The sequence below is a fragment of the Gallinula chloropus genome, assembly GCF_964237585.1.
Source record: "Gallinula chloropus genome assembly, chromosome: 3".
Classification (NCBI taxonomy): domain Eukaryota; kingdom Metazoa; phylum Chordata; class Aves; order Gruiformes; family Rallidae; genus Gallinula; species Gallinula chloropus.
In genome coordinates this window covers 63,448,617-63,704,092 of record NC_140087.1, presented here as the reverse complement: position 1 = coordinate 63,704,092, position 255,476 = coordinate 63,448,617, and the positions used below count along the sequence as shown (strand labels likewise).

At 36.8% G+C, this 255,476-nt stretch overlaps 2 protein-coding genes across 2 annotated transcripts; one reads left to right on the top strand and one right to left on the bottom strand.

The window, feature by feature from the left end:
- Positions 1 to 22,552: 22,552 nt before the first annotated feature.
- Positions 22,553 to 112,252, bottom strand: SPATA17 (spermatogenesis associated 17; the record flags this gene model as incomplete). Its single annotated transcript, XM_084261686.1, has 10 exons — positions 22,553 to 22,633; positions 43,119 to 43,254; positions 51,720 to 51,871; positions 57,153 to 57,356; positions 74,997 to 75,120; positions 94,109 to 94,212; positions 98,336 to 98,386; positions 103,788 to 103,869; positions 107,356 to 107,445; positions 112,140 to 112,252. The coding sequence occupies 10 exons, from the start codon at positions 112,250 to 112,252 to the stop codon at positions 22,553 to 22,555; spliced, it is 1,137 nt and encodes a 378-aa protein (XP_084117812.1).
- A 411-nt stretch (positions 112,253 to 112,663) lies between these two features.
- Positions 112,664 to 226,780, top strand: GPATCH2 (G-patch domain containing 2; the record flags this gene model as incomplete). The annotated part of the gene is made up of 11 exons (XM_084261096.1): positions 112,664 to 112,719; positions 112,819 to 113,001; positions 119,900 to 120,613; positions 125,815 to 125,876; positions 132,060 to 132,242; positions 133,332 to 133,411; positions 190,561 to 190,625; positions 193,247 to 193,286; positions 196,483 to 196,553; positions 214,218 to 214,300; positions 226,375 to 226,780. The coding sequence occupies 11 exons, from the start codon at positions 112,664 to 112,666 to the stop codon at positions 226,542 to 226,544; spliced, it is 1,707 nt and encodes a 568-aa protein (XP_084117222.1). The 3' UTR covers positions 226,545 to 226,780.
- Positions 226,781 to 255,476: the final 28,696 nt, after the last annotated feature.

Genomic DNA, 255,476 nt, shown 5'->3' with positions numbered 1-255,476 from the left:
CAGTTCCCATAGCTCTGCATATAGTTTTATGTGCATGTGCCTTGGGAACTTATCTATAGTATTAGTCTCTGCTGATGGGACCAACAACACTTAAGCCAAAGAAAACTTTCCCATTTGCCAAAGCAATAAATTGCTTCTGCATGTGATCACAAGTGAAGCCACTAGGGAGATAGAGAGTCATCCACTAAGGGATCATCCCTCCTCCTCCCCTTCTTCAGCTCTTACCTCTATGCCAATCTCAAAATAGTTTTAGTTCTCTCAATCAGTTACCCAACATCTGTAACCTCAGCATAGAGCTGGGTTCTTTCTCAGCAGGTACGCTGTGTACCTGAGTCCATGTCATCTATTGTTAATAAGTTACACTGCTATTTATGGTTAGCAACACTATTAGCTGAAGTGTCCACAAGAATCCTGTTTATTAGCATACAGTTTTCAGTGGTGGGACCAGAATGAGCAAATTAGAATGTTGCTATCAAAAAGGAAAACCTTTGGTTATAAAATAATCCTTATATAGGTACACATTGAAAAGACCTTTTCCAAAAGTTTGGTGATAAAGTAACCCTTCTACACTGAAAAGGCATTTTCCCCAACAAAATATGGCATTAAGCAGTTACCTCAGCCTGGCTGCACATAAAGAATGTGAGGCCTTTCAGAGCAAAGGAAAAATTGATCTGATGTCATGAAATTTGGTTCACCAGACAGTGACTCAGTTTTAGCCTGGAAAATCACTGATGTGGAACTGAAAGCAGTTATTTGTGGAATTCCTACCCCCACAGGCTGGTCAGAGGCCACATTTGCATAATTCACATGTTGTTTTGAGGTCTTTTAGTTTTTGGGGGTTTTTTTTATTTAATAGAGGCACAAACCCAATTTTACTCTTGATTATTTTCTTTCATCAGCTAATTCTGTTCTTCCCACTTACACTTTGGTCCTTCCACTGCAGCCACAAGCTGGTTGAGTGAAGAGATGAAACCAGGCTACTGTAGCTTGAAACCTTTTTCTCATCACCCATACTGACATTGCTCTTGTCACTATGGTGTATTCTATTGTATGTAGGTTAATTTTAACTATTCCAGAGACTTTTAGCAATTGCAATGTATCATTTGGGAGGCTTGTTGGCCATCTAATAATTTTTTCCAATAAGAACTTTTTCCTTATGTGCTTAGCCTAAATTTTGCATGTCTTATTTTCTTTCCATTAGCCCCTGCTGCACTTTGCTGTAACTTTCTATATTTTTTTAATCCTTCTGGCTCATCCACCCTACAGATAACTGCAAATCATTAGCTCATCCTCTCCTATTTGTTGTTTAGCAAAGTTTCACTATGTATCTTCAGACCTTTCAACCTTTGTTTCAATGAAGTGCTATTATCCTTTGAAGTATTGAATCTGGAAATATGATAGTTTTTTTCATAATGAGTTTCTTCATGCATAATAGTTTGCATGAAAATTCAATAATGATACTTTATCTTCCTTTTAGAAGAACAGTTACGATCAAATTAAGAATATATTTTAGAAAACTATAACAAGCAGTTTTGTAATTTGGAACAGAGGGAACCTTTCCAGAAACAAAATTAAACAAGTCTGGGGTTTCTATTGTACATTGTTCTCCTGGAAATCGAATGCTCTTGACTACTTGTCTAATTTGTCATATTTCTCTGGGTCTTGCCAGACAAACAAGGTTAGCATACGAGACAAAGTATCCTCGGTTAAACACTTACATTATAGTCCTGAGAGTTTATCTCCATGCACAGAAAGTCTCTGTCTGTTTTATACAGCAGCTTCACCTACAAACAGACCTTTTACTGCTCTAAAGGGGAACATACTACTGGAATAAAAACATTTCAGAAAAGACAGTGCCTTCCTCCTCCTATTGGGCATTGGCCTGTGTTCACTTTTTTCTTATGGAAATGCAAATTTTGGGAGCAGCTACAGCACACCTAGAGATGTCCTTGGTGTCAAGGTGAGGCGGAGGTTGTCAGCACTACTGTGCTTGATGGAGCCAAACAGAGAGTAGGAAGAAAGCATAAGGAAAGACCCTGAGCTGAAGCTGAAGTTCAGGTGAAGTTCCTTCTGAAAGACCAGCCACCAGCTACAACAATGCAGGGCCTGAACCAAAGCTACTGGAAATCCACCTGTTTTCATTTTTGGTGCTGTTATCGGCTGTGGCAGCACTACAACTGCATGCTCAGGAACTCCAGTTGTGAACCAAGGCACAGATGGAAAAAGAGACTAACTGTACCTAAATTGCCTTCTCTGTACTTAATTTATGCTGATGCTAAAGTCTGTTCTCTCAGGACCTTCCAAATATAGACACAAAATCCTGTTTCTATTGGAAAGCTGAGAATCTCTCCCCTCCAGAAGGTTACCGCTCCAGTTTATAACCTTGATATATTGTCTGATCCTAACCTTGTTATTTAATTAAGTCTGGGCTCCAGAGCAGTGTAATTCTAAGGTGCTAATACCATGTTCAGTGAAGACGAGGACATTGCCTTGCTTTTTTCAGGGGAAAGCAGCAGTGTAAGGAGGAGTGCTTAAATACAATGCTAATTATCAGACGCAGGAATTACGTTTAGTGTTATAAAGCCTTTTATTCTTCTTTGCTTCCCATAAAAAAGATCAAGCTAATTTAGGTACATACACAATTATTTTTACCAATGATTAATGGATTAATCTAACCATAAGGAATTAGTGTATTAGTCTCAATATAGCATCAAATGTCAGATTATTTTTCCGTCTCAGGAATTTGAGAGTTCATAGAATTATTCTGGATAGATTTGGGGAGTGGGGAGGTGTGTGGGGGGGGGTCCTCTTCTTTATTTTTGTTTGATTTCTCTTTGCTCATTTGCTTGGGGTTCTTTGGGGGGGGGGGGGCACAGTACAAACAGTGTACTATTCCTGGACTACGATGGGAGCCAGACCTCATGCCCCAGTTTCATCATACAGATCTTTTCAGGGGCAGTAAGATCTCTGTTAAGAGCTGTGATGAGGCCTTTCCATATATTGTATCCCTCTTTTTTGCCATTTATGGCCCTTTAAAATGACATGAAATGAGTTAGCTGAAGGTTGCTGACATATCCAACGTTTACTATGGTTAGATAAACCTGCTTTATGTATAGTGGCAGGTTGTTTTGTGTTTTTTTTTAAGGGAGCCATTTGATGTTGATCAGATCTTTTAAATGATAGAAGCGGTCCCAGTGGAGACGGATTAGTAAGCAGAGGGTAGATGAGGCAGTCAAAAGCACAAACTGCAATTTACCACATGGTCTGTGTAATTTATCACACAAACGTCTCTGACACATACGTGGTACGTGTGTATCCTACAAGTTTGATTGTGTTGTGCTTATCTACTAGCTTAAGATGTTACCCAGCTTTCTCCTAGTACCAAAAAAAGGCTGTTGCACAGGGACTTTGCTACAAAGTATGGTGTAATATCAAAATATTCAAAGCCGAAATTCTTTGTGCTGAGGATCACCACAAAATTTTTATTAAGGCAGATGCTGAAAATAAAGCTTACCCTCAGGTTCGATATGAATGCCCAGGAAAGAAAAACATAACCTTAAGAACCTGACAAAGGTTAATTTAATCAGAAAATACTCTGTGCATGTCTATACAACCTAAATGCAGTACTGCGTAGACGTATCTGTGCTAGCTAATACATAGAGATGTATTTTTTGTGGTCTGCAGATAACTGCATGGATATTAATGAGATTCAGTCATTTGTGCTAGAGGCAACATTTCTCCTAGATCGTTTTATTTGTTCCATATTTTTATCTAGTGCTGCATCAGAAGGGTTTGGTTTTCTGGAGTTTCTTTAAAAATTACATCGTGAGAACAGTGCAGGCATCATGCTGTGTGCACCTGATAATGTTCTGCACGATCAGTAATTCCTGCCATGCTTTGTGCTATTATGAAAACACTGAAACAGAATCAATGTTTTTATAGGAAGAGCCTATTGATTGAAAAATTACACTATATATATACTATCTTTTTTTTCCAGATAGGACTATAGATCCTATATAGGTACATCAACAAATAAGAATGTTACCAGTAAAGAGCAAATAGTCTCCATTTCTTGATTACATTTTAAATTAAAAATAGAAAATTCTGCACATGTTGCTAAGCCAGCAATATTAAGACAAAGAAAAACAGGACAACAAAATGCAAGTTTAAGGATAGATTTTTAGCTATGATGTAAGTTAAAAAATGGTTCATAATATATTTCTATTTTTTAATAGTGGCTAATAATTTATCATAAAAGATTTGTATGTGCAGCAAGAAGGAAATCCAAGTTCCAGGGTGAAGAATAAATAACAATTTCATAGTCTAAGGTTTAACCAAAGGGATATCCAAATCAGATCAAAATGAAATAGCTTGAAAAACGCATGAATTATCACATATCTTTAAATACTTAAGAAGAAATGTATCCAGAGGATCATTCTGAAAATCTCAATGGAGATAGATCAAAAGATTTGTCACTCCTAACTCTGCATACATGAAAACCACTTATTTATCAGACCAGCTAAATAACTGGCAAAAAAATGAATGAAACACTCCACTTAGTTCTATTTTAAGGTAAGGGCTTTTTGCATACTCCCTCATTTCATGTTGCAAACATGGGACAGCTGGATTTTAAGACACATTTCAGAATTCAGATGAGTGTTCATTTGTTCAGGTGCAGGAAGGTTTAAGCAGCATTGATGGTTGCTGATGAACTGTTACTTAAGAAACCTACTAGAGTTGCCAGAGGAAGCTTGTGACATGCTGTAAGTTTAATTATGTTCAATTCATTAACACAATTAGAGCTGTGAACAAATTTATCGACACAGCCAGAATCACTTAGAAACAGCTAGTAAGTCATAGATTATGGGAACTTGTTCTCCATCCCTACATGTCAAGCATGATTCCCTGGCAAAATACATCAGTTGGTCATTTGGGAACACGTCTTTGATGCCAGAGGTTTGTTCTTTTCCCTGGATTAGATTAGTTGTATTTCAGCAGAAAGGTCTAATCACACCCTATAATGAAAAACAGCCTGAGAACAAAGGCCTTAACGTGCATAAATATCAAACAGTTGACAATGATTCCTTTTCTGGATTTACTTACTGATTTATTTGCTGATAAAGGAAAGATGCATCTCAGGTCTAGAACTTGATCAAAATTAGAGTTTTCTCATAACTGGGGAGGGGGTGGGGGGAATCTCTGAGACCTCTAGTTTTGTTCTGAACATGTGTTTGTGGGTATAGTAAGTAAGTGAATGAAGGGAAGGATAGGGGATTCAAGGAGGAATGTACAGTAGAAGTCTAAGGGGGTAAAAGCTTCCCAAATTTTCTGGTTTGTGTTTTCACCACAGCACTTTCTTTTTTGTGATCCACCCCTCAAACCTCTGGCTTACAACAAATTTCTGCAAGGTCAGAGTAGTCTTTGTGAAAGCTTTTTAATGTCATTATTCAACTACTTCCCAACAACTTGACTACTCTTGGGCAGGATTGCTAACAAATCCCCATCGCTATATTCACAGGCCCACTGTGATAAATGAACCAAGCAGATGGAAGTATTATATGAAGTATTTGGGGTTGTCTTCCCCAGTCTGTAGCCTGATTTATCTGCTTTTTTCTCCACCTCATGAGTTAGGAGATTTGAGGAAGTGAGCTAAGAGCATCTTTACTTTCTTGACTGTGTGAGGAGCTTGTGTGAAGGGTCCTGTCTAATCACAGGTGTTTGAGAAATAAGATCAGTCCAAGACTGTGAGGTGCCAGGCTGCTTCTAAGGACTGTTAACAGTTGCGGTTTGTAACCGATGGTTAATAAAGGCTGTGTGTTTTTTCCTTTTATTTTCTTTAATACAGTTTTCAAGCACAACTCTCCTCCCCTTGAGCTTCCAGGCACAGAGAAGTCTCAGATAAAATAGCAAGTTCCACAGAAGTTTGCTTTTCATATCAGCCAGCTAGGAACAGCCTAAAATTCATGGTCATTAGGAAATCTACGTAGAGAGATGTGCAGTGAAGCTCTGAAACAGCTTGATTTCTTTTTCCAAGAAGGATTTTGTAGCTCTGGGGGAAATGTAACAAATCATAACAAATTGTGGGAAGAAGGTACACTGCCTGTCACTAATTCATGACAGCCAGGCAATAAATAGGATCATCATCACTGTTCCTTTGCATGAACAATTTGGATGGTCTTGATTTTACCTAACAGAGGGCAGGAGTCTAGAGTACTGGTTCATTGAAAATAAATTTGGCTGAAAAAGTCCCTTTCCAGTATATCCTGACATGGAGGATGTCTACAAAACCACATCTGGTTCTCTGTTTCTGTTGCATTCTGTGTAGGATGTATAATTTCTACATGTGACTTCTCACCACAGCTGAGTAATAGTCTGTAGCACTAATAAATATTAACTTTACTTTCCAGCGTCACATTTATTATTATTATTGTTGTTATTATTATTGTTGTTATTATTGTTGTTATTAAAATAATTATCATTATTATTGTTATTATTGTTATTATTATATTGCAGAATGAGAAAAAGATGGGTCAGCGCTCATCTTGGGTCAGGACTGATGATAACCAAACACCTGCCTTTAACTGGGCTGAGATGAATTTAGGAACTTGCAGACACCTGTAATGTGGGTGAGAGAAATCTTGAGACCTTTCCCCTGCTTTCTGCAGAATGACTTAAAAATACTAAAATAAAATACATAACCTAACATATGCATTGCAGAAGTAAAACTCATATATACCTTTTGCAGCATTTACAATATATTAATGGCAGAGGTGTATCTAATAATGTAACAGAGCTGATGGATCTAGCTTAACTACACTGCTGAAAGCCATATATACTGTACATATGCTATTTCATAAGCAGTCTGTAGAGCATCTGAGGGTCTTTAAATGCCATCATAAACTTTAATAATGAAATATGTAAAGGATAAATTGTCATGAAAATTGCAGAGGAAAATGATGACTTATGTATTTAAATGAAATAGCTTACCTGTATGTTATGGTGTCACACTCACTTAGTGATTTATTGAAAAGATGTGTTGAAGGGTTAGATACCCTGATGGGTTAATGCACTAGCTCTTCACATCAGAAGACTGAAGTAAAATTTGATTTTGGCTGTGAGTTGGGTTTTGTTAGGTTCCACTTCTCAATGAATCTTTCAAGCAGCGAAACTATGCCAGAGTTTGGTATCATTCATCAGAATTAACCTTTCCTGCACAGGAGGGATCCAGGAAAAGTCTATCTGAGGGCAGGAAAGATCCTGCAATGAAAAAGCTAAACTGCAAATCTTCCATCTGACCAATTACACCTTTAATGTTATTAAGCAAATAAAAGCAATTCACTGAGTTGCTGCTATGAACATTGTTCAGGAGCCAGTAATGGACTGGCGATAACAGACGGTCATTTTTATCATTAACTGAAAGACCAGGGAATGCGATTATCTGTAATTACATGCACATCTCACTGTGCAGCACCATGAAGAGATCCCAAGCCAACCCTGCTTTCAGACATGTGTACGCTTGTACGGATTCATGTGTCTGTTCTGGGGAAGTAGAGCTCTGCTCTGTCCCCACCATCTCTGTTTGGCTCTGTGCCATGTCAGACACACTTTCCCAACTCATATCACTGCAGGAATTTCTTCTTTGGCGCTGGCGGGCATCAGTGTAAACATGTGGTGACTCCAGAAGATAATTTAACTGGTTTCTTTATAAACTGTAAAGATAAAAAAGCTTTAGATTTATAAACAAACAAGTTTTCAATCTATAACTGTGCTTTCTACTGTCTTAACACTAACCTTTTTCTTCACATTAGGTTTTGGAACAAGCTTTCTGTGCAGAATAGCAGAAAGTCACTGTGGATCTACCATTGCCATAGCTGTGGTACAAAGCTTCCCTTTAATGATCAGCAATACAGTTCTGCCCCTGGCTCTCCAAAGTTGAGCTAACCAGCTTCTTGCCTACAGCACAGGAACTGTATCTGCTTGGAGTTTGAATCAGCAGAGTGGCTGAGACCAACTCACATGCACAGAAGCTGATTGATGAAGCATGATGCATCCCTTAATTAAGCAGAAGCTACTAATAAAAATGAACTTACTCGATGATTTGTGTGATTCTTGCAAGGCAGCCATATGTGCTGCACACGGGTAGTGGGAAAGGGTGGTATGCAGCTGATGCTGGGAAACTACAAAAGAGGAAACTTGTTAAGGGAGGCAGTTTGGGTGCTGTCACTATTTCAGGGCAGTCCATAATTAATGCCCTCCTCTCTTATCCTTGATACTGCGACAAGTCGTCCTTTCCTCCCCTCTCTGCACACTTTCAGCATTAGTCCTTGCCACCACTGCTGCTCCCACAAATACATCTATTTTTACTTCTTTAGCTGTGACTGCAGCATTTGGGGGGATAAAATTCCTTGAATCTGCACATCTGTTCCCTTTTCTGTGAGCTATAAACATGTGTTTGTCTCAGCAAACCTTCACAGCAGTCGGGGTCCAGATGCCTCTTCCTGTACTTGTCTACAGCACTTCGTTGCAGCACTTTCCTAGGAGCAGACTTGGTGGGTGGGAGGAGGTGGTAGTTCCTGGAAGCCATTCTCTGTGCCATTGGCCAGCTGCAGTTGCCTTGTCTAAGCATGCAGTTCACCTCTTGAAGACTCAAACTGGTTTTAGCAAGATGGTACAACCTTGCAGGGTTTCATTGCCAACTAGTCAACTCAGAGGCCAGGATGTTGCAAAAATGTGACAACTTTCTTGGTTACTGTCCATGGCTTGCAAGAAATCCTGCTGCAAGTCTGAGATGCAAGCTTGGAATTTAAAGGGAGAAGTGATGTGTGACTCTTGTATCCTCAAGTACCCCACTCCATATGTCTGAAAATTAAAACATTATGTCCAGATATATGTTCCTTTAACCAGCTGAAAAATACAGACTCTTTCACCTCATTGCTTGGGAGACGTGATAATGCTTTCATGCAAATAAATATTCTTTTTCTGCAACTGTCCACACTGAAAACCAGCAAAGAAATTCCTTCTTCAATATGTTCAGACAATTTTTATTAAAGCCAAGCTGGAAATGAGTGGCTAGGTAAGAGTTCTGTAGGGAAGGAGCATGAATTTAGAATGAATCAACAAAGTCAAACCTTAGAAAAGAAGCAATCCTTCTACCAAGGTACATCACAGGAATGCGTCTATAGGACATCTGACACAGTCCTTTTGTGCACAGCTAAGAGTGCAGCTGCAATGTCCAGTTTCTGATGCTACCTTTGAGAAAGATGTAGTCCCAATAAAGGGAAAACAAATGATCAGAAGTCTAAACGCAAGAAAATAAAAGAACTGGGGTTGCTTACTCTAAACAAAATAAAAAACAACCCCCCCAAACCCCAAACCAGCTGAGAAACATAGGAGCTATCTTTCCATTTGTAAAAGACACCTGGTAAAAAAAAAAAAAAAGGATAAACTTTTCTCCATGCCCTTGATCAATAGAACAAAAAATAGCAAGTTTAAATTGGAGCAGTGGTGATTCATACTTAAACATTAGTAAAAACTTTCAAACAACAAGGGTAGTTAAACACCAGAATAGATTGCCTAGGGATGTTTTGGAATCTCTGTGATTGGAGCTTTATAAGAACAGGTTAGACAAACATCTGTCAGGAATGATTTAGGTACAGTTGATCTTGCCTTGGGGTAGGGGGATGAACTAGACGACCTCCAAAGGTTCCTTTCAGCCCTCTTTCCTATGATTCTATAAAAAATACATGAAATGATCGTATGTAGAATTGATTTTGGCACCTTTTAGTAAATCTCATTGTTTCTGCTTTTCTGTTGTTCGTTTTGCAGCTCAGCCATGCTGAAGACTCCAGGTTTCAACAAGAATCTTAAAAAGCTGTTTGATGCCAAATAGTGCTCTGGTTCTTTTACACTGTTACATTTAATTAGGGTTTCTAATTAATCTTCTCTGTGTATTACACTATACCCAGCCATCAATGTTAATAAAATCTTTGCTTAGTTTAAAGAGTCTCTGAAAGTTTTCACTTGGAAAGTGAGGCCATCTGGCCTCTCTACCTCACTAGGATTAGATTCTGGGTAAAGAGTACTCCATCTGCTTCTGAGATTCACGTTCATATTACACAGTGTTGGGGCAAGGCTATGGAGGGATTTCATTGCCAAAATAGCTGAAATACAGTCAGATCTAGAGAATCTCTTTGATACTCTGGAGACAAAAATTAAACACATTTCCTTTCCAAAACGTGCTCAACATCTTGTCGGAGGAGGGGGGTTTATTGTTTCCTATTGTGTGAGGTGAAGTCATCCACTGAGAATATACCCCAAACCTGAGCACGTTTAGCATCCAGTATTGAAATGGCAATCCCCATTCTACACTGGGGTTCCCATGAGAGACTCTTCAGTGTACCCTGGGTATTGCTGAGGAGTCCCCACCAAAGGTGTAGTGGTGGGAGTTATGGATATGTGCTGCTAGCAGAGAGTACTGCAGTGCAGAACAAGCCCATGGATTTAAATGCAGTTTGTGAGCTAAGATGAGCTTGGTCCCACCTGCTTGTTCATTCATTCATATCACCTTAGCACCCCACATATGGTGTCTGGCACGTGCTTGAGTTTATTAAATAGGCAAATCAAATTCTTTGATTTACTAAACAAAGTACAGTATGTTTTCCAAATGGGAATTCTGGCAGTTGTAATGCACCCCTCACTGTGGTTATACGCTCTACTTTTAAAAATGTCATCCATCCAGAGGACCAGATTTCCAGCCTTCTCCCTTTACTCTGTACACAGTGGTTCATTTGGTGCAACCTTGTGGTTGAAGCCCCTGCGATGTGGGTTCTGTTCCAGCCATATCACAAGCCTTCTCTTAGTCTCTGCTCTCATCTTATTAGTTAAAAAAGACTAAAAGTGTAATGGGGAGGAGTCAGTCATACCCAATGATGTAACTGATGACAGATGCTTATTTTATCATTTTAGGCTAATTCCCTTCGTGTTCTGAATTAGGATATTTAAAAAGATCCTGGAAACTGGTGTCCATATGAAATTTTTAGGTCAGTCATAGATTTCTGTCCAATACTGGATAGAGATTCAAGGTGAACAGAGTGTTTCCCATAGTGTTTTGATCAGAACATTTTTAAGGATTCCTTAGATTTAAATCTATTTCTGATTGACCTTAAACCACGAACTGTACACTGACATTTAACAGGGATATCACTTTTCCAGGCCTCTTTTGTTCAAACTCGTTTGCCATAATCAACAGACTCTAAGCACTGAAAAATGCCACATCCTGTTGAGTTCTCATGCTTCTTGACTAATACCCATGGAGACAAAATATGTGCAAAAAAGCTTTGAACATTAAAACCACTTCATTAAAAATTACCATATGGAATTTCTTCCTCTTTTCTAATGTGTCAGGGTTTTGCTCTTGTGTTGTATAAAAAACCAATCAGACAAACAAACAAATAAAGCAGAAGGAGAGTTTTGAAAGAGATGAGTATGACAATTTGACTCCTGGATGTAAAGAACCATTAGCTGCGACTTAGCTTCCTTAGCACAGCCATTTAGAACCTTGAGTAGATAACAGTGACTTTCATTGATACTGGCAGATTTATGGGGCCATCATTAAAAAAGAGAGAAGTGGCCTTGATCAATGTTTTCAATGGATGAGGTACATACTTGCTTTCCATCAATATCAGACATGCATCACTACTCTTCCTGCCTGCATTTTTTTCGAGAAAAATTGTAACCAAGGGAAGACTAACCTTTTTCTTGAGGCTCACTGCTACAGTTTTTGATAGAACAGACAGAGATGCACACATAATTTTTGTTCTGCTCCAAACCTTCTTCTTTTCAAATAGGTTCCATTTCACGTGCATAAGTAAAGACCTGGATTATTTGGGGTCCAATTGGGCTGTTTCTGTATTTTGGAAAAAAATCATTTTCTTTGACACATGAAAAAAACAGATTTTATCTGTCTTAGAATCCATCACTGAGTAACAAATACAAGGAGGCTTCACTATCAGAAGAGTCATCACTAAGATCACAAGGAGGAGTATTTTCAGCTGTTAATTCCAGTTGATGGCAGGGAAATACTGTTCACTTTCTCTAACATTATTGCTTGGGTGTACTTTTAGAAGTAAACTCTGTCAAAAAAAAAACAACCCACCAGAAAAGAATATCCCATTTTGCAAGCGCTTTTAGCAACCCATCAAAGGCTTTATGATGGAGAACTATAAAATATAAACCTTCTACCTCTGACATTCCAGGAGTGGTTCAAAGCAAGTGGTAGCAAACAGTTTCTGCATAGCCCCAGTAAACCAAGGCAGCCAGTTGGGTTAGACCCACAGCAGGGACCCCGACCAGTGGTAAACCCCATCACAACACTCACTTACTTTTCTCCTCAGCTGCCAATTTTTTTTCACCCTCCAGCTTGGTGCCTCATCACAGTTTCACTGTGAAATAGAACACACCTTCTGTGTTAAGCTGCTTGGGAGTCACTAGGTAGTGAATGGGCCCCATAGTCCTATTTTGTCAGTGCACTGGTGTCCTCTCAATGTAATTTCAGACAATAACTTTTCACATTGCTTTTCAGTTACTTGTAAGTGTTCTTACACCCCAGGCATATTCAGATTTGGTGTAGGACAAATATTCTAAAATCACTGTTCTTGTCTACTTAGGAGCCCTTCAGACATGACCATGAGAGAATTTCTGATCTTCAAATCTGTCCTGTAAAGCCACTTTTCTATTTAGAAAAGTCTGAGTACTTTTAAAGTGCTTTTGCCCTCCTTAGTTTCCAAAATATTTTTGTGGGGCTCATTTTATAATCATCTCTAACATTTTCTTCTAATGGAAGAATTTTGGTCATATACAACAATGTATTGTGGTAATACCAGGGTTTTGGGGACTTGATGCTTGGTAACAATTCATACATAGCATTTGTCAGAGAAGACAGCTTAGTTGTTTCTAAGATTATTCACTTGTAAATTCTGCATACAAAGTGCCAAGGCCTATCCCCTAGTCCTTGACTCTAACTTCTAGATAGCAATGAAATACTGAATACTTGAATTGATTTGCTAATTCTATGCAACAATCTGTGTAACAGATGTATCAGCTAAATGTGTTCTTGCTGCGAAAAGCCAGTTTATCGGCATATTCTGGGAAAATAGCACGGCCAGATTCTTTTTATCAGTGTAAGACCTGGGGCAGCCTACTAGTTTTGTAGCTCAGCAGAAGGTTAATAGTGACTTGTTCAAGGTGAATCCTCTCTCACCTATCACTTTAGCCTCTGTGACCTGAGAATTTTGTTATCAAGAAAATGTTACATTTATTGTAAATTGTGAGTAATCTGGAATTTATGACTGATTTGGATTTGAATTAAAATTATTTAGGAAAATCTCTCTTCATGTACACAGAAAAAGGAAGAAATCTGACTCTTTCAAATTTCAGCTGTTTATATGAGCTTTTCATATTTATAATAGAATCTGAGATTCCTTGGAAAGAATTCTCAATAATTGTTACCAGATCTTCTTCCCAAATGGACACAAAACCACAGGTGTGTGTTTGGTTGGGGTTTTTTAAATATTAGTACTGGGTAGCCGCTAGATTTTGAGAAAGTAAATGTTATACGAATAACAAAATTATGGCTCCTACTAAATGTTTGCAAAATTAAACCATGAGTTTCAATTTTTTTTAAATTTCCTAAATTGTCAGGACAATTTTTTTACCCATGCCGAGGCAATCAGCTTTGTAGAACACCCAATCCGTACTTTCTTTGCTAATTCTTTATCTGTTCTTTAAAAAAGCTATGATGAAGGAACACATTTTTCCAGCTTGAATGTCTTCAGCTAGAGTGGCTTTGAAAATCTTTGGCATCTGAACACCTTTACATGTTTGCCTACATCAGTCAAATGTATGAAGAGTGTAAGCAAAGGCCAGTGAGAGGTGGGAGTGTCTGATTGAAATGTGCAGATATTTGGAGCAATCTTTATAGAGGAAGAGCCAGACAGGTGGAAGAATATGATAGGAAACAGAAACAGATATCTGGAATAGCCAGATCTCACACACTTCACTGCTGGGGATCCCAGAAGATATAATTGTGGGAGAGATCTGCAACAACTGTAATACCCTGTTGACTCAAATCAATTGCTGGTGCACAAACCCTGACACATGCCTGCCCTTACTCACAGCTTCTAAAAACCTCCCCCCAAAATGCTAAGTTTGAATGCTGTTTGTCTCTTTATCTTCTTCAGGACAAAAGAAAAAACCTGCCAGAAACTTTTCCAGACAGTGGATATCCTCTCCCAGTCCAGATGTGATGTACCAGATTGCTACTGAGCAGCAAGTCACCAATCACACTATCACTAACAAAGCTATGACTTTCTAAGTGAACGCATGTAGAACTATTGCATCACTGTGAAGTTCCCAGTTCCAGACCTTTTTTTTTTTTTTATGGGTTAAATACTGATGCAGCAAAACCACTTTTAGCTATGATTATACTGAGTCATGAAGCTTCACTGTAAAAATATGGTCTTAAAAAGGAAACCAGCGCTTGGAAATCTTTCAAGCATCTTATTACGCTTGTTATGACATAGGTGATTCCGTCTCAATGCATAGTAGCTGTGAAGAATTAGAAAGGCAAATGGATATATTTTACAAGAAATTAAATGCACCATCGCTGTTTTCACATTACTAGAATATGCTGGTGGTTAAATGGAAATAAAATCTTTGCAGCAAGAGAAGCACATATATTTTTTTAACAAGAAATTAATCTTGTTATTGCAAATGGTCAGATATCACCATTTGATTATGCATTTTTAAAGTATAAAGTCATCAAAAACCTTTCCTGATTCTTGGTGTTCAGCAACAGCTGTGAGATACATGACCACGAATTGAAATGAATGAGAGCTAAATCATGTGTTAATCATTTCCAGAACTAGGTCAAACATAAGCTCTCTTGATGCTTACAGACACAGCTGTCTGTCACGGTCATCCTCTTCAACTGTCATTAGACTGCAAGTGATGAACTAACAAGTTGCAGGAGCTGTGGTACCAAGCATCTATGTGAAAAGTGGTCTCAGTCACAGTTCCTGCCTTCTCAGCGGCAACAGTGAATTTCCAGTTTATTCCTTGCCACAGAGACACAGTGTTGGGTCACTGCGCTGTAGATGAAGGGTGACTGGTTATTACTGGTTTGCATAAAGCAGGGAGTGACTTGCCCACTTGCCCAGAATACTTCTTTCTCTTACTTTTCCTTTTTTGAAGCCTCAATAAAATTCTCCCACTACTTTCTATATGCACCACTGGCTAGATTCCATAGGGAAGTTTGGATCTAGGGCTTCTCCATTGACCACTTTCTTTGCCTGTTTGCCCTGGTTCTCGAACTTGGTGTATGGTCTTTTTCCTTTTTAATGAGTTTCTTTTTCCTTTAAGTATGTGCAGCAGCAGCACAGAAGGGTCTGTGTTCTAAAGAGGGCACCTGAACCATAAAAAAGTCTGTGCTTATAACAGACCCCTGACGAAAATGTGATAGGCAGAGAGCTGGGCGAGTTTTCAGATATGTGGAGTCCAGTGCTCGCCTGTTTCTGTTTAACACTGAAACAATGATGCACTTCAGTGGAGTTGTAGTTGATGGCATTGATTGTAAATGACTATGGAAACAGAGCCTACCAATATGGAGAGCTTAAGTAATCTGGACTAAGGAGGATTTAGGGATGAAATTTAAGTTTTAGAAGTTATTGCTGTAATTAAATACGTTGATATATTCTGAATGGGATTAAGATACAAGCTGTTTAGCCAGACCAATGGTTGTAAAATGTTCACGTTTATGGTACTGTCAGATGTGTGTTCAGAGGAATGGAAAGGAATCAGAACTTTCTGTTTCAAAGAAATGTTTAGATGTTGTTTAAAAGCCACACTGACTGCTTCAGAATATCTGCTGTCTAGAGAAAAAGGTTGATGGCAAAGTTGCTCTTGCCACATCTGCACATGGCAACATTTTGGAAATGCAGGCAAAGAAATCTTACAGGTGCAAATTTCTTAAAGATTTCAGCTTTTTACTCCCAACTGATCTTGAATTTCTGTCAAGGTTTCATTTTTTGTTTTTTTTTTAATGCCATTACTAGCATAAACTGGAGGTATGCTTTTTTTTTCAGGAAAAATGGAACAAGTTGGAGAGAAAAAGCAAAGATCAAGCACAGAAACAAAATTAAGAAGGTGAATGAATCCTAGCAGGTGCACAGGAATCTCACCTATCTAGCGGGTAAAATGAAGGAAAATGAAGCCAGGGAAAATGAAGCCAGCAAATATCTGATGATATAACGAGAAATCCATGTCAGGGGCTGTTTGGTCAGTGTCTGGAACAACTGACTATGCACTCTTTTTCAAAGCTACAAGACGAATGTGAGATCATTACTGCTGCAGAAACATCAAGTACGGGCAGTCTGGTTTATACTTCATATACACTATGCATATTTTCTCTTTAGCAGTGATTCACTGACCCAGATTTTGGTCAAAATACCAGTGTGAAAACCCAAGAATAATATTCCTACTCAAGACATAGGAATTAAATTAAGGAAACATCTGTTTTGCTTATGTATGGGTGATTGCAAATTTACCATCCTACTCCTTCCTTTATTCCTACACCTATCACTGAGTAGCTCAAACTTTTTTGTAAAGCTAAAGAAGAGTGAGCAAACTGGAAGAATAACAGTTGCTAATAGAAAAGACATACGCTGGAATGAAATGAAGTGTCTGGACAAGGAATGACCACAGTGTTGTGCTGCAAACTTAAAAGGTGAAAAGGAAACTAAACCTGGCCTCACCTTCTTCTCACAACAGTATACAAGAAGCATGTCTTTCTAATTTACAAACACTGGTCCTCTTTAAAACCAGTGTGGGGTGAGCATGCACAGACTGCATGTGCAAAGTGACCCTTACTTGCACCATGAGCTGAGACATGGGAAGTAAAAGGTTGGGTTTTTGACATCATTAAATATCTCAACCCAAACAAAAACAACCTTAACATGCATTAGGCAGCATGAAGTAATGAAGGTTAAGAAAGAAGGTTCAACTTGGGGTAATTCTAATCTAGTTTATATGTGTAGTTAGCTGTTACAATACTCTAAACTTGCATTTGCAGATGTGATCATGTCACACATACAATAGTGTCAGTGAATTAATATTTTTTTTAACTAAATGTAATATATGTGGAGTGTCAGTGTTTTTTCTTGAAGTGCCTGAGTGATTTACCTCAACAGCTTTTTGCACTTAGGAATTTCTTAACCAAAAGATTCTCAGAGGAAGCAGTTTAATGCAAACTCTCAATATGTCACATTTTGGCAGTGATTGCTTAATGCAGCAGCGCACTAATGAATTGCTCCACTGCATCCTCTGATCATGAATATGAATCGGAGCACTATAAACTGAACTCAATGTACTGACAAGTGACTGTATCTGATTGTGCCAGCAGCCAGATGATTTTCTCGTTAATGAGCTGAACTATTAAAAGATGGCAGAATGCGAAGCCAAGACAGCTTTGCATTGTCTGAGCCTCTTTACTGATATTTTCCCTGGCCTACCAGAAACCTTTGAAGATTCATGAAAGAAAATTTAAACGATGTTTTACGAATGGAGTTATGAAAATTGAAAGCTTCAAGGCTTCAAGGCTCAAATTCTGGGTTTGACCACATGGATGGGACTTGGAGCACTTCTGCTTTGATATGGGGTAATCGAAATTTTAAAATTAAGAAATTAGGTGCCTTATCTGCTTTTCAGTCTCTGCTATTCTGAGTACAGGAGCCATGGCTACCAGTAAAAGACAGAGCTCCTCATCTGTCTAACAGACTCTAGTATGAAGAACTTGTAAATTAATTTAATTGAGGACCATGGATTTATGAAACGCAGGTTGCAAACACATCCTCTAGAGTAATAGTCATCTGTTAGAAAACTTTTTTTTTTTTTTAATTTTGATGCTTGCATCAAGCATTGATATGTCCAACTCCATTACTGTTTACAAGCATCACCATTTTGCTTTGCAGTTTATGGATGGCCATGTCAGCTGAAGACAACTTTGGCACAAGTCCAGAATGAGGTATCTAGATATGTTGCAGAGCCCCTAATGGTTCTGGACCTCTGCTCCTAGAGAAGTGTGAAATGTGAAATATTTAAAAAGAAAAAGAAAGAAAAAAAAAAAAAAAAAGAAAGAAAATAGTTTTAGCTGGAAAGCTACAGCATCACATTTGGACCAGAAAAGTGTAGAGTGAATCTACGGCCAACACTGTAATAGCAATTCTGCCTCTAGAGGGCATTGCAAGCTAAATGTTTTCTCTGACAAGCTTTGAGAACATTTTGGATCAACCTAGAAAAGACATTCTTAAATTACCAAAATTAAGAGATTTTTTCTGTGTTTACAACATCAGCTATTTAGGAGCCAAAACAAAACTATTGGGCAGCAATACTAAAAGATCCTCAATCCACTGAGTAACAGAGATAGTTTTGGTAAGAAAAGAAGTCACCAGATATTTTCTATTATCCCTGAAACCTCTCATAATGTGACGCATTGTGAACAACCCTTAGCACATAGCTCTTCCATTTTAATGGCTTTTCCCGCATCCTTTTTATGAATGCTGTGATCCCCACCGGTGGTTAAACCCAAAGACCATTTGTCATTAGCACAGAGGTTTGAATCCTTAGAGCCTGACATGTAGGCCTGTGTATTAGAATCAGAAATAAATGACATTATCATTTGACTTTCTTGAGATCTATGATCTGTACAAATAGCTAAGGTATCAGTGGATATCAAAGTATTAAGTTCCAGGCCTTTTACACATTAGGCAAAGGTATCTAAGTGACATACCAGAGAGACTCCATTGGTGACGTGATAGGAGAAGTTCTTCTCAGTAAGTGCTGCTTCCTGAAATGCATTTGATAAACATCTTCAGCCACTCATTATTAAAATACCCAACAGTATTTTTTTTTCCTCTGTATGCTTAGACTAAATCAGTCTAAATCACAAAAATCATTTGTGTTTCCATGGCTGAAATGCAAGGATCACACATGTCCCACTACATGCTGACAGCCATGTTCTGTTGCTGTGGAAAAGAGCAACCAGGTCGCTTTGGTATAGCTTGGCTAGATATGTTTTACTGGTCATATCTGTTCAACTACAATTGGCTGAAATATATTTAATGAGGCAATTAGAGTAATTACGTTTCATACAGCTTCTGACATTTATCTATTTCACTGGCATCACATTGATTCTTTTGGATTTTTAGATACTGATGTAGGTATGTTACCACATGTAGGTACATTTCTAAGAGGCTACAAATCTGCCAGACCCATCAAGGTCCACGAGTCCATTTCAAATATTCAGTGTGTTCCTTTCCTGGTTCTTCTATCTATAACCATTCCGTATTAAATTTTGTAGTGTGAGAATAGATTGTAGCATCCCCTGAAAGACAGAACAATCTTCTCTAAAGTACACACCATTCAGTAGTGGAATGTTGTAAAACAATGATTTTATTAATGAGGAAAACCTAGAGTAGATGAAATATTAAAAATAGATTATTGAAATATATTATGAAGAGTCATATGACAATTAAAAGTACAAGGAAAACTACATCAATAAGAAAGATAAACATGAGTAAAGTAAAATCACTTAAACAATCACTTAGTGTTTATATTGATGGACAGTTACACGACATCATCAAAATTCTTACTCACTATATTACTGAGGTGAATTAAAATATCAAAAATTTAGCTTCAGCTGGCTTTAGATAAAAATTGTAAGTAAGTTTGCTAGATGTTAACATTTTGTTCTAAACAAGGGAGCAAAACTAAACTTTCTCTGCCTGCCAGGCACATTCACTTGCTTACAACAGAGGGTTACCAATTGGAAGTGGCAATCTGTCCCAGACTCACAGAAATTAAGTCAACTCCAGGGCTAAAATTTATCTTTTATCTCTTTTCCTATGCACTACATAGTCGCTAGCATTCCCTTCCAAATTATTTTTTTTAAATCATTCATGATGTCCATTTCCTTTACCTAATAAAAACCTACTGGTGTTCCCTGAGTTCTGTTTTGTATTCTGAGCTGCTTTTGTAATCAAGGGAGTCCAACATACTAAAGGTATCCCAAGACTGAGTTACTAAATTATTACTTGCTGTTCCTTTTAATAGTTTTCTCTATCAGCCTCATCCATATGCAGAAAAAAAAGGTACAGGCAGTTTCTCTAGTCCACTCTAGCAAATCCAGGACTGTGCAGCATCTGTATGGGAATTAAAACTAAAAAAATGAAAGCAGAGAGACATCTACAGTTTCACAGATTGATTTGCTTTCATATTTAAAAATGCCTTCATGCTAATCCTCTGTTAACTCCCTGCATTTGTTAATATCAGTTTGAGAAAGCAATAAAGACAACATAAAGTCTCTATATAACAAAAGAATTCTAAAGGTCCCACTAGAGTAATTATCACATGTACAGAATGAGTGCTGACCATAGTTACTGAGAAAGGAAAGGATTCTGGGATTACAGTAAGGTCACACAAAATAGTTTGGAAGTTAAATGCCCATGAATGACATAAATTCTATGTGAACTCCAGTTAAAGGAAAGTATTGAATTCTCTATGAAATATAATTGGCAAAAGAAACCCCATACCCAATCTTGGCAGGTAATACGGTGCTACTACATTAATTTGTGGATGTTTATTTAGCTAATAAAATGAACAGACATTTTTTTTTTGTCTAAGAAGGTTTTGGGAAGTAGCTAGCCACTAGCAGGCAAAAAAAAAAAGTGTTGGCTTTTTTTCTTAAGTGGAGGAAAAGTGTGTATGTGTCAAACAATTAAAACGAGAAGTCTTGGTTTTAACCTCCAGCTGTGCTGCAGACCTTTAGCTATGAGCACTGCCGCCAGCACAGTGCTGGTCTGCGTGGTGGGCTTTGTTTTGTCCCGGGGTCAGAGATACTGAAAGGAAGAAAGAGAAAGAAAAGATTAATCTGATAAAGGTATTGCCATTTCTAATCGGACTGATGGGAAACTGTGGTATGGAGTTAAAGAGGCAACACGGGGTGAATTACTGTGATGAACTACCTTAAAGCTCAAGCAATCAAATTGATAGCTCTCACATATAAAAATCACTGTGGCATCTTTATTCATCAAAATTTTTGCACAAGTGTCTCATGTTCAACCCCTTCCACCAACTAACACAGCACTCATCAGATTAACTCACACTGGGGAGACTCGGCCACTGAGGTGGCTTCTTCTCCCTTCCCAGAGTAAATTTCTCATTGGCATAGAGAAGAATAAACTTTTCAAAGATTGAACATCACAAACTCCAAAAAGAAACAACACTACAGTTCATAACCTACTGTGATAGCATTGAAAATGCTTTTGTTCCTGTGTATGATAGTGGCAAAAATTTTCCTCACGGGCTGACAGCTGAAAACCTGCTGAGGTGCAGCTTCTGCCTCCTAGCTCAAGAACTACTCATAGAAGCAGACATCTGATGGAGGTTTTCTCCACATTTGTAGAGGACAGAAGAATCGCATACCAAAATTCAGTAACTGATCTGAATATTATAAACAGATACATTTGATTCAAATATAGTCAAATGATATGAAAAGCAAACGTATCCCAGAAAACTTAGCATAAAACTCCTGCAAAACCTCACTCACGTAATTTTAAGAATGAATTTATGATTTGCTCTTAGGAAATGCCGAAGTCTTCCACAATGCTGAATTCTTTGATTCTTTTAAAGTTAATGGACTCTGAAGATGCTCATTGTTTTGCAGGACTGCATGCAAGTGAACACAGTAAACAAATATCAGTTTTGTGTGATCAGATGCATTCTTCTTTGACAAGCGTCACACAATTTACATTCCCACAAGTCAGGCAGTTTAACACAGCACTAGGAGTAAATACACTGCTAGCTGTCAATAAAGAAAATTATGTATATATAGAAAAACTGATCATATCATAATGTTTATATATTTTTAAAACTTTATTTTTTACCCACAGAAGAGCAAAACGGATTTAAAATAGTATCTTCCATATCAATCCCGATCCTTTCTTTCTGAAGGGATGGATCCAAAAAAGATGTATACTAACACTGACAATTATAAACAACAATGATGAACCAGATGCATTTTAGTTGTGAGAAAAAAACAAGAGATGGAACTTGTAAAGCTTTTTCTTTTTTTTTTTAGTGTTAACCTCACTTAGAAATCTGAATAAAGACAACGTGATTTCAAGTCTTTTAGTTCAGTACTCAGAGTGTGTATCTTAAAGGCTTTACATTAAATACAATACATCACTTTCAGAAATATTTTCCCACGATAATGTGGTGGATTTTTTTCTACAAGGCCATAGTTTTATTTGGGTTTTGTTGTTGGAAGCTGTATTGCTTAAAGATCAAGCAAAATCAATTAACACTACTTCAGACATATTATAACATCACTTTACAGAAAGAGTGCTTTATGGGACATTTAATCAACACACTGATGTGCACTTGCTGAAATACATTTATTGATTACTTATCAGATGCTTATATTGCATAGGTTACAGGACCGTTACACTATTTGTCCAGCTCTGGAATAAGTTTTTCCAAACTTTTCAAACAGAACAATTGATGGTAACACTGTTCGAAATTCCTAAAGAAATAAGAGAGACAAAAGACATGTTAAGGTTGGCTGTCATGATTTTACCTATTTCTTTTAAGGTATTTTAGAGCTCTAGATAATATCTTCTAGCTAAATATCATTGATATCAGTTAGAATGTAAATTATGTAAAATATTATATATAAAACATACATTGTTATATGTACATTACTTTGAAGAAAAGCACAAGAATTTAATTGTTTAATTGTAAGTAAATACGTATTTCAATTTCTAAGCAACTATAGGCACTGCAAAAATTTCCAGCTCCAAAACCAGGATTTTATATTTTTTTGCAAATCATGGTATACAAAATTATCATCTCCTTCCTAGCAAACAGGTCAGTTAAAGTCAACAAGATATCTTTGCAATATTTTAACTTTTGTACCTTGTTTAATATTAAAACATGGATATTAAACCAACTCCATGAAAAATAGTAAATAAAAATATTAATATATATATAAAATAAATATTAGTGGCAACAACAAATTAATTAGGAGTTCTGCTACAAAAAAAATAGAAGCAGGGTGATTCCTGAAACTTGCTTTTCCAGGAAAAGTTCATGGTTATTGCAATCATTTTTTAAAAACAGAAATGCTTAAAAGTCTAAATTGTATAAAAGAAATGCAAGTGAACCTGTGCCTTAAGAGTACAACTTTAATGCTGCCAACTAACAAGAAAGTAAAATAAGCTAAGTATTCTGAACTGTACTTTGTTTTAGCTACATACTAATATACACTCAAGGGAAACGATTAGCAAGTCCGTGGTGTTTAGGATCAAGGTTTTAAAGCATTCTAATAAAATTATTTTCTTTGGCCCTGGAATAGTATCAGCAATACAAAACATTTGTTTTGCATTTAAATTGTTTTCCCTTTCTGAAACTAACATGCCACAAATGAATTATCAGCTTTCCAGAATCTGGTTATCAGTTTTAAGAAAGAAGGTGGTCTGGACATATTCTACTGGTTTTTATTGTCAAGATGATGCCCTGTGAAAGAGCATGGAAATGCAATGTCTTCATAAAATGTCTGAGGCCATGAGATAATTTTTTACCGTTTCAACTCATTTCACAATTTGAAAGTTTGGTTTTCTCTCAAAAATAGAATGAAAACTTTTTTTTTTTAAGTGGCATGAAGCAGAACTATCACTCCCTGGATAATTAAGATTTAGCTACTTCACAGACCACAGTTCAGCTGAATCTCCATAAAAAGACAGAGCAACTTGGACTTCTGGTAAGCTTCAAGCAAACATGGATGTGGCCCACCCAGGTTGGGTCTGCACTATGTATTGCCAAACTGTGAATATATAATTTCTTACATCTCACACTTGAAGTTATTTGGTATGATTCCTCCAACATTCCGGTGCATAAATCTTCAAATATAAAGGCACATACATATACATTTGAAATTAAATATGGTGTGTGTACTGTCCCATTCTTCACTATTCACAAGATTTAATTTTTAATGTTTCTATATGCCTCGTACCGCCCAATTTCCTACCCAACAGAAATATTTTCTTATTATACTTTAAGCATGGCAAAGTGTTTTAATTTTTGTTCTACATCTGGCATCACAAGCACCTTCTTACTGCAGGAAAAGTTGCCCATACAATTGTTATAATAAATATTGTAACTCCAGGATAACTGCAAATAGCTTCCTTCTAAAGTGAATCTAGTTATATATAATCTAGCAAATTCACCAGGCCAATGCTGTTCATGGCGATGGAAAAAATCCCCAGCTCTAGTTGCCAAGAAAGCAAACAGATAATACAGCTATAATTTTGGAATAAGCAGTAATTCAGAGCAGAATACAGTATCCTTTATTTTGAAAATAGGGAATATATTTTTTATCTATATGCAGGACAGCTCGGATATAGTTTAACAAAAAATGCAGTGAGCTTGGGGTGAGACGGGGGAACCAGTAAAAGGTGTACATCCCCCTGCATCAGGATAAAATCAGGGATGGTAAGTCTGAGCATTGAAGAAGTCTTCATTTGCTGGAGCAGACGGCTTTTGCTATTAGGATGCCTGGCCAAACAAAAACAATTGGCTGCCAAAATTAGCTCCTTGGGACAATTTAGGAGCCTTTGAAGTGAACAGTTTTTTGAGCTGGAACTAAGCCCAGGTCCAGCTTCAAACTAATATCAAAATGACAAAGAGGAAATTTTCTGTGCCACACGCCCCCTCGGTGTAAGATTACTTTGGGTTGGCAGCTGTACTGTTTATCTTGTTATTTAAAGCTATTTCACTAGATACTCACAACTGAGCATTTAAACAACTGGCTCTGATTATGATGACAGCAGTTATGTTTGACCACATTTAGGAAACATCACACAGTCTGATGGATAAATAGAAGTTTTGCTGGCTTTGCAGTCAGACTAATTAAACAAGGTTAGAATGCATACTAGATAAATGTCACAAAATAGGCGTATAAAATATAAACATATTTTTTAGGAAAAGAACCCCAGCCGTTTCTGGATCTGAAGGCGCAGTTTTTAATCAGCTTTCAACAGTGTGAGAAAAGGAAGGCCTGAAAATGACACTTGGTCTTGCAAGATCTACCTCAGAGCCCCGAAGAGAGCCTACCCCACTGCATCATCACTGCAGCACAAAGGCAAAGGAATCGGAAGCCAGGATCTCGTGTCCATCTAATTTGATGGTGAAATAGAGGTTCAAATCCTGCAGCAAAGCACTGAACTGCACTGCTGGTTGATGGTGGTAGACAGATATAAGAAGTCCGTCCAAGATCATCTATGTTTAAGCTGACGGCTGCATCACATACAAGTTAGAAAGTTACATAGATAGTGCTTTAGAAGCTACAAGAACAAAAGTCATGAGCAGAGAAAAACAGACTGCTTCAAAATTATTTATCATCAGTCCCTCGTTGTTGGTAGGCCAGAATGCATTAACTTACAAAGAGGAATTCCCACATATTGGTGAGACTGACCCTGCGGTTTTGCAGTCTCAGGACCATATGAGCATTTCATGGATTTTTTTTTCCACAATGCATTCTTAAATCATGCCATATAATTGTCAGCACCAGTGACCTGTAATTCTCAGGACCAAGACCTATTTTTAAATTCCAAAACAAAGTTAATGTAACACTTCCTTTTTAAACTTGTCAAGCTTTGACTCCTTTCACTCTAGTAAATTGTAAGTGACTCGAGTTCAACTGGCAGAGTTTAACAAAACCTATGAACCCTTTCAATATATTTGACTACTTGGCTGTCATGTGTGCTCATCAGTTCTAAACAGCGGAGTAGAAAAAGGTGACATAAAGCCACCAAACATTTGTCTCAATCAGCACACTCTGATGTCATAGATTGGACTTGCCAAATGCTCACATAGATTCTCTTTGGAATGTTATTATTAAAGAAAAGTCTAAAGAGATTTTACATCTGAGTATGCAGACATACCTAAATACACACCATGTACAAATAACATTGGCAAAACAACCAGAGCTTGTATACCTACCGATCAGCTTGAAGACATTTGGAAATGCATTCCTTCGCATTCCTTTTTAGTGCTAAACTTGCCCTAACAGTGGTTCTTTCCAAACAATTTTGAGACTACTGTACAATTTCCATAATATAAAAATGCATTTTGGAGTGAGACAGGAATAACCACTAATTATCTTCTTGGAAAGTTAATGAAGTTAAAAGTCAGCTGCTTCAGACCAAAGCAAGAGCAGGCAAATAGCAGTAGCACATCTACTTACAAATTTTAAGGTCAGAACATACCATTACGGCCATTTATTCTCAGCTCCTGCATACACACTTCAGGAAATTTCCTACAGCGAATCTATCAAGTCATCGATAATTATTAATAAACATGTGAAAAACTTGGAACAATAAGCTTCCAACAAATTTATGATACCTGATTTACAGCTTTGCATAGTCCTTCACCATCGTGACAAAGTTTCATCTTGTTGCTTAAACAGAGATGTAATTGCATAAATGGACATAAAAGTTGCATTAGGTTGTATGAATGCAGGACATTGTGGACATGTTTCAAAGACTAACTGTACAGCCTCTCTAATGAAAAGTATTTGAGTGATTCAGAGTACTGAATCCTCTTCTGAGCTGACCGAACAGTACTGAGGACAATGTGTAATTGCACCATGTCAACCATGAGACCATGTGCTATGCAAAAGGCAAACCAATCCACAAAAGGTCTGGATCTCAGAAAACCTCTTTTGTAGCGTTGGAATTATATCTGTGAAGAGTCAAGGCAGAAGGAATAACCAAAAAGTGGTGCTAGAAGCCAAATTCTATCTTCATGCCATTGAACAGTGAAAATGGGGAACAAATCTCACTTTTCTTTTGCTTGAAATCAACATCCACAGGTGCACATCAAGAGCATAGGGAATGCAGTGGGAAATCCTGCATAAATGCCCATGCAGTAGTTACATCCTTGGTGTAGGGTAAGTCACCCTATCAATCTTGTTTACCCCACAAGGCTGGGACAGAGCTCATGTGCACACCTCATTTGAAAACCAGGCAGTACTGCCAAGTGCCACTGTACAGCCCTAGCCCACAACCCCCTCTGTTTAATACCGAGTGGTCATATTTAAGTATTCCCTATGATCTGAATGCTTGTAGTACTAAAATTCAAGTTTTAAATTGAGCTGTCACAGTAAGCCTCCTGACCTATTAATAGCCACAGAGGTCTCTAACAAGGAAGCAAACCAGAAATGGCAAGCTCTTACACAAGTAAAATGTTGATCCAGCTAACTTTTATCCTTAGCAAATTTATCAATACTGGTTAACAATACTTCCAACTAGTACAGGGCCTTCTGACATGACAAAATGAGTGTAACAACCCATTCTGTCAATACAACACAAATGTCATTTCAAGTGCTCAAAACCCACTAAGCTACCCTAAAAAAGATTGATTTATCTGCTCCAGTGTTTCTTTGGGGCAAACTTTTCTCACAACTGAAACCAATTAGTGGGCCTGGCACTTGTAGTGCAGAATGTAGGTCAGCATCAAGTAATAAAAAAGTATTGACTTTTCTCTGTCTGTAAGCAGCATGAAAGGGGTGCCATGGCCTTGTCGTATATGAAAAGAGCTCCATTAATTTCACTTATTTCAACCAGGGCTGTCAAATACTAATGCTTCTATTGCACTTTTCACACAAAGAACATTGACACCAATCCTGGCCCCAGTGAAACAAGTTTACAGTATTTCAGTCAGTGAAAGGGGTACTATAATTTTAAATTCCCTGTTGTACATTTAGTCTCTTTAAGCAGCACTGCTCATAAGACCTATCAAGAGATATGAGCTGGGACATTAATAACGGCTACACACTTCTTCCCATGGGCAACAGAACCTATTTCTTGGGCATAGCTTCAACAGCTAATTAGCCATAAAGTTCAGGAGACAGTTGTTTGGCGTAACTCTGTTTTTGTGGCTGGTGGGCACAGACTGCCGATTTTGCTTTCTGCTGTGGAGAAATATCCAAAACATGAGGAATGGGTCTTCTGTTACTTAAGGCTATAAAATTGAAAAGCTAATGTGTTAACCAATTGGGTCAACTAGCCCCTTGAAATAAGAGATAATAACAAAAGCCTGGATCATGCCCTAGGGACCAGATCTCACTGCGTCAGCGCAGAGGTATTGACTTCCAGGGAAAAGCATGTCTAATCAGAGTTCCCTGTGCTACAGTGGACAAGTGACCACTCCTGTGCTGAAGGGGTGGAATTACACCTTTCCCTATTCAGCTTGCCAGAATAGTGCAGAGGAAGAGACTATTTCTTCCTTTGACTGTCTACTGCTGCTACCAATTCTAAACCCTCCCAGTTTTGTTCTTTTGGATACATGCATTGAAAAAACTGTGCTTCCACAAGGACTTTATGAGTTTCTCCATACTGTGGATCAACACAGTGGTGGTCTAACTGACCTAAATTATTATGATTCTGTTTCCCTCTGTTCTCTGCACTCTCCCTTCTAAAATGCCTGACTTTTTTTTTTTAAGTGAAGTTCATGGTTTTTCTTGACAAGCTTGAGGGCTCTGAGTCTGATGTCTAACTCATTCCCTAATTACCTCCTGCAAATGCAAACATCATCAACAACAATAAAACCCTTTGATTTAAAAAGACTGGGTGACTATGGTAGAAGGCAATTTTCTACTTGCTTTAATGACTTCACAAGTGCAAATCTTACCCTTTGAATTAACTTGCTATTAGATCTTAAAATAAAATGATATTGTATAGCCATCATAAAAGGCAACTTTATAACCTTCTATATTATGCTTACATCAGGCAAGTTTTTTCTACTTGTTAGTTTTAGATTCTGTTGACATTATGATAATGTGTTGTAAAAAAAAAAAGTCAGTAAATTATGTTCACAGTAGGAAATCTAACAACACTGTTTTAATATCCTGTCTTCCAAACAGAAAGAGAAAACTTTAATTGCTGTTTAATTTATGCAACAAACATTTCATTATTATTAAACTTAAATTTTCATGGAGATTTATAACTATCACTGGCTCTCACACATTTCATCCTCTGGAATTTTAAATGAGAAAACCCAACTCAAACAGTGCTTGCCAGAAGTTATGAAAGATTTCTAATTATGGTTCATGAATTTGAAAAACCACTGATCTGATAATCACATAGGTTGAGATACTTCCTGCATGATGTGCCCGGTACAAACAGCACCACAGTGCATGCTCCTCTGTGACAGCCTAACACAGAAATTATAACTCTATTCCTCCTTTTCTCTATTATTCTGAGAAGGAAGTGTTCTGCTGCTAACCTGTGCTCACTGAAGTTTGCTGTCTTAGCTCAGCAACAAAGATGAGCTAATTCGTGCTTTAGAGATAACAGGAGGTAACTGGCTAACACAAGCCAAGCTTGAAAACCTCTTGTCCTCATCTGCACAAGGTGGGAGAGGATGTGTTCTAGGCTTGAAAAAAGCCTGTTTCTGCTCCAGCATGGTTAGAAGCAGTTTGAAAAGAGGAACAAAAGCATTTCCCACTGTACCCTTCCATAACTGTACAAATTAAGCTGTGACATGACAGAAAGTAACAATGCTTTTGAGAATGCAATAGTTTGAGCCATTGTACAAGGGAAGCACAAACATTTCTAAACAAGATATTTTGCCATGGTTGTGTTCATTAAGGATTACAAATGTGTCAACCCTCACAGTGCTTTCTCACAAGCAAAGGCAAATTATCTCTTAGCTTTGATGGAAGTTTTGTGTAAGGAAGGACAAAGGAAAAAAGGGGAAAGATTTGGTCCGGCAAATTAAATTTTCTCGTAAGTATTGCCTCTCTAAAATTAACTTGAGATCTGAAACTAGCCTGTCCTTTTTGTCATATGTAATATAACGAGCAATGAAGATTTGTGGCCCAAACTTGCATTTGTTACATTTACTTAGTACCCCGCAGTTGTGGTTGCCCAAGGGGAAGAAGGGGTGGAATTCCCAGCTGTACCCTCCATTTATTGATGATCTGCAAGCCAGACACTGTTTAGTCCTTCATCCCAAACATGTACTAGCTTTGCAATGCTTTAAAAAGAAATATATTCTCCTTTATAAAAAACTATTCAGATAACGATTTTATTTAGGTGAATAGAGCTAATCCTCTGAAGAAGAATACATTACCTTTATGTAGACACTTTTTTAAGATAATTTTAGGCACATTCGGAGCCAGTATCAATATTAAAAGTATAATTTGCCACACCGAAAGTTTACAGTGCATGCTGCACCATATGTTATGTCAATGTTATGAAACAGCAGCACCCAAATTCTGTTCTGTATTTGTATTTGAACCAAAACTGCCAAATATATTTTTTTTTCAACTAATGTAGCCTGTTTTTACAAGTAAATTAAATAAAGAAAGCATTGTGAATTTCCCTGCACACTATATCATACTTGGATACCCTTGAACTTTACTGAATCTGGGCTGAAAAACAAATGTGCAGCTGAAATAGGTAGGTAGGCATTCGAAATCCCGAAAGGTGTTTATTTGTCATTGTCATAAAAAAAGTCTACTTTTTGCAGGATATTTCCACAAAATATTTTTGAAGAGGGGAGTAGACGTTCATCTTAATTCATTTAAGTTGTATAAATAACATTGTCAACTGTGAAAACACACTGATGAGTAATACATAACCCCTTTGTGAAATTATTAAATATGAGGTGGAACTATGTTTAACACTACAGTCCTGTGTACAGAAAAATGTAGTTTTAAAAGCATCTGATGAAAAAGTAAAAGATGCATTTTTATCATAGTGCTTGTATTTTTAAACCAACTCCTCCTGTCCATCACACACTCTCTGCTAGCAGCAGGACTTGTATTAGAAAATATTAAGTCAAGGCACTTAGGGACAAGTACCTTGACTTACGCCATTTTTAAACTGCCCCTTTCATTGTCTAGTCTGTTCAACCACAACATTCTCTTTCCAGCTGAAAATAAGCCAGTGCCAAGCACTGACTGCCAAGACAAACTCAGAACCAATTTTAACCTGCTGGATTAAAGCCAGAAAAATGTTTAATCTGCCAAGATCAAGTTGCAACTCTCTCTAACTTGCCAAAATCATGCCACTAGGTGTTAAGGAGGAAAAATTCTGAGTTGAAACCCTGAAGTGAAAATACATTTTATCTCATCAGGTTAAGTTGTATCTGTTTGGAAAAAAGTTGTATTCATTTAGAATAAATAAATAAATAAATAAATAAAAACCCACACACATTGATTACACTTTATTTGGCATCCGCAGCAAAAACAATACTCCAGTTAGATTCATCCAGTTTGACATTGTTCTGGATGATGCTTTCAAACCTCATCGCTTTCTGTGATGAAATGACTTCATCTGCAGTTTGAAGGAGACCAAGGGATGCTGTCTAGCTGAGCTTTACTAAGGCTTTCAACACAATCTCCCAGAGAATCCTTTTAACCAAGTTGCTAAATTATAGCCTGGATATGCAGACTAATAGATGTAAATAACTGTCTGGAGTATCAGGTTCAAAGGGTAGCAATGAATGGTTTGTACTCTAACTGAAACCTGGGTGCAAATGTATTTCCTCAGGTGCTATATTGGGATGTATCTTATTTAATATCTTCATTGGTGACCTGGAGATGGAGATGCAATGCGCTCTCATCAAGTTCACGGACAGCACCAAACTAATGGGTGCCACTCATATGCTTGAGGGTGATGTAGACAGACTAGAGGAATGGCCTGAGAGAACCTCACAAAATGCAGTACAGACAAATGCACCTGGCACCGACTGACCCCAGGAACAAAGCCTGGAGGCTGACAGCCTGAGTAGCAGCTCTACAAAAGAGGACCAGGGGGTCCTGGTGGGCAGCTAGCTAAACATGAGCCATCAATGCGCCCTAGCCGTGATGAAAGCAAAAACCATCTTTCATGTTATGTAAATATAAGCTACTTTCATTGACATGAACAAGCAGGAAAAGGCCTGTCTCATTTTGCAGCCAGCTTACTTTACAGACTAGAAAAACTACTCATGTCCTACCCAGTGTTCACAAATGCTCTCATTAATCAATGAAACTGGAACAATTGCTCTCAGCCTAACACCTATAGCTATTTTTTTCTGTCTGTGTTTATTCATATATGATAATGTATTGTCTTTGTGTGTCATGTTTTTCTTCATTTTTCAATGGCACATTTTCTTCTGTGTAAATCCACCAGTTCTTTGATACAGTTCATGATCAGCATCAGCAACACTGATTACTCACTCAGCTGCCATAGATTTATTTTGGCATTGACATGAAGGTATTTCTGTCAAACCGCTGCTGGTTAAGAAACTTCAAGGAGAGGAAAAGTTGATGTTTATAGCCAAACAGTATTTCAGATTCAATAGTGTTCAGAAAAATGAAATGGATTACACATATTAGCACAAAGTTAAAGAAAACCCAGGCTGTTCAACATGTTAAAAACTAAAATCAGCTGCCTTGGTTCTGATATGAATACACATTATATATACTAAATGTAACAGTTTGTGCAAACATATTCTGTAGTAGTGCATAAGCAGAAGTTTATTTCATTTTTTTCAGCTGGATAAGTTCCAAACTAAATTCTACGCTCTGTTGTCCATGATGAGGAAGGAATTTAGCCTTAGACTTTCTTTAACATCTCTGCCTTTAATGTCTATGCAGAACTTTCAATGTATAGCTGAGTACTATTGCACCTTTTAAATGAACAGGAACTAGGAACTTTTATAATGTTTTATATGCTAATTTATTCATTGACAGTGTAGTAGCAATATAAGTTATACTGTAAAGTTTCCAATACTTTTCTGAGGACTTTGGATTTGACCTGAAGTGTGGAAATTCTTTAAATAGCAACACATTTTGGTCTTTCTCCTTCCAATGGCTTGGGCATCTGCAAAAACTACAAATCATGCCAAAGTCTTTGAGTGATATATGGAGGACCACAACCCACTAGGAAATAAGCTAAGACCAACTCATTCATTTAGGTCCTTCAGTGGGATTTGAACCATCCAGCCCACAAACCATGTCTCATGAGATTGCAGTATACGTTCAGCCCACAGTAATAATGATTCATATACATATATGTGTATATGCTTTATTGCTACCTTTAGCCGGATTAAAAGCAATATATCAAATTTTATATTTCTGCTTCTTTTATTAGCTTTCTAGCACTTGATCAGCTGATAGAGGCAATAATGAAATGGTTTTTTATAAACTGGAGTTTGTAAGTCCTGTCCTGAGAATGTAATATTTCAAAAAATAGCCTATGCTTTGGGGAAAAAAACAATTACAGAAACAGCATTAAAAATGCCAAGCACTGGGCAGAAGCAATTCTGGATCAGTTTAAAAAAGTGATTGATGAAAGTCTAATCTGAGCTGAAGGAACAGTTTCACGACAAGCTGTGACCATTCCACACACTTCATTAGCTGCTATAATTAGCTTGGTGTTTCAATTTGTTAGAACTTGTGGGGACAATTTTACTCAGAATGCAAACATCAAAAAACTGGGTGCCTCAGACTTCAGAAGAGGCTGATGAGAAGCTTTTCTAGTCTCTGTTAACCAAAAGATTAATTACAGCTGATGGGAGGCTGTACTCTGATTGTCACTCTGTCTATGTGCATTACTTTTAGCATTAGAAGAAAGACATGGTTGACACTGCACTGCTCAATCAAGCATCTTCGTATTAGTGTACAAAGTCTCTCAATGCACAATGTTCTCATTGTTTCCCTTTCTTTATATTTTTCCCTTAAATTTTTCCCTCTCATACCCATCAAGTTATACTTTAAAAGAGCAGGGTATTCAATTGCTAATGATAAGCGCTTACCACCTTTGCTGTCGTTCCTTCATGCAACTATAGGTGAGAGACTCTAACACGTCTCAAAGTGACTAGCTGGGAATGCTATTAGTTCCTATTATCACAGTCAAAATGTGAATTCCTACTCAAATAGTCTCATATGGAAAACTAATACAATACAGTTGTGAAACGTATACTGTGTGCATCACAGTCTTAGCCCCTTTAGGTGCTTATTACCATTGTACATTAACTCATCAAAGCTTCTAAGATTTTTTAAATGGAAGTGAAGTCTGGATTTAAAGTACAAACATTATTCCTCAATAATTCCGTGACTTTCATTCTAGAATATTCACACTTGTTAACACACTTATGCATAAATAACTCCTTATGCGGATATGCCTTTCTTTCTCAACATACTTTTTGCTGAAATTGACAAAAAAATTAAGATAAGAAAGATTATAGTTCTTAGCTCTGTCAAGTTTCAGTGTCTCTGGTAGACAGGGTCGAGTGTCTCTGGGTAAAAATCAGAGGTGCATGTAATCAGGGAGATATAGTGATGGGAGTCTGCTATAGACCACCTGACCAGGAGGAGGAAGCTGATGAGTTGTTTTTTAAACAACTGGGAGAAGTCTTGCGATCACTAGCCCTCATCCTTATTGGGGACTTCAACTTACCAGATGTCTCCTGGAGGTACAATACAGCAGTGAGGAAGCAGTCTGTCAAGATTCCTGGAGTGTTTGGAAGACAACTTCCTGACCCAGCTGGTGAATGAACCACCAGGGAAGGTGCCCTGCTGGACTTGTTGCTTGTTAAGAGAGAAGGCCTAGAGGGGGATGTGAAGGTTGGAGGATGCCTGGGGCATAGTGATCATGAGCTAATGGAATTCTTAGTACTGGGAGGACGGGAGACAGCAGAACAAGCACCTTAGACTTCCATAGGGCTGACTTTGGACTGTTCAGAAATCTGCTTGATAAAATTCCATTGGAGGCAGCCCTTGAGGGCAAAGGAACCAAAGAGGGTTGGTTGTTCCTCAAGAAGGAAATCTTGGCGGCACAAGAACAGGCTGTCCCAGTCTGTCGGAAGAGGAGTTGTCGAAGACGGAAGCCAGCTTGGCTGAGTAGAGAGATCCAGGAAGATATTCAGGAAAAGAGCTTTGGAAGAAGGGGCAGATGTCTTGGGACGACTATAGGAATGCAATGAGATCATGTAGGGAGAAAGTCAGAAGGGCTAAAGCTGAACTGGAACTCAGACTGGATGGTTCTGTAAAAGACGGTAAAAAGTCCTTCCATAGGTATATTAACAGTAAAAGGAGGGTCAAGGAGAATCTTCAGCCCTTATCGGATGCAGAGGGAACATTAGTGACAAGGGATGAGGACAAGGCTGAGGTCCTTAATTTCTTCTTTACCTCAGTCTTTAATAGTAAAGATGGATATTCCCTGAGTACTCATCCTCAGGAACTGGCTGACAGGGAGGGGAGGAATAACAAAGTTCCCATGGTTCAGGAGGAAATGATTAGCGACCTACTTGGCCAGTTAGATACCCACAAGTCAATGGGGCCAGATGGGATTCACCCAAGGGTGCTCTGAGAGCTGTCAGATGTGCTTGCCAAACCCCTTTCTATCATCTATCAGCAATCGTGGCAGACTGGGGAAGTTCCACTTGACTGGAGGCTGGCAGATGTTACCCCCATATATAAGAAGGGCCAGAAGGAGGATCCAGGGAACTACAGGCCTGTCAGTCTGACCTCAGTCCTGGGGAAGATCACAGAGAGGGTCACCTTGGGAGCTATCATGCAGCACATACGTGATGGCCAGGGGATCAGGCCTAGTCAACATGGGTTTACAAAAGGTAGATCCTGTCAAACTAACCTGATCACCTTCTATGACAAGGTGACCCACTTAATGGACAAGGGGAAGGCAGTGGATGTGGTCTACCTGGACTTCAGTAAAGCCTTTGACATGGTTTCTCACAGCATTCTGACTGAGAAACTGGCTGCCACTAGCCTAGACAGATGGACCCTCTGCTGGGTTAAAAACTGGCTGGATGGACGGGCCCAAAAGATGGTGGTGAATGGAACCAAATCCAGCTGGAGGCCGGTCACAAGTGGCATCCCCCAGGGCTCAGTCCTGGGTCCAGTTTTGTTCAACATCTTTATCAATGACCTCGATGAAGGGATCGAATGCTCCCTCGGTAAGTTTGCAGATGACACTAAACTAGGAGGAAGTGTTGATCTGCCTGAGGGTAGGGAGGCTCTTCAAAGGGATCTGAACAGACTGGACTGATGGGCTGAGACCCATGAAGTTTAACATGGCCAAGTGTAGAGTGCTGCACATGGGACAGAAAAGCCCCATGCAGCGCTCGATGAGGTATTTAGGGATACGATTTAGCTTAGGACGGGATTGTTTGGACTTGATGATTTCGAAGGTCTTTTCCAACCTAGTGATTCTGTGTGATTCTGTGTGTGAAGGTGGAACATCCTGAGTTTATAGAGGGAATGTTGAAACCAGTAGTTCATTGCATTAAATGGACAAACACTAAAGTGTATTCCAATGTAAATATCATATTTCTATTTAAAATTGAGGCAATGAGTTCATTCAGGACATTCAGAAGAAGTAACTACTTATGTCAAACCATTAAGACAACAACCAGTTTATATTACTTACAGTATTATCTTTCACCCCAATGTAAGTGTACAAAACTAGCTTTTACTGTGATTCTTCCTATTCAGGGAATGTTGATTATTCCAAAATCCATTTACTGCTCTTAAGTCCTACTGCTCTGAAAATAATCTACCCTTGCTCTCTGTAGAGACCATTGAAACAACAGAAACTTGCAGACTTTCTCTCAGCTTGGACATATACCTGATTTTAGACTTCAATTCATAAACTTATCAGCAACATGCATCTAAAGAGATTAAAAAATCCACCCAATGTCTATTTTTTTCTGTGAAAATGGGTAACACATTTTTAGATTATGAAAAGTTATCTGTTACTTTCATTTCAACTCTATTCAACCAGAACAAACAAGGTCTATCTGGTTATTACCAAATAATAAGTAGTTTGCTATTGCAGATATGTTTCACAAAGGATATTAAGTGACTTCAAAATATAGCCTTTTAAATTCAATCCTGTGGCAAATTGAATTTGTTTTGCAGTATTGTTTTGGCAGATACATAAACAAATCTACTTATTTCCAAGAATGCTGAACTGCTCATTTAAAACTGTCATTAAAAGGCAAGGCCCAGCACTTCCCAGTTTAGTGTGAGGATTTTCAATTCTAACAAACAAAATAGTATCCAAATACCGAACAGCTAAAACCAGTATAAATAAAAGAATTTAGGTGTAACTTCAAACTCTACTATTTCCTTTTTTTTTTTTTTTTGGCATTAAAAGCTCTGCCACAAATTACTCTAATGAAATCTAAGCATGTACTGAAGGAATTGGTCAAGATACTCTCTTTCTAAAAGGGTTCTGATTACACAAGAGGCTTTAAAATGTTTAAGCAATGTGTACAATGGGAATTATTTAGAAAGTTAAAATGTACGTATATCTTCCTGAAAGAAATATTGGTTAAATTTAGCTCTTACTAAAAAGCATGATTCTCTTTCATGTCGCTAACATACAAGTTACATTATTAAATGAGGAAGGTAGGCAAAGCAAGACATTTATCATCCAACAGATAAATGACACAGGATTGCTAGTTAGACAGTATAATAAGTACCATCTAATTTTCTCTTTCGAATCAGTTTATTCTTCAAAGCCTTGGATCATCATCAAGGGACTGCATTTTCCCATTGAGAAATTACAGAACTGAAAATCAGGTTTTATAAAATATTCAACTAGTTGCTGACAAACCCTTACAAATAACCACTAGAATGGTTTTGATCAGAAAAGTAGTGACAGTATCTTTTCTTATGCAAATAACTGGATGGTTTGATTCTTCTCAGTCACTACTTTATAGTGTTCCTTCAAAATCAGATCCTGTAACTCACCAGTAACCTTCACCAGAAAGTTTTTTCCAGCCTTACTTTTCTACTTTCCAGTTATCCACATACTGGTGTCTGCATTTAGTTAAACAGTAGCCAGAGATACATTTTGTAAGTTTTAATCTGCTTCAGAATGTTTACCTTCCTTCTACACCTAAGAATGTAATTTGAAAAATCACTGATAGTTAATAATTATTGGCATTACATATATCAAGAGTAGTGTTTTTCAAAGGCAGCCCAGCAGTGGTGACCTTAAGGATTTTCTCAGAGACAATCTACAGCTCAAGAACTTTTCCAGTGGGAGCTCTGAAAGTGATCTACATAATAAAATGTGTTTCTTTAAATGTGACACAGTCATTGAGTAAGGAATCTGGAAAGATCATTATGTCAACAGTCAAAAGCTGAAATTATCATTTGCTTTCCTGGAAGACTCAAGGGGTACCTATCATAGTAAGAGATATTTCATTCTAGTTCTGTGAATGAGAGGTAACGCCTGGTGTTCCCACTGTTGGATATAACCTACTCATGTCTTAATACTTTTCCTTCTTAGTAGTACATTATGACATTTACTAAAAAAGCAAAAGTAGAAGTTGCAAAAATGACTTTAAGCCATTTTTGTTGGCCAGTTTTCAGACCACTCGCTTATTAAAGCTGATCTATGATACTAATTTCGACAGCTGCTCTTTTTTTGTACTACCTCACCAGTACCTGAGCTCCAGGGAGCTCACAGCTCTGAAGGGAAATATGCTGTGGGAATCACCCTATGTGGAGGCAGGAAGTTGGTTTTTGACTTGAAGATACAGCAGCATTCTGATTCACAGTGGTGATTACCATGTGCCTGGAAATTAGCACCCTACTGATAATGTGATTCCACTTGGGACATAATGAAAGCAACAATGAAAACCACAGAGGTTATGAACTTTCAGAGGTAGCAGACTATATAAAATAGGAAGAATTCCTTGGACACACAGGGTGGGTCTCTTTTTCATCATAGAAAGTCCAAACTAAGTGAAGCCATGTGAGAGCAATTATGTGTTTGACACAAGAGATTTGATCCTTACAATTTTCTTTATGGTAGAAAGGAAGCCAAAGAACAAGAATTTTTTCCTTAGTCACTTACCCCACGTGTTTAACTGTTACATATATCATGGCTTAATTAAATACTTTTGTTACTTCATATAATCTCAGTTGAAAGTAGTCACTGTCCCACAGAACTGACTGAAACTGTTGATTGTGCCTTTATCTACACTGGCTGAATTTGGGCCTGTAACTCTGCTTCTGATAACAAAGATGGAAGTGATATAATTTTGATAAGGAACAACTATTGCTTGCTCTCATGGCAACACTGTATAGTGTGAAAATGACATTGGTGTTGACTACAGCCCAATTTCTACTGCTCCACCACAAATAGAATTGTGTTCATGGTGAACTACAAGGGCTATTTTCCCTAGTCTAGGCAAGGCCATGACAATCAGAAATATTTGAACTTGATATTTGATTAATGCTGGCAGTATTCTGTAAGTGATTTCCAGTCAACGACATCTAATTATTTAATTATTTCCCATTATTAATGGAATGAAACAATTCAAAAACAAACAGCTAAAATGACTGTTTCCCAGGAAGCTTATGATCATCAACTCGCACACGTAGAAATTGTATTAAGCTGGCCTGTTGAACTCGAAAGGCATATTTTATCCCAATCAATGCATAAAAGTAAAATTATCCATAACTAAGGCATGTTTCTCTGCTGTACAGTTCAGCTGTAATGATCCCCACACACTGCACTTGCACATCAATTATGATAATCATAATCACGGTCGTTAAGCTGAATGTTCATTATTATCAGGATGCTGGTGACAGCAGATTCAATCATCGGGTGCAATGGGCAGGCAGTCACAGTCCCACCCAAGTTTCTGCAGACAGCGTTGTGCCACATTAAATCTATGATGTGTTCCGCATCCCACTCCATTCCAAAAGCTGTAGACGGTAAAGGTCAACTTTATGTTCTGTGCAATATGCTTAGGTTCTCTAAATTAATTCTTTGCAGTACTGGGTATTTTTATGCTTTGTAGATAATAAAATTCTGTTTAGGGCCAAAATGCCTGTGCAAATAATGAAACAGTGATGCAGTCGTACTGTAATTCACCTATAATAAGGCATCAGAGGAAAGAATCTATCAGGAAGGAACATCTTAAAATGTCAGTCCCTGAATTCTGGAAATAAGAAAACATTAAATGCTATCATTAAAGTCAGTTTTCTAAAATGCATATGCAAACTAATTCCAATACCGATTAAAGGCTGTAAGCTATCATTTCTGCCTCAGTAAACCCGAACATATGTGAGTGTTTTGACAACTGAAAGATTGTAGTTAGTGTACTTGATCCTTTGACTGTCCAGCTACACCAGAACCTATCATTGTAGATTAAATTCATAGAGACTGGTAAATTTTGTATGTTAATACTTCTCACATAAATTCCATCAAAGGCATGCCAAAGTATTTAGATAAATGATATTAAAATATGCAAGTATTTTTATTTTTATAGTGGTTTACAACTGGGTAAACTAACTAGATTCAGTTTTATTAGAGGTATAGTATTTCCATTTCTTGTTTATTTCTAATGAAGAGTTAGATTACAACAGTTTTTCTCTTAACTCAGAAGATTCTTTGAAATGTAAAAGGAATGAGATAAATTTTTCCAGATCATAAGTAGATGAAAAGAAGAACTATTAACTTTTCCTCACATAGATATGATAATTATTATGTTTAGAAAATATCTATGCTAATAACCATTCAATTTACAGAAGAAATATAACAAGGCAATATTTTTCATTGTCGTTCATTTTGTTTCTAAAGTAATTATATCATTTACATACTAATTTTTTTGTGACTTGAATTAAAATGCATACTTACAAACACATGAAAACCATAGGAAAATATAACTAGGACATGCTCATGAACACACACGGGGAGACTTTTTAATATATATTTTTTTAAAAAAAGGAGCTAATACCAGGTAATGCCAAATAATCTCTCAACAGCTCAGAGGCATCATTGATAGTCACTGAACTGACTGCTTAGAAGAACTTATGCAGTGGTTTGTCTTACCAGCAACAACAAGAGAAACTTCTCTAGTATAATAATGTCAGAAGCTGAAGGTACATCATGGCAAGGTTAGCAGCTATTCAGTTGGTAATATAAGTGGCATCCACAAAATTATCACCTCATGGAAACTCATAGGAGGGTTGTGTTTGACAGTATTAAGCAAAAAAATCGATGGCTTGATACGCACCCTTTAGCCTGGCGATTCATTAGAACAGTATAATTTTGTTCATAGCACGGATACAAACAAAGTTTAAGTACAGTTTAACAATAAGAAAGCGACAGAGAGCTCTTTTTCAAATTTAACAGTTGCGAAAATACAACCTCACACCTGCTTATAGAACCTTTTCCCTTAAAAAATGGTGAGGAGGTGGAGGGTTTTGGTTTGGGTTCTTTTCTGATAATAATGACACATTAAAAGAGCAGGTAGGTCATAAATAGCTCTTTTCTCCTCTTATCTCTCTGTTTGGGTAAGCGGCTCCTAATTGAAGTTTCATATTGATTTAGAATTGGGGTTGGAAGGCTGTATGTCATGTTGGGTTAATGTATAAAGCTATTCACCTCTAGAGATTTAGGTTGAAATCTATCCAAGATCACAAGTAAAGTGAGTTTAGTTGTATTAGCTAAGCCCATAATTTATGTAAGATGTGTTATTTGATATATGATATAACTATCTTTACATTGCTTGATATCATCATCTGAGCCTGAGCAAGAACTCCTAAGGACTGGAAGAGTCTTTACTGGACAAGATGAGTACTACCAATAAGACCTTTAGATCTTTTTTATATGTTGTACTTATGCTGCGGGATTTTAGCCTGTCATATCCTTCATCACCCTTGCTTTCAAAAGACAAATTCAGATCTTTCTGTTTGAATGTTGATCTTTGTGCCTTTATTTGCGAAAAAGACTTAATTAATGTATGTTAAAACACTAAAATTCTACACTGAGTTCATTTTTCAAGGTTAAAGTTTTGAGAAACAATTCTTTAAAAAAAAAAAACCTGTCTAAGATTCCTTGGAACATGTTATGTATTTATGAAAGTTAAACTACTTTCAGGGAAATAAACAATCATATCTTCCAAAGTCCCAGAATTGTTTAGGTTGGAAGAGACCTCTTGAGATCATCTAGTCCAACTCCCCTTCTCAGGTAGAGCAAGTTACCCATGACTGTGTCCGTGTCCAGTTTGGTTTTGAGTACCTCCAAGGATAGAGACTCCACAAGCTCTTTGGGCAACCTGTGCCAGTGTCCAGTCACCCTCACAGTAAAAAAAGTGTTTTCTTGTGTTCAGAAGGAATTTCATGCATTTCAGTTTGTGCCCACTGCCCCTTGTTCTGTCACTGGACACTACTAAGACTAAGAGGAGTCTGTCTCCCTCTTCTTCATTCCCTCCTATCAGGCATTTATTCACATGGGTAAGATCTCCCTCAAGCATTCTGTTCTCCAGGCTGAAGAGTTCCAGCACTCTCAGGCTCTCTTCATACAAAAGATGCTCCAATGCCTTAACTACCTTTGTGGCTCTGTGCTGCACTCTCTACCAAGTCCATTATCCTTGTACTGGAAAATTTTAATGTGATTATGATACCTTATACAAATAGAAGTAATGCAAACTTTACAAACTCAGGTAAGAACATATTCTGAGGAAAATGACCTCCTGTAGTACTACAAAACCAGAAATATATGAGATGCTCCTGAAAAAGCAGGCAGTTTAATGAGACAATCTTAAAATAAAAATGGTCTTCAACAGTATGTGAGAAGTACAATATTTTGTGGAAGGTTTTTTAATCAGGTTTTGCCATAATGTTCTGAAGGTTTATCTGACTGCAAAATATGCAATTTCTCTTACATCAGAAAAGGTAACACAGTTAGAATAAAACTTTACAAAACTTATAAAACCAAACCTGTTACTTATTTGGGGTTTTAAATCCTCATGTTGTAGGTGGGAGAGGTGTTTAATTTCCTCAAATCTAACTTACCAGAGAGTCGAGAATGCCTGACATATCATCACATCAGTGCTAAGTATGCCATTTTATAGCATAATGGAAAGTTTCCTATTGGATTCCATGATATCTGGATCAGGCCCAAATTCACTTAGTTCTAATACAATACTGATCTAAAAAAAATTCTTTAATTCTTGCAGTGGCTTACCTTGTCTGCTACCCACTTCTTAGGCTGTACTTCTCGGAAGTGTTTAATTCCATAAGTTTCTTGGCCATATTTGCCTGACCTATGAACTGATGGGTCATACTTCTCATTTTTATGATATGAAGAAAATGGCAGAAATCTGAAATTCAAATATATTTAAAAATCAGTTATGGTCTACTTTAAATTATACAGGATTGATGTAAATCATAGGTACCAACACTGCAGGAGGTGACATGCATACATGCTCCTGCTATCTTCCACTACCTTCTTACTGTTTCCCCTCAGTATTTTGTGAGGATTACTGCAATTTCTCCTATAGCTGCTTTTAAATTAAATTTGGAGATAAGAGATTTAGAGTTTCCACAGGATAAAATGAAGACTCTTCGTACGAAGATATAACTTGGTTCACTTGCATTATTAGATTATTGCTTTGTCTGTAAGTGCACTGCCAACTGTTGTGATGTGAAGAGTGAATGATCAGGGTTCAATTTGCTGGGATCTGCCTGTTGACACCTCAAGTCTTAGCAGGTGGTGTGTCTGTGGCAGCTATCAGTGGCAGGCATACACCACGCACAAGTAACAGAGCTCCTTTCTGGAGAACTTGCATCCACCTTTACAAGTCATGTAGGCCCCAGCACATAACCTCATTCTGATCATTCCATCAGGACAGAAATATGTCAAGCATGCCAGCAGTCTAAGCATAAACCAAGGCCAATTCTCTCCCTGTATCTTAAACAGGGTATGCAGCCTTTGATATCTGTTAACCAAAGATAAATAAAACATATGCTCAGTTAGCAAAATAGAAACTTATAGCAACAGTACTGGTGATTTTCATGTACTGTCAGATCTCAAGGAAAAGAAATTAATTCTTCTGAATTCATGAATTGTCTAGTTTACAGTCAGGTTACAATGATGCCATGATTAGCAATCTGTTGTAGTCTTTCACCTTCAGTCACACTGATGATGGACTTTCTGCTTGTGCAATGGCACCGAATAGTGAAGCTCCAGCTATACACTTTTGTCATGGAAGATTCAGATGGATCTCCCTAACTCTCGTGGATAATTACAGGTTTTCTAGGTAGGTACCACAGCAAACTGTATGGAGGAAGGTGAAAGACATCTTCTATATAAAGGTTCTACAAGAGACCCTACAAAGACACCTTAGTTCCATCTATTTCAGTTTGCAAGAGAGGTATAAGAGCAAACATTTACACTTTAACATAAAGTCTTGTGAATTAAGCTTGTAATTGCCAGTAGTCTGAAAAAGCAACATGGATTCTATATTCCACAAGTGCAAAAAATTATTCCACAGTAAAATTAGAAATACATGCTTCGGAAGTTTAAAATATCACTTAACTGCCATGACAACAGATGTAGTTAATTAAAACCTTTTCCTAGTTGAAAGCTTTTCAGAATCCAGAGTCCCTGTAAGAGTTAGACAGTCAAACAAGTTTTTAATAAAGATGGGGATTAAAATGCCTTTCTTTGTCTCTCAGCTGATACACACTCAGAAAATTATTTATTTGGACTTACTGATCCATCAGCAACACTTTGAATGTCTTTGTAAAATTACATGTCTGTCTTCCGACTTAAAAAGAGACTATTTTAGAATCTTGCCAGCTATAACAATTTATTCTATTGAGTACAAAACCGAATGTCATGTAAAGTTAGCAAAAGAAAAACACTGAGTTAGCAGACTTTTAAATAATACAAAGCTTTAGTAGCATGTGTATACTCATGGGAAAGAACTCTCTCATATAAGACAGATTACGGTACTTGTAATGCTAATTTGCACACGGGATGGACATCACACACACACAAAAATTAATGTGGCCCCAGTGTCCCAGAGAATACATCGAAGGTGCTGTGAGCCGGCTGCTCCACTTGCAGTTTTTATCACTTCTGAATTGCATTTTAATAGTACATTTTTCTTTTGTTCAGACATGAAAGAAAATTGGCTTTCTCAGGGGACTGGATAGCTGAGAAGACAAGGCTAGCAGTTTAGGGATTTGCCCATATATGCACAGAATTTAGTTGAGCTATAGCATTCATAATTCACTATGAATACTCTGTCTGTAAAATTTATACAGAAAATGCCAAAAAAATATCTTGAGGAAAGTAGAAGATAAAGTAAATTATTATAGTTTCCCCTATGAAATTTCCAATGTTGGAGTTTTGATTTTACTGTGGATCAGTTAATCTTTGTCTTTTTGGCAAACATACAGAGTAATCTGTGTTGTGCCACAATTCCAAACATATATCATAACACTAAGACACAGCTAACAGCATGTTCTACACGTAGTTTAGCATAAATATAATCTGATGCATCCTGCTGCATATCTCCTCTAAGTTCATTAACTAGAGTATGGGCCATACAGTCTGGAATGTACGTCTAAATACTAAAATTTAAATGAAAGAATATTAAAAATGTAATAGGGTATGATGGTATAAAAAAGTTTAAAGTATAAGCTTTCTCTTTTTTTCTTCTGTCTATAGTTCTGCTGCCAGAGCTGGGTGGGAAGATCCTTATAGCAATAATGATCTAACTACAAGAAAGGATCATATGCTTGCAAATTAAATGTCCATTTAAAGTAAGTGAGAATTTTCATTAGTCTATGTGAAGAAGAAATTAAAAAGAACATTAAAATAATTTTTTGTGTTAAGTGGAGTAACTAAATTAATGGGAGTCATACAAAAGTCATTATACCCCCACAACCAATAATAATAGTAAAAAGCAATAGCACTGCAAAACACTTCAGTAATGGTATTGTGTTCTGTAGCTCTATATATACACCTGACACAGCTTTTCCCCAAATTAATGACAGTGTTTGCTCTGAATGTGACAGAAGAGTGATGGAAGGAGGAGAAAATTAAATCCAGACCATGGTGTGATGCCATTATCAATGCAGAAGTTTAGACCTCAATAAATGGGTGAAAGAGCTCACTCACAGGATCCTTACATCTTGCTTTCAGCTTTTTCTTGTGATTTAAGAGTAAATTCGGTAAGTCATTGATTTAATGGGAGGTGAACTTTCCCTAAAGAAATAAATTTTAAAATTAAATATTATTTCATTTCACTCACAACAAAAACCTGAATGAGAGATATGCCATAGTGTACATTCAAGCGAGGTGAAAGAGTTGGAACCAGAAATGGGAAACTGTCTCAGGTCCTCCAAATAGCAGTATTACACACACACAACCTGAGAGGGGACCAGAACCAGAGCTGGCAGTGTCACTGGTAAAGAAAGCCAGCTGCACTGTCTCCAGGACCACACTATGTTGAACCTAATTAGCATAAAAAGACCTAGTAGCCTCAACTTAGTAGCCAGTGCTGAACCTGACAGCTGCTAATGGCTTGTATTTAAATTTCAAAAGATAATCAGGATATTTGTTGTCAACAAAAATAAAAATTGTGTCCTCTCTCTCTTCACTCATCCTATACAAAACCTCCCTGCTACTATTAATTTAATCCTTCCAATCCTTCTTTCCCCTGAAGTGATCTTTCTTCCTGTATTCCTCATCTACCATTTCTTCCTTCCATTCTGCCTCTTTCACTGTAATATTTCTCACTGTTGCAACAGGAGATGGAAGAGGTCTGTTAGATGCTGAAGACTTTCCAATTGGATTGACTGAAACCAGAGAAGCAGCATTAGGTATCGGGCTCTAGTGCTTCTGGCAGTGTGGGAGGAGAGAGCAGTGGCACAAACAGAAAGGAAGATTTCACAGGTCCGTCATTTACTGCTGGGCAGCAGCATCCCACAAACATAGTTCAGAGGCATTCACTTTTTCTTGAATTTAAATGGCAGCAAAAAAACCAGAGTGTTTTTTGGAGTTTGGGTTGTTTTTTTTTTTTTTTGTTACCTAAGAGGCAAAATCCTAGCAGTCCAGCAGAGCAAGCATGTAATCCTGGTACCAGAACTGCTTCAAACTTTACTCAAGCTTCTGAGAAAAACTGGCAGTAGATCTACTGCCAGATTGCTATACATGCTGCACTGCCAGGGTACAATAGGAAACATTAAAACCAGACAACTATAAATATTATTCTGCTTACATAATATTTGTATGTACTGTAAGCTTTTGTAATTTAGTAGTAGAAATGCTTCCAAAATCTTAACTATAGATGTGTGATATTATTGTTAAATTTTATCTAAAGTGGTTCTATGCAATAACAATTCAATTGTCTTGATCTAATGCAAATAAAACAAGAAAACAGTGTACAACTAGCTCCAAACAAACTATGCTTCTCTACTGGGAAGCTATTAACCTTTTATCTTTTTTTTCTTTAAATAAAACATGAAATTAATTATATTTAAGCTTTCAAATTTTGGTTATACCGGAAGTAAATTTCTTTATCAATCCAACAGTGCCTATTTTTTTTCACTTGGAGAACAAAAGAAGCAGCACAATGCAAAACAACTGCAGCAGGGCAGACATTATTTAACTCATAATAAGCGCTTATTAAAATCAAAGTGTTATTTTAAAAAAAAATTAAAAGGCAGAATATTTTCCTTTACAAATCTAGAGCAGTATTTTTGGCATAACAAACTTAATTTGTGTGCATTATTACAAATATTGTCTACAACAATATACTAAATTCTTACTTTTTCAGGTAATTAGCAATCCCTTCTACCCTAACATCAGTGTATCTAAGAATCTGCTGGCTGTTTTTTGGGGTTTTTTTTTTAACCCCTGTCTGTGTTAATGTAAAGAGACAAAGAAAAGCGTAACCTAGCTCTTGTAGGAAGTAAAAATCTCCTCTGCAGCAAATTCCGGAACTTCTTAATTATACACAGACTTATTATCTGCATCCCCAGTGTTATAAAGTACCAGAACTTCATTAGAAAAATTAAGATGGAAAAATGAAGGCGCTACTTTGTAAATTTCCAGTGGAAATTAGCTGGAAGAAGCAGAGGAATACTGGATCAAAAGAGGGTAATCATGCTTAACTGTGCCCTAGAGCACTCGCATGTATAATACGATTTGCACAGTAACTACCTCTCCTATTACTGCTTGTTTGGAGTATTCTGTGTTAATGGGGTTAGCTAATTTAGTATTTTAACTTAAAAAGACTCTGCTGATTAATAAATGTTGCACACTGTGCTAGTAATTAAAATAAATGGAAGAGTTACAAATAGAAGTTGAATTGTTAAGAAAACATTATCTGAAAATATATGATAATCCCTGTTTATCATAATACAATAACAGTCCAGAAAATATGCAAATTGCTGAAGTTGCAAAGCATATGAAAAACTAAGTATAATTTGAAAAAACTTTTCAGATGTGTTATATTTATATGCCATAAAGTGTTGCAGTCATATTCACTGCTGCTAAGTCAGAAATACAGTAAAAGGTCATATACATGCAGAAATTAAAAGATTTTTTTAAATCTTAAATCTTACCAAAGTGACTCGCTTTTTGAATTTTATTGCAATAAAAACTAGGCAGCTCATAACACTGATGCTCTCCAAGTAGAGAGCTTATTTAGGTCATTAACTTCTCTGTAAGTGTACCTTTCGTGCATGGCACTGCGTAGCGCAGAAGCACCTAAGCTAGTTCTAAAGGAAAGTATTACCTTGCTGAGAACATACCCACAAGGACCTAGGTCCTGCAATGTTCACACAGCAGCTGAGAGGCAGGGTGTGCACAAAAGAGAACTTCACTTGACTATCTCGGCTTGGCTGTCTCCAGTACTGATGCCTCACCTGATGTCAAACCGGAAGACTACAATAAACCAGGAAGCCTCTGTCTTACGCTATTGCTGCTTTATCCCTATACTATTACCACATTGCAACTCATTCTGATGTACACTAACTTTGGAAAGATGCTTAATAGTATACTTTGAAGCATCAGGCACATTACATGAGATGGATTTCAATGCAGCTGATGAAAATAATTTACTTTTTTTGTTCCGTGGAAAATTAGGCCAGTGTGCAACTGAGTAAAGAACTTTTCATGCTTAGTGATCTAAATCTGCTGGATCTAGCAGTTGGTGTCTCAAACTAGGCACCAGTTTTTTAAGTGGCCATCCCAAAGGAGTCCAATTGTCATTCCAATCGAAGCAGAGGGGGAAATCACTTCATTTGTATGAAAAATAACATAATAAGGCAGCAACAGCTTCAATTACATGAGAAAAAGGAATCACTCTTATTAGGCTAGATTACCCAGTTGCTCCTTCATTACAAAAATTCTAGCAGTTGCTTTAAATAAGCAATCTCTCTTGATTTCATTTGTACTGCTCTGCCTGCCTCAACCTCTCCCAAGGCTTTTTCAATTATTTCTGCATTTTATCAGAAGAAAAAAACTTTCTCAAAGCTTGAAACCCTTAGCAAAAATGTATTACCACTTTAAAGAACCCTGATAGTCAGAGATGAGTGGGAATTCTGAATGTTGTCAGAAATTGCAGGTATACACAGACAACCACACAATGCTCGCTCTGGAAACACACAGATCAAGGATTCAGTTTGCCACTTTATGTAAACACAAGCTCTCTCAACAGTTGCCACACACTTCCACTGTTCAATCTCTCCTTATTTACTAAAATAGGAGAAAAATCAGCATAGGAAGCACTACCAGGAAAAAATACAGTCCCAAAGTACACAATTATGTAGAAAGAGACAGAAATTTGTCAATTGATAATAGACACTGCTGAGAAAAAAATACTACTGAGGAATCTGAGTAACCCTTTGCTGACTCCTCCCTGGAGACTGTCATCCCACGTAGCAGCTGCAGCACTGCCGGTGAGCCCTAGTCCTGATGATGACCTGCAACTCTGTCATCACCTTTTCAAGGTTACAGATGTGACCCTGCCATGGTTGGTTGAATGTGAAGCACAAACGGAATGATCACAGCCTGGAAACGTATAATATACTGTGCATTTAGCATGCATGAACTCGAGAATCACTGGTGTTAGGACACTGCATCTGTGCATCAAGGGTGGCACTAAATACTTCCTTACCCTTAAGGTAAAGACCCCTGATTAATTAATATCTGATAGAGATGGAGACTCCCAAATTTAAACAGTACTAGTCCAAAGCTTTACCATTCATTCACTCAATAAAAAGAGTCAGTGAAATATCTATTACTGCAAGATCGGAACTTCTGAAACTGTTGACACAGTGATGGCAGGGGTTAAACCTCATCAAATAAAGACTGGGCAATATAATCATGCCTACAAATGAAGGATATCATCTATCTTCACTTGGAATGCATCAATTTAAAGTTATTCAGTTAAAAGAACACTTTCAATGAGAGGTAGGACATTGATAATTACTTTAGTGATTTGTTGTGGGGATTTTAAATTTCTCTGGCAGAAGCTAGAAATAAAAGCTTAAAAGAAAAAGGCCCAGATTTAAGCTGAGATGTGAAAATTAAGTTGCTTTCCCCTCACCCCAGTAAATGAAAGAATACAGAGAGGAACAGAAAACTGATGTACTTTTTTACTTGCAGCTTAACATAACTGACATATTTCATTATGAAAGTAACAAAAAGTACTATTTTTCATATTTGGCACCTAACCTAAAAATGACATTGCTTAAAAGTGGAAAAAGTAGCTGAAAAAGAGTTTGGGTTTTTTTCTTTCAAAATTGTTTTGGAGTAATTTCCATTTAAAGTCACTGTTAATATTCAATCAGGGAAGAAGTGAGGAAAGCAATCCAACAACAAAAAATGTAAAAACCAAACCATGCAAATACAATTGATTCTGGCATTCATAAGTCTCAGTCCTGAAGCTGACACATGGCCACATGGAGCATATAGAAACATATCAAAGATAGCAATGCATCGTGTCCCAGTGAATCACTGGAACACAGGCTGCTCATGAGGAAAAATGACTCCTTTCTGCCCTGAATTCTGGTATTAAAGTGTGAAAGGATTGCCAGGACTATTGAATTCAAGGGAAAAGTCGACAAAAACATGTTTTGGGGTTTTTTTTCCTAGCTAGCTACAAAGGCAGAGCAGGTGACGTAACAGGCTTTGATTATGATTGGACAAGAGTTCCATCATGATGAAAAGAATTAGAAATACTTTGACAACAGCCTTAAACCTTTTGGGATAGATTACATCTGTATATGGGATTGTATGGAAAAGAAATGTCCTGTCTGGCACTATTACAGGAAACCAAACTGCATCCAAGATGATTACAGTTTTTGCATCATGTTCTGACACGTGCAATCTAAGCTCTCTTCCCTTCCAAATGAGCTTTGGTATTCTACTAGGAAAGAAAGCAAGTCTCATCGGCATGCAACACCATGAAAACAAAGACTGAAACAGTACTTTTTCCTTGTCAAGGTGCATGTGGCACAAGAGAATTTGCATTTGTTTTCTTATTTCCCATTAAACCCATCTGTTGCATCAGATATCGTTATTATTATTACAAGTTCTTCTTTAGATTTGTAGATATGGATGGCACATGTCACACAATTACAAGATAGGGTCTCTGCCCTGAACAGTTTATAATCTGAAGACACAGAATTTAGAAGTATGTACACAGAATGTTTGCTAGTAAGCTGTCAGTTTTGACATTTCATTTTGTCAGGCATGAATGGTTTCTGAAAGCAACGGAATAAAGAAAACATTCTCAAAACAATATAAGAAAAAACAACTTACTCATTGTCATGTATACAGTTTCTCCATTCCTCCCTTTTCATTTCCGCTCTGGCCTTCTCTAGTGGTGAATTGATTGATGCTGCCACTCGCAATGTTGGTTCCAAAGGCTTGTAGCGCTGCCGCAATACTTCAGCAGTATCGCGGAAAGGCCCCTGAAAGGTATAGGATAATGTAAGGGTTTTATCGTGGGGTTACAGTTCTTTTCTTTCCTCCTTTTATTCATGGCACATCGCTGATGAAAGAGGACACCAAATGTCTGGGTAGTGTAGCAAGACTTTTCTTCCAAAATAATTAAAGCAGTTCATTTTGATAGGGAGTTACAGATAACACCAAGGTTGATAACATGCTCTAAAACTCCAAAGAGAGAATGAGAAATGTGCACTCCAGATTTATTTAACTACTAATAAATATTTATTATTTTAAAACAATACATTGTCAGAAAACATTAGGAAAACTTATTTTTGCCTTAGAAACAAATCTTGGCGAAACAAAATCTCATACATCAACTGCATAGAGAGCCTGCTTAAACAGAAAACCTAAGTCTATTTGTTTTTATAGTATAAATAATGCTTTACCTTAAAGAACATGGTCTTTTCAAGTCAACTATAAAGTTACCTGGAAGGGAACTTAATGCAAGACTTACAATACAATTCTTGTAATACATTTCAAAGTAAATACTTCAATAATACAGGTATCTTTGAAAATTCTAATTCCTTATTAATTTCATTTTTCCTAAAAAAAAAAAATCATAATTCTTTCACAACTCGCTCTGTAAGTGCACATATATATCTTTTATTCCCAGGGTATACTGTGTAATAACTGAGCATATCAATATCTACCATTTAATAAATATAAACAGATAATAGCAGCAGGAAGTCCTTTCCTGCATTGTCAAAATGACATATCCTATGTCTTACTTTTAGTACTAACCAGTAAGAACTTACCTGGAGTATGATTAGTGCCGTATTATGCTCAGGACAGTTTAGTAGCAATTCTGGATTTAGAAGTGTTGCTAATTAATTTTTATTTTATTTTCATCATTGTTGATCCTGCAATGAACTACTGAAACCTTCTGAAACTATGAACAGACAAAGAATCCTAATCACAGCCTTTATTCTTAAAGATATCCTTCTTTAAATAGGTTATCACTAACAAGTCACAGCTGGAGTTACTGCAAGCACTGAGTGAAGACTGTGGGGCTAATAAAAAGAAATGATTCACGCCTCATTTATGTTCACTTATGTTTTACATTAATAGAAACCAATAATAGGAACCAGTTACCATAAAAGTCATGGACCGTAAATAACACAAATGGCAAATAAGTATCATCTAGTACTTTTCACAGCTGGACAGGAGGATTGCTATATTTGAAAGTAGTTAATGGATTTTTATTGGAACTTTACTTTTTAAAGGCACAGCACCATGGTTTGGAGAGCTTTTACAGGTCCTAGTAAGCATGTGAGCATAGCATTTACACTTCTTGCATATATTTTCTTGCTTCACATTTTGAAGTCTATTAAAAAAAACACGTTCATATAATATGACCATAATAAGTCTTTAAAAACAGAATTAAAAGTCTTATTCCTTCTGAGACGATAATCAATAATGGAACAGGACATTAAAGCTAGTAAACAATGTTATATTATTCTATAATCTGATGATCAAGTTATAAAAAAAGGTTTTGGATTTATAATAAACAATGAATACTCTGTATTGTAAGATGTTTACATGAAGTGGATATGTGGAGCAAAGAAAGAAATGTACTATTGTCAAATAATATAAAGATAAATATGTTTGCTTTTAGAAAACAGTCCTTCAGAATACTTTATTTCTTCTTCATTGTAAAATATTGACTCATGTTCCACCAGGGAAAGGGCCAAATCAACTATCCAAGTAAAGATTTGTTTCTATCTTTAATTTCTAAGACCTGCTAATGCTTTCTTGATCCATAGTTCAAATGAAATGAACAGAGCCCAACTACTAATGCAAGGAGGAAGGAAAGAGTGCAACTATGCAAAAGTCTCTCAAATAAGGCTGTGTCACCTCTAATGAAAATGGAGTTTATATGTTAGAATGTTAAGATAATTCTAAATATTCCCTGCAGATTTTTCCATTCCTCTGAATCATGTATTTGAAGAAACTTACTTAGCAATAGGCAGCTAAGGAATATATCTATTATGACATGACCTCTAAAATACATTTACTTATGTCATTGCATAGAATCACAGAATGTTTTGGCTTGGAAGGGATCTTAAAGGTCATCTAGTTCTAACACCCCTGCACTGGGCAGGGCCACGAATGTCCATTTTACAAGATTAACTTTAATCTGTTGTAGAATTGTGCTTACAAATCTTTTCAAATTGGCAATGCCACCAAGCATTTTAAGGCATCTTAATTCAAAATGGGAATCTTCCTGGGAGGTCAGGCTCAGAAAGGAAGGGAAGGAATCAACCAACAGTTTTCTCCCTGAAAGCAACTCACACAACTTTATGTTCTATGGTTGGAATTTGTACCAAGTAGCATAAATCTTCTTGCCACCAATTAGTCTGCCAAATAAAGGTTAGCAGATGGGCATCCTTACCACTTTATCATAAAAATTATGATCAACATCAAATCATATGTTCTTCCCTGCACCCCAACTGCAGAAGACCTAACAGCATGCAAAGAAATCCCCTAAAAATGGCAATGTGCTTTCTATTATTAATGCCTTTAAATGAAAAGATGACTCATTTTAGCATTATCTGTGTTTCCATCAAACCATAGTTCTAGTTAACTCAGTAATAAAAATGATAGATCTAACTGAAGTTTAAGCATCATTAAAACTTTTCCTTTAAATACAATATGTGCACACATTGAGCTTACCTATAAAATGCTAAATACCCATTTCCCTAAGAGAGAGCTGACAGAGAGCTAATTTCTGTTCTTTTAAACATCTATAATTGACATTCTCATATAAAATATCCGACCCTATGGGCAATAGAAATTTTAGATACCCAAAAGAACAATGAAGTAACTAGTGACTCAAGTAGGCCTGACAGATATTAGAAAAAGAGGCTTGGTGCCACAATGTTACCACAGAGAAGTAGGACACAAGCATATCTAGTAATTAAATTCCTTATTGTCACACCAGACAACTTGCAGGATGATGCGTTCTGATGGGTTTTCATTTCCAGCTGTTTCATCAGCTCATACCAGCATCCTTTTCTTAGACACACAACCCTAAATTGTCAAAGTGTTGTGCAGGGATTTAGCCGTGTGACTCCCATTAACATCAATAAGAGTCGCGCGGCTAAATCCATGTGCTGTGCTTTGAAAATTTACCCCACAGTGTACATCCCAGGGTGCTGAAAGGATTAAAGTATTATATAGCAAATTCCCTCTTTGAGGTGCAGAAAATAAACAGAACTCTTCTGGTTTGCTCTAAAAGGCTATCTGTGCATGACTGCTGTGTGTACGTCTGAACTTAGAAAGGTCTATAAAATATTCAAAATCCAAACGGAAGCTTGTAAGATACTTTGTGTACAGCAAAGAGGTCTTGCAAGAGCAACTTAAAACCAGAAAATCTCTTAGTTCCCTCCTTATGGGATGGATCCTATACCACATCCACTAGGTAAAACTTTTCCCTCTATCCGGAGAGACAATGTATTCCATCGACCTCACCTGAAGGACCATCAGAGCCCTTTTGGTCCAAGAAGGTAAAGCATAATGTCATATTTACCTCAATTCCAAACTTCCTGATCACCCAAACTGCTGGCTCACACTTTGTTTCAACTCTAATGTGGGTCAGTGAGTTCAACAAGGAAGCTCAAGCAGTCAAGGTAGGGAGAACATAAGGAGGGAAGGACAAAGTTTGAGAATTGCCCTGAAGTTGATCCTTACTGTATAAGCAGTGCGGATCTCTGTGTAACTCACCTCAACTTCTCCAGAAGTACTCTGGCAGGCCTGCATCTTCTTCTCATGCTCTAACCCAATAGCCTTTGCTTTTATGTTCCACCACCATTACAGACTTGTCTTGATAAGGACAAGTCAATCATGACATAAAGAAGAGAAAAGCCTCTTTTGTGTGGGTTAGCCAGTACACTCAAAGCTGACCCCACTGAAGAAAAATGTGGATGCAATGAATAAACCACAGGTAAATTGTGGCAGATGGCATGCGTAAACATAAATTGAACCCAGCAGTAGTTCAGACTTAAGACTGTGTTCAGATTGCCTCTACCAAGGTCTGTAATAATACAGTGCAAATAACCATATTGCTTTAGAAGAGCAAAATACAAATAAAGATATACTATATATTGGTTATTGCTCATTATAGTTGTTTAATTTCTGAAGCTGAATGATAGGTTCGCTGGAAGTTACTCTGAAGAATTCATGTAGAAGCATTGTCTTTCTAAGCATACAGAAAAAAAATAATTATAGAACAGAGTAAAAAAAAAAAAAAAACAGGTTCTGAAGACATAACAGTCATTCAAAGTCAAACCAGCGCTGAAACTGAATGTGTAAAGTAAGCACAGGGTTCAGTAGATGTGGCACACTGAAAATTTCTTCAGAATGGAGGGAAAACCAGAATATTTCTATCCCAAAAAGTATCAGCTATTTACTGGTAAAAGCTACATGTCATTGTACTGTCATCAAGTGAAGAACATAAAGGCCTCAAAAGTCTATGTGCTGCATATAATCAACATAATCCAAGCTGGTTTTGATAATACGGTGACAAAATATATTTTGCCATCTTGTGGGACACTCACTCTGATGCATTATCTCAGAGATGTCCATTAACTTATAGAAGAGGAAAGCAAGCTATCTGTGACATATGTTGACATCTACTGAAAATAAAATTGAGACCACAACAGTTAAGAAAGGGACCTGGGCAACATAGCTGTGATGCAGAACAAAATGTAAAAACTTTTGTAATTAAAGCTGCACACAACTAATGGACACACAGGTACAGGAACTATTCTATACTAGGAGCATGTCTCTTGGCCTTCATATGGAAAACAATTGCAAAAAGAGAAAAAAAATTGTCAAAAACTGGTTAATTTCTCCCATAAGATTTCATTTCTCCTAGTTTTTATTAAATTAAAATTGGAAATTAAGAATTCTACCTCTAATGAATCATAACAGTGATATTCAATTTCCTTGGGTCTTCTCTTTGAAATATGGGAAGTGACATTTTTTCCCCAAAGAATAAAAGTATAGTCTAAAGAATGATATTTCCCAGTTTTTAAATACCACCTAGGTTTCTTTTTCTTTACAACAAAACTGTTTCAAAGTCTTTATATCCTGAATGCAATCACCAGATCTATATATAAAATCAAGTCCACAAAAGGGATTTTTTTGGAGTCAATGATCCTTTTGTGGACTTGATGGCTTCTATGACAACCTATGATGAAAGATATGAACAAAAGCTGCCTCAGAGACACTGAAAAATGTTACCTGAGGTTTTTGTCTGACAATAGGTGGCAGAGGCTGTGATGAGGAGAAAGTCGGAGGCCTTTTACAAGTTGGCCAGTCATAGAGCTCATAGGTGAAGGGGCTTTTCACCGGCTGCCGTCTGTGGCTCAATGGCTTTGACTTCCTTAGCAGCAGTTCCACTGGATCTGGGGATTTTCTGAATGGTGAATTGTATATGCCTGCAATCTGAGCAGAAAACTTGTTATCTTTGACTTCAACTAACTTAAAACTCATTTATTCTATAAATCAAAACCATTAGAAAACATATATAATAAACAGTTTCTAATGACTACTGACACGGTATAGATCTGTCGTTTAAATGCATCTCTGGGAATTGCCTTATAGTTTCAAAAGGATAATGTAATGTGTAATGTCTAGGTTTCAGTACTTCAAATGGAGGTAAGCTTATTATGGAAAGGAGAGCTTCCTGTATCTCAAACTTGTGTTTTCTTTCAGCCACATTCAATCTTCCACCTTTCACTTTCCACTGGAGTAGTCAAGGAAATATGCCAGATTTCCCTTAAAAATAACTAAAAGTGTACAAATTTGCATTTAGTTTTAAATGCAAACTATCATGATTGTCTTGAAATTTAAACTTTAAACACAAAATAGGAATGTAAATACAATACCTACTATTTCCAAACATGCTCATAGAGTAAAATAAATGTTTATGCAAAGGAACATACCTCTTATTCCTTTAAATTCTGTGCTATCTGACTCAAAATATGGACTAAGAGAGTGGAAACAGTAGCATTTTTTAAAGTAAACCTGAGGGATTGAGGAAATACAAGGAAATTTATGGAATCCCAAAAAACAGTAATTGCAACTAAAATTTTCATATTAAATTCCTTTAATTATTCGAACGTGTTGATTTTTAGTAGTATAAAAATTGTGAAAAACAAAAAATTAGAATAAAAATGTCTGAATTCTGAATTAAATTGAAAGATTCATTCTTCATGATATTCCATATTTCATTTTTTTGGATGCATCATTAATTGCATCTCCAGTGTGATAAAGTATATTTATTTTTTAATTTATTAATATAAAACATGTGTTTCAAATTCTGAACTAGTAATCTACATCTTTAACAACTGTGACTATCTGGCAAGTGAAAATTATTTGACAGTGTTCCCAAATCATTCCTATAAATATAGGTATTTTATCAATTGTATAGAAACAATTCTCAAGTAGACATATGTGAGTTTACTGAATTACTTATGAACTGCTAAACACTGAGAATTTCTATAACATATTGCACAAATCCACTAAGTCTCCTATAAAACAGATAATAGATGCTTAATATACCCCTGGCAAAAATTAATTTGAAGATACTAAGTTGCTTTAAGAATAATTACATCTTCTACATCAATATACTCTGGATATTCTTAGAGTCATTTTTAGAATTTTTAGAGTAAATTTGCTCAGTTAAAATAAATTATCCTTTGCTTTTATCATAATTTTAATTGCTAAGAAGTATTGAGTAAAATAGTAGGGAACGAAATGTTTCATGATGCAGGGAAAGGTAGGGAAAAGAGTAAATGTTTAAAATCATGCGTTTCTTCTTTGGAACACTACTGAGTACCCATGAGAACGAGGTAGAGCATCAGCCTCCTCATAAAGTATTAATCTCTTGGGGCTGAGAGGATTGAACACTCCCCAATTAGCTCTAATGCATTTTTCATTAATGTGTCCTAGTGGAAAGTTCCAATTTCTTGTGTCAAAACATTTAAGTAAGGCCCATATAAAGCTTATTGTTTAATGAACAAAAATATGGCAGATTATTCAAAATATTGTTGGGTTATTCACAATTTAATGGGCTATATTCTTCAACTCTGCAAGTGATCTGGGCCTAATGACAATTTATTTTGTTCCTCTATGTTCCCCTCTTAGTACAAACCCTATAAACTATTCCACTACATTGTCAGTCTAAAAGTGTAATGGGAAAGAGGACATGAATGAAAAATTGCAGGTCCATCTGTATGATCCATAATATCCAGCTGCTTCTTAAAAGTTTGGTTCTACAAGTCTAATCTTACTCATATAAATATCTCCTAAAAGTTACAGATTCTCCTGGTGTTGTTATTATTTCTGTAGTATTTGATACATTGACCTATTACAATTTTTTTATCAGCCCAGTACTTTTTTGCATTCGAGCACTTCATAAACACAAGTTCCAAGTGGAATCTCAGGTTTTATTCTACTGTTCCACAATTATCGAATGCACTTACGCCATATACTTGTTACACAACTTCTCTCAAACTTAAAATGCCACAGTCAAGGTCTTCTATATAAATTAGATTCCATGCTGGAGATACACAAACCAACTCCATGCCATGGTCATTATTGTTCTTTACCCATTAGTCCTACCACGGCGATCTGATCTGCCTACATTCTGACAAATGAAATTTTGCCTTCACTCTGTTGATGACAGTAAAATAGAAAAGTGATTGCTTGCAACTACCTGAACAGGTTGTTACTTAGTCTTTCCACCCATTCCTGTGCCATGTATGTTCTGTTGTACCCTGCCTAATGTTCCGACATAGAGTCTGCATAGGTCTGCAGGGGTCCTCAGTGAGTGGGAGAGTTGCTGCTCTCTCACGGTACATCTGTGAACCACATATTTTATACGAAACTACAACACCACTGAAAATGTAAACGTTTTCCAGGAGAAAAACGTATCTATGTGCACCACTGAGAATCAGGATTATCTAGAATAAAGCACTATGACATAATAACAACTCTCTGAAGGTGGCAAGCATGGATTTGTTTATTGTTGCAAATCCTGATCTGCATTTCCACCCCTTAAGCTTCTTCTTTAAAAAAATAAAATAATAGTTTAAAAAATCTGAAGAGCAAACCAGGTAGGAAATTTTAACAAACAAAAGTATTTCAATCTTCATAGCACAGGTCTGGGCCGTTTTGGTTTTGTTGTGAAAAAGTGGAAAAATATTTTTTTCCTCTGAAGGTGGATTACAGGTGAGAATAACTTCAAAGTGATGTGCTGTCTGGACTTTAAGAAGCGTTGTTCCTTCTGTTAGTCATACTTAGAGCAAGTATAAATGGCTCTGTGATTAAAATGGCTTTCTTAAGCTGCATTTTGCAATCCATATTGAGATACTGTGCATATTCTACTTGTAATTTCTTTTCTCAAATGTTTGGCAGTAGAAAAAAGTTCATAAAAAAATACAGTTCATAAAGGCTTCAAACTGTGAAATGTTGCTGAATACCTCAAGGTGCACAAATAGTATTGACATTAAGCACTTTTAATTGCACCAAAATTAACCATAATTGTTGTGGGAATCCACTGATTCAGCATCATTTGAATTACCATTGCTGAAAACATCCTTTAAGTCATCCTTTGTTGTTCTTTTTGTACATACTATCAGGTTAAACAGACAGACAGTGTATCAAGGATGAAAATGGATTTCGAGTTTTAATAAGGCCTGTTGGACACTTGAGAAGTTACTGCTTCTTCTACAGTTGAAACTCTTTATAAGATCTGGGTCAAAATTTTTAAGTAACAATTTTTCAAGCAGTCCTTGTTAATTACTTTACATTTTAATTACATATGTTCAAGTATTCAAACAGACAGATAGCAGAGCAATCAGCAGAATTAGTATCTAGATAGATAAAAATAATACTAATTTACTTTAAATTCCCTAAAGTTTCTGATGACGTTTTATGCCAAGATTTAAAATCAGCAAAGTTTTCTAGGAGACAGCTTTCCAGTTCAGACCAATCTCTAGCAAAATTGCTTCCATGTAGTTTTAAATATCTCTGCAAATTGGCACCTTTATTTTTTGTAATTTCTTGTACATGTGCTGTGCACTGATGGATGCCCTATTCATTCTGTCCTCTGCAGGGAGCTGGCAGTCTGCAGAAGTCTAAGAATCTGGAGGATCAAAGCCTTTGGTATTTAATAAATTTGCATATCTTCTTGAGACCAGTACAATGTGTTAAAAGCGTTTCTTCATCTTTTCCCTACTTTATTACAATATTCTCTCAACCACAAAACCATTGTAGTTAATATTGCTTTTTCAGTGATAGAAGAGTATCTGTCTTGAGATATTACCTCATACTTTGATTCTATTATTTTGCCTGCTTTTAGTCCATAACAAAATATGTTAGTCTCCAAAATATTATGAGAGGTTACAAAAGAATACCTCTTGTCTGCAGGGAAAGTAACAGTTTTCTGTACCTGTGTTCTTCAGAACTAAGCAGGGCCTCTGTCAAAGCCAGTTTTCTGGGACTGCATTTCTAGGAACATTTTTCTGAAGTGGCAAACACTATGGGGAAATCTGTGCTAACTGTTAAAAATCCCAACAACTGAGTTATTTGCAGTACTGTTATGCTAACTTCCACCTCAATAAGACCAAAGAAATCTCAGGAGGGGACTTTGCTAATAGCTTCTTACTGACCTCCTTGCACCAGGCCCTTCTGGCGAATGGTGGCCCAGTGGTGAATATGGTAAATGAGGTGTGAAAGCACAGATTTTTTATTTTTAAGACTCTGATTGTGACTAATCAGGGAAAATAGTAAAAAAAAATTTAAAAAAAAAGAAAAAAGAAGCGAGAAATGAGTTATACAATAGATATATTTTTCCCCTAGAATTCTCTGCCTCAGACCTTCCATCATGGAAACCCAAGCATGACCTGGAATATTAATTGCATCAGGTCAAGCATACTGGCAAATGTACCATTTGTTACCCAGTCATCCTTAGCATTACATTAATATTTTGAATCATTTTGCATTTCTAACACTCTATCATTTAGTTTCCTCCCAATCATTTTCTTATCTTTATAATTAATGGTGGCATATAAAGAAAAAAAAAAGAAACAATATTAATTTAATGAACATTAGCAAAGAAGAGATTAGTTGTTGGTTTTTTTAGTCTATGCTGTAGGATATCCATTTTTCGCTTTTCCTGTTTATCATTTCTATATGGAGAGAAAGATTTAACCATTTTTTCCCCAAATATGGCAAATAAATTAATAAGGAGATTGGTTTGAAAGCTAAACTGTGAAGAGATCAGGAAAAAAAAAAAAAGAAAAACAAAGAAAAAGGAAAGAGGAAGGAAATAGAAGAAAGAGAAAGGGAAAAAGAAAGAAAAGAGAAGGAAAGGGAAGGGAGAAAGGAAGGGGGAAAGGAAGGGGAGGGGAGGCAAGGCGAGGCAAGGCAAGGCAAGGCAGAAAAAAAGGAGGAGGAGAGGAGAGGAGAGGAGAGGAGAGGAGAGGAGAGGAGAGGAGAGGAGAGGAGAGGAGAGGAGAGGAGAGGAGAGGAGAGGAGAGGAGAGGAGAGGAGAGGAGAGGAGAGGAGAGGAGAGGAGAGGAGAGGAGAGGAGAGGAGAGGAGAGGAGAGGAGAGGAGAGGAGAGGAGAGGAGAGGAGAGGAGAGGAGAGGAGAGGAGAGGAGAGGAGAGGAGAGGAGAGGAGAGGAGAGGAGAGGAGAGGAGAGGAGAGGAGAGGAGAGGAGAGGAGAGGAGAGGAGAGGAGAGGAGAGGAGAGGAGAGGAGAGGAGAGGAGAGGAGAGGAGGAGGGAAGGGGAGGAGGGAAGGGGAGGAGGGAAGGGGAGGAGGGGAGGGGAGGGGAGGGGAGGGGAGGGGAGGGGAGGGGAGGGGAAGGAAGGAAGGAAGGAAGGAAGGAAGGAAGGAAGGAAGGAAGGAAGGAAGGAAGGAAGGAAGGAAGGAAGGAAGGAAGGAAGGAAGGAAGGAAGGAAGGAAGGAAGGAAGGAAGGAAGGAAGGAAGGAAGGAAGGAAGGAAGGAAGGAAGGAAGGAAGGAAGGAAGGAAGGAAGGAAGGAAGGAAGGAAGGAAGGAAGGAAGGAAGGAAGGAAGGAAGGAAGGAAGGAAGGAAGGAAGGAAGGAAGGAAGGAAGGAAGGAAGGAAGGAAGGAAATTGAAAGACAAAGAAAAGGCTGCATTTATTATGTTAGAAAAGATTGGTGATCCCAAGTGGTATAATAAAATGTCAAGAGGTTTCGATGCTGGGGGGGGGGGGGGTTTATGGTTTCTTATTCTTATTTCTTGACTGAGTTTTTAAAGTCTATATGTGAAATTCCAAACAAAATATGCCCTATTACATATAGTGTAGCTACTGCACTGCAAATAAATACATACATTCAAAATTAAAAATCCATGAGTTGCAGATAAAATGCAAGCATGAAATTGATAGCGTATCCCTTATATCTTTAATATATTTCATTGTAATTTAACTAAAAAATAATCAAGATATGTTCTATTTTCAATATTTTTTCCATATCAACTCTGAAAGTCTGAAATAATCAACATATATCATGAATATAAATGTTTTATTTAACTGTCATTTAATCTTGAAAAAAATAGCTTTGAGGGAGAAAGCCTTTCCAAGTTATCGTCAGAGTAAGAACCTAAACAGAGTCCTACTTTGGTATTTTAATGAGTAGTTAAGCAAGAAGAAAAATACTGTAACAAAACACAGACTTAACTTGGAAATCTTTTTTCTCTATTGTAATTTGTAAAGAAACTAAGCAAGCTGAGAGGAGAGGTAAGAGGTCTTTAAAAGCCATAAAAGTAAAAGCATGAAGGAGAGCTGTGAATGAAATATTTGCTAGAGATGGGATTGCTGAATCAACACTGACCAGTGCACTTCATCATAATTATCAGGACATACTACTGCCAGGGGATTTATAAAAATCCCACTCAGCAAATAATTGCCCTGCTGTTAGGAGATAGTCAGAGTGTTAACACACTGTCACAGTCCAGCGTTTAGTAAGATATTCAACATTCAATTACTCTTGCTGAGAACTAAAAGGAAACATGATCATTTCTCAGCTACTGCAGTTATGCTTCCACATGAATTCCAGTGCACAATCTTGTTAATCCCCAGATACAGTTTCTCTAGGAGGTAAAAGAAATACCTTAAAACATTAATGATTCACAAAGAAAAAACATGCTTAGATGTTGCTGCAACCATGTCTGTAAAAGAAAATCAATTTAAAACTTCCAAATAGCAATTTTATTACAGGCTTTCAGCATAATCCATACTTAGGGAAAATAAAAGGATAAAATTTTTAATATTATATTTATTGGGGAAAGAGACATCTATAAAAATTCTATAGATACTGTTTTAGCAACAAGTATAATCAAAGTATGTCCATGGACCCAAGTTTGAAACATCAAAATATTTTAGCTACAATAGAATGTATTGTCCTAGGAACAATCTGTGATTATTAACTAATATAAACACTTTTTAATATTAAAAATCTAGGAAATGTAATGTAAACTTTATTCAGCTATTGGATAAATACCATAGTGTGGTTCAATATTCCAATTTGAGATAAAGTTTACCATGGCTGACAATAGGAAAAAATGTCACCCAGCTTTATAAATGGAGGTTCAATTCTCACTTAGCTAAATGATGGTCCTTAGGCCTGATCCTGTAATCTTTACAAAAATACACTGTCAAGAATTTAATCTAAATAAGAATTGGAGGACCAATCCTGCTACGGTACCAAAGGTATTTTGGCTTTTTTTGAGACACTGCTTTTATGCAGAGACTGAAGAATTCATAAATGAGTGATGAGTAGCATATATTCTTTCAAGTGGGATTAATTACCTGTCTTCTGCTTAATATATATTCTGTTTAAACAGAGTAATAGAAGCATTAATTATTGTTATTCAGCCTTCAGACTGTAAAGCATGGTTTGGCCCTTTTCATCTGTGAAATGTTTGATAGATATCAAAATAACAGTGCAGCCATGTTTTAAATGCAAGTTTATAAGTAAACCAGGCTGCAATTTTATGGACTATACAATGAGGTGTTAAGGAAACATTCAAGTCCAGTATCCTGGCTACAGACCATACAATCAACATCTAAATTGCAGGGAACAAAACTGTCAGTGAGTCTCGAGATACCAACTGGTTGGGTATTTAGGCAATGAGACAAAAGAGAAACAAAATCTTAGGTCAGTGCATGGATCATTGGGGCACAGTATCTAAAACATAGCAGCCCAGCAAATGCAGAGGCATCTCAAAAATGTATCCATCTTTCATTGACTCTCTCTCTGTCTGAGGCTTACTCTGTCAAATCTAATTCTTATGCAGGCTCTTGATGATTCGGCTAGATCAGGGATAATAACTTGAATGAGTGTTTGATGGCATGGGAAACAATAGTCTTCTGATGAAGACACAAAACAGACACAGAGCATTCAAACTTGTCTTACTGACTTCTTATTTGACTTCTGATTTCAAAACACACAAAAAATAATTTTAACTTTAAAAATTAATAACTTTATTTTAAGAATAGGAATGGGAAATTCCATTATTGTTATTTTTCTTTAAAAATTGCTAGGGTGAGTATGGGATCACATACACATTCTATGACTCTCTGAAAAACATCCTGTTTCTACATCTACCCTGTATAAATGGGAATTAAAGAGCTTAGCCTGAAGAATAATCTCTGAAAGTTATAGTAATTTTCCATGTCTCAATAATTTCATGTAAACACACAGACATTATTTCACAGGGTTATTTTGAGGCTAAAATTATTTATGCTTGTGGGAAATTTTCAGAGCTTTAGAACACTTATTTAAATATGTGACATTATTTACATCTTTACAATTAAAATTCCATCTACTGTTATTGTCATAATTTACAAGATTAGTTTTAAAAGAAAAAAATCGACAAAACTCACTGGATTTAAAAAAAAATTCATGCAATTATACCATTTAGCATCTCTGAATTTGTAACACCAGAAGCTATCTACAGCAATATATCAGAAGACAGCAGGGCTCTTCTTATCAGAGATAGAAATCATATGGAAATTTCTTTTGTTAATGAAATAATTGCTAAATAGAAAATGCATTCACTTCTCCAAAAACACATATATGCAACTAAACAACATAACATTTAATTTATTTTCATTGATTCTTATGTCTGGTACATTGTGCTTACATCTGAATCTTTCCTCATGGACATACATTCTGACAGATTTATTAAACAATTTTCTGTACTAAGCCTAAAGAATTAGACAATGACTAAAAACTTGAAGAGGCAATGTGTTTAACAAAGCAGTCTTCAATGAGACCAATAAACAATTACGTGAAGGTTTAATGAATGATCATAGTATTGTATACAGGAAAGAATAAAGAAGAGGGAACAGAACCACATTAGTCATATTAGTAAAGGGAGTCAAAAATCAGTAGAAAAAAGTGATATAATAGTAAGGGGTAAAGAAAATATGAAGGTTTTATTTAAATGGTTTTTAAACAGAAAAACTGGAAGCCAAGAAAAAAATGCAAAATAACAGTAAAGAAAACAATGGATGGGGGAAGATATACAGTTTTCATCATGTCTATTGCAGGACAGACACAATTCCCAAATTAATGGTGTATATTACATGCTAAAGAAAAGCATTGAATACTGAATAAACTGTGCAAGTTAATGAAAGAAAGAACTTTACTGTTATGCCATTCACTTGCCTAAATTAAGCTGAAAAACAAAAGAATTGGTGTGTACATTCCTCAGCTTGAAGTCTCATTAAAGCATGGATACCATCAGTGCCATTTCTTAACCAACAGCAAGGTTTGCTGTTGAGAAATGTATGGCATTTTATCTTCATGACTTCTCCCATGCCACTCCTGAGCTCCCTCTTCTTATGCACTTATCTCTTACTTAGTATGTACTTATATTATATTCTGATATAATAGTTTCAAAAATTACTGAAGCAAGACCATACATCACATCAAACGTATAAAAAACAGATGGACTCCTACACACCAAATTTATCCCAGTGACGATTTCAGGAATGTCAGTGGAGTTCCACTCTGTGCAAGTGTGTGTGAATGTGGCTCTGTGTGTGAGCTATTTAGTTGATATTTGCACTACATTGTTATTTCCTTGCAATATAGATTATTTCTTAAATGTGCATGCCACATCATACACAAAGCCAAGATTCAATATATAACTCACCAGTTTTCTGACCCTGCAGCAATCCAACCTTTTTGCCACCCCAATTGACAATAATACACAAAATGTGGTCATGTTTTTCTAAGATCTCAGCATGTACACTTTTGATAGATCACACAGCTTGTCCTTTAAACTCTGCCATTAATCCTACCCACGGGAGTTGAGAAGTTTGTTGTTTAGCAAAAATCCAGACAAATAGAGATTACACAATTCAGATGCTGAAAAAGACAGTTACCTTTCAGCAAATGGATTTTTCAATGACTAATGCTAGATGCAGAGATGCTAAATGCTGTATTACATGGTAGATATGGAGATGCCACTATGCTATAATAACATATGCCTACTATGAGTGACATGGCTAGTAACAAGCTATTTAGAAGAAGCACTGAGAATTATTGCCATGTGTACATGGATATGACTTCAAATGTCTGAGCTTGCAGAGGATCAATCTCAAAACAGCACTCAAACTTTACATCCTATTGTGTGGTAAACTCTTTCTAATGATAGGTGATTTTTCAGTGTAAACTCTCATTTCCTTGCACTGTTGCTATCGAGTTGTTATGATTTATAAGACACAGACTTTAGGTAAAATGGGGTTTGCAATACTGTCGCAGAACATGTTTAATCATTTTAAATTTTTTTTTTAAATTTTTATTTTAAAGTTCATTCTCTCATTATCTTTAAAAAATAGGTTGCAGATATCTTGTTTTCTGGGAAGTGTAGCAAAGACAGAAATTACTTTTTCTGTTGGAAGCACTTTCACTTACCACTTACACTAGAAAGAGACCTATGAGAAGAGTGAAAGGGAAGTACTTTTCACTTGCACCAGGGAGAAAGGATTCTGAAATGATGCATAGCCATGTATTTCTTATAGGAGGTAGGCAATGGTGTCAGCAGATAGCACTTCCCTACCAGTTGCCCTTTTCTGGGCATGAGCAGGCTTGCCATCTTAGTTTTGGCTTTGATAGTACTTGCCCAGCCTAGAGACACAACCAACCCTTCCCAGAGAAAAAAAAGAATGTGAGCAAAACTGCAAAATCTATCGAAGTTCTGAACTTTGTCCCTAAATGGTTTTGGCACACTGTGAACCAGAAAGATTCTGGAGGTGTATGTTGCCTTACAGCACTTAGTCTCTTTGTACCACCATGATACTGTATTGAACAGCCGCATTACAGTCCTAAGTGTTCCCAGGATGTGTAATCCCAAAGGGCAAGATCTGGAGTCAAATCCTAAGAGAGCTAAACATTTCTGAGTGTGTGTACAAATTGCATAAAGGTCATTGTTGGAATTCAGACCTAGTAGAACTAACCTTCTAGACGTAAACATTTTTCTTTGTTCAGGAACGATATCTTCCAGAATCACAAATAGCTCTGTCACTGTCTGCTTTCAGTTTACCTTACTTTGTCCTTCTTTTTGACAGAAACATTAAGCAACATTAATTGAGATTCCTTTCAAGTGAACTGAGATTGTGTGTATAGTGCCCCATGAGGCACAAGAGTCCAAGGATTTTCCTATAGTGAATACCTGTGAATAGGCTGATATATCTGGCTTCCAATGTGGATGTGAATACATGAAGAAGGCTTGCTGATCAAACATACCTGTCACAAGTACTGTAAGAAGGATATAATGTACATTGAGAATCCTTTGGAAATAATATTTTGTAAAAACAGAACACTGTAGCGTGAAGTGCTTTATATACTAATGCTATTTAAATGCACCTGCAAGCCTGCCTGAGAGCTAGGAAAGCTCAGTCTCTCCTCTTTAATTTAAATGGGATTTTTTCATGGTACAAGCTTTGGAAAGTACTCAGAAATATCTGACTTCTTGGCAGGGAAATGATGAGTGTATTTTAAACACCCATGGATAGGTGGGGATGTTCAGTGATCGAGGCACCTACATAAAAAAAAAAAAAAAATTAACCATTTTAGTTCATCTTCAGGATGTATTAGCACTTATAATGAATGATAATTTCATCCTCTGAATGTTTTAGAGGCAGGATAATAAAATTACAACAGTAAAGAGGGAGGAAATAAAATGTAAAAGGTAAGAGCTAATTCATTCTTCATGCTAGCTCAGTCCTTGGCCTTTCCTGAACAGACATTGCCAATAGTAACAAATTATGTATAATCATTTTGTGATGTGGACTGTTCACTCCAGACTAAGCCCAAATGACCAAACTTGCAGCCTTGTCTCTTAAACTGTGAATCTGAAGATCAAAGGCCAGAGCTTTATCCACCGAGTCCTCATCTTTATAAGAATAAAACTGCCAGGTGTCCAGAGACAGAGTGGGTGTCAAACAGTGTCGTTTTAGACCTTTTGTTTTTCAAGCTCTTACAGGACAGCACATTAGGTTGGAAGCATATTAATCAGTTGTGTCTTCTGAATATTCATTAGCCTGCTCCAGGAAGGATTTTTAGGTTTTTTTCTCTTCCTCTATTAGAACATTTACACCTGATGTAAGTACAGTAACTTCAATAGAATTAACTCTTGATTTGCAGTAGCACAAAAAGATGTCACACACAGTCTGTACAATGGTTATGAATTGCCACCTCAGTTGAGAGGAAAAAATGTCATAAAAATGCCTTAGCATCACATAGAATTTGTTTTTAAAATATTTTATTTAATGAACTGATAAACACAAAATAATGACTGATAAAACTGATATAATTTTGAGTTCTATACCAACTAGAGAAAATCAAAATGAAACTGAAAACCTCTGAAAAACAAAAGCTGGAAAGTAACCTTGGGGCATCTTTTGCTATTTTATACACAGAACCCCTAATTCAGGGTCTACAGAAGTTTGCTAAATGAGTCCCATAACCCTAAAGAGGAAGTGCTTATGGAGTATGGGTATTATACAGAGAAAATAAAAATGGAAAAACTCAGTTCTCATTGCTGAATTTAGAACTTTTCACTATTATCACTTGATGCCAACATTTTTTTCCTCCTCACAGAACATTGTTCTTACACTGTTTGGGGTTTTTTTCAATTGTTTTCTATAGTGTTAAACTATTACAGAGTTACTGTCTTGCACGTTTATGTCTCCCTGGAAAGTTGTCTCCCTCCTCAGTCAAGACTAGTTCCATTAAAAATACTCCCTTATTTTATAGGATTAGCTATTATATCCCTGAAAGTAATCCTTTCCAGTGAATTAGTTCATAGGTATTAAATACAAATACCAGCCACATGTCTAAATACAGTGTCTAAATACATATCTAAATAGCTAGTGTTGTAGGCCTAGATCTCTTATCTCACACTCTCTGGTTAGGTTATTCCTTTTCTGAGTATTAAGAAAAGCAGGAATTGGAATAATACAGAGGTAAAAAGTGAACACCTTAAAAAATCCAATGATGTAAAGCTCTACAACAAGAAACCAAGTCCTTCAAGTACCAATTGCTGAAAACTGAGATAGTATACTTGGCATGTCATTAGATTGTGCCTTTGCCACATTTTACTCTTCTTCCCTAGGCGCATCCTGTTGGCCACTGTCAAAGATGGGATGCTTGGACAGAGCAGCCTTCAGTCTGACTCGGTCAGATGTTCTAATTGATCAGGGCCCAACAGAAAGAAGATTCTGTACAAAAATCAAGACTAGGCATACACACACAACTGCATGATGAATTTTGCTTGAGGTGTCAATAGTTAAAGCATCCAGATCAAACAGAAGATTCCACAGATCAGTATTAGCTCAGCATGATTTATCACAGAGCAGGAAGTCCAGTTTTGGAAATGAAGCTGGGACTGAGTTCATAGGCCAGAGCAATGATAAACTTAGGGCGTGCACCTACATCATATTCTCAATAATATCAAAATAAACTTTGCAACTGTGTGACAAAGTTCTCAAGCTTTCCTAGACATTACATCACAAAGAACTTTGGCTTTATGACAAAATATAAATGTGGTTTATTTGTTTAGAAACAGGTGACATTTGTAGAAAGGGGAATTAAAATCTTTTACATCACCCAGTGCTGTTTGTTATATGGGAAAAAAACCTATAGAGTAAAGAAAAGATCTGTTATTCTGCTGATCCTTCAATCCTTTTCTCAGCAGCCGGAGAAACTATAATGGCAAAAGGTGTTTTCAGCTGTGGCACTCTGAAGACCATTTCCACTGGAATCTTTTCCTGGTCTCCATGACTACAAGACACACACCACCCTGCTCCTTCCACCACTTCTCCCACTCTGTCTCTTTTCAGTTACCACTGATTTCTGATCCCCACCACATTGCGGGCTTGCAGTTTCTCTACTTGGGAAGCAACAGCAGTGCCAGCAACACCTGACACACCTGCTCACCCTCCGGCATTGCTGCTTGCTTAGATACAGGCCTGATGTATTACAGTACATCAGTACAACTAGTATGGTACTAGATCTTTGGATTTAGTCCATTACATACCAAATTCTAATCATCATTGTAAGATAAAAAACAATCTCAACATTTCCTGGAAAGCTGGATATACCAATGACAGCCACATGTTCCAACAAATATGGGTTCTTCATACCCACTTTCTTTGACTTTAAAGGCTGTTTGTCAGCACTTACTACAAATGTCAGCCTTGAAAATATGACAAAGAGTAGAAGTAAGAAACTTCAATTAGAGTCAATTTTGTTAACACAGAAAGGGGAACTACAAGGATATAGAAGGATAACCTACATAGGCAAACGTGTTTATAATAGAAAACCACATTTAATCAGTAGTTCATTTATTAATGACAGCTAACAAAAATGATCATTAGCATTGTAGTGGAAATAGCACGCTGTGATTATGGAATAATAATAAGAAAAACTTAATTATTCTAAGTTTCATGTCTCAATAAGAAATTACAATGCAGTTCACGATAAAAACAATGATAAACAAAATGCAACAAGGAAAATGACTAGGTAAGAGGGGCATGGACTTGACAGTTGGGATTTCTTTCATTATGGAAATCATGTTGGAAAAATTTCCTTCGAACAAAAGAAGCTCTTGTGTGTAAGATGTTACTTGACCTGTTATTGATACTTCTGGCATATGTAGCAAGTTGATTAAAAGCTCAGTATTTCATAACCACAAAGTTCAGAGCTCACACTTTATTTTTCCAGACATCATTTGGCAACTAACTTAATTTAAATCAAATAAAAATTTACTTTGTTTTTTTCAAGCCCACTGTTATGCCTACAAATAAGGTTATATTGTGTTGTATGGTTATTCCTGGTACTACAGGAAAAAATATATGTAGCTATTCTTTAGTAAAGCGAAAAACTGTTCTGAAGCTGGCAGGATGCATGGCATTGTAATTTCACAGAAAAGTGTAAATTTTTTATGTAAATGGTTAATATGTTGTTAATACCAACAAATTAGCATAGTGACTGCTGATTGTGCAAATATCCTAACTTCTTTAATTTTAAAGAAAAGTTCCTTGCTAAAATACAAATGTTTTATTCAAATTAACTGCTTGATTCTTCTGTGGTTTAAAATGCTTGTCTAAGTGCAATGTATTTCTACAAGTAGCAATGGGAAACAATTGTATTTGGGGAATTTTCTATAGCAAAATATACTCAGTCAACTGCAAAAATGCAGGGCAATTTTCATGTATTGTATGTTGCCATGAAATTTTTTATCATCCAGTAATTTTCCTGACTGACGTCTCATAGTAATGGTACTCAGTTAACACACCTTCCCCCCAGTTAAGTTGCAGGCAAAACAACTTAAATGTAAGTGTGTCAATAAAACACTTTTGGGGGGGATCAAACTCCTGGTTCCTGAGTTTAAAGCATGCATACATTTAGTCTGCCCGTATTCTGGACTGACCAGAAGCTGTGCAACTGCATTAATTCTTGAGCTAATATAGCGTGGCTCTCAACAGGGCTAATTAGTTTGGGTTCAGCCCCATGTTATAGCTCCAGATTGGCTTGGAAAGTAATCAAAGCAAGTTCACATCTGTCCATGTACAACTATGTGTATATACCTGGTACCAGTAACAACAAATAATGCATACTAATTCAGAGCTTGATATTTGTTTTTTCAATTATAAAGGTAACAGTTTATGGAAGAAATAAAGAGTTGAATAGCAAGTTAATTCATAAAAGCAGCAAATATCTGTGGAATAAGAACAGTGATTTCTGTAGTTGATAAAGGATTCATATCCTTTAATGCCAGAAAGCATCACTGTATCATCTTCCATGTTGTGCTCTGCTATGATGTTTGATCATTTCCCTGTTTGATCTGTAAGACTTCTGAAAGAGGTTCTGGGCTTCAGCTTGTAGGAAGTGAAGAATGGAACTTGTCAGGCCTTTATTACAATTAAGGAGCAATAACCAACAATTCCTCTCTATGAAAAAGTAAACGCTCTTGTTTACTAGAGGCAAAATGGGTGAGAAAAGAATTATTCCGATCTCTAGGACACATTGAAACCATTATTGCAACTAGATATTTTGCAACACTGTCCCTATAACCTCCCTGAACATTTGTGGAACTGATGTGTGAGGTGGCTCAGCTCCATTGATGCTACCATGTCCTACCATACATAACAAATTGCAAACTTGAGCAGAACATCTCTAACTCAGTGGGTTTTAGTTGATACATGATTCTACAGTAAGTCCAGCTCATCAACCTGCTCTCTCCATTTGCTAGGCCCCTTGCTTGCAAATTATATTTTTTCCTGAGGCCACTCAAAAGTGTTGACTTTTGCTGCCTGGTTCTACTGGGACATGAATGGACCTTGCTCAGTAATCCAATTAATGAAAAGGCATATAGAGCAGAAAACAACATAAAAGCAGTGTGCATATTTTAAATGTACTAGATCTACATCTGAACAAATCACTGTGACCTAATTTCAGGTACTAACTGGCTCCCTTGTCTAAAAGCCACTCAAAACTTTCAGCTCTTTTATGCTAATATTTTTACTATACTTTTTTCAAATAAAATCACTAAATTTGAGTTTTCATAACTGATATCCAATTAGTTAAACTGAATTTCTATTTACTGGATAGATCACAAATGATTCCCAGAAGGAAGAGTAAATATTTTGTCACTAAAGCGTGATGGTATTTTTCCTGCCTTCTTTAAAATTAACACAGTTCTTAAATACAGACTGTCTGTAACAAACTATGAACAGGAGTGACTTAGTTCATACTAGTATACTCTGCTTGCATGTTAAGTTCTTATTCATATGAACAACAGCAGTCACCAAACATTTATGGCCACAAAGTCTTATTTTTTTTACAACGAGTCAGGAAGGTGACCAAAAAATGTCAAACCCACAAGTTCTAACAATAATATCAATTTTTAAGTGCTGCCATATTCACCTGTCTGTAAAGCAGCCTCCATAAAACTTGAAATCATACCACTTTCGGCAATACAAAACAAATTAATATTTAAAATTTATGCGGTGTTTCTACATGAATACAATCACACTAAATAAGCTAATTCAGGCAGTTCTAGGAAAAGTTTTAGCTGAAAACCTGCATTTACAATCTCTCCTAAGAACAAGCAGAACACAGCACCAATCCATGCATTAGTTCAATTAAAAAAAGGCCAAAAAAATTGAAACAGCTTCTCAGCTTAATAACTTGTTAGCTCTTGACAAGTGCAACAACACAACAATAAGCCAGTCAAAATGAGTTTTTAAAGCGAGGTTATGCCCTTCATGTTGTGTTATCACAGTGGCAGATCAAACTGCTGACTTGGACTCTTTTTGCCAGCAGTGCTGATGCTGCCTCTATGAAGCTGTTGTCACAGAATAGTCATGGTACCTGCTCTTGCCTATAGAAAAGCACTAAATTGAACTCGAAGTAGTGTCTTTGTGATATCTTTTCAACAAGTCATGTCCCATTCAGCCTGATAGTTAATCTCTGTCAGGCTGGGGGCCCAAGTGGTTTGCATGAGCTGTCAGGGACAGGTATACCAACCTGCTCAGTGCTAAGGAGGTAATGCATCTTTCGGGCTTGGTGTTTCATTTCCTTTTCTTTCTTTTCTAGGTCTTTCCTTTTCTCTTCATTTTCCCTCATTTCTGTGTATACTTGGAGTTCATTCCTGTAATAAAACAAGTCTGCTAATTATATTGCAACAGTAAAAAATGTACTAATGTGTTATTTTACTTTAACCCTTTCGTAGCTTCACAGTGTTCTGCTATTATCTATTAGTGACAAAAGTGGAATGCAAAATTACAGTTAATTCAGTTATACAGCAGCAGGATTCTACATGGATATAACTGAAGAAATAGGATTAAAATTATTAAACCTATGAACAGTATATTAATTAGTTCATAGTGCTTACTCTTCTGAAGAATACATCAAAATATAGATTTTTACAGCTTGGTAAAATAGTGTCCATAAATGCCCTTTAATGTCTCTTTAAGAGATGTTTTAGTTTTAAGTTCTCTGGGCAGAAGTTACTATAATTTGGGGATTTTCCTTCAAATGGTTTAAAAATAATTGTTCCATTATGTTTCAGCTGGTGCCTTGTGACACCACCTTCTGACCTGCAAAGAGGTAGACCTTACAGAAGGAGAGAGGGCAATGTACATGGGAGAAGAGTTGACATTCCCTCCTTGGTCGTTGCCCCTTTTGTAAGGTTGAGAATGTAGGTGTAAAGAACTGGATGTAAGCCTTTTATGCATGCAATATCCTTAGGATGAGCTTCCATAGCATTAGGCTTCTTGCATAGGTCACTTTCTGCTCTGGTCTGATTGCAATGGCACAAGCCAAGAAACAGGAACACAAATGCCTCATGAGCCACTGCACGGTGGAGGCTTGCAAACCCTGTCATCTACATGAGAGACTCTGTATTCAATAGGTTGCACAGGATTTCTGTTGTCAGAGAAATAATGACCTTTAGCTAACACCAGCTCTCAAACAATGCAGGAAACTCATGGTTTTCATTGAATGCTTAGAGGGAAAACTTAAGAGACAATGGGTGCGTATTTTCTTGTCAGTGGCTTTTTTTCATAGAGCCAGGCTTGCCATAAATTATGCAGTAAAGTGAGTTAACGCTCTATAAGAAACAAAATTCCATGCTACTGTGCACAGTGCATGTGTATGGAATATTTTTGACCCAGTTAAAAAAAGGTTAGTTTGATTAACATTTGTTATTTTTGTTATTAAGAAATGGCTAGTTCAAATTAACCTGTGTGCCATAGACACCAAGCACATTCAGTCAAGCATTTAGATTGTTTAAAAGTTAATTGAGTAAATTCTAGTCTTTTTTTTAATGCATGTGTGTATATGATAAAATAAAAAGCAAAGAAAAATATACTATTCACAGATCTGGATAATTCAAATATTTCAGCAAAACAGATTATTTAGAGAGGTCCACATTAATAGTCTCAGTTGTTTCAATGAGTACCAAATAAGATGCTCTAGGACAAGGGTCAAATCTGGTCAAAATATGCACATGAATAAGTTTTCTGATATGAATAATCCCATGAGAAAGTCACATTGCTCCTGAAAGTGTTTTTAAGATTGTGACTCATTCTTAATATTTTAATTATCGTAAAGTTTAGTTCATCAAACTATATGAAAGATCAATAATTGCATTATAAATATAAACACCATAAAATCACAGCCTTAAATACAAGTTGCCACATAGAATTTTTGTTTCATGCTACATTTCAAGGAGTTTTTATCAACTAAAATAAGTAAAATAGAAAGTAATTAAACATGTTTTATTTCAAATGTAGAAGGAAAAAATAGAATGAAAAGGCAATAAGTTAAAGATCAGAAAAGATGTATAGGTCTGTTTCAATCTCTTGAAATATTTTTTTGTTGCAGTTTACTGTTAAAGGCTGCTAATACAATATTTCATACAAGGTTACTTACGAAGCACACTGACGTTTAAAAATCACCATGCTATGCTTTTGCAGCAGTGTAATTTTTTTCCAACATAAGATTAAATTGCAAAATAAATGAATTACTTAGAGTGGCATGGCCCCCATTTTGCCACCCTTCTCTTGAAAATTGCTTATTAATATGAAAAAAGAAGTTGGAAAATAGCCTGTTTTACTTTATGCATAGCGTTTTGGGCCGTCAAAGCCTGCAGAGCTGGACTAGCTGCACATTTTAGATTGTGTTGGCAAACGGGGACGATGACCTTTCTGACCTGCATCTCAAGGCTATTATTAATCGCTAAGTAACCTGGTAAAGCCAAACAAATTTGTTTCCATTGAAAGGATCTCTATCTGTGTCTGAGAATTTGTGCTGTACCAAACAAACCTCATTAACTGTGTCCATTTTTGACAAAGAACCAGGAGTTGAAGAGATTGGCGACCTTTCTTTGTCCTTAAGGTACAGATTTCAGAGTCCCTGCTTATAGGTACATAAGCATTTTTACTTGGAAACTCTTTGTTCTATATCAATCAATCATAAACAAATGAATAAATAGAAAATGCATATAGTATTGACTTTGTTAATTTAATTTTTTCTATTTTACCTTCAATATCAGAGTGTATGATCCAAGTTTCATGCATCATACAGAGAGTAATGATACATATTTCATACTGTTTCTTGGGTGTTTTTTTTATTACGGACCCTCTATTCAGCTTTAGTACTACTATCTAAAGCTGTTGAAATGTCTATCAATATATTACTACAGTTTATTAACATTCTTATATTCTCATGCACCTCTTCTCATCAGTGGATATGGAAGCTTTGTTATTTAGAACACCACTAATGAAATCCCCCTCAAATAATGATAAAAAATATAAATTTGTATTACAGATGTAATGAGAATGGGACACAAAATGTTTCCCATTGTCATTAATCTGAATTTACCAGATTACTTTGAATGAATGATTAGTAATCATTGTTTGCTGAAATTAATTGTATTCTAAAATGCTTGTTGAAGTTCAATGCAATTCAGAATCGTTTCAAACAGTACTATCATCTAAGTCATCATGATACTTCCTGATTATCACATTCTCATTAATGTGTGATATGCCGTACCATAATCCATTTAAAAGCTTGAGGGTTTTGAGGCAGTTACAAATAATTTTCAACCTACTTTTTCAGTCCATGTATTTTGTCAGTTGTGCTAAAATATTTCTATTGTGCATTATACCACTTTGAACAGTGGTATAGAACATGCAGACAATTCTGTCTTGGGGATAATAGCTCCCAAGATAATTTGCTCCTGAGATGCAGATAAAAATAAATGGTATAAAGCAATCCAGACATTGCTTGCCTGGAAAGCATATATGTTTTAGCATAAACATAGATTTATTCTAAAGTTATTTGAACGTGAAACCTTCATCACTTTTACCATACTTTAAAGAACTCTGAATAGGAGCAACAAAAGCAGATAATCTAAAAGAAGTTATATTTTAATACACTATTTCACACATTAGCAGATTAATGCTAACACGTTATGCATTGTGTTGGCAGTTGCACTGTTACCATACAGGAAAATATCTATAAGTTTAAGGGACACCAAAGACATAAACTTAGACCCCCAAATAGAGTTAGGCTTCCAGACAGTTTACATGTAGATGTGTTCACTGAGAAGTTTCATGCTTGTGATACGTGTATGCCTGCCCAGAGAAAATAAATCCAAATTCTATCAAAGTGAATTAAAAATTGGTGGAAATTAAATGATGTTCGGATTAAACCCTAATGGTTCATGCCAGCCTTCTCTTTGTTCACATATAGCCTAGGTTCATTGAACAATAGTAAGACATCTTTTCTTGGCACTATATGACACTATGAATACCAGATATAATGCGTGATACTCTGTGGAATCCAAACTAAATTTGCTCCAGGTTGAACCTTTCATGGTTCAATGTGAAGTGGGACAACTGAATATGGGTAAATTGTTTCGCGTGCATTTCTAAAGCTTCACCAAACTCTCTCAGAGACAGTTATGTAAATGTAAAATATGTTTTAGGTTAATAACCTTGTTCTATTTTTATAAATGATCTGTCTGTTGCATGCTTCATAGTTGGAACAGTACTGCTTATTAAGCTGTGGTAACTGCAAAAAACAGGTAATTTTTTTAGCATATAATCTTTTAATTGTCTTAAATATTATTCCAGTATATTAACAGCATCTACTGAATCTTTGTACAAATACAGCTTCCTGTGTAAGCTGAGTCCAGAGTTTCTCTCATACAGAGTTTTAGCTCTTTGTAGAGAAATATGTGTAAGGTTTGCCAAATGTAGTATCTTATCATGATATGAAAATTGTTCATGAAATCAGAAGAGTATCAATGTTAATTAGCACAAATTTAGGGTGCATTCTTTTGTTAAAAGATGAATATATGTTTTCTTTGTGATAGGGAATGTTTTGTGTAATGGAAAACAGGCATAGGATTATCAATGTATACATTCAAAGTCAACAATTAACAATTATCTTGTTTAAAAAATCTGTGAAGTAGCTATTGATTTCTTAATGATAGAATTATTTGCTTTATATAGTTTGAAACGAAACAATTTTCATATGACAAGGTAACTTATTGTTATTCTGATAGTTCATTATGCAGTAGTCAGTGGTGTTGGTTCCAGCTATGAGATGCAAATTCAGTTGACAGTGCTCCTGCTGTCTGTATAAAGGTTAAAAATACACATATAATATTGTTCCTGGCACTTTTGGAAAGGTCTTCAAGTGATGATTTCAGCAATATAAGGATTTTCATAATTCTGCATAGAACTGCATCATTTTACAAATTCACACTGACCTACATTTATTGAACTTCATTGAAGTCTTGCATTCTGTTCGCATTTTCACTCACATTCTGTGGTCCTTTAACCAGATAACTATAAAATTATATTAATGAAAGTAAAGGGCACCTGAGAAAATCAGTAATTAGTATAGTTGCCTGGAGTACCCAGAAAGAGTATGAAGTTATTGTGACTTTAAAGTGTTCAGACCCCAAATCATAAAATTCATGCAACTTAGGCAGTAGCCAACCTTAGCAGAAAAGGAGGTAACCTAAATTGATTTTTACCTTCCTGACTATATATCATCCACCCCGCTCAAAGAGAGAATATGGAAGTGAAAACGAAATTAGTTAGACAATGCTTTTGGTACACCACTGCATGCCATTGGATTTCACATTACACTGGTGTAGGTGAGAATGGAATATGACCTGCCATGCTAATATCATTTAAACTAATCTATTATATTTGGGGGAAAAAATGAAGTATATGTATATAGTAGCGTACAGTGTAAAAATAGTTTAGCGAGCTCTGTACTTTAAAGGCATAGTTTTAACATAATGCACGTACCGCATACTCATTTTAGCTATATGCCATTGGACAGCTTGATCATCCTTGACTTTTTAATGAATGTGTTCAGATTTACTGAGCAGAATAGAAGAGCTCTGTAAGCCCCTTGCTCCTCTCCACCATGATGCATAATCCTATGTGTATCCTAACAGAGTCCCTTGACCAAAATGTTTGATCTCAAGTTGCAATGAAACAGATGCTCAAAGAGGCAGCCAGTTTTTAGTGGCATGAGATATTTTACTGCTGAGACCAATCACATATGGGTGTCCAAAATTCATAACTTTAAACGTGAATATTTACAACAATCTATCCAATAACTTAATCATGACACTCTCTTAAAAATCTGGAGAAACAGTACTGCTCTGTGAACAGGAACCTAATGAGTCCTGAGAGTGAAAAAAAATTCAATAAAGCTAACATGTAAGAACACAAAGAACCCTGGATAGTTTCTATTATTACTAATTTTACAGAAATAAATTTATAGCACCTTAAAATCCCATTATAATTTCTGCATAGTAGAACATACTCTGCCTATCTTTCATTAATCACGTAAGTGTACACTGCCAATGGAATTAAGCGACATACCAGTTCAACTGTCAAGGTCCGCAATGTGATCAATATACTACGCAGGAAATGTGATGAACATAGCGGTGAAGGGCATACAGTGAATGAATACCTCGTGCAGATCAGGAGATCAGGACACAGCATGTACCAGACAATAAGAAAGAACAGACTGATGGTATCCTCCTTTATCCTTCCGATTTTCACTGCTTTACTTACTCAAGAGAGTGCAACAGCTTTTCAAAATAGTGGTTGCAGAGACAGTTTATAACTAAAAAGGGAGTATTTTCCTTAATCTTTTATACAGAATCTTCTAATTAAACTTTCAAGAAAAACTTACACAGAATTTTTCCTCACACCTACTTAAAAAATACTTTCTTGTAATATATAAACTTTTCAAATTATTATATTTTCTAGAAACATGCAAACTTGTTGGTCCAAATATTTTTCCCTTGTTCATATAAATCCTTAAGCTGAATTTACTTCATAGTTGTTGCAGCACAAAATGCTGTGAAGTTAAAAGTAATTTCTGTAAAAGATACAATTTAAGTCATGACTTGTTAGCTTAACTATTTCAATTTAATTAAACTGTAGGACCTACCTATTATGGATGTAGTGTAAGAGTAACTACAACACTGAGGCTTCTGTTGGCTGAGTAACTGGATCCAAGTGTACTAGTTCAACTTTATGCTCAGGTCTATACTACTGTAGCTAAACATAACAGGAAAAATATTTCCACTTTGTGTCTGTTGGCAATTGACCCCTTCATGAAAAACTACCCTGACTGATTAGCTTAAACTGTGAAATCAGTGTCAGTACTACACTGCTAAGAGAGCAGTGGTTCTTAATTTTTCCAGCACTGTCCAGTGGATGTCTAACCACAGCCAAACAAATATCATTGAAAGTTTCCTAGTGAATGTCATGTGAAAGTATTCTTTTTTCACACTGCAGTTCCCAGAAGACTACATATGCCACCATCTACAGAGTAATATCTAAAGGAAAGCATACTACTATGTTTTGCTACAGTTAAGCTGTTCCCAGTACTAGAATGAACTCATTTAAGCTGTTATCTCCCTGCTGCAGTGCAGGACAATGTAGATATATCTGTATTCCTTTTACTTTAATATATGGTACTTGGCAACATTTACAATATTCAACATTATGTGATTTACAAAGCAAACATGACGTTGTAACTTCTAAAGGTCATCAGCTAAGTTGATTTTCCTTCTCATGGTATTATGAAACAATATGACCAAGGTTTACTGATTGACTTGCATTTTTCACTTACTTTCATATAAAAGTCTACATACATTTGCAAATAAAATGGTACACTTTGTTCACATTAAATGGGTTTTACAATGGCAAGGCAGGGAGAGCTTTTATGTATTGACCTATTACATATACCAGAGGAGTAATACCAAACCTCACAACTTCATAGTGATTGTCACAGTACTTGATGGGTTTTCTCAAATTCCATACCCACAGAACAGTGTTACCTCTTGAGCATCTATGATGTCACTTTTAATGAACCAAATGTAATACTTTGGGAGAAATCTGTCCATTTCTAAATACTACAGTGCTGCTTGTAAGTATGCAATTTCATAGCAGTGGCTCATTACCAAACTGAAATTGTCAACTAAATCCCAGTTTCCAGGAGTGCCGGAAAACACAAAAAGGCACTTTTTAGCCCAGCATGTGAGAAATTACACTCAGAATTAAAGTTTTTCTGAAATTTGGGTTCTACCATATAAACCAGACTACATTTAATTATTTATAGATTTAGGATTCCAATTATTCAGGCCTGAAGAGTACATCCAACATTTAGATTTTAGCGTCTATACATAGGCGCATAATTTTCTGATCTAGATATTGGATCCCTTCAAGAATAGGTAAACACAATGCTAGATGGTGATGAGCCCTTCCACCAAGTACAAGTATGCTAATGAGTGCTGCATCATTTTGGGTGTCATGCAGCTGAAACATCAAATTAGTTTGCTAGGTGAGGCTTTTAACCTTTTGCAAGCAGCAAGTTAATAGAATAGCCTATTTGGAGAAAAGAGATAGAAAATGTTTTCTCTTTAAATGCTTTGTTGTGTTGATTTGGTTGGAAGGCAGTAAGATCTATGAAGTTCAAGGTAAAACAGGGAGATTTAGCTTCACTGTTAAGGTGTGGTTTTGTGTGTCAAGGTTGGGGGGAGCTGGCAGTGGGGGTGCTGCCGGGGTAGCTTCTACAAACAGTTGCTAGAAGCTTCCCTTAGACCTGACAAAGCAAATACCAGCTGGGCTCAAGGATGGACCTGTCACTGACCAAGGCCGAGCCAACCAGTGACAGTGATAGCACCTCTGTGTGTATTTAAGAGGGGGGAAGAAAAACCCCAGAAGTGGCCATTTTTTGCTGACAGAGAAGGGAGTAAAATGTAGGAAACTTTGCAGACACTAAGGTCATTGAAGAAGTAGGGGGAGAGGCACTCCAGGTGTTGGAAGACAGATTCCCCTGCAGCTCATGAAAGATGATGGGGAGCAGAGATCCCATCTGCAGCCCATGAAGCACCTCACACTAGAGCAGGTGGAGACATCTGAAGGATGCTGTGACGTGGTAGAAGCCCATATTGGAGAAAGCTCCCAGCAGGATCTGCTGCCCATGGAGACAGAGGCCCATGACAGAGCAGGTTTGCTGGGGACTTGTGACTCTGGGGGGACCAGGCTGGAGCAGCCTGAGCCTGAGAGACAGATAGATTTTATGATTTAGGACTGCACCCCACAGAAGTGACCCACACTGGGGCAGCTGGTGAAGAGATGAAACCTGTTGGTTAAGGACTCACGTTAAAGAAGTTCACGAAAGACTGTCTCCCTTGCGGGGGGAGGGGTGTTAAACCACCACATAATGGTTTAATTGTTTAATTCCTACAAGGTGAAGAGTCTGAAAAATTGGAACCAGGGATAATAATAAGTAAAGGTTTTGCACAGCTTAAAATCATATACTATGAGGAACCGTGGCTTTTAAAGGGGGTATTCTGAGTAGGATTCATTGAGATTAAGATCATTTATGACACTATGATTAAAATGTATATAAATCTGTGTATAAACTGAGAATACATGAAAAGAAAAAAGTGTTATTTTTTAATTTCTGATGTGCCATAATGCTAATAATAATTCTAATGCTAATAATAATTCTAATGCTGATAGTACTTTAAAATGTGTTTGAAAGTCTGTCCAAAATGGTCACAAAAATTATTTTAAGTAGAGAGGTAACATCTTGCAATGACCTCCACTTTTTATGTTTAGCACAAAGAATATCAGGTAGCTAGATTAACATTTGGATTCTGGATATTAAAGGAGCTTTTGGTCTAGTAGAGGAGGATATAATCAGAAGAAATGGTTCAAAGATAAAATCATACTACTGCAATGGGGAAATATGTGACGTACTTTGAACACCAAAACCTTTAACTCCTGGAGTAGAATACAACTGGTCTTTTCTATCTCTTGATGTTCTTAAATCCATACTAGATTTTTCAGGCAAAGCTTAATGGGTTTTTTATAAATAGTCTTATAAATTTGTTATTTTTGATTACTATTCGAGACTGTAAAAATAGAAGACAATCAGGTTTTCCATTTTTCTTTCTGATTGAGTACGTAGGAGAACTAACTCTTCTTAGGTAATAGAAGGGTCTATTTATAATGAACTGCAAAAACAAAAAATAATGAATAGAGGCTATTAATTCCTATTTCTTTTTAATCCTTATTTTTAATTTTAGATATTTTTCTATTAAAGCAAGCAAACAAAAAGATTATGAGACATTGTATACTGCTTTGCATGTTGTGCAATTCTATGATACTTCAGGAGATATCATTGGATACACCAATATAAAGGGAAGTAGTATAATTTTCCACCAGAAAACCATCTGCAATGTCAAAGAAAGATCAATAAGCCTACACATCCTCAGTCAAAAAGGAAATCATGAATTTTCAAAAATGCAATTCATGGATAAACACTTCTATAAACAAAACAAAACACAGTTGTGGTGAGGCTCTTTTTAAAGGTCTTCACCACTCTATTTCTCCAACATAAATGAGAAATGCACTCTAGCCTCAAAAGCCTTCCATAGGGTAAGGTAGTGCCAAATAACATGTTACATAGCATGGTCTTCCATAATACTCCTGCTATCTCTGGGCATATTGTTAAATTGTGAGGTATGGTACTTATAGTTAATAAAGAGTTATAAGGTACTTGTGCAGCTATTGTCAATTTTGTAGTTGCCCTCACACACAGCACGTTACATTCTGACAAAAGAAACCCAAAAGTGTGTGATGTTAAATCAAATGGACTGTTGTGAATCAATTAAAAAAAATGACACATGTCTATTTTCCTTTGGAGGTTTTTTTTGAGAACTCAAAAATAAGCTATATTCAGCATGTTCTGGAAAAACTGTAGGTGTAAATTAAGTACTCACTGATGTATCTGTAGATAAACTCATGTATGAGCTAGAATATTCAGATAGCACAGAGCAAGCCTAGTTACATGATTGTATATATACAAATTGCTTTTACAAATAAAATATTTTCTAATGTAACACATAAATTCATGCATTTAAATTTTATGCTTCATTATTAAACTGAAAATTGCACACCAAAAAGAACCATCACCTTGTTTAAATGACAAAAGAACTGTGTTAAGCGAGTTGAGTAAATGGCACATAAAATTTGTCATACTTCTAATGACCTAAACAGCTGAAATTACTAGCTCTCCAAAAGGCACATGAAAAATATTTATATACTTTTTCATGAGTCTCTAGTTTTCAAGTGGTAGAGCTTTTCCCTGATAACCTAGTATAGCTTGTATATAGATGGCCTGTCATGTCTTTACAATTAGATAAAAACAGAACTGCTATAATTTAATCAGTTACAACCTGAAAATTATATTTTGAAAATCAAGTTTATTAATATGTAATCTTTAGGTAATCATATTTATCCTCCTAATTTACACAATATTTATGATACTCTACATGTCCTTGAAATAGGGAACAGGGACACTACACTATGAAAAAGTGGCCTAGCTGCTGGAGTTCATAAATTTTGTTCAGCTTTGGATGAGTTCAAAGAATTGCCATGTAAGAAAAGCCTTACAGAGGGAATTTATCTGATTATGGCAGTAATAATTACCCAGCTGTTTATTGCAGATAGAGAAATAATTCATGTAGGCAATAGGCCGTGGTGGCAATGACACTCCGCATTTAGTAAATATGCAAACTGTTCACTTCTAATTAACCAAGCTAGAGGATGCCCTTATTAAATGTATAAACTAAAAGTGCCTTCCTGACAAGTGATGAATTGTTACATTGCACAAACTCTTGCCACAGAATTACTGGAGTGAACTTGGGGCTTAACTTCATTAAGAGATCTTGTGGGATAGTTAAATGAGGATGGACAGCATAACAAGACCTACCTGACAGTCAATGATATGTTAGAGCTTAATGAAACTGCACCTCTTCCCCTTTTCTACTTATTTTACAGTGAAGATCCTACTTCAGACAAAATATAAGACTGTGATGTTTGTCTATAGAAGATGCTAAGATTAGTCAGTCTTTTGTCCACAGAAAATGTTTTGTGAGCTGTCAATAATTCTAACAGACCTATTTCAAATAAAAGAATCTATCCAGACCAATGTCTTCAAAGCTTCAGGTATAAAACCATTGTATGCTACAATACTGTGCTGTCACACCTGTTTTATTCTACTTCACCAAAAATGATCAGCTACACTACAGATTATTTGGTCCAATGAGTGAATGCAAAGACCTCAAATTTCTTTCTATGCACTCAGATTAAAAAAATCCCTTTGGATACAGGCAAAATAAAGCTTAATCTATTACTCCTAATGGTCTGATTAATGCTATAGAAAAACCATGAGAAGATATAGCCTCCATATTTTTAAAAAAGTTACTTATGGTATTCTTGTTTATCTGAAAAATTATCTTGTTTGTCTGAAAAATTACACAAAACCAGCTAAAACATGGTAAGGCTGCTTTCACCACTTGCTGAATAGCAATAGAATAGAATAAGGCACATGAGGTATGTCTAGCTTAATTTGCATTGGAAATTCAGCTTACTCTGTAAACATAATGGTTCCTACCTTAACCTCATTGCATTCAGAAAGTGTTTTTCTATGGAGTTAAAACAGGGTATTACCTGTTCTATAGCGTTAATAAATTCGTTTCAATTTCATGATAAAACCAAAAGACAAAACGTCCATCTAAATCGTCATTTTGCAAAATGCATTATTAAAAGGCTACAGTTATATAACCATATAAGCTATATAAAGGCATATATGTAAATGATACTGTGCTAATGTGTGTAAAGGTAATCAAAGAGAAAACCTAAAAATGGACTGACTTGCCAAAGAGGTTTTTTTATGCTTGGAATCTGTAAAGAAATCTGGATCTGGATTTATGGACAACACTTTTAAGAAGGAAAAACAATTGCAAAATACATGACTGCACAGTATATTTTAATCAGATGTGACTGTCTTTAAAATGTATTCTTTTCTAGCTTTTCTCTGATCTAAATCCCATACAAGCTTAATATTGTTCAATGGAAATTAAGTCCAGCCACGAAGAATCAACTCATTTCTTGTCTCTTACTCATCCATAGCAGGTTTGTAGTTATGGAAGTATGCTGTGATCCTCAGTGGATTAGAGTTTTAAGTTTCCTATAAGATCTAGCAGTTACACCTAAAATCCTCTGGAAAAGGCATAGATGTCTCAAATTACACACACTAGCACTCAAAATTAATATTCAAATCTGAGAAAGCATATTTGGCACTTGCCTCTATTTCTATGGCTAGCAAAGATAGTTGCCAATATAAGTTTATATTCAGAAAAATTAAAGAATTAAATAAATTAAAAAACATCACATATTTCCTCTACATATCTTAGAAGACAAGGAAAAGAATATGGGCTAAAGATAAATTAGTTAATTAAGCATCAAGTGAAAGTCAACATTACAAAAATGAGTTTTTTATTGTTGCAAGAATTTCAAGGAGCTGTCTGAAAGGCTTTGGCACTAATTGAAAATAAGACTACAGAATCAATTGCTTCTGCAGTCAATGAGGAGGAACATTTTAAGTGAATTATAAGACAATATATACATTCTTCAAAACACTTTGACACTTGTAGAAATGGCCAGCACCTGGACTTCTCTTTATCAGAAAGGAAGGGACAGATGGAGAGTGAGGAAGTTCTCTTCATATTACTGTGACAACAGATGATTTATTTCAAGCCCACTTCATGAAAAATGGTAACACCTCAAAAGTTTTAAGAAGCAATGGGCTTATCATGTTAAAAGTAAATAGACCTCAGTAATGCTCTAGTAATCAAGAATAAGATAGATACTCCTACTTTTTTCAGTACTACATGCTCGTGACTATTTGCAGAAAATCTAAACATTGGATCAGGTCACCAGCAACATGCAGTAGTACTGTATTTCACTGTTCAGTCCAGTGGAGGACTACACAGATGATTAAAGGACTGAGCATCTCCCCTACAAGGATAGGCTGAATTAACTGGGGCCGTTCAGCCTTGAGAAAAGAAGGTTAAGATGGGATCTTATTAATGTTTATAAATACCTAAAGTGTGGGACACAGGGAAATGTCCGTCCTCCTTTCAATGGTCTGCAGAGACAGAACAAGGGGCAATGGCTTCATGTTGGAGCACAGGAAGTTCCACACCAATATGAGGAAGAGCTTTTTCACAGTGAGGGTGACAGAACCCTGGCAGAGGTTGCCCAGGGGAGTTGTTGAGTCTCCTTCTTTGGAGACATTCAAGACCCATCTGGATGCCTACCTGTGCAACCTGTTCTAGGGAACCTGCTTTGGTTGGACCCGATGATCTCTTGAGGTCCCGTCCAACCCCTACGATTCTGTGATTATAAAAATTAGACTGCACAAAGGATTCATGAATATACATATTGCCAAGGAAGTGATTTTTATCTCTGTATTATCTATTTCCCTGACATTTCTTAAAGACCAAAAGGCTTAAATAATGACTGTGATACTAAATCTGCTGACAGAACAGTTAGTCAAACATGTATGAAAGTCACAGACTCTTCAGGGCCACTCTCAAGTCCTTTTAACCAGTAAAGCCAATGACAGTGGAATGAAGAATTTGGTGTCAATCCTCTCAGTGTGTGAAATTCCCAATTTACAATCCTAAAAGTGTTTACATAAGCTCTGATGCTTGCTACAGCTAGACTCAGGTTTTAGTTTGCTACATTTAAGTCAATGTTTATTCAATAACTATGAAAGCTAAACCACCTGCCTTGATTACACAGGAACCCAAGTGCCAGTATTTTGCCACTGCTTTGTTAGCTTTCTGATACTGCTATCAGGGAAAAACTGAAATGGTGCCATTCATCAGTAATTGGAGCACTACATCCCAAAGTCTAATCTTGAGTTGCACACCTGACATATAGCAAAGTTGCTTTACTGTAGTTTAAAGGCCAGTGTTTAGGTAACCTTAGATAAAGAACTTCAAGTTAATCATACAGTTGGACAACTGATATAATCCATAAATTCTTCTTATGTAATGGCACCGGCACTCTAATTTAGGTGAATTGATGTCCAATTGTTTATCATGGATTGGAAACTGTGTCATGTGAAACAAAATTCTAATGCATCACATGGAGTCATAGCCTATGCTAACTGCTTTTGGCATCCTTCCCCTTGTAACCATTTTTACAGCTCTTAGAAATGCTAAGTACAGCTTTAAGAAAGCTTCAAATCAAGGTATTTCAGCTTAAAATTAAATATACTAAATTCACTGAGAAGTAATGGAATTTATTTTAATGTGTGCATCTAACCAACTAATCCAAATGTGCTGGTACTTATTTAAAACCAAATGGACACTATAGATGAAGACTTACTGCTAAAATCTAAACAGCAAAATTTTGTATAATAAATAATTATGAATATGTTTCCTACTTTGTTGCTTTTTTTAACTTCTAGGGACTCTACTGGGGATATCAGTAGCTATCACACCTATTGCGCAGTAGGAAGTAATGGGAATGCTGGAGAAAAAGCTAAAACCAGCAGTTATCTTTAGTTCATACAGAAAACAGTGCCTTAAGTTAGAATAAGCAGTCTGTTAAGTGAGTGCAAACTCACACACAATATGACTATTATTATTTAATTATATTTTAGGTCAATTTCTGTTAAATCAATTTCTGTTAAACTTAATTACATCTCTCTATGGCTTTAAACTAGGGCAGCTTCTATTAAGTTTAGTTTCTCCTGGGGTTTTCACAGTAAAGACAAATGATAAAGGTCTGGCTACTAAATGGAGTGAGCTATTAAATAAGGACGGCTTGTATTAAAGCCGAATGGTAAAGATGTGGCTACTCATTGAGAAAACATTAGTGTCATGGTTTTTTTTTTTTAAAAAAGAGGGCAAAGGAGAGGAGAGAAAGAAACAAACTGTGTTCAATAACTTATATAACACTGTTATAAGAAGCTAAAAGAATGTCCAAAGTTTCATGGCAACTTCCTCCAAAGTTTCTCTTAGAAACAAGCAAGTAGTAATTTGATACAGTCTAATACATAATTTAAGAGAAGAAAATGAAGCACAAACCCTGTTTCTGGACACCAAGAGGTAAAAAATGTATCTCAGAAAGACTTGCGATGTGATTTCAAGTAGTTCTTGATAGATAAAAATTCTGTCAGCAATATTAAAAAAATAAGACTGAGAACCATATATGCTAGTTCAGTTTAGAATAATTTCATAAATCCTGGAAAAAATACATTTTAAATAAGCCTTTAAAATTATAAACTTGTAGTGTGTACTTGGTTGCTGTTTTGCAGTGGGTGCTTTGTGGGGGTTCATTTGTTGGGTTTTGGTTTGTTGGGTTGGGTTTTTTGCAGGGAGGGGAGCAGACAGGGGGCTATACTGCTCTAGTGTTCTTAAAAATCAGTCTGTTACACTAGAGCGCTATTTGTGAAGAAACTTACTAGCACTGATGCTGTCCTAATGCATGCATTCTGATGGATACAGCAATATGACAAATAAGAAGAAAAACATATTACTTCATGTACCATGTTCGTGCTGTTTTGCAGTGTTCTGGAGATGTGAACACTCAAAGCCAGTGTAACCTGAGTCCACAAGTGTATTAGTTGCTGTGTGTGCCAACATGCAAAATTCTGTAATGCTGACGTTGGAATAAACCCCAGCTACTTCATAAATGCACTCCATCAATTTCAGGAAGTTCCTTCTGTTTTCACAATGAACAACTGCAATCATTTTATATAGATAAAAATGTTTATGAACAATGAGCTTATGCTATTTCATGTGTGATGTGATGGTTGATGAAAATATGCAGAGAATCTTGCCTCCATTTTGTTCAGAATTCCTCATAAGAAACACAGTGGGCCACCTTGGGGCCAATGTAGTTGGCAGCAACTTCGCCCAATGACAGGAAAAATCTGTTTGGCTGAGCGCCTACACCTGATCTTCACTAAACATCTGTTAGTTTTCATAAGAAAAATGTTGAAGATAATATACATATTAGTTTTCAAATGTGCCCCAGTAAAGAGATGACTGCAGCGATTCTTGATTGCACTTGAGCACTGATGCATTTTTAAAGCACAAATTATACCATCCAGTTGCTCAAAAGTTCGTTTTTAACTATTTTTAATCTGAAAGATGGATTTTTTTAACCTGAAACATAAATTTCTGTGAACTCTGGAAGGCAAAACTCAAATTAGCAGAATATCATAGAATCATAGAATCACAGAATGGCATGGGTTGGAAAGGACCACAAGGGTAATAGAGCCCCTGCCACAGGCAGGGCCAGTAACCTCCAGGCCTTGATCTACACAAAGTTGCCCAGCACCCCATCCAGCCTGGCCTTGAACACTTCCAGGGACAGGGCATCCACCACCTCTCTGGGCAGCCTATTCCAGCACCTCATCACTCTCAGTAAAAAACTTCCCCCTAATATCTAATCTAAACCTTCCTTCCTTTAGTTTTAACCCATTCCCCCTTGTCCTGCCAAGTTGAATCCACTCCTGTTTATACATTCCCTTCAGGTACTGGAAGGCTGTAATGAGGTCCCCCTGCAGCCTTCTCTTCTCCAAGCTGCACAAGCACAGCTTCCTCAGCCGCTCTTCGTAGCGGGGGTGCTCTGGCCCTCTAATCATCCCTGTGGCCCTCCTCTGAACCCTCTCCAACAGTTCTCCATCTTTCTTGTATTGTGGGCTCCAGACCTGGACACGGGACTCCAGATGGGGCCTCATGAGGGCAGAGTAGAGAGGGAAAATCACTTCCCTGTCCCTGCTGGCCACCCCTTTTCTGATGGAGCCCAGGAAACCATTGGCCTTGCGAGCTGCAAGAGCACACTGCTGGCTCATGTTAAGTTTCTCATCTACCAGAATCCCCAAGTCCTTCTCAGTAGTGCTACTCTCAAGGAGCTCTTCTCCCAGTCTGTATCCATATCTGGGATTCTTCCGGCCCACTATACCACTATATCAAATGCCAGGTAAGACCTCATACATACTAACTTTGACACATTTTGATGCACCTGAAGTCATATTGCTCACCTTACTTGTTAAACAGCATACAAGTATTTCTTCATTAAAATACCTTACCCAATGGATAGGCTTTTTGGCTTTTTATGACCTGGATCTAGAGAATTTGATGAGCACGTCAAAGTACTGCAAGATAAACACTTCTGTAGTCCAAAGTTAGATATACACAGAAGTGATCTATTGTGGGTGCGGGGAAATAAAATACAAAGCTCCCATCACTCTGTGTTCAGTACAGCAGGAATACCACTTGGTATCTTGTTTTGTTCACACACATCAAAGGTCAATTTAACTGACAAGTTATGAACTTTGTTCCAGGTTTAGGCAGGGAATGGAGAGTGATAGAACTGTTAAGAACAGAGTAGGTTGTGTTTCTGCAGTTCATCCAGTTACATTCATTAGACCAGAAAAGTTATATTTTCATTTACTTTCAAAGATTTAGTTTAGTCTTCCTTGGATTCTTCCTTTTCAAGTATGGAACATTTTTCCAGGATTTCAGAACAAGAAGGCACAGTTGAAGGTTTTTGAGTCTGCTTTTGCTGAGTTATGACCTAACTTTCTACATAGAATACATTTAAATGAATAGTAGTGAAAGACTAGAGGTAGTTGCTTGTATGTAACAATGTACTGCACAAGTTAGAATACTATGACTAAGAGGATGTGAGATCAGCTATATAAAAAATATAAATTAATAAGCAGCATCCAAAAAAGTTGGATAATTCATTCCTCCATATAAATCTTGCATATGCTGTTTTCTGTAGCAGTCTTCTGGCTGAATTGTCTTTGACATGTGATCTAGATGAGACTTCCAGAAATACTTTTTCACTAGACTCCCTTATGTTTCTACACTTCAGAAAGCAAAGGTTTGTCTTGGGCTTTCTGACCAGCAAAAACTAGATGGATTTTGTCAAATACCCTTTCACTTACAGTAAGAAAGTAATGATCATGGTCACACAATATTTTTTCTGTTTGTTTCAACTGCTATGTGAAGAAAAAGTCACAAATCAAGACATCACATGTGTTAGAGGGAAATAATAGCCTCTATTTTAGATAGCTTTCAACTTAAGTACAGGGAAAGACAAGGGACAGATAGGAGAAATAGAAGGAGAAAGTAGGAACGTTTAGCAACAGTTCTAGCCAGAAATCTAATAGACGAATTAATTTCTTCAGTACCTATGAAAACAGTGTGCTTCACCGTGTTCACACCAGTATCTTTCACAATATTCACAGTGTGGCTCATAAGGATAATCTAGCTCCCCAAATCTGTACTTTCGTTTCTTGCCAATAATCAATTTTCAAAATAAATTCTGAAAACAATTTTTTTTAAGTTTGTGTATACTGGAAAAAAAACCAATCTAGTTCAAGAAACTGTATCTAGGGCATAATAATATTTGAGTTCTGAACATAGATAGAGAGTCAAATACAGTTTTATTAATTTGGTCTAAATCCAGAGTATGTCTAATTAATTCAAAGAAATTAATCTGAATTCATAACTTTAAATAAGAACAAAATGTGGCACAATATTCACGAGCTTGGAATAAGGAGATTGATGACTGATATATATATATATGTATATTTGCTAATGGAGGGTATCCTACACTCAAAGAAGTAGTTTGATTAGTGCCATAAACTTTTTACAAATACAAGGAAATTAACAATTTACCACATGGATTTTTTACCTGACAATCTCATTATTCACAGAAATGGCTTCCAGATATTTCTTCAGTGCATAATAATTGTGGATATATTTCCGAACATAATAGCCTCGCCACCTTTTCTGAATCTAGAAGAAATAAATATTTGCTTAGTATATTTCAAATCAAAAGTTTGTATACATGTCAAATATCTGTTCTATTTCCCAAATAATATGATTTCCTTAAAAGTGATATTAAGTAGAAGCATCAATATGTTTCAGTGAAGAAAATGAGAAGATTCTTCAGTGTACGTGCAGAGAGTGTTTTTTTTTCTATTACACCAATGCTTCTCTTTCCAGAATCAAAGTGCAACATGGTAAGTGAGTGCAATACATGTGTTTGCGGTGTAGTGCTTTTTTTCTTATCTATCTCTTGTTTCAAAGAATCAAGAAAAATAAAATGTCATGATTTGATGCATTTCATTCAGGAAGAAGGCAAGGGAAGAACAGCTGCCTGTTGGCCATGCTATCAGTTAGCCTTTGCACTCAGTGACTTCGGAGTCTGTATCACCAAGTCTTGAGAGTACTCTTCCATAAAACAGGCTAAATTCTCTCTACTCCTTGCAGTGCAATTCTGTACCACAGTGATAACTGAAAAAGTTACTGACATTTTTCCACCCCCTGCCATTTCCTGAGCTGAAAACAGTAACTCACTGGAGCCATCTGTGAGCAGATTAACTAGATCAGGGTTGCTTTTCTTTTTCATACTTTGTTATCATTTTGCAATCACAAAAGCCAAAACTATTCTTTAAAGTAAAAAAATCTAGCATTTGGTCTCAACAGATAGCACCTTGTGCTACAGTTGTGACTATCTCTTTACTTGAGATTTCACAAGAGGGTATCACAGGAAAGCTTTAGGTAAGTCTTTGAGTGATGTGTCACCAAGGAAATCAACTGATGCACTATATCTATTAGGAATAAGAGGATATTCACTTTAAGTGTTAGTACACTCTTGTATTTCTGCTCTGTGCATTGCTGAGTACTTTTCTCAAATAAGAGTCTGAACTAATGAAAAAAGTATTTTCTTTTGCCTTTGTGGTGGTGTTCAGTTTCCATGATTTTTTGAATAAAACATGTTTGGACCTCTAGACATCATTATAATATGAATAAATAATAGTTATTTAAGCAGCTGAACATTGAACAAGAAAGGCTAAGCACTAGACATGCTTCTTTACATAGGTGATGATAAATTTTATACTCTTTGCAACTCTTTCTCATACACAGACTTATTGGGTTAAAAAGGGATAGAGGAAGAGCAAAGAATGAGTATGCCTTCAGAGATCTGGGATTAAGCAAAATCCGCTGCATGCGAATAAGGATTTTAGCTTTGTTTTTCTGTTTGGCTTCAAAATTTCTCAACAAGAGCAACTACTTGGCTCCCATATAGCTGTGTGCTCATTAATGTAGGATTATGGTCCCTTTGAAACTCTTTCTGACAGCCTTCACCTCACAGTTATAAAGGCAGAACTGGATATTTGTGGGTTAAAGCATCAAAACTCAAACTGAAAGACAAAAGACTTAAATTGTATAAAGTTATAATTATCTCCAGTGAGCACAGTATACCAATTAAATGCTTCATTCTACCTTTACACCTCTTTCTGTTTAGAATGACCTCACTGATTTCAACTGAATGAAAGGTAAGTAAGAAAAATTGCACCATGTCTCAAATTATTTTATGCTAGATTTCTGTTTCCCTAATACTGTATGTCAGAGATCACAAAACTGAAGACTAATCCAGTTGGAAGTGAACAATTTACAGAAAGCTTCTCCTGATGTTCATGTTTTCAATGTGAAAGTTCTCAATGTTTCCTTTTATAAGGAACTATAATGTGTTACAACTAAATTTCTTTTTAATTCCAAGGTGAACATTTAAAAAAATCTTGGGAAAAAAAGAGAGAAGTGTGTATGCCCTTCGAAATAATTAGCAAGTTTCAACAGTGATTGGTACAAAACAATTATTGTCATTGATCAGTACTGAACAGATAATTTTAAACAAAGTCATTGTGTGCTCAGCAGATTACAGCTTGTTAACGGGCAAGTTCTAAATGACCTCTTAAGCTAGTCAAATCAATGATGCATATTCCTCATTAAGTAACATCAAAATGTAAGTGGTCTTATAAATAATGTTTATTTTAAGCACTAAAACAAATGGCAAAACCTTGATATATCAAAAGCCATCTGGTCATGGAATTATTTTTTTCCATAGGATTACTTTTGTTGCTGAAAATTTATAGCAACCTTAAATATTTTTAGGAAGAGAACCATATCCTGACCTAGTACTCAAAACTGAAATTGATTAAAACAAGTTCTCTGATTTAATTATAAAAGGTGAAACTGATAGTTCTGGTTACAAGTAAATGCAATCCAGGGAAACAGTGATGTAGACTGACTTAAAAACTATGAGCAGGTGCACACCCTCAATAATACTTCAATTGCCAAAATTGAAAGTGCCTTTCTCATCAGTGACTGTAGACCAAAATAAATATTCTGATAATACTAGAAGTCAAAACTAAGTGATCTAATAGAAAAACATACACAAACATGGTTATATTTTCAGAACACTGAAGTATATTAATCATGACTTGAGCTCACAGTGTGGGAATATGAGGCACTTTCACCTTAGGAAACCTGCAGTCTGGCCACATATCTTCCATGCAGAAGCTCAACAGGCCTTATTCTCTATTGTCCTGGATCTTGGTTAGTTCTTCAAAAAATAGGTGACGGCAAAAAAAACCCCATTCAGTGTTTCAGAGCAGTAACATATTTAATCTGCTCTGCAGATATGGCTGCACAAGATTTTGATAGCGACTTGTATTCTGACATTTGCAACTAAATAAAGGTCTGTTCTGTTGTTTTCTACTGATTTAAATTCCCATTAAAGGACATGACTGAAAAAATGATACTTTGACGATTTATACCACCTAATGATTCAACATTATATTTCCATTACAAATGAATGGGAACACATTCAATTTCTTTTAAAAATGAAAGACCAAATGCAAAACTACATTTGAGTAGAATACATAATTACCTCTGAAATTTGGTGTTCAAATGCCTTCCAAAAGTACACAGACAACTTTTAAGAGCTGTCTTGCATCTTGTATTTTCTCACTGATTTCAGCTTTATAAGTACAAAGCATTTATCCCTTGTGGAATACTTACAGCATAGCTAACTAAAGAACAAACAAATCCAACAAAACAGTTAATTTCTGAGGAATCAGATTGCTCTTAAATAACTTCAGGTCTCTAACAAGCACCAAATCTGAGATTCTATTTTGTGCTTTTGATAGAACCAGTGGTAAGTGGAAAACCAGATGGAAACATATCTCTTGAACCTGAGTTATTTGAGAATGATAGAGGCCACAAAATTAAAACTCATTCTAAGAATTTTCCTATTCTACAGGAATTTTCTTGGATTACACTTCGTCCCCACCTAAATCCTATATTTGGTATAATTTGACAGGTGAGATGTCTTGCCTGAAAAGATACAGTTCTTTAAAGTAAGTGGGTTTATTTCACAAAATGAAGTAACGAAAAATGATAAAAATACTTCATCCAAGAATTATCTCTTATCCTTCCTGTGTTTTTGTTTACATTTGTTTAAGTGTAGTTCAAAAAGTTTAGGAAAAAAATGGTAATTACTTGATAATATGTTTTGCTGTTTTCCCCATAACAAATTTCATTTACTGTTTGTTTATTAAAGGACTGTTATCATCTAGCAAAATTCAATCATATCATCAATAAGATCATCACAGTTACACCTCTACATTTAGGCAATGAAATTGTCCTGTGCTCTCTGAGTAACTCTTTTGAGATTCAATATATCAGAAGTCACGTACTAACAAAAGACAAAGCACAGCCACATCAATGGCCATAAAAGCCTTATAGTTTGTCAGAATTATAAATATATGTCTACATTTGTAAGAATGCTCACAGATTGAATGCCTAGGGTTTTTATGAGTATCATATACGGTAAGCTACAATGAACATTTAAATGAGGCAAGACACATGCAGACACCTTAAATTTAGCTACAGTTTTCAAATACAACCCGGGCTACTGAGTGTAACTTTAATTTTTAACTATGTACTATTTCCTGCTGTTGCCATCAGCATATCAATCAAGTGTATATTATTCTGGTTTGCTCATTTTATTAAAAGCAAATTCGGAGCACAATTGACTTTTCATTTGTTTAACAAGTGAAGAAATATTTACCCTGACAGCCATTTCATTGTAGAAATTCATCTTCATAATAAAATATGCTGTCTGTGAATCAAGGAAAAAAAAAGATGGCATATATTTCAGTTACACAAAGACAGTGCTCCTATTTTTACATATAAAAGATAAGAATCTTTATACATAATACATAATAAGAGTTCTAGGCTTAGAGAGAATAAAATCAAACTTCGTATTGAAGAGATAGGCTTCCTAATACATAATGCAGGCTTAACCAGAAAAATCTATGGTAGTCAAACTAGGAGCTAATGGAGATATATGATCATAAAATGCTCTCCGCTGAGTTTGATAATCAATGGTGCTCTACTGAGAGTAGAATAACAAAGCAGAAATATTCACAAGTGCTGGTGACACGTAGTATTGTATGATTTATTCACTGGGGTTCTTTTAGCCAAAACTCACAGAAACATAAAAGGAATTCATATTTCAAGATGCCTGGTTTAATGAAAAATTCAAAGAAATGCTGTCTTCAGTCGAAATCGTTCAAGGATACGGATGCAGTGATGGAGCAAAATTGTGCCTTCCAACCATCTGTACTAAGTGTTATGTACTTAGCTGCCTCCTGAGTAATCCTTGGGAATTTTGTTTCATTTAATATTCATTTTAACATCATAAAATCATAAATACAATGATACCATGTTTTAGTGAATCCCCTGATATAGAAAACATTTCCTGAAGTCCTGGTTTCCTTCCAATAAAGTAGAATTCCTCTCATAGTGAATGAATCCCCTATTATACTAAGCAATCACTTGGCAGCATAGGTTATTTTAATGGATACATCACTTTAAACTAAGCTTTCACATCTGTTCCGCCCTCTAATTACAAATGCAAAATGAACATAATTCACAATTGTATCATAAAAAGTAAAATATAAGTACTTTGAATGCAAGAGTATGTCCTTTATTTAGCACAACATGCAGCTTTTATGTGTTTCTCATGTTTTAGACACAAATCAAAGGCAAAAGTGCTTTCCCCTGATATAGTGATTTTCTCCCCCATGGCAAACAGGAATTCACTATAAAAGGGTTTCACTGTAATTAGTGTTATTTGAATTGCCTAGTCTGATCCAAAGCAAATTGTCTGTGGAGAGCAGCAGGACTGGATTATTTATCAACAGTCTGGGCAATTAAGAAACAGTTGGCTGCAATATGTTATTTACAAATGAACACAATGATGCTACTTCATTTTAAATTCTCTTTCTTCATTACATTAAGCAAGGCATAATTCCTGCAGTTTAATTAAGGTGCATTTTAAATGCTCACTTAAATATCATACCAATCTACTAATAATAGAAACAGCAGAAAAGATATTTCTTATATGAAAGAAAAATGCAGGGCTGATTTCAGAAAGTTTCTTGTATACAAACACACATACACACACACACACACAGAGATATATATATGAGGGAATCTCCACCCCAAAGAATGAATAAGAATCAATAATGGATTCAATCTCCCCTTTTGTCTCCATAAATGTTTTCTGAGTGATACTAACTGTAGATAGCTAGTATTGGAATAAAATAATGGCTGCCTAAACTGTTTGGTTAAATTGGTACAATTTCGCTTTGCAGGTAATCTTTTTTTTCTTTGGATGGGCATGTAAGACTTGCTGCAAAACCAAATAAAGTATATTTTTAATGGAAATTCCTAAGCTTAAAAATGATCATCGGATTTCTGTCCATCAATGATTAAACTATACAGTCTCACACCTTTACTGGTCTCATATTTGAAGGCTGTGAGCACTTGGGTCTGAATCCATCCTATTTTGCTGAAGAACCTAAATTGGAGACCTAACATCATTATTTTCTTTATATTATCAATGCTGAAAGACAGTGGGACCACTTTCCCTCTGAGCTTGACAAAGTATCGAAGAGCTCTGTCTACTATTTATAGACAGTCAATGGCAACTAGGCTTCTAACTCACATACCTTACTTGGGTGTGAGAAATCCCTGCCTTACCCTACCACTACTTAACAAAATCAAGTCAGAAATTCAAAGGAGAACCCATAATGTGATTGAGAGCAGAATGAGAGAAGGAATTACCACATGGTCTAAATAGGAAACAGGAACCTTTTTTTTTTTTTTTTTAATATGCATTTGCTTAATTTCTGTTGGATTGGGACTATTTAAAACTAGTTACGGAATTGAAGATAAACTCTTTAGGGTGGTGCCAAACTGCATCATATAAAATATTTTTTTCAATTGCGTCTCTTTCAAAAGTGAGTTGAAAATACGGCCGCAATGCAGGCTGACTTCATTGAACAATGAAATGTTACAAATCCCTTTGCTTAACAAGTGATTTTTTTTGACTGAGAAATGTAGCAAAAAGAAACAGTGATGTATTGTTTCATTCATGTTCTGGTGTTTGCCTGGTTTTAATTTTCATACTGTCCTGCAGTTCATGCAAGACTTTCAGAATCCAGTACAACCAACGTAAGTTACTAAGAAAACTATAGGAGGGCAGTTCTTAACTTTAGTTTGTGATTAATGTGTAGGAAAAAAAGCTTTAGACCAAAGCACCTATATTTAGAATACAGAAAGCCATATAAATTGAGCCATATAAACACCATTAGTAGTGGTTTTTTTAAAATTAATATTCAACAGAAGATGCACTAGAGGAGTAACAAATGAAATACTAGTAGTGATGCACATATGGACAGGCAATACGATGAGCCTCAGCCTTTGTTATTTTCCGCATCGGTACCACTCACATTTCACAATTTTTAATATAATCATTAAAATGATTTATTATCAAGTAATCATGGGTATTTTGTGCATATGCTTTGCCTTGTTTGCTGGCAGCAGATACCAATTCAATCATTATCAGAGGACAACTTTTAAAGTGACCTTTTTTTCTTTCTTTTGTATTTAAGGAACTATCGTGTGAAATGTGTCATTGCATTTCATAATCAGCAGTCATTACAGCGTTCACAAGAGCTCAATGCAAACATTAACACAAGACTAAATGTGAACCAGGATTTATTAGCTAAAGTATTTTTTAATTTTTATTTTCAGAAATATATTTCAAGAATTGGAAAGCTGAGGGGGTTTTATGATGGTAGCTATCTCAGCTTGGTTATTACAGGAAATCTGTGCTAATTTGAAAGACTATCTTAAAATGTAACTATCAGAGTGTTTTTTAAGAACAGGGGCAAAAGAAGAAAAAATTTGTAAAGAGATAAGGAAAAAAACCTCCTATTTCAATGATAAGTATAACTAAGGTTGGCAGGGACCTCTGGATCTCCACACCATTGTTCAAAGCAGGGTCAATTAAGGCAGTTTTTACAGTCTTGTTTAGTTGGGTTTTGAGTATCTCCAAAGATGGAGACTTCGCAAGCACAGCTCACACTCTCTGGGCAACCCATCCCAGTATTTGATCACCCACAGAGTAAAAGTTTCTTTCTTATCTTTGAGTGTAATTTTCTGCATTTCAGCTTGTCCCCGCTGCCCCTCATCCTGTCACTGGGCACCAATTCCAAATGCCATTCTGTAGTTGGCACTTTGGGAAGTATTATCTTGCTATCTCACCTGCAGGGCACCACTCAGAACAGTGCAATAGACAGTAGGCACAGTGATGATGTATTCATTTCATATACTATCTGAGCTCCACCATTTATGCACCATTTATATATAAAAATAAGTCCCTGAAGTGATATCATTCTGTTTAAAATAGGAAACTGATTACTATCAAGACATAAATTAGCATTTGAACACGGAGTGGGCAAAAGATAGCTCCTTACAATTTTACAGAATTGAAAAATATGTGAAATAGCCACCATTAGATCTTAGTCCTGCTTAAGCCCGCTTAAAGATTTAAAGATCAGATGCCAAAGACTGACATGGTTTTTATTCTCATCTTGAAAAACACAGAAACACATAGATTGACTTGGTTCTAAAATGAATTTCACCACTGTACAATGTTTAACTGTGAAAAAAATGTAGAACTTCAGGGGTATAGCACTGGAACGGGCTCCCCAGGGAAGTAGTCACAGCACCGAGTTTGACTGAGTTCAAGAAGCATCTGGAAGATGCGCTCAGTCATATCCTCTGACTTTGCTGTCTCTGTGTGGAGCCAGGAATTGGACTTAATGGCCCTTATGGGTCAGGATACTCAGAATCAGGAGATTCTGTGATTCTAAGATTCTATGAAATGACTTCACCTAAAATGTTGTCTGAAGCATATCATCTAGCCATCCATGATAAGCATTTGTCTAACTTCTTAAAAATATGCGGTAGAGGAAGTTCCACAACATCTTTTGCCATATGTGTCAGTGTTTCACATGAAGTTGATTTCTTCCTTCCCTTTTCCCAGTGGGTAAACAGACAATTTCTTTTCATTAACAAATTTTAACATACATTATGATGCCTCTCTTCTACAGAAGTTTTTCCAGATTAAACAAACCTTCCTCAAATTCAGGCATAATACCCAACTTTTTTTAAAAAATGAATGTCATCCAACCATGCAGCTATCTGCCCTGCATTCAAAAATTAGTCTTTTAGAAGGCAGACTGACAACCATAGCCTGAAAGGATGACTTACATTTTATTAGTTAAACCAGGTAAATTGTAAGCGAGAAATCTTTAATTAGATAACTGATTTATTTGGGGGAAAAATAGACAAGATTTCAGGCATACAAGTTCTGCTACTTGAAAACATAGTTTAGCAATAGGTATGGCCTGTAATACATGAGTTATTGTGGTTCAGTTTTTGGTTTTTTTCTTGACTTACCTGTTTTGGTTGAAACACAACAATTTAACAAAATTAGTTTTGAATAAATGACTAAGAAGTTTAAAACTACTGCAAAATATTAACATAAATTGATAAATTAGTGAAGTAAACTAGATATTAAAAACTTAACTTGTTTTATGTTAGAGGCAAATTAATTTCTTCCTAATCTCCTAAACTTGTTAACAGAGGTCTAAGCTTCTGTGCCATCACACACTTTTCCTATCTTCAGGTCCATCAAGGGAATTAGATTGACTGTGATCTGCTGTGTGCCTTAAGGCAAAACCACAAATACTTCAAGGTTCATTAAGTAAGAAATTTAAGCCACTGAAACATAGAACAGCAATGTGTAAAAAACATTGGCTTATTTTGTTTTCTGTAAAAGATAGTTCTGTCAGGAAAAAAAGCATCTTGTAAAGCTCCAATGCTGCAATTAGTATCGTGCAGGCAAGCTTCTGCATGAGCAGATCTCATTGCTGGTTTGAGTACTACTACTACAGAATTGCAAAACATTTAAATACTGACTTAACTTGACCATTATGCCTTGGCTTACTGAAATGAATGGTACTTTTCATGACAGTAAAGTATATGTCTGCATGTACAAAGGATCTAATTTCAGCTTTTTAATTTCACTATGAGTGAATGAATTACTTCATATGCATTCTGTAAATAACCAAATAAAATTTTTAAAACTACTTTTTTTCTACCTCCACCATTTTGCTGAATGATCTTCTGCTTCGATAACCTCGCCACCACTTCTGTATTAAAATCACCATTTTGGTCAGGTATCTAAAATGAAATATATTAACAAAATAAGGAGGATTTTGAGACTTCACAATATAAATTTATTTTTCCTAATATTAAATATAACATATAGTGTATTATATCCACACTTATCCCAAACAGATGGCCACTGCAAACATATTTTATACGTATACATGGATGCATTTATACATATGCGCACACAAGCATATTTATAAACCAATATATACATCTATTTATACATACATACTTTGCTTTTGAAGAAAAATAGGTTACTGCAAACTTACCTATATAGTATTTCAGTTATCACTATAACAGTTTAATGAAATAGCCTTACAAATGTAATCTACATGATAGATGATTGTATTTTCATTAATTGTTCTAACTAACATGTCTGACCAGTTCAGAATTTTTTCAGTCACATGCAACATTTTAACAGCTTTACATTTTTTAAGTATTGCACAAAGATATGTGGAATTTTTAGACTACTTTTTTTTGCTTTTCTAAAACTACACCTAGCTTAATTATAAGTAAATCTTTACTCTGGCCTTACTACGTATATACTTTATTATGCTACTAAAAAATCCATAAATCTCACATCAATTTTGCAGAAGATAATGAAACCATTACTTTGTGACTGCCTAGAAAAAGCTATATAGGGGAATACCACCTAACTATGGACATCAAAGTTAGAAGTTGTGCTGTACAAATAGAGTCACTCAGTGGAGGCAGTGTTTTCTAACAGGTAATTCAATGGACTTAAATAAGATGGTAGTTTAGAACTGGCTATATTGAGCCTCTGCTCCTAAGTCAGACACCACATCCATCTTTGGACACCACATCCATCCACTGAGCAGGATCACACTGAACACTGAGTGAGATCACTCTGTACAGAGTTGCAGAGAAAATCTTCTTCTACACTTAACTGATTTAGTTCTTACATGCTCATTACAATTAAACTGTTCTTACATTGGTCATTACTAAATAAAAATGTGCATTTGGAAGAGAACTTTCCCACAGAACAGATTGTCTAAGACACTAGGGCTTTCCCTTCCTTCAGTAGCAGGCAGTCATTACTCACGCACTAGAAACAAAGGGGCACAAAACAACCCTCTGTCTTTGTAGGGACTTTTGACATTGGTGGCAATGATATTCCTTGGAGAGCTTAAAAACAATGTTTGTTTGGCTGGTGAACACTTGCACATGATGGTTGCACCCTGTGACAACACACTTGAACCATCAATGGAAAACAGATTACCAGTGCTTTTTTTAACAAAATAACCATAGCCCATGTTTTTATGAGGGAAATACTGGTCATTAAGTGACTAATGTTAATTTAATAATTATTTAGGCTTGATAGATTATGTCAGGATGATCCATAATGACTTGCAATGGGCAAGAAAGTCAAACCAGAAGATGTAACAACCCCTCTCCCTCACAGTACTAATTTTAACAAAGATACAGAAATTCAAGTATATGAGTTTGTCCAATGGCACTTATGATCTGAAATAATAGAGGAAGGTCTCTTGGGAGGAAGGCCCAACCATACTGTTTCCAAAAAATTTGTATCAGCGTGCTGCTGAGATGATTTTTGTAAGCAGCAGTAACAGTTCTCTGCCAGCTTCAAAACTGTAAACAACAGCTAATTCAGGGTCAAAGTTGCTTTTGACCAATCAGAGCTGGTCATAGAGCCTCTGTGAATCACATATAGGAGAAAAAAACCTGCTGGCAGACGCATTTTGCCACCGGAGAAGGGAGTGAGAAGGTGTAACCAGCTGTGCAAACACAAAGGCTGGGAAGGGTGAGGGAGGAGATGCCCCAGGTGCCGAAGAGAAGAATGCCCCTGCAGCCTATGGAGAAACCCATGGTAGAGCAGGTGTCCCCATGGAAAAGGCCAAGACCCCACCTGTAGCCCATGGAGGGGCTCCATGCTGGATGGAGCAGGTGGAAACATAGAGAAGATGCTGTGACCCTACATTGAAGAAAGTCTCTGCCAACACTTGTAACCTAGAGAGAGAGAGAGAGAGATTTGTGCCGGAACAGGTTTGCTTGGGGGAGGCTGGTGACGTCGTGGAGGACTGGGACTGAGAGACATTGTGATTTATGACTGCCCGCTATAGCAGTGATCCATGATGGGGCAGCTGAATGAAGAGATAAAGCCCTGAGGGAAGAGACTCATGTTGGAGAAGTTCGTGGAGGACTGTCTCCCATAGGTGGGACCCCACGGTGCAGCAGGGGGAGGGTGTGGAATGAATGCTCCCCCACCAGCTGAGAAGGGAACCAACTTGCAAGGGACTGACCGAAGCCCCCATCTCCCAGTCCCTGCCCCCCTGTGCTGTGATCGGGGGGAAGAAGGGAGTGAAACCATGACTAGAGTGAAGTCTGCTAAGAAGGGAGTTGGGGGTGTGTGGGGGAGGTTAGAGGTGTTTTAAGATCTGGAAAAGGAAACCAGCTCATGAAGAAGTAACTGAGAATCCCATTTTTACCCAGACCCTGCCCCCCTGTACTGTGAGCAGGCGGAAGAAGGGAGCAAAATCATGACTAAAGGGAAGTCTGCTTAGAATGGAGGGGTGGGGGGGAGGGTGCTACCGAGAACCCCATTTCCCCAGTCCCTGGCCACCCTGGGCTGCCAACGGGGGGAAAGAAGGGAGCAAAATTCTGACTAAAGTCTGCTAAGAAGGGAGTGGTGGGGGGAAAGTGTTTTAAGATCTGGTTGCGTTTGTTTGTTTTAAGATTTGGTTGCACTCCCAACTCTGGTGTCACTGTTCTTTGCAGTGTAGTGTAATAAATTAGATAGTTTTCTTTCTTCACTCTGTGTTGACTCTGTTTTGCCTATGCCGTGGATGACAGAATGATGACAGAATGATGACAGAATCCCTGTCCTTATTTTGATTCCTGAGCCTCTTAATATATATTTTTTCCCCTGTCCAACTAAGAAAGGGAGTAATAGACTGACTGGTGGTCATCTGGCCTCCAGCCAGGGCAAAACCACCACAAGAGCAAAGCTGTTGTACATGACATAGTCTATATAAATTGAGAAAATAATTTAAAGAAAGTTGTTTTTTTTTAAATGACCTGGTCAAATCCAGGAGTAGAACTTAATTTTCTACAATAGGAATCCAGTTACCATACACTTATTAGGCAATTTTTCTGTAACTTCCACAATAACAGAGATAAGGAAAATCTCTGCAAACAGCATATCTGAAGGAAATCTACTTTTTTCCAGTCATGCCAACATTTCTTAAACAATAGTGCATATCTATTCTGAAGAAGGATTATTTCCATTAGACTTATTAGCATTGTGCCATTTTAATTGTATGCAGTTCTACATATGAAAAATTAGTATTTCTTACAGCAGCAGAGCATATATTTATTTCCGTTTAAAAGCAAAATAGCTGTTTGTGATTGTTGTTTGTTTTTCACTAAAATCAAGTAATACCATGAGAAATTCAGGTGAAAAAAAAACCAAACACCCAGATTGAAATAGAGATTAAAATAGGCTTAATATACTACCTCAGATAGGCTCGGACTCTGCATCCTCGAAACCAGCTCTGGATTTTGACAGCAGCTTTGTACTCTATTTTTCTGTCTTCATCTATAGACCTGAAAATACATATAAAAAGTATTAATATTTGTTCAGCATGGTAATTTAGTGAAATTCTAAAAGCAGAAAAAAAATCTTATATTTTACCATTGCAGTTTGTGATCTTTTTCACCAGGTTTTAACTTTTTAATTCTACACAGTTAAATAACAGTGCAGAAAAATATAATATACATTAGTTACATATTATGAGGATAACAAAGAGTGTCACAACTTGTAGATAATGTAACATTTGGGAGAGTGTACTTTTTATCCCTATACAGTACTGAATATTCATGTCAGCATGTCATGGACACCTGTTGTAGGTGAAATATATGGATAATTCTTTAATGATAATTAGGCCTGAATTATAACAAAAATACCATAGTTTTATATAAAATTGTGTATCTACATTAATGTTAAATAAATGAACTGTGGTCAACATTACCATAACTATTCATTTATTTAATAAGAAGCATATATCTAAGGTGTGATCAAATTCAAATACATTCCTTTATGACCAACACACAATATTTTATTCGTGTATTTCCTTAACAGTGATAGCATCAATAATGGTGACAGATACACTCCTTATCTGTAGACCATTTTTAATGCAAGCAAGATGATATTATAGTGTGAAAATAGAGAATTTAGACCTTTAGCTATTTTCTTAGGAAGGAATTTAAAGAGGAGAAATATGAAAATGAAGATGTGACTGAAGAGAAGCAAGATAGAAATATACATTAAAAATACTATAGGTTAGAAAGCTTAGGAGAGAAACCAGATGAGGAAAGTTTCAAACTTTAGAAGGCCTGGAATGTCAGGATAGGAAATCTTAGTGTGATTTAAAGAGAAGTCAGGAACTGGAAACAATTGGGTGTTAGTAATTGGATAGATTCCAAAGGGATGACCATGAGAATCTTTTACATGGAATTACAGTTGTCAGTACAACAGCTTACTGAGTCTTGACAGGACTTCTCACAATGGGAATTCAAAGACATGGATTTTGGAGATAATGTAGAAATGAAACAGGCTGAGTACATGTTGCAGACAGGCAAGGAGGGAACTGAAGGAAACAAAAGAATCAGAAAATATGCTAGGGTTTCATCAGTGATTAATACAGATGCTAGTGGAACTAATGAAAAAGGGAGGATAAAGAGAAAGATGAAAAAAAATGTTTTTTAGTTACATGAGAAAAAGAAGGTTATCTAGAAAGAGATACTGGTGAGGACACAAAATAGATGTATGTGGAGAATCGATGACTTCAATGAGATTTTCAAGCTGTCAAAGTTTTGTGTCAATTTAAAGTACAAGGAAAAGGCATGTGTACAAGTGGGAAAGAAGCACAGATAAAAGGATCTCGTCAGAAAGTCAGAAAACAATTCCAAGAGACAGTCCTTGCTTGCTTTATTTTGTGATATTGCCCATTAGGAGAATAGTGTTTGTGACAAAGCTAGAAGTCATGCAAGGAAAATGATGAATCTAAGAGAGAATAAAGAAAAAAATTAATCAGGAAGAGACTTTTAAGAGAGTTCAGAAAGAACTTTTAAGAGAGTTCAGGAGTTTCAATGCTGAGGGTTAGAACCCAGCTATGCAGTCACTTCTAGCTATTATTTACTTCTTTCTTTGTTTCAAAATGTCAGTAGCTGTCATATCTTTGAGTTTTAAACTGTATTTTAATTTTCATGGATTTTTTCTATACTATTTTTATTAGGAATATATTTACCAATACACCTGCTACAAAAGAACAATTAGTTTACTGTAAGTTAGTTTTCTCAACTAGTTGATATTGGTTAGCTGTCCTAAGAAAGTGTTGTATTGAAATTAACTGCCTCAGTAAACATCAACAAGATAATTTTTTATGTGATAAATTAGGATTATCCTCATTATATTTCTTGAAAAACAAAACACAGATTTACTAATAGAGATCAACCACTAGCACTGTTAATTTTTACATCATCTGGTACAGCATGTGTTCTCAAATCAGATTTTCATCTTCACCTGACCAAGACCACAAAATAAGTCGATATTTATACTAGAGAACTTCCTCCTTCCTTTCCTGTCCAGCTTCCTAGACTTCATAGGAAGCAGACAACTCCACAATAGTTTTACCTAGAAGTAAATATCATTAAAAGTGTATATGAGATTTGGCCCTGCACACACAGCCATGGTTACAGCCAGGAAAGGAAGGGGCTATGGGACTAGATGTGTTGGGATAGCTCCAAAACCCACTTGGAAATGGCAATAGTCTGCTTCTGGAAGAGCAGAAACTTTTTCCTCTGTTACTCCCTGTTAGATTTTTTGGTTGGCATTGCCTGGCCAAGTCAGTTCAGGAGTCCTGACAAAGTTTATTGAAGCAGACCAACTGACTTGTTTCACCTACAGTATAGTTCCACAAACCTTTTCAACTAGTTTTGCCAGCAGAAGCAGTAGTTTTGGGTGTACATTCCTCAAGCTGGCATCTGCCCTTCTGATCAGATTGCATAGTTGTCATACTGTTTGAATTTAGCTTTTAGAGTCACAGATATTTCTCAGACTTTACTGAATGTTAAAAAGGTGTACTCAAAGTCAGCATCTGACATAAAGGTGTTATAGTAAAGAAAAGTAGGTTCTTGAATGAATGTGATATAATTGTTTAAAATTTAAGAGAAAGCACTGACAGATCCCGTATATTCTAATGTTTATGCTGACAGGGTTTTTCTCGAGGTGCAGGCTTATGGTGTCTTTGCATTTTGTCATAATTGGGCAAGTCCTTCCCTAGAAAGGTGCATTTCCTAGAAAGTCAGTTTCGGAGACTTCATACCTCTGACAACAAAGTTCTTCATAAAGCATGACAGGAACATCATTAACATCACAATAACGTTATTAAGACCTGTCTAACCACAGACAACAGACAAGATATTAGGTTCATTAGCCTACCCTGATCTTTAAGGTGTGGAGTCCTAAAACAGCAAATGCATTTTGAAAGATAATTTTTTTTTCTAACTGTGGGATTTACTTTAAGACATTTGAATTATTATGTTCCTCCTGCAGCACTAGTTGCTAGCAAGAGTACTTAGTTTTTGTCAGTGTTGCTTAAATTCAAGCTGCTCTTGAAGGTCTGAGTGCTCTGGGTGTTCTACAGGTCTTTATAGATAAGCAACAAAAGTAACCGCTTTTCTTACAGTATCATGTATTTTTGTTTGAATGCCCTCAAATTGTTTGTAGGTAATGACTGACTCCTGTGCCCACAGCATCTCAGATTTTAACAGATCTATTACATTATGTAGATAAAGTGTAGTTCTGAAAGGAAATTAAGCTTAGAAGATAAATAAGAATATACCAAAATCTCGAAACAAGATATTCTGGGTTTTTTTAGGATTTTACTAGCAGCTGTATTGAAGTAGTCCAAGGTTTTGACCCTAAAGAACAAAGATCAGATTACAGATGTCCTGGTTTCGGTCAGGCTGTGGATCTCGGCTCTCAGCCAGGATAAAACCATGACACAGATCAGCACTTTGGTTCTGAGCTGGACTGTTTGAAGCCTCCCATTTAAATTCTCAGCTGAAAACCTGAATTTCAAGAAGCTGGTGGATTATAACCTTTTCTTAAAAGGGAAACAATTCGCTTTTGGAAAGCTCTGCCAAAACCCAAATCCCCAAACATCAAGCATGCTGCCCTCCAATGGATTTCCATGTCTCGCTCAGCCTGCTCTTTCTAACCTGAAATATGTGAAATACAAGCATAGACTTCTGTAACTGATGCTTGTTTAGTGAACTTCTGTGTGTACGGCCACAAGAGTATGAACTGAAGGTCGGGAAAGAACTGGGATACACACCAATACACACAGGCGGAACTTGAACTTTTAGAGATGTTTGGGAGCTTTGTTAGTCACGCTAATGATGTTGTAAACAGATTCCAAAGCTATTCCTTAATTAGTAAAGAAAAAAACCCCCTACAATTATGCTAAATATGGGGGGTAGGGAAGGGGGAGGGGAGAGAAGGGGGGGGTGTTCTGCTTGAATATTAGCATTATATGTACAGTACTGTATGTACAGCAGCAACAAAACAGTTGAATAAAAGGGTTTACAAGGAAAACCTATGCAGTATTAAAACAGGTCTTAAAACATTTTGTTTCCTAAAAGTCTGATCTGGTAAAAGTTGGCCACCACGACGTTGGCGGTCAGAAAACTCGTCACCACAAACAGTACCGCTCAGACGAGAGGAGGGTAACAGGTGATCTGACCCATCGGCCCGCCGCTCTCTACACAGGACCTCTTGGATCTGTAGCAGAATAAACTGTCCTTAACTTATTAGTGCAAGACAAACCACGTCTCGGGTGCCAGAAACTCCAGCCGCAGGCTCGTTCGGCTTGGAGGAGAGAGCCAGCTCCGGCGCGGGGGCAGAGCTGGCGGGGCTCGGCGACTCCTGCCACCTCCACAGGCTCCGTGCCCCTCGAAACGAGCAGCGGGGGTTAGGGGACGGGAAGAGAGGGACACGAACTAATTGCAGCGCGGAAATGGACCCTTTAGAGAAACTGTGCTGTTGTCGTCAGGTGTCCTTAGATCACTCTGGCAGTATTTGGGGGTTTAGGGAATGGGGTGGGTGCTCTCGGGAGGGAGTTTATAGCCAAATCGTATTCAGCGGGAGTGCCGCCATCTCGTTGCTAGAGGCTTCCCCGCCAGCTGCCCAGCATGAGGAGCTGCGTCCCGCACCACCAGCGGCACGGACCGGTTACCTGTTCCTACGGAAATACTCTTCCCGCAGCCACGACAGCTTTGCCTGAAGCCGCGCCAGAGCGGCCATGCTCACCCCCTCCCCGCCTTCCCGGTCTCCCGACGCCGCCACCATGGCAACAGGACCGTACCACTCCGCGCCGGCGCGGGGGTGGCGCTCTCCACCGCAGCCGGGCCGGCAGGGAGCGGCAGGGAACGGACGGCAGCGGGAGTTCCGTACTGCTGGATCTAGACGGAAGCGGAGCTTAGGGGACGAGTGCTTGAGAGGACGAGGCGCTCCTGGGCAGCGGCCCGGAAAGGGAGAGACAAGATGGTCGCGTCTTGCTTCCTCCCGGTGCCGCAGCTGCTTCCGGTCTCTCATCATGGGGGACTGAGGAGCAGGGCTGGCCGCCCGCGTCCTTTGCTCCAGGCCGTCGCCTGCCAGTCCCCGGCGCTGCTGCCGGTTCCCGCTCCGTTTCCCCTCGGCCCAGTCTCTGCGAAGTGGCGCCAGCCTCCCCGGGGAGCGGCCGGGGGAGGCGCCGGGTTCATGTTCCGGGTCGCTGAACCTACCCCGACCCGAGCTCAGGCGGCGAGAAAGAGCTGGTAAGCCCGGGCCTGGGGGTCGCGTGGGGAGAAACGAGGCTGCCGGGGCCTCCCGCGGGCCGAGCAGGGATGTCACTGCCGCCTCCTGTCCTCTTGCAGGCTGGTGCCGGTATTTGGGGAAGGGGATCGAAACACCCTCTCTTTGCCGTGTGTGGGGCTTGGAGGCGGGGCGTGGGGACGCTCTGCGCTGCCCCCGTCCCTGCCGGCCTGTCTCTCTGTCTGGTGGGCTTCCAGGCCTCTCCCGCTCTGCGTCCCTCCGCTGCTGGCTCGGTGGGGAGAGATGTCAGTGGTTTACTCTTCCCCCAAAGCCTTCGAGGGGAGAGGGCTTGGGGGTTTGGCAGGTGCTGTTCGCACACCTCAACAGCTCGTTGCGTTTATAAGCAAGCAGGGCTGCTGGACCAAGGAACTTCCTCATGTTGCTAAAAGAAGACAGCACACAAACTATAAATTGAAATGCTTTTCCACAAGCTTATTCAGGTTTTTTTGTGTGTGTTTGTTTTTTTCCAAATTGTGGTAGACCCCCTAAGGCCTAAACCCTTTCCTGTGTGTGCTGTGGAAACAGTTGGTGTGTTTACTTCCCTGAAGCTTTTTTGTTGTGTATCAAGAATCAACAAGTGCAGCTGCAGCAGATGAGCATGGAAAGTATGTGTACTTCTGCTGCAATATAGCTCACAGATTTAGAGTTTTATGTAATTTATTAGTATAGTGACGTAAAAGGCTATGCTGGTTTTATTGTAAAACTGTAAAGAGGGGAAACTGAGTAACAGAATAGAAAAGGGAAAAGTGAGTTTTGTTGATAAGCTGTGGAGGTATAACGACTGCTAGTGGAGAGACACTGTAGAAATGAGATCTCACAAACAACCAAGTGGGAACCCTTCCATTTCCTTGTTGAAATTTCAGATATCTTGTGATATCTTTGGTATCAACAGATGCCTGTAGCTTCTTGTTAATTTCATTTTTATTAGTGGAAGTGGAGAGTTGATGGTTTTGTGTTTTGTTTTTTTTTTTCTTGCTTGCATGTTGGTAACTTGAGACTGTTATGTATACAGACACCTGCCAATTAAGTTCCCATATCAGAAATAGATTTTAGTTTATTTTTTCTTTTCTTCCCCATCCTCAAAAGAGAAACAGAGAGAAAGGGTTAGCACTTAGTCTTCTTTCATAGAAAACCTACATTCCACCTCCACTTCTGCTGATATCCCTACTTTTTTTCTCTGGGGGTGTTTTCACAACTTCTTTATGCTTTTCTAAATGAGCAAGTTTTTAAAGAGGGTTTTCATTTGCCCAGATGATATATATTTGCCCAGATGATATATATTTGCCCAGATGATATATATTTGCCCAGATGATATATATTTGCCCGAAGAAGTTTGTTGGTATTGATAGGTGTGTGAGTTTCCTTGGTGTAAGTGTAACTCCTGTTGGTGTCATTCAGAACGCTTCAGAGAACGAGGTATGCTCTAGTGGAAGAAGTATTTTTATTTCAGTGGAAACATTGCCTAAACTATTCCAAACATACTCTGAGAAAGTTCTCATTATATAGTTAACCTGTCATTTATCTTAATTTTTTACTATTTTGTGTCCCCATGAAGTAATTTAGTTCTAGAGACTTTAAGAAGAGTGTTCAGCAACATGGAGTGTGGGAATTTGGCATCTGCTTCTGTAATTGTCGTCCTGTGCAAATACACTTCCTACAAAAATTCAGTACAGAATTATTGAAAACTTACCTATGGAACAGTTAGTTTAGCAGTTCTGAAGGAAGATATGTTACAAGTCTGACCATTCCTCAGAGCCATTGTCTTTTCTTATCCTTGTGCATAAGTTATGTCAGAAACTGTTTGTTAAATGAAACCTATTTGAGTGAAATGCAGGAGAATTTTTTTTTTCAATGTCTAATACTTGATGTAGAAAAATCAAGAACTTCTGCTTTCTAAAAAGTTTTAAGACCCTAAGTAGATGCTGAAGGCCACAGAGCAAGAGTGTTTGCTTTGGTTGGTAAAGCACCTTTGAAGCTCAAAGTTTTTCATTTGTATTGTGAATACATGTGGCAATTTAGGAATAGTTTGTATTTTGAGTACTTTTCAGGAACTGCAATAATGACTTTTGATAATTACTTTGATGCTATAGCGTATTACCATCCTATGATGGTTCAGGTGATTTTCCACCTTGACAGCTATTTAATGAAGTCATACTTCTGAAAAGTGCAAGCATATCAGTAAATGGCAGCAATGGGATTGCAAGAATTGCTAACTCTCATGATAAATTGCTCCAAATCTCATTTCTGGCTCACCAATTCATTTGTGTTAGAGCCTTATTAAATGCCGTTCTAGTCAGCATCTTTCTACCCTGTGTACCACATTCTCACTCTTAAATGTATGAGTAGTGTTGATAGTATTTGTTGTTGTGACTTCTTAAATAAGTGACAGTTAGAGAAAAGTCAAATGTATTCAGTGCTAGTTTGGCCCTAATTTTGAGGAGGATCAGTGACATAATCAGTTAATAAAATTTCTCCTTCCTCAAATACTAAGAACTTTTTATTGTATAGGACAAGTGCAAGGAAATTCCAAAACTTTCACAAATATAGGATTGATACCAAGAGTTGATATATAGTATGTGATTGGAGAAATAAAATGTTTCTAGTAACTGTATACAGTTAAATATATGGGAGCTGTATATTCGATATAAAAAAGAATTCATAGAAATTTCTAGGAAGAGTAGCAATAATGTCTTATGAAAGTAATTGTTCTACACTTCATTTTAGTTCTTTTAAACTCCCTCTCTACTTTTGTTTTGTGAAGCTGATTTATACACACAGCTAAGTGACTGCAAAATTGAGTTGGCATACCTTGGACATGAGAAATAGTCTGGGATTTTGGATTTGTCTTTTCCCTTTTCAGATATAGGCATGGTCCAACATAGTTCTGATGTGTCTTGAGTCCTCAATTCTTATAACTGTTCTTGCTATCCTATGAAACTCAAAGTAATTATGTTTTCAGACATTTAGTCTCTAAGTTTTTGTTCTGATGCTGTCCCATTTTTAAGTTTTAGGCTATGAAAATTACATGTGTATTAAGTTTATTTGGCCTGCGTGTCAGATTTACTTTGAATGCGTTGCTGGTGCATTGGTTCTTCGTCTTTACAGGAGGTGCTGGGCAGGATCCTCAGAGATGGAAGGGGAAGGGAGGAATACTCTGTAGCCCGATAGCTAGCTGTTACACCCCCAGCAATGGTTGGTACAGAGCAGAATGCTCTTTGGTTGTTGTGTAGCTTTGTGTACTTGGTTGTCTGTTGGACAGAGCTTAAGGACATAAATAAGTGTGTATGTGGAACTGAATGCTTTGTGTTCTCCTCTTGTTGGTAGCCATTTGATGGGCACAACTTCTGTTTCTGGTGTATGCCATCAGCTTCTACACAACATAGGTTTATAGGTTATTTCTTTATCTACCGCTCTTTTGCTGGCTACTTAGTTCTTTTTAACTTAAGTTGTGTTACTTCGTTTAGCTTTCCATTTTGTGTATCCCAAGAACCATGATAGTTCTTTTTTTTTTTTTTGTAATCCATAAATTTCTCAGGTAAGGCAGTGAGACTTACCATCTGCTGTTCCCTCTCCAAAACTTGCACCTGTTGAATCCAAATTTCACTCATGTTGGTCAGTAAAGCAGAGGTCTCATAAATAATGATTCTAAGACTTTGTGAAAATAACTTCTGAGGTGGAGAAATGGGTTTTAAGTTAGTACCTGTGAGGATAAAGGTACACTATGAGTGCAGCTATATTACAAGACATCAAACAATCTATATGAGAAAAGATTACAGAAAGTTAGGTTTTATAATCCTGGTATGCTAGGAACTACTGTGGTTTTGTTGTTTTGGTTTTTTTTTTCCTTGTGCTCTCAGCTTGTGATCAAGGTGGGCACGAAGGCAGAAAAGATCATGATTCTTTTTAGAACTGATGAGACAGAGATGCAGCATGACTTCAGCTGCAAGAAACCTATCTGTTTGCCTGAAAGGGTATAGAACTAGAAAGTAGATGTAAATACAGCTGTTGGTTTAGTAAAAGATGCTGCCTTTCCTTACAAGTTGTGCAGTTAAATTGGCTTTCCCATTAATGTGTGCTTGTTAAATATTTTGTTATAAGAGGTCTGCATTGTGTGCTTAGGTGGGAAGTGAACAAAAATACTACTTGATTTTTCACTGAAAAAGCAAGTGCCTGTTATTTCTATTAAGAGTTTCAGTACGAATATAAATGCTGCACACAAGCTGTGTGAACTGTTTCCTGCAACCCTACTTTTATGGTCTATTCTGGTAATGGTTAGAGAGGAAACGGGTCAGCCTTTGGTGAACTACATTAAAATTGCTTCAGATAAATGTAAAGGTCAGTGTAGCCAAGCTAGTTTTTTCTTATGCTAAAGTAGAATCTTCTCCTAGTGAAGACATTATGCTTTATTGCTAGCTGTGGGCTGTTGCTGTAACAGCGTTTTTTATAGCCTTATGTGAGTCATGCTAAACTATGGCTCAACTTAATATTTTATGTACTTCAATATGTTGTTCTACATTCCTTATTACAACCTTTGAAATTTCTCATCTTACTGAATGCAGTTGAAATTGCTGGTAATTTCTTTAATACTTCTTGTAGTTTATTTTTCAACCTATTTCAAATGCAAATATTTTTGTTACAGTAACATCTGCAGTGATTAGAATTACTTCACAGGTTTGGAACACAAGCTTCACAGCTGGTTATGAGCAATGGAGAAAGTTACAAAACTGAGTTTGTCTGGCAAATAATGCTGTAATAGAAATATGCTCCTGAATTTTGTAGACAGGTTTCAGATTAACTGTTCCTTCTGGTTGCTGTTCCCATCTTTTTTTTCTTCAGTGATAGCAAGAGAAGTGAGAGCTTTGATAAAATTAATCAAAAGAGATTTCTTGGGTTTTCAGGAGAAGGAGTTTTAATGTAGACCCCCAGCATGTTGAAAATGCAATGTGAATAAAAAATTGTGTTTTCAATCTATTACAAAGGAGCTTCCATTCGTGTCCCAAACTGAGCAAGTAATTCTCATAATTGCTCAAAGTAAACCTAGAGAAGTAATTATAATACTAATTTGTCTGATCTGTCTAAGAATTAATACAGTTAGAGCAGCTACACCTCTGGAGGGACTGCATCCGTGGGGTCAGCTGTCCTGGCTGTGTCCCCTCCCAATTTCTTGTGCACCTTCAGCTGATGGGGTGTGGTGAGAAGCAGGAAGGGCCTTTGCCCTACCTAAGCACTGCTCCGCAGTAATAAAAACATCCTTACGTTATCAACACTGTTTTCAGCATAAATCCAAACCATATCCTCATACTAGCAACTGTGAAAAAAACCCAACCCTCTCTATTCCAGGCAAACCCAGCACATATATTATACATAAGACCATGACTGTAATTTTTAGGCTAAACAAGGTACAGATCTTACTTCAGGAATTGAAATGAAGAGACCCAATACTTAATAGAAAAGATTCATTTGCAGGAGTGCATGAGATTTGAAGTCATAGTCTGATGGAAATTAAATGCCTTTACTGCTCGAGGCCTTTTGAGAATCGTATTATCTCTTGACTGCAAAACTGCTTCAGGGTGCTCACTCGTCTTTGAGTCTTATCTTTTGATATGGTATTGTCTCTATTGACTGTATATTGGGGGGGAACTTAAGTTTAGATCAGATGTGTAAATTTAGACTGGCTATATTGTGTATGATTCTGAAGTATTTTATAGAACTAAGGAAATTTACCACCATACTTATACCATTTCCTGTAGTAAATTGGTATGTCCACTCTAGGAGATACATTAATTTTTGTTAATGTTATACTTTATGGTTTTGGATGTCCATCGGGCCACCACCACTATGAAGTACCTTTAACACTGAACTCTGTGGTCACTGAGAGGGGTAAACTGTGCTATGTGTCCATGTTTATTCCACATCTACAACTCTGCTGGTATGGGTAGAAAATTATTTCATTTCTCCATGAATTTGTATTGTAAAGCAAAATGAAGTGCCTTGCTTTTCAACATCCTTTACATGATTTACCGACTGTGTTCTGTATTTATCCATTGGTGGAATATAGTGAAGAGCATGAAGATTATTCTCTGCTTTACCTCAAATGAAAGGAGTCTTCTGTTACTTTGATGTGAGAATCGGATTGCTGTGTTTTACAGAGAAGGTTCACAGCTTCCGGAGTAGGTTTAAAGCACAGTAGCAGTCATTTAATGTTTTCTCTTCTCTCTATAATTGTGTTTGTGTAATACATGGGGGAACTTACTGAAGCATACTGAGTTGAAGACATGCTAAGTACTAGTAAAATATGAGGAGGAAGGACCAAAACCTTTAAAAGCATAAGGCCTTAATCAGACACTATGTGTGTGTGTGTTCAGGGACCCTTTTCATTACACAAGTGTGTGATTCTATGGATGTGAGTGCCCACACCTATGTGTAGTGTGGAACTTGGCATGTAATAATTTAGATTTCCCTGTGGTAGGGTATTCTCTCAAATTAATATCACCCCATTGAATCAACGTATTTTTGAAAAAATCAAACATATCGGCCATTGGAAAAACAGAATTAGTCACTATTTAAAAAAAGTTGTATTATCAGAGTTACTACCTTAACTTCATTTTGGCATTCAGGCAGCACCAAGAGATGATTATTCTTAAAAATACTCTTTCATAATGTCAGCTTTGAAGCAGAACTCCCTAATACACTATGAAGGAGGAATAATATGCGTTCCATTTCCCATTCATAAATTTAAAACGCTCTCCCTACCTGCGGTTAGAGTGAATGGTCTTTGATGCTCTTGCTGTATGCAATCTTTGCAAATCATAAAAATGTGATGATGTGAACTAAAACCAAACAGTAACAGTGAGATCAGAACCAAAGAGAAGAATTCTTCCACCCCACTCTTCTTTCCAAGGTGGAAACTTGGAAGGATAACTTTTAAAAGGAATGTATGCTGAAGCCTTGCAAATGACATAGGACTGCTTGGCAAGGTTTTGTGTCTCAGCAAAAATACAGTAATCTTTATAGGATAGACTTTAAGACCACCTTGTCTAAAGTGACTAAATTTATTTTGGCAGGTAAAATTGTTACAGAGCTTATAGTCAACAGTTAAATTAATGTGTTGTTTTCTTGTGTGGTTTTCTTTGAAATATATAGGCATTTCAGTAGGACTATGGAGGAGCTGGTTCACGATCTAGTCTCAGCACTGGAAGAAAGCTCAGAGCAAGCCAGAGGAGGTTTTGCTGATACTGGAGATCATTCACGAAGTGTGTCTTGTCTTCTAAAGCGACAAGCAAGGAAAAGAAGGGGACGAAAAAGACGTTCATTTACCACCCATCATCCCTGGGAGACCGGTCACTGCTTAAGTGAAGGTTCAGATTCCAGTTTGGAAGAATCAAACAAAGACTACAGGGAGAATCATGCTAATAAAAAAGACCACAGTGACTCTGATGACCAGTTGTTGGTTGCTAAACGTAGGCCTTCCTCAAACTTAAATAACATTAGAGGAAAAAGACCTCTGTGGCACGAACCAGATTTGGCTGTAGACAGTTTGGGAAATAGAACTTTGCGCAGGAGAAGAAAGGTAAAACGGATGGCAATAGATCTGCCATCAGAAGTCTCTAATGCACTGACAGTAACTCAACAGCAGGATAACAGCAGAGATCAAGAAATGGACAATAACAATAAATCATACCAACACCAAGAGTTTCCCAAAAGCAAAGTGAAAAAAAGGAAAGTAGCAGCAGCTCGGCAAGGACCAGAAATCTTGGATGAAGGAGTAGTGATAGAAAATGAAGAACTGAACCAAGCAAATAAGGACAAAATGGAATATGAGGAGCAAAAAGGCTCAGATGAGAACATGAGTGACAGGTTACTCTTTCTTTTCCTTTTTACAGAAAGTTTGGATATTTGTTTGCTCTTTCTGTTGTTTGTATCGGGAATATTTGAGTTTTTCTTTAATTCCAGAATTAAAATGCTAGCATCAATAATCTGTTTTAAGAAGTTACTCTTAATTAAGTCTACTATTTCTAATACATACTGAGTTACCTAGGTTAAGGAACTCAGCATAAAATAGTCTCATCTAGCAGAAGAATAGCCAAGAGAACAGTTTATTGAAATAATACATTCTAATTGCTTCAAGATTAAGAATGACAGAATATACAAATGATTAGTATGTATTTTTTCTGGTATTTCAACTGGTGACAGTTCTCAGACAAAAATTAAGTGTTTTTCCAATTTCTAGACATTGGTGCTTTGATTGCTATCTCTATTCATCAGAAAGGTTGTCAGTATTTAGAGTCACCGTTTAGACAGTATGCTCTTACATGTCATGGGCATAAAAAGTCTGCAGGTTGCCAAGGATATGCATCATTTATGAAATGCAAAAACCAATTTACAGTTCAGAAACACCTGAGCTTTCCATTAGAAAAATTGGACAATGATGACCCTCTGGCAGTACACCTCATCCATCCATTCCAGACAGCAGTCATACTACAATGGTAATTGTTTCCAAAATACTATTTTGACAGTAAGGTGTAAGTCATTTTTTTCCATCATACACAAGGGATGTTACCTGCAGGGCCTGGTAGGCTTGATTATGTTTACTCCATGTGCCTAGTTCTGAATGCAGAACTGTCAACAAGAAAGACTCATGTTCAAACACATAGCTTTGGTCAGTTGCTTGACAGTTTTAGTGTTCCTGGTTTTTATTTTTATTCATTTTATCTATGAACCGTTATTTAAGCCTTTTCCTTTCTGAAGAGTTAGAACCGAGGTGCAGAGTATCCAGGGGTTTTGACCAGAGCAGACAGCTTGGGTACTGTAATAACAGCAGCATTGGTAAGTGACTAACTCCAATTATTGTTGGAAAAGTCCTTTTAAGTCTTTTTACTACATAATAGATTTGTCACTCACCTATGAACAATAAGCAGCTGAAAGAGAGGAATGAATCCTGAGTCTTATTAGAGACTGTTCACAGTATCTTAATTTCTAGAGCAGAAATAGTCCTTCGGAGCAGCCAGCATAACTTCAGACATCTTGCTTCAGCGTGCAAGACAGGAGTGTATGTTACAAGGAAGCCCTTGGAAAACCTCCCCCTCCTTGGATGGTACTGGAAATCTACAAGCTGGTACATAAAGCCAAGTGGTTAAAGATTTCCTTGGAGCAAGGAACCATTGCGTAGGTCATATGTCATATGCTTTTTTATTTAGAAAAGATTTTCTGTTACACTACAAAGGTAACAGTTCTCCATCTCAAAAATTACGTAGCTAGTTTTTGGGAGAACAGTGATTAATACGAAAGCCCTCTTGTAGACTCCCCAAACTCTGCTACTTCCACATCAGTCTGAATATATCTTTGTTTTTACACAAAAGAAACATTACTGCTCTTCAAAATGCTGTATGCTGCTGCTGTTCTTCAAATCATACTTTAAATGTTTGTCTCTGGCCCCAGTAAATGACCTTTAAAACCATTCTCATTTTCATAGTGTTTTCTACTCATGCACTTGGTTGAGTGATGGTCTGTCATTCTACCAGATTTTTTGCAGTAGTCATCTGTACCAAAAGATTTGGAAACCACTGAATTAGAAAATTTACGTTCCAAAAGGTCATTAGAAATCTGTATCTAAGCTTCTTGGGTGCATGCGGTATCTGACTATTTTGTATGTGAATAACTTGCTTTAAGTTAATTTTACTAGTGTCTCCTCTGTTAGAGATCATTTAGCTAAAAGAATCTGAAACAATTAGCAAACTGTTCCTAAGAGTGTGTTCTAAAAGTAAAAGCCTAAATCTGAAAAAGGAGCATGAGTTTTGTAAGACTGCACAAGCTATGGAGAGCTGACTAATTGTATTGGATAAGACTCATGCTTCAGCACCGTTTGCTGGTAGAGAAAAAATGAAAAGTATACAAAGCTGTTTTAATTTTGTACATGTGTACATACAGTTTAAGTGTTTTTTAAAGAAGTATTTATTAGAAGTTCAGTTTTTAAAAACGAAATGAATAATTTTTAATGGGAGTTAAATTACTTGGATCTAAAATAGATAAAACAGTTTTAAGTGTATACATCACATTGTTTTAAGATAACATATATTTGAAATACACATTAAAAATGCTAAGTAACACTTAGTCTGCAGGCTTTTATCTGTGTGTGTTCAAGCACCAAACTCAACCATACGCAATTTTTAAGTCCAGGTGTCAGAAGTTAGTAGCAAGTCCTCAAGCTCTAAAAATGTCAGTGTCTAAATGATCCCAGAGAGAAATTCCTGTGAGGTTGGTTTTGAGCACTGGAAATGAGACTTTCATGATCAGAGCCTGTATTTTGCTCAGTCTCCCTTATCCTTTGTGCTTAGGTACTTGGCCAGTTTCATCCAAATTCAGCAATGCATGGAGTTTTGGATGATTCTAATTCCCACCAGCATTGGCAATTGTTTGCATTTTAAGTGACTAAATGCAGCAGGTAATTTCAGTTGCCCCCTTTGAAAGAGAGCAGCAGTGAAACTTGGAGAGGCCCATCTGCTGCCCTGCTAGTCAGTGTGAGTACAGAGTCTTCTTAGGTCTTGGAGTAATCACAGATCACAAATCCCGCGTGAATCCAGGGTATGGAACAGCTTGTGAAAAATCATAACTAATAATAAAAAGTATTTCTTCTTTATTTCCACAACCCTGCAAACAAAGCTGTGGATAGCAGAGCTGTTCCTTCCAAGTTTTTGCTTCCATACACTGTTTTATAGGACTAACAGGAGTCTGTGGATTTTTACTTTTTCCTGGAAGTCTTGCTAGGAGCAGAGTTCTTATTACAAAGGAAAGGAATTAGCAATATACAGTGCAAAATTCTATTAAAAATGGAAATAAATTCCAACATAACAGCTTTCATGTACTTAGATATTAATATATTAATGCCAGAGGTTTTGAATTTATTCAGTGAAATGACTGCCATGTAGCAATTATTTCAGCTGTAATCCCTGCCATGTTTGACTGTGGCCTTAGGAGAATCAACACTGTGGCTGCCATGGATATGGCAGTGATGGTCCATAGTTGGTCCATAGACCATAACACACTAACCAGTGTTACGGTTAGATTTTTTTTTTTCTAAACTCAAAAAGCTAGTATGTGTAATTCTTAAAATTTCAAGTGGTTATGTTTTCATGAACTGGCTAGTCCTTCAGTAATATTTACCACACAATTAAAATATTTTTTTAAAATAGATTGTTCTCCAAGTTTGAAATTTTAATGGGCCAAGTGGCTGAAATATAAGGGTTGAAAGAATTTCCTCATTCTCACTTTAAGAGTACAGCTAATAATTGGACAGAAAGAATCAGTGCAAATGGGATGGGGTTTTTGGGATGTTGTCATTTATGGTCAACACTGATCTTATCCTATCTCCCAAAGCCAGCATTGTACCAGCTACTAGAAAGAGAATTAACTCTATCCTAGCGAAGCCCAGGACAGGTGTGTGATGGGCAGGAACGGTTAAGGACAGTAAAACTATCTGTTGTAATTAATGTGAGGAGTGGATGCTTGCTAGAAGGAAATTACTAGGATTTGTGATGTTAGGAAGTTCAAGTTTGGCCTCCCTCATGGAAGACGGTTGCATTCTTGCTTCATGCCTGTCATTCTTATTCTGCTTAGGGCAGTAGTCTGTTCTGATTATATTATGTATAAAAGATGGCACAAGGATTGCTTATACAGTAGGAATATGGATAAGCAGAAGCAGCAGTGAACAATCAGAAAACTTAATCATCAAAGAAAGCTGTGTATGTATATTAAAAAAAAAATCATTGCTTTGTGTCACCTGATACCATGTTGTGTTTCATGTCCTGTTGGGATGCCGAAGTCATAATAATATAATTAATATTACATGCTTAAAACAAAAAATAAGCTTATTTTTCTGAGACTCTTAATGTTTAAAAGGACACAATTTTCCTTAGTGTACCAGTTATTTAGAAACAAATAAAAATATTTTGTTAGAAAGTAACTAAAACTAATTGAAACCAGTTGAATTAAAATATAGGACTGCATGGATGTTTTAATATGAATAAGTATGGACAGGTAAGCAGACCTTAAGTTCTTCTGAGTAGCTTGTATGGAACGTTGTGATTAGCCATAGTGTTTATAACTTTGTGTGGTGAACTGAAGTGATTTTAATTTTTTTCATATTGTTCTACATCTCACTGTAAGTAAAATGTGATTAAATTTTGCTGAGGATATTATTTCCTTAACAGAACTTCTCTGTTGAGAAGAAATGAAATGTTTATATAAAAATCCTTTTGTGTGAAACTTTCTGATATGTCATAGAAGACAACTCTGTGTTACAGTTTAGAGACAGATAGAAAATTTTTTGTAACTGTGTATACCACAAAGAACAAAATTGTTTTTCCCTATTCATGTATTTGAATTTATAGAGGAGTTTGTGCGTGTCGTACACATGCATTCTAATTTTGAAGCCACAATGGAAGTCAGAGAAAAATAAACCATACCTTGCTTTTTTTTTTGATGTTATGATCGTTGATCATACTTATTTTCTTCAGGGTGACCTTTATTTTTATTTAATTGGCTACCTCTGTTATAAACTTTTTTCTTCCTCCCCGAGTGGTGGTGTGTCCCTTCTAGAATATTTGCAAATGATGTTCGGAAAGGTAATTTGATTTTCAGACTCTTACATTTCATGTGCTGAAGGAAGGCTTAGTCTGCTTTTGATTGAGACTTTTCCTATTTTATTGAGCAGTGGTGTTCCAGGATCAAACTGAATTGCACAGCATAAGAAAGGAGCAGTGAGCATTTGATGGAAACAGATAATAAAATGCATCAATTGTGTCAGCACCTCGTTGCAGTCACATCTGGCTTACTGTCAGTGTACCATTAGATTCCTGTGGTTTTATGTGCCAAAAATAATACGCTTTGTAGTTAATGGAACTAGGATATTTGCAGTTTGATTAAAAAAAAATATCATCCTATTTTCTTTCCGATCTCTGGTGGGCTTAAGTTCAATCTGAGCACAGCCTTGTCTCCTGAAAATTTTACGACTGAAAGATCAATTGTTCTTTTGATCTGTTTCTTTCTTTCTTTTACTACAGTGAATCCAGCAGTCTGAGCAGCAGTGATGCTGGTTTGTTTACCAATGATGAGGGAAGACAAGGTATTGAAACAATCTTTCCCTTCCCCACCCCTCAAACCACATCAGTTGAAATGCTGTAAGCGTTACAAGTTATTTCATAGGTTAATTATTGTATTTCAATTGAAGTTACTATTTTAGTGAGTTAAAGTGCAGCTTGCTTTCACAGTTTTTTGAAACATAACCAGAGGATGTCCCAAGTCTGTGACTTAGTCAAAAGCAATCTTGAGGAGCAGTCTCTTGTAAAATAATAAACTTACTTAAAACTTGAGCATCTCCAAAAGATGATCTATGCTAAGTTTTAGTTGTTCAGTTTTTCCAATTTTCAGACAGGACTCTGTCATCATAGTCCTGCTTCTCAAACTATTTTTGAGGTGGCTTTTTTCGTTCTTCCAAATTGATATGGCAAGATTTTATAGTTTTTTCATTCAGTACCTTGTTTGAAAAGTATTTTCAAACAAATTACTTTTTCAGCAGTCTAATATTGCAATTAGAAGATGCATGCTGTCCCACCCTTCTGAAAGTTTAATCTATAATGCAGTGAAGATAGAAAATTTTCCTTTAGTATGCATTACATTCTCATATGTTTTTACATGATAAAAGTATTGAGGATGGGAGTGCAGGATTTTTTTTTTTTTATTCAGCTTTAAGTGTTTATTGCCACCTTTAATTGTAACACATTTTCTTGTATTATGCTAGCATCTTAATGACCAGCTCATGGGCTAAGAACTTGCTGTCTTTGACAATACAGAAAAAAGAGGCAAAAAACAAGTCTCTCAGGTGATTAAGTCTTGATTTTCTGTTGGCAATTCTAAGTTAAAGGTGATGGAGATAATTTTCTCATAATGTTTACCACAAACAAGTGTGTCCAAGAAAATAAATCTTGACCCATTCCACACATCTAGGTTAAAGGAATGTTTTTTTTTTTCTTTCATGTGTAATGTGGTCTCTTCTGGGTTATTTTTAATCTTCTATTTTAATATTATAGTAGGGAGATGATTTTTCAGACTTACAAGGGAGGTGTGCTACATAAACTGTATGTCTCAGTCTGAGTATCTGGTTTTAGTTATGTTAACACAGCTTTTTTAAAGAATTCAGGCTCTTTGAAAGTTTAGAACAATCTTTTAACTTCAGTGTTTCAATATGAGGTATGTTAAAGAGATTTGCTAATATGAATTTATCTTTTGACTTTGAATTTTTAAAACATCTGTTCTCTACATTTCTATGTAACATGACCTGCCACTTTTCATAATTACACACATTTTTAGAGTATCTTTGATACATTTATATCAGTATTTTTGTCCATAAATCCTGAACTAAATTATTTAAGTATTTGAATTATATGGTTGCAAATGTCTCAGTTATCTTTTCTTGTATATTATGGGGGGAGGAGAAAAGTGTTTTCACTGCTGTGGTGTTACCTTTTTTAGAGTTGGCTCTTTACTGTAGAGCTGTAATTCTTATTTTTACCTATTTGATTTTTGAACCTTGATTTGGTTTAATTGTAATTTTCAAGCAGACAACATTAGAAATAATATTCTGAAACAAAAAGAACATTAGTAATTAAACTTGAGAAGGCTGTTTTCAGGACAACTCAAACTTTGAACTAATTGTTTAATGGGTATGACCAGAAGATTAACTTCACACTGGTTCTCAAGACATTCTCTGATCTGCATTATGGCTTTGGTTTTGTGAAGACTTTTCCATGAAAGTGTTATCAAGACACCCTACTGCAAAATCAAACCCATTTATTTTCTAATAATACTTATTATCCAAACCCCTTGCTAAAGAAAATGCTAGCACTTTTTGTCTTTGTACTCCTTTCATGAAGTAAGATGAGGTTATTTAATGTCTGTAAATTAATTTATAGCTCAGCTGAGGCACATGCTAAATTGAAATGAGTGAAGGAAAGAGTAAAATCTGGTAAAAGCAAAGGAAAAGCCTAGGAGAGAGAAGCAAATCTGGAAGACTACAGGATGAAAATGTATTAAGGGAAGAACTGGCTCACTTTGTTGTCTGTTTTTAAAAGCTAGACTCTGATGCCTGTCTTCCCAGTGTTCCTTCTCCAGGATATATGTTCAGAACTTCAGCATCTTGACCTCATCTGTAGGTCAAATTTTCTGCACTTCTGACTTCAGGTTTCTGCTAAGTCAAGTGGAGAACCAGAGATTGATTAATACTGTCTGGTGAAATATTTGGTTTAAATGATGTGCCTGACATCATTCAGAAGTTTGGGGTAGCAGAGGACAAGAGCATCCTGTTCTCCAGGGCAATGTTCATTTTGTGTGTCTGAGATTAAGAACTGTATTTATTGCAGACAAATGCTCTTTATAAAGCCCTAATTATTCCTGAAGCATATTCATCCTGTGGGACCAGCATTCTAGAAAGTAAAGTAGGCTGAAGCAGCAATTTTTTCAAGTCATTGGCCATTTAAATAGATGAGCATTTCGTTCTGAATTTTAGAGTGCCTGACTTACAATTTTTAATATTTTTGAAAATTATTTCAGGAAGCAAAGGGAAATAAATTCCACCACAGTAACTATACTGTTCTGTGCACAGACTCTTGGAAGAGTTTCAACTTTTATAATTTGATCCAAGAAAACCAGGTGTAGCTGTAATTTGGGGTAGTAGTGGGTTAATTGCTAGATATATTTTAATTGCCATCAACTGTTATGATAAGAGAAAATTGCTGAGACTTGAAAATCCTGTGTTCAGTTTTTAATATGTGGTGTGCCATCTAACAGTTTTCCAAAAACCTCTATACCCTTTTCCAGCCTGACTCTCTCAGTCCCATATGTTTTGGGGGATTTTTTGGGGGAGGGTTGTTTGTTGTTGTTGTGGATTTTTTTCTATTTATTTCATAAAACATTGTACAGTGAGCCAGAAAAGCTTAAAGATTGTGGAAAATACTCTGCACGTACAGTTAGTGAAGATAGTTGCTGAACAAACCTCAAGGGAATTCTTCAGAGGTTTGCAAATTGGTCAACTTAAGGGTAAAAGTTAGTATAATTAGCAAGAAAACCCAAAATCCTGTGTGTATATCAAGACCTTTAGTATGGAGGTGGGAGAGCCTGCCAAGAAATTAATTGAAAGAACTGAGCAGCAGTGGCTGAAGCTTATGTATCAAAGATAGTTATGGCTCCTTTCTTATTTTTCTTTCCCTACTCTTTCCTTTGGTCCTAATGGCATGTCCAGAAAATGGTTGTTTTGCAATTATTAAGAGCTTTAATGATAAGCAGTGTTATGTCGGGTGTAGAAGACTACTGCAAGAAGAGTTTCAAAATAAAAGGTCTAATCTTACATTGCAGCATACAGTAGAACTCCTATTAAAGGCCCACCTAGTAGGATCACCTGTGGCTCCGAGTTAAGTTAAAAGGCACTTTTAAGCTTTCAACACAACATAAACAAAACTATAACACTATTCAAACACTAGTTGATATTATTGCTATTTTGGCAAAATGTCAGACTGCAAGTATAATTTTTAATGAATTTTCTAGTGTTGAGTATGGCAGATAAAACATATTCTGTGTTCCTAATCCATCTACACCTACTAGTACACTTGGGGAAATTCAAAGTTGACTTGACCTCTTAAATCATAATGCACAGCACTTTGAAATGTCCTTTAAGATCTAAGCAAGTAGGAAAAATATATTAAGGAAAATTATATTAAGAAAGTGTTAAACAGTTAAAACTGGAAGAGGTCAGGGAATGTCAGAGTTCCACAGTGGATGTAGCTAAGCTTTTAAAGATATCTGTTCGTTATTTTATGTTTAAACATATATTCATTACTGTGTCCTTTATGGAGATGACCCACTGCTGATTCAGTGTATGAGAATTCCATCCTTTTGTCTTCTCTACTGAGAAACTAATTTGGACCTTGTATAGTGCCTCAGTAGCTGCATGTGTCAGAGTTTTCTCCACATAAAAGAAATGGAATGTGCAATTTGCATTGCACAAAACAAATGCAAAATTCAGCAAGTGCAATCACACCCATTGTCACTGATTAGTTTATAGTCTTTTTAGGTGAAAAGAAATAACATGAAGTTGTTGTATATGACCTGATTAGTTTAAAACCTGTGTGGATCACAGTGGCAGAGGTGAATATAAAGCTGAGATCAAGTTTAACAACTTGTTTAAGCTAAAAACCAGGTACACCTGGTTTGTGCTGTCACATGGGAAAAGCCTATGAGATCTGTATCTTAGGTCTGCCTTTGGCAGTAAACAGCACAAGTGCTTAGTCAAGTGTGTGATAGTGTAGCAAGATGTCTAAATGGATAGATGCTTAACATACTAATACTCCTGTTACACAAAAAGGAAAAGGAATTTTGTATTTTTTCCCGGAGAACCATTGTTGGACATACAGCAAAGATACTACTTTCCTTCCATAGCCACTATTTGCCTTATGCTGAAGTCCACCAACCCAGTCTGGAATTCTGGCTCACTCTTACAAGACTGCATTGCATACCTCTTACAGGTTTCTGTCCTTCACTCGATTGTGGATCCCAATTTCAGAATTACTTTTATAGCTGAATTTTGTGTAACAAGACTACTTCTGAGTTCCTTGAAGTGTTTCTTAGTAGTCACAGCGTCCAGAGCTCTCAGTTTATGGCAAAACATTCAAAGTTTATCTACGTAAAAGTTTGGAAAATCAAAACAAAGGAGGTCAAAATTAATTTTGAACCACAGAGCAATCTAATGAAAAGGTGTGGTTCTCCCATCACCAGCACTGTTATTGTTCAGTGCTTTTAGACATCCTCCAAAGAAACCATATGTATCCATAATGAAACAAGCATAGAATTACTGATGAATGCCTTTGTGAAATGTTATAACTATAAATGAGGATTAGAAAAATATGGAAAGTAATTTAAAATGCTCCAGAATGCATTCTCTTTCTACCTGTTTTCCCATTCCTCCATCTAAAAGGTCCTGTTGTCTAGCCTCTGCCAATTTTGCCTTCAGTAGTGATCATTAAAGATGTGAGGATTGTTTCACTTGCAAGTGAAGAGGCCTCCATTATTCCATAATTTCATGAAGTGCTTGTCCCAATTAATGTTTATGGCCCTTTTCACTTCTGTCTTTGGTCTTGAAATATTCTTTTCAGGGTAACAATTTATTTGAAAAAAGTGTGGTGAATTTTATTTTTCCTCGGATTTTGGCTTGATTTTTTGTTATTTGTATTTTTCCATTGCAGAGTTGAGTGGCGATGAAATTTTACATAAATGTTTTCTGTTCTTGAAAATTGCCTAATAAATTCTGTGTTTGTGTCTTGCTTAGTTCTTCATAATAAAAAATTGAAATGCCAAACGAATAATTTATATGCAGAAATAGTGAGGCATGGTTTGGATACTTTGAAGTAGAATTAAAATATACAGCACATACTTTGAAATCCAATTTTTGGGTGTAAGAAAGGAAATTTGCCATGTCTTATGAAGATATTTTGATCTTCTGTAAACTACCTGGTTTGTATAAATGAGCATGGTTAAAACAAGCATAAGTTATTTCTAGCTGCTAGTGTGTTTATCAGCTGAACTAAGGTCAGATTTTCAGTCTTGTCGTACTTCTGATTTTAAATGCAGGTATTAAAATACTATATCTACAAATACCGTCAGTAAAAATGATCAGCTTTGTAGTATAATGCAGTATAATTCTCAATCATGTGGTACTGTCAGTTTTCATTTTAAATCAACTTTTTCAAAACTTATTTCTAAATGAACTTAATCAGATTAACTTCATTTAGTCACATCTGTTCATGATTGTTTTCCCCTTTTACTAGCCATACAAATCATGAAATTAAGCTAATTATATACCATTATCAGCTGCAGAGAACTAGATTCACAGTTTTATACCTTTTAATTCCCTGCAGGAGATTAAGGCTTGTTTTTTGTTAATATGTATAGTGCAGTAACTTAAATGGATTTCCCTGCAGTTATTGCCAAAGGATTAACCACTTTATTTTTGTTTTTTCACTATTGTAAATTGGTTTCAAAACATTACATTTTATGTACTTTCATTGATGGCAGCGCTTGTCATGCTATGGAGAAACATTTTCCAAACAAAACTGCTATATATGTGTAATTATTACACAGCTATAAAGGAAAAGAAATAATTGTGCTGTCAGAGTGGGGTTTTTTATGGTAACATCTGATTTTTATCTCTCTGCTCCTCCCTCTTTTTGGGGGGACTTGGGGGAATACTGCCCTCACACAGGTGATGATGAACAGAGTGATTGGTTTCATGAAAATGAATCTGGTGGAGCATGTGGAATTACGGGGGTCATTCCATGGTGGGAACAAGATGACTCAGCAGAACTGGAGAGAGAATTACCTGATCCTGTATTTGAAAGTATCTTAACTGGTACTTTCCCTCTTATGTCCCATTCAGGAAGGAGAGGTAAGTAGCAATCAAGCAAATGTAAACTGGAGTCGCTTGGGTGCAGTAGAAGGATATCTCTAGATTAAACAAAATATGTAAATGTTGGTAAAACCTTAGAATTACTAGTTTCTTTCCTTGAACTATTTATTTTTGTAAGATATCATTAGGGAGAAATAATTTTTAAAATACTAGAAGTCAGAAAGTGTAAAAGGTGGCTCATTTTGATAGCCTAGTCTTTTATTTGTTATCTCGATATTTGCATTGAGAATTATTAAGCGCTGTTTGAAGCAAATCTTTATATTCCGTTTTATTCCCAATGCCTATGTAGAGTTCTGCAGAAGTTCATTAATTCAGAGGCTGGGAAAACTAGTTTCACCATCTGCTTTATTTTTATGGTTTTGCCATATTGCTGTAGAGAAGAGGGAAGAGTTCCTTTAGAGCAAGGATTGAGATTGTAATTTAGAAAATATAAATTGTGTTTTATCTTTAAAACACTTCAGACAACTGTGGATTCAGTGTATCCTATGGTAAGTTGTGCTAGTGTTAGATTGCACTTTGAGTTTAGGAACCCCCATTTCTCTAACGATTTAAGTCATTGGACCTCAGCTTGCTGTCAGAAAAATTTTGTTGTACCTTCCCTCTGTCTCAAGGATATCCTTTCACATTCAAATAAACATCTTTCATGTGAGTACTGGTAAAACACCTTTTAAACTGCTCTGCACGCTGAATTCTTCTGTGAGGCTTATTTTCCAGATGCTTGGAATGATTTCCGAGGACTTACTGTCTGCATATTCATCAGACATAACATTTTCTAGTACTAATGAAGTTGTAAATGATCTCAAAATCACTTTCCTATGTGCTCTTTGATCAGTAAGCTTTGCTCATGCAGCCAACTGTGCATAGAACCAGAATGGCTGTAGAATATCTACAGAAACGTTTAACCACTTGGACTCAGTTTTTCCATTCTGTGTTCTTTGTTTACACCAGTGCAATACTTCACTTTTGTTTACCCAAAGTCAAATGTATAGATTGGTATGTAGTGGTGAATTTTGTGGGTTTTATGGGTTAGGAAATATTCTTCAATCCACCTGTATTTGTGTTTTCTAGGTTTCCAGAGTAGATTTAGTCATCTTCATGGAATGCCAGCAAGAAGCATAAAAAAGGTTTCTGGAAACCAGAATGCATTGGTAGGTGTTTTTACTATTGTAAGCTAATGTGCACTGTTCTTAGAGCTTTGGGTTGTTTTGGTTTTTTAAAAAATATATTCCTCTAATGCTTGTTTCCTGATGTTGTAGATGCGTAATGGAATGGTAAGACTACAATGCCACTGTTGCCTGATACTGTGTGTTTTTTTGTTTTAATACTGCAATTCTCTTGTAAAGGAGTATTTGTGTGTACTTGAATGGCAGAAACTGTGTGTTACAGTTTCTCAGCACGTTTTTAATTGAAGGAAAAGATTGGGGGAGGGCATTTTACATTTTCAGTATATATCTTATGTCTATATGAAAATGTGTTTCTCTCAAGAATGAAAATCTAAGTTAATTGAAGTTTTTTCTGATACTGAAAGCATTCTTAGATGGGTTAGATACAATTCTGATTATTTTTTTTCCTCCCAAAAGTCTACTTTGAACAATCTGTCTTTGCTCTCTTGTACTTGGTTGATTTCTGTATGATCAAGGGAAAGCTATATACACAAAAAACTTAAAGCAAATTAACAATACATCTGTCCTAGACATCCTGTGTTCCTTTGGACTGAGCCTGTTCTAAGGCTGTGACTGCAAATGAGAGGTGTTTGGGGGCTTTTTTAGTGCCTTCAGCTCTAGGAGTGGTGTCTATAGGTGAAAGGAAAAAAAAAATCCATCTCCCTTGCATTTTTGTAAAGGAATGATTGGATTTTCCCAAAGCTTGTTTCTTTAAAATAAGATTCTAATGAATTTTTAGGTATTTTTTTCTGTGGAGGAGGGTATGAGAAGTGAGACTTGATGCTTTAATTTAAAATATTAAAATCTATTCATTGTAGTATAGTCTATTCTTTCTTACCAGCATAGTGTTTGGAAGAGAAGGAGAATGTGAGAGACTCTTTATCAGTGTGCAATAAACATATCCCAGCCTAATAAATACTGCAACATCTATATTTATTAGAGAACACTAAATGTTTTCAAATTTTAATTTGCTTAAACAAGGTGCTTCTGAGAAATGTGAGAGCAATTATATGTAGATTGAACAGAAAGGAACAGAAAGGATAGAAATATAACTTGTTTTGAAGAAGGAAGGTTTTTATAATTGAAGTCCCTGTCTAATAATTGCCATTTGGAGCTGAATATGATGCTTTAAAACCTTGGCCTGTGATCTCTGCTGTTAGTGGTCATGAATTAGATGAATGCTATCTAGTTCTTGGTTTCCTATCTACCTATTTTTATTTTTGGTTCAGTGCTTGCTTGAGCATATCTGGGATTTGTAGCCCATTTTCTAGGCTTATTGCAATTTCACTCTGATATTTTATAGGAGCTATTATAACTGATAGGTTGGCTTCATGGTATTGATGATACATGGCTTAACTACCCTAAAAACTGCCTTTTCCTCTAAATTGTAAAAAAGGTGATTAGATTTCAATTGATGAAGATATACTGGGAATGTGTGTATATATAATAAAAAATCCTAATGTTTATTTTATGCTACTCTTTCTGGACTGTCCTTAGGAGCCCATTTTGTCTTCCAGTCATGTTATCTCATGTGTAAGGATGGTATCATTGGCTTGCATTTTTGTTGTAAAGAAAACAATCTACCAAAGACTGATAATTCTTTTACCTCCAGTTTTTAAATATATATTTTGCATAGTGTTGTGAAGCAGGGTTGACATATCCCTGTATCTTCTAAGCCACTGTATTTAGGCAGGAGTATGTAGAATGGATGTGGAGTTGGCTCTTCAGATGCAGGCTTCTGACCTTAATGAGTATTTATGTTTGTGGGCACATCTGCTACATCTGTCTTTGCAAACAGCTATTTAAGCCAGAGCTTGTGTGCTTCCTTTTGTCAGTGATTCCTTCTTGAAGAAAATCTTTTTTTTAGGTACTTCAATCCAATGACAAAAAAAAAGTCTTTTAATACCTGTGACATCTGATAACACAGAACAAGAAGTAATTACTGCTATTAGATGGTAACAGTGAAGAAGAGCAAGAATGCTTTTAGAAAGATTAATATCTTGAGGATAGAACGCTGCAGACTCAACTCATTGAACAGAGTTGTGGTGTGACTTAATTCTTTTTTAATAGCAAGGAGTCTGTCTGAATTGCTGTTTTTACACAGACTTTAAAGGGAGACAAAGTAAAAAATGGGGTTCCCTATTGAGATATACACTTAAAAGACACATTATTCCCTGTATTCAGTCTGAGAATGTGTAGTTTATATCTAGGGAATTCAAGCACATAGTTAGATCTTTGCATGCAGTCAATGTGCGTTTAAACTTTTTTGGAAGTTTGAAGGGTCGCAAGTATAGGAAATAGTGAAGTCTTGAAGAGATTACTGGCTTAGGGAAGGCAGAATGAATAGTTATGATAATGCCTTGATGTGTCATCATCCTTTGTCAAAAAGTATTGGATGCCCAGCTGTTTGTTTTCATAATACAAGAAACGTTAGGCTAAGAGTGTGAATATAACTTGCTATATGCTGAGGAAGCTGACAACTTATGTCATTTTTACACCATGGTTTCAAGAAGCAGTGGTAGCTGAGAATCAGAGTAAAAAAGGCTGCTCTTTATTGACCAGTTAGTGAACTTTTATTTGAAATAGATGCTGTCACTCAGGTTCTGTCCAGATGCTTTTCCTGTATCTCACGGAGTTGCTTAATTTGAATAAATTCATGAGTCTTTCAGTCATCCAATATACTGCCTTTGAGTCAAAACTTCCTTTAATGATGATACAGCACTGGACAAGCAAAAGAGGCATAAAAACCTAGCATGCAAATGCTATGAAAATCCTGGCTTAATCCAGTGTGCGGATTGAATGAGTTTTCATACAACCAATGGTAACTGGAAAAGCTGAGCAAGGAAATAGAAAAAAATGTCACTGCAACTAGCTTTTATCCTTTGGATTGCACAATTTACTTAAGATTGGCACACTTTTTTAAGAGGATCTATAATTAAGTGGTTTGTCAGGCATATACTTTGACATACAATTATACTGCTGTTTTTTCAAGTCTTCATTGCTTTGTTTTGTGGCAGCATCGTTTGTTACAGAACTTTGTTTGGAAAGAAATGGGAAAACGTGGCTTTTCTAATGCACTATGTTTTTGATCCCACCTATGTCAAGTTGCTAGTAGCAACTTTGTAATTCTAATCAGAAAGATGATAATGTGTACTTTTATACCATACTAGTATTTAATATACTCTTTAAGGTATATTGTTTGAGATCATACTGTGCTTGGTTGAATTCTTCAGTTCTATATGGCTTGATCAGCTATTTCCAGCCCCCACAGTCTTTTATGTTAGGCAAAATTCTACAATGTACGAGTAGCATTCTATGAATGAAACACTGGTTTCTTAGAAGGGGTGCTTTCCTCATCCAGTCTTTTCTCTACATGTGTTTATAGGCTTGCATGTCAACTGTCTTGATACACTATGCCTGTCCTTTCCCGCAAACTACATATGAGACTTTGTTACTTATTAGATTTCTGATTTTATTGTACTATTTTAGATGCATTGGAAATATGAAGGTTCATTTCTGTGATGAACTCTTTTTTTCCTTCAATGATTAAGATCGCCATGCTTTTCTCAGAGGGATTCCTGGGGAGATTGCAGAAGTCCTAATTTGGAAAAAAAAAAAGTTCTTAATTATAGTTATTGAAACTAGAACATGACTGCTTTATTTCTTTCAAAATGTTTTGCCCAACTTAGTACTCAATGACTGAAAAATTTCACTTTTAACACCTACAAACAAATAAACGAAGGAACAGCTGTCATAGCTGTTCCTTGTGTAGCTGTAGGTACAGCTCCTCCCTTAATACAGGGAGAGATGTTGAAAGGTTTCATCCTAGGACTCATACATATGTCATCTCTTCCTGCCTAGATTCCCTGTCTGGGCTGGAAACTGAGAAGTAATTTCACTGGGCTAAAATGCAAAACAATTACTAATAAAAAGGCTGTGTTCTTTTGACTCTGTCAGTTTTTCCATCCATCATCTTCAGGTCTGACACTCATAGGATTGACTTTTTCTTTCTGCACAGCTGTACTATTAAGCTTGACTATACGTAGTTGTAATTATTCAAAAAGTATGTAAAGAATGAAAGTGACATTTCTGAGATGTTTTCTGAAGGTGTCTCTATTTCTGTCAAATGCTGTGACTTTTTCAAAAGTTGGAAGATAGTTTTCCTGAAAAACTTGTCAGATAACTACTGTTGAGATGTAGTGAACACTCATGCTTTTTGATAACTGCTTTCAAAATGTAAAATCAATTCAAACACTTTTGCTTCTAAGTTCTTTCTAACTGAAGAAAAGTAGGTGCTTTAATGAATTTTTTTTCCTTGTCAAAGTATTTTGGAAATTGAGTGAAATGGTATTAGATAAGAACAATAAATATTTCCTTAGAGACTATTAAGCATTGTTGTTTTTATAGTCTTGGTCAGAAGCCTCTGTATGGATTCTCTGCAGCTTTTGGAAATACAGGGTTTCTCAAGCTAAAAGTGATTGGGTGTTGCAGAGAATTCTTATGCTGGATGTGTGGTATACTGTTAGACAAAATAATTCCATTTCATCGAGGTGCATGAAATAACTTAGCTGTGGAGTTTTATTTTCTTCAGTTAATGACACTTGTCGTTTGGAGTAATAGTCTCTCCGTCAAACTTTGTGGAAATGTGAATGATGTTAGATGATGTTTGATAAGAAGACTAAACTGTTGTTGGATTCCAGATTTTGACTTGTTAAAGATCAGGAGCATTAGGATGAGGATGGCATTTTGAAACCCTATGCCACAAAATCAGTGAATTAATTTTCCTGTAGGTAGGTAGAAAGGGCTGTTGGGTTTTTGTAATGTGTATTTATTGTTATCAAAAATATTTTCAGCTATTTAAAGCATATTTTGTTGTGCTGCTTTTTTTTATTTCTTTTTTCTTCTTTGTAATTGTCTTAAATTTATCCCTGCTTACGCAAAATGTAGTGAATAAGTCATGGTGTTTTAATCCTCAGTTTTGTGAAGCTAAGAAACTGAGTTAACTGTTTCCTTAAGGAGTGGGTGGTTTCTAGCACTCCTGTGCTTCCTGAGGATGTGGTTTTCCAGACAGAGAAATTCAGTTTATTAGCAGAGGAGGTGCTGCTGTGATGACAGTTTAGGCCCCGCCTTTGACTCTTCCAGTGTTCAGTCACTCTTGGCAAAAATGCTACAATTTTCCCAAAGGAATGAGTTAAATGGCACTCTTCTAGACTTCAGAACTTAGTCATGTTTAAATAGCTTTATTTTATGAAATAATGAAAGAGGCGGGTAGCTTCTGTCAAATTGGGATGCAAATATTGGGGATGATGTTATCTGTGATGTTCTTAAGTTTATGTATCTCCTATTTTGTGGGGATCTCCTTCGTGTTCATATATTTGCTGGGGGATCTGCTTAGTGTTCATACACCTGTTATGTATTTTGCATAGTAAGAGGTTCTTTCTTCCACAAATGATCTTTTAGATGATTTTTGCTAAAGGTTTCACTTACCTCGATGCAAACTTAATCTAAGTTGTTTCAGATGCCATGGTGAGCCCGTGATGGAAGTGTTAAAGCTTCTTAGTGACTTCACTAACGTAGCACGCTTACTCATCAGCAGAATCATGACTATACCTCTACCATGTTTCATTGTAGATCAGTATTTTTTGAAGTGATTCCTATGACTAGTAGTGATACCCATACTTAAGGGACAGTTAAATATTGTGATCCTTCAAGTTCGGGTACTAGAATTTGTAGATCACCGTTGTCAGTATAGTTCTCTTTGTTACAAAGTATTTTGAATTCTACATATGCTTTGGGAGATCTGTATGGATGAATAAAGTTTGCTTTATAATCTATGTTTGGTTTAATCTTCAGTGTTTTTTGTGCCATTTATAATTATCTAATGAAAATCTGTGATCGTCTTGATGTCATCTAACAGGCACAAATTATACCACAGCATTTTGGTTGTATTTGAAACTGCAGTTCACTAGCCAAAATAGAGTTACAGGTAACTCAAATGTTTAGATTTCAACACATCTCAGATTTGTCAGTTTTGTTGTTAATTCCATTATCAATTAGTTCTGTTACCAAAGTGTGAAATGCCTCTCCTAATTAAAACAGCTAGAGAAATCTAGCTTGTTTGTAATAGTTGTAGTCGTACTAATTGGTGAAGGCGAGCATGTGGGGTTTTCTTCCTTGCATATCATTTACCTAGTGTATAGTTTTGAATCATGTCCTAGTTTGATTCTTACAAACTGTATGTCTGTCAAGAAAACAACAGTTTTAATATTTTGTAGTGGTAACAATGTGCTTTATCAACAAAACAGATGAATCTCGTAGATCTAAGTACTGAAACAGATATTCTGTGCAATGGTGTACTTCACCCGCTGTGAGGATCAAAGTATACATTTAAAATATCAAAGATTAACTTCTGTCTAGCTGAAGTGAATCTGGTGACTTAGTCTCTTTTCTTGGAGTCTCACTTTAAGTATAGTGTCAAAAGCAGGATTCCACTTCAGCGAAATAATTGCCCTCCAGCATGAGTCTCAGAAATGCCAAACGTGCTGCTTATTTTTTAAATGCTCTTGTGGTTTATTCATGGTGACAACTGCTATGAACTGCTAGTAGCAGCAGTATTCCTTGCGGTCCACCTCAACCCAACTTCTCAAATGATAGTCATCTACAATTTCACTGAAGTCTACTATTAAACCAGGGCAAATAGCATAATGATATCCCTTTTATTCTTTGGTTAGTGTCAGTCTTGAAAATGCACCTAATACAGCTTTGCAGTAATCATTACAGATAATAACGATTTAAGAACACTCTGAATTTAAAATGAGGCAGCATAGTCATACCTCTTGTTTTCTGCTGCTTCTCACAAACAAATCCCCCTCTGGCATCTGGCTGCAAAAAAAAAATTCCTTCTGCAGACATTTGGAATTTTCTTGGTTTGATTTCCTAAGTTCATATTTGATCTTTGTTTTATGTTTTAATGCATTTCTAATGAAAAGAATTTGTCTTTACATGGGAATGATTTTTGTATCATTTTCTGAAAAAACTTCACTCAATTGTATCTCTTCTAGAAATCTGTAAAGCTACAGGATCTTGTATTCAGAGTCAATTTAGGAGTAATTTCCTTGTATTGAGCTTGATGGCAGAGGAGATCATTTAATGCTGAGAATAGACAGAAAAGTCTGTGGAGCAGGCAAAGAACACATGTTTAGATACCCTGGCTTAGCTAATAAACAACATCTAATTTATGCTGTAGCAACATCATAAATGTTAAGTAAATTGTGACAGTGATTTCAGCTAACACATTATTTAGTGTTGGGGTGTTTTTTAACTGAAAGCAAGTAGAAGATGATATACAACTCCTAAACTGGTGAAAGTTTCTTGCGTAACAAATGATTCCCATGAGTAGGTTTTTGTCTCCATAGGAAGCTTTGTCTTTTTGCCTAGAGTAGGTGGTGTGTGAGAACAAGGGCTACTGATAGAAGATGTTAAAAATAGACCATCTCCTTTTCAAGTTGTTTCATATGGTGGCCATCTATAAGGGAAAATATTGCCACTTAAGGTTGATTTATAACAATAGCAAAAATACAGACTACAATTTAAAATGATGGTGTGGTTTTTCCATATACAGTCTGAGTTCATACTGTTCGAACCAGACTAAGAGGTGGCTGTAAAAACATCTTTAATGTCCTCTCCAGCAATTTATCATGGAGATGCGTGTATCAAATAACTTCCAAATACAGCACAGAAAATAAAGTAGCAAACACAAGATGCATTGTGTTGGAATTCAACTCCCCAAGAAAATTGCTTTGCTGCTTTTGTAATGTGAGGTATAATACAAGAATGAAGACGTACTCCTCTGCCATTCTGTTTGATTACTGTGACTTCATATACACTTTATATTCTGTTAAAAATAACAAAGCAGTGGAGCAAACCACTAAGCCTGTGGCTTAGTTGGAAAATGACATTTGCTACTGTTTTGTTTCTTGAAATAAAGAAATCAAATATCCATATTGAGAGCATAGTTTTGAGGAGGGAAGAAAGTACTTAAAGCTTCTCGGAGCCTGTCTCTTCTGATAGTTACCACATGGTATTTGCAGTAGGTAACACGTAACTGATGCAGAATAGCCCCTTTTCTTTACAGAACTGTAGGTTTTGTTTAGTGTTTTTTTCTGAGATCCTCAAATGAAATGAGTTGCAGGTGTGAATACTATCTTGAACGTGTTGATCCAATATCAGAGACCACAATCCTAACTGGGAATAAATGGTTACAATCAATCCTAGATCAGAAAGGTCATTTCCTGAAAGTAAGGGGTAAATGAATAATGCTATGAGGTGAGTCATAGGAAAAGTCAAAGCTCCTCTGTTCAGTGGTCTCTTCATGTTGTGAAAACCCTACATATCGTGTTGGTATGATCTTTTCCAAAGCATAGTGGTCTGTGGTTTGCATGTACTTAAACCCCTTGACCAGTTTCATAATTACATATTGTATGTTGGAATAAAAGAGGACAAGACAAGGTTTGCTAACATCAGCACTTCCAAATTGAGTGGTTCAAGGTATTGTTGGTCCTTGCTTTTTAATTGCTATCCCTTCAGTTAGGACACAGCAGCTGCTTTTTTTGTGTCTCTTCCAAGTGAACCATAAGCCATTGTAACTGGTGAAGTCTTTCAGTCCAACGGTTTTGATAATTGTTCAAAAACTCTTCTGCTCAGCCTATTGCACTGTGATTCAGCAAACTTTTACTTGCTTCTGATGATCTGATTTTTGTTGTTGTTTGGTTTTACTTTTCTCACCCTTAACTCTAGGTAGTTTCTCATTTGACATGTGATTTTAAAACCTGCATTCACAAGTATGAGTAACTTTCTGTTGTTATACCTTAAGAGTCTTGCTTGTGGAGTTAAAGGTCAAGGAAGAAACTTCCCCTCTGTTCAGAGAACCAAAAGTTATTTAGGTATTCATTTTCTTACTGTTAGCTGATGGGCAAACTCTGTTGCAACTGTCCTGCCATAGATGTACGTTTTCTAAACACTTGTGAAAGTCACTGTAAAAAGCATTAGATATAAATGTGCTCCGTTTCCCTTTCTCCTTCACCCCTCTTCCTGGTGGATATCTTGTTTCTAAAATACTTATTTTACAAACATAAACAGATAGATACAGTAGGACTACAGTAGATTGCTTTTTTTTTTCTCTACAGTAATGAGTAAAAATGGGGAAAACCCCCACTCTTTTCTGTTTTATGTCATGCTGTTAGGCTTTGAAGAAGAAAGCATGCATATGGAGATTGGGATTTTGTTGCCATACTGTTCTTTCTTTTGTTTGTGCATTTTAAAAATCTGGAATCATTTGTGTAGGTCTAAAACAATTAAAGGCAATTAGCACTACCTACAAAAACCTTAAGAATGTTGCCTCCTAAAGTTACCATAAGGCAGTTTTCCCATGCACTTAAGCAAAAGAGAGAAATGACTGCACAAAAACAAGGCGGAAATATTTTAAAATACATTGTAATCCCTTGTTTAGAAGACCACAACACTTACCTATATTTTGACAGATTGCTAAGAATGGACTATGTGATAGTTGCATCATATAGAGCATCTCAAAAAACTTAGAATAATTCATTCAAGTTTTCTTTGTACACAAACTGTATATAAATTAATTAATAAAATTCATAAGATTAATTCCCCTTTATCAGTGATGTATGTGTATATTTTCTTTAGGTTTAATGGGATTTTTTTATATCAGGAAAACCACTTCATTTACATAGGATGTTTTACTGCATCTTACATTAAATATTACTAGAAAGTAGAAAATGTTTTTAAAATATTTGGGGGTTGATGGATTAGTACTCTTGAAAGGGAAACAAAACACTAAATATTTCTAATCCTGCATTATTTACCGCATGGGTGGTTAAATGCTACTTTAAGCCCCATAAAATTAAAAGGGAGAAATCTGCCAACTGTAGCAGGAATTGGATTTAGGAAGAGTGGTACAGAGCCAAAATATTGCTACAGAATTAAATGTCAAAAATCTTCTTTAATAGTAGATATATAGTTCACAGTGCCTGGTTATGATTAATACATTTAATCTAAATCACTGAAAGTTGCTCTCTCCTTTTCCATAAAATACAATAGGACACAAATCAGTTTTACTGTAGGTGGATAACAATTGGAAAATAATGCATCTTCCCGCCCAATAAATTGTCAGTTATACCTTTTAACTAAAATCGATTCATCTTTCCAAAATTTATTACAATTTCTAATAATAAATCTTTTCAAATGTTTATTCATTTGCTTTTTGATACATTTGTGCCACTTTTGCTATGGTCTAATGTTTTTTCTTTTGATTCATTGTAAATTAGAAAATCTATATTGAGTCAATTTTCTAGTTAAGGAGTTAAAATCTATAACCTAGCCATTTTTTCATAGTCTCCTTTGCACATTTTAATACCCTTGAACTTAGATACAAACCAGTAAATTCTGATCAGAAGGTGATTAAAAGACTTTTCACTGCAACTTCTTGAGTGAGGGCCAGATTCATAAAACATGTACTTCTGCAATTGTTGGCTGTTTTCTCCTACTCATCTCCCTGATGCAAAGAGGAGGATTGAAAGGGTTACAGCAAATGAGCAGATACGTAGGTTTTGGTCAAAGATTTTTAGTACAGACAATCAGAATTGCCCTTTTGAGTTAGAATTAGAATCTAGCTGTGGCCATACAGTGTGTGATAGAAGCCTCCCTTTGTTGCCCCTTTATAGCAGCAGGATAATGATATTACAGGAGATCACTAAAGCAAATGTATGTTTCCCATCATGTGTTGTATCTGCAGTTATCCAATGCTGAGCTCTTCAAGTGTGGCCATCTGCCACTTCTTGTTCTTAAAAGTAACACTGGTGTTTTTTTTTTTTTTTAAAAAGAAAGCATTTTAAAGGAAATTTTTATCACTTTCTCTAATGATTGATCTGTTAATCTGCATTGTGAAATTGCCGTTCAGCAGTTTCCTGCTCTGTATATAATAAACTGTAGCGGAGAGGGGTAGTATTTTTTTAAAATCTTCCAATAAACATGTTTTCTGTTCTGATTCAGTTAATGTCATCTTTTAGGCACTTTTCTCACAAGAGTTATGTACGTGAAGCTTAATCTAGTATGCAGCTGTGTCAGATTTCTTAATGCACGAAGCTGTTTAGTTTGTATTACAAATGTCAGTGTGGGATGAATAGAGGGAGAGGGTCAGAAAATGTTTCAAACATAGCTATGAAGAAAATTACATTTGTAACTTGAACCTGATCTGCAGTATCACTTATTGGTAGATTTGTGTCAGTGAAAGCATCTTGGCTTTTAAAGTGATTGATTTCAGAGTTAAAAAAATCATTTGTGTGGATGGATTGGAATTCATTAATTTTACTAATTACACAGTGAAGAAAACAGATGTTTTCTTAGGCAAAGATCAGGCTTTAATTACAGGTCTTACCTGCTCATCTAAAAATAGTGTCAACATGTTCCTGTCTCTCAAAGTTAATTTCTTATTTTTTCTACAGAAGTATGATTCTGTTACACATTTGTTAAGCCTTACTCTAATTGTGTACTAATACAAATCTAATAGAGTACTTACTAAGGGGCACATATGTCATGAGGCATGTACTGAGAAAATTTTTCAAGAGTAAGTTAGGTAAAGATCGCTTCTTCAAAATGTCAAAATCAGTACTGCCCAATACCACTCTGTCAGTGTGTGTTACAAAAAATAATCAAAACCACTTGTAACCAAACTGCGTTTCCAGCAGTTACATAAATCTGTCTAGAGCTCCCTTAGGACTGTTATTCGGAGATACGTATGCTGTAGATCTACAGCCTACATGGGAAAGGCAGGATAAGCTACTCTAGATTTAGAGGAAGAACCTAACAGATGTATCGTGTATGTTCTTTTTGTCCTTTAGTAAATTGTTATAAATATGTTGCCTGTTTTAATTCATTTAAATATGTATTTGTCACTGCCACTGCGCAGTGAATGGTCCTAACAATTATCAAGAACCAGAAATAAATTACCTTTGAAAGGAGCATTTGCAACCAGCGGCCTGAGAAAGCATGATCCATAAAGAGAGTAACTATTTTTGCTACATTCTTCCATTCTTGGAAGAAGTGGGTAAGAGGAAAGAAGCTAGCAGAGCATCAGTAAGCTTGGTTGTTGTAATGGTATTTAATAAACTGGTGCAAGGCTGTAAATGAGCTCAGAGAAGTAACAACTGTCATATCAGAAAAAGTCGATCATTTTAACTTCACGTAAAATCTTTCTAATGTCAAAACATAATCCTCAGTACTTCGTTATACCCTCTTTGCTCAGACTTTACTGTTTGCCGATATGCTTCACTTTTGAGAAATGCCTGCGTTGCATAGAAGAGATTTCTCACATCTTTTCAGTGTAGATGCACTTTCTTGAAAAATCGGAAGACCGTCCTATGGTGAGCACCAACTCCACAAAGAAAAAGTTGAGGTGTGTGTACAGTAGAGCAATGTAAAATGACAACACATAAGCAGAATTTGCTACCTTAATAGCAAACTCCAGTGGCTGTCCAGATGTTCCATTACAGTCTTCTCATTCTTTTAGACATTAAAGGGTAGGGAAAGTTGCTTTCTAAAAAGCAATCTGCTTGGGTAATTTTTTCAAGGTTTTGGTCAGGGGGATTATTTTGACCTTTTTTTTTCCCCTCTGCAGAGGGATATTTATACTTCCTTTGCGTATTTCAGAGGAGTTTACTGCAGGTGGTGTGGTCAGAGCTGTTGAACAGTCTTAGAAGGCAGCAGACCTGAAATCCCTCATGAACTTGGAAACCTTCAAAACGACTCCATGCTTTTAGTTGTAGTCCTATATTGAGAGGCTATGGGACCTTGGAGAACTACATCTGTAATCATTTAGTGGGCTTTTAATGCTAGATTAATAAGTATGAAACTACTATATTTTATTAGGTCATATCCATTATATCTGTAGTCTGCCAATTTGCCATGTAGTGATGATTAGGCTAGAAAATATTTCAATTTCAAAGACAGCTTTCATTAAGATGCTACCAAAGTTATCCAATATTATTGCAGACTGTTGATTTACAGCTTTGTTTGTTACCAGCTCTTTGAGAGAAGATTAATGTTAATGGGGTTTTGTGTTCAAAAATTCTGGCTTTCTTTTGGACTTGCTGCTTCTACAGTCCTTACGTTAAATTAGTACAGCAAAGAAACTTAATTTCAAAATCATTGAAATGGTAAGAATGTGAAGGAGGGGTTTGAATCAGTGGTGCTCTAGTACTCACTAACTATTTTGATGTTACCCAATGTTATAATGGTACCATTCAGTTTTCAGTTATGCCGATGTTGCCATGAAGATCAACTATATTATTCTTGAAAGGAGACTAATTCTTGCCTCCTGTGCATTGAAATGTTTAGGAAACAGGTGACACTGTGCTTTGGAAGGTAAATAATATCCTTGAGGTATTGTTTGCTATTCTCTCTGTGGCTTTCAAAATATGTTACCAGGTACAACTATTTCTTACGCCTTCAGAAGAAAATAAACAGACTCTCTTGTCTACCTTAATGTGAAGGGATACCAAAAACTGCCTGGAGATGCCAGGTACATGTGGAGTCCTCTTTATTTTACCATCTAGCTGGAGGACCTGAAAGTGGCCAGCCATGCTGTCAGCGTACTCATAGCCCAGAGGTCTCAAATGGCCTTGACTTGTGCAAAATAGATTATTCTAGTAGGGTGACAGAGCTGGTCAGCTATTGAGAGCTAATCAAAGCAGACACAAACCCAAGTATAATACTGGTTGTTAAAAACTCTGCTGGCATCAGACTAATTAAATATAAACACCTAAAGCATTCATTTATTTCTTTATCAAAATTATCAAACTGCTGAAGTGCCTGCAGCTGGGGAGAGGTGGGACTTTGACCTCACTTAACCTTTCTAGTATAACTAAGAGGCTTTGCCTTGGCAGCCCCCTCTCCAAGGGGAGATCATTGAAACCATTAATGATCTATCCTTTGGCAAAATGCCTGGCACAAATTCTCTGAGCAGACTTTTTAAAGCTTTGTACGCTTTCTTTAGTGCCCATCGTTTGACTCTGAGCATTCTGAGGAAGATAGTGGTTCTTGTCTAGGTTTGTACATCATTCTTCTTCAAGCTTGTGTAGAGTGCTGTGTGTAGATCAGTTTTTCATCTGTATGTCCCATTTGTTAGGATCATCTGCATGTTCTATAGCAAAAAAGAAGTATTGTCATTGAAGCAGCAGGACCTATACGCTTCAGAACTTGTTTCTGAAGAACAATTTGGGGAAGGTTGGCAAATCCCCGGAACTTTAAGCCTTCTCTGATAAAAGTGATAATCCAGAGCTGGAATCCTCATAATTTCTCTCAGCGCCAATTACTCCTGGTCTAGGATCTCCTGAGAGTTTAGCAGGGTCTCATATCCTGTGCAGCAGTGGTTGATTTGAAAGCTGTCAAATGAGGTTAAATAGGCAGTTTTCCTTTGGCAGGCATTACCAAGAGTTTTTGTCATATGCAGCAGGATGGTAGGTTGTGTAAGGTTGAGTTTGTGGAAAACCCCATTGGAGTTGTCCCAGTGTTTTGTCATGTGCTTTGCTTTAAGTTGTTTAAACTCTTCCAGGTGAAGCAGGATGACATTAGAACTATGTCGGTCATTTGCTTGTGATCTTTGTGTGCCTTTCACTTAAGAAGTGATGTTCTGGCCAGGTATTGATCAATCGATGTGCTCTCCTAGCTGTGGCTGTCTCTGAATTAGATGTGTATTTTTGTTTATATTGGAAAGAACTGACTTAGTTTTGTGGTCTGGAAAAATGGGTGCTGTTTCTAGGACTTTCAGAAACAGAAGTATATACATTTACCATGTTAGACTGTTTCACATAGCAGATTCTGAAAATCCATTTCCAACAGGTTGAAGATACCATAAAATACCTGTTTGTAAGTTGAGGGTATATAAAATGCAGTTAGCAAATAAAATTTTCCTTGACCATGACAAAGAATTATAGTTTCTTAAGGACTTCTTTCTACTGCCACTTTACAAAAATGCTTTAGCTGCAATAACCTTAGCTCCTCCTTCCCTTTCTTCTGACTTCAGTCTTTTCGCTCTTCCAAATGACACCTACAGTTTCGTTTTCGTGTGTCTCTACAGCTGCATACATAAAATCCTCATAACTCCTAACTGCCAATTTGAAAAGGGGTGGCATATGATGTGAATTGTTCCAGGCTCCACATGTTAGGTGGCTGAGTTTATGCAAAAATCAGCCTGGAGTAGGGGCACTGATTTGGGTGGTTTTGCCCATTCAGTGTCACAAAAGCAAATTTATTTTAAAAACATCTTTCTTTTTAGAGAGAGCTGAACTTTGCTAATGGGCTTAAAAGCCTAGTGAGGGAGTGCTAGGAGGTCAAAAGTTGCAGATAACTATGCTGTTCTCCTCCTTTTTTCTCATAAAACCAAGCTAAATTCTCTTGTGAAAGAATGAGTAGACAAATGACTTCTATGGAGCAAACAATGTAATAATAAACTGTCTTTACAAGAATAAAGGTTTGGGTTAGCATAAAGGCTGTAGTATTAAGTATATGTGTCTATTTGCAAAGTACTACAGTCCCAGGATAACCTTACCCATCTGTTTTCATTTGATAGGAATGCAAGAAGAACTTACATATTGAGTTGTAAAGTATATTTGTAGGGTATGGATTATGAATATGGAATTGTGTAACCTTTGATTTTGACTATTTTTGTTAATGTATGTTGTTATGCTGTAGGACTAACTTCTCAGTACTGTTTGAGTGGATAGCTATAAGCCCTACTCAAGTTCTAGATGCAGTATATCTAGTTTTAAGCTATTGATTTGTATTAGTTTGTGAATTTGCTAAAAAGAATTCAAGTAGCATCTTGAAAAAGAATGGTCCTGGAATACTGTCAGAAGAACCTTGAAATTGAATTACAGCTTTAATATTCAAGCTGGGGCATGTATTGTTATTTGTAGTATATGTAAAATGACTTTTATAGATGAAATTTAAAATCGGTGATGCAGAATGGGGTTTATAGTGCATGGGCTTGAAGTAGAGCAAGGGAAGATCTTTGATGTAGAGCATGTAGCAGAAAGATGCATATTTATTAAATAAAGGAATTTTAAAATGGGGATATGGTGTGTTCTTACTGACGTGTTATTAGGATGATAGTCTGTGTTGCTAAGACCAAATGTAGAGTGTTTCTCTGTGCTTAAACACTTGATTAAATAAGTACTACTTAGATTTACTAAAAACAATTAAAATAATTAACTATTCCTTTTGTATAAAACAAACAAAACCAGTTGTAAACCAATGCAAACAACCTTGTAAAAATCTTAGTGCTTGAGGCTTTCATTTCTATGAGTCTGATTCTTTGTTCTGTGGTGGTGTTATCACCTGTGTTTTTAGTGAGGAGCTGTGCTTTCTTCCCATCCCTGGCAATGTGTCTCAATTGTCAAATGTGGACAGTTAGGCTTCTCTCTGTTTTAGATGTGCAAATTCCAGAATCTGCCAAAAATCTATGTTCCCTAAGTCCTAAGGAACACTATACAAGCATGTTAGGCACCACATAAGATATGAGCTCGGTGGCAGCAGCCACTATCGTGCTCTTTCCTATAATGCATGGAGGCATACATTGCATGGCCCTAGACCATTAAGCTTCCTAAGAGTTCTGTGTTGTCCAAAATGAGCTAGAAATGTCTTGTTTAATTGTCTTAAGACAAGAAACAAACCAGAAACTTCCCCTTCTCTCTTGCATCACTCCTGCATGGGACTGCCACTTGGTTTTGCTGCAGAGGCAGGCCTGGAAGAGGAAGCAGAGGGAAGGCCACCAGCTGCATTGTCAAATATGTTGTTTCCTGGACTCTTGTTTCCCAAAAACAATTCATAGCATTTTTCTTCAGGTCTTTTTGTCAGTATTCTTTAAAGTCATTGTTTCTTTTCTTACCAGCACTGCTTGTATTGCTTTTGGTGGCAATTTTAATCTGTTTACCACAGTAATCCTAAATGCTTACTTACATATTGCTGTTAAACACTGGTAACAGCAGAGACTGAAAAACAACAGCCCTTGTTTGGGATTGTGTCGGACAGCACCCACCAAACATGATGCTGTAGCTGTGTAGGGCCATTATAAGCTCTGGGCTTCCAGAGACAGGTTCAAGACAGTCATACCAGCAGAAGGAATTCTCATGGAATGCAAGGGATGGAGTACTGAAACCAGCAACGCTATTCAAAGTGGAAAATTCTTAAGGTTCTGATAAAAATCCTTGTCAGCTTACCAGGAAAGGTCAGATATTTTTCCACTACATAGCATACAGCAAAAGCTTTTTCTATGGGATGGATGCTGTAGGCTGAGAGAGAAAGCTGGTTTTGAAGATGGAACCCAAATAATTAGGAAGACTGGGCAGTTGCTTTCAACATCCTTCTGCTATTTTTCATTTTTCACTTTCAGTGGCAAGAAAATGATAAATGTACTTTAATTATTTAATCCTCCATTCAACCCACAATGTCACATGAGAAACCTTTTTAAAGAACAATCATGCTATATTAAATACACTTCTCACTGTCATGTTAAAGGATACCAGGTTAGCTTCCTGGGCAGTTAGTGATCTGAAATACTATGACTTGATAACAATAATAGTATATTTCAGGGGTTGCATGTTACAGTTGACTTCAGCAGCAATTCTTAAAACATGTTTTTGCTACCCACAACAATTTCCCAGGAGCTGTTAGAGTTAATATATTTAGCTTTTACCTTCAGATAGGGGTTAGCTATTAGAAATGAACACATTACTGTTTAGTGTTTACAGGAAACAGGAAAAGAGGAACATTTTACCAGTCTTTATAAGAGTGGTATGAATGATTGAATACTGTCTCTTGGTTCTAAAGTTCTCTTAGTGTAGTTACAAGTAAAATAATAATCAGTCTTTTAGTCCTCATCACAAATTTAGCATAGCATCATGGTGAATGGACAGTTGGCCTTATTAGCACTAATTTGTTATGATCAAACTTGTAGTCTCATTTCAACTTGATGAATTAATTTTCAGAAACAGCAGAAACTTTGATTATATGCTGGGCTCTAGCAGATAGGGCAAACAAAGAGCAGCAGTAGCACTGCCAAGAAAAATTTTAGTCTGTACGAGTGGCATGTAATGAAGGTTATGGCATTGTTTCTAAAATAAGAAATTATAACTTGGGAAATTTAAGACTAATAATTGTATTGCTGAAATCTCTACAATTTTTTCTTCTTTAAGAATAGTTCATATCGCTATCACAATTGCCTTCAGTGATAAAGATTACAAAATAAGAATCACAATTATTATGGAATGTATTAATTAGCACTTCTTTTGCTTTAGATCCTTTTAAGACTGTTCCAGCTTGCCTGTTCCTTCTCCTTAAATAATAACTCACTCAATACATAGTTAATAGATTCCTCCCTCATCCCCTTTTATTAATGATTTCCTACCAAGCTTTTATTTTCAATTTGCCAAGAATATATTTTGCTGACTTAAAAAGAGACTCTAATTTTACCATACTATTTTTTTAAATACAAAAATAGTTGGTGGCTTTTACCTCTGTATGGTGTACTTTAGTTCACATTAAAATGTGGAACTGAGATAATGGATTTTAGATTTGTATATTTTTACTGGAAATTGATTCAACTTTAAACATCTAGTAGACTATGAAATTAAGAAAAGTAGCAAGGTAGTTTTGATGTAGCACGGGGAGAATGTATGAAGGCAATATTAGACTGTCAGAAGGAAATGAGGAGTCTTTACTTGAGACTTAGAGTTGCTTTTTTCCTCTTTCACTTTCGTCCTTCTGACATTCATTTTACTGCAGATTGCCTTGGTCAGGACAGTATCAAGTAGGTGGAGCAGATTGCAAAATGGACAAACTTGCAAAATTTTTATTTTTTTTTATACTGTCCTTTCCTTGACATTAAGTAAATTCAAGCTAATGGTGAGAGTTCGTTTCAACATGTTCCTTTTTTGTTAGCTAGCTTATTGTTCCGAAAGTTTGGGGTTTGTTGTGTGTTACTTGCATCTGAGCTTTACATACCATCTTGTCTCATCTTGTCAAAAGTATCCAACAAGCAAACCTTTCTGATGATTTGTATGTGCTAAGTGCATGGATTTACTGCTGCAGTTTGAACATTTTTAAATTAAAATATATCGCTGGTTCCAAATATATTGATTTACACATCTCTTTGTCAATATTAAATAGAGCAACTTTTCGAATAAGTTAAGAAAGATCTGGCAAGGCAGGTTACATTCAGTGGGCTGGCTTAGGTTTCTATTTCTGCATGCTATTTGTCTGTGTGTTCTTGGTCTCTTGCCCTTTATTCTCAGTCCCTGTTACACATATTTGTAACGTCCCCTAACTCAGAAAAGATTCATCCAGTTGCACTGTAAATTCATGCAAAGTTAGTCATACAAATGCAACCCTTCCTCAGTTTTCTTTCTGAGTTTTCAACTCCTGATAAGTACTTAAATATGAAAATTCTGCCTAAGGTTATAGGCTTTTTTAATACTAAAAAAAAAAAAATCTTAAAATGGGCTTTAGAGCTCTTTAGTGTAATAGCAAAGAACTCTGAAAACGACTGCTTTTGCTGTAAGTGCCCATGAGTAAAATGTTACAGTTCTATCCCTTTTTTTAGATAGCAATATGATTTTCTCCTGTACACTTCTTGTCATCAGCTAGCTGTTTGTGCTATAGACATTTGTTTTTAAAATATGTGTACAAGAATTACCAATGCAAATAATCTTGCTGCTTCGTTCTCTTCTCTGCTGTCTTGCATCTGACAAACTTCTTTGTCCTCAATAAGCAAGTGACCCATTATGTAGTAGTTGGTGGGCTACAGGGGCATTCTCTGACTTACTCTGGGGAAACTTCTTTGTTTGTATCTCTGTTTATATTGACTCTGCTTATTTTGCTGATTGCTGATCTGAAGAGCAATGAGATGTAAAGCCGGTTGTAGCATTATCTAGTCAAACAACAGTCTGGTGCAGATCAAGAGATTATTGTAGGCTTGAGCCTTTTTTGTCTCTAAGTGTAGACTTAGGTTGTGCTTAGGAAGTTCATATGAATCTTTCTAAATGCCAGGTAGATACACCTGGGGACTAACCAGTTCCTAAAAAACTGTGGTGGTCGCTTTTGGTTTGATTTGTTGGGGTTTTTTTTAAATGCTGTCATTCCAGTTGCTTAAACTCTAGAAAGTCACTAAGATGAATACAGGTAGTGGTGTTTTACTTGCTGAAAAAGGAACTGGCAGTCAATTTCTTTTCAGCCTTAAAAGGTAGCAATTCCTTCTTCAAGTGGTCTGGCTAGTGGGTATCAGTATTAAGCACCCATGTCACTTGTGTTTTAAAAGCTAATATCTATTTTAATACCATACTAATTTTTAATCTGAGTATTTTCAGTAAGGTGATAGAACAGATTATATCAGCTACTTTGTTTAAATGGAAATTGTGTGTTAAAGAAAGGAGAAAAGAAAAATTGTAGAATAGTTTTCATAGGTTGCTGCAAACCTTCATTTGAGTGATGCTTGTCAGCAGAGCTGTAGGGAAACTTTTGGAAATTGGGTACATAAGCTTCTGTGTTCGGGGATAAGTTGTTAGTGATTGGAGGAGCCTGGTAGCAATGGAACATCTAAGCATGCTGGAGGTCTGTAGTATTTAATCTGTTCACAAGCAAGAAAAAATTATTTATACCATAGCTGCTTCATAATCTGTAGAAACAATACAACCTTCTTTAAAAAAAAAATAAATCAACAGCTTGCTTCATCTCCATATTACGTTAATTTGGGCTTCTAGGTATGTTATCTTAGACTTTAGTTAGGCATTTCCATTTGTTATCATAGAATTCTATAACCTCTTTTGTTAAGCTATATTGTATGGTGTTGGTACCTCTATTTTTTTTCCCCCAGTGTAATAAATCTGTTTTATCAAGCAAAGAGAGAAGAGGGTGTTAGCCATTGTCATTCTCTAGTGGAAAGCCTACTTTTTTTTTCTTGCCTCTTTTAACTGTGTTTTCTGTGGAAGTGGGATGAGCTATCATCAGCTTTTTCTTCCTTCCTTCCTGCCTGCCTCATTCCAATATTTTCAGAAATTCCTAGTTAATTTGACAATCTGCTTAAATTTGACAGCCAGTCAGATATAGGTGATTATTAAATCCCTTAAGTATCTTGAAAAGAAGTAGCCAGGCTGAGGTGACAAACCTAAATTTATTAACTCCCTTGAGGCAAGGTTTGTGGCATAAACTCAGTTGTTAGCATGAAACAAACCCGTGTGGGAGTAACCTTATAAATGCTTCAACATTTGATCAGTGTTTGTGCCTTTGTTAGACCTCAAAGTCAGTTAAATGTCAGGTGTAAAACTATAAGAAGCCAGGTGGTGTTGCTTGTTTTGTTTCCAGTGTCTTTTATCTCTATCCAGAATGTATGATGAACAGGTAGAGATAGAATAAAAACTTCAGAAGCACTGATTTTATTGATTTGCTGGCCAGTTCAGTTATGTTTAGTAATTAGTAATCTCTGTTAACCTTCGTTCTTTTAGACTATTATTTATAATTTGGTTAATTTTACTTGAAGATTTTTACCAATAGAAGCCATACTGATTCATTTTTTTGATATGGCTAGATCCATAGTTTCAATGACCTCCAAGACTTACTTTAACTTTTCTCTGAATATTGTGAAAATGTTGTGATTTCCAGTTTTAGTAGTGTCTAAGGTTAAACTTCCCTAAAGTACAGATTAAATATAATGCCAAGAAAATTCTTGGCAAATTTTCAAGAAGGGCAGGTCCCTTGAGTTCCAGGAATGATGGGTCAAGGATGAAGCAGACATGTGCTTTCTGTTAGTCTTGAATAAGAATTGGGTCTGTGCTATATGTAGTCAATTGAAGCACAGAGCTCTTGCTGGAAACAAATATTTTTCATTATTTTAAAAAAACAGTGTTCAGAAGATGTTTGATTCAAAAGAGAATTTGACACAGTCTGTCCAGGGGATATGCCATATTTGTCAGTAGTATTAGCATCCTCAGAAAGAAATACAAACAATTAGAATTTATATTACTTCATTGCAACTTCATGATTGGCATCACTTACAGTGACTGACTTATGTCCCTTATTGTATAGAATGGAAGTTGTTTGCCTATGAATCTAGACCATAGTAGGGAATTGTTGCATTCTTGTGTATTTTTGTTCCTCGTGGAAATATACTTTATGCATTGATTTCTTGTTTAAAAAGAAATTTATGATATAGCCAGGTTGCAGCCTGATATGTGTTTCAGTCAAATAATAAGAATTCTAGGTCTGCCTTTTTTTTCACATTACCTGAACTATTTGAAAAGATTTACAAATAGGCTATGAAGTTAACTTTGCAAATGTCAGAATTCCAGTGACTTTGTGAAGACTGCTGCGTTTAACTGAGAATTTTTTATAGTTTCATTTATTACATTGAAATAGTAAGAAAAATTAAGAAAAATAATTCAATTGCATTACTTCAACCTCAGTTATCTCAATGCCATGAAATGAGCTGTCTAACAAGTTAATGTCACACCATACTCATGCCTTAGCAGACTCCCCTTGAATACCTTTTGGCCTTGTTTTGTGATTGTCTGGAAAGCTAATATATGTAACTGCTACTTCAGGACAAGGAGTTAAAATACTCTTTTCTCTACAGTATATTCCTTTCCCATCTGAGTTTTTTCAGGCTTTGGGGGAGGGAGGGGGGAGTGGAACAGAACAGCAGTGCTAGCCATATACTGTCATCTGCTTAATCCTTATCCCCTTCGCATTGTCAATACTCATCTAATTCCACTTTAACAACAGTAATTGGCTGATGGAGTAGCAGATATAGATTTGTTTTCCTGATGACTCCTTGACTTTTTTCCTCTGGTAATACTAATAGAATTCCAAATCCTTACTGGTGTGATCATGTCATGAGTAGGTCAACAGTCATGTCAAGGTCCTATTGGAAACTTCATAGCCAACATCTTAATTTAGACTTAGCTATCTTTTTCTCTTGTATGTGCAATTGTAAGCAATTCTTTCAAGTATCACACTCATTCCATTATAACACAATTCATTTGATGCAAAGGGAGGCAGTTCTGCATGTGAATTGTTTACAGACTTGCAGTTGGTCACATACAAATTCAGAAAGCCTCTTTCCAGGTGTGATGTATTATCTGAATTATGTTGAGAGCTGGAAGGAAACAAAATATTGCTTGTTTGCTGAGATCTTAAAGTTATTTCAGTCTTTCATTTCATGAGAATTGAAATGTATATTTTGGTTTTCTAATATTAAAGGCAATGTCTGAAAATCTCAAAGGTAGACTCTCTGGAATGGCTGAGTTGATCCAGTCATTTCCTGCCACCACAGGGCAAGGCTTTCCCCTCCTTGTTTCTTGTATTCGTTAGCTCTGTCCTAGCTCTTAACCCCATCTCCCACTAGCTCCGGGTCATGTGGTTCCTCCCCTACCTCTTGCCAGAGCTCTAAATTATAAGACCCATTTCTGAGCTGCCTCATTCACCAAAATGGCAGGGGGAAAACCCGACTTTTCTTTTGAGGTTAGCTTTCTGATCTTTTTGGTGAACTCAAAGTGAACTGGAGGAGGTCAGAAACATCATCTTTGACAGGAGTGGAAAGGGGGATGTTGGGCAGGCCCTTTTAGCAGTAGAGAGTCATTTAGGATAGACTTGTGGGATTTTTCCTTTATTTTTTGATTATACAGGTTAAAATTGAGAAATCATGTGCTCTGATTGTTTGGAATGTGGTCTATGTTTAATGGGCTATGATAGTCTTTCTCATGCCTGTATATCTTACTCTGTCTTTTCTATTACCTGAATGTCCGTATTTATTTTTGGCATCAGTGTGTATGAAGTATGGAAATGGGAAGTATGCCTTGTTGACTTTCTTGGACCTGCAGCAACATTGCAGAAGTTTTTAGTATTGACTTGAGTAAGAACAGAGTAGACTGCATATGCTCAATCTGTCAGAAAAACCCATAACAACTGATTAAACACCTTTTGTCTCTTAAAGCATGTCAGATTTAATTGAGCGGTTAAGAACCAGTTTTGGCAGAGACTTAATCTCACTTAGTCTTTTGGCTAACTGAATAGTACTCAATATTGAAGGGGTGCATGCAATCTCTTGATAAAGATTTATGCACTTGACCAAGTGCTTAAATTTTACAGGGAAACATTTAAATTCAAGTGCTTTGGTTGTCCTACATCAGAAGCAATGCCTATCTTGGGAATTACTACTGTTAAGTCAGCAAGGAATGTTAACCAGCCAGAGTACACAACCTGGCTGACTGCCTTATGAAAACTCCCTTTTATCCTCTGTCCAAAACCTTCACTTCCTGATGATGTTGACCAATTATAGCGAATTTAGCCATTAACACTTCTGTCTAATGTGTTAGCTTGTGCTCCTGTTGTTTCTGCATGAGTGATAAGCTTAAAGCAGAAAAAGGCAGGGATGAGAAGAAAAAAAAACCCAGGCAGAGTATTATCTGTTTAGCAGGGAAGTTATGTTAAATATTAGGTTTCTTGGTACTAAGCCATGCAGGTCTTTGACTTCCACTTTAAAGCATGCTTACTTCCCCAATTATGCTTTCTGAGAAGCTGGTCCAATATCTGAAATGCACTTACAGAAACATTGTTGTAGTCTAAAAATTAAACAGAAACTGTTTTGCTTTAAGTAAAAATTCATACTGCTTATTAAAATCTGTACTATGTTCATTTGCTGCTTCTGGAAAAAGAAGCCTAGAAAACATAAAAATAGTAATTTACACTTATATATGATTAATTTTTCCCCTCTTCTGTAACTGAAGCAAAGAACAGTAGTTTACGATGCTAATCTTTAGTTTTAGGAACTTGGACTGCCTAAATATCTAAACTCTTAAGAATGGTAATATCATGTTATGCTACATTTATATATTGAAATATTTTCAATTTTTAATGTTATATGTGTGATAACAATTAATAGTGTATAAACATGTGGAACTTAATTATTTTGTCCACACAATAAAAGATATACTAATTCATTGGCCCAACTAGGTGATTTTTGTAACCAGAGTAAGTTTCGCTTTAATATATCTTTGCTGCCCCAAGGAGCCATGCTGCCTTTCTAGTGTGGGTGCACACAGTGTGTAATAATCAAGGATCATTATATGCATCACTTTGTGTACAGTGAGTACATTATCCACTGGCTATTCCACCTAGTATTGCAGTATTTCACTGCAATTATTCAACTTGAATTTGTCCACTTGTTTACACCCTCCCACCCTTCAGCATTTCAGTGTGTTGAATCAGATCAGTAAATCAAATAAATGTCATAGAGGCTCTTGTCTGTTTCTCCTCAGGGAGTGAGTGAGCAGCATGTGGTGCTCAGCCACTGTTTAGGCCCGAACCACCACACTGGTAGAAGGTGCCAAGCAATATAAGAGGAATGTAGGAAAGGATGGATTACTAACACCTTCTTCCACCTACAGTTGCTGTATGCTGTTAACATAAGCATTTCTGCTTTAAAAGAAAAAAAAAAAATCCAGAGCAGGGCTAGGCTAGGCTAGACCCAGCCTAGTCTAGCAGAGGTAACTATTGAAAGCAATAATGTAAAAAACATTGGCACATTTAACTTTCACTGGTTTCGTTGGAGGAGTTCATCAGTCACTTCTAACGTGTGAAAGACTTGGGATTTTTGTTCCTTGTAGACTTGTATCACATGCTTGCCATTCTCACAAATAGTATGTTCCAAATTTAAAAAACACTGTCCCTGCCACAAGGAAATGAACAAATGCATGCAAAGGACTTTGAATAGAATAGTGTAGTGGTGTATTTGACTCTTGGCTGGTAAATAAGAATAAGCTGGGTTTTTTTTAATTAACTTGTCAATATAAATCAGCTGGATGTCCCATGGGCAGCATAGCAAATGAGGGTCTTCCAAAGGGAATTAACTGGAGGAAGAGTGAAAGCTGTACAAATTTCATGAAAAATGTTCTGTGCACAAGAGATAGGAAGAAGTCAAAGAACTGCTAATGCTAGGAGCATTAAAAACATTTTAAAAAATCGAGAATCTGGTGTCTTTGACAAGGAGGGCATAATGTGAAAGAATACAAGGGAAATGTATGTGGAGCATGAAAAAGGATAGATGGCTAGAATTAGATTTTGTGATATTGGTGATGGAATTCTAATAATCCTGTAATCTTTGAGTCCAAAACTTGAGCTTTCACCTAAAATGAGGCTAGCAGGCAAAGAGGAAAACTGGGACATAAGCATTGCTGCTGGTGTCAGTATTTTAGGGTTAAAACATTTTGGAAATAGGAACAATGAACCAGGTGATTTGAGTTTTACCTTTTTAGAAATAAATTAGTATTAAACTCACCCTGTAATGTCTGGGTGAGGTTTCTGGAAAGGAACTGGGATGTTGGTTAGAGAAGGATTTCAAGTGGAAGACAGGCAGATTTGAGAACCATCAACACAGATGTTTTGTGCTGCAAAAGCTCAGCTACCTCTCCGTTTTTTAGGTTGCAGAGTTAAACATCCTCAATAGAGTGCAGACCTAGCTTGATGTAAACCCAGCAGATGCTTTGAGTAGTTGCTGAAATAGAATGCCCTATTTCTGGGCTAAAAAGTCTGGCAAGTATTCTGTCACTGACATTGCTTCCTGGAGCTCAGGACCAAGCTGCTGAACACATGGAAAGGCTTAGGGTTTCTCCAAGGGTTTCTGTGTAGCAGAAAGCTCAAGAAAAACGGATGTTTAGAGCTCTCCAGCACAGTGAAGTCCAGAGTTTTGTACAATGTGCACAGCCATGCTTGAGTTGCATTGAAGATGGTGGCTAGCAGTAGTGAAGAAACTTGTTCTGAGGAAGTTGTTTCATGGGGTCTGACTCCTAAGAATATAGTTTTGGAGCCTGAACTCTGAACTTAAACGCTTGTGTGAACAGTGGGAATTTTTAGAGTGAGGACTCTACACTCATCACAGACTTATCTCTGTTGGTAGGGATTCCATATTCTGTATACAAGTATTTTGAGTAATGATATAATAGGCCTTGAGTGTGTGAAATATTTGTTTCACATGTTAAGATAACCAGTATGACTAAAGAAGTTTCACTTCGCATGTTTTGGGCTTTTTTTGTTGTTGTTGTTATTGTATTAAAAGAAACCTAAGTTTCTCTGAAATTGAGTCTTCTATTGAGTTTAGGAGCTCACTTTACTTGCTTGCTTGAGCCTGAATTATCTCTTTGCTTCAGAATTTGCTTTCTCTGCTTTCATACTGTCACTGCATTGTTCTGTTTGCAAGCCTGATCTTTATGGGGGTATAATTAACAGACAGAATATGTTGATACAAAAAAAGACATCTACTGGTCTTGACACTGAGAATTAATTATGAAATAAAAGACAGATTTGTGCTCAGGCTAGAATTAGCCTAGCAGTTCAAAATATAAGCAGTCACCTTGGAGTCATGTAACAAAAAGTGACACCCTTTCTTTTACTATAGGCTAAACATATCGTGTGAACTTCAGTTAGATAAATCATCTGTACATCAGTTCTATCTGTTATTCTACTTAATTAACTTGGAAAATAGTTGTTGCTTTCCTTTGACAGATGCAGAGTTCATGATTGTTAACTACTTTAAAGAAAAAACTGGTTATGCTTTTTGGAGTGGTTTAGATTATTATCAGGTGGTTCATTCTTACTAGAAAAAGGTGACATTCAGCATATCACTGGTAGCCAATTTTAAATGAAATAAAGTTTCAAAAGAGTATCTATAATACCGTTTTTCAAACCTTTTAATTAGTTTTTGCATGGAATACCTTGCACAAAGTGCTGGCATCGTATTTTGCTCTAGTTCCTTGCAAGTGAACACAATTTGAATGCCTTTAATGCAGCTTTCTTTATTTTATGACAACAAAGACTCCTCCAAATATCTCGCGCTGGTTTAATGCAGAAGAACATTGTGTTAGCGCGTTAATCTTGAGTGCACAAAGAACTACTGGAGGGTAAGAGGAGGGCATCTGCTGGATAAGCTTTCAATATGATGGGAGTGATAACAGACCTACGACCAGTGCAAAAAACAGCTAATCTTTTACACTATGTGATTAAAACCAATTAATATCTTCTAAAAATTTGTTTATTGATGCAGAGGGGAATACCATTATATTTCTTAAGCAGGCAGAGAGGGAACTTACTTTTGAAAAACCTGTTTGTTGTGAGCTGCTGCAATTTGTACTAGCTGCAGTGACCATTTTAATTTTTTTAGGCCTACATGTTCTGGGTGGGTTGTTTTTGTGATGGATTGTCACTGTGATGGACGATCCCTTACTACCTCCTCTATGTATTTGTCAGTGCAATAGTAGTTGTAGTACTTTTAGACTTTCATGGTAAGAATTCTTGGGAAGATCAAAAAGTTAAAGACCAAGAAGGTATAAATCATCTTGGAGTTTTGCATAACTAATGAAAAAACTACTTTTATTGCACTGAAGGACTGATTATGAAGAAGAAAATAAAGATGAGAAATCAGCTTTGGAAATCAGTAATTAATTTCTTCGTTTCCTGTTGAATAATACAGGACAGACGGCCTTCGTGTATTTTCTAGTTCTAGTGTAATTGACATTCCAATGCAGATTGGACCTTCCTGTAGAAGATGGGTTTTTTTAAGATATTGGTGCTGCTTTCTGAGAAAGTTTAGCAATTGCATATTTACAAAGATGACTAGTAATTTAAAATATTTATGAAATGGTATGTAATAGTATGTAAACAATTTCTTAGGCCACAAAGAATGGTAATTTTCAGACATTTATCCTGCCTTCTGCTTAGTTGGCAGTGAAACCACCAGCGGGTTAATTTTTCTTCAAACTTAAACTACATGTGTAACTAGCAAATTGCTGTCACACAGGGTTTTCTTAGGTTTTGTACATAAATGTTTAGTATGTGCACTAGGGAACTCTTCAGAGCTCTATTCAAACATTAACTATTCCTATGAGTTGACAAGCATTAAGGTAAGACTAAAAGTTGTAAGATATACAGTCCAAGTTTGTGGGAAATTAGTTCTGGCCCACAGTCCATTGCTTAGTATTGTTTAAGAAGTTGAGTGGATTAAAAAAAATTAAAATCCAGTGTGTGCATGTTTTTTGAACATTAAAAGAAGACAGAAATGACAGCCTGAGTTTTAAGTCTTTGGGTTTCAGTTTTATTCACAAATTTGTTCTATTTTGGTAACGCTTCCATTAAGCGAGGTCTATCACTTTAGCTACCAACACTTGGTGAAGTTTCACTTGGACATATAACTAATACATGTGTATTCATATCTTTTCATAAAATGAAGACAATTGTGGATTTTGGTGCCAACTACAGGAATGAACCTAATGTTGAATGGAATCAGTTCCTTGCTGCTTAAATTCAGAAGCACCTGCTGCATTATTATTTGGCTGTAAACCAAAAAAAGAATGGTTTAGTTAAAACTGGAGGGAGGGGGAAATCATTTGGTCAAATTTATACAGCTTTCTAAAAGTTACTGGAACTAAAGTAGTTGGTGATGTAATGTATGAAGTCAAAGAGTATTTTGCGGTGCTGGAGAAAACTAATGGAAACATTCACTTGGGGTAAGACAAATGGTATTAAATGAGAAAACACACCATGAATTGCAAATGGAGCTGAGTTAATTTGTTGCTACAGTAGTGTTGCCCTACTGTTAAATGAAGGCTGTGTAATTATCTTGCTGGCAGAGATAATGTCAAAACCTCATTTCTCCTTACATGCCTCATTTTTACATGAGGGCTAATTGAGCTGCAAGGTGACAACTGATTATATATGGCTATCATCAGGTCCTCTTGCTCAATTTGCAAATAATGTTATCTTTTTTAAGTGATGATTTCTATCACATGTCAAATTAAGGCATTAAAAAAACTTTTTAAAGCTATTTTAGTATTTTGTAGCATTGCATTTCTGTCACAATTTTATTTATATTTTTCAGCATTTATTCTTCCTCTGAGGTTCTTGACATCATTTACTTGCCATTCCTTTATTTAAAGCACAGACATATGTACTAGTCTATTTGCTTCGTGCCTCTTGATCATTATGAATGAAAGGGTGCTTTATAATCCCATATATTAAGTTTTCTTGAGATTTTTTGTTAATTCCTTCTTGGAAACACTGTTGAATTATTTTTGTTAACAAAAATTTGATTTAACAGATTTGTAGATTTAAGGCTTTTCCTTATGCCCAAAGCCCAAGGATACTGTGTCAAATACCTCTCTACCTGTTGACTTCATGAATAGCAGGGGGCTGATTTGTCAATGCAGAACTAAAGGCTAACGCCAGTTGGCCTGATGCCTTTTCTTGGCCTGCTTGGTCTCTGCTTTGCCTGTCAATGCAGTGCAGTCTCTTTGCAAGATCTCCAAGTTTTTCAAATCTAGCTACATTCGCAAAACCAAATAAACCCAGTTTATTTCACATTGAATTTATGTAAAGGAGCAATCTGGATTTCCATGTTCCTGCCCAGAAGTTAAGCTAAGCTAATAAGCAACGTTTGAGGTGAGTCTTAAGAGCATGCATGGAAAAGGAACTTTCAAAATCTGTCATCAATCCTGGGGAGAAAAAAAAAACAACCCACCAACAACAACAGAAAAACCACACCCACCCACCCACCAATAAAACCCCAATTTTCACAACTCTTCATAAACATCTTAGGTTATTTGGGAATACTGTTCATAAAGGATATGTAATATATTTGACACAATCTTTTCTGATATTGTCTGTACTTTCTCCTTGCACATACAACTTGTAATTAAATGGAACCTGGAATATTTTATACACTTGTAATGACTGCCTTGTGTTTCAGAGTACTCAGACTATTTCCAGGGTTTTGATTGTAGTCTAAATGGTATTTTTTAACAAACTAAAAATAGGGAAATATTTTTAGTTACCAAATTTTTAAAAAAACATGGCGTGTTTGTGTTGCATTAAATATATTTCAAAAATAAAACATCATACCTTCTGAATGATTGAAGTTCTATAACATGAGACAGTCGCATTTGCTAAGCCCCTATACTTACTCAGGATTTGAAGTAAATATGTATGTTTGTATTTAGATCTTTTATTAAACTTAAATATGTACTTTTATGTTTTTAAGTAGATTTTTCTTGATCATCAGACATGAGAGTTCAACCCTGACTTGAACTTTTAAATGTGTGAAATAATGATGCAAGAATATCTAAGTAAACAGTCTCCTATTTTACTTTATATTTGGCAATAACAGAATAAAGCTTTGCTTCAAGATGAAAAACATGACAGATACTTCAGTATTTTCTTATACTGACACATTTTTCCAAGCCATTTGTATCTTGTAGTGTAGGAAAGATACCCCTCTTTATTGGAAACCTCATGTCTGAAATCTTAAATCATTTTACTTAGATGATTCTACATCTAGAAATTAAATGATGCTGCTTTAAAAAAGATGGTTCTATGTCTCTTGCTTGTCTTACATCAGGGAAGGGGAAAAAAAATTGGAGGGCTTCTGCAGGATGAAAGGAGTTACTTGAAAGAGAAATGTGTAAATCCATCACTGATATTTTAATAATGCTGGGTCATGTTGAGTTCTGAATAATTTAGTCATTTGGTGTATGTTTGCACTTCTGTATGAGATTTTGTTGGAAAATACCATTTTAATGACTGAATTGAATCCTGAACTATTTTTTATAACCTTGATGTTCATGTGATACATCTATAAATCCGAGAGTGTATAGTAAGTTTATACTTATTAAATTCTTCATAAATACAACACCATTCTCTCTCATGCAATTTAGCCAACATAGGAACTGAAAAGATACTGCTGATGTAACAGCACTGGAAAACTTAACTTTTTTCGTTGGGTTTAAGCAGCACGTGTAACCATTAACCGAATCAGACTGAGATTTTATTTTTCAAAAGCTACACCTTTTGAATGACTTCTAGGTTGAAGCATTTCTGCAGGGTTTACTTACTGTTTACTGTGAGGTCCTAGTTAACCCTCTTTACTGATGACCTTCAGCCCAGCTTAAGCCTGAACAGAATTTAAATTTTTTCCTTCATCGAGATGCTTGACTAAAACCTTCACTTGTTCTCTCCTGCCTTAAATGACTGCCTGTCATAAACGGCAGAAGCATTACTCTTGGTTTCCATACATTGAGTTTTAGGGGGTTTAGAATAATAGTGTGGGCATTAGAGAAATTAGTAGGTTTTCTTAATAATATATCCTCAGTTGCTAACAGAAGATAAATCCATGCTTCACAAAATTTTCACCCTGGATAACAGTAATTTTTCTATGATGCAAAAAGAATTGAGTATTATGAGCATTATAAAAAAACCAGAACATATTTCAGTAAGTTGTGGAAATGGAACAACCATTGTTCTTTTAAGATAACATTTATCTGCTTGAATGTTTACCACTACTGACTAGTGAGTAACCAATTTCCACTTTTAAAATATTTATGTAGTAAGAAACCCGTGGTAAAAGTACATGATTCTTTGCATGGAATTATTTTAAGCTACTTGCTTCTGATTTGTTTAACACTAGCACATTGTTCATTGTGTTGTTTTGTAGTGTTGAAAAAGCCTGTCTAGAAAGTATACTCCCCTTGTACTCAAGTTAACATTAAATCTTTATAGATACATAAAAGAAATATTAGTTTACAAATACAGATGAGTTACAACACTGATTTGCTGGATGCTGAGGCAGGTGTAAAGTTTTATGTTGCTAAAGAATTAGAACTTCAGGGATGTTCTGAAGTGTGTGTAATACCGCAATTACAAACAAAACCTGGCATTCGAAAATGTGCAAGGTAACTGTTCCAAACACACCAGGAGTAACATCGATGGTATTTGCTGCGGATGCTTGTGGGGACTTGGCAGAGCTCTGGATGTTGGGCTGCCCTAGCTGGTGACCTCATAATTTCCAGAAGCAGGTGGCGGTGGCAATTATGGCTGTGGCCACTATCTTGAACCTTCTGTAGTAGGTGATGAATTGTAAATGGCTAGACCCAGTGCACAACAATAAACTCAAATAAATCTTCAATGTGTAATAATGACAAGACTGAAAGACTGGCAGTTATAACAAGGCTGCTGTTGTCACCCACTTTACTGTAGCCTTGATATCCATCATTATCAGCTGGAGCTAGCTCAAGAGTCGGACAAGAAGGTCTGAAGAAGGATGAGTTGTTTGCGCTGAAGCGTCCAGTAGGTCCCATCTGGCAGAGAGTAAATGGGATTTTTTTGCCTGTTCACTGGGCCAGAGCTGTCCATCATTGTGGGCAGATATCTGATCACTTCATGCTGTGGGACAATATGGCTTTGTGCTGTTTCGTACAGCAATGGCAATTAAAATAACTAAATTTTTCATTTATTTCAAGCTTCTGTTATACCTTAGCCAAAGGTGATCCAAACGTGATCTTTATATTAATAGAGCTTTTTATTTCTTTCAGTTAAGAAGTCAAGTTAGACCGGTCAGTGCCAAGTTACTTAAGTTTAAGGTAGTAATGCAGAAGGATTTAAAAATACATGTGCGATGTATTTAAAAATACATTGCACATGTATTTTTAAATACATTGTTTTGTCTGTTTTCCAAGTATCATGCTTTAGACTGTGCAAATATAAAAATAGAACACAAATTGGCAAAAATATGAAAACATCATAAAAGCTACTACAGAGATAGCAGGGTTGCAGAGCCCCTGGCAAGTTTCTTGTAATTACTGGAAATACTAATTGTCTTAATGTATCTTAACTTGATACTTTTCTCTGCTAAGTGTAACTCTGCTGGGTTTACATCACATGTGTAACTTTCAAATGTATTTATCAGACAAGCATGAAGGATTATTCCAAAAAATGTTATACACCAGAAATAAAACCGTGAAAACTGAATACTGCTTAGTTTAACATGACAGCTTATCTAATATTCATTTGATCTTTAGACTTTTCAATGAGATCATAGGATTAATCAACATAACATGTTAATCAGCGAATCCCAGATTGACTTCACACGCCCTTAGAGGTGTAGCACTTCTTCAACAGAAGACAATTGTGTTTATTGAATATTAATTTATGAAGTCAGTATATTTGTGCTTTATAAATTTATTTTGTACTTATGTTTTCAGATACTTAGTTGCAAGAAAAAAAAATCCCATCAACTGCCATCTTTTTAAAATGAAGGTGATTTTATTACAGGTTAGAATTTTATAGCATCTAGATTGCAAGCTGCTTAATGGCAGTTTCTTCTGTAAAGCTGTCTTATTTTGCATTCAGGGTAGGTTCTTTCAAAGCTTAATCCTGGCTTTAAAAGATTCAAAGTTGTGAAGTGATGCATTATAGATATGTAGAGTCAGGTGCTCTTTTAATTTTAAGAGTATTAAGTGCAATGGGAGAATATTATTCTAGGTTCTATGTTCCTTTGTTTAGATTTCAAAAGTGCTACATTTTATATATGGCTCAGCTTTGTGATAATAGTTGTTTTACAAACATTTTAATGTCTATGAAGATTAAAAGTCTTCTGAGAATTCCTTTCTTCCATAATGCAGGTTCAGTAGCTGATGCCCAGGCCAACTGACATACCATCATTCATTTTTTTCTTTATTTCATAATAAATCGTGAAGCCTGGAGTCATCAGACCCATGCAGATTTGTCTGCGTTTTAGTGTCTTGATGGAATAACAACTTCAGAATTTAAACTACTGGCATATTGTAGTCCACGTCTATAGATGTAGCTTGAAACAGCGGTAGCCACATGAAAATATATGTCAAGAACACTGTTTTCTCGTATTGGACTTCAGGCAATTTGTTTTCCGTCAGAGAGCTGTTTCTAACCTATTTTTGGAGCCCCTCTGTGGCCTGACCATACGTTCTAACATAATTTATGGTGGCACAGTAACATATGGACTTTTCATCATTGTCCAGCTGAAATTCTCTGTTGGACATGGATGCTACCCATTTCCCAAGGCAGGTACTTTAGAGTACTATTTAGTTTTCTGTAAGCTGAATTCATCAGTGTGTCTAGCATAGTGTCAGGGTTGCTCTGTGTTTTTTCTTTTTATAGTAGTACAGGGAGTTTTTTGTGTGTCTATTCTATCTGTAAATCATCCATTACATTTGGGTGTCTTAAATATCAAATAAGCTAAATACTTATTATCGCACTGGAATCCATTATACAACCACATAATAAACCACAATTCAGAAAAAGAAAGTAAAAGTAATCCTAGACCCAAGGAGTCTTACAGTTTTAATTACCTAGAAGAGCAGAAGCAGGAATAGCAAAAATATCTCACGAGTAGTGATACCATGTGATGAAACCAATGTTGCATTTGTAATGGGTATGGGGTTTTTACTCTTCATTTTTTTTTTGAGTGGTGTCGGGATGGTTTTTGGATATGAGAGCACTGAATTGAAGGAGAGAGAGCAGCAAGTGACTAGCTTGGAGAAACAAATGAAAGGTAGTAGAATAGGTTAGAATGGGAAGAATTTGGAGACAAGCCACTGAATATAATTAATTGAAAAAAATAAGAAGGGTTTTAAGTGGTTTTGCTGTTCAGTGTAAGAACTGATATAACAAGAGGTATACAGGTGATATCAAGAATTTTGTGGTAGTAACTGGGAACTGTGAAGTGATACAAGTACTAACAGTTAAATAATGTTTGTTAAGGAGTTAAAAAAAAAACTATAAAAATTTTCATCCATATACCTGTGCTTCTTAAAGTCTGTGTGTGACTAAATTGAAGCAGTGAAAAATACTAAAAATACCTTGCATTTGAAGAAGGATAGTTCTTCTGTATTTTTTTTTCTTCATTTTCTATACCTAGCAAAATTTAATTGCAATACTTTGAAGATGAAGTAGGTGGGTTCTTTTAGCAGCAGCATGTCTTCAAATGGTGGCTTTTTTGATTAGTTTACTACTAAGAGGATAGCAAGACTCAAAAGATGTAAACACCTACAAAATACACTTCATTAAATAGAATAATAGAAATTTTTTTTAATGGTTTTAAAAATTAACTATTTAAAATATCTTTTTTTAAAAACTGTTCGGTTCCATAGTGTTATATTCAGTGCATGGGCATCTTGACATAAGGCCAAAAAGAAGTCACACACACAAATGCAGAGATATGTCTGAAACCCACATTTCCTTGCCAAGCTTAGTGATTTGAGGCAGTGTTGTAGGCAAGTTCCTTTCCTAACACAAAATGTAGACTTCAGAGCCTTCTCACAAGAAGGGTACTCAGAGCTGCTTAAACATCCTGGGAAATAGTGGTGGTGGTGGCAGCAGCAGAAGCATCATCTGGGCTTGGCACAACTCCTTACCGTACTGAGCAGGGTAAGTACAAGCTTGGTGTTCGTTGCCCATCTCCGCTATCAAAGTCATTAACCCACATCTTGCATCTCTGCCGACAATCTCTTACAAGCAGCGCACAGTGCTGGGTGGAGGCACCGTTCTCTCTTGCAGTTGGTGGTGTGTTACTGAGTAGAATGGACAGTAGGGCTTGTGGGCCAGCAGCAGTGCAAGCAAGAACGGTTAGTTTAACCCTTAGATTTGCCTTCTGGAATTACTTCTGGTGTTTCTGCAGTGACCGTTATACTGTGTGGTCTACGCATAGGACTATTTATACATACTTCAATTTATCCTTTTATGGAAAAAAAAAATGCCATTTTACACATTGATTCAAGAGTTAGAAAGTGGCTGTAGCAGTCTTAGGGTCAGGAAAGTGTTATACTTTGCCAGGAAGAAGTTCCCAAGTTCCCAAGTTCCCAACTAAACTTTGAGCACACTTCATATCACACTACATATCTAATGAAAACTAGTCTAGTCTCATTTAAAGGAGTTTCAGGCTTTCCTATAGCTAGTGCTCTGGTAACCCTGTACCTTCTTCAGTTTAGTTATATGGCTAGGTTTTCTCTTTCTTACAAAAAAAAACCCCACCCCACAAACAGGAAAAGCCCCAGTAATATGGTATGATTAATTGGCATCAGAAAGGTGAACTGTAGTACTCTTTGTTAATTGACTTGTTGGATACACTTAGTTTGTGATTCTTTTTTCCTGTTAATATGGTGGGTTGGAGGTAGTTCAGTGATAGATACTGAAAACCTGTGTGTGTAAAGTGTCAGTATTCTCACAATCAGCCCAATACTGGTTGTTGTACTAATTTATTTATTACCTCTTGTACTGTACTGATGTTTTTCTCTCCTCTACAGCTACAGTTCCCTGGTTGTGTTTTATTTGGTTGGGTTTTTTTACACAGTAGATCTTTTAGTATGTAAAGAAAGTCACAAGAATTCACAATTTGGTTCATAGAAAGCTATTGTTTAAAAAATTACAATGGATGCCGTTTACGGCGGGAGACTTGTTGACACACAATGCAGTTTCTCACCGAACCCACAACTCAAGCTGTGGCATCCAGAGCTGTCCCGGAACCCAACCGTCCCCCAAGAACCACGCGTCCCAGAGCCGCCCCTGCTCTTCCTCCCATCAGCCCCCCGATATCCTGGGCAGCATGTAATTGGCATGGAATACTCTCTTTGGTCAGTTGGGTCACCTGTCCTGGCTTCGCCCCTCCTTTCTCATGAATAGAGAAATAGGAAGAGCTGAGAAAGTCCTTGACTGTCTGACAGCAACTAAAAACATCAGCACTGCTTTCATTTTAACTCTCAAACACAGCATTCCATCCGCTGCTGCAAATGAAGTTAACTCCATCCTGACCAAAACCAGGACAGTACCTTAAACACTGTCAAACTTCTGCTTGTAACAGTTATTTCCATATTTTTTTCTGTTGTTCCCTGGTTGGTTTTCCTAACATTAGAAAATTGCTCAGGGTTTTGAAATGTGACAGCCATCATGACAGTCCAAGAATCTTCCAACAGAGGTACTTTGGATGTTTTGTTTCAGTAGCACTTATAGTTAAGTAAATAATTCTGATGAGAGAATAGGTGGAAACAGGCATGGTAGTAGCTCGATTGGCCCATATTGGATGGATGCATTGCAGCCTGATTTAGTTTTTTCTTCACTGCAGCAGAGCAAAAGCATCTTTTGTAATCTCTATGTGAGAAGCTGTCTTGAAAATAGAGACTTGTTTCGTTATAAAGTTCAGACTTGTAACTCAGATATCATTACTGATATTTTTAATTACGTGGCTGTGCTGTCATTTGCATTTCCAGACAGTTTGTTCTGGAGGAAAAACATACCATCATTTAAATCTGTGATATGAACTGGTTGTTTGGATGTAATCCACAAGATAAATTGTGAAAGACTCAGGAATCTCTTAAAATGGTCTTTCATCATGTCAAGCAAAGTTTTTAGAAAGCCTGTGTAATTACACATGATAATTGTATAATTGCATGTTTTAATTATTACATTTCTTACTTAGCAAGTTATATGTGTTTGCACTAATTATACTACCGAAATGTTTAATTACTAAATTATAGTTTCATATTGGGTGAGAGGGGAGGAGTTTTAATCTGCTAGCTGAAAGCAAGTTTGTAGCAAGCATTCTACAAACATCGTTTTGTTTAAATATATTTAACATAGAATGACAGTTACTATTGTGGTGGTTTGTGTTTGTACAGAAATAAAGATGGCTGTGGTAAAGAAAAGCTGGACACAGGGTAGGGATATACCAGCAGGTAGAACAGTAGAAAGAATTTCATATAAAGTATTGTTTTTTTAAGTACTATAGCAAAGCAAAAATAATACCAGGTTTTTTTACAGGAACTTCTGCATAACTAGTCTTTGTCCCCACCTCACAGAGTCATTCACGTCACACCTATAATAGTCCACTATCCCATCTGGGCTATTATTATTTTATTATTCCTATTATGTTTTTAATATACAACACTCCCTTATTTAATCTCTATGGAGAATGCTCCCAGCCTTTGTCACATTAGTCAATACTGTGTGTCAGCTTTGACTTACCTTTCTTTCTAAATCATGTTATTTGGCTGTCTTGCTAAGGAACAGCCTTTCTTTTTCTGTCTTTCTATACACTTTTAATCTTTTTCTCCTGCTCCCATCTTTCTGTATTTGCAGTTACAATTTCCTGTCTAGCCTTGACAAGATCATTCTTGCCTGTTTATATCCATTTAGAATGTGGTTACAAAGATTGTTAGCTTAGCTGAATGTCTTCCTTGCACTGTGTTGCCTTTCCCAATTCTTTTCAAAGGTAAGGTGCTTTCCTTTCTTTTAAGATCTTTCCAGATTTGTTTTTGTAGCCAACAATCCATTATAGCAATGTATCTGAATTAAAAATACAGTTTGAGTCACACCTTTCTTTTGGGGAATTTGCTTCTTGTGCCATGTAGCTCCCTGTACTAGGTACTCAGATTACAAATTCATCTGCTGCCTGCCTTTCTTCAAATACCCCTAATATGAATGCAGTCAAGGTGTCACCTTAACAACAAAACAGTACTTCTTCCAGTACAGTGACACGGTCTTCAGTCATACTTATTGCCTCATATTGTTACTCACCTATTTCAAAACCACAAAGACAATTCTTGGGTGTTGGTCTATAAAGCTGAAGTATCTCCATCCTTGGAGTCTCCCCATGCAGTTTTCTCCAGTGGTCCATGATCTTATCCCATGAAAGATGTTTTTCTCTTCTCTAATCTGAATCTACCTTTTTGCAATCTTGATTTTATTACTCTAAGAATCATAGATGAAAATTCATGTGCTTTTGTTTATAGTAACTGAGTATCTTTGAAGCCCTGCATGTCATGCTTTCCCTCCATCATCTTCACAGTAGGCCAGCAGTATAAGTTAAGACGTGAGAAACCCAAGTCCTATCACCACTGTTTAGTCAGTGTGTTCCCAGAAAGTGTTCTCTTCATGAGATTATCAGTTGTTTCATTGCCAGCAGCTTCCTCTGCTTGTCATAAGAAACAGCAGAGAAAGACTGGAGAAAACCCTCACTGTGACAGTTTTGCAAACATCGGTCCAGCCCCTTGATCAGAGTTTTGATAACCCAGTATTTTCTGAGGGGAGGAGAAGTGAGTTTAAGAAAGTAATTCTGAATCACCAAAATCCAGTGGCATCTTTCAACAGGACAGCTTGAGGGCTGTGGAACAGATCTGTCTTTGCCTCAGTGTCAACTTTTACATTGCCTACATGCTAGCTGCTGTGATTTATTGTTGATTGGGTTTTTTTTCCAGTTTTACATTCTTAGTTTGGTGCTGTTTAGCATCTTTATCGGACTCCTGTGGAGTTTAGGAATGTGTCTATTGGAGGAAGATTGCCTGTATATAATAATTTCTGAAGATGATCAGCTGTGATTTTATACTGTTACATATATACTGGGTGGTGTATTGATTTTTGATTAATGATGACTTTTAATAAACCTGTCATGCAGTATCAAGTCAGATTCTTTAGAGAATTCTTTAGGCTTAGATGTACTGCATGGCCTCTATATGATGTAGCAAGTGTATTCACCTTAAAACACTTGTGTTATCTCAGTTGATGAGACTTAAGAAGTTCTTCCAAGCATGCCAAAAAGCATCTCTGTCACGTACTACGTTTATTACAGATGAGACAGAGGCTTGCACCAAAACCACACAATAAGCTTTACTTATTTTTCCATGAACACCAAAAGTGGTTCTGTTTATGTATTGCTGACACCGGTTCTTAAATGTCTCATTTGTTTTGTGAATATTGGAAAAGGAAGATATTTGTACAGCTTTTAGTGGTTGGGTATTTATCTGATTATTATCAAAAAAAACTTTTAAATGAAGGGACTATTTGAAAATCAGCTTTTACCCTTCTGATGTATAGAATTTCCTCATATGACTGCTGCCATTTTAATCTACTTCTAGGGTTGTATGTTCCAGTTTTTAATTGGAATACTTTTTGTCTAATGATAATTGTTTTGGTCTTGAAATGTGACTTACTGTGCTTCAAAATAGATGCTTTCAGAATAAGGAATCTTCCTCTTTAAAGAGGACACCAAGACACATGTATACATTTTGTTCACAAATGTCATTTCTTTTCTTTACAGTTAGCTGAAATAACATACTAGTATGTGAAACAATAAAAATCTATATATGTGATCTTTGTTAAATTCACAAGTTCTTATCAAGGCCATATTTTGTGGAGGATACAAATCCAAAATAGAATATAGAAAAATATAGGAAACTCTTCAGAAACGTTGTGCTTTAATTTATAATGTATAATCTATAAACTATAATAATATATAAACTATATAAAGCATCAAGCAATCATGTCTTTCACTGTTATCTATTGCCATCATTCCCCATGCATTGAGGCTCTCACTATAGCTATTACTATAAAACGTTCCCTAAGTACATAAAGGCTCTAATCGTTAAGATTTTTATTACCAGCCACACATACAGAGCTGCAAATTGCCTTGTTTCAGATTTATTATGTATTACTCTAGAAATTCTATAAAGATCAAAAGAACTGATTACAATGTTGACCTTTGCATTAACTCATCTGAATTTAAATTCAAGTGTTTGATTTGGGAAAATAAGTCCATTTATCATAGGTCTGCTACTGAGGGGATTGTGCAGCCCTGATTGGGAGTGCTGAGACCAAATTTATTTATTGAGCGTGGGCTTGAAAATTGTTTGTAGGACAAGAGGAACAAAAGTTTGACCTGCCATTGTGGTGCACCCAGGGAACAATGTGGCATCTGCCCCTTTTGAATATCCAGTGGTTTGCTATTGCTGAAGAGCCAAGAGATATTTATAGTTTAGATATATATAACACTACTTTGATAATGGAAACCAATGAGCCTTTTCTCACCGTGAGATAATTAACCGTTAAAAACAAATGTTACAGTCTAGCAATATGGACGAAGACATGGGATATTCTAGATCTTAACATTTACTTTTTCAAGCCTATTTGAAGTTTACTGTCCTGGAAACATAAATATTTATGAGTATACACTTTAGAACTGGCTCCTCAGTTAGTACGAGGACGGTGGCTTTATCAATTAATTAATTGTAGTTCATTTAATGTGTATATTTATACCAGCTGAAAGGCTAGTGCCTCTAGAAAAATAAATAACTGTAAAAATAATTGGAACTGATAGATCTGGAAGTAATGTATCCATATAGAGTCTTTGTAGTAGCATTCACTTTTCTGTGACATGCTAAAGGTGAGGGGTTTGTCAAGAGCAGTGCAACTTAGACTTTAGAATGTCAGAGTTAGCAGTTTTGTGTCAGTGTGAGATACATAATTTACTATTTAAAGATATTTCCACTTTGGTTTGGAATAAACATAACATTTCATGTAAACTTAAGGTAATTAAATTCAGACAGAATGCAAGTCCTTATCTATTTGTCATATAGTGACAGCAGGTCTACGAATAGCACACTGCGATGCATAAAGCTGTATGTAAAACAAGATGTTTGTTGTTTACATGCATGCATTCTTAGTCTTTGCTTGATAAGAGCAGAAAAGCTATACTGATGCACCCAATACATTTGTTAATGCTTTATTTGGTTTTTAGTTTTATGTTAAGAAAAATATCTATTATACCTTATTATTTCATCAGAAAATGCTTGGGTTGAAACTTTGGCTTCTTGGGAATATGTGTCTCCAAATGGCTCAACTAAAGAAAAGTGGAGATGAAACATGATTTCCGGTATGAAAAGTCACTTCTTTTGACTCATAAGTTGCAACATCGTGGACTAAAGTCACTCCAGACAGGCAGCAGAATGGGCAGGTCTCAAAAAATAAAGTTAATATTTGCTCTACCCCCAAAGTAGTATATGCAGATATGTTTAAGACATCTCATGAAGTTTGACATGGAAGCTTACTGTTAATGGAGATGTTTTTATTTGAGTGTGAGCTATGTGGCTGAGTAATTAAATAGTCTTAGTTGAAATGCATATTTTCTATATTAAGAAAAAAACGCTTTTAAAGATGTGTATGTCATACATTAAGTGAAAGTGAACTTTTAGGGTTCCCAGGGTTTTCTATTTTCAAACATAATTGTCCATCCTATTGTTCTGTTATTGTGGCATCTTTAAAACTTCATTTTTTGAACTCTAGCTCTTCTGTGAGCTGAAGCCGAGCAAAAGATGGTAGGTACACCTTGTCAAAATGAGCCTAAAGCTTTATGGGTTCTGAAGTCAGCAAGCTTTCAGAACAATTGTGAAGGAGATTGTTTTCTCTCTAGTCTTTGTTCCCTTTTTAGGCATCTAGTGAAAATCTAAGTACTTCATTAAAATGCATGGCTGGGTGCAGCTTTGGGGACATCAGTGGGGGTTTTGTTTGGTTTTGCTAGGTCTTTTTTAGCCTACCACACTTTTTGTTAGGTGCAGCATTGCCTGCAGATTTATGTTTCTGCCATATGAAGAAATGGGTTCTTAACTTGGAAGGAAAGAGCTCCACTGTATTACGGGTAGGATTTTCAGCTCCAAAGTCTTTTACTCAGTAAGGATTCCTGAAGAACTGGGAAAATTTACACTTTTAGGAACTGCTTTTCCAGAACAGTTAAACTGAGGGGTGGTGGGGAAGTAACACTGACCCCATCTCCAGTTTCTTTACTGAGGTCCCGTATTTGTAGTATTTTCTTCAGTTTCATCAGTAGTAGTTTTGAAACAGAGATTTAGATCTCTCACAGTATTGTGCCTGTTTTAAAAAAGAGAAATATCTTTTCAAAGAAACCAAAAGCATAATAGCCTTTTGTGAGGATACAAAAAAGGTACCTGCTTCGGTGTAGGCCAGAGTTGTAAAGCACATTGGGAATTAAATTAGTCATACAGCGAAGATGTAGTATCTGTTTTTTGGCATGAAAGCATTCATTGGTCGACACTGATGTCAGATGGAAGGAGAACAGCGGCTTCATTTTTTTTAATTTAAAAGTATGTTATTTATTTGACCTATAGTAATGTCCAGGTTTAACATACAGAGATAAACCTAGAGCTAAAACAGAATTCCTTGGTCCTCCCACGCATTTTTCCCTTACCTAGGTCTTGTAAATTTAAAGCATTAAGTCTAGTGGTGTGAGGAATAAGACATGCTCCCGTTGCTTAAAGATGATCTGGAAGCATATCTGGTTTCAAGCATTGTTTCCCTGCTATTTTTTGTCCATGTTTACCATTTGACTTCTAAACATAAACCTTGGAGATTGTGTTCTCCTTAAATATTTCTGAGTGTCAGAAATTACACAAATATTTAGGTTTAACAAAATACAGTGTTACTTTATTGTGTTTGCTTATGTTGCATATCGCTAGAAATGTTTTTGCACATGGCAAACTAAAGTCTTACCTAAAGATTAAGTGCATTCAAAGAATTCAAGGGGCATGGACAAGTCCCATGATAGGAAAGGGCAATCATTCATCAGGGTGTAATAGTTGCATTTTTATGGTCAATCATACAGAATTATAGGAAAGAATTTCAGAAACTTTAAGTTCATGTACACATGAAAAGTGCACTTTTGTTAATTGTAGCCATAAAATCTGACTTAAGTAGTTTGATATGAACAATTTTGGAGCTGATTGGCTTTCATTTTGCATGAATGAAAAACATAGTTCTTTCCCTAATTTTTATGATGAAAATGTAGGACTTCAGTTAGAGCAAAAGCTTCCAAAGGTGATCTCACTGGTCTGCAAGTAAAAGCAGGAAATAGAGGAATTCCTATAGTGGACAGAAGTCAAAGATATTTCTGAAAATGTTTTATTTTTCTTCTCTGCCATCTACACAGTTTAATGCTATCAGAGGTATGATATTCATGACAGCACTTTCTGTCAGTATGTACAATTTCTTGAATGCTGCCATCAAATGCAATTTCTCAGAGATGCAGCCGAAGTTACGGGTGTGCCAGTTAATATTTTCTTTTCCATGATTTGAGCCGTTTATTTGGTACAACTCTTGTTAAACTCAGACTCCAGTTAACTTTGTTGAATGTAGTATTTACCTTGTTAATTTACCCAGTTAATCTCTAAACAGATGAGCTCTCTTGACCAGCAGTTTTCATTTTTCTGGGAGAAATTTGAGCATCTTGCCAACAGTTGGGAGCTTATCGTGCTTTATAGAGTTAAGTCTGCCTGCAAACCAAACCAGGCCTTATAATGTTCTGAGTGCCCTCAAGTCAGCCTCCATTCCTACCCTGTCTAAACTCTTTAGGTATTTGGGAGAAAATAGAGTAGCTCATAAGCATTGTATTGCTTCAGTAGCTAAATAAAAGATGCTGATCCTGAAACTTGCATTTAGTAAGCAAATGTCACAGATATTTATGCAGCAAATGAAATGCCAGCTTAACTCACTTTATATGCTGTCCCCAAACCACAACCAACTTGAATGGCAAGTAGTGTGTTCAGCAAGGCTTTGTGTTGGTGGTGTTAACTATCTTGGGTATGGGAGAGGAGATGAATTAGGTTAGATTAACTTGATGTCTTTGAGCCGTGAACAAAGCAGAGCTAATCATTTTTAAAGGTATAGTCCCTGTTATCTTTCAACAGCCTTTTAGTTTTTAATCTTACTGTAGATATCTGTGAAGGTGTGCTTTTCCAAATACTCTGGGTTTTTTTATGGTAATCTTTACTCACAGTACCTTCTGCTTTCATTCTGGCTTGTTTTTTTTTCTCTCTTAGTTTGCAAACTGAAAGGAAAAATAGTTATTCCAGCATCCTGTAGGAGCATGCTTACTTTTGCTACTGGTAGTGAAAATATTTCATTTGACTGAAAGTGAAGTTTGCATCTTGGTGACCACCAGATTGCACCACAAACAGAAAACTTCTGGACATGTAGAAATTTTAGCACTCGCATTGTCATTCATAAATATCTGGACACAATGTATTTCTGTATCGCTACTCTACTCCTTCCATTTCCTTGTCTTGGATATTGTCTTGGTGACTAGTGTGATGCTCTTAAACAAGTTGTAAGCTTTTAGGGCAGTTTGTCTTTATTAGTGACTAAGTTAGCTCTAGGCTTTTTCCAGAGTAGTATAACCATCTAAATGCAAAATGTTGATATTTGACTAAAGATCTTCTTTGTAACAGAGACCCTCTCTTTGGCTTCTCCTGAATTATTTTTCTCCCTTAGTAACAAGGAAAACAGCTGTCTCACTACCCAAGGGCAACTTAGAGCTCCCTTGGCATTTTGCGAGGAGTTGCGGATAGCCACCAGCCATAATTCGGGTCTAAGGTATCCGCTCAGAGGTGGGTGGAAAGTCAGTCTTCTCCAGGACCCGGCAAAATGTGCTTCACAGATTCGTTACTGGAAAATAATGTTGCTCTCTTTGCTCTGCAATACATTAAACACTTTCAACAAAGTAAAACATTCTTTACTTGACAATCTGTGTAGTCATGACCCAACAAACTAGTTATTCCTATTTTTTCTACAGTGATGCTTCATAGTAGAGGATAGGCCTTTGGTAGCTGGAAGTTGCTTGTATGTGGCTTTATCAGGAACTTCAGAACCCCCAAGGCAGCTAATACGTTGCATAGAGACCAAAGCCAATTCTCATGAGTCTGGATGGAAAAAAAAAGTACAATTGATGCCACCAGAGACATTCGGGCAAAGTGAATCATGTTTCTCCACGTTAATCCCAGGAATAGAAGAGCCTGTGGGGAGTGCTCTGATTTCTTTCTTGTGACAGAGGCAGCCAGTGAGTCAGACACCTTTCTCTGCCCTCAGACACACACACACACATGCACGCTTCTCTAGCCAATGCTTAAACTCTTTCTGTGCATAGGCTTAAATTTTAAAAGTGCCCCAGTTTTCCCACACGCTAAGCATAGCTTTCTGACAGAAACACTGTTGTTTTAACAAAACCACAAGTTTAGCAGAACTACCAAGTAAATATATGTTGTGTACCATGAAAAACGTAGGATAACACATAACAGTGATACGTCATCTTGCTGGAGGAGTGGATTTCAGATACAAACAGTTTTCTGTTCCTAGAACACAGGCTTCACCTTCCTTTATGAATTAGTGTTTTGAGATAGTTATCATTTTAATGCATTGCAAGTTTAAATTACTGTAAGGAACTATAGGCTCTCTCTTAAAAGCATTCTGTGATGTTTTCCATTATGTAGGGCTTGATAGCATATAAAGAGACCTTGAAGCACTCCTACTGATAAGGATGGATTTGAGACTAAGATAAAACATTTTAGTCTTCAAATCAAAGTTAATGGTGACTTTACACGATCCATTCATGAGCTTTTGGTAGAATACATCTTTGGTATCTGCATTATGTTATTTTGAAATGTACTGCTACCTTATCCAAGTGTTGATATCCCAGTGTAGGGCTGCTGTTAAGCCTAGCAAGCTTTGACAGCTTCTTTTAAAATGTATGAGTAGAGTTCCCACTTTTGATTGTTATTTTTTTTCCTTTTAGAACGTACTTGTTTCCATTTCTTCTGTAATAGAAGTCATGAATTATTTACATTTGTTATTTGAAGACAAGATGATGGAAAAGCTTGAGTATGTTTTGCTAAGAAAAATTATTTTTATTGTAATATGTTTTAAAACTCATATTATTTCTATGTAATTTTGCTTAGGGAGAAAAATAAGAGATATCTTAAGCTCAAATTTAGCTTGACCTTAAAAGTGCCCAATGAAAAGTTGATTCCTGAGCTTCGTGCTTGCTTCTCCTGTTCACCTCTACTGGCATTTACAATTTGAAACAATGGTTATAGATATACCTTAGAAGAGAAGGTGGCAAATACAAGAGGATTTTTTAAATCTACCAGTCATGTAAGATTGCAAGGGTAAAACATTAGTGTAAAGGCAAGCTTAAACTTGTGTTACTCATGTACAATACTGTGAAACTGGCCAAGTTTGTACCTGAATCTCCCCTAAAGCCTTTTTCTGCTGTTTTACCACTGGTGTGAAGCCTTCTGGTGGGAATTTCACCTGAAACGAAGACAAATTGTTTTGTAGGCACTTACGTAAATGTTACCTAAATGGCAGAAGGTCCTGCTTTTATTTTAGCAGTTCGTATGTGTACATTTCATAAGGTGTGTTATTGATCAAACTATACATTTTGAAAGGCATTTTATTATAAATCTTACCAAAGGGTAAGCTTTTATAGCAAAATTTTCTGCTACCCAAATCATTTCCCGCATGTGAGAAATTCTTACTCACTCTGCTATCAGCATTCTCCTGGGCCCAGTCTTCTTATCATCTCATTCTCCTGAAAATAGTTTAGGCACTGTCTGCGTTTTGTCGAGGCTGTAATGTAGCTCATTGGGGTTTGCTTAAAAACAAAAGGTAATAAGGTGGAGCTTGGTTGATTCAAGGCTTTAATTAAGACCATGTGGAACAGTAGATGCTAGGAGAGGAAACCATTCAGCAGCTAAGAGGGACAGGAGAGTTATCCTGGCAAACCAGTTCTGCCCATCTCTGCCTTGGTGCTAATCCTAAGTCACTAGAAGTGTAGTAGTATGGAAAGAATGGGATCTCGCTGTACTTCTGTCTGTTTCGAGCCTTTTTCCAGTGAGATAAGACTATGGGCTTCAGCGCAATGACGGCAGCGGGGAATTCTGTTTAATTGCAATGGCTGGCCATTTGTTTTTCATCGAGTTATAATTTATTAAGTTTAAATGCCTTTCTTTTTTGAAAATAAAAAGTCATTACTTGCAGTCTACAATCGAGTCATAGTATTTTTCTTGTTTTCAGATAATACTCAAAAATCTAACGCTAACACGTCTAAATGTGGTCATGGCTATATAGATTAATGGAACTAATGAAACTAATGTCAGCATGTTTCAAATGCATTTTAATGTGTAAGTAAAAAGAAGAGACTTTAAAACAAATTATTTGGCTCGAAGCTCCATTTATATGATGTATGCTTCAAGCTAATAATCAGGGCTTACTGTGGGTCAGCATGTCATATCCCAGTGGTGTCTGGTGAGATGGAGGGTTATCTTCTATGTCAGCTAGATAAACCTGTGAACAGTTTTGTGCAGTGGAGGTAGTGGGACTGAATTCTGAAATGAGGTGGAACTCTTGAGATGGGGCAGAACTCAGGATGAGAGCTAGCAACGTCCGAGTGCAGTGTCGTCTGTGAGCACCACGTGGCTGCTTATGAAGACAGTCACCTTTCAGTATCAGTAGCCACGTATGTAGGTTTGACAATAATCCTTCTGGATTGGGTGCATTTAAAATATGAGAGGGTGGCAAATCAGTTACATACTCCGATACAAAAGAAAAGTGAAGTAAATTAGTTCCTTGCTGCTGGAGCTATCTTTTTATCTTTTTGATCTAATAATTCCTTTACTTGAATGCAGATATTGATAATCTAATAGAATTTTTTGGCCGTGTTTTGGACAGCTTTTACTCTCCTTTCTTCCAAACTGTTCTGTTCACAGTTACGGTGGGGTTTTTTCAAATATGATTCATTCTACTTTTTTCCTAACAAAAATTATTTTTTGTGTACTTTGAGGAAATTGTAAATCATCTTTGTGTCAATAGCAGCACTGGCATACTTTAGCTTTTTCTTTTGTTGTTATTCTGTGTTTTACTACTTTTAGTTTTATAAATGAGAAAAAGGCAAAATTTGTAGCATATTTATGAATAGCTACATAGTCTGTTTTCATAACTTCTCAGGTGACCCAACAGGCTTTCTAATTGTGCACCCAAATCAAACCATTGATATCCTAATTGAAGTAATTCAGTCTTCATCAAGAATATATAAACAGAGTATAAACTGTTTGAGTTTCAGTTTGTTTACACCACTAGCCGTAGCACAGTGTATCTTACTGAATTCCTTTATCAGCTTTTGGAAAGTAGGCTTCTGCATGTGTATTTACAGTATATATTTTAAAACATCTTGGGAGCGCAGGTATTCCCCCCTGTCTATTCTGCCACTCACCTTGTGTTTGCCTATTATTTTAATCTGTGACTTATTTAGCACCAATGAGCATACTCTTTCTGTTAGCATTTCTTCACACGCTTGATAACTACCGTCGTAGCTCCCAGGGAAAGGGAAAGCTTAGTGACTCCTGTAGCCTTTGGTCAGCCAGTAGAGGCCACTCATAGCTTGCAACTGAAAAGGGGGGGTTTGTTGTGTGCTTGGGTTTTTTAATCCACTCGGAGTAGGCTTATACTGTCATGAACTCTCATAGTATGACTTATAGCTGGAAAGAGTCCCAAGTAATTCAGCTTGTACATGTAAATATGTTTAATATTGACATTCTTCTAGTTCCCAAAGTAAGTCATGTGGCAGTAGGAATAAAAGTCACATTCAATAGTATACTTCAAGCAGTCTTAAAAACAAATGCTTTGATGACATCCTTTGTTGTTGGTACAATCTTTACTATCATTATATTAGATCACTTTAGTGAAGTAAGGGAAAATTATTAAAGATTATTTGGGGGGCAGGGAGGGGGAGAAGGAAGGTCTTGTATATTTTTCTTGTTTTTCCTAAATGAGTAACTGAACTGCAGAAAGCAATATAGGAAAGGTCAAAACAGCAAACCGGCAGCAGAGCAAGGAATTGAATCTGCGTCTCCCAGGTCAAGCCTAGTATCCTAATCACTGCTCAGCTCCTTCCTTCCATATATATCACCCCTATATATATCACCCTGTGGGTGACTTCACTTATTGATGATAATTTTACAAGTAAAAACATTATTTTGGTATTGTAGATCATTCTTCGCTAAGAAAGATACAGTCCCAACACTACTGGGATGGCTATTTTAGACAGCTAAAGTATCATAATAAAGGCTTTTTGATATGCAGTGTATTACCACAGCATTTAATCAGTATCCTTTTGTGTTGAGGGAAATTTGATTTCATTTAAATAAATGTTGTTAAATATTAGCTATTTACATAATAATTGCATAGTAAAGAAGTATCAAAATCTTGGTCATTATTTTGTTGCCATATCTAATGCTATTCGGGCATCTGCCCTAAGTATTCTTCCCTTTTCTAATGTAAAAAATGGAAATAGTGCTGCTGTGTGGTATGTTTATGCACTACCAAGAATGTTACATTTTCCTTTTAACGAGGAGTTGATTTAATTAAATAAAAAAAGGGTTGTATTTTCTTCTTGATATTCGTATAAATGAGTCCGTTTTTTGCAGTGCTCTAAGCTACTGATGGAGCAGTAGGGCCACATACTACTGTTTCATCTTCAATACTGGAACTCTCAAACAAAACTCCTACTGATTTCCTTGCAGATGTGACTCTTGCACTTTTCACTTTACCTGGTGCTTTCTCTGTAGATCAAGAAATTTTTTTACATAATACACCTGTACTTATTTAATAAAATACAAAAGTATTACGCCCATGCCAGGATCTCAAAAATTTTTTTTGTAGTTTTAAATATATGATTACATAATTTCAACTTCTAGTTTTGTCTTAGCAGCACCAGAGAAAAACTGTGTAGTAGCAAAGACTTACAAAGAAATTCCCTGGTATGCTCTTACACACGAGATTTAAATTTTCCATCTTTCTCTGAAGGAGCTACGTTCAGTAGTGGACTTTTCTTCTTTTAATCTCAGATACTGTAGTTCTCTATCTGTTAATCGTTCAGTTGAAAAAAAAGTATATGAAGAGATAGAAGTGTTTTTCAGTTGTGTGAAAAGAAATGTAGAGAGAACTCATAACAGCATGTGAAATCACTAGAGAGATTGGGGACAGGGACATATTCTTTAACTCCCAAGAAACTTACTGATCCTCATTTTATCTAGGGTGTGTTGCTCTTTTTTTTTTTTTAAGAGAAAACAGTGAAACAGGTACAAGGAAATACATGTTTGCTTTCTGAATATAGTCTGTGTCTTTTGACTTATTTTTCTTGAGGTTTTTCTCCTGCCTTATCACTTACGTTTTGCAAGCAAAATGACAATGATCCATTGATTTTTTGCAACGCTGTGTTCATAAGAGGTCAGTTTTAAAGAATTATAGCTAGAGTAATAAGAACCTGGCATAGAACTATTCTGCCAGTGAGCCATGTCTTCATGAAGACTTCATAGAGTTTGACTGAGCATCACTTAAAGGTAAACTGTACATTAAAGAGATGCTTCTCTGGAATGGTCAGTTTGGGCCCTTGAGCAAGAGTGTGCTTGTAGAAGGAATGAAAATGTAATGGTAATGTCAAGCTAGGGTTATGGCAATGATTCAGTAACGTATACTGTGAAAGCTGAATTTATTTTCTAATTTTTATATTGCTCCAAGTCAAGGAACTTGTGTCTGTATTTTAAGATGACTTTTAAATATAGACCTTGGTTTATTGTAGGTGCTTTCCAATGCTTCTCATAAAGAAGGGGTATAAAATGGGGGTTAATAAATTGATTTTGAAAATTATAAGAAATTGCTCTTAACCACTTCAATAAAATAAAGATAATATATTTTCTCTGTTTCTTCCCTTGTTATAGTTTGGCTTCATTTCCTATAAATTGGCAATTACAGATCTGTGAATTATGGAAGTGCCATTGTGATGTTGTAATTTCCACTGCAAAATCCTGTTGTCTAGGATATTATTTTAATTGCATTAAATTTTGGATATAAACTTGTTTTGCAGAAATGCCTCCATGACAAAATTGGATTTGCTACTGAACTTTTCAAATTTTATTCATCAATATAACATTTTTAAGGAAAGGTAATATAAATATGGGAATCCAGGAAAAGGTATCACTTCTTCTTCTGGGATTTAAAAGATTTTGTTAATTTAAATAACCTTTACATGTGTCAATCTTTAGTGATCATATCAGTTAATTTACAGAGATGGAAAAGGGACATGTTCTTTCATTTAGGTAAGTGTTTAGTTTGTCTCTGTTACTAGTGTTCAGCAAAATTTTGATTTCTTTATTGATTTAATGGAACTTTTTCTTCAAAAACTGAACAACATTAGAGTTTACATTCTCAAAGTAGGGATTTTTCTCTGAAATTCAGTAGTTTCAGTATTTAACTGGACCTGTCAGTTCCAGATAGAATGGCATGATTTTTATTCATAGCTTTCAAAATATGTTGCAGTACATGGTGGGAAAATAAACATCTTCCTCGTTCAGAACAAAGAAAAATTAACTAAGAAAGGATGATTACACTATGAAATCTCCATATTTTGTTGTAATTCTGTTCTTACATGAGTCTTGAAATATATGTAAACAGTTGTGTTGTCTATTCTGTGTCTTTGCTTCTATATTATTAACATTTTAAAATAGCAGTTGCTGTGCTTAACGTTATTTCTGTGGAGTAAAAATGTTTATTGTCCTCCTTCTTCCATTTATTCTCACTATTCGTTCCATATATCTCTTCTGAAATTTGTCATTTGTAGTATCTTAGGCAGCAGGATACAATGTCTTGTATCTTGAGGCAAAACTCCCTAGTGTCTTGAGGTTTTTTTTCCATTTAACTGTGTCCGTCAGCACAAGCCATAATTTCTAAGGAAAAGCATTCATTGCAAAATGGAAGGAGTACTTTGGCTCTGAGTTGGATGGAGTACCTGTGTTTCAGGAACTCTGTAAACAGTAGACAGACAACACCTTGTCATACTATTCCAGTAATGGTAAAAGGACTTGGAGCCAGAAGAAATTAAGAGTTCCAAAGATGAACCAAACTTTATTCATATTGCAATAGTTATAGCAACCATAGATGACAGTACTTCATTCGCAATATGTTGCTGGAGAGACTTGGCATAGAGGAGCAAGGAGGTTCAAAGATTTCCCTAGTTTCCCTTTACATTCTTGTTTAATTTTGCTGATTTACGTAACTAAGGCATGGTACAGACTGCAACACTGTTGAGCAGTGTGAAGACAGTGTGGCCTTTTTGAAGGTCAATATTGTTCCTCATCCTCTAGGACATCATCCCTAGTTGTTTGTTACATCTAGTAAGTTTTTAAAAAGCTGCCATTCTTAATTAGTGGAAATAGTTACTTTCACGTTTTATATTATAGTATTTAAGTTTCAGTGTGGGTGTAATTATGTTCAGTTATGAGAGAGCCTGTGTTTCTAAAAGCCATACTATTAAATATTTTGCAAAAAAGCTTTAGAGGTTGTCGAACATTTCCTAGACGTTTTTATGTCTCGTAAGAATGAACTTTTGAAGTCAGAATTAGGTTCATGTTGTGTATGAACATTAAAGTGTGCCATGGCAATGTTTCCAAACATTTATCCATCAAAATATTTGGAAAAAAAATTACTATTTTTAATAATACTCAGAAAACAATCTGCTGACATTTTTTTATGCAGCAAAAATAGTCTACAGTGCTTAACTTGCCTGTGGCTTAGGTGTTTGTCCCAAAAAAAAGGTGACACCTCCCTCTCCTTTGGAGAGAACAGTAGTATGAAGACATCAAACATAAGCAGGGAGAATTTGAAGATAATGAAGACAAGCCCACTGCAGTTCCCGTTTTTCTTCTCACATGACTCAATCCTGGTCACCTTGACCCCTGTGGCTGAGAACCGTGAAGGACTATAGCTGTCAGTGCTAACCGTAGAGCACCAGTTCTATGATACTGCTACTCATTCCTGTGTGTAAAATAGTGGGTAAGAATTGACCATTGCAAAGAAGAGTCATGCTAATAAATCAACTTTAAACTAAGTTTAAATCAGGCCAGATCCGTCAGTCTTCACAGGAGTTCTGATTCCCTGATTCACACGTGCACTCAAGCACACACATTCCTGTGCGTTCAGTTGCCAAAAAAAAAAAAATTCTTAGTGTGCTAACTTTGTGCTGTTTGTTCTTAGTTACCTAACGGAAAGCTAATGCTTACTTTAGACCTTGATTTCTTCTTGTGCGCTGGGATTTCATCATCTAAAAGATCTCTAGATGATGATGATGGGTTCTGGGGGTTTTGTTTGGTTTTTCTGTTGTTTTTTTTTTAAATAAAGAATCTGAACAGTTGAGTGGGTATTTGCTTTGTTTTTTATGTCCTGAGATCTGCTGTCACTTTCTGAAGCAATTGGCTTATCTCTTCTGTGCAGAATCAGCAGTTCTTTGGAGTAGATTTCTTTCTAATACTGGGTTAGCAGATGGAGATGGGCAGTAGACTTGCATTTTCTTTTTATACCCTAGATAACTATTTTGCAAATATGATTTCATTTGCATTAACATAATGTGAATTGGACAATAATCTACATTCAGGTTTATGTAAAGATCTATATGTATCCAAGTTTGGTTTTATAAATATTCTGCATGTGCTTGGTAACTGAAGCTATCTGGGGTGCGCAAGGGAAGCCTGAGGAGTGTATTTTGTGATCAGTTGTAACTGTATCCCAAGAAAGCTCATATTCTTGTATAAATTAGTGGAAAAAAATACTTCTGTGGTTTATGTATTATTTTAAAACTGTCAATTTATCAAGATATTTTTCTTTAAATTTCCATGCTTATTAAATTTCGGGTTATGTATTTTGAGTAAGCTGGAAACTTAAACTTGTTTCCATAAGTATGGCTGCAGGTAAACAACCAATTTTAGTCCAGAAAATAGCTTTTGCTTCTGTCAACATGTTGTTTATTTTCTCCCTAAGATAAAAAGTTCAGTTTTCTGATATTTGTACCAAGATAAAGTCTGTAAACAAGATTAATATAGTGTGGAAAAGGTTGTCAGCAGCCCTGGCAAAGGAAATAAGTTGCCTGTACACAGAACATACTGTAAACTGAATAAAAGTGTCAGGTCCACCATGAGATAATGTGATCATGAACCTCTAACAAAGCATGACATAGGCACAGTCGGCTTTTCTTATAGCCACAGTGTAGAAAATGGATTACTATATTCCAAGGATACCCACTGGAATAGCATGAAAACCTCATTTTGAGATTAATGCAGGATGTGACTCTCAAGAGCTGAGCTACATGTTTACCTATAGTGTTAAAGTAACATTTTTTTAACTTTAATAATCTTAAAATTTGGAAATTACATATTAAAATATTTATATTTCTAGGTGTCTCTTTGTGAATTAGCATTGCTCACTCTTACTATTAAGTGAACTACGAGACTGCAAGTGTAAAATTTCTTCACTATTTTATTATTACCATGTGGTTATGTAAGGCCTCAATCAGTCAAGTAAAACAGTAAATTCAAATGCGGGTAAGGCAGCAGGTGCTACTCTGCCCTTTAGTTCCTATGCTGGGGATTTGTGTTTGCATAGATTTTTCTGTGGTAAGATATTAACCAATTCTTTACCATCACCACCAGACAGAAAAGTGATAAAATTTTAGGGTTTCTTGATTCGTCCTTGACTGACATCATTCTTCATGTCAAAGAAATAGATTTTGGTCAAAGACTTTAAGCACATGGAGCTTTCAAATTATTCAGTGAGTGTTCTCTGAAAGTTTTTCAGACTTGGAAGTCCAAGTGCCCTGGCTATTCTCCATCATGACACCAGATGAATGGGGATGTTTTTCTTTAAAATTTGAGTGTGTTGTTCCTTTAATACAAAGTAGGCTGCTTTTATCTGTGAATCTTTTGCTTATGTGTTTTTTCACAAGCCTGAGCCATAAAATGTATTATCATTGAGGTTTTGTGGTCTAATGTCATCTGACTTCATTCCTACCTCTAGTCATCTACTGACTATGAAATTATCTCCAAGGAACTAAAAATTTGGGTTGTTTTTTTTTTTTTCCTAGCAGGAATACTTTGCCTTCTGCTCTGGTTCTTCAAGCATGGGTTTCATCAGGGGGTCTCTTACTCTTCTGCTTTTACCTATCTACACATACAATTTATGCAGATTATAAAAATGAAAATAAAACTGATGCATTCTTGAGCAATACCAGAACATCATCGTCTGGACAAGTCTGCATGTGCTGCTTAAGATCATTTTAAATTGAGCATAATATGTATTATTGGTTTCAGTTTATATAAAGGACTTACAGTACAGTGTGGTAAAAATTATTTTGTCACTTATCAACTTGAATATTAAAAGCTTTGTGTTGGGATGCAAAGGTTGGGAGCATTTTTTAATAATATTTGGCTGTATTATCCATAAAAAAATGATAGTATGTTTGATACTGTTTTCAAAATAGCTAGAATCTCTTTTTCAGAGGTAAGTAACTTTGGCATCTGTAAATGTCTGAATGCACATAAAATATTTTGATAAATCTTATACAGCACTTTTTCTACTCTGAATTTAAAACTGCAGATATTGCTAACTGCATTGAATGTATCCAGTGTGTTTAGAATTTGTGATATGTTTTCTTAATATCAGTCCCTGCGTACATATACAGCCCCATTTCTTAAAAACTTTTTTCCTATTTTTTCTGTTAGATAACTCCAGGAGCAGGTGGTAGCAGGAAAACAGTTCACTTGTCCCAAGATTCTCTACACCATGAGTGAGTATGAGTGATTAGAACTTTTTATTATTGTTTGCTTTACAATAGTACCTCTGTCCCAAACCCACACCTTATGTACAAACATGATGAGAGCCTCATCTCAGTTACATATTGATCTTTATTTATTAATGCTATTTATAATCCTCTGTAATTCTTTTAATGTTTCTTAATGAAACATGAAGTTCAGTGCTTTGTGAACATGTTTTTTATTAACATGCTAAATCTATGCTTTCCTAAAACACAACACGTTTTAAGGCTAGATACCAAACACAGGTTGTTTAAAACGTTCTGCTTTGTTTTTCTCCAAAGAAAATTTCAGAAATGCCACACTTGAATATCTGAAAGTAAACAAGCACCGCATATTTTGAGTTTTAAAACAGGATGTACCATGTGAGAAAGAAGATTATCACAAATTCCACAAAAAGGCACTGACCTATTATTCTAGATACATAAATGGGGACTGTCATTCAGTTTTAGTTACTTCAATGTGCCATTACAGCTGCCAACATTCAGCAGCATTATTTCTTGGTTATCTTTTTTGCATAGTTAAAATAAGAAGATTACATTTTCCTCTATTTTTTCCAAATCAGAAATCTAAAACACAGACACACATGTTTAGGAAAGAATATATTTGGGGAAACATCCCTATGTTCTAACTGCTACTACACTGAGCATCCACAGTTTAAAACAAAACTTACCAGAGTGCATATACTACAAACATCAGATTCACAATGCCAACACTTTTATGCAGGTAATGCCCTTCTGTTGCACCCCGTAACTTGCTAAGATGTATGTTAACAAAAGAGGTTGTGATTTTATTTCTACCCTAAAGCAATTTAACTGATATTTTATGGGGCTTACTTCTGTTTTATTCAAAGAAACAAGCTAACAAATAGTGCTGTAATTAAGTGCATAGCCAAAATTATAAAAATCGGTATGATGTGAATATCTTTATAAACAGTTTTTAATATCTAAATATGAGACAATTTCAAATTGCTTTGATTTTTTTTTTCAATAGAAGTATGTTTTACTTGTAATTTACTCTCTAATCCACTGACTTGCCACAGACCAGCAACATTTTGTTGGGTAGGATATCACAGTTTGCTGCTCCCCTTTGAGCATTTACTGTTGACAATGGTAGGAAGACAAGATACTGATTAATGTGGAATTTAGATCTAACCCGTTATATTTCTTATCTTCATCAACTTCTGGATGTCTGAGACCTTATCTGTTGGGGGACTTGCAGATATGATGTTTTTTCTTTTTGTCTACTGCCAGCATCAGAGTTGTCTGCATAAAATCTCCCTGCTTTCCCCAAAGTTTGAACTCTTCACTGCAGTTGATGTCCAAAATATAAAAATGTCTACTAATTTTTACCTGAGTGTAAAATTTTAACTCTGTTTCATCTCTAACTTATATTTATTAATCACGCTATAAGTAGAAATAGGAGTTAGAAGAACGCAGGTTTTGGTGACAGCTGGTCTTATATACAAGAATGAGAGGGTTGACTGTTCATCAACAAACATAAACTGAGTGACCAAAAGCCATCAAAGTTATATAATTGTGACTTTTAAAAATAGGCCAGAGAATTACATGGAAACTCCTTCTCAGTTTATTAAATAAAGTAAAACTTTCAGTGTCATTATGTGCTTCAGAGTGAACTGTATTAAATTTAACTACTTCAGAAGAAGTGGGACTTGGTTAAGCTTATAATCTTTGGTTGCACTTCTAGAGGAATTTACAAGCATAATAGCAGATCGTGTGATGGGTTTTTTATGTGTGATATTATAATAGCTGGAATTATTTTATTCTTTGCCCAAAACCTATTGCTTGTTTATATGAGCATTATGTAGGTACTACATGCAATTTCAGATCCCTCCTTGTTTTAACTATTTTTTCCTTCTCCCGTTCATTTTGTAAGTGTCAAGATTTGCCTCTGTTATGTATAACTGTTACTACAGCTACATTCAGATGTTAATTCAGTTCTGTGTGATTCTGTGTACCAGTATTAATATGCTTTTACTGCTACTGAGGGAAAAGTCACATTGTGAGGTCTTGTTCCCCACATGTCAACGTCTTAGTTCAAATTTTCATCTCTATGAAATAAGGCTGCCAGTAGTCAAAACTGTGCAATTGTATGGAGATATGAAGCCATTGAATTCATGGACTTTGAATTTCACTTTAGGTTCAAACTGAGACCTCAGTTTGTGAAATAATGCGTTAACAAAGCCCAGGTAGTCCACAGTGGTTAAAAATCTTTTCAGCTGTAGTCATTAATAAGTAACACTTTGGTACTAAATATGGAATTACTTTTATTTATAGCACATGCATTATAGTATATTAAATTACTATAATTTAAATTTTATTTTAGCTTATTTGACAAAATATAATTACCTATAAAGCAAATAGCTACTCAGAAGTGAAATTTGCACTGCATTCTTTCAAAACTGTTACTGGCTTAAGAAGTTCAATAAAAATACCCCATTAAAATAAAGCATAGCCAAAGGCTGTATTTTCCTGGCAGACAATAAAATACCCAAAAGCACGCACAGACTGGTCATATGACAGCATGTGCTTTGTTAGTTATATTGTTAAACCTGTCTTTTCTTTTTCTCCCACAGCCACTGGTTTAGCCCTGGGGCTAGGAAGGAACATAGCCAGGTAAGAGCTGCTTTGATAAAGAGCAGTTTACTTGAGATGTATAAAGGAATTTAACTACCTCTACTCCAGAGGTAGTGGGCTAATATTTTAAGAAATTATAAACAGAGCAAGTATGACTTCGTATTTTCTTGTAAGGAAAAAGTAACAGTAGCACATTTCCAAAAATCTTTTAATTAAAAACCTTTAATTAGTCAGTTAATTTCAGTTAAGTATCTTTGAGTTTTAACAGGTTACATGAAAAGTCTGATTCATTTTTTTTATTATTATTATTTTGTTAATTAACGTTTCCTCAAAATGCTGGAAAGCAAAATATTTGACTTCCAAAATCAAGAGCTACAGAGCAGCGACAAAAGCTTGTACAGAAAGAACTTTTTTGTGTGTGTTTCGTTGGTTAAAACAATCACAACAGTAAAAAAGGAACTGCTAAGTTTCCATCACGGTGCAGATCAGATATTTGTGAAAATATCACTAGTTTGTCTGCTGAGTTCCTATCGTCTATTCCCTAGGAGGTCTAAGCCTAGAGATATTGAGGGAATGAGAAGACACGTTTATATTTAATTAGCAGCACAGCACTTAATTCTTTGGCTTGTCTGGAAACCTGGAGGAATACCTTTCTTTTTAGATGGTACTGAGGTATAAACAGAACATAACACCTAAGAACTTCAAAATGTCAAAATAAATCTGGCTTCATTTTAGAAATGTATAAGTAACTTCAACTCTTCAGTATAAGTAGCTGAATATATCAACAATGCATTGAAATTTAAGACTAAATTTCCGTAGTACATTTTTTAACTCTGTAAAAAAGACTAACACAGTTATTAAATCTGTGCCAGTTTGCTAGTACATTTGCAAATATAGATAGAGTTAAAACTTCAAAGGAAATAAGATCTGTAGAAACTTTGGAGAATTCATCTTAGGCTGATGCATTGTGAACATTTGTAGCTCCAGTAAGTCAGAGTTTAAATCAGTGTACACTCTTTCGTGTCCCCTTACCCTTTTTTTGAAATCCAGAGTAAGCTGAGTAGCTGTTACTTGCCCAAAACTGAGGGAGTGGATAAAACCTAGAACTGTTTTAACTGTAAAATGGGAACATGTTACAGTAAGCTGACTGACACTTAACATCTAAACAGTCTGCTTTATATGATTCGCATTGCTCTCATTTTGAAACACATTTCCTAGCAGAAGAAACACATTTTTAAAAGAGCATTTTAAATTCGAGTGTACTTCATCTTAGTTACTCATGATAAAAAGTTCTCTTGGGCTAATCTTTGTCCTATTCCTGAAATTTTGCTGCTATAAGCAGTCGACTTTGCTAGATCAGAATGAGTTTGAGTGTTGGGGCTTTATTTTAATTCCATTTTTTAATGTAATGTCTCATGTAAAGGACTAGTAGACTAGATAACGAAGTTGCAGTGTAATTAAAATATTAAAACAGGATGGAGATTTCCATGCTGAGAAGTGCATTAACCTATACCATATACGTGCTAGTATTATCCATTAAGAGTTTGAAAAATGTCTCCTTTGCTGGTATAAAATAATAATTAATATCTTTTCTTAGGTAATAGTAGATTTGAATTAATTTTACATTTTGTGTGTTTATTTTATATTTCCCAAGAGCTGTGTTTTCAGAGCTTATCTGCAGTTTACTGTATTTGTAATTTACAGTTTACTAATGAATTGTGAAGCAAAACTGGTGTCATCAGATAGTATAGGCACTACTGGCACATAATGGATATTTTTAGACATGTTGAAAGAAATTGGAATGGTTCAGTGTGATTATGAAAATTCAGATGGACAAGAAAATTATCACTATATTTGTGAAGATCCATGGTGTACAACTGGTTGCATGGGTTTAATTTCTGGAGCTGAAGTTGTTATGTTAGAACACAAGTAATTAGCCAAATTTAAAGTCTGGCAGATGATCTGTATTTGTGTATGCTATAACTAGAATTCACTTATCGGCCAGATAATATTTATACCAGAAAAACTGTTCTACTTAGCTTGACCATGAAATAGATACACATTGTACAAATGTCATGTCAGTAAAAATCACAGCTACATTTAAATATAAGCGCTGTAATTTGTTGACAATAAGAAAATTAAAGAAATATTTTATCAGAATAAGATGCTTTACCTTTAGGCATGCTTCAGATTGCCTTTTAAAAACCAACCACACTATTTGTACAGCATCTGAGAACCAGACATTTTAAATGATCCTTCCTTATACAAGAAGCAAGCTATAGGGAATTAGGGAAAAACTAATGAAGTGCAATTTCTCAAAAGGGTGTCATTTTTTGGAGTCCATGCTCATGTCCATGCTCATAACCACTTAAGGTGTGGTTATGAAGTTCATAATTTCCTAATTTCCAGATTTTTCAATGTGTTTACTGTAGTCTGTTTCTAAACAGTTTTCTCATTCTATATTTTCTTCAGCATATGACTAGTTTTATGAAACACTTGTAGTTTTCATATTCTCTGGTTTTAATTGCTTTAGTGTAATTTTTTTGACAGTCATTTTTCACAGTTACTCCTACTTTACTCATCCTGACAAATATCATACTGCTGGAAATAGCCTTCTAAGTATTGGACATCATCTGAATGAAAAATCTGTCTTTATTTGCCTAAAACCAGACTAATTCAGAGCTTCTTCCAGAAGCTGAGTCACTATTTCAGTTAAACAAAACCTTCATTATTCCTGCTTCCCTGCTATTATGGGAAGCTTTAATACTGTGTTTTTGTTGATTCTGCAACTTGCAAATTACAAAAGCTCCCGAGTTGTAGAAGAGTTTGCAACTGTTTCGTAACTGCTTAGACACAAAAGCTAACCTGAATAGCTTTATTTTTTGTAATTTAAGTGTTCTCCCAGACATTCCATTACAAAATTTTGAAAATTTTAATTATTAAAATTGTAACAGTTTACAGATAAGCTAATTGTTAATTGCGTGGCTTTTTAATATGCCTTGAGAATGCTTTAATTTTTACATTTTCAGTTAATTAGGAATTATAAATTAGTGGCTATATCTTGATTTTTTAGCTATTACTGCAAATTCAAAGTGTCCATCTCTTTTAGAGTCTTGAGTGAAAACTCCTGAAAGATGACTCAAGACAGGAAAGAATTGCAGTGTCAGGATAACATTTCTAAAAACTAAATAAAGACATTGCTTGTGAGACTCTTCTTAATGTTTTTTGTTAATAGCTTCAACTCTTGCGAGACAACCGATCGGAGAGAGGACACAAGAAGAACAGCTCGGTAAAAACAGCTAGCAGGTAAGTTGATGCTGCAGCTGTCATTAATACTGTTGATGAATTTGTTGATCCAATTTTATGCAAGAAATTACACCATTCTTTTGGGGTATTTTCGGGGGTCTTCTGGGCTTTGATGATTTACTTTCAAGATATTTTTTTTTATGTGCCATAATCAAAAATATGGGTGTTGGACTTTATTGATGACTGTATCCAACTGTGCTTACTAAACTTAATCACTTTAGTAAACATCAGAATTAAATAGATGCCAAAGTAAGGTTTGTGCTTCTGGCATGTAAGTTAAGTGCTGAAAAATGTATAAAATTGCTGTTATGAAAATGTGGTTTTGAAATCAAGAAGATAAATACTGTAACACTTAAATTGTTCTTGGATCATATTTTGACAACAAAATTGTCATTGTGAATACTTACTGAAAGCAAATGTAGTTCTAACTTCCAGCTTTTATCTTCACCCTGAAAGACAAAACGTTTCAACACTGAACTCATGGAGACTGGTCTGAGGGTCTATTCATAGAGGGTTTTTTACATGCATGTTACCTGCTGAATCTATTCTGCCAGTAATTTTTCTAATTCTAGTATTTTTTTAAAATGGGAAACTACAGAAATGCTTCCCTCAATTAACACCTTACCCAATTTTTATGAAACCATTACCTCTTTCAAAAATATGCCTATTCAATCTGAATCTATTTCATTATATACAAGTCCTGGTTTCATGATCTAAATCATTAGTTATGCAAGTGCCGGTTATTCATATTCAGAAGTGGTGGTTATCTTTGTCTATTAAGCCTTTTCTATTAAACCAAAAAATGTTGTAAATTTCTGCATATGTTTTATGGCAAGCATGCTTACTAAATCATTTTTTTTCTCAGAATTTTAGACTTAGTTCACTTTAGGTATGAATTTTCACCATAAATACACTCTCACTTTCAGGCTGCTTACATGAGAGTATGTATAAAGGAGGTATATAAAGTGAGCAGTAAGGAACATTATATTTTAAGACATTTTAGGATCTTTTCTGTGAAGTAGCAATGTAAAAAATCAGTGCCTATGGAATTCAGAAATCATAACTTCTGGGTTTGTTATTCTGACTACTGAAGCTGTTGTGAAGTTATTGCTACCTACACAAGCTGTTAGAATAGAGATGTTTTTAAATGGCATTAAATACCTGAAGTGATCTTCAACCTCTCTTCATGTTCAATCAGTGGTACGTTGTTAGACTGTTATCCCAGTAAACATCTGGCAGGGCTGTGTAGAAGCAGTAGGTGGCAAATCCAAGACTAAAGGCTGACATTTTCCATAAAATATCTGTAATATTAACGTAAGACTTACATAAACCATTATTATGATGTACGTATAGCCACAGTATATTATCGTACTAAAATACCTGTAAAAAAGGTTAGGTTACCTGCTGATATCTCCTGGTACCATCATCTCTGTTTTCAAAGGGTTTTCTCTTCAGAGAAAGATGGAGTCAGATTATTTCAAAATAGGTTTTTCTGCTTTTTCAGAAAACCACCGTTTTCTCTGCCTAGCACAGAAACATTACTCTTAGCTCTGTAAAGTGACTTGAAGAGAAGTTCATAGAATCATAGAATGGCATGTGTTGGAAGGGACCCCAAGGATCATAGAGCTCCAACCCCCCTGTCACAGGCAGGGCCACCAAACTCCAGGCCTGGTTCTACACAAGGTTGCCCAGGGCCCCATCCAACCTGGCCTTGAACATTTCCAGGGATGGGGCACCCAACACCTCTCTGGACAGCCTGTTCCAGCACCTCATCACTCTCTCTGTAAAAAACTTCCCCCTAAGATCTAATCTAAACCTTCCTTCCTTTAGTTTTAATCCATTCCCCCTTGTCCTGCCATTGTCTACCCTTTTAAAAAGTTGATTCCCCTCCTGTTCATATGCTCCCTTCACGTACTGGAAGGCTGCAATGAGGTCCCCCTGCAGCCTTCTCTTCTCCAGGCTGAACAAACCCAGCTCCCTCAGCTTCTGTTCGTAGGGGAGGTGCTCCGGTCCTCTAATCATCTTTGTGGCCTTCTGAACCCTCTCCAACAGTTCTACATCTTTCTTGTATTGGGGGCCCCAGACCTGGACACAGGACTCCAGATGGGGCCTCATGAGGGCAGAGTAGAGAGGGACAATCACCTCCCTGTCCCTGCTGGCCACCCCTCATCTGATGGAGCCCAGGATACCATTGGCCTTGCGAGCTGCAAGAGCACACTGCTGGCTCATGTTAAGTTTCTCATCTACCAGAATCCCCAAGTCCTTCTCAGCAGGGATACTTTCAAGGAGCTCATCTCCCAGTCTGTATCTATGTCTGGGATTCTTCTGACCCAGGTGTAACACCTGACACTTTGCAGTGTTGAACCTCATTAGGTTCACCTAGACCCACCTTTACAGCCTGTCAGGATCCCTCTGGATGGCTTCCTTTCCTTCTGTTGTGTCAACCACACCACTCAGCTTGGTGTCATCCGCAAACTTGCTGAGGGTGCACTCAATTCCATCATTGATGTCATTGATAAAGATGTTAAAGAGCACCGGTCCCAAGACAGACCCCTGGGGGACCCCGCTTGTCACCGGCCTCCACCTGGACATAGACCCATTGACCACCACCCTTTGTCTACGTTCTGTCAACCAGTTTCTTATCCACTGGATGGTCCCCCCATCAAATCCACATCTTTCCAATTTAGAGATAAGGATGTAGTGGGGGACTGTGTCAAAGGCCTTGCACAAGTCCAGGTAGATGACATCGGTTGCCTTCCCTTTATCTACTGATGCTGTCACTCCATCATAGAAAGTCACCAGATTGGTGAGGCACGATCTTCCCTTGGTGAAGCTGTGCTGGCTGTCCCGAATCACGCGCTCGTCCCTCATGTGCTTCAGCATGTCATCCAGGAGGATCTGTTCCATGATCTTCCCAGGCACAGAGACGAGGCTCACAGGCCTGTAATTCCCTGGGTCTTCCTCGCTCCCCTTCTTATAAATGGGAGTGACTTTTTTCCAGTCCCCAGGGACCTCACCCAACAGCCACAACTTTGCAAATATGATGGAGAGCGGCTCGGCAACCACATCAGCCAGCTCCTTCAGGACCCTGAGATGCATGTCATCCAGCCCCATAGACTTGTAGACATTCAGTCTCATGAGGTTCTCAAATTTCTTCTAAGAAAATGGTATTTTTAACAGACCATCTGTCGTCTTACAATATCAAGTCATATGTGTCCTATTTACAACATGTATATTGAAAAAGTTTTAACCTTCTTGCTACAGTTTAGGTGCTGAAAAATTAATTTTCACCACGTGCGAACATTTTTTCTCTCAGGCCAATAGCATGTCTGGTGACTACTTTATTCCTACTGTTTAAGTGTTCTATAAAGTAATACTTTTGGGTTTTATCAAAAGCTGTTAAAACCAAAGCAGAGATTGAATTTCAGGTGTATAGGAACAACACATGACAAATACTTAGTTCATCTCCTCGTATGTTTATAGTACCTATTGTCATTCTATTTAAGACACTTGCACTGGTATTTTGTTCCTTAGAGATTAAATTCATGGTGGTTAATGACATGTCTCACATTTATCAGTGGTTAGTGTTGAAGGCTAATTTTGTTATGACTTAATTTTAGATTATCGCTTCTACCAGAAGTGTTCATCTTCTTTTCACCAGACAATAGAGAAAGATAGTGTTTCTGCTTAACAAGATATCTATAGAAAATACTTGTTTAATACCAGGTACTGTTCACAGAGTTAATCACAGAATCATAATTAATAAAATTGTGAACTTCACCTTAGCTGCAAACATGAATCATCATTACTGTGTATGAAAGCTTAAAATGAAAATCTGTCTTTTAGATTTTTACCTGTACCCAAATATTCTAAAACCCACTAAACTACAATGATACCAATGATCACAAGGATAAGATACAGAATTAAGTAACAGTGGACTAAATCTCTCATTTCAGTGTACTACAAGCATATGCAGTTCAATCTTCTGTTGAATGCAAGTATTTACTTAGACCTGAAAGTTTATAAAATTAGCTCTAAATTAGTTCTGGCATGTGTCAAACTACCACAGTTGATACATCAAGGTGTAATTCAGATGAGTAAACCCCGTAAAAAGAGCCATGCAAAAAGTAATGTCTGTGACCTTATATTGTCTTACTATTTGTTGCTAAATTAACTCTTTAAATACATCTGAAATGTAGAGCTCTAAGCATGATGGTGGCCTGCAGCTGTTTCTACGTGGTGGAATAATTCCAATATTTTCTGGGTGAGCTTTACTGGACTGGGTTGCTTGTATTAGGTTTCTTCTGTCTGTTAATAATAATGAGCCAATCCCATATAAAATTAACACCGATTGTTACTTATGGCAAGGTTATTACATTGTTGATAACTGATGGTAAGGCTACCAGTGAACAAAATGTTAAGGAGGGGGACAGTCCTGCACCGCAAAACTTAAAACCTGGGTTAATGATACTATGCTGATGAAGTTCAACACATGATCTGTATTTTTTAAACGTTTTAAAATATATATATATTTATGCTGCCTTTAAAGATAAGCTTTAACGTACATATACATGTACTTTTCCCATCAATTAATAAACTTATATGACCAGTACTAAAAAATACTAATTTCTAAGCTGCATTTATTTCTCCTGTATAGCCTTGGAAAAGTTTTCTTTGCATTAGGACAGAAACAGTCCCCTCACAAATCCAGATATGCTGCTTAAAGATGCTAATTCTTCCAGCTGCTTGCTTTCAGCATCTACTCTTTTGCCAGTAAAGAATTTTTTGTGTGTGTGCATTTTTTAATAAGCTTCAGGCCAAACCAGCCTGGTTAGCTCAGCTCACCTATTTAAATTAAATTGGCTGGTTTTGAACAAACCATATTAGGGACTGCTCACATGATTTCTTCCTCCAGCAGAGCTGTGGAGATGATAATCTCCAGCAGATGTGTGATAACAAATAGCTTGGGATAGTAATGTCTTCATCTGGCGCAGTTGTTAGCAGACCAAATGTCTGTCTGTAGCCTGAGGCTGTGGGGCAAACAATTGAACATGATTGAGTTATGGCAAGTTAACAAGTTGCTGCTTGGCAGCTGAACTGCCATAGCTGATCATGTGCTCATTGTTTGCCTCTTCCAGTCGTGAGGTAAAACGCATTTTCTTAAGTCACCTTTTTAAGATTTTGTAAAAATGAGTTCTACCTAAAGATCATCCCCCAGGTCTAAGAGATTCCTTTGGTCAGCTGTGGAGACAGCATTGAATGGCATTTTGCTGAGCTGCCATAACATGGCTTTGAACATGTCATTACATTGTTAAATATATGGGGGATCTCTGTCACACAACTGTCTCTTAATACTGAATTTATTTTTCCTCATGACATCCCTATGAAGTTTGGATGTACTTTTGTCCTCACTGATAGAATAACCAAAATACTTAAGCAACCTAATATTTTGCCTTTGGCTATACAGTAGATGCCATAAATCATTACTTTACGCTGTAATCTAGAAACAACAGAATTGCAGATTAGAAAAACAGCAGACTACTAAATTAATTTAAGCTTGTGTGTTTCCTTGACTATACATAATGATCTTGTGTCATATTTGTTTTACAGTGTGTTCCTGTTAAGTATTATTAATTATTTTACCAACTTTTTTTTTACTGTACTGGAATTAGAATTTGGCACATGCATGAATTGAGAAACTGAAAAGAAAATAGCAACCAAATTTTCACTGCTTACCCATACTTTTATTTGTCCTGTGATGATAATTCCATCTTGGCTTTCCATACCCTAATGTTCCCTCAGAGATCTTTAAAAAGAAAAAAAAAAAAACAAAACCAAAATTATTTGTGGTTCTTGTGCCGCTCAGCCCTGGCTTGAAAGAAGTCTAAGTTATACTCACAAAAGTGATTTTAAGGTGGAGTAGAATTGTGCAAGGTAGGTTGCTAGCACAGCATCAGTTACGTGGTAGCAATCTGGTGTGTACAGCATCACCTTAGATCGAAGTTGTTGGCTGTTTCTTGTGGCTGCAAAGTAGAACATAGCTTGAGGCAGGGGTGGTGTGTTGATATTTCTTTAAAAAGCAGCAAGACCCTACTAATCCATTACTACAGTGTGAAAGGCAGACTGTGTACTAGTGGTCCAGTGATTACACGTTGCTGCTCTGTTTTGAGCTGCCAGGAATTCTCTGAACTCTTTTCCTGCCATGGTGAGCAGCTCAGACTGAAGTACGGGTCTTTGCGCACCTGAAAGAGAGCCTTGGGAAAGCACACCATGGGAGCAGTACAAGAAGTGTTACCTAAAGGGAATATGTCAGATGCTACCAAATGGTGATGTGCTTGATAAAACAAACCCAGAACATTAGTCATAACTTCCCCATGTACTCTGCAGCTGTCTCTCCCTAGTTGTTCTCAGTCCTGTTTAAATTATGTGCCTTGTGTGTTGAGAGGATGTGTCTCCAGTACTTTCACTTTTTATGACTAACAGTATTCTTTATGAATTAATATTTAAAGAAAGTTCCTAAGAGGGAAATTGCATCAAACCTGATTAGAGCTTTTCAAATGTGTGTTGTTTCTTTGGTTTAGAAATACTACATTCTGTCTTTCCCAGTTTGAAATGGAAACCCTGATTAGTACATTTGTACAGCACTTGTTCATTTTCATCTGATGGTATGGATCACAGTACTTTTTTACACAGATGTGACAAATAGCATTGCAGCTGCTCTTTATTTGATCTTCTAAAGAGACAAAGATGTGAAAGTATTCTGCCTGCTCCCTCTTTCCCACCGTGTCATCTGTTGTTTGGGAAAGAGTCCTAATTTGCAGCAGATACAAAACTATTTGTCGAGTTGCAGGTTTGCCAAAAATAAATGAAACCATTAATTACTACATTTTTTGAGCAGCTGTTAATGGATTGGGATAAGAAAACTGTACATTAGACTACTGGTTAATTACAAGAACTGTAATTGTTTCATGTGGCTTTTGCGGAATGAAATTACAGTACCAGAGGAGGTAAATTCAGCCAGTTTTTGAAAATTATACATGAAAATGTGCACATACTCACACTGCAGTAAAGCCAAGCAGTGCATAGCTGTTCTACTAGGTGATTCACTTCTGCTATTGCATGAACACATATTCCCAACAAAAATACTTTAAAAGAACGTAGCATTTTAACGTGTCTTTTAAATCAAGTGTAAAATTATTAAAGGTGGTAAGTTAATATCTCATAACCCCAGAGCTAATAATGAAGGAGATTCAGATATAACATTAAAATCCAAATGTGTTTACATCATTAGAAATTAACAACTAAGCAGTTTTATCTCTTCTTTGGAGTGGCATGAAGCAGTAACTGTACCATTATGATTGGTGCTTAATAATATTTGCAGTTCCAGATTAAATTATGTGAATGTTTGAGGACACGATGCTTTCCTCCCTTGCTGTCACCCTCAGGGACAACATTATTCCATCAGTTTGGTGTTTTTCTTCTTTAGGAAGAATAAAGGATGATGCCACTTTAGAAGAGGGCAGTTCCTGATTGAGGTTTTTCTGTGGTACAGCTTTATTTTTAAGGTCCTGAAAAGATTTTCATTCAGTGGAGGGGAATGGCACTCTGTTGTGTCAGAGTACAGCCTGTGTGTGATGCTTTAGAGAGACTTAATTTTGTGGAAATCTTCAAACCTTCATATTGGTTCATAGATAGGTTTAAAGTATCCATTGATTAGATGAACGTTAGTTATTTAAGTATCTTAAAAGTATCATACTTTAACCCAACTTCCATAATAAATACATTTGCAAAAGTAGCAGAAATTTTGAAGAGATCTTGCTCTGTTTTGAAAACTCATTTTCCATATGATCTGAGCAGTTTCATTGCATCATATAATTAGGTACACATCCACATCTGAATTGCATTGTTACAGCACTAAAATCTAATATACTTCATAATATCCATATACAATCTGCAGAGTGATACTAAAAATTTGTCATTTTAAACTGAATTCTACAAATACATGAGTGTGTTAACTAACTGGAAGTCAATTTATCTTGATTTTTAAATAAGTATATAATAATAAAATCAGATAACCTCTAGAAATTATGTACTTCTGGATTCTCCCAATGTACCATCTGGACTGAGTTTTCCCCTGAAGGAATTGATAGCAAATTTCTCACTTTAAAGTACCTGAATTTTATCACATAGTATGCTTGTTTCTCACACTTTCAACTTCATTATAATATCTTTTTTTTTTTTCCTTGAGTTTGTGCTCCAGAGCTCAAGCTTTGCTTGTCTTAGCTTACCTGTTTAAATAATAATGGCATAAAAGTAAAAATGTGGGCTTCAGAGCCCTTCCTTCTCTTTAAGGTCTAAGCAGGAGCTATGAGTAGCAACATGTGCTGTGGTTCTACAACTGTTTAGCATATCACTAAGCAGCATCACAATCAAAGGAGATTGTTCTGCAGTCTTTTTTCACGCTACTCATTTGTCCCAGCATCTCCCCTCTGCCACAAAAAGTTCAAGTAATCTCTGTCTGGTTCACCATACAGGCACCTGAAAGCTGCATACCACAAACATAAGGATGAATAGCCATGTGTGAAGGACAGGTGGGCTGGCCTCTTTCTGTTCTTACTGTGAATTTAACAGTCTGTGCAATTTTTACATCAGGAACCTACTAATCTTAAAGGGATCCCTTAGTCTCACGTATGTAAAGCAACATCCACTGGTGCGTGTTGACTAGGATTCTGAGGCATAAGCACACCGTCTTGTATTCAGACTGTAGTTTTGTGTAAGGAAGGAACAAATTCATAAGAAATCTTGAGTAGGAAGTAGGTTGTGGGGACTTTTTCAGAATACCTAAATTTTTCACATTTATCATCTTTGCAGATTTTTTGAAATTGTGATCATTGATTGTAACTGTGCATTTCAGCCTGTCTGGAAACTGGTGTTCAGGAATTGTCATAGCCAAAGGGAAGCAAAGGACACTGTTCAGTCTGCTGATTTTTGGATTTCAGAATTAGTTTTGCCATTCTCTTCTTAGTTTATATGCATATAAAGTTTATAAGTGTTAATATTGCTTTTTTTTTTTGATGAAGCTGTCCTGCACTGAGTTTATGTAGTGATTGTCATACTTAGTAAACAAATACGTGTCCAGAAATACCTGGAAGAAATAGTATAGCTGAGTAAGCTGTCACGTCCTTCTGTTGAAGTATCTGTTCAAGTCCATTGTTTCAGCTCAAGTCATAAAGACATTTCTAAATCACTTCAGAGCAGGATCGTGGCCTATATCTCTTGGATACCAACAGTGTTTTTCGCAAAATCAGTAAAAAAACATTAAAATCTGTCAAACTATTTTGTCCTGTAACAAGATGGCATTCTAGTACGGCAGCCTGTTTTCTAACTACATTTCACCATTTACAGGAATATGAACATTATTAAATTTTATCAGTTATTTCTTGACACAAAAAAAAGTGGCTCTTGCTGTCAAACGTATTTAGAAAAATTCTGGATGAAAGTAGAATTTATATTCTGAATGAGTATAAATTCATTTTCTGTCTTGAAAATAATGTTATTTCTTGAAGAAAACTGGTAGGTTTAGCTATTTAATTTTTAACAGAAGTGGAGTTTTTGGTTTTGTTCCCTCAGTGTTCCTTGGTGACTTGTTTGTACACCAGAATATTGGTTTGGATTTGCCTTTGTATAATTCATATACTTTTGATCAATTCCAACTCATGCCCAATTATATTACACTAAATTAACATAATTCAACAGATGTTGATATTTAAATGTTTTCTGGCATTCACATCTCGGACAGCTGTCTTAGAGCTTGGGGAAAAGGCAAACATTTAGAGTTAAATGCTGAACATATGCTTAAATTACTAATTAGAAACAAGAAAAAACAATGCATTATCCTTTCTGAGGGCAGTAGGCCTCTACTACTAAATTTTTTTGAGACTCAGTTCACAGATAAAGTGCACAAGTGACTTGAGATTGGGTATCAAAACATATGTAGTGATGTGAGTTTTTGTGTTACATTGTGTTTGCTAAAATTATGTAGGTCTGGAGTTGAGTGTGTGGATGTGTAGAGTTGAAGTAAATTTTGAATGACTACTGTGAGTGAATGACACTTAAAAATCCTGAAAAAAAAAAGATAACAGAAAGGAACATATTAGGATATAGCATTAGGAGATGAGGTAATCCTATGAGGGTCAGGGGAGGATTATATTTTTTCTCATAATAGGATTGTATTAAGGTTTTCAATAGTATAGGTATGTCACCCTTATGGTTAAAGTTATGTTGTGAACAGATTGGTGGAGTATGAAAGGAGTTTGATAGAGTTGCATGGTTTTATCACATCTGTTTAAGATTTAATAGAAGGAAAATAAAGCACATACCTCTTCTGGCTCATGTAATGTTTTTTGCACTTATGGAGTCAGGTGAAGCAATCTGTTCTATAGATGATGTCATTCTTTAGACAAGTCTGAAGAAAAGCTTTACTATTTTTAAAGGATGTGGAGAAATCAAGTGTAGAACTGATTTCACCTGAACGGTGTTTGAGAAAAGTGGTACTACAAAGAAATACATCTTCAGAAGCATTAAAATAATAGATACACAGTATATGCATTGTATTTCATTATTGTATTGCCAGTTCTTTAGCACCGAGTGAAAAGTTTTTGTAAAGATGTTTAACTTTTGTAGACAAACCAATTTGCAACATTACTGGTCTACCACTCTTAGCCAAAAGAGAAATCTTTCTAATACGGTCAACACTCTACTGTCCTTTCTACAACCTTGAGAAAGTTAGCATGAGGGAGTATGTATGAATTTGTTAATTATTTCACACATTAAAATAAAATAAAGCAAAATTGAGATAATTTTTTACATTTCTGATTTCCAAGAATCCTTATACAGCATGTCACCAGTGCAGCTTTCATAGGGTCTACAAAAGCCAGGAAATTCTGATTTACTGAGAGAGTTTGGTGGAAGTAGAAGTACATTATGTACAGCCTGAGCACATGATCTCAGTGTCCCATTATCAAATGTTTTGTTGTGTTTTTTTTTTTTTCTGGAAAAAATACTCAGCTGAGGAGCTGTACACCAGAAATGCAGCTATTGCAGTAGCTTTGGTGTAGACTGTGAGTGTTCTGGCATTTAATATGCTGACTTCCCAGGTTGCCACCAGGCACGCATGCATATGATATGTTTCTGTAGCTAAAGACTAAATCTATTGATTTTATACATCAATTTGACATAAAGTCAGGTAAATTTGTAATGAGTGAGGTTTATCTCAGACACTCTTAACAAAACACTGCTTGATTGTTTTTCAAGATTGCCCTAAACAATAAATACAAAGATGTAGAATCAAAATCTTCATTGTTAAAGCAACTGTTTTGTTCACTCTTTCTTAGTTGTCTTCAGCCACTCCCCAGAAATGTTCTCCTCAAAGTAGTGACGTGTGCACCTACTGGAAGTGCACTTGTGCTATACATGTATTAGAGAGTGAAAAGTGTGGATGCCTTCTTCACCATGGACACAGAGCCATCCCTCTCTCGCTTGTCCACAGGGCCCATGCATTACTGCATATTCTCTGGCTGTTCAAATGGAGACCAAAGGTATGGTCTCCATGTTTTGGCCAAGTTGTGCGCTACAAGCAAAAGAGGAAGTCTTTCCTTATAGAACTCCTTAGCTATTGTGTTTCATATAGCTTTCCTCAAAAACAAATGTGCCTTGCATATTTCATTGTGATATTATTAAATCATTGTGCATGTTTTTCGTGGTCATACTGAGATGCATACTGGGGCAATGATAAATAGTATTTGTTATACCTAGATAATTCCAAATAGTCTTCCCAAAGTTACAGCACCAGTTGCCTAGTACGTGTATTTGATGTGTTGTCTGTTGATCAAGTCCCTATTTGTGGAGACTCCAATGGAAGTGTAATTTTGTGTTCATCTTGGCTAATTAGCTGATAGGGACATGTAGAAATACATACGTAACAGAAATTTTAGTGATGTTTACCTCTAAACTGATCAAAAACAGTTCAGTGGATTGCAGATGCTCTTAAAACCATTGTCTTCCTCTTGTGGAGATTTAGGAAGGGAGGTGCAGTATGAGGTTCATGCAAACTCTCCTGTTTAAGCACTGCTAATGGATGCACTTCGGTTGGCCACCAGATGCAGCAGTCTCTGCATTTAAGCCTGTTTGCATTACAAGTCCGTTCTATGTAACGATATGAGATCCGTTTGTGTGATATTTGTGTGCAAAAGTTACTTGAATAATGGGAGGTTTGCTGGAATTATTCTTTCATTTTAGTAAGTTGAGCTGTTCCACACATTTCATTTTTTAATCAGTTTATTGGCTTGCTTCTGTTATTGTCCTGGAGTTTTTTTTCATTTTTATCTGCTGCTGGGAGTGTTGCTTCACAAGCTCCCTACTCAGTTTCAGTTTATGAGAAATTATGTGGTCATTTCAAGCCTAAAGCGAGTCATGGTCTTCACTGCATTCACTCTTCAATTATATCCAGATTCGAATCTTTTTCATAGTTATATTCTAGTATTGACCGTGTCAAGGAGATTTCCCCTTCAAAATAATTCTCTCAAGTCCCTTCTCAAATGCAAACCAGTCTTGATTTACTGTGATCTCTTCTGAAGGAGGTTCACTTAAAAACTTTACTCTCCAATAGCTGAGGCGTTGAGTGGCGATAAACTTGCAGAGTTCTACAGCCATCTGCAGGAATGCATTGATAGTGTGGCAGAACGGCGTGTCACTATTTACTGTGCATTTGTTCCTCAGGTGAGAGAGATGTTAATTGGAATATAATGTGTAGGCAAGTATTGATCGTTACTGATTCATCTAATTGTGATCTAGAAATCAGAAATCAGGCATCTTGAAAACATCATCGCAGTGTAACAGCATGCAGCATAGGATTTTTCCCAGTTAGATTGCAGGAATTTAATAAATACCATTAAACAAAAAACACTTACTCTCCCACATCTGCCTTTGTTAGTAATCAGTACTTTTATGCGTTTTTGACACAAGCAGTACATAAAACCATCACCTCTGTTACTTACAAGTAATCTTGGCAATGTCATAGTATTGTCTGGTAAATGGCTTGACAGTAAATATACTAAGGGACGAAATTAAGTTTGCCTTCAATGATGTTGTAACCATCAGCGCAATTACAGTGCACCAACAAAAGCAAGTGCGCTGATATCAAAGTATTCCAGCTTGCGAGGAAAGTGACAGCTGCTAACAGCAGACAGACAGAGTAAAGTGATCAACAGACATATTGTTGCAGTGAGACATATACAATAAGCATGCAAACATTCTGTATATAATAAACTAGTACCCGGAGTTCCCCAAATTGAGATGACAGTTTTGCTCGTTTAGACCATGTCAGTAATGCATGTGAAGCTGCTTGCTCTATAACGCTGTCTTCACTGTCCTCTATAACATTGTCTTTGTTGATAAGAGGCAATGGGTGCAAGCTGGAGCATAGGAAGTTCCATGTGAATATAAGGAGAAACTTTGTCACTGTGAGGGTGACAGAGCACTGGCATAGACTGCCCAGAGAGGTTGTGGAGTCTCCTTCTCCAGAGACATTCAAAACCCACCTGAATGCATTCCTGTGTGACCTAATCTAGGTGATCCTGCTCTGTCAGGGGGGTTGAAATAAATGATCTTTTGAGGTCCCTTCCAACTCCTAACGTTCTGTGATTTTTTTTGTGGAACAATTAGTGAATTTAAATAGGAGTTGTCTGGGGAGAGGTTTGTTTTGTGTTATGGTTGGGGGGTTGTTTGTTTTTTGTTTTGGTTTTTTGCATGGGATGATAGTGATTACAGAGTGATGTAATAAACCAGAGATACAGAACTTGTATTCAAGAATATCTGCTGTCCTACACCCAGTTTATGTTGTATTATCCTTCCCAGTGTCTTGGACCCATGAACTTTGATAGTAGCAAAGGTGGAAACTGCTAGTGAAAGAGTTATGAACCACTTTGCATGCTTGTTTGCTCAGAAGGTGGGTTGCAATTAAAGCAGTGCAGCTTGTAGGCTCCCCGCAGATCAGATGTTTATTGGGGGAATGTAACCAAATGGTCTATTGACTGCAAAGGTCAGGGAAGATAAAAGTATGACATGACATAATATAACCTGTGTCTTAGAGAGGTGAATGTAACTTCAGAAAAGGCACTCATCAAAGATATTTACTTATAGAGCTATGAAAATACAGAAAACGAGGTTGTGTTGTATTGGCATGGATGTTTGGGGAGTGGAAAGAGACAGTTGGAGGCATATGTACCATAGTAAGGGCAATTACCTTCAAAGAAAGGCTAGGGAGACAGCAGCTGTTTAAGAAGGACATAACAGAATTTCAGACATTTGTGACAAGAATGCATACATGCTTGTGAACTACTTTACATGTCACTGCTTCTGTGATACTTTCCTGCATCAAAACTGTTTTTATTGTGTTTGTTATCTCAAGAGCCTTTTGGTTGCTGCTGCCTTTCCCACTCTGTATTCATTTTTGAGGCTCTTATTTACCACATAGAATGGAGAATTTAACCATGGTGAGCAAGATGAAAAATGAATAAAAATTGACAGTGGCTTTTCCAGTGTTTTTGTTTAGTATGTCAAGGCATGACACAACAATAATAAAAACAAATTCTTGGCATGCTAGTGTAAGTTCACACCAGCCTGGCTTTTGCAGCCCTCTTATTTCCCTCTGCCACAACTTTGCCTCTGCTATGACACTTGCAGGCCCGCTCGGCCATGGTGCAGCTGATGCCCTGTCCATGCTCATATTTTTCTTATTGACAGTGAGTGTTCTTGCCAAACGCCAGGGACCATAGTCACATCTGTTTGTCTCCCAAGCTTGTCTGAGGCTGCTTGGGAACACTTTTTATCCAGAGGGCAGCTTTAACTAGGCCTAATACTCTGAAAAGCCTCTATTTGTAAATGCATACAATGAGGCGACAAGTTCCTGTTGTCTTTCCTTTAAAATTATTCCATTTGACACTGCTTGCTCCAGTCCCTGTCACCAGCACGTCAAAAGCCAAGTTTTCAGGCAAGGTGGTCTTAACAAGTTTTATTTTTTCCCTAATAAAATGCCTAGCTTCCCTCCAGAGCACTATTTATAAATGATAGCTGGAAGCAAGCTAGGGGTAAGTAAAGAGGAGTCAGGCAAATAGCTTTCTTCCCTTCTGTAATCTGCGCTCTTCTGATTTAATGCTAAGAAACATTATGCTGAACTTAGCCTTATTGAGGGTCAGAGTTCTCTGTACTTTATAATACCGCCATTATAAGCATTTCAAAACGTACTGTGCAGCTTCAGAATAATAGTTCATTTTGTCTAACCTCCGCTTCCAGGACAGTGATAGTTCTCGTCTGTTCCTCTTTAAAAAAGTAACATTAAAAAAAAGCTTTTTGTTTTGCTATGATCTACATTGACAGTGCATATCAAATGCTAGGACCTGGCGAAAGTAAATGCCACTTCAGAATCACGATGTGGCTTAATGTTTGGTGATAGTGGCCGTTAAACTGGGGCTGACAAAGCTTAATTGGTGTTCTAGCATATTGTGGCTTATTTGTGGCATACAGGATTTTCTACAACAAAGAAATACCCACTCTAACCTTGGCTGGTAATCGGGTGGTTGTGCTCGGCAAAAGCAAGAGATTCATTTATGCTGAAGGAACAAGGCTGCCTTTCAGATGCTCATTGATTTTAAATTAAAAAGTAACTGCTATGTTCTACATGAAGGGTGACAACAATAACAAAGTAGTCCTTACTTAGTGTTATTTGTTGCAACTCCATTCCCTGTGCCTGGAGGAAAAGTGGGGAGACCCCGGTACCATAATCTTACGGATCAATAATCTAGATATCTCAATGTAGTGTAACAGATAATCAATTCTGGGTAAAATAACTCAAATGCTGCTAGCTGTTACTGCTGTGGCTTGTGTCTTCAGGTTCAATTGCCTGACTTTATTAATTTTTATCTTTCATCCTACTTGTATTCCTGGCGACTTTCTCCCTTTTTCATTCAGAAGAGAAAATGAATTGTTGCGCGCTGTTTAACATATGATTTGCCACACAACTTATCCTGCATGTTTCATACGAATGTTATATACACCTCTTAATATTTTTCTCTGATAATTATTTCCCCCTGTTGTATTTCTTTGTTATTTCCACATATTAACTTACTTTATTGTACAAGCAATTATGAAAGGGTTACACTTCTTGATGTCTTTCTACATTTAGAACTTAAATTTATCATTGCGTTAAAATACTAGTTCAACAGTGTTCAGTTTTCAGATGTTAAAATAGGATACAATTTCACTTTAGAAAAATTGCAAAGAAACCATCTATTTTAAAACAAAGCCCATTAAACAGCTGTTGAAATAGAGGTTCACTAGATGAACCTAGAATGCGCTTCTGTGTGAAACTTCAATTTCTTGGAATATTTTACTATCTACATACTGGCACTGTATGTTTTTGAGAGAGATACGGAGAGGATTGTATACTGTCACTTTTGTCATCAAGACATTTTTCTCACACATTGAGCAGATCTGAGGCTTCTCAACAATATACAACCATTTGTTACTCATTTAGAAGTGGCATAGCTTTAAAAAGTTTATAAATGCAGTAAAGGCTAAGTCATATATACACAGTGCAACCAGATCCCAGGAGTGACAGCATTACTGTGCTACAGTAGGCTCTCAGGTATGATTCTGAGCTTGTAGTTTTAGCAAAATTCACTGTGCTACTGTGGTAGGAATCACAGTTCTCAGTAACATTTATGGACAGATTAAAATTATGGAGATTAGAAATTACTGATTTTTTTTCCCCCCATTCTCTTCTAGTTTAAAAGAAATGCCAGCTGCATATATTCCATTCTACAGGCAGTGTACATTGCTTTTAAGAAAAATAATATCTATAATTATCCTTTAAGATTCTGTTCCATAATTCAGTATTTGGGAATTCCAAATGTACCCTTGTCTGTGGTATCTGCCTTCTAATAGCTGGCTTTAACGCAGTAAAATTTGCTTGTTTGCCATCCTCTGCAGCTCCACCAATTTTCAAGTCTCCAGGCGTAAGCTCATAATTGTTTAATGAGTACACCAGATACCATGCTTCTGTGTTACCATTCTCACAACTTGCCACTGAATTAGAAAAGGATAAATTGGTGTGCTATAAGTTGATTTCATGTACCTTTGAAGAGTTTACTGCTTCATGTTTTCTGCTTCATTCTTCATCTTACCTTAAAAAAACCCCTGATTATACCTTCATGTAATAAATGTTGTTCTGACAGTCAGGCGTTACTAGCCAATTGCTAACCTACCGACAATATTGTGATCTCTTTAGATAATTAATCTTAGCTATTTCCCTGTCAGGAGCAACAGTGTTTTTGTTTTATGTTGAGCTAGAAAGATTGCCAGTTTTGAAAATTAAAAAGCATTCCCTTTATATTATTCATTCTAGTAACAATTTATGATGCTGTGTTTAGATACTGAGCGGTTGTCAACATACATAATTACGCTTCAATATAAACAAGATTGGTGGCTTGGCTGTGCAGCTTTGTCTTGGTTGAGAATGTTTTGATATAGGTTCAGATTATAGAAGCTGTGTATTTATGTGATGGTTTTCTTCCTTTGTTAATAGTTTTCTCCTATAATTACTTGCAGGCAAACCAGTGTACATTTGGGATCACTGTGCATGGGAGACATCAAACGGAGAAGGAAAGCTGCTCCCCTGCCAGGACCCACAGGTAACCAATTTCCCTGGGACAGAACACAAAACACAAGATGTTAAATCTCTAAATACAAAGCAGCAGGTCAGTGACCTGGGGAAATGCTTGACAAATTCAGTAACTTTCCATATAACTTCAGATATGTGCTCTCGTTATTTATTAACAGGGATCAAGAAATAAATACACACTCTTAATTCTCCCTAAAACATTTCCATTTTCTAGTCCTTTGTAGCATGGCACTTCTTAAAGAGAATAAATCTTTTTTCATATACGAAGAATCATAGACAATAAAGATCACTGCTTATGCCTGCTTCAAGCATTACAAGGTGGAATACATGAGGTTTCTTTGTCTGAGGAATGTGTATGAATACTCTAAATGCACAGTGAAGATAGGATATGAATTCTTGGGCAAATAATTGAAAATGTGGAGATAAGGCTGTGAAACACCTTTAAAATTAGTGCTGTAGATTAAATAGGAAGCACTTGCAAGCACATTTCTGAAACATTTTTACAGATGTGAGGTCACAACCATTGGATGCATTTTGCTGCTGTCACAGTTATGAAATGACTTTTTCAATACTCAGCAGTGATATATAGGACATTCATCAGTTTGTTGTATTAATTATATATGTGTGTGTGTGCCTGTGTGAGGCTTTTAATATATTGTTAATATGGAAATCTGGATTCTGTGTCTTGATCATATATCAATTACTGTAGCAACATATGCAACACATACAATTCTTCAAATATATCCTAAATAGATGTCTTTAGAGAAGCATAATATTTGTATTCCAATTGAATTCCCCTTCCTGAAACTTCTTTGTTTCAAACCTCAGTGGCAGAGACAGACCAAGAATAATATTAAAAATGTTATAAAAGCACCTTAGTGGCAGCAGTCTGGAAAAAGAGAACGTATGAGTCGCCTTCTAAGACTCTGACCGTATGTGAAGTGAGAAAGAAAAATACTTAATGGCTGAAGAGAGAATAATATAATTATTTCTAAAAGGTGATTTTCATTTCACAATTTTCAAGTACTAGAGGATGTCTTTTTGTACTGAGAGGGTATGAAGTATCATGAAATTAATGTTGTTATTAATTTTACCTTGGGCTTTCAGCATTCAGTGTTTCATTTTATGAGCTGGCTCCTCTGCGTAACTTTGCAAAGCCAATATTTTGATACTAAGGCAAATAGATTATGTGGTCATTCAATGTTATGTATATCTGTACTTACAATTTTAGAGATTGTGTTGCCCACAAAATTTGCCTTTGTGTGGAGAGCAACAGAGAGAACAGATAAAGGTGTCATATGAGGTACCTTTTAATTAATGTGTGGGTTTTTCTAAGTTCAAGGTAATTTGGTTCTGGGCAGGAGGGTTGAGAATTTTTTCTGTGTTCTTACAAAAGTGGTTTTTTTTCTGCTTTCATCATTTAACAGATTTAAGCAAATAGAAACTTCGGCAAACTTTGAGCAAACTTACACAACAAACTTGTATTTTGGCAAATCATTACAGTTTTCTCACAGGGTAACCTTCCTACAGCTAAATCTCTTTTTATCCATCACAGGTTTTTGTCAGTCACATTGTTTGTCAGTCTTTCATACCATCTTTTGCAAGAAACGGGTACCATTTAGAATGGAAATATATTTAGAAACATGGATTAAAATGAGACTTTGCTATTTGAGTGTGCTACTTTCAGTAGTTTTTGCTAGCTAAGTTATAAGAACAGAAGGACTAGATGTTATGTAGAAGATTTTCTGAACTTTTTTGTTGAAAGAATAAACAAAAGCTGCATATATCCATGAGAAAAAGTTGGAAATGAAGCATTCTGCTAATAGTTTTCCATATCTGACATCACAGTAAAACCTCAAAGGCTGTCTGTTAATGAGTCATTAACTGCATACATTTTCTTGAGCTTCACGTGCTGCAAACCTACCAAGAGACAGTATTTTCAAAATTCTCATCTGCTTTTTTTGACTAAGTTACATCAGTAAATTATTTCTTGTAGCACTATGCACTGTTGAAAACAGTCAGTCATTTATATCTTGAGCTACAGTAGTATTGAAGAGAACAACTGGGGATCCTAACGAAGTATCGAAATATGTTCTCTGGTTTTGAGTCTCACAAGGGTAGCACCTGCTACTTTCAGATACCTTACAAAGCCAGGGACTTCTGTAGCTAGCAGTGTTATTGGTTAAACATTTATTAATTGTGACAAGAACACCCAATTTATTTCAGTACTCCAGCTTATTTACTGCTCTTTCACCTTTGTATTTTGTATTGAAAAAGTAAAATGAATATTGATAGAGTTAGATATTGATTTCTAAATTTATAGCCTGTTCTCAGCCTCAAGTCAAAGTCACATACCAATAGGTTTGTGTATATTAGTAGCAAAGGATGTAGATTTTCTTGTACAGCAATGAGAAACTATTGAAGCAAGAAAGTTTGAGCGGCATAGAGCCATTTTATGGTTTCAAAAATGTCACTTGTGAAGGTGAAGGAAAGTTGTGTTGAAAAGCAACGAAGAAAATAGGAGAATACATAGGTATGGGTTGTTAGGACAGCAGAGTCCTATTCTGCCTTTTTTAATAAGATAAATTTTCTGGTTTGTGGATGCTTGATCTAGCCCCATCTCTTCGGTTATCAGTTTATCAGCTAAAAAAATACTAGGAAAAAGTCTTTATTTCCTATGATTTCTTTTGAGAATTAGTGGTTGTACATTATAAATATCTACTTTTCTGCATGACTTCTTTTATGAAATTAGTATTATTTCTGTGATTCTAGTGAGATGTAGGACCAGGTCATTCTCAATGACTTTATGCCCTTTCTGACTATCTCAGTGGTAGAGCATTTTCATACAACACTGACTTAACTTCACTGCAGCAATACAGTGCCTGCAAGTTTGTATAAAAAGCTCTCACACAGACTAATACATTATCATGGAAATAGCCCCACCAAAACTGGTTCCAGTATTAATGAAAGTAATAGGAAAACAAAAACAACAAAAGAATTTGTATGCAGGAGAAAGAGCATTCTCTGCAAAGTATTGTTGCTATTAAATGCATGCAATGAGAATTTTTGCAGTAATTTTATTCTTAGATTACCTGGCTTGTCTCATATCCAACCAGTAGATGCTACAGAATTTTAGTGCCGTATTCATACACTGAATATGCATTTACCCCAGCTATTTTCCTACTGACTCTGTCTTCTGTACAGGCTTTTCCCTCAGTAAGCTCCTGTTAAATCCCCAAGATGTTTTAGATTTATATTTATTTAATTAAAACATTCTGAATATTAATTTTTTGAAAAATTCATAATTCTGCTTCACATCTATGGGATGTTAACTTAATTTACAGAATGTATGAAGTTTGAATCAGAGCAAAAAAAGTTACTTGGGTACCTTGTAAACAGCCATTTATTTCTGTTTGAAAACAACCTTTTTGCTCTGATGTTTGTGTAGTGTGGTTTACAGTTCGGAGCAGAGTCGAAAACCTACAAAAACTAATTTTAAAAAGACAAAGATATCTTGTACTTAAAATACAGAGAATGGGCATATAAATATATAAATTATAGTACCTGTTATGGGTACTTTAATACTTATATTTTGCTAAAGCAAATTTCAGATATCATTTTCTTTATCTAGTTGGCATGTTGCATGCTACACTTCAGGCTGGTACTGATTGAAATGACCAAGTTAAAAGTCTCATTTTAAAGAATGTGTTTTAATGAAAAATATGACAGATTCTTAATTACAGCAGAAATACTGAGCACTGCTATAATGCCATCATGACTCACTTTAACAAGGTAATCAAAAGGGTACATGTTTTCATTCCTTTTTAAAAATTGCCAACGGAACAGCTAAGCAAACTATTTTGCTGATGCTTAATATGTCAGTGATTAAAAATCAGACCTGAATATCTGCAGTACCAAAATGATGATTTGAAAAAGATTGCGATTACACTGTGCTAACAGAGGTGGCTGAAGCTAAGTTTGTGGTGAAGGTCAACTTAGTATCAGAGAATGGATAGAGTTTTGTGTACTTGGATGAATTATCAGTAAATTTCCAAAACTTTAGACAAACTACTACTACTACATGCCCACTTTATTTTTACCTTGATTGACTGCTTTTCCGTATACTAAATACACAACTCATAGACAGAAATCCCTTTTCACAGAGCAATACATCGGTGTTTGTTGTAACACTTGCCCTTGTTGTATTGCCCTATTTCTTATCCTTAGACTACCAAAGTCCTTTCTGGGATACACAACATACCTGCTTCTTTGTCCAGCATATGGATACTCTTTCTTTTTTTAGTTGGTTTCTGCTGCAGATTAAATTTTGAGGCCACCTTTCTGGGATTTTTTCAGGGTGTTTTGGGTTGGGGAGGGTTATACCATATTGTCTCACTAAATCTCTTTTAAAATTGAAAGATCACAAAATGCCATCCCCCATTGGAAATTGTTGTCCCCGTAGAGCAAAAGATTTCTCATGTTGAGCTGAGTTCATCGGTTCAGGCAGGGCTCCTTACTTATAAAGTCCAGAGTAATAAGGAAAGTTCTGGAGCAAGCTTCCGAAGAAAAGATCCACAGTGCAACAAGAACTAACCTTATATTGGGAATTTGCTGGTGGATTTCTTATTATCTAGAGAGAAGTCAATATTCTTCAGACTGTATACACAGCCTAGAAAAAAACTTCTGGTTGATACAAGAAGGCTGTCTTTTCTAAATGCTGCCATCTTCTGAAATACGGAAGGTTTAAAAATAATTCCCCAAATTACTCTGGGAGCTTTTCCTAATGTAGCTACCTCTGGTTGTGGAAAGTGTTCGAAGTGTCTCCACTGGGAGTTGTACTCAATGATCCTCATGGGTCTCTTCCAACTTGAGATATTCTATTATTTTATGGATTTTTTGGACTTCACTCTTAAGAATTCATAAACCACCTTAATAGAGAATATCACCAATGAGAGCATCCTTAAAGATAATATGTATGAAATTTCTGTTCAGAAAAAGGTAAACCAGCTTTCGCTTTCCCTTTTTTTCCCCAAGTTCTAAAGGCTTGTCTCATTAGACAGTTGTATGCTTGAGGAGTAGCTTTCCATGAAACAGAGGTGTCAGTTAGGATACTCATCCTCCCGGTCAGCTATCTGCTCTGCAAGTTCTGCTCCACCAGGTACCATAATAGAGTGGTTCCCTAAAGGGAGGAGCTGGCTTCGTTACACATGCAGTTTGTTAGAACCATCATGTTTTCAGATGGGCTGTTGTACATCATGTTGCTATCCTAGAACTCGACCAAACAAAGCAGTACCTGATATTTCTGTCAGACTGCTTTAGGTTGGTAATACCAAAAGACTTTCGATAACCAGAGAGCATCTGGGAGTTAGAATGTGCAACGAGGAAATACATGTAGTTTTTCCTCAGTCTTGTCCCAGATCTCCACAATAAGCTCTGAGCTAATGATGACTAGTTTTTCTTTCTCCCGAGGGAACGGGGAGAACTGATGCAAATAGACCCTGCTATGGATTATGCAAAAGTCACTTTTCTTAAAGGTTTGTTAGAATGACACTTACTTTTTGAATAAGGAAACAGGCCTATGCATAAACCTGATAGCTTTATTCAGAAGGGTGTTTTTCGACTTCAAGAGGATAAAATACCTGGTTAATATATGAGAAAATATTTTCATAATGTGAGAATATACAATTCCAGTGCAGGCAAGTTTGGGTTTCTAAACTTTGTGAATGGTAGAAAAGTTTCTGATAAAAGCTGTTGTAGATACCTGTAATACTCTAGATTTCATAAAGATTTTTTTTTTTTTTTTTTTTGCTTTTGGTTTCTAATACAATGAGGGGGAAATCTTATTTTTTGATTGGTAGAAAAGTTAACCATTCAACCTGTATCTTAACACTGCCAATGCCAAAGTAATAACTATGATTTGTGGTCTGATGTCTTCGTTACTGATCCAGTCATCACAGTGAGTGTTGTTTGCACAAATAAATAGGTAAATGGTTACTTAGCCTGTAGTAAAAAATATGCAGCTGTATTTGCCTAGTTCCAATGATTTCATTTTAATTAATTAACCTTCATCTTTAAGATAATTTGACAGAATATAATAATCCAACCGCATAGGTACAGAATAAGCAATAGAAGTGGAACTTAACCTCCAGTATCCTTGAAATCCATCCCAGCTTGGGTTAGGGTTAGTCAGAACTACTGTAGTGTGTGTACCCCTAATATCCATTTCATCCTCGTTTTTTCTGCTTAAATAACAGCGACTGAGCTGTCCATTTTGAGAGTATTACTGTGACTTAAAACCCTTCCCTGTGGGTGTAGTGTAGGGTTGCAAATCTTTTTGTAAAAGTCGGGGATTGCTTATCAGAAAGGAGCAATTTTGCCAATTTTTAAGAGGTTTGAGCAAAACTTTGGAATGGTCTTCAGTAAGAATGCTGCTTCTGAAATGCTGCTCAGTGATGGCAGTCTTTCTGTTGGCATAAACTTGACCCACTTTAGACCCATGTTACAAGAGACAGTCATGGGTATGTAAGAGATTCCCTTTATGCAGGGATAAATAGGAATCTAAAATTTCCATCTCTTTGCAACCAGTGTTATTAGTAGCAAAGACTGAATGGGCAAGAGGATACACGTCTCACACTGTAGTCTGATAAAGCATGGAAGGGGGGGAAGAGCACCTACAAATCCAGTTCCAAGTGATCTGTGATAGTAGATGACTAGTTGAACCCACAGCTCACTGTCTGAATTTTCATCTGTGCGTGGATTTCTGTTTATATCTTTCCATTTAAATCCTTTTAAGCTGATTTAAATTTAAGGTCTCTACTGCAAGAAAGGGTCTATCTACCCACACCGTAACTATGCAAGAATACTTTGAATACCCCTTGAACGGGACAGTAGGAGTGAAACTGAGGCAGCGCAGACATTATCAGGATTCTGCTGTGGTGGCTGGATTAATAATGGAGGTTTCCAACACTGGCTGAAGTTATGGATCCGTTTTCTCTGCTGTTTTTATCTTTCTGCTGGCTAGAATGAAATACAATGCAAGCAGACTTAACCTGATCTGTAATAATCCTAAGGTTATTGTTTAGACACTGTCTTAGCTCAGTGTGAGGGATACATAAAAGTCTGGTCTAAAAATGCAGTCTCACATATTTAGCCACGTAATATGGCATTTTCATAACTGCTTTTTTCTTTAGCTCTGCAGCCATAGTATACTGAATTTTGAAAACCACCGCAGGTACTTGTTGTAAAAATCACAGTATGGCTGTCAGCTATGCTCATGATGTTGTCTGCACAATTATCCAAAACAGGTTTAACAATATAAACACCCAAGCAGTCTGATTCCCGTTTTGTTAGTTACAGAGAGCTGACATAAGGCGCACTACAGCAATATATTATTTTGATTACATACCTTGTAAAATTGTCTCATGTGTCAGGCAGGATCAGTCCCTACTGTTCTGAGCTCATCTGTCTAGTGAGGAATCAGAAAAGAAAAAGAATACATGGAATATTAAATGCTTTCAGAAAATGAGGGCGGAAAATGCACTAGCTTTCAAAGTGAAGCAGCATGTATCGTTTCTCCTTCCATTGGCTGTTTATCCAACATCAATACAACACTTTAGGAGCCAAATTACTAAACAAGCTGCCAATTAGGCTTGCAGTCAGCTGGATAGATTAGTGGCTAAGAGAGGCAGATACAAGATTTTCATCTCTTGAGCCAATTACGCAAGTGAATTACCATCCACAATGCTCCTTGGAAGATTTGAGGTAGAAAGACCGACTCTGCTGTGATAGACATAAGTGAGATCCTGGGTAGGGGGTAAGGGTTAGCAGGCCATGTATTGCAAAAATTACCCAAGCAAAAAGAGATCCTTCTAGGAAAGGATTTAAAGGATTTAAGGCTGCTGGGAGCGATAGAAGAGGAAATAATAGTTGTGGTATGCTCTGCAAAGGCATTGCTGTTCTGCTCACAAGTCTTAATCATATAAAAGAAAGATGAAAGGCCAAGACTATATTTATGTACAGTGTCATTTTCTCAGAACTGTTTAAAAACCCGTTTTCTTAACATCAAAAATAGTCCAGTGGCCAGAGATGAAATTACTTCAGTATGCCTTCATTTGTTTCTTACAACTTGGGGGAGGAGAGGGGCCTTTTCTTAAATAAGGGTTATTTAAGAGATTGAACCTAGCTATATTGTGATTTTATTCACAGTATAAACCAAACATGTTTCATGTTAGTCTTATCCAGCAGTTGGACCATACAAATATTGTTACAATAGCGGTTTATGGGGCCACTGTTCCTTTATTATTCTAGAATAAACGATAACCTAATCGATGAGTTTTTAATTTTTTAGAAACATTTTGTGAATAAAATAGATCTTTTGGATGAAAACTCTGCATAGGCTTATCTGCTTCCTCCTGAAGATGTTGTACACCAGTATAACATCATTTCTTAAGTATGAGGCAAATCTAATACCTGAACTTTTGCAAGCTGTTGTATCTAAAAATGATTAAACAGATGTGGAGCCTGCAGCAGCATTAGACCTCTGATCTGATTTTAGCTTACAGATGGAATTAAATTAATTCATGGCAATCACTGTAAAATCAAGGGTATGGCACTGAATGCTAGTGCACTGTTTAACCAGGACATACCTGTCTCAACAGCTGTTAAGAAAAAAATTAGATACCTTTATTTTTTCATTGAAACCTGCCTTTAATGCCATCATAAATATCATGGCAAAATTAAACAAAAATTACGAGTCTTTTGTTTTCTCCTCCACAGTTTTGCCTCTTTCTACTCATAGGTTCCGTATTCCATGTATGGACGGTCACATGCATAATACGTGTGGCTATTCAGAGATGCAGAGGTTTGAGCATCAGCTGCCTTTGGGTTTTTTTGGCTGGCAGTATTGCCAAGAGAAGGAACATAAGTCTTTTTGAGCAAGTTTCAGTCTCTCAGTATTTGCTCCTCACTTATGTAATGGCAGCCACTTCTACATGCAGACTGCGTATCTGGTAGGTCAGGAACCAAGTTGTTACGGTTGCTAAAAACCTTTTCAGTCTCTAGAAAGGAGGAGTTGCCTTGCAACTCTGCACAGGAGTTGCCTACAAATGGTAGAGAGACTTTCTTGTCACTCCTGGAACCCCACAAAGCCTCACACAGTAATAAATTTTGGAAAAAAAAAAGTGTCCCCACATCTTTTCCTTAATCTGATTCTGCATATTTATTTTTTGTGAGACCGTGCAATGGGTTGATTTTGCTCTTGCTCCTGGGTGGGTCGAGACTGAACACGTCCCAGAGGTAGCACGGCCGTTTTCAAGGCCAGTGTTCTTGGACTGCTCTCTCTAACGGGCCCTACTGGCTAGTCCAAGAAGTGCCGTAGGCATGAATTAAAAACTGAACTTGAAGATGAATATTGCAAGGACAATTACTGCTTTTAATTAGAAAATAAAAGCCCAAAGCGCATGAATGGGGGTCAGGGGAATAGCACACAGTGCTGTATGACTTTTAAGAGCTCTCTCCTATCATGCAGTCAATCAGCAATGCAAATGTTTTTTCCCCCAGTTGATGATTGGTCATGGAATGGAGGAAGAGGGCAATAGCACTATCCATATTCTGACTCTAATAAAGTACATTGTGTTAAAGAGAAATTGTTCAAATGAAAATTGCAGGAATATGAAAGACAGATGTAGATAGTATTTATATAAAACCTGACTATACTGTAAAAGAATGGCCTGCCTATATTATTTTTTTTTTCCACAATGAATATAAGACCTTTCCATATTCGCTTCATTTTCAAGAAGGAGTAATTAGTCAATTAGAGAGTGTTGGGTGGGGGTTGATATTTTGCTTATTCTCACTGCAGTACAAATCTTCCAAACTTCTTTTGGACAGTATATGCTGTTTGCCCAAAAGTGGGTTATCAAGCCAAGGCTTTTGGCAGGTTTTCTTTGTTTTCTTTTGTTGCTTTGCTTTTTTAATCTCGTGTTTTATAAGAATAAAACAGGACTCTTCAGGAGAGGTTTGCCTTCTAAAAGGAGATAAAAATGTGTACAATAGATTGAAAAATAGATATACATTCTAGAAGTATTTATATGTCTTTAAAAACAAAAAGTATTCCAATTATCCTGTCAGTCACACACCCCAAAAAAAAAAAAAAAATGGGGGGGTAAAGAAACACTGAGCCATTTCAAAAAATATCAAAACTAGAAACAACAGTTTAACAAATAACCCAGCAGGGTACGTATTGTTCTTTCATATATCTCTTTTGTGAGGTTTCTCTGCCTGTCTTGAGAATTCCAATTCATACAGAAAGGTAAATCTGTTACAGGAAAAGGTCTGTGGGATTTTCCCCAAGAAGACCAGCAAAAAAGCTGTATATGTAGTTTCAAGCTATGCCTTGCAATAGTATTCCAGCAACATTGCTGACTTTTGCCTAAGCAGCATTGTGAATGGTTTACTATTTCCAGTTCTCAGATGCCTCTTCCCTGTTTGGTGGAACTGATATTTTCTTCCAAGTTTCCCCCTTAATTGTTCCACAGACATTCATTGGAACAGTGTTCAGCTTCTTATCATCACTTGTTTTAAAAAGTGGACCAAAACACTATGAGGATTTTGCCTGCAAGATTTTCTGGAACTTTTGTTGAATAGTAGCCTTTTTTTCTTTCTCTTTTTTTTTTGAGTTAAAAAGTCTAACTAAGACAGTTGCAAAGTCTGCGTTGTGTATGCCAGGCAGTGTCAGGGACTCATCTGTATGAAAATTGCCTCTGCCTGTGGGGGTCTGAAAAGAAAGGAAGCCTTGGACATTGAATTTTGTGCTGGTCAGTTCAAGAGGAATCCTCTTGGGGACTTGGAGACTGCTAACTTAAAAGCCTTTATTTTAAGCCTGGCATTAAGAATAGCTTCAAACCAGTATTAAAGGATGCCTTCTCTCAATGCGTTTCCCTTTTTCTTTGACTCAGGAGCTGAGATACTAGGAAGCTCTCTACCTTTTATGTAGTCAGAGTTTTACTGAATATGGAGAGATCTATAGTGGATAATGCTGGAGTACTGTAAAAATCATCGTGAGGTGTTTAATGTGCAACTCTCATTTTGAACTTTTGTCTCAGTATGCGATTTCCACTGTGGGTCTTTGCTTTGTGTGTGTGCAGTAAATGAGGCTTTTCAGAAGTGCATATTTAACTTTTCTGTTGTTCTTGTTTAGTAAGTTAGTATAATGATGAGCCAGCTGCTTGTCCATGGTGAATTGTTAATTCAAGGCATTATAGCCTTCAAAACCACAAAACCATAGTCGTCTCGTACAGTATTTTTCAGAGTTGCAGGCCAGAATAAACAGGTAGAAAGTTTAAGAGATCATATTTGAAGCTGGGGACGTGGTGGGGTGTTTTGTTTTGTTTTTCCTGTTGTCAGAAGGGAGGGAGATGTTGAGCAAAGCTGAAAGCAAAACCCGGCTGCCTACATGCACCTGCTTGTGTTAGTTCAAAACCTTCAGCCCCTTCACCTTTGTTTGTACAGTGACTTGATAAGTTTTGCTGAAGATTCTTGAAAAAAATACATTTGTACAACTCACGCAAGACAGTTATATATGTACTGTTTCTGTAGCAGCTGCAATTGCTTAATCAGAAATTAATTTGTTGTGTTTTCTTGAAAGAGATCTTGAGCATTGATAAATATTGAGAAGAATGGGAAGGTGGTCTTGATAGTATGACATGCCTCAGCTTAGTAACCGTATAAGACAAGAAATTCAGGTAATCTTACCAATGTAGGGATAGGCTTGTGCAGGTGATGAGTGTTCTTTGAGAGTGATGTAAAATCCACTGTCCTGGAATGTATAAAAGATCTGTAATGATATTTTTCATACCTGAAAACTGAGTGATGCTTTAAAAACGTTAAAAATAAAGCAAAGTGTAAGGCTGTATTGTTTAGAATCATATGCAGTCAGGTGGTCAACATGTGCACAGACAGCCTGTTCTAGCAACCTATTAGATAAATTAGTAGAATAAGAAGGTTTAAAGCTTTAAGGGAGATTATCCTGCTCTTCTCCACATGGCAGGCAGTGCTGATTAATGCTGTGTGTTTCTTTAATCTCAGGGTTTGTAGGTGAAAACACCCAACCAATCCCAGAAAACAACATTGGAAACAGGATGCTTCAGAACATGGGCTGGACCCCTGGCACAGGCCTTGGACCAGATGGCAAAGGAATGGCAGAGCCCATACGAGCCATCCAGAGACCAAAAGGACTCGGACTTGGATTTAGCTGACAGAAATGCACTCTGGCTGCCCAATGAAAACAAAAATCGAAATTGATTTAAAAATAAAAAAAAAAAGAAAGAAAAAATATTTGAAAAAAGCCAAACTTACATTATTTGTTGTGATCAGCAAATCCAGTTATTCTTCTCTCAAAGATCACTGAAGTCAATGTGCTTCACATTAGCTACACCAGCTGCAAGGTACAGCCACAGTGACAACCGGCATTTGAGTCTTTAACGGTGCTACAATGTACAAAAACTTCTACTTTTTTATTTTCTGTGGTCTTAAAGTTTGTATTAAGCATAAAATCCAGTATATACACTTTTTTCATGAAAGCTTCTGACACAGCAGGTTTTGGTATATAAGCAATTTTTTCTTTTTTTTTTTTTTTTTGTAAATATAATTTCATCTCAAGAGTCTTGATAAGATTTATTGAGGAAAATAGAACTTTTTACAGCTATTATGTTTTCCCCTTTTTCAGACAAAGTTTCCAAACCTGGTATTTGTAGTCTCTAACAGTATTTGAGGATAAGCTGTCATTTTGCCCATAAGATACACGCATTTCTTACTGGAAGGTGATACGGTATGCAATTTTGTACGAGAACATGAAAAATGGCTTTGTTGTCATAGGAATGCCATTCCAGCACCATTATCTGGCAATGTATCACTGTCTTCCACATTCAAGATCAAAGGGAAAGCTTTTATACTTGTTGTTTTACATTTACAGAATTATCTTTCTTCAGCAAATATTTCTAAAATTTAAAGTTTATTCAGACTTTGGATTTCCCTTTATATTAATAATCCTCAGTGTTTCCACACTTAGGAATAGTTTCAGCTTTGAACCAGGAAATTGTATTTTAAAGATGACTGTCTGTCAGTGTTTATATTCTGGAGTATGGTGTATTTTAAACAATGCAGTGTTCAACATCTTGTTATCATTTGGTTTTTGGTCGTGCTGGTGCCAATGAGCCACAACCTTTAAGGATCATGAACAGAAAAAGGGCAAGGAGAAGCAGGATTAGGATGGAGGAAAGGAAGGAAGAAGATACTTTGATGGCATCTCACAAATCTAAGCTACCAATTTAAAATCAAGAGGGATCATTAAGTGTTTTAATCAGTATCCTAATGTATCTAATGTCAGCAGAAGCAATTTCATTAAGCACCAACCAATCAAGCTCCTAGGGTACTTATTGGTCTGCAGTATAAAACAAATTCTACTTTAAAATTAAATGATAGGGCTGAGGAAAACTGTTGTTCAGGGGAACTAAGGAGAAAATCCTGCCCCTGCCAGCCCCTGCCATAGCTGGCAATATTTCCCCTGACTGCAGAGGAAACAGGATTTGATTTTCCAGTCCTTTTTGCTTCAAGAGGAGGATCTCTCTCTTGCTCTGCTCCCAAACTGCAGAGAAAAATACTTTCCTCCAGATGCTTGCAACAATATTTCCTTAGAATAAAGAGAGTGCAGCTTCCTTCATGTGACTGAATATAGTGATGAATTTTTAAGTGGTTTTATTACTTTTCTATTTCTCTCAACTTCACCCGTTTTCCCAGAAAAACAATACTAGGAAAAGAAGTAGCAGCAGCCTTATAGCATTGAATTTGCTTAAAAAGAAATGCTCATGCTTTCCACTGTGAGTACTATTGGTTTGGGAATATTGTTTCACCATACACATAGTAAAAAGTTAGTGCTGTTTTTATTGATAGCTGATGCACACGTTCTCTGAGTTTCAGGAGAACTCTTTCTTGCTGTTTAAATACTTGATATGATTGTGTGGGTTTTCTTTTGGAAATATTAAGAAATTTTAAACAGACTTGGTATTTATAATCAGCACATGTACTTTTTATTGAAAGTTTTGGAGCACAGTATAATGTGATTTCTCACGTCAAATATCTCTTGCACAACAAGTGAATCAAACACATATTCCATAGCCAGAGGATTTCAGAGCCACGTAACTGCGAAGGGCTGAGCGCCTGGAATTCTGCAGCTGGCAGAGGTGCCCACTTGTACAAGTGTTATTTACAACAATGAATTTATGGGGCATGCTCCTGTTCTGTCAAATGCAATGTGCTGCTGACAGCAAGTGAATTCTAAAGACCTCTTTGTATTTTACACCACAAGCAAACAATCCTTAGAATACTTTTTGACACATGAATTGTAAAAGAAAATCTGTACATTTTGGTTGTCATAGCTCTGTTTGCAAAGCTGCAAAGGGATGTTTGTTCCTGGTTAAAATTCCGTTGCCGGGATTTGGTTACAACACCTACATATTGTGGTCTGGAGACTTTCAGCATGGCACATACAACATTTGTTTGAAGTATTTCTGTTGCAGCAGTTCCTCAAGAAATCAGTCTGCATCTCCAAAAGTACTTGAAAATGTTTCCTTTTTTAAAAAGATGAGTGAAATGATTGATACATTTTGAGAGAAAAAACTATTTAGCCCATTCAACTCTCTGTTCATCTGTTCATACAGATCCAGTGAAGCAACCAGCAATAATGGACGAACTGTTTAGCCTTATTGGATATCTTACAATATTTTGGTTTAAATCAGTCTATTATGAAGAAACTATTAGACATTAAGACTTAGTCAAATCGATTTTGATAGAGATAGATACACCTTTTCTGTTTTCCAGCAGGTATTCTCATAGATGCCATGGCTGAGACTCAACTTTATCTGTTAGAAGCTGTAGAACAAAGTGATTTATTAAAATATTTTAATGTAGTGTTTGAGATGTTTTGTTGCAGTAAAATTTCATTCCAACTCACACCATTGTTTCACTTCTGTTTTTCCTTCTCTCACAGGAGTAGTTTTGAAGGTGTTCCAGTAGCGTGATTTTGCACAAAAAGTACATTGTACTTTTTTTTTTTTAAACTATTGTGATGTTAGTCAACTTTGAAATAAGTCAGAGTACTTGGACTTACTTTTTTTCTTCAGGTCTTTTCCATACCTAACTCTGTCATACTGTGATACCTGCTATAAAGCTGGCTCACATTATTTTAAAATAAACATACATGTATTTTGAGATAATAATTACTGCTGGCTGTGACACTGAAGGTTTTTTGCCTACGATGTGAAGAAGTATGGAATCATCTTGTATCTAAAGGTTATCATCCATCACTCACCAGATTCTTTCCATTTAGGTGTTTGATCAATCAGTAGCTCATCTGTTACATTCTGCCTATGCAGAATGTTTAGTGGAGAGAAGAGACAGTTGCATATGATGAGCATTGTGTTTTGCTACATGTTCCATGGTGTCTCAAAGTTCTGTGAATTGAGCCATTAACTGTTAATAAAAGCAACCCATGAGCAGTATCTTATTTTTAAATAAATATTTGTTGAAGTCAGAGAAGCCTTATCGATAAGCTCATTCTAACAAGTTTGTCCCTGCATTTGTCTTTCTGCAATTAGGTCAATAATGGGTGTAGAATGGCAGTAAATAGCTAAATAATATGTATAGAATGTTTTGCTTTAACAGCACAAATGCAAGATGAAATAAAATAAATAGACTGTTCTTCATGAGTTCTGTATATTCTTTTCTTTAATACATTGGTAGCAAGCAGATGCGCATTTTGCTAAATCTATTATACTACATATAGTAGTAAATGTACCTTTTTACTAGTATTTCTTTTCTAGGTGTTATTATCCAGTTGAAAAGGTTACACCATGACATCTGGAAATGCCTTAAGGTGTTTGCAGTACTTCTGTTATCGTACTCTTCTAAAACATTTGGAAACAACCACTCTTTGTGTATACTTTGATAACTGTGACAGGACTTTGTGCTTTCTCTTCAAACAGTTCTCCAAAAATTTCTTCCAAGGAGGACTCGCACAACCTTTGTTTTACCTTCCCTCCACACGCTCCCAGGGCAGGTTCAGTAAAGGCGTATCAGAAATAGGGTCCGTTTACCCCCTTACTCTGAAGTCAGGAGACTTTTTGATTAGACTTCCACCCCTAGCAGAGTTTTCAGGAGCAGTTGGCATGGTCAGCACGCAGCAGCTGCATAACCGAGTTGCCCACAGTAGGGTCCCATACCTAAGGGGTAGTGTGTGTGTTCAGTCTGAAAAAAATCACGTCCGAATTATTTCTTTATTGAACGGCGGTTCAGCTGTGAAGCTAATGGAAAATGTTAAAAGAGAAAATGGCCTTTTTAAGCAGTTACATGGTTTTGCTTTGCATTGTCCCAGAGAAAGGTTTTATTGCAGTCGAGTGGGAGGTTTTTTTGCAGGTACGCTATTTCAGATTGGGATTTTATTATTTTTTTTTAATGACCTTGCTATATCTGGAAACATCCTGAAGGAGGTGCAGGTATTTCAGCATGGATGTTGTGCTTGTTTAAAGTGAGGGATTTTTGCTTAAAAAGAAATGTAACACTTAACCAGCATCGATTGATATAAGCTGTAACAAGTGTCTACTGAGCTGTAAGAGAGTGTGTCCAGTTAAACTGTCAACAAAATGTTAATGTGGATGTGCTTCGTCTTACTGTGGAAAACTGTACAAAAGTTTCACGATTGACTGGTAGTAGATAACTCTCATGCAAACATCTGGCCTTTCTGTGATTCTCTTCTTTTGTCCTACAACAAAACAGATTTTGCAGGTGTTTCAACCGTGATGGCACTGTGTTTGGCTTTCAGTGTTCAGTAAAAGACTGAAAGTCACAGATTCTGTAAACTTGGTCTCCTGCATCTGAGAGAGCTGTGGTTCTTAACAGCTATGAAAAGTGTTTTGAATTAATATGAAGTATTCCATCTATTAAAGTTATGATTTTGGCCTGACCTGCTTATAGTATTGCTATGCTAAGTGTAAGTATTGAAGAGTCTGACTTCTGAAACTATGAACATAAGTCTCTGAGGAATGTATGTTTTATTGTAATATATCTACATTGATTAAATGTGTAAGCTTATTAAAATCATGCTGTCTTTCAGAATATTTGACCATAGATATGCTCACTTTAATTGTGCGTTGTCCTTAGTGTTGTCTTTCATCCTTGATATCTGTCCATTTTTCTTGGAAAGTGTAACCCTGTATAGGTTTTAAGCTATTACACCCAATGTTTCCTCTCTTAAAGCGTAATCTCTTGTCTATGTAAAGTGATGCCATGATTCTCTATCATTTCTCCTAGTCTAGAGAAGTTGCTTTTCAGTTCGTCCCTAGGCCAGTTCTCTGAGTGGCCTACTGTTGGTGTCATCAGTTGTCTTAAGAGATTTTGATGCTGAAAAGTTGAAATTTCTTTAGCCTGGGCAGGCTGGTGTGTTGGTCCCTCACTTTGCTGTGGCCCCACGTTGTTGCAGACTGGAAGATAGGTAATGCTTTCTGTTACAAGTATCTCCATTGACTTCAAGATGTGAAGTACTACAGAGGTCTAAAAATAAGCATGCATGCAAGTGTTTGCAGATTGGGGCCTTAACTTCCTCCCTGTAAAAGATACAGCTACTAAGTTTTCCATGACAGCAGAGTTCCCACAGACCCCTGGAGTCAACTGCCCCTTGGAGGGATCATGCCGACCCATCTTCAGCGTGGAGTTTCTTTAGAGCACCAGTTCGGCTGCTGTAACATAGCAGTTGGTTCATGGTTAATGTCAACTGTGTCTATCCTTCCAGTACCAAAGAGGGTTACATTCCAACCATGCAGGGAGTCAGGGTGCCATTCCAAGCTGGAATCTGATTTCTGCACTGCTGGAAATAACACACACCAAAACACTCACACCAGGTTGTCTGAGCACCCATCAGACAGGCAGTCTAGAACTGGGTTGTTGATCCCGTATGTGTTATGTAGTCTCTCCTTCCAGCAAAGTAGCAAGAGAAGGGGGAAGCAATGAAGGTAAAATGTTTTCAGTTCAGAAAGGATATGCCAGGTCACAGATAACAGAAGGGATCACAGTCACTTCTGAGGCCATGATACAATGAGTAAACTGAAATCACTCAAATTCAGGGGCAGATGAGCAAGGGAAAACATCCATCACAAGTGTGCTGAGGGAAAATGTAAGTGTTCCAAGAAAATGTTTGCACCTATTTACACAACAAGGAAAAAGTTCTTGTATAAGAATGAGAAGAACCACTTAATTTTCTTTTAAAGAAATGCATAAAACTGGAAACTCAGTGCAACAAGGTACCAGGTCAAAGAGCTTGGCAAAACAGACACAATGTTTTGGACCCACTGATGAAGGGTGCTGGCAGTTTTAGTGCCAGAGGTAAGTTAAACCTCTCATGCATCTGCCACTTTGGATCTTTCAAACTTTTTCAGTCAGTTTGTATTCGATACTTGTCCACTCTCAAAGTTCCTTTATCTTCTCAAAGTATCTCTTAATTTTGCTGCCGGACCTCAGATTGCTCCCTGCTTGTCTATTTCCATGAGTTTTGTCTTCTACTTTAATGACCTATGGTTTCAGGTTTTTCATTTCACTTCCTTGGAAATTGCCTACAATGTGGTTCAACATACTCGGTAATTTAGAGTGGTGCAGGGAGATTCTTTGAAGAATCGGGTCTAATAGGGTTTGGGTTTTCCTCCCACAAAATACTTCTGCATTTAGATCCTTGATTACTTTGGAGACCCTCACTGCCGTTCACCGTGCTCCCACTGCTTTCTCTCTTGCACAAACTTGACTGTTTTCTTACAGAATGGTATGGTGGAAGGCACAAGAATGTTTCTGGGTCCATTTACAAACATGTAGGATTTCAGTTCTGTACCTTTGGTTTCAAGTCTTAAAAGTTAAGTTCTAATTCCACATGCGTAGCCTTATTTTTTTTCAAAACATCCCACATTACCTCCAACATCTACTTGTTCTGCCGTTTGTGAAGAAAGCGGAGTACTTGCCCAATATGTTCTAAATGCTAAACTCTCAGTATATGTTCTGGTAGTAAGAGAATTGATCCACAACATGCACCTGACGTGTAAGTATAGCTAACACAAGATGTAAACACTTCTTGAACATGAATACAACTATTTTAATTTGGATTAAACTCAAGTAGTTCCACTACCTGAGCGAACACTTTCATAATCTTACAAATTTCTTTCTTATACCATGGTATACCTTCTTTCTGAAATAGGGTATTTTGGGAGTAAACCTATAGTAGTTTAAAGTGCTTTCTTAATTTTATGTAAATAATGAGTAACACAGTCTTCAGCTCTGTCTTTACCAGGCTCCTTCTGAAAAATCAGACATATATGTAAATATATATAGAGAGAATGGTGTAATACATAAAATTCTGAAAGCAATTTTTAGGTGTGAGGCTATTTGTTAAAGTGCTGCCCCACGTACCTCCAAGAAGAAGGACAGAGCCTCTGGTTCTCCTAAGCCATTACTTAAGGGGTGAGCTGGTCTGCGGAAGTCAATAAATCTGCAATGTATTGTTTCATATTCTGTCTTTATGTAAACCTAGCCAGGTTTTTTTTAGTTGTCTCCTTCCTAATCAGTGGTAAAGTGCATTTAATAGCTCACTTAAGGTGTCATCCATTACTATGAGTTACTGTTAGAACTAATTAATAGAGCTGAAATTATTTTGTAATGAGAAATTGAAGTATTGCGGTGTAAAAAAAAATTACTATTCATAGCTAATTAACGTTTAACAATGCAAATAAGCTGATAATTATTTTTCAAGCCATAGAAAAATTCTGTGACATTTTATGTACTACCTTTGTGATCCTGATTGTTTCTGAAAAGTACCTTTGGAGAGACATAGTCTGAAAACATTTCCCTAGATAAAAGGCAGTTTCTGAAGCATACAGTGAATGAGAGCTTTCTCTCCTTTTGTTCATGTGGAGTCGCGTTCAGCAGCTGTTTCCTCATGGTCTATACTGGGGAAGAGAAGGAAAAAGTAAGGGTCGCAAAGGTCGGTGGAAGAGGAACTTATGTGGAATCTTGGCTAAAATATCCTGGCTGTCCCAAGTCAGACGTTCAGCTCTTCGGCTAGTGTTGGTATCACAAATGTGGCCCCAGTGCACTGATGTCGTTCAAATCTGTCACAGGGGAAAAAATATGCTAACAGCAAGTGAACCCCGTCCCTTCGGCAGCAAAATGTATTTTAGGTCATGTACTCGGTAAAACAGTGCAATTCGGCCACCCAGACACCAAAAGGAAAACTGAACATTGGACCTTGTGTGTCAGTGCAAGGCGTGTGAGGTCACAGCCCCCCAAAAAATCAAGGTGCTTTTTCTTTCCAGATTTCATCACTTCGGGTGTTACTTGAAGCAGTTTTTGGAGGAGGCATTCAGTCAGCAGTGTCCCTTTTAAGTGACCAGCCTTTTGCCATGGGCATCACTTGCTGAGCAGCAGGAGTTGCTACAGGCACAGGTGGAAGGGTTTTTTGCTCTGTAGCATTTTTTACCCATTTTTCACAAACAGCCCAAGTAAATATTAAAACCTGTTCTGCGGTGGCACAACCTGAACCTTTCTCATCACTTAACTTTGGTAAAATACAATCTTACTCTCTTTTGGTTTTCAATCCAACTTCGTCATCTATTTTATTTCAGGATGTCTTTTTTTATGTCACAAAAAATTTATTTCTGAAAGTGTTGGGTATTGTTCTTTTTATTAATCAAATTGTCATAAATAGCATTTTATTTAGCAGATTTATAATAATACATAATTGACTGGTGAGGGAATGGCAGAGGCTCATGCTGGCACCCCACTGAGCACACACGGTTGCATTACACACCTGAGGCTTTAAGCAGAACCCGGTTCCCTCCTGGAAGGCAGTGCCACTAGCTGCTACGGGTAGGACATACCACTGACATTTTTGGTTTTATCTGTGCGTTGGAGTTGACTTCCACCTTTCAGCTGTCAGCATAAATTATCATGGGCACAAGGTGTCTTCACAAAATAATGCTCCTTGGTGACTCTTCACTTTGCCCAGAGAACGTGGGGCATTTGCTCTCATCCTGCTCTTGGCTGTCTCTTCTCCCCAGGTCTCAACCTTTCCTCCAGAACTGTTGGTCGCTGCTTTTCCACTGTTGAAACAGTGGTCGGCAAAGTGGTATCAACCCTTTTTCATTAGAAGCAGATTTTGAAAGAGTATTTTATTGGTTTTGACCTGAGATGAGGCCTTGGGATCATGTCCTATGTAATTTTCTGAGTCTCCCTTAATACCATACATTTTGCTGAAAGCAGCTGCTTCTGTTTGTGTGTTGTCTTGCAAGGTTTTACCTGGAAAGCCTCTGCCCAAAGCTTCTGTGCCAGAGGAAAGGAGAAAAGAACATGAAGGTAATACTGTATTTTCTTAGTTCATTTCATTATTTTAAATTTAAATTATTGGTTGATAGGAGTTCTGAATCAAAAGTTCCAAAACTTTGGTGTTCGTGAAATCGGGCCTGGCACCAGCTGCATGCCTTGCTCTGCATGCAAGTCACATAACCTCTTAAACCCAGGGGAAAATGCTTGTAGGCCTGCAGCAGGTCACTGCTCCAAGATTTTGCTGTCCTCGGGAAGGTTTGAACAGCAATTGCTGATGTTTTCATCATTCTTTTTGTTAATTTAATAATTAAAATATGAAATCCATTCCATCAGTCAGCCTCTGTTTGGTCAGTATTTGGTTTATCAATGTGGCTATCGTGGTTGAAGGTTTTGATTTTTACAGATTCCTTTGCCAACTTTAGTGAATATTATTATGAGGCCCTACCTGTATAGTTTTCATACCCACTGGGTGGTCCCATGCTCCACTCTCCATGCCCTCCAGGACCAAGTGTGGGCTTGCTGGCCACCCCTGCTTTAGACACCAGACAGTCATTTCCCTGCTTGGCTCAGAACATTTATTCATCATCGCTTGAACGTCTTGTGGGCTAGACTTTGTGGATGTCTTACAATTAAGTGGTGTTTATCTCAATAATTTTAATAGATGTTTAAGAAATGTAACGTGAAAAATAACGCTATCAGCAGGTTTATTCTCATCTGTCTTGCATGGCTTTATCATCTTGCAGTGGTGTCTGAAAATCTTAATGGATTTAAGATGATAAATCCGCGTGTGTTAGAGCAGCGCAACAACTTAGAGAGATGGATTTCCCGGTCAGTTAGTAATCTAAGTACAAGAAATATTCGCCCCTCACACCTCTAAAATAGCCATAAGATGACTTAAGGTATGGGTTTAATTGTAGTGGTTCAGACTCGTTGTTTCTTTCAAGGGCTTTAATTTCCAAAGACAACTTCACAAAAGGAGGGAGAAGGCTGAGGAGCCTTCCTGTCGTAGCTCTTGTGCTCTCGTGTTTCTCCATTACGCCCGTTAACAACTACACCAGAAACAAGCAGCGGATTTTTTTTTTCCACTCCGTGAGTAATTGTCTGCACAGCAGTGACAGATGTGCAATATAGCAGCTTCTTCAGGAAAAAATTAACAGTTTGTCCAGCATGTCAGCTCGCTCTTTTTAGTGCTTCGGAGGTCTTGGCCCCATTATGGATGATTTAGAAATTGAGGCAAGCTAAGACCAGCTGCCTGGGTTGAAAGCCTTAGTTAGTAGCCCTCATCTGCATTCCAGTATTCACTTACATCTAGAAATTGGTAGGGCCCCTCTGGCCACAAGATGAGTATGGGCTGACAGTGCCTTGATTTGTTGAGAGAGAGAATAAATGGGTTTTTCAGAAGATGAGGAAATATCACCATTACTGGCCAATTTACGGCATTTTATCTGTTCTTCAAACATGTCACTTTTGTTATTGTTGCATGGTAATTACATAGCGAAACGGAAAGAAAACAAATTCTGGTTACATATTCAGATGGATTGCAAAATCATATAATCCTGATAAATGCCCATTTATGATACACACGGATGAAAGGTTCATTTTAATTTTGAATAGCTAGCACAGCCATAAATAGGATGTAGGATTAGATCCCACAGAATCCGATTACCTAAAAGCAAATAGTATTTTTCTTCACTTTTTTCATAACCAGGAAATTCAGCGTGTACAGAGTATTTAAATAAGCAGGTTTTCCATGAAAATATATGAAGTAAATATAGCTCAATAATTTCTGTATTTTAAATGTAATCATTTGGGACTACTCAGCTAAGTCTTTTCTGAAGTGCTCATTTGTAAAAAGACATCAACCCATCAGTGCTGCTGAGAAAGTCGCCGCGCAGCTATACCCTGTTGCGAGCTATACGTTTATGATAAATAGAACCTCTGCTTATTGGATGTCTAGTGCAACAAAGCAAAAGACAGACAGTATTGCGCACGTACCATGAGTTGCAGCTGTTACACCCTCTTACCAGCTTTAAAGAAAGTTTCAGGGCAAATGATGGATTTAAGAAGTGAATTCTGACAAAACCCCAGGTAGCTGCAATTTTTGCAGTAGTTTTCATGGCTAAATCACCACCAAAAATATGGGAAAGGCACGAGGAAAGGAGTGCCATAAAAATACACACATTTCAGCAGAAAGCTGTGAATTTGATTCCCTATCATTACAGAGGTGAAAGGAAACTGCTTTGTAAAGTTTGTCAGCTTCATAAGCCCTTGGCGCCCAAATTAGCTTCATGAGATGTCCTCTCAACTTCATGTGGGGTTGCCGTGGCAAAGGCAAGAGAAGGGAGCAGTGAGGAAGTTTCAGAGTCCCCTCCTGCCCTCGTTGCCGTGTGCAGACCTCTCTGTCCCAGAGCCAAACTCGCGGAGCCCTGCCAGACGTGACAAAGGCTGTCTGAACCACTTCAGATGAACTCTGGTTGCAGAAATGGCCACCTACAAATTGCACGTGCTTCTGAGGGAAGAAAGATTTGAAAGCTTTAGTGGCAAAAGCTCTGGGTATGTCTAAGTATGGTGTCAGCCTTCACGTTAGACACAATGTTCTGGAGCAGGGAGTTAATGAAGGTGGTTAATTGAAATTATCTGGCAGAGGAATACATTTAGGCTCCTACTAAATGTTTATCTGCAGCAAAGTCCAGCATAATTTTTTCAGCTGTTTTTTTTTCAAATGCATCATAAAAGTGAGTAGGCACCGGCAGTCTGAGCAGCCAGCTCCTCAGTTGGATCTGCTCTCAAACTATTAAGTTGCATCTGCCAGCACTTGCCCACCATGTAATCGTTGGACGTTTTACAGTTTGGGTCAGTTACTACAGTTCAGTTTATGGCTATGATAAGCCTGGTGTTATTGCAGGTAAATACTGCGTAAATGAGTGGTGGTGTTCTCTTCAACCCTGCTCTGGACTTGTAATAATTTAACCTTTCTCCTTCTTTGGCAAGTCCTGGGTCTATATATATCTGTTGGCAAGACTGGTATCAGTGAAAGGCTTCAAAAGGCAGCTTTAGTGTGGGTGAAACTTTCTGGTAGTGGGAGAAGGAATTTATAGAACACTAATCTCTGGGAGGCAGCGATAGATGCTCTGTTACTTTGGACTTCTGAAGATGGTCTTCCAGATTGCTAGGAATTCCCTGGATGGAGGAGGCCAGTGGGCTGTGCTCCGTGTGTTGTGTTGGATGGAGGAGCTGCTGTTTGATATTTCAGACGGGTCTGAACAACAGGATCTGAATTATATTCTGGGGTTTTACAGCAGATGCAGTGGAAAACGAACCTAAAATACCCTTTCCATGGTATTGTCATGACATCACTTTTGGAATTCTCTGACCTCAGCTGAGTTTTGTTATCACTTTAGCATAACTTTCCTCCTGAAAGGTTTTTTCATATGCATCAGAGTGAAGTAGTGGAGAGTATGCAAAGTTGCTACAAGAAGCACATCGTGGGTGACATATCTTTAAGATAAATTGCTGCAGTTGGCTGATGATGTCCAGATACACTAAGTGTATTTGCTACAGCTTTGAATGCTCAGCTCAAATTGAGAGCACTAAGAACGTGCTATATTTTGTTAATTTACCTTCTAAATCCTTTGAAGATTGTGACACAGTGCCTGTGAACAGCAGACACCAGTAACATTTGTTCCTTTGCCACTGAAGAAACTTCCCACAGTCTGAAATCCATCTCCTTCACAAGTATTCAAAGGCATCAACATAATGTCTTCACCTTCACAGGTATGTGGCAGGATCACGGTGCGGTGCCAGTGGTTGCTCACACTGAAGAACATGTACACAGCTCATGTAATGATGTAGTCATCCACCACCACCCCTTCTGCACACATCTGTGACTACAGCAACATCTGCCCTACAAGAAGAGACACCCCACACATTCGTTGTGGCAGGGCTGCTGTGTCCCTCCTTAACAGGTTTTCCGGTGTGACTCAGCAACTCAGAAATGTTGTGCCAGTTGCCTTGACATGACCTGTGCAATGTTCCAAAAGTGGACTTTCTGTATTCCCTCTGATGTGCATGCGCAAACTGGAAGAGCAGCATTTTAACTGCCATTTAGGAGAGGTTTTCATTTCAGCCTGTGGCAGTAACTTGGTATGATGATACATGCACGCTCAGAAGAAGAATAGTGTACAACAACCAGAAGATTTCAGCTTTGGTGAATCACTGCCTTGGTTTTTCCCCCCCTCCTGTTCAGACTGAAGATTTCCTGCTGCTTTGCACACGCTTAGATGTAGCTCACATGCTGCTGTAACCTGACTCTAAACAAACATCCAAAGTGGCTGTTGAAAACAGAATAACACTTGGTCATCACCTTTAGAAAGACCATGGGTTTGCCATGAGCAAAATTATGAAGAAGTCCTCCTTTAATTATTATTATCATCCTGAATTTCTTAGTGGCACTGAACCTTCCATAATACGCAGCCATCTGACACAATTGCTTCCAAATACAGCCTCACGTTTGATTGTAGGGTCTGGAACATCAGCCTTTAGAAACGTGCTGCTAAAGCATCTCCTTTTACTGTCTGGTGCTGCAGAAATGTAGGATGCTGCAGTTTACTCAAAAGCCCTATTTTTTAGTATTTTACACATACCCGAAATAAGAGGGATTGTGTTCATAATACCCCAAGAAGGCAAGGAAAGAGCCACAACAAATACCAATGAAGCTGAAAGCATAGCAAGGATGTGGATGTACTTCACATATAATTAGGATGAAGTGCAGTTATCTCAAGGGTTCTTAAAATCACTTGGGGTTTTTTTTAAAAAAAAAAATCTTCTTCTACTGGGAACTGCTGTAAGGTCACTAAAGCAGAGCTTGACAACAGGAATTAAAGCTGTGCCATTTTCATGTTAGTGATAGAATAGGTAGGAGTCAGCTTCCCCACCTGTGCCAGCTCCAGCAGAGAGGTCTGGGGCAGTCAGGAAGAAATACAGGGCTGGCACGGTCCCCGCAGCTGGGAAGCACAGAGGTTGCTGCTCCTCCAGCCCTCTGGTACTCCCTCCAGCCCTTTTGCTGCAGCAGCGTGCTTGGAGTGCATCGGGCATGTTGCTATGTAGATATAAACAGCGTTTATCTGTAAAATAGTTTCTCTCTGTTCTTAATGCCCAAGGAGCAATGCTCGCTGTACACAGGGGGTTTCATTCCTGCTCTCAAAGCCACCGCATTTTTGCATGGATACCGTGGTGTTTTAAGTGACTGATTTGGAGATTGTTAGAGGTGAAACCAGGCTTTCACTGGGACCTGAGTGAAAACATTTAGTCTCTCCATGACACCATTCTCCCAGAGAAAACTTATGCATGTGTTAGGGAACAAATAAGGCTCATCCCTTTGTGTCTTGTTTTCTGTGACAGCCCCAAGGTGTAACATTAATTGAGCCCAAGCACAAAAGCAGTCTTTGGGTTTAGGTCGATGCCGCTTGTGGTTCTTCCCTTAATATTTTTCTGTACACTTCTCAGCATCCAGATGCTCTGGAGAAGATCTAGTGGGTACCTTTGTGAAAGTCAATGCATACAGGAGCATGCTGGTCTAAGGTAACTGTCTACGTGATCATAACTGATAGTTCCACCAGTCTGATGGTTGGTTGCTAATCTGGAAAGTGCCACTTGTTTTCTTTGGAACTTGTGTCTTCAACCTGCCAATTTGGTCTTAATTTCCTCTGATTATTTATCAATATGGCAGACTTATTAAGGCAAAGTCATTTTCTTAAGTTACATGGTTAATGCAGAATATAATATATAAAATATATACGTTAAATCCAAAAGTGCTGTCTAGTTCCCAACTCCTAATTACCTGGTACCAACATGCAGACACCTGAAAAGTACCGTCCTCAGCTTTGAATAGAGAGGAAACAGCTACTTTTTCTCCACAGGTATGGAGTTCACATCGGTAACCTGAATTAGTTTCCTAAACCTGCATCCAACCCTTGTTCCCTACGTGACCCCTTTTGGTTAATAGGGCAGTGTACTGGTTAGTCTGAGATCTGATACCCTCCAGCAACAGAAGGTGAAGCTAAAATAAACCTTCAGGGGTCCCAATACTTGCCAGGCAACCCCATCAGGGTGCATTAGTGATAACAGACAACACTCTTGGGGTCCGTACACACTCACAGATCTGTTGCAGGATGCAGATTTTTATCTCCACTGCCAGAAGCACATCAGGGTGAGACTCCTGGGGCAAAGAGAAGAGGAACTTCTAGTTGGGTCCATTGGTCCACCCATCCACCTTAGTGAGCACTTGCTGATGGGGACAGCATGGCAATAACAGCCCACTGTTCAGCATCATCACTGTCTGAAGAATAACTGCTGCAGGATCAGACTTACGGGACCGGGTGGCTGGAAGGACCCAGTTCTCTTTCCCTAGCAGCAGCCAGCCATTGCTGCTGGTGGCAGATCACAACAAAACCGAACAAAAGCAACAGCTATTTTTCACACTGTCCTCTACCATTCCCTCTGGTAAGTGGCAGGGGTTTGTATGTTAATGTTTCTATTGTTTTAATATTCTTGTTTTCCTCATTCATATTCGAAGGTATTATTGTTAGTGCCAACTCATTTGATTTATTATTTAGAGAAAGCACTTGTTCAAAAAGTCAGCGCTGGATATTAAATGATGATTGTCTGCAATGAATTTCTTTTTAACATCTGCAAAGACAATTTTGCCTTTTCTTCTTCCACTTAACTCTAAATGAGAGATCTTAGGCATAGTTAAATAGGATTCATAATATCACGCTGGCAGAAAATCATCTTGAAACGGAGACTCTGAAGGCAAAAATAGTTATCACATAAAAAACCCTTTTCCCCCTGAATCTAAAAAAGAGGGAAGGGAAGAATGTTTCTCCTGGGGGTACATTGCTATTCCTGATGGTGTGTGTAGTGAAGGAAGAGGAAACTCCAGTGCCAGAGCGACAGGTTTAGTGGAGATACGGAGCTGACCCAGTGACCACCTCTCGCTTTACCCAGGTTTCAGGCTGTTGAAATTAATACTTCAGTATATGATTAGCAGTTGGGAAAAAAAAAAAAAAGGAACCAACTTTAACTAATGCAAGTATTTTTTCTGTTCTTAGTGCTTTGCCAAATCCCACTGAATTCAAGAGAAATTTTCCACTGATTGGTGTGAACACTGTTTCAGATTGATGTGCACTCAAAGTTTTGTTGATGGTATTGCTTTTTTGACCAAGCAAGGAACCATCTCAGTAACTCTCTCATTAGCTTCATCATCATGATAAAGTAAGGTAAAGCCTCCATATTAGTTGTCATTTAATTATCATTTTTACATAGCTGCTTTAAAATGCTTGTGCAAGTGGAGCTGCTGAAGGCACTTCATGTCATTATCCTCAAGAAACAAAAATGAAAGTAGCTGTAAATAAAAGTGCAATTTAGATGTTCGCTAGCCAGGTTACTAAGATGGACAAAATGAGAAAAAGAGAGAACTGAATTAGAGATTTAGTTAAAGATAGTCATCAAGAAGGCTGGCAAAACAAACAAGTATAGGATTTTATAAATGTGCTAACATGCAGTGTATGAAGAGACTGAGCTTTTAAACTTGGGAATTTTTTTTTTTTTTCCTCTTGTGATACAACCTTTTTTTCCACAAAGAGGAAAATACTGCTGGGTAGCAAGTGAGTACATTGATCCCCTACTTTTTCTTTGAAAAGTACAGCCAGAGTAAAACACTGAAGCAGAAAATAGTTTCTGGCATAGGACACAACACTGTGTTTCTGTATATATTATTATGAAGCTAATTGTCACAGAATTATGTTTGAATTTTATATGCATCCTAACAACAGTGACATGAGATACAGAGCAGGCATTTCTCACATAAATATTTTGCCCCCTTTCCCTTCTAGATTGTGGCACACAGTAAAAATGACTGCAGCTGCAGAATGCTCAGAAACAGCAAATTAATTGTGCTCCCACTTTAAACCTTGTCTTTTGAGTACCTTACCTTTAAGCTTAATCTTACACACCTGCTAGAGAAATGAGAAACATCATAATACAAACTGATTGGCTACTTGGTAATTATAAGGGAGCTGGAGAAGGGCACATAATAGAATATTAGCTTAATTTTTTCTCCTTTTATTCATAAAATGTAGTTGCTTTATTAGCTATCAGCATGCTTGATGGTGTGATGTGACCTAAAGTTTCTTTCAGCATTCATTAGACATGGTTTTCTTACTAAGATGAGAATTCAGACTTAAACCTGCCAACTGTGTCTTTTTTTCTGAACCATTATGTATTCCATGTAGGCCATGCAGGTTGCAAAATATTATTCTGCAAGCAAATTACTCTGTTGCGGTGGCTTTTTTCTTTCTTTCTTTTTTTTTTTTTTTAATAAGGCTCTTCATCCTTCAGTTTGCCTTATTTTCTAAAGGCCATATTGTGGGTTTCAGAGGAGATAAATTGATAACTAATGCATTCTAGAAGTCTGTATAATTACTTCGGAAGGGGTAATTTTCAAGAATATATGTAAATGTGTACACACATATAATTCTTCTTGGCTGGAGAGAAATTTTGAAGTGGAGATGGGCTGTCACTGGGAAAGATGGTAACAAGCACATGCTTAAATCTCAGTGACTTCGGATGAAATGCATGCTTAGAAATATCTTTCTGAACAGGAATTCTTACCTAACTGGCTGGAAAAGGTGCTTAAGATGATACAAGCACATAAAGAACCTTACATGTTTATACAGCTACACACTTAGGAGTTGGGTGTTATTTATCGGCATCTCAGCAGTGGTAGGAAGGCACAGCTGGCTGCTCCAGGTGGAGGAAACATGGCGAAATTTCTGCCTGAGGGAGAAGTGGTGGCTGGAAGGGCAGGACAAGGCTCCCTGCCAAGAACAGGAGCAAAACGTGAGGCTCCTAAGACCTCCCCTACGTGGAGGACACAGATGAGACCAGGCTGATTATCAGACCAGTAGGTGCTAAAGGTTCTCAGCCTATAAAAGTCTGATGTGTATCAATATTTACAGACTTGTTAAATCTGCCTCCATGGATGACTTCACAGATGGAAACTGCTTCAAAAGGGACACTGAAGTTGTTGGTGTAAATCCTTCTCAGTTCTCAGGGAACTGCGCGTCACCTCAGAGGCTGCCTCCGGTGCATGCCCAAGCGCTAAAGCTGGCAGTGTTTGTACTAACGTGAGTATTTGTGGTTTGCTTAGTTCGTTTTGTTATTGCCACAGTCCTTAAACCTCTCTTTCATATGGTCAACCAGTAGCAACCAAATTAAAGAACTGAAACCATCTGGAGACTTTTTGTCACAGGGAAAAAAAAAAAAGCTCCTGAAACCAGCTGTTTCTTTGTGTTGCTGTATACATTAGAGGGGCTTTTTTCTATCCCTTTTTTTTTTCCCCTAAAGTGCTTCTGGATCACATCTTCGCATATGAAATTTTGAAATTTCAGCCTAGAGCCAATTGTTACTGTTGATGAATTCTAAACTGCTTAAAGTTAGGGTTATAAAGGAAATTTGGGCCCGTTCTTGAGTACAGTAGCACGAGCTTGCTTCCCTCATACCAAAAAGCCCATATTTTCCTCTTTAAATGAGTTCTGTTAAGTCATTCCCAGCTTTCAAATCCTCACACATTTCTTTCATGATTCCCCTGTGGAGTTATCCTTGTTGTTTTGAAAAGGATAGTCTCGAGTCTGAGCCTGTACTTCCAAGTCCTGCTCTTTGTTGCCTAAGGAGTATACAAAGGTTTAGATTGCATCTTTTCAATGCATTATGGCACCGCAGCCTAAAGCCAATACTTGTTTTTTAACTGGCAACCTGCCTGTACGAATGGAGGAAGCAGATTGCCTCTTTGCTGAACACTTAGACAAGGTACTGATTTAACAACAGTGGACAAGCAGCTGGGAGCTGGGCTGTCAGCCTGTCACACACTGACAAATCTGTTGTTCATATTCAGGCAGGATGTTCCAGTTAGATTGCCATCAGTATCATCCATCTACCACAGGCATGTGAGGCGTACAGGCGTCTCCTGCATACCCATAGACGGAATGCTGGTGATACAGCTTTCGGGGGGAATCTCAAGAAAACAGCTAATTTGCCTTTTTTCCTTTTTTTTTCCTCCCTTTTTTTTGTTACCCCACCCCCCCCACCCCCCTTCTCTCCAGTGGTCGCCTGCAGTAAGACCGGGAAGGCAGCAGATTGAAATTTTGCCTCTCTCTTTGTCTCCTCATTTGGTATGCTGGAATTACGCGTGCAAATTGTTGGTTACTCCAATTTCATGTCTCGGGCATGAAAGGAAACCTCTGAATGGAGCCTTACCACTTTTGATACAGACATCAAAGCTCTTTCAAAAGCTAGTTCAATAAAATGCAATCTAACTGAAATAGGAATATTTTTTTAAAATATTATTAATAACAAAGGTATATTGAAAATAGCGTGTTCTGGCTTCTGGAATAATTTTGAACACATTATTCATACAGCTGCCAGATTCATAACACTAAAACAGCGTACCCCAGAACTGCGTCATTTGCATAGGCAAGCTCAGTCTGGGGGTGAACTCTTGGCTAAAACCTGTCTGTCTGTATTCACATTAATCAGCTGGAGTCGATCTGTATTGGCTTTGCATATAAAAGTGGGTGTGGGCAGGGGGGTGTTTAACAAAGCTGTAGAACATGTGCTGTAATTATTTTATCGCAGACATATACTTGCCTATTTCTTTTTTAATTTGGTAAAGCTGCTTTTAAATTCTCTGATTAGATATTCAACAGATTATATTTTTATATTTTCTGTCCTTATGTCAAAGTTATCCAATTTGCGGCCCTATGTGCCCTTTATCTTCTCCTGTTCCAGCTCCAGATGTATAATCCCAAACCCTACAAAAAGAACTCCTGAATTTAGCGGGGGGGGGATGTTACATCTGTATAATTTCATGTGAATTTGTCATCTGATTTTGCTGCTGCTGCGGCTGCCTGTTCATCACCTCTGAGTGATAGAAATAACCCACAGCTTTCTCAAGGAGGTGACGGAGGAAGGAGTCCAGTTAACTTACTGCTTATTCTCACAGTGGTATATTGCATTTTACATTTTTAGATAGACACTAGTGTAATTTAAAGCAATAAAGGCTCTGAAAATTGGTAAACTAGTCAGATTCTTAGTATTAATCTGTATCTTCTTACATCTTAATACTGTAAAAATCCTAATGCGACATACATTTATGTAGTGTGTAATTTAATCAGCTAATATCTTCAAGCCCTCTTCCCAACCTCTTCAATATAATACCATTTCTGGTCAAGAAAGCTATTTACCTTCACTGTATTTTTCACAGTAAGGTTCAAGATCTTCAGGAAAAGAATCTTGCAATTTTCTTCCTTTTTTGTTTTGGGTTTGGTTTGGTTTTTTTACGGTATATCCATCAATAAGAAAACTTGTAAATGGAAAACAGTGCAGTGCAGGTTGCAGTATATTTCCACACAATGCTGGGAACAATATAAAATGTCAGTAAAAACATGCATGAAGACAGCAGGCAGATGATAGTCTGTGTTCCTTACACTATAAGCTGCTGAATCTTCATTTTTTAAATAGTTAATTTGATGTAATCTTCAGTCCTCTCTAAACAGAATCATTGTTATCTTCCCACATGTAAGAGAGGGATAAAATCAGAAATCTCTTTTTATAATTGTTTAGGGGTTGGTATTTTATAAGATTGTGTTCCCAAATATGAACGCTCCAAAGTATTTCCAGGTACAGATGCTTTTAAATTAATTCATTGTCTCACTTTGGGTCAGATTGAGATGAATGAAGTACACAGCGAAATTTCCCAAATGATGAGCTGCTCTGTTGAAGTCTAGTGCTCGGTGTTTTAAAACAGCTCTACCAGTTCACCTGGCAGTAAACATGGACTGTAGGCATAGAGGGTAAAGGGTATTCTGGATTCTTGTTAAAAATATAAATACAATCTTGGCAAATCAAACTGCTTTTGTGGTTGAAGGTGAATTAAAAAAAAAATGCTTTAAAGTCTTTTATACGTGGTCACATGTTGAGGCTAAGCTCCTACTTTTTGTACACAAAGGTAACAATATCAGTTCCTTATCTTTATATAAAATCTCTGTGTGTTCTTTGCTCTGAAACCTCAGTGATTTTTGATTGACAGAAAGATTACCTAATAAACCTTCACCACAAACTAATTAATCACTGTGAATACAACACTAAATTGGCAAGCATAAAAAAGCAAATGAGATGGGTGTTGAAGACCGTTTTCAAATGACCTTAGTTAAAAGCCAAGTACAGAGCATTGAAAGCATCAATAATATCGCGCTGCTAGTAAACTTACTTCTTTACTAGAGCCGCCTGCCTACAGGAAGCAGTGAGGGTGAGATGTTAAGCCATGCCGTTCTCAACTGCACAAACCCCAACAGGCTTTGGTCGGTGGCACCACAGTAGGGGCAGGGCATCACCTCTTCTGCAAGCACTGGGGACATGGGCAGGACTGGGGTCTGGTTTCCAGTTCCTCTGCGTTCTGGCTAATTGCAACTATTATTCTCAGCGAAGACACATGAGTGTAGTTACTGTCTGGACGTAGAAATCTCTTTGTGTCCATGGGCCAAGGTTTTATTTTACTGCAGGAGGGTGGCGTTGTGGCAGTGCAGCAAGTGGGTTTCCTCTGGTCACACAGCAGCCCCTGCGAGCCGTGCGAATACCTCTTCCCCGTGCACAAGTTTAACAAAGATAAAGTCACCACAAAGTGATATTCCTGACAAGTTTATCTAAGTCTGAGGCTTAGGTCAATAGAAGATCTTAGTTCTCCACTTTCTTTTTTTTCTTTTCTGATGATCAAATACCACTATAGTCTTATTTATGGCTCAGGTATAGGGTATACCAGCATCACCGCAGGAAATACACTTGTCAATTTTTTAAGCCTTGAAATTAAAGACAGGAGAGAGCTCTGATGGTTTTTATCCTACTCAGATTGTTCCCTCTGTTCAGGGAGGCTAATATCAGGGATTTTGTTCAGGCAGTCCCTGCCAAGGTTGAGATACACAACCCCCACAGGAATACATTGCCTTTGATAGAACTACCTCTGCTGCTAATTCACTTTCCTGTTCAGAGTTTTGGAGGGGTGGCTTTGCTTGCAGGGGCAGAGGGGACCATGGTTTCAGTGGTAGGGGGAAGACAGGCTGCAGGAAGGGATCGTGAAGCCCCTGTGCCACTTAGAAAAGTGGAGGAACAGAGTAAGGAAACAAAAATTAAATTAAAAGAAATTTGCTGCAGCAGTGAACCAAAGCAGTGGGAAGCGTACTGTTTGGGTGGGTTTTTTGGCAAAAGAGGGAAGCAGGAGTCATGTTTCCATCTATAATTACAGCCTGCTAAAGTCTGTTTCTGTATCCTTCCAGCTATGTTCTACCCTGTACCCCAGCTTAACATCAGTTGGGTTTCATTAATGTTTTGGTTTACACATGCACCTGAAGAGAGGATGAAGTAGGCTTTCTTTACTGTAGATTTCAAACAGGTATCCACATACCATCTCAGCAGCTTGCTAACTTTTTGTTTCTGGCCTTTTGCTGCTTCAACACCACCTGTGTAAGCTGATGGTGATTGTGTCTGCATGCTGTTTGTCTGTGAGCAGGCAAGTGCAGCAACTAACTCAAATCCAGCTGGTATCTCTGCATTTCCCATTCATCCACTTAGCTGGAATTTTACCTGGAATGATCATTTCAGATTTCTAGAGTTTGGTTTGTTTGAGTTTTTTCCCCTTGCTAAGGTTCTGGTTCATTACTTGACAAACTTGTAAAATTTTTATTTTTTAAATTAATCTAAAATCATAGTAGGATGGGGAAATAATTAATCGTGGGCTTTTTCATGAACTTGCAGAGACCCCTCGAGTTTTCAGCCTGCCGGTACATTGTTTGTTCAGTAAGGGGCTGGCCCCGTACAGTGCTCCATCTCGATGGCTAAGGAATGAAGCAAAACTCCGATGTTACAAATATCCTGTTCAACTTGGCAGGTCTACAAACAAGCACAAAAAGGATGGTGTGCAATGGTAGTTGCAAGGATGAAGCCGGCAAGAAATTTTAATCAGGGTCCAAACAAACCTCGGTCCGAGCTAGACTGACGGTTTTCATCATGGCCCTTTCATCTTTTGTCCTCTCCCAGTTATCCATGTTGCACACATAATTCGTGCCTCCTCTTGCCCCAGCAGTGGGGCTGCTGGGGCCATCGTGGTGGAGTGCGGTGGTGTGCTTCTGGGTCAGGGCGGTAGGAGCTGTCTGCTCAATTCCAAACCTGCCTGCCGAGCTCCAAACACAGACATCGCCTTTCACGACGAGCGGCAGCAGCCGCTGCTTCCAGGGATTTTAATGAATTGGCCGCTGTTCTCCAACCCACTTATTTGCGTCCTGCAGCAAACCCCCCCCCCCCCACCGCTTTCTTCCCCTCCCCGTCCTGGCTGCTCTCAGGCAGCAGGGAGAGGGATAGAGGAATTATTTATTGTGTGTCTGTTGAAAATGAAAGGCTTTTACATTTTAATGAGCACTAAATAGGAGCGAGGAAATATTGTTCATTAGCTGTAATCTGTGGAATTGCTTGAGTGAACTTCCTTTGGAGGCTGCTTTAAACGGTTCACTCAAGTAAAGCAGTTTGTATGGTAATTAAGGGAGCATTTTTCTGTCAACATCTGTGCTGCTATTTATAACGCTGAAGGTATCTTATTACTCCACCAGAGAAACATTAAAGAGGGTGGGCAGAGGGAAGGTTGTATTTTATATATATATTATTACTGTTTTCTGTCCTCAAAACATCTCCTTCTGTGTTTGCGTTTTGCTTTCTTATTCTCTTCTCACTCTTCCCACCACCCCTTAATTTGCCACAGAAAGAAAAAAAAAAAAAAACAAAACACAAAACCAAACCCCAAACCTGTCCACTATTTCCTGATAGTAAGGATTATCATTCTGACACCTTTTCATTAATCATCACCTTCGCTCAGCAGCCAGGCAGGGAGACTCAAGCTGCTTGGCAAAAACAAGCGGCCCGTGTCTTTGGAAACCATTCCTCGTCCCACTTCTCTCCACAGTAAAATGGATGCTTCTTGGCTGGGTTGTCTCAGAGTCCCCAGAGGGGTAACAGAGCACCACCTCTGTCCTCTGCACTTCCCTCAGGTAGCACTGCTGCACTTAACGCCTGCCCTGGCTCCTGGTGGTCTGCAGTGAGGGGACCGAGGGGGCAGGGGGGTGATGGGGAGAAGTGACCTCTGGCAGTATTCAGCGTCGTTATTTAAAAGTTGAGGTTGGTATTTTGACTTTGCTGCTCTGAGGTAAAAGAGTTTGGGTGTAATGAGCAGACCTGGCGTTTGTATACCAAAACGGATGGATTTCTAATTGTTGCCTTTCATTTGATAGCACCCGCCTTTGAAACCCCAACCAGCACCTATACACCAGGGCAATACCATTTCTTTTTCCCCCTTGGCTTTTTCCTGTACCCGTAACAATAATGTTGCCATACCGATTGCAGCTCATCACTTAGGGATTTGGGAAATCACATCCTTTCAAAGTTGGAATTGCTGAAGCAGAGATTGGTGTTACCCAACCCTGCTCAGCAATGCCTCCCAGCCCGCTTGGCTCTAGGTGATCTAGTGCTGCAAGTTGCCTCCCATGGTGGATGTGTGCAATTCGCACTTTCCTAAATTCTAAATGTCTCCGTCATTCCCTTTCTCACATTCTGAATGTTCCATTTATGATTGTGCTGCTCTAGTTCTTCCCTTTAAACCTTTGATAGGTTTACCTGAGCTGCATCCAAGCCTAGGGCATTTAGATGGGTTTTACCGTAGTATTTTGCATATATGCCAGGAAGGCTTCAGAGAAGAGAAGGGAGTATTCATTTAGGCCTCTGAAGGGTTTTCCTTTTTTACTAAATATAACCCCACAATGTGTATGGAAAAATGCATGGGGAAAAGCAAGAAGTACAGTTAAAGCTTGCTAGACTGCACCAAACACATTGCTCTGTAGAAATTAAATATGCTGTGGCAGAGCCAATAACTTTTATAGATTTTTCTCCACCTGTAATGAAGGAAAAACATAAATGACTATCATAAAAAGTAAACATTAGAGATAGAAAATCCCTTTTACAGCATTCAGTCCATCTTTCTGCCAATAAGAAGTTGTTCCCTGTAGTATATTTTTCTAGTGATTCCTCCAGTCTAGTGTTAAACATTTCAAGTGATGGGCCTTTCTGTTCCCCTGAGAGATGGGCTGAAAGCTTAGTGCATCTCAATGTCAGGAAGTTTGTCTTGGCAACTTTCATTTTCTCTATCTGTATTTCTTCCTATTATATCCCTGTAATTACATATGTTCCTTCAACTTTTCTTACCGAGGCTGTTTTGGAGTTACCTGTAATGTGAATCTGTATCACCGTCTCGTAACTGCAGCGAAAAAACCGGCTACACACTTCCCACATTTCTTTTTCTTTCTTTGGCTTAAAGCTTTAATTTTTTAGGTAATTGATTTATAGGTAATATTTCCTCAATGTTTGCATTCTATTTACAGCAAGAGAGCTTATCATATCACCAGACTCAATATCACCGTTCTTTTATTTTAACAGGTAATGAAATCACAAGACCCTGACATCTGCTATTTTTGGTAAGGGGCCAGCACTGGTTTCAGAAACAGGAAAGGGCTTCCAAAGAGAAAAATTACTGGCAGACAGAAGAAAAAAAATCATGGAGAGCAAAACTGCCCAACAGGTAAGAGCAGTCTGAAAACAAAAAGGGAAGAGGTTTTTTCAGAAGAAAGAAAATGAGTTGAAGACCTTTGGTACGGAAATAAACAATTTGTCTGAACGGATCGAGAGCGTTTGTAGCGAAGGAGTGGAAATTTGTCTGAACCAGCAGCACAAATAGGTGGACCCAGTCTGAAAGAGCTCTATCACGCCTAGTGTGCGCCCACCCGCAGAGGAAATCAGAGAGGCTATCGGCACTCCTGCACTTCAGCTAATGGATGTTCAGGTGTACACCTACCTACAAATTGGGATCATGACAAAGGGCTGAGGGCCTTTTCATGGGGCTGAGGACTGTGCTCCTGGGTTGGAGCCTTTCCATGAAACCGCTGGCAGGAATGGTAGAGGCTTTCTGCCATGGTCCTCTGAATATGGACCAGCATCCTCCCAGGCATGGCCAATAGGGAAATGCCACCCAGGTTGTGACATATCAGAGTGCTTGAAAAATTAAAACTCTGTCTGGAATTCAGTACATCTGATTAACTGTGTGACAAATGCCAGAATGTCGATCACAGAAATTTTGTCTATCTCATTTTTGTTAACATTTGGAGCCTAGGTGAAATGTGTGTTTTGCAGGCTCTCTCCGAGCCTGTGACCCCCTGACAGGCACAGGGATTTTCCAGGTAGCACTGAGAAGAGACATGTTTGCTGTTGAGGTTTGACACAAAATGCTTCACAGCCCAGCCTTGGCGTATGTGAAGACAGAGCGGGCTTCTCCTCATCTGTTGGATGATTCAAACACCAGAAAAGGTGGCATGCAGGCAGCTGTTAAATAGCATGAGTGTAGTTAATAGCAAGGCACCACAGCTCATTTCTTTGCTGAACTGGAAGAAAAAAAGTGCTTACTAATCCGGAAGTCAATTGATATAATTCATATAATTCTAGAAGCCTTCTGTATATCACAAAACTTTACATCTCTCCAGCATCTCCACGATGAGCTCGATTTGACAACATTTCAGGCTCCTAAAGTTACCCTGTCTTGTTTGTCTAATTTTCTTTCATATTTTAACCTTTCAGGCACTTTTCAGCCAAACGTACAGAACTAGAGGAAGACAAATCCAGAAGGACTGTAAAGACCTCCACTCAGAGACAATTCACTGTGACACTGAAATTGTGCAATCTGCCAGTGAAGGACTAAAACAGAAGTCTGCCTAGTAAGTAGGTGCTCCTATCTGTTACAAGGTGTGTTTTATTTGTTTCTTAATAAGCAATTCATTAGACCTATTCTTTAATATATCTTCTTTAAGAGGCTCCTCAGTGAAATAAAATAGAATAACCACAAAAGGCTGGAGAGAAGGAACATAAATCTGTACAGTAGTTGTTCATTTTCTCCTCAATTATATTTTAGTTGTCAGCACAACAAGGGATGCTTAAAAGTTGTTTCTTCCTTTGGCTTGTGAAATGCTCTTATCTTTTGCTCCTATTAGGATAAGTAAATTTTAGTATTATATTTTTTGAACTTACATATTTAAGTATATTTTAAAAACATCTTCCTTCCTTCCTTCCTTGTGACTGAATTGTTTTTCCCAGGACTGTAATGTGTAGCATTACATGTGCTGTCATGTAAAAGGCAGCTTTACAGACAGCTCTGGCTCTGCATCATCAGTGCAGCTCCTTCCTGCAAGAAGCTGACACATGTGCTTATATTGAGGAATGTATGATTTCTACTGGAGCTTGATGGAATTTAAGCTCACAGAGAAACTTTAATGCTTTGCCGAGTGGGACTACATTTTAGTATATTCTCAAGTATTTTTCTCAAGAGGCTTAGCATGCATAAGACTTCTTGAAAGGCCCTTCTGAGTTAAAATCTGAGTTAAAAATACCTGAAGTTCTTTCTAATGAGGATCTATGGCATTCTGCTCAAGGTAATCAAGGCTCATGACATCTCGTATTTCAAAATCCTTATTATGAAAGACTGAAAAAGGGTTGCATTAGACGAAGTAAGCACAGGCTGAAGTGAAAGTTAAACATGGAGAAGGAAAATAGTAGAGCAGAAATACTTAGGCATTTCTTATTCACCTCTTTAATTTATAACCTTTCTAAAGCTATACCATATTTACCTATAAGCTCTTTAAGGCAAGGAGTCATCATTCTACTTGTACACGAGAGGCCTGCTGTGGTTCAGGGTGCATTTTAATATTCAAAACCAGATCATTTTCCGTGGGGGCTACAGAGTCTATTTTCTTTTATACCGTTTTGGTATTTATTTAGTATCATAACGATGCAATAGTCATAGTCAGGCAATTAATAATTATATTTTCCATAGATAAAAAAAATTCTCCTGGCTTTTTTTTGGAAGATATTTCTAAGGCTTCCCAGGTAGCATACCATTGTAATATAATATTAACACATGACAGGACATGTTTCAGAGGTCTATTAATCCATGCTGTAGATGTGCAGCCTCATGCATTCAGCCACCGGAGGCGTGTATTAATGGACCATTAAAACATGCCCAGGAGTGTCTTAATGCTATTACAGTGTGGCTCTGCAAATTTTAGTTCAACTTTTGTATAAACCAATTCTTTTCAAAAATACAGTTTTTACTGTACTGTGAAATCTCTCCTGTTCAGAAAAGAAAGTGCTTTCATGACATGAGTAAGAAGACAGCAGGACGTGGATATAAATACCTTTTTTTTTCCCTACCATTTTAATACATTGATTTTTGATTTTAGATTGTTTTATAAATAGCATAGTCTCAAGGTCCGATTCTCATTTTTTCCTGACCTACCTTTCCGCTGCTCAGGACTTGTAAAGGACTCTTAAAGCACCATAAGCCTAAGTTTGGTTGCTAATTTCAATAGACATTTCTAGGTTTCTAGGTGAGTAAGACTTTTAAGCAGCTTTGGACTTTTGTTAAAGAAGCAAAACTAAAAATCTGAGCAGTTTGCCAAATAAGTTTAGCAGCAGAAAGCCGCAACTAAGGAAGGAAAAACTGTGTCTGTCACAGGTGGTCAAAGTGTGCATACCCTCAGTAAAACGTCATCACTGACTACATCAGTTTCACTGCTAAATCTCAATTT